The sequence below is a fragment of the Schistocerca piceifrons genome, chromosome 4 (assembly GCF_021461385.2).
Source record: "Schistocerca piceifrons isolate TAMUIC-IGC-003096 chromosome 4, iqSchPice1.1, whole genome shotgun sequence".
NCBI classification, from domain to species: Eukaryota; Metazoa; Arthropoda; class Insecta; order Orthoptera; family Acrididae; genus Schistocerca; species Schistocerca piceifrons.
The window spans coordinates 429,846,662-430,135,019 of record NC_060141.1 but is presented as its reverse complement, the minus strand read 5'-3'; the positions used below and the strand labels follow the sequence as shown (position 1 = coordinate 430,135,019).

The 288,358-nt window shown below is 41.5% G+C and overlaps 1 protein-coding gene and 2 pseudogenes across 1 annotated transcript; 1 reads left to right on the top strand and 2 right to left on the bottom strand.

Annotated features, from left to right (window-relative positions):
* Positions 1–72,573: 72,573 nt before the first annotated feature.
* Positions 72,574–259,959, bottom strand: LOC124795897 (granzyme B-like). The gene is made up of 6 exons (XM_047259977.1): positions 259,918–259,959; positions 189,534–189,729; positions 177,640–177,829; positions 129,694–129,871; positions 93,438–93,607; positions 72,574–72,649 (listed from the first exon to the last, which is right to left on the bottom strand). Exons 1-6 carry the CDS (start codon positions 259,957–259,959, stop codon positions 72,574–72,576), a joined length of 852 nt encoding a protein of 283 aa, XP_047115933.1.
* On the top strand, positions 79,160–79,276 carry LOC124796861 (annotated as a pseudogene).
* On the bottom strand, positions 223,314–223,431 carry LOC124796887 (annotated as a pseudogene).
* Positions 259,960–288,358: the final 28,399 nt, after the last annotated feature.

Sequence of the window (288,358 nt, the reverse complement as noted above, 5' to 3'; positions counted from 1 at the left end):
TATAAACAGACTCCTACAAATTCCTTACAATAAACATTGAGGGAATGGGACGGCTGCGGACAAATGGGTGTTTCGGGCGCAGACAAACTGAAGTAAGGACCGCAAAATCATGATAAAAGTAAAATATGTAACGCGAAACAACGATAGAACATTAGTTTAAAAACGCGAAAAACACTAAATTAGAGAAAACCAGCTGTAACAGGTATCGAAAATACCAGTTGACCAATATAGCTCATCTTAAAATACTGATACAGATACAAAAATCCAAAAACCGATAGCGGTATAAACAGTCAAAAGATGGTACCGATACACATAGCGGGAAATGACGAAAACTAAATAAAGGCGGAACTGAAAACATCAGTTGACCTAAATAGATTGATATAAGATAGCGATACAATAATTTAAAAATAAAAAGCAGTAGAAAAAAGCTAAAAGCTTATACTATTACACATGGCGAAAACAGCCTTAACAAAATGAGGAATCAAACCTACAAGGTACAAAATTTGCAATGAAAGAGAGATCAGACTCTGTGAACAGGAATAAAACCAAAGGATAAATAAAAACGGTTAAACATAATAAAATAACAGAATTTAACAACTAGTGTAAAATCTGAAATAATAATAACAAAGAAAAGAAGTCAATGCCACAGATGAAACAACTCCAAGCCAAAGGTCCTCGTCCCCATTAAAAAAAAAGGGCCACCCACTGCCATACAACCCCAATTACAAGCTGGAGCGTACACATTTTCCCTATTATTTTAATGAACCCTTGAACAATGCAGAAATCGTAAGCCCAGTCTCATAGTCTTTAAATTCCAAGTTGTGGTTCACAAAACGCTGATTGCTGCCCAATCCATTATAGAAAGTGAACGCATCTGGCACAAAAGTAGATCCTTCTGCTACATATTCCAATATGAGTGAAGTTAAAACATGTTTACTACGATTGTTAACTACCCGAAATACAATCAGTGGCGTTTTCTCAGGATGTGCAAGTTGTGCGTCACTGTTCAAATAAAATCGAAAGAAAAACAGTAAATTATTTTATTTAATTTGTTTATATATGAGTTTTAATTCTAGTGTGTTTTCCTTAAATGACAATTAATTGTTCCAGTCCCTATGTTATAGTTCCTATCTGCACTCTGCGGAGTCGTCTGTTAGTACCAAGCCAGCCACCAAAGCGTTGTACCTCTTTGCAGTACCTCGGCAGCTTCACTCCTTGGAAGAGCGCATGCGCGCCATGTGCTCTCAGTTTCTTGCTTTTTGACTGCTAAACCTGACCAAGACGTTGGTTTGGTTTCCAGCACTTTGTGTTGATTATTGTTTGCACGCGAGTTATTGCTTAAGCAATGAAGTCGGAAGCTTCAATATTTAATATGGGTGGTGAAAGCATAATAAGACATTTATTAAACACCAATTTTTCTTCACTTTCTTATAATGAAAAGGAGTAAGTGATTTTATTCGTTCAAACTGTCAATTGGGAGATAAGAGATCTGTTGATTTAAAACATGTGTGGATAAAAATCCTACGACAAGATCGCAAATTTTCGTTATTGATTACCGGCTTGGGGTCATTGACAAGCCTTCCACAGATCAGTCTATAATATTGTTCAGTGTGTGACAATCATTACACATCGTCATATTATTAGAGGTAAGTAGCACTATAATTAACAATCGCTGTTGATTATTTATATTGACGATTCTAATCACTAATAAAATATTGTTACAATACCTACATTGCCACACATCTATCATTGCTGCCAACCGTTTGTAACCATGTATGGAAATATGGGATTTGGAACAACACTTCATTAGTGATTAACGATGTCAGTTTACTAAACCAACTACGATTTTTCATTTTAGGGTGACTTAGCTCTAAGAATACGAAGATATGTAACGATTGCCATCCACTAAACAACATTAAAGACTGATCTGAGAATGGCTCGACAATGAGTGGAAACTGGTAATCAATAAAGAAAATTTGCCATCTCGAGCGAGAATTTTTATCAAATGTTCAAATGTGTGTGAATTCCTAATGTACCAAACTTCTGAGGTCATCGGCCCCTAGACTTTCGAACTACTTAAACTAACTTAAAGCTAAGGACAACACACACATTGATGCCCGAGGGAGGACTCGAACCTCTGGCGGGAGGGGAGGCGCAATCCGTGACAGGCGCCTCAAACAAGGCTGCCACTCCGCGCGGCCATTTTTATCCATACATGCTTAAAACAAGTGATTGATAGTTGTCAACCATGCCTAATTCTCTAGGTATCAACATGTGTGCAGGTTGCGAGAGGAGGGTTCGAAAGACATTTCTGTAGATAATTGTGTCATCTAACAGACTGATGTGATGATCAAGTTTCGTTGTTGGACATGCTTGCCATTTTAAAACCAAAAAAAGTGTGGAATCATCAAGGATATGAGGATCTGCACCATGTGATACTGCAGAGAAAAAACACAGTGAGTCTGAAATTCAAATTCCTAGTTTTCTCAAATTTTACAAACTGAATTCGTTTGTTACTAGAATCGTCATTTTATTGGAGTGGCAACGAAGAGCTGAAATAGAGCTACACACTGAAAAAGTGAGAAAGCACGTGGATATATTAAAGAAGCTTATTAATGCCGTATGCGACTTAGGGAAACAGGAACTGCCATTCCGAAGTCACAATGAATACGAAGATTCCTTCATCAGGGCCAATGGTATGGAATTTCTTACGGCAAGAGCTGAGATTGAGTCTACACCGAAAAAACATTTAGCAGTTTCTACAGACTTCCGCGGAACCTCAGAAATTATTCAGAACAATTTAGTTCAGAAGACAGAATTTGTGGCCATCATGCTTGATGAGACATCGGATCTGAGCACCAGGTTTCTGCTCTCGACCGTGTTACGATACTTTTCTTTGTCATAAAAATATCCGTGCAAAGATTCGTTGGATGTGTTGACTTGAGAACCAATAGGACTGCAGATGGAGATGATGAAGCCTGCGCAGGATACAGTAACATCGAGAGCTGCATCAAACCAGTCTCTGGACTGAAAACAACAACAGCAGGACTGCAGAAGCTGTGTTGTGTCATGTAGGCACAATAATGGACAGATATAAATGTGACTATAAATTAATTGCCCGTAGATACGATGGAGCATTAATAATGAAAGAACGCATTAATGATCTCCAAACGAAAGTATTAGCAAAGTACCCTTAAGCCCTTTCCACATATAACTATGCTCATATTATTAACTTGTTTTTTCAACAGTCTCTAGAGTCCAACAAAGAGCTTAAAGTCTTCTTCAGTGATCTTAAATCTCTTCCAGCTTTCATTTTGCATTATCCTAAAAGGCTGCACGAACTTTTGTTTTTCACGTCCAGAAAACTTCTATCAGTAGTTGAAATCCGATGGAATTTTACTTCGACACTTATCTATTCATTAGGTAACAACAGAGAAGTATTGATAATGTTTTTGAACATGTCTGTGAAACCAGAGGCTTCACTGAAATAAGAGACCGAGAATTTTTTTGGCTTATTGGAGGATTTCAAAAAAGGACCATGTAGTGATAGTGGGTGGGGCGGGAAACAGTTTGGACAGGGATGGAGGATATGACATAGGTGGTGACCTGTACAAGATATCTTCCCTGACTCATGGCACCAACTTACACTTTGTTGAACTGTTCCGGCGTCATGATCGACCACACCTTGATGGAACTGTGAGGTGACTCAATGTGGGGTTAGGGATGGCTCTGAGGACAGCCAACTTTGCTCATGTTTCTCTGATGCCCTTCGAGACTATCAACAGGTGGGGTTTCACTAGGCGTGGCCTACACCTAAGCAGGACTGGGAAGGGAAGATTGGTACAGCTGATTCATGAAAGTATAGGGGATGGATCTCAGGCCACACATGGTAAAATACCCGTTGTCATAGGGAGGAAAAGTAGGCCTTTTTTATGATAAATCCAGACAACAGTTTCTCCTGCCTGAAGAGTATCTCCAGTAGCTTAAAAAATACTCAAACTATCACTGACAATACAGGTTTTAACACTTCAAATGTCACGTATACCAGATGTCACAAAGAAAAACAAACCATTGGAAAGAGTAACATGGAGCATTTCACTGACTTAACAATCTTCCATCAAAACATGCAATTAATAAAAAATTAAATACAAATATTAGAAGTTGAGCTCCAATCTTTGAATTGCACAGTAGTTTGTATTACTGAGCAGTGGTGTAGAGACACAGAAATCCAGCATGTAGTATTATCATTGCATGAAAAGGCAAACTCTTACTGCAGAACTACTTCAAGGGATGGGGGATCATGCATTTATATCAGAAAAGGAACACAGTTCAAATCAAGACATGACTTCAGTCCAGTAAGTGAAGACAAACACCTTGAAATATCAGATATTGAATTAACAGGGCTTGATATCACCAAGAAATTAATCATTTTGTCTGTGTATAGATCTCCCAGTGGTAGTGTGGACACTTTTTTCAATAAATTAACAGAAGTTCTAGACAAAGTCCCAAGTACAAAGGTCAACATAATTCTGTGTGAGGACATTAACATCAACACTAATATCATAAATAAATCCAGCAGCACCTTCATAAACATCCTTCAAAGTTTTGGCATGTCCCTATTAGTCAACAGTGCAACGAGGGTTACTACAATGACTGCATCAGTAATTGACCATGTGGCCGCAAATATGGACAGGGAAAAATGTGATGTAGCTGTAAAAGATCTCGGATTATCAGACCATCTTTGTCAAATAACAACAGTAAAATTAGGCATCGAATCAAGTCTAGCCTACAAACGATATCAACCAGAAACCAAAATCAAAGATTTTTCATAAGATCTAGAAAAACAAAGCTGGAATAAGTGTATAAGGAATCCAATGTGAAAATGAAATTCTCTAAACTCTTCACGTTATTTAAACTGAATTTTGAAAAGGCATTTCCAAAAATATGAATGTCTGTATCAACATCTCACAAAAACAGATGGATACTGCAGGTATTAAGAAGTCCTCCCAAACACCTAAACACCTCAGTACCATGAAAAGGTTCACAATGATCCAGAATTTTTAAATTTCTATCATCGTTACAAAAAGATCTATAAGTAGGTGATGATTGCTGCAAAAAAGTCATTTAATGACAAAATAATATATAATGCAGAGAATAAAAGCAAAGCGGTCTGTGATGTTATAAAAAAGGAAATGGGGAGAGGCAAACAAATGCAGAATAACATACATCTAAGGTGGGGCATAAGGTAATAAATGATCCACAACACTTAGCAAACTACGTAAACGAGCATTTTTCAAGTATTGCAGAGACAATACAGCAAAAAATCACCAAAACAAGTATAACACCTGTAAATAATGTTGCACTAAATACAATGATGTTACTTCCAACCACAGAAAATGAAGTCAATAAAACTGTTCAAAAACTAAAAATAAAAAGTCAGTAGGCTTAGATGAAGTACCAATGTGTGTACTGAAACAATGCATTGGGATTATACAAGACCCCTTAACAAATATAATAAATGAATCCTTCACATCAAGGACATTTCCAGAGCAGTTATCATGGGTTGTACCTTTGCTTAAGAAAGGTAATGTAGAAGACATAGCGATTAATGAATTACCTGAATAAATACAATCTTTTATGCGAATCACAGTTTGGTTTCCGAAGTGGCAAAAATATGGAGTCAGCCATAGCAGAATTCACAAAAGTTGTACTTGATGCTCTTGATAGTGTGTCACAGGCATATTTTTGGATCTTTCTAAGGCATTTGATACAGTCGACCACAATATTCTATTAACTAAATTAGAGGCATTAGGAATAAGAGGGGTAGCTAATGACTGGTTTCGATCGCACCTAACGGATAGGGTACAAAGAGTAGAGATAACACATACTTCAAATAGATCTAAACATTTAGTACAACACTTATCAGAAGCAAATATATTAATACAGGGGTTCCGATAGGTGTCATATTAGGACCAATACTGTTCCTCATATACATCAATGACTTTCCCAGTAGTGTTACTCATGGTGAAAAAATTCTTTTCGCTGATGACAGCAATATTATAGTCACTGAGCAAACAAGAGAGCTCCTTGCTGAGAAAGCAAATGAAACTCTCAAGGACTATGATTGGTCAATAAGCAATAAAGTGACATTGAACATAAAGAAAACTAATGCCATTAATTTCAGTTTGAAGAGGTGAAATGTCCATGTTAAATTAAATGTAGACGGCGCCTGTACAGACTGTGTAACAAATGCAAAATTTCTAGGAATGAATATTGATTATAAGTTGAAGTGGTGTGAACACGCAAAGGTACTTGCAAACAGAATGTCATCAGCATGTTATGCCCTTAGAATCCTATCATCAGTGTGACATGTAGCGTCTTTTAGTTACATATTATTCATATGTACACTCAATTGTTAGCTATGGCATTCTTTTTTGGGGAACAAATGCACAAAATATGAACACAATTTTCGAACTCCAGAAAAGAGCCATAAGAATAATAACCAAAAATACTAGTCGAGCTCATTGTAAAGATCTGGTCGAAACACTGGGGATTTTAACTGCTCCACGTGAATACATTTACAAGTCAGTTGTACCCATCAAAAATAACATTACTGCACAAACAGCTCTGTCAATGACCATGCAACAAGAGATAGACTCAACTTATATTTACCAAGAAAAAATAAACTTAAAACTCAAAACAGCATTTTCTACCAAGGAATAAAACTTTACAATAAATTACCAAAAAAGATTAAAGAAATTGCTAAAATACACTTATTTAAAAAGGTAGTTAAAAAGTATCTGTTATGCAATACATTTTATACACTGAAGTATTACATAGATAAAACAGAGTAGGGGTTTGATAAAAAATGTTATACAAATAAATAATAATAATAATGTTTATAAAACATTCAACATTCCACATAAGACCTTCACTTATTCTTTTTCCTTCTTCTTTCCTTTCTAGAAATACTTATTCCCAAGCTATGCACAGCACAATACTAACACCTCTTCCTCTTTCTGAGCTCAACATCTCACTCATTATGGAGGGATGCTGACTCAGTTTTTCAGGATAGCAGATGGGGAGTTGCGGTACAGAAAATGGCACAGAGATCACCAGTATGTGTGTGTGTGTGTGTGTGTGTGTGTGTGCAGTGAGTGAAGTGTTATGAAACAATGTGTGTATAGTGTGTGCAGTGACTGATACCGAGATATGAGTGAACAGTGTGGCATTACATTATTTAATAAGTTATTTGTAAGAAAAGTATTGAGTCTCAGTAACAGCTGCAAAAGGAAAGAGAGAACTTGGAATCGTTATGGTCGTCTATTCTGGATAAAAACTGGGGATGAAGAACTACACCAACAAAAACGAGGAAGGCTGAATGACGGATCACGTGAAAAATAGTTTTAAAGAACAAGAGCAATGAAATAGAAGTCAGATTCTCATATTTTGAAAAGTAGTAGTACTTCAGTTTAATAAATCCGTCAGAAATGAGCCACTTTGAGAAAAGAGAAAATTTTCATCTTATTTACTGGAAAATCTGCGGAGATCTTTTTTTTTATTTTTTTATTTTTTTTATTTGGCCTTTGAGTGTGTACTCAATTTAGCCATCGGCAACACAGTGGCAATGTACACATAACTGAATAAACAAATACAGAAATGCATATTTACAAGAATAAAAAGCGTAACTGTTACAGTTTTGTACTTAATGTTTTAAAAATTGAATTGAATTGAAAAATAATTAAAAGTGTCTTGGCTTACAATTCACACCAATTCTGAAATATCTTCATCAGCAAGACATATTTATAATTGACGTACACCATTAAAACCTACAGATTGTGACCAGTACTCTTGATGAAGTTAACGATCACTTTATATAGACGAACGTCTTTAGTACACAAAAGAGAAGAAGCTGATTGAGGAAGATGGTAGCCCATACTCAGCAATATCTTCAAAAAGACCAACCGTTCACGGTCAAATTTGGGGCACATAAATAAGATGTGGTTGACATCAGCTTTCGATTCAGGATCACACTCACATGCTGGTGAACTGTAAACATTGATCCGATGTAGATGCTGTGGGAAAGAGGCATGATTGAAGCGGAGTCTTATGATGGTAGAAATCGTGGATCGGTCCAGATCTGTCCTCATGAACCACGGCTGTGAAGGAATCCGAGGTTGTAGCACTGCGTAATAACCGCCTTTTGTCTGTTGAGAAACGTTCCACATTTCCTGCCATTGTTGTCTTGCGTGATCCTTGACTGCACGTAAGTAGTCTGTATAAGGAAGCTGCAGATCCAGGACGGTGCCTGACGTTGCCGCTTGTTTGGCTAATGCATCGACTTCATCATTATAGACGATACCAGAGTGGGAAGGTACCCCACAACAAATGGATCGTCCGGCCCGTGCGTGTGCTGCGAATATATTCAGATATCACATCCAAGATATAACTATTGGTCGTTTTGTTCCATCGACTGTACTGAATGTTTTTAAGAACGTTTTGCGAGTCAGATACTATCAATATCTTGGGGAAGGAAGTGCTAGAGACAAACTTAAGTGCTTCCAAAACTGCCACTGTCTCCGCCGTAAAAATAGAAGTGCTCGTAGGCAGTTTGAAGGTTTTGCGGATCTGGATCTGAGGGCAGATAAAAGCGCGTCCTGTACACTCTTCTTGCGGAATTTTGGAGCCATCAGTATATACACAGAGAAAACCCGGCCATTGTGCTTGAACGAGACGATTGAAGCCAACGTTGACATTAGTACTGTCCAGCCAGGTCGTACTTAAATAATGGACTGGGATCTGAGAGCAGAGCGTTTGAAGATCATATTCAAAAACAGGTAGATGCGCTGAACGCCGTACAGAATGTATGACAGGTGACCAAGTGTCAAAGCTGGCACGGTATGCTTCTGGCGAAGGGTCGGACGAAACACCAATTCAGGTTGTTAATTATTTACTGTAAGTTAATCTGCAGAGCGACAGAAATTTACAAATTGTCTGGGCTCATTGCAACAATTTTACCTACAACATCGCCTTTCGTGAGGTCATTTTTGTCCTTGAATCTGGTTAGCAACATCTGGCGTGCTACACAAACCTAACATCGCACGGATAGTGTAAACTTCGTCTCCATTGAGAAACCGTTGTTTTCAAAGCTGCGAGGTGACGATAAATCCAAATTCTACAAACACGTGGTCAAGAAAGAGCAAAGAATAGAGTCAGAATTCAAATAACAGTAAGAAATATGTAAGATTCGTTGTTGTTAATTTATGCCTTTTTTTATTTTATATTTTGCTAAAGCTTTAAAGTCGCACTAGCACTTGAGGGGAAGGTAGCACCTGTGATCTTAATTAAGGTACAACCTCAGTATTTGTCTGCTGTCAAAACGGCAAACCACGATAAAATATTGTCAGAGCTGTGCTACCGGCGGTCGTTACGATGACATATCAGAATTGGAATTCATAAACAGTTATCTATGAGACGATGGACTGGGAGGCACCACTGAAGCGCGGTGCAGTTCGTCGCAAAAAAATCCGACTGCGCCTTATAGGCGCCAACGTTTATTGCCGAAGACAACAATTGAAACGCGAGGCGTGTCGCGACCTGTATAGCTGAATACGGCATTGTCGGAGCTTCTACATTTCAAAGCAATAGGTCATACGAGAGTGAGTCATTTCTTGTCCACTCGCAGAAGCTAAAGAGGCAGATCTAGGTTAGTAGGTGGATTTTGAAATCATTAAAAACTGAAAAAAGCACAAAACAGAGTCGTTGCCATAGACATTGTTTTTATGGAGGTGATCTCTGAGCGAAGTTGCATTATACTTCCGTGTGACATTTTTACCGTTGCAGTACCTCTACAACTCCTTCCCCGCACCCGCCATAGTCTACGTGCTTCTTTCCTCTCACTGCGAATGACACTGACAGGAGCCGAGTAGAACTTTTACTGATTGTTCCTCTGTTCATTGGAATAATACCCTCCACCCCCCCCCCCCCACCAACTCCCGCTCTTTTAACGATTGTTCCTCTGTTCATTGCAATAATACCCTCCACCCCCCCCCCCCACCACCAACTCCCGCTCTTTTAACAACAGCACGGCGGGCCCACCAGATTTGCTCACGAGACGCCATTAAATACAACACACTGTTGTCAAGATGTCAACAAATACTGCCCGACATAACAGACCCAAAAATAAAAAGACGCACATCGCGCCCCCTTTCACCTTTCTTCTTACCAAAACAAGAATTTTCAGCTTCCACCAGCATCTGATGCCCTATATTTAATAAATACACCAGCTAACTCCCTATAAAAAGAAAACCATTCTATTGCTATTCGTTCACAAACACGTTTCACACGTGTCACAACGAAGCACTCGTAATAAAAATAGCATGTCAAACCAAGAGACTCAGTTTCCGTTCGTCACTAGGACAAACGAGGATAATGTTTAATCTTCAAACGATTATGCATGGAGGCGTAATAAACGAATACCGTATGGGATTACGATCTTCAGCCATGCTCCAGGACGTACCGGGGACTACGAGAAATATGGGCCTTGTGACGAACTTGTAACGTCACAGTACTCGGCTTGCCCGCCACACTTGACGAACGCTGGGCTCCGTGCAGGGCCCACGGGAAATCAATGTTTAATTGAAAAGGTACACACAGAAGATCTTAGCTTTGCCGTGTACTGTCGGGATCTAGCATGCATTTCAATGCGGAGTCAGGTTTATTAAAATCGTCTGAAATAGTCACTCGCTCTTTGTCGGAGACGGCTACTGGCACTCGTAAGACACGCGTCACCGCCCATCTTTCTCGTGGGCCTCGGGACGTGAACGAATGACGTCACCTGCAACGTCTCGGGTTCAAAGTCGATATCGAAAGCTCAAGCCCAGCGAATTCTGAAGATAATCAATCGTTTGTCCTTGCTTAACATCTCGGTGAGTAATTGTTGGGTTACATTCTAACAGCTGTGTCTCTCAAACCGATAAAAATTGGACACATGTTACAAGGCATGTTTTATTCGAATTAGTCCATACTACCATCTCCTAAAATGTTTAGTATCCCCCCCCCCCCAAGCATCCTATATATAATGCGGAACTGGTCGTAGGAAGTGTACGTACTATTTGAGAAAACAATTTGTATCTCACGTTACACTTATAGTATGCTCTACTGTAAACAGAGCTGAATCAATCCTAGATCAACAATTGGGTGAATATCAAGCCGGTTTCAGGACATCAAGGTCCTGTGCAGAGCAGATCCATAACCTGAAATCTATTATATCATACGCCAAATCAAGATCAAAGACGTTTATTGTGACCTTTGTCGACTTTCAAAAAGCGTATGTCTCAACTGATCGAGAAACAATAAAGAACACCCTTGCCTAATATAGTCTAGATAGGAAAACAATCAATCTGATAAGCGCCACTTTAAATAACACAGTGTCAAAGGTCAAGTTCAGAGGCGAACGATCAGAACCATTTGAAATCTGTACAGGGGTGAGACAATATGACCTGCTCTCTCCATTGCTTTTCAACTGTGTCCAAGAAAAGATAGTCAGAGAGTGGAAAACAACCGTACCGCCAGGTTATGGGATTCAAATTGGACACAAAAGAAATGGCCTGAGTGAAAACTTTGGCTTTTGCTGATGATCTGGCACTCATTGCAAATAATATTGACGAAGCTAAGGTTCAAGTGTCCAGCCTACAATCAATTGCTGTTAACACTGGCCTAAAAATACCATTTAACAAAACTGAATTCATCGCAAACGCTCCTCCTCATATTGAAATACAACAAGAGAAAATCACGCAGTCGAAGAAATTTAAATATCTTGGAGAAATAATTACACCTGACGGTTCAGAAAATGCAGCCGTAAAAAGTAGGTGTTCTAAACTAGAATGTGATTTTCATCTGTACATAGACTTATACAAAAGCAAAAGCCTGTCTTTAAACCTAAAACTTTGTCATTATGACACCGTAATTAGACCGTCAGCTTTGTATGCATCAGAATGTTTAAACATGACGAAGGAAAGGCCACAACGAAAACTTGAAATAAAAGACCGGAAAATTTTGAGGAAAATCCTGGCCCTATCAAAGAAAACGGTGAATTCCGCCGAAGACACAACTGTGAATTATACGAACATACAGAAGACATTGTTACCAGCATGAGGAAGCGGAGAATGATGCTTTTTGGTCATCTGGAAAGAATGAACCCGCAACGACTTACTCATCACACACATTCATCAATTTCAAAAAAAAAATCGTATTCGAAATGGGCAAGCCAAGTTAAAAAGGATCTACAGGAAGCTCAAATTTCATTTGATGACATTCAGGATTGGGAAGTTATCAGAGAAAAAGTCAAAATTACTAAAAACTTTATTTCGCTAAGTACGCCAGTTCCACGTCCTACCTGCAAATGGTCAAAACTGAGATTGGTTCGCTTGACATAACGTTCATGATAATAAAAACAAATTAACACTTATAATGTAAGAGGTACGCTAGGTATTCAATGTAAGGCTGAACATAACTCCTTGTCATCTAACACGCGAATGGAAAGTTGAAAAATAAACAAGTTACACGCACAACATAACAACAAAATCGAATTTGCTACTATGCAAAAGTTGTGTAATCAGGAAGAAACAGTAGGGAATAACTTTCCTGTTCGTTCCGTTCGGAGAAACTTATTCTAGATTATCATATTTCACCATAACCACAGCCTGAGGACACGTTACACAATCTAAAGGAGCAGAGAGAGAGACGGTAGCTACCTATTTTTCATGTCAATGAAATAAAAGATCTTTTACATCAAAGTTGCTACAAATACCTTGAACACAAAACAGTTAGAACTGACGACTTTGCTTTCGCAAAATTAGACATCAATTCTTCCATCCTAAATCCTACAAATCAAAAAATCTTTCTTTCAAGAACTATGGGAACCGTACTTTCTACATAGTCTCCCAAAACAACAGTTAGTTTGAATTAAGATCACGCTGAGAATATTTGGGTCACTATGTTTCACAGTAGTTGAAAAAGGAAAATCTGGCCTTCTTACCAAAGCATTTTCTTTTGTAGAGTCTTCCGGTTTTAAAATGCAACAAAGGAGCAGAAAGCAGGCGAGGAACAAATGTTTGTAGAATATCGTCATAGCTGTAAATAACTGTGGACTATAAATAAATCATGTAAAGTAAACAAATCATAAAAACTGCACTAGTAACAAAAGACTGGCAAAACCTTAAGTTTAGTACTGGAATTCTTATTTTACGACCGCCGCTATGAATCAAATAGCGACATGGTAATAGCAAATCTCGATACGCGTTGTGAACAGATGTACTCAACACTAACAAAAAATTGTATTTTTCTATTCCGATGATCACGTTTTTGTTCTCATTTGTGACGCTCACTTCTGTACAACGTTCCGGTAACTTCTGTACTCCGGTACGTTTCGTGTTTTCTGTATTTCTCCTTGCAATGCAGTACTTGATTTGCTCGGTCTATTGAATTCTTCAGATCCCAACTAAGAATATGGCCGATACTTGATGGAGGTAGAGGAAGAAACTGTTTTGTGGTATTTAGACACTTCAACATGCAAACTGACTTCCCATAAAACCGCCCAAGTCACTCGCTACACTAAGACTCTACACTAGCCTATACCTCTTTTCTTTTTTTTGTTTTCGAATTACTTTATCAGGCAAGTATTAAGCCGTTTGTGTAACAATTATTCTGTTCCCTAAAAGTAGTTCGACCACCTTCCCTTTTAAATTTAACAGCGCTGGCATCAGAGATTGCCCGTAATAACCGAAACTTCAACAGTAAGACTGTGTTTGAACATAACTCGAATTGTTCGAACAGTTTACGTCACAGTTCGATTAATCTCCGGTTCTGTTCGACCTTTCTTTTTGATACTATCACAACGACCTATCACAACGACCTGTCTTAGCGTATTTAATGCACTACGGATTTCAACAATAAAATAACTGTGAAACACGGACTGAAATATCTTCTAGGCTGCAGGTCACGCATAACAACGATGACTAATAAATAAATAAAAGATTGCAACAATAATCTGTAAAATTCTCGAGTTTTCGCTCCTCGCACGATCTGGTGAGTTCTAAGACGGATCATTTCTCTGTAATTTATTCCCGCATTAAAAATTGCAGTCACTTTATTACAATACAGTTCGCTTGTTTCGCATTTAATTAATGATTAGCCGTCCTGATTGTTTCATCTGAATGTTGCAGTCTTATTTTCTAACAGGTTAAATCTGATTTGGCCCATGTGGTTTTCTAGTTCGATGTGTATGTTGTTGAATTCCATCACTACACACATCTTGTAAAAAAGTTACAGTGGGACACTTCATAATATTGTTAATGCGTGTTGAGCATCGCATAAGGTTATACATTACAAGCATATAACACATGTGCAATGCTCAACATGCATTATACAAATCAAGCGCATAACACATGTGCGATGTTCAAAGCGTATTTCAACAATATTATGAAGCGTGCAACAGTAACTTTTTTACAATATGTGGAATTCAAGAACATACACATCGAGCTAGAAAATCACAAGGACCACAACAAAACGAAGACGACTTGCTGTTAATCAAAACGTCTATGTAACGAGAAATGCCCTCTTAAGATGGGTATGGTAGCCCGAAACCGCTTATGGCAGTAAAAACAATCAAAAAGTATTTATGGATGCTTGCGTCATTCACCAACTGTCGTTAACCGCCGAGGAGTTCACAAGATCCAACATGAATAAACTAACAATATTAGGTTCTGCAATGGTAGGATTTAATGCTATTTCCTCCACTGTTTCACGAAATCGTCGGATTTATGCACAGCCACAGCTTATTATTGTGGCTAGTTCATAGTTCCATGCATATCTCTTGCACTCGTGCCGCACGAGTCAGATTTCACGTGATCGTTCGAATAAGCTCTATATTGTATCGAACGCTGCAGCATATCGGGAAACCTCGAGCCCGTTCGAACGCGAGTATTGCTTTTCCAACCTTTTTCAAGAGTATGTTTTGTACTTCGGTAGCGAAAGGAACAATGGAGCAACATGCGAACTTAAAGTTTTGTTTTAAATTGGGTAATAGTCCCGCTCACATACTGTTTATGGTAGTGAAGCAATGAGTGGTAAAGAATTTTTAAGTGGTATGCAAGTATTCGTGAGGGTAGAGAGAGCACAGAAGATGATCCGCGTCCAGGTGCATCATCGACAGTTCAAGTCGAACAAAATATTCAAAAAGCGACAGAAATTTTTTGAAATGATTGCTGTGCAGCTAACAGGTTAATTGAGAAGCTCACTGGAATTCCTAAGACAACTGTGTATCGCATTGTACCTGAATGCTTCGGCAAAAAAATGTCTATTGTCGCTTTCTGCAGCATTCACTCACTGGCAATAAAAAGGTTGCGGAGTGGAACAATGCAGGGAAATGAAAACATCGGCCGCTAGGGACTCAAAACTTCATGTCTCGTATCCTAACAAGTGATAAAATGCGATATTTTCAGTACGAGCCACTTTCAAAAGAGCGAACTTCGGAATGGAAAGGTCAAGAATATCCGAGACCTAAAAGAGAGTGCGCGCAAGAAAGCTGCGTCAAGACGCTGCTCGCTATTTTCTTTGATTCAAAAGGAATGATCCATGAAGAATTTGCTCCATAAGGTCAAATGGTGAATGCCGGTTACCACTTGCATGATTTAAATCGTTTATGGGTGAAGGTTGTTCGGGTTTCACCTGAATACCGAAATCAGGAAACGTGAAGTTTGTTGCACAACAAAGCACTGCTGCACAAAACCAATATCGTTCGCTATTTCTTGTCGCCGAAACGTTCCACCGGAAAAAAATGCTCCTGTCACAGCACAATAAGGTGATTGTGTCCATCTTTAAAAGGCTCTGACAAAAAAAGTAGGCAAGCAGCTGCTTCAAACCGCCCTCCTCACCTTGGCATGTGAACACTTTCGCGCTCTTTCAACACAGAATGTTCTAAATACTTTTATCTAACCTCTCTTTCTAATTAAGCCACCATACTCAGTATCTCTCTGTCACTGCGACTGTCTATTTGTGTCTCTCTCCTACTGTCTCCTTTTTCTTCCACTGGTACAGCCTCTTATCTGTCTCTGCCACTGTCACTGTCTTCATCCCTTTCTCTCGCTCTTCCTTTTGATTGTCTCCTTTTCTGTCCCTTTCACTGTCTCTCTGTCCCACTGTCATTGCCCTTGTCCTATTCTTTTTCTCTTCCATTACCATTACCGCCTTCTTTCTGCGAGGATCATTCAATAATTAACGAGACAAATTGGTGTGGAGAAAAAGCGTTTATTTTTACAGAACAATACTTTTTCTGCTGTTCAACATAACTCCTTGAATATTTATGCACTTCTTTCAACGGGCTACAAGCTCTTTTTATTCCGGTTGCAAAGAACTCTTTATCTAGATGTTTGAACCACTTTCCCACAAACTTTTCCACGTCCTCATGGCCTGGAACCTCTTCCCACATAGTGCCTCCTTCAGTGCACCAAACAAATGGAATTCACTAGGTGCTAAAACAGGACTGTACGGGGGTGAGGCAGTACGTCCCAGCTCATTTCGTCGATGGTTTCACGGATTAGTTGAGCAGTATGAGAACGTGCGTTGTCTTTCTGGAGAATCATACCTCTCCTCTGAGATCCACGACGTCACTCTCTCATGGCTGGTTTCACCTTGTTCAAAAGCAAATCCGAGTAGTTTTGGCTGCTCATTGTACTCTTCGAGATAATCACAAAAAAATGGACCTTCAGCATCCCAAACACCGTCGACATGACTTTTCCTGCTGATGTTTGACTTTTTTTTTCCTCACAAGTTTAAATTTTGTCGAGAAAGTGCACACCTTCTCTTTCATAGCGTTTCTTTAGCTGTTTACTGTGTTGTAATAAAAAATAAGGGATTATTAAATTACATATGCATATGAAACACATTTAAAAGGATAATATACAATTGCATTATTAGAAATGCTCTGTGCTTGTAAGAATTTTTAGGCTATCGGACTTTTTCTCTTACATTTCAGTTGTAGATGAAGGCAGCGGACTCCAAGTACACCGGTGCTTGTCATAATTAAGAAAATCCTCCTTACTTAGTTTCACTTCACTCGAATAAAAAATACTTAATACTGGTATCAAAATTTTTCTTATTTTGAAACGTGTGTGGTACGAAACACTCGTAGCCCGTCATCCTTCGAATGGCACTTCTTAACAGAACTTCTACATACGAGAGAGTGTGAAACAAAATCATGCATAAAGAAAAATGAATGATAATTTTTTTCATTTGTCCGCGCCCTACCGCGCATTCATAGTTAACGTCTTTTCCAACGCTTATGGTCGATCGGGGTTTCATTTATTGTTTTCAACAAATTTTTACTTTACGATATCTTGGGATCTTTCATCATGTTCCTACACATTGCGCACTCTCAACCTTGCTTCCTTGTGTAGCCACTTCAACTCCTTTGGGAGCCATCTTGCACATGTTTTGCGGTACTTCAGCTTGTTACAGATAATGTTATGAACAGTACCAGCACTTAAGTTGAACCTTATCAACTCTCGTTTCTACAGTCACACAGCGGTCGGCACGAAAAATGTCATCAATTAGACTTTCAAGTGAGGGAGTTGAAACTGCAACTGGTCGGCCAGAACGGTGTTCGTCAGTCACTGAGTCGCGACCATTTTTCATTTGTAAAAGTTTGCACGATTCGTACAACCTTCACCATAAACTTTAGACATTGTACAGTATATATTCACTGGTTTCTCGCCTTCAGCAAGTAAAAAAACGAGTAACAGAACGTTGTTCAACCAATGTGGACGTTTCAAGCGGACTCGCCATCTTGAAAAGTAATTTTGAGGTTATAAACCAAACAATGTTGATACATCATCTGATCAGGGCTTATCCCAGTGATGCCAACTTAAAGCAATAAAAGTTCCTAACTTGCCCTACTAATAGTTTTTCCCAGACCAATTTGTCACTTTAATTACTGAATGATCCTCGTAGCTTAAAGTCTGCTGTGTTTTTCTTCATCCACCACTGTCTTCTCTCCACACATGTCTTTGGAGAGATTTTGCTAAGGGTTATGACCTCTTGGCCGGAAAACTTTTGGGTACAGGAGATGGGAGAAACAGAGCAAATTTTTTAACTTTTGGGTATAGGGTGATCGGGGGAAAACTGACAAAAGTCGATCCCCTCCTCCCGCAAACCCGCGACTGGCGGACATGTAGGCTCCTCCCCTTTTCTACCACTGTCTGCACTTGTTTCTTTCTCTCACTAGCGCTGTTTCCTCTCCCACATTAGCTCCATCTGCTTTTCTCGCTCATGACCACTGTCTCCTGTCTCTCACTTATACTGACTCCTGTATTTACAACATATCTCACTGACTCTGTCTCTTCTCTCACTTACACTGTCTCTTTTTGTCTTTCTTTCCAATTGCCTCTGTATCCTCCATACCTCAGTAGCTCAAAAATTCTGGTGGGGCCAACTTATTTTTTCACCTATACTCATGTGTTTAAAATTTCGATCCAAAATGCACTCTCACCTTTACCTACATGTCAAAGTTTGCAAGTCTGTGGGGGTGTAGACCCCCCCCCCCCTCCCAAATCTTTTGTGTGGTCTCCACTCATCTGTATTTTTTTGTCCACTATCTCCTGTGCCTTTTGCTCCCACTGCTATTATCTCCACTCTTTTTCTTTTACTACCACTGTCTCTCCCTGACCGTTACCATATCCTCTTTCTTTAGCTCTCGCATCAATTGTTCATCCACAGCCACTTTCCCTTTCTTACCATCACTGCCCCTCTCTCTTTCGCTCACACTGGCGCTGTCGCCTCCTCTTCCACCGTCACTGTCTCTGTGCTGCTCTATTTCAGTACAAAAAGCACGAGTATGTTGACATGTAAAAATTTGTACTTATGAAGGGGCAATGAAGACTGAGGCAGCTGGTACCCCACTTTTGTCAGAGTCTTTTAAAAAACAAGATATTCGCCTTTTTTTAACTCCAACAGGATCATTTGCTGCTAGTTTCCTCGATTTCCTCATTTTAGCAAAGTGTGCTGCTTTTGTAAGAAAATACTGTGGGTCAGTAAAATTTTGACACTTTATATACCTCAACACATTTATATACACTACTGGCAATTAAAATTGCTACACCACGAAGATGACGTGCTACAGACGCGAAATTTAACCGACAGGAAGAAGATGCTGTGATATGCAAATAATTAGCTTTTCAGAGCATTCACACAACGTTGGTGCCGGTGGCGACACCTACAACGTGCTGACATGAGGAAAGTTTCCAACCGATTTCTCATATACAAACAGCAGTTGTCCGGCGTTGTCTGGTAAAACGTTGTTGTGGTGCCTCGTGTAAGGAGGAGAAATGCGTACCATCACGTTTCCGACTTTGATAAAGGTCGGATTGTAGCCTATCGCGAATGCGGTTTATAGTATCGCGACATTGCTGCTCGCGTTGGTCGAGATCCAATGACTGTTAGCACAATATGGAACCGGTGGGTTCAGGAGGGTAATACGGAACGCCGTGCTGGATCCCAACGGCCTCGTATCACTAGCAGTCGAGATGACATGCATCTTATCCGCATGGCTGTAACGGATCGTGCAGCCACGTCTCGATCCCTGAGTCAACAGATGGGGACGTTTGCAAGATAACAACCATGGGCAGCAGCATGGACTATCAGCTCGGAGACCATGGCTGCGGTTACCATTGATGCTGCATCACAGACTGGAGCGCCTGGACGGTGTACTCAACGACGAACCTGGGTGCACGAATGGCAAAACGTCATTTTCTCGAATGAATCCAGGATCTGTTTACATCATGATAGTCACATCCGTGTTTGGCGACATCGCGGTGAACGCACATTGGAAGCGTGTATTCCTCATTGCCATACTGGCGTATCACCCGGCGTGATGGTATGGGGTGCCATTGGTTACACGTCTCGGTCACCTCTTGTTCGCATTGACGGCACTTTGAACAGTGGACGTTACATTTCAGATGTCTTACGACCCGTGGCTCTACCCTTCATTCGATCCCTGCGAAACCCTACATTTCAGCAGGATAATGCACGACCGCAATTTGCAGGTCCTGTACCGACCTTTCTGGATACAGAAAATGTTTGACTGCTGCCCTGGCCAGCGCATTCTTCAGATCGCTCACCAACTGAAAACGTCTGGTCAATGGTGGCCGAGCAACTGGCTCGTCACAATACGCCAGTCACTACTCTTGATGAACTGTGGTATCGTGTTGAAGCTGCATGGGCAGTTGTACCTGTACACGCCATCCAAGCTCTGTTTGACTCAATGCCCAGGCGTATCAAGGCCGTTATTACGGCCAGAGGTGGTTGAACTGGGTACTGATTTCTCAGGATCTATGCACCCAAATGTTACCACATGTCAGTTCTAGTATAATATATTTGCCCAATGAATACCCGTTTATCAACTGCATTTCTTCTTGGTGTAGCAATTTGAATGGCCAATAGTGTACTTCGACACCCGTAAACAACAGATATGTATGCATAATATAACGTTAACACAGAATCATTTGCTTCACGTATTCACTGGATCTTGGTTCGTCGATCACACTTCATCGAAAATGCATAGCTTGTGATTTGTTTTTTTATAAAAGCAAACACGTTATTAGAAATATTTTACTAATTTGTAGTCTTTCCAGATTTATATAAAAATGCATAAGATTTTTAGGCGACACCCTATTCTATGCAAAAAATGCGGTGTTTGATTTGCAAGCATGAAGGATTTCGTATGACAAACTAGTTCTCTGTAAGCATACGCCGCCAAGTGGACCATCGTATAATTTGCTGGTCAAGATAGCCTGTATACGCGTGAAGTGCCCATTATACAGAGATAGTGCGTCATACAGTTTTACTGATGAAAAAGTTGTGACTAATAACATAGTTTGGTGACGTCAGTACCCTTGCTACGACCCCGACCATGTGTTCACTGTCAGTTAAAAGTAAATTTGCGCTTCAGACCGGATTTTACGTGCGTAATTACGGTAACATCGGTGACGGATAATGATATCGAAAAAAAGTTTCAAGGTTCCCCGAGAAAATCATGTTAAGAACATATGGTAAACAAAATCGACCATTTAATATCAATAAAAATTATAGTAGTGCCCATCCCCGCAATTGGTACTTCTACTGCTCAAAATTCACGATTTTTCGGGTGTATCTTGATAACATATAAAGGTTTGCGAGAAAGGGGAAATGGCGTTTTTAGATAAATGTCTAAAGAATATACTGTTGAAATTTGAGGACTTTACTATGGTTAGTTGTTTACACTGAAAGTTGCGGGCTCTATCTTCTTATCTCGTGTTTTCTACTGAAAATCTCGTGCTTGTACTCTTGTTAACTTTACTATTACAGAGATCGCCTAAACTTTATTTTTTTATTGGTCCTGTGCGCAACAAATATCTTACTTGGTCTTTCTGCTGCCACTGCTTGATCTGCTGCATTCCATTATTTAACAAAAACATAAAAAACTATTATTCATGCTGAGTGCAATGCATGTTCTGTATGGCGGCTCCTGCTTACTACAACTACATATAATTCAAGAGAAAGGGTTTGGTCACATCTAAACTCGATATGTGATAACCCAAACACGTAATTCTCTCTTTTTTAAAAGAAACTATATTCTGAAAGCGATCCTTTCTCATTCAATTAACAAAACGCTAGAAGCTCTTTGAACAATCGCTTCGAATGTAAATCTGCCTCCAGTGGCATTAAAGCAATATTACAAATTAATCAAACTCTTGAGACAGACTGAAACACTTCTTAGTTAAATGCATAGTGAAACAATTCCCTGACAATTACAAAAGAAATCAATGACAAAAATCAATACTTAATCTATTCGCTTAACAATGGCTTCCCTTAAGAATTCAACTCCTATCATTATCAAAATTACCGTCTGCTGCTACGCACATACACAAACCCTTTTCTTTAAATTAATAAGCGCGCTGCAAATTATAAAAAATATCAACTCACTACCAAATCATGTGTCGGTGCTAGCGGACACAGCAGTACGGCAGCTCGGCGACGACCCCTCGCCCAACACACGTGCGCACCACAGCAGGCGGGCTTCTACACCGACTTCAAAACTGCCACTAGTTAATCCGTGCGCTGCGAAGCGCGACAACAATACCTTAGATTCCAGAGCTTGTGTGTGCGCGCTGTAGCCAACCTTTAAATCCTAAGAGAGTATTGGCAACTGTCAACATGATTGCGGCCACGGTGCAAAAAAGAGCTAAAAACAGCATTTTGTGGTTTTCTCAGGAATGTCCAATGAACAAATGGTGCTATTATGTCTCCTATAGCCCACCCTATACCACCCCTGGCGCAAAAGAACCAACCGATTTGCTCATTTTGCCTGGGCTGGCGCAAGTATGTACTGCTTAAATTTTGTCCCTGTACTGTAGGACAGCCACAGGGTGCATGTTTTTCCGAGAGGTATGCAGTTTGTCTCTAGGCCGACGGTTATTCAAACCATTTATTTCTGTGCTCAGGTGATATGACCCCCTGAAAAGTCTCATTTTCGCGTGCGGCGTTTTGGAACATATCGGTACTGTGGAGCACTATCCTTACTCGCGTTATTCGTCTCCGTACGACTTCCGGTTATTTCCAAAACTGAAAACTGCAATGAAAGGAAAGTGCCTGGATAATATTTGAGGTATAGAGAAGGCTACGACCGTGGTACTACACGGAATTTCATTGGCCGAGTATTAGAATTGTTTTGAACAATTTTTCCAATGCTTCCAGTTGTGTACTGACTCACAAGGAGCCTATTTTGAATAAAAATAGATGTAAACTAAAGGTAAACAACGTCTTGTATTTTATTTTACATCACTCTTCTTTTCTGTGAGACGGAGTGTGTACTTCGAAGCGTAAAGAAGCATAAAGTATTTGTTGAAGTACAACTTACCGAGCACTCTCCGTTATAGACCCCTTCAGTTTACTGTGGTCTACGTTACCTTTACTCTGCCACTCGACGGTTGACACTCAAAGAAACTAGCTGTTTTTCCAAAGAAAATTCAGTGCTATAGTTCGATTAAAATTATCAGATAGTTGACACTTAACGTTCTGGAGTTGGCTTCCTCCAATCAGAACGCTCAGTGCCACTCCCGAACCGTTCGCCGTTGCCTAAGTGTCACAGCAACTGGTTATTTCACTTCCAGTTCCGTCTCCAGCATTCTTTCTTGATGTGTTTGGATCCCGGTTCATTTCGTTTATCATTGCACATGATAACCACACTAAAACAACACACGCACTCACTCACACACGAACACACACACACACACACACACACACACACACACACACACACACACATACACACAACTATCCTAATCAAATATACACGTTTCATACACAAGATTAACGAAACACTGCTGGATACTTCCGCACATGACGCGATTCAGCGTCACATGTACAGTTATCATAATCACGCGGATCGGTTACGTTAGGTAAACTTCTCATGACATTGCATGAAACCGAATTTTTGAAGGGTGCAATTGAAACTTCGTGAGTGTAGCACCACAGTCGTAAACATAACTGTTTATTCTAGCGTTGTGACATAGAGTAGTTAGCGTATTAACCTTATGTTCAGATGCTCATCAGTTCGAATCTCATTAAAGGTAGCGAAACGTTTTTATTCCTAAATCTAATCAAAAGTAACTGATTATTATTTTTATTCAGTTAACTGGTTTAAATGAATTTTATATTTGTAATTCTTTGCCCTGTCATTTTCATCTTCACATTGACTTTATTTGCTCTTATTTTTCTTCCTGTTATTCTTTTTTCGTTTGGAATCTGCTTTTGCCGCATATAATCTGCAACCAAGTGCCAACGAGGACTGCACATCGGTTGGTAACGTGGCAGCTCGTGTAGCTAGTGTGAGGATAGTTCCAGGTAACAAATGATAGCGAGAAATTACAGTTTGATTTCAGCGCTGAAACTGAATTTTTTCTATTTTGAGTTTGCTCGTAGAGGTCGGCTTTCCCACCGTGAATCAAGCGACCTTGATATCAGTCCTGGCGCAGGTTGTTGACTACTGTATTCTCGAATAGAAATTGCACATAACGAGGGTGTGGTTAGCTTACGACATGAGTTTTAATTCAGGGCTACAAAACGCGTCGTATGTCGCAGCTCAGTCAGTCGTCACGTGAAATCAATTGTCCACAGAACATATCGCATATCTGACGCACTTCGCTGCGGCACTTCCAACATTGCTCCGTGTTATACAAAAAAATGTTCAAATTTGTATGAAATCTTATGGGACTTAACTGCTAAGGTCATCAGTCCCTACGCTTACACACTACTTAACCTAAATTATCCTATGGACAAACACATACACACCCATGCCCGAGGGAGGACTCGAACCTCTGACGCGGGGAGCCGCACGGACCGTGACATGGCGCCTCAGACCGAAAGGCTACCCGGCGCGGCGGTGATGACACACGTCTACTATCAAGTAATTTTTTTAGGACTGTAGTGTACGTTGACCGATATTGGCGCAGTACCAACAGATAAATGTGAAACTGATATCACTCTTTTTTAAATTTTTTTTATTTATTAAGGATTTAACTTTTTATTAAAGGTTTTACTTTGGTAGCAACCTAGATCACGTGTTTTACGCGTTGTTTATTTTTTTAATTATCACCGGTTGTTATCAGAAGCATAATCAGGTCTGTCTTCCACCATGTGATACAAAATAATGTATCCTCCATAATCTCATACAAAATACGTATATGCCTAAGTGCACTTCTCCAGTATCATGTATACATTTCGTATTTCAAAGACAGGGCAAGAAACACATCTGATGAGCCCATTTCCACTTCGAGGTAACAGTGGTTAAATTAATATTAGAGGAATAATTTTTGAATCGAACAGTGACAAAGTTGATCATTATGACAGCTTTCAAGTAGGCGCCATATACACTGGATGAATCAGGGCCCTAATGATACTAATTTCTGATGCATGCTGCTTCACTGAAAACCTATTGAAAAGATGTATGATGTGCGTATTGCTGATTCTGGAATGTCAGTGAAATATATTGCCAAAAGCACACGCCAGAAGGATTAGACTAGAGGAAACGAGCTACGTGAAAGACTAAACAGACAAAATGTATCTGTGGGGCTGGTCCCGGCGGAGTTACGAGTCCTCCCTCGGGCATGGGTGTGTGTGTAAGTCCCATAAGATTTCACACACATTTGAACATATTTTTGAACAAAATGTATGTTTATGGCCGACATTAAAGTACTTGTTGCTGGCACAAATGCTTACAAAATCCCTTTTCTGCATTTCCCGCAACTTTCATTTTTCAATGCATAAGGAAGATTTTTTGCTGGACCATTCCGGATAAAAAGGTGAAGTTTGTTACAGAATTTGTCCATACTACAACACAACTCCCTGTGGTACAAAATTATTCAAAGTGCATTACTGTGAAATTTATTTAAATTTTTGTAAAATAAGGATTGCTGTGTGTCATAGACATAAACCCAAAACACTGTTGCTTAGGCTCTGTGACTGATATTAAAAAACTGGTACACTTTATCCAATTTGCTAATAATACTTTATCGCGTTTTGAAAGTGATAAGTAAAGTATCGTTTACGAAAATGTCGTCATGCGTTTGTATGTATTCTAAAAGTATCCAGCAACATCCTGATCAAATTATTTGACACAAAAATTTAAAAAAATCCTGATTATAGCCAATAACGTATAACAACACGTGCAGACTTTGGCTCAATCATCTTTCAAAGAGAAAAAGTTACATAATGTTATATGTACTTCTGTATTTTATCATACACCCCCTTTAAACATGAACCCACTCGATGGGATAATAGATCCACTTAATATGTGTGTTAAGGACAAACAAAACGAACTCGCAAGCCTACCGGTCAAAATAAGCGCATTGGTCGACTTGTTGCACTTCAGACGGTGTAGAACAGGACGAGGCGATCATGTAACCGTCCACCGCAGACGTACATCATGGTAGTGAAGTGGTGTGTTTTTGCCACTGCACTGTATGTAATCAGCGCAGTAAGACGGGTCCATGTGAAGACGTGACTGAGTGGCGGAAAAGAGCTGTCGTGTTTGGACGTGGCCCCGACCACACTATTACTTCAGTTGCCCGTTTTGCTGCTGTATCAGTGCGGACTGTGCAGCATATCTACGAGGTGTAGTGAACCACTCGTAGTAATGTAAAACAGCGCAACGATGATCACAAAAAATTTTTTAACCGATAGGCATTGGACACGAATCTCACGTCACGTTAAGGACAGTCGTTTCCAAACCCGACAAAGAATGCCATTTTCATTGCATATAAGTCCATCTCAGTGCGTTTCCGTGGGAACATTGTGAACAGCATGCAGCTGACATTTGAACTCGGGTACGTCACAAACGACCGTTGCTCACAGCGGCACGCGAAACTGCACGTCTTCAACCAGGCTGACAACTCAGTAGCTGGATTATTGCTCTTCTCAACTCATGCAAAGTGTAGAGTGCAACGACATCACTATGAGGCATCCAACTGACTGTGTGTGGAGGATTTATCTCAGGCTGCAGGTGGTTCTGCGATATTTAGGGGTTGTTTTGCATGCCATGACTTGAACTTAATCTTTCACGTTTCCTGTATGTGAATTAAGATGTTTATTACAACATTGTCGGTGACCAGGCTAGCTGTTTTTTCCATATCTTCGTGATGAATACGCTGTGGATACTCTTGTCTTTAAAGATGACAACAGCAGCGTTTATGCGAACATTCAGGCTCCTAATCACATTTAGACTAGCCACTAAACCGCCCGATCTTAATCCCAATGAAAATGTCTGTGACTCTTTGGAATAGTAGCAATCAACATCCTCCCCGTCTGGTCTCTCTCTCTCTCTCTCTCTCTCTCTCTCTCTCTCTTTCTCTCTGTCTATCTGTCTGAATAGGCCTCGGAAGGCCCAACGATACCCGACCGACCGCCATGTCATACTTAAAAATAGGCATCACCGGATGCAGATTTGGAGGTACATGTGGTCGGCATATTGCTCTCCCCGCCGTTGTCAGCTTCCGTGACCAGAGGTGCTACTTCTCAGTCATGTAGTTCCTCAATTAGACAAACAACCACTGAGGGCACCTACGTTTACCAACAGCACTCGGAAGCCCCAGATGGCCATCCATCCAAGTGCTAGTCAGACCCTACAGCACTTAACTTCCGTGACCAGACAGGAAACAATGTTACCTCTGCAATATGTCCGTGGGCCGTTGGTACCTCTGCAAGATCTAGTCATCAATGAGTGGCCTCTGTTGGATGTGGAATACTTGATGAAACTTCTGGAGTCTGGACTCTATTTCTCGCGGAAATGAGGCTGTTATCAAGGTGAGAGGCGGCGTCAAACCGTATTACCGTGGTGTCTCCTGGGGAGCGACTATTATTTTATCCAGTGTGCTCATCACGGGTGGTAACTGAACAAACACATGCGCATGGTCGCAAAGTACTTTTCTAGACAGTTTTTCAGTGTGATATGATGGAAAAAGGCTCAAGAGCTCCATTTCAATCCATGTAAACAGCATACACAGAGAATACCTTTACCAGTCACCTAAATGGTGTGACTAAAACTACTAAAACTTTTCAATTAGAGATCGCAACACAACATGCCCAGAAGACGTGCACGTGCAACTTATCGCCGTCTTCTGGACTTTCACAAAGCTGGATCACTGATATGAGGAACGTGGGAGCATCATAATGACAGACTGCACAGATAGTTGGCTGCAATGCAATGTCTTCAGAACAGGTGGTGACGAAATGGACTCAGCACAAGAACGTGGCTACAAGAGTAGGGACAGGTCCTTCGAGAAGGACACCACCACCTGAATACAGTAGGACTGTGTGACTGTTTTGACGTATAGAGAGTGACAGCAGGTGAAATACAGGCACGTTCATGGGCAGAGTGTCACCATGAACAGTCTGGAACGTAAATGGTGTAGAGTCAGACTGAATTTGGGCACTGGGCGGTATTGTTCGACAGTGAGTCTCACTTATATTTGTAGCGGTCAGATCGATGACAACGTGTCTGTAAAAGACTTGGTGAAAGGTCGCAACAAACACCGATTATCAAGACCCATACATATCACACCAACTCTTAGTGTCGCACGACGCTAGCAGATATGGCAACTGGACTGAATGGGTAACTGTTGAAGGGAGGCTGAATGTTCAGTAAAATGTGGCAAGAGTCTTTAGCCCTGTTGTCATACACATCACGATCAGGGTACCAAATGCTCTACTGCCGAAGGATAACACGAGACTGCACACTGCATTTCACAACACATAGGCCTTCAGATATGTAGGAACTCTTGACTGCTCTGCCTAGTCTCTTGATTTGTCATCCACATGTCTGGGATGCAAGGTTTAGTCGAATATTTTTAAAAGTGCAGAAAATGTAATACGTATTTGACTTGTGCTTCGTGTTGTAGCACTACTCATTAGTAGTTGAGCTGAGAGGGTGTGAGTGCAGCCTGCGCTACTGCCAGATTTCCAACCCTCCCAGGTTGTCTATCCCTCCCCCTCCCCTCACTCCTCTAAGCTGGTTGCCTTAAGTATAAATGGCGCAAAATTCAATATCGGAGATGGAGTGTTGTCCTATTGGCTGACACACATGAGCGAATCCCACATGGTTGCCGAATTTCCTATGTAACTAAAAATTATGACCCAGTAAGGCTGCCCGATATTTTTCCAAGACATCTTTACCTCAGTTAATATAATTTATGAGTACAGCCACCACAGTCAAACCAGTGATGCTCAGGACTTTAGAAACAAAATACAGGTATCACCAGTACTGTGCAAATTATGAAATGGCAGTAGTAGAGTTGTGCCAGTACATGAGCAAAGAGTTCCTTGTTCACCTTATCTCAAGATAACACACCCTCCCCTCCTCTCCCCACCCTTCCTCACGACATGTGGCAGGATAACTGAACCATAGTACCATTTCCGGAACAAAAGGTTCATTATACTAGTATGCCAAGATCACTGTACCCACTCCACTGGGCAAGTAGCAATCCCCCGAGCCAACAGGAAGAGAGTTTCCTCTCCTCTCCTCCCCATTTTAATATAAAACCAATTGTCATTTGTGTTCTGAATGCTGTAGTGAAAGGAGGATGTTTGTTTTGGATGATCATATAGGTAATTCTTATAAATAATAAAACCAATTCAATTTCAGGTTTACTATTAACAGTATTTTTCTCAACCCCTCCCCTCTTTCTCCTCATTCGCACTCTATACAATGTACTGAGATGAAATATCAGCAGCAAGGCAGTCTACTTTGGAAACTGCGGTGAATATTATTGAGTTAATTCGCTTTGGAATTCCGAAATACTGTAATAAAATGATGCAATAAAGTTTTCTCACCTCCCACTACTATATACTATAATTTCCTCAAATATCCACGCCACCATTCTAAAATCATGTAAAAAAATTGTTAACCAGTACTGCAGTGCATTATTCTAACAAAAATCCATCAGTAAACAGTTAGCATAGCGTGATATCTTAGCAAAACAATTTCCGCAATACATTATTTAAAATACTCACACGTAAGTAGGCCGAGCATCTCTCCAAGGTTTTAACTCACAACAGTGGATCCCAATACAGGCACCATTTGTCAAGAAGCAAACGTCAATACGATAGTCAAACTCTTGCCATACACATCTCAAGTTTGACTCCCTATTATGTTGTTTGTCAGACAACAAGAAGAAGCTATTAATCTGTAGTGATTTCAATGTAAACTTTCTAAGCAGTTCTGACAGGAAAAGTGAACTGTAAGTATTATTAATGGCATGTAACTTAGAATCAGTGATCAACTTTCCTACACGTGTAGCTCAAGACAGTAGCTCTCTAATAGATAATATAGTTGTACAGAAAGAGGGTGTAAAACTAACACATGCTTTCCCTGTGATAAATGGATTATCTGACCATGACGCACAATTGATTAACTTACGAAACCTAGCAGGGTATACAGTTCAGAAACCATTAAGTAAAAGTATAAGCCTGGTATCTATAGAGCACTTCAGAGAAACTTTGGGAAATGTTAATTGGGGAGATGCATATAATGAGCCAAATGCTAATGATAAATGCAACATATTTCTTGATAAATTTATATCCCTTTTTGAACATTGTTGCCCCAAAAAAATTACCAAATGTAACACCGAACAGTTTTTTAAAAAACCTTGGATTACTGCAGGTATTAAAGTGTCTTGAGAAAGAAAAAGAAAATTGTATGAAACAGCAAGAATTAGTAAAGACCTAGAAGTGATCCTACACTATAAAAATCATTGTAACATACTGAGAAAAGCTGTCAGAAAATCAAAAATATGCATGAAATTAACAACTTCGGCAATAAAATTAAATCAGCATGGAATGTTGTTAGAAGAGAGACGGAAAAAGTAACCACTTGGGTAGGTAGTATTACTATTAAGGAAAATGAGACCATCTTAACCAGCAGTACACAAGTAGCTAATGTATTTAACAATCACTTCTTAAGTGTAGGTGAAAAAATTGGTGAGAATAGTTCAAAACAAAATGCCAAGCAGTACATGGTAGAGTCAGTTCTGAGAAATTCTTGTCAGATTAAGCTTCATGTAACAACTTCTTGTGAAATGAGGAAAATCATTAAATCTTCGAAAAATAAATGTTCTGTTGGAGTAGATGATTTTTCTAACAAGATATTAAAAATCTGGAGCAGTTACAGCTGATGTTCTGAGTCACAACTGTAGTGCATCACTGACTCAAAATATTTTCACATTTTCCTAGAGAGGTTAAAATATGGCATTGTCAAGCCTCTCTACAAAAAAGGGGATACCACAGACGTCAATAATTACCAACCAGTATCATTGGTTACAGCAGTTTCAAAAATCGTCGAGAAAGTAATGTACACAAGAGTGGTTACCCATCGCAGCAGTAATGGGATACTTAGTAAATCACAGTTTGGATTTCAAAAGGGCTGTTCTACTGAAACAGCAATATATAATTTCACTGCCCACATAGTAGAGTATTGAAATAGTGAAATGTCACCAAAAGGAATTTTCTGTGACTTATCCAAAGCATTTGATTGGGTGAACCATGACATTATGTTACAGAAATTACAGATCTACAGTATGAATGGAACAGCATATGAGTGGTTTAAGTCGTATCTACAGAACATAAAGCAAAAAGTTTCTTTATATGGATTAAGTGGTTTAAGGAAGTTTCCCACTTCATCTAACTGTGTTGAAATTACATTAGGTGTTTCACAGGGTTCAATCATGGATCCTCTTCTGTTCTTGATATATGTGAATGACCTCCCTTCTTATCTGAAACAAGAAACTAAACTAACAGCGTTTGCTGATGATACAAGCATCATTATTATTCCAGTAGAAGAAATTCCAATATAAAATGAAACAAATAACGTCTTTGGAAAAGTTTTGACTGATTTACTGCGAATGGGCTTGCTCCAAACTTTGAAAAAACACAGGACATCCAATTTTCTATACAAGGAGTGCAGTTGCTTCAGTAAATATAACGTATCAATGGAAGTCAGTAGCCAGCGTAGAGCACACTAAGTTTTTGGGTGTACATATAATGAGAATATTAATTGGAAAACTCAGTTTTGGATCTCCTACAAGGACTAAGTTCAGTACCGTTTGCAATCAGAATAATTGCTTATTTTGAGGATATAGAAATTAGCAAGCTAACATATTTTGCATACTTTCACTCTCTGATGTCATACAGAATAATATTTTGGGGTAACTCAACGCTTGTGGCCGCTGTGGACGTGCGGTTCTAGGCGCTTCAGTCTGGAACCGCACTGCTGCTAGGGTCGCAGGTTCGAATCCTGCCTCGGGCATAGATGTGTGTGATGTCCTTAGGTTAGTTAGGTTTAAGTAGTTCTAAGTCTAGGGGACTGATCAGATATTAAGTCCCATAGAGCTTACAGCCATTTGAACCATTTTGACACTGTAAACGACAGTGTGCAATTACATGACTTCTTCTCGTAGGCGGAAGACAGGAGCATGAAAGGTAGGAGAACTCACGTACCTTTTCCGAGAAAGTTCTTAAACCATCCGTTTATTCTGGTCACGTTTTGTGCAATTCCTTGCCGGTGCCTATCCAGCCACCCCTAGGTACGGCCTTGGCTTTGTTGTTTTCTATCATATTTCGAGTTTGGTGACGACTGCCACAATAAACATCCAGGACTGTAATACTATTGTTCTCTTTCAGAGTATGTCGTTTTCTGAGTTGTATCCCAGATTTATTTACGGAGGCCGTCATGGGCGAAAGCTGGTGATGGTTCACTGTTCACGGTGCTAACATTGTCGATATCTCATAATGTGGTAGTCGCTCATGCATGGATATTGCTGAAGAGTCAATCTCGATTGTTTCGCGCTATTGCACACAGAATCTTCTGTCATTTTTCGACCACATACAATTGGGGAAAATCATTACTTCATCTTCCAGTGTTTCGGCTAAGAACCGTCCATCCATTATCAAGCCAACGACTGGAACGTTCTCGGTCTAGATGTCAAAAGAGGACGTAAAGGTGTCCCGCAATGCACGGCTGAAAAAGAACGGACTGGTTAGTTTGCAGCCACCAATCATAATGCGAGAACCGAGGTCATAAATGGATGGAACGCTCGAATGAGATTACTCAACCTAGAGCGCACCAGCTTACTGCCCGGGGGCAGCATACAACTTCAGTTCATGGCCCTAACTAAAATGGAGATGATGATGATGTAGCGTAACCGCAGCAATACGAGCCGTGACAACAAGTGCTAACGCCAAAGGCCAATAGACATGCACTGGTCGTCAGCAACCTGGGGAAGCCGGTGCTGCATCTAACAATACCACCACTTGCAAAGTAGGTTAGAAATCAGATTAATAATGTTGCTCACGCAGCATATGTTCGCTTTATCGGGCAACAACAAAGTTATTGACTGTGGATGGTATCGTCAGAATGGAAATAATGAGGTCACTGTAGAAAAGTCATTAATTTGGCACTTATCTTGAATGGATTCCCACGTAGATTTCGTCGATGTTGTTATGGCTCATCTTGTTGATTCTAGGGTGATTCTACTTTGACTGCTAGAAGGTCCAGATCTGTATTTTAGCAATATTTGAAGACCTAACAAATGCGTTTTTCAGGAAATTCTTAATGATCAAACAATCCCATATCAGAACAATGGTATGGTAGAAATAATTTTTGACTTTGTGTTCACGATCCACATTTTTATTAAACTTCTTGTAAATTCACATATACTTTTTCTTAATTGTCACATCACCAAAAAATAGTTTTGTATCAATCTTCATATATTTAATTTCCACTTTAACCAAACACAAGACTTCACTGTTCTTTTACAAAGCGAAATAACAACTTAAATTCTGCAAAGTGAAACAAAGACTGCTCTGCGCGCATTCGCGCCAAAACGGTTACAAGTAAGTCAAAGATTATGGCAGTCTCACATAAATGAATACATACAAGAACCATATCACAGTAATATATCGATACATCGGAGTACCTATACATTAATAATACCAAATGTGAACGTTGTCACAAAAACGATATTACTGGTATCGAGAACTGGTGTTGGAGTGCCGTAATGGTCACGTAAGTAAAGAACCATTACATGCAGGACATCCAGATTCGGTTCCGTCTGCAAGGGATGCCGCATGCATACGACCAGTGGTGTAGGTTAACCCACCTAGATACAGACGCCAGGTCCAGGTGACTACGGAGGGAGATAACTAGAGTGTACCAGAATCTCATCTGAGGGGGTGGCGGGGGGGGGGGGGGGGGGGGACACGACGACGACAAAACCTCTTAGGAGCACATGTGAGAAAACGAAGCAACATTTCTTACTAAAGAAAACTCAGATCTGTTGAAAATGTTTGTTTATTAATCACCAAACGTAACAATATGTTGTTGTTTTGATCTTTGTGGTGACGGTACTCACTACTCCAAAGAGTACCACTCCACAATCGATAAGCCCCACTCGAAGCACTCTTAGTGCAGCAGTTGTATGAGTTGACAGTACGATGTATACCGAGGTTCACCATGAGCCGCAGCATCAGATGTGTGGATAGCGACTGCTCGATGCCTCGTTATAAATACCGGACCACTGAGCTACGGCGGACAGTTCTCTTCAGTGCGACGAGCCGTGTACAGTCTCCAGTTACCACTGAGTCTACAAACTGCAGTTTTCGTCCGTCGTCTCCGAGACTTAGGCTCCGTAGGCATTGTAGGCCAGCTCTGGACTCTACGTAGGCATCACTCATAGGCACAGTTGCAGAACTTTAATATTTTATAGGACTTGTAATATTTTCAAAGGTCTATTGTGCAAGAAGAAGGATCCTTTAAGTCGAATATGTTCATATTTACTAAATATCGTCTGAATACCCAAAAAAAAAAAAAAAAAATGATCGTACGGCATTTTTGGCCGGGAGGCCCCATTCGGGGGACTTTCGCCGTCGTATTTCGAGTCTTTCTTAGTTGACGCCACTTCGGCGACTTGCGAGTCAATAATGATGAAAGACACACAACACCCAGCCCCCTGCCGCCGGGAACGCTACCACTACGCTGTGGAGGTGGACTTTGATTGCTAATCGTTGAGAATCTTTATGATTTAAGATAAGCTACCCCCACCCCCACCCCCACCCCCTCATCCGCTTCACACACACTTTCCAAACTGACGATCCCTTGATGCCTCAGGATGTCTCTTATCAACCGATGGCTTCTTTTAGTTTTGTTGTGCAACAAATTTCATTTTCTCCTTAGTACTACTCAGTATCTCCTTGTTAGTTACTCGAACTAATCTTCATCATTCTTCTGTAGCGCCACATTTAAAAGGTTTCTATTCTCTTCTCGTCTCACCCTGCTTATTTTCCACATTCACCTCTATAAGGCTACACGTGCTCCAAGCTTGTAGATTTAGTACGAAGTGCTTCGTGAATTACAGAACAATGATTCCCCTTTGTCGATCGTTTTATTTTTCCTCTTTCATTCTCAACTAAATATTTAAATTGTTTCTACATGGTATTGTAATGTACCCACAGACTCAGAATTAAAATAATAAAAGTTTTTGCCGGCCGGAGTGGCCGAGCGCTTCTAGACGCTACAGTCTGGAAGCGCGCGGCAGCTACGGTCGCAGGTTCCCAAGCTTGTAGATTTAGTACGAAGTGCTTCGTGAATTACAGAACAATCATTCCCCTTTGTCGGTCGTTTTATTTTTCCTCTTTCATTCTCAACTAAATATTCAAATTGTTTCTACATGGTATTGTAATGTACCCACAGACTCAGAGTTGAAATAATAGAAGTTTTTGCCGGCCGGAGTGGCCGAGCGGTTCTAGACGCTACAGTTTGGAACCGCGCGACAGCTACGGTCGCAGGTTCGAATCCTGCCTCGGGCATGGATATTTTTGCTGTCTTTAGGTTAGTTAGGTTTAAGTAGTTCTAAGTTCTAGGGGACTGATGACCTCAGCAGTTAAGTCCCATAGTGCTCAGAGCCATTTGAACCAAATAAAAGTTTTGGCTGGTTTCGTTGTCTAGGGGCTGGTATACATAGTTGCCGCATTATAAGCCAAATACTGCTGAGTCTACAGTACACAATATGAATATACACATGAATCGAATGGTCGAAGATTCCTATCACTCGGCAATTACGAATTTTCTATGTAACACAGAAATTTATAAATGAAAGATTGCAATTAAATAAAATCTGCAGGTACTATCTTAACAATTTTAAATGATGAGTACGATACTAGAAGTACTTCTGAGGATGCGGTATATTTCTGCAAAACACTTATTGGTGTCGATGGTCCAGCAATTCAGAAAATATAAGTTGAATAACAGGGAAATAATAGATTCCTACACCACGTAATTAGTTATGAACAACAACATAGCTCGCGAGATATTCACTTCTAAATGCGCACTACGTCTTCACTGCAGAAGCCACGGAAATCTCACAAGTGCACAAGTCGGCACTACGAAGTATTTCTATCTGCCGCGACCACGTGCAAACCGCTCCACGCTCTCCAAGTCTCTGCATCCGTGAGGCGTCTCCGCGTCCAGCACCCACTCCCGTGTCCTCTCCCATACTCCCCAGAACTGCCCCCGTGCTGCCTCGTGTCCTCTCCAGAAACGATGCTCCTCCCCGACTTCCATACGTCTCTCTTAGTAACGAGCGCTGTGATTAGCTAGAGCGCTCCCGCCATGTCTCCAAGCTAACGTGCACTCACAAATATGTTGAAACACATACGAAATACTGGATTTACATTTAAATAACTTCAAATTAAATAAATATTGCTACAGCTGCACCATAAACACACTCTAACACATATTATTAAATACATAAACAAATTAAATAAACATATATCAAAGGAATAGCAACAAAAGGTAGGCCAGTAGCCTAATGTCTCTGTGCTTTCTAAAACACAGTAAATAATTGACCAATTTCTTCATGAATAGTATATATCGGATATAAACAAAGACATTGATGAATAAATACATTTATAAGCATGCTGCTACCGTTTTTTCGTGTAACTGTGGAGTACTCGATCGATAGTAATCAGCCACTTTGACCTCCAATAATTCATGTATTGTTCAAGTTAGATGCCTGTAATTAATTCCAATTTAGGTTTACACTAATAGCTTTCTAAAGACACGTCGGTCGACAAAATCAGACGAACCGTTTAGATTTTGGAAATTCGTTGCTGGGTGTTACTTGTATAGTTTACAGTCAGTTACTAAACTTTAAAGTAATGAAGATATTGCAAATCTGATTACACCATCAGAATCGTCGTGCAAATAATGGTAATGGTCATGTTTCTTTTTAAGGTATCAAGATTCATCTGGCGACTATTAATTTCTATACGAACTGTGAAATGTCTGCCATTAAGGTTTCACAAAGTTCGCCATCTTTGGCACTCCCGGCGTACAAGTCTCTTTCATCGACACAGCGTCACCAAGGAATTCCCAGCCACGTGGTCGGTTAGCAACCACGTGGTCCAACTATTGTTCAGCATCATGTGTTTGGTAACGATCCGCGGCTTTGACGAGCGTTCTGTGCGGCCGCCCCAATTCCAAACACAGAATATTTCCAGGGCGCCACAACTCAGCCGTTACCTCACAAGTACAGGTCTCTTATGCGAAAGGAGAGGTCTAATCTCTCTCTTCTGTAATTGTCATTCACTTTAAAGGCTTGTGATGACAGATCGCCAGAATTCCTCTTTAGTGCAAACAGCCGCTGGACACGTGAACGTCCTTCATACCATGAGTAAACAGTGAAGGGTAAACTGCTCTGACACCACCACACTGCCGAACTCAAGAGTGGTGCCGACCGAAATATGCCTCACCACACTGCTCAATGCAATGATGCACTGTTCCGGTACTACCGAGAAGGAACGAGCAAAACTGAGTGACAGGTTGGGCCCACAGGTTGCAAGAGTGAGATTTGGCACGCCGCTGACCGGCTGTGTTATATGGGATGAATGACTACCGTAAGTGTTTTGTGACACTGTCATTAGGAAGAGGTTCATTATGACTCATTAACAGTCGCTATTTTGTGGATACAGCATTTTTAGCTGCCTAATGAGTGTAAGAAACAGCGGAAAGACACTGCCTCTGAATGGCGCTAGTTACAGGTAAATGTTTTCTACGTGTTTTTTTTAAGTGACTTTATTGTTTTGGAATTTTGAAGTTAACTTGCATTAGGGTACAGAAGCATTGGCTTTGATGCTGCTCATTGACTTGTTAGGAAGCGTTTGCTTATTAAAGTTACCATTTTTAAATATTACTTCTCAAAATAATAAGCGATTTTATTTCGTCCTACAATGACCCGATATTAAGCAGATGTTTGGGCAGACTTTGGTTGTAAAAGATATCTGGGGGATTATTTAGTGAAATATTTCAGTTTGTTCGTAGCATATGAAATTACATTTTTATGATTTTCTGGTAGGGCTTTGAATTTAATCTCCAAGTTCCTGTGACTTGCAAGATGTGCTGGTTGGCAGCCACAGAGTGTGCGAGCTGTTCGTGATATTCTCTTCCATTTAGATTTTGTGTCACTATCCTTTCTGTCTTCTCTTATCTTTCCCACTGTTGTTGTTGTGGTCTTCAGTCCTGAGACTGGTTTGGTGCAGCTCTCCATGCTACTCTATCCTGTGCAAGCTTCTTCATTTCCCAGTACCTACTGCAACCTACATCCTTCTGAATATGTTTAGTATATTCATCTCTTGGCCTCCCTCTGCGATTTTTACCCTCCACGCTGCCGTCCTATACTAAATTGGTGATGGCTTGATGCCTCACAATATGCCCTACCAAACGAACCTTTTTCTAGTCAAGTTGTGCCACAAATTTCTCTTCTCTCCAATTCTATTCAATACCTCCTCATTAGTTATGTGATCTACCCGTCTAATCTTCAGCATTCTTCTGTAGCACCACATTTCGAAAGCTTCTATTCTCCTCTTGCTTAAACTATTTATCGTCCATGTTTCACTTCCATACATGGCTACATTCCATACAAATACTTTCAGAAACAACTTCCTGACACTTAAATCTATACTCGATGTTTATAAATTTCTCTTCTTCAGAAATGCTTTCCTTGCCATTGCCAGTCTACATTTTATATCCTCTCTACTTCGACCATCATCAGTTATTTTGCTCCCCAAATAGCGATACTCCTTTACTACTTTTAAGCGTCTCATTTCCTAATCTAATTCCCGCAGCATCACCCGATTTTATTCGACTACATGCCATTATTCTCGTTTTGCTTTTGTTGATGTTCATCTTATATCCTCCTTTCAAGACACTCTCCATTCCGTTCAGCTGCCCTTCCAGGTCCTTAGCTGTCTCTGACAGAATTACAATGTCATCGGCGAACCTCAAAGTTTTTATTTCTTCTCCGTGAATTTTAATTCCTACTCCAAATTTACTTTTTCCTTCGTTTACTGCTGGCTCAGTATACAGATTGAATAACATCGGGGAGAGGGTACAACCCTGTCTCACTCCCTTTCCAAAACTGCTTCCCTTTCATGTCCCTCGACTCTTATAACTGCCATCTGGTTTCTGTACAAATTGTAAATAGCCTTTCGCTCCCTGTATTTTACCCCTGCCACCTTCAGAATTTTAAAGAGAGCATTCCAGTCAACATTGTCAAAAGCTTTCTCTAAGTCTACAAATGCTAGAAACGTAGGTTTGCCTTTCTTTAATCTTTCTTCTAAGATAAGTCGTAGGGTGAATATTGCCTCGTGTTCCAATATTTCTACGGAATCCAAACTGATATTCCCCGATGTCGGCTTCTACCAGTCTTTCCATTCGTCTGTAAAGAATTCGTGTTAGTATTTTGCACCAGTGGCTTATTAAACTGATAGTTCGGTAATTTTCACATCTGTCAACACCTGCTTTCTTTGGTATTGGAATTATTATATTCTTCTTGAAGTCTGAGGGTATTTCGTCTGTCTTATACATCTTGCTCACCAGATGGTAGAGTTTTGTCAGGACTGGCTCTCCCAAGGCTGTCAGTAGTTCTAATGAAATGTTGTCTACTCCCGGGGCCTTGTTTCGACTTAGGTCTTTCAGTGCTCTGTCAAACTCTTCACGCAGTATGATATCTCCCATTTCATCTTCATCTACATTCTCTTCCATTTCTAAAATATTGTCCTTCAGAACATCGCCCTTGTATAGACCCTCCATGTACTACTTCCACCTTTCTGCTTTCCCTTTTTTTTTTTTTTTTTTTGCCAGTTCATCTGCAACATACGGAGGTAAATGCGTTTTATTCTGAGCAAAGACGTGCAGTAATTCGTCCTTCCCGCAGTCGTCTGTTATGGGAACGGTTTTTTAGAGTAGCCAGTCTATAATGTCTGTTATCTGGAAGTTACTGTAGGTGCCTTATCAAGGATAAACGAATGATACGAGGTGTTGTTCATAATTATTACTGAAGGTTTTCTCAAGTTTTTGACGTCTCTTTGATATCAAGAGCTACAGAAAGATCCACAGATCTCAGTTCTGCATGCCCTTAGCTGAGGCAAGTCCCCATTGCATTGTAATGCATCGATGGACAGCTAAAACCAAGGAAAAACGATGTATACAAATTCTCAGCTATTTGCTTATATAGATGTGGAAATAAAATAAAGAAATAGTTTATTTCAGTGATAAAAGTATGATACTAAAATGAGACTACTAATTACCACATTACGAAGGAAACATACTTTCCTTAGAGAAAAATAACAGAAATCTTCTCATATTTATTGCAGTTTGTAGTGAGATATGGCTCTCCTTCCACCCTTAAAAACAGTTTCAGAATGATTGCTGCATTTTGTGTACCTACCATAAGTTCTAAAGTCCCCTGAACGTGAAGGCCCACATTTCCTACTGAAAGCTCAACTACTGTAGGTTCCTTAATTTAAAAATATCGTAATAACTGTGATCACTAAAGGCAGGCTACGATGTGAGACCATGAGCAGTGAAGAAATCGAATATTTAACAAAATAGTTTATTTATCATTGTGTGATGAATATTGTGAATCTGAAATTTTTCTTTTCAATATTTTTATGGAGAAACTAAAACGTTTAGGAAAGAGTAGCTTCAAACCAAAAATCGCTACGTACTTGGCGCTGCTTCTCCTCTCCACCCACGCTTCCGGCCTACTCCCCTGATCCCCACACAAACCCTGCAGGCCGCCTTACCCGGCAAGGCTCTGCTTCTCTTGCTCGCAGAGCAGGCAACATAGCGAGGATGTGGAGCCAGAGAAAGAGCTGCGATTGGCTGATGCCTGGCCCCTAACGCTCGACCCACTGAAATGTCAATCATAGAGTTATTTTAATCTCTAAGTATAGTACTCGTTGCCACCGCCCATCGATGGGAATAAATTTCTGCCTCTTGGGCACCTTGCACCACAGACGTGAGAGCCTCAAAGGCTTCACAACACTCTGTGGCTCAAGGCCTCTGAAACCATTATTCGCACCGAATCTTCGAATACTGATTAGAATGAGTTTTTGTTTTAGGACCAGGCACATACACATTCTTGCTTCGTCTGAGTGGTGACTAACGGATATAATACAGTTGATGCTCTGAGATTTTCAGTAACATTTGACTATGTTGTCATTTCTCCGATGATGTACCCAAGTTGAAGTTACAGTGTAACTTCGATCTAGACCTAAGATTTAATTGTGTGTCTCTTACTGTGAATTCCTAAGTATTTCAGTATGCCATGTTTGGAAGGACTGCTGCCCCATGAAGTAATTGAAGGAGTTTCAAAGTGAGTAGCTATAGTTTTTCCGTCTATATGTGTAGCAACTGAAGTAAAATCTCACAGTAAGATTTAGTGAAAGACTTTTGGGTTGTTTTCTATACAAGACGTGCCTCACCCAATCTGTGTCTCAGAGTTTCCAGTTATAAATTTGTGGTTTTTGTTGTGTAACCATGTTGTCCCCTAATTTTATGAGCAGTTCCACCATTTTTTGAGTATATCATCTTGTAACCCAATCTTCACTGTGGTGAAATAAATCCCTGGTCTTGCTGGACAAGTCTCAATAAATTCCCAAAAAATGGTTCAAATGGCTCTGAGCACTATGCGACTTAACTTCTGAGGTCATCAGTCGCCTAGAACTTAGAACTAATTAAACCTAACTAACCTAAGGACATCACACACATCCATGCCCGAGGCAGGATTCGAACCTGGGACCGTAGCGGTCGCTCGGCTCCAGACTGTAGCGCCTAGAACCGCACGGCCACTCCGGCCGGCAATAAATTCCCAGTCTCTCCACTAATTGTATGATTATGTGTTTACTTCTGCTCTATCATGGCAAAATGGAGAATATTTCAGACAGTTTTTCAATACCATGGTTTCTTACGGTGCCGAGGCAGTGAGATCGTCATTGTTCGTTCTGCTGATTTCAGTAAGCGGTGGGCTCAGCCACTATCCACCTCTATCTATTCCTTATTGTCTAAGGTTTCCAGTTCACCAGCATGTTTGGATCCCAGCGTCTGATATCTACATCTACATCAGCCACATCCACATCTACACAGATACTCCGCAAGCTACCTTACGGTGCGTGGCGGGCCGGTCGTAGTGGCCGAGCGGTTCTAGGCGCTTCAGTCGGGAACTGCACGACCGCTACGGTCGCAGGTTCGAATCCTGCCTCGGGCATGGATGTGTGTGTTGTCCTTAGGTTAGTTAGGTTTAAGTAGTTCTAAGTTCTAGGGGACTGATGACGTCAGATGTTGAGTCCCATAGTGCTCAGAGCCATTTGAACCTTTTCTTTTTTTTTTTTTTTTTTTGTGCGTGGCGGAGAATACCCTGTACCACTGCTAGTTACTGCCTTTCCTATTCCGCTCGCAAACAGAGCGAGGGAAAAAGAGCGGTCTATATGCCTCCGTTTGACCCCTGATTTCTCGTATCTTATCTTCGTGGTCCTGACGCAGAATGTATGTTGGCGGCAGTAGAGTCGTTCGGCAGTCTTCAAATGATCGTTCTTTAAATTTTCTGAGCAGTATTTCTCGAAAATAAAGTCGCCTTTCCTTCCAGCGATTCCCATTTCACTTCCCGAAGCATCTCCGTGACACTTATGTGTTGTTCGAACCTACCGGTAACAAATCAGGCAGCCTGCCTCTGAAATGCTTCGATGTCTTCCTTCAGTCCGACTTGGTACGGATCCCAACCACTCGATCAGTTCTCAAGAATAGGTCGAACCATCACCCCGTGTCCGGTATTCTTTACAGGTGAAACACTCTTTCCTAAAAGTCTCCCAATTAACCGAAGTCGCCTTCCCTACAAAAGTTCTAACACGCTCGTTCCATTCCTTATCGCTTTGCAACGTTGCGCCCATATATCTAAACGACTTGACTGTGTCAATCAGGACACTAGTAGTAATACTGCATCCGAACATTACGGATCTGTTTTTCCTACTCATCCGCAGTAACCTGTTTTTCCACATTTAGAGCTAGCTGCCATTCATCACACCACCTGGAAATTTTGGCTAAGTTGTCCTGTATCTTCTTGCAGTCACTTATCTTCGACGCTTTCCTGGACACCACAGCACCATCAGCGAACAACCGCAGATTTCTGCCCACCCTGCCCGCCAAATCATTTATGTATACAGAGCACAACAGCGGTCCCATCACACTTCCGTGGGAGACTCCTGACGATACCCTTTTCTCTGATGAACAATCGCCGTCGAGGACTACATACGGGTTCTATTATTTCAGGAGTCTTCGAAACACTCACATATCTGTGAACTTATCCCATATGCTCGTACCTTTGTTAACAGCCCCCAAAGGGGCACCGTGTCAAATGCTTTTCGGGAATCTAGAAATATGGAATCTGCCTGTTGCTCTTCGTCCATAGTTCGCAGTATATCACGTGAGAAAAGGGAAAGATGTGTTTCACACGAGTGATGCTTTCTAAAACCATGCTGATTCGTGGATATAAGCTTCTCCGTCTCAATAAAGTTTGTTTCATTCGAACTGAGAATATGTTCAAGGATTCCGCAGCAAACAGAAGTTAGGGATAGTGGTCTCTAATTTGGCGGGGTCCATTCTTTTATCCTTTTTTTATAAAGGAGTCACCTACGCCTTTTTCCAGTCCCGAGCGACTTTATGCTGGGCGAGAGACTGACGACAAATGCAAGCTACTAGGTAAGGGCCCAATACCGGGGGTTCTAACCGGACCTGGTGATTTATTTGTTTTCAGATCTTTCAATTGTTTCTCTACGCCATGCATGCATATTACTATGTCGCCCATATGGGAGTCTGTCCGATGATCAAATGACGGTATTCTTTTACGATTCTCCTGTGTGAACCATTTCTAGAACGTAAAATTTAAAACTTCGACTTTCGTTTTGCTATCTTCAACTGCCACACCATACTGAGTGGAACAGCCTCTGCTTCCTCAGCATCCTCCGAATTTCGTTATTAAACCATGGTGAGTCTTTTCCATATTTTATCCTCTTACTACGCACATAAGTCTCCAGACCACGAATCACAATCTGCTTAAACTTTACCCATAATTCCTCTGCATCCATCTTACTGGTACTAAGTGATGCCAATTCATTGTCTAAGTGAGATACTAATAACTGCTTATCTGCTCTATCCAGCAGAAATAGTTTCCTAGCCTTCTTAACTGACTTATTAACTTTCATAATCATAGTTGCTATAATGACATCATGATGGCGTATCCTCGTTTCTATACTGACACTGTCGATAGCGTCCGGGCTGTTTGTAGCTACAAGGTCTAAAATATTTCCATTGAGTGTAGGCTGCCAAAAAGTATTTAGCACGACTGTCTGTCTGTACCCTCCCGTGATGAATCCATAGACATCTCAGTCTATACTCGGTAGCTTAAAGTCGGCCAATTAGTATTGCATGATCTGGGTATTTACGTGCTACTGATACTAGACTTTCCTTGAATGACTGTAGAACTGTCACAGCAGGCTTGTGTGGCCGGTGAAAACATCCATCCATTAACTTGATTTCACATATATCTTTTATACGCGACCAGAGAACTTCACAGTCACACTCAACTTCGACCCCACTAGATAAAATGTTTTTGTCAACTGCAATGAACAGTTCCCTTCCTATAGTCTCTAATCTATCTTTCCGATATACGTTCCACGACTGCTTAATATCTCAGAGCTTCCCACGTCGGGTTTCAGCCAGCTCTAGATCCCAAGAATATTGGCAGCAAATCTCTCTTATCTTTATGTTTGGCAACTTGTAAGAAATTTTAGCATCAGAACTTCAAGTGTGTAAATCTGAGGTATATGTCTTGTGTTAATGTAACGAATCATCATAATATAATCTTAAGTAAACTATGAAGTTCCTTACTTCGCAGAATGAATACTGTATTATAAAACTGTGTCCTTTTATAAAAGGTTTCGTATGTTTTTAGTGAGAACCACGATATCTAACAGACAGGTATTTTATTAATACAACTTTTTAATATTGAGAATACTTACTGTGTTAATGGTTGAGAACAATTATGCTCATATTAAAATGGAATTGCATCTCCTCTGAACCTATTCAGATCAGGCGTGGTCGTTTTATATTTCTTTCAAGGGGTGCAAGAACAAACGAATAGAAATTTCGATTATGCTTTAGTAATTTGTGGTATTGTAATATAAGACACACTGAGGTGACAAAAGTCGTGGAATAGAGAGATGTACTTAATACAGATGGCGGTAGTATGGTACACACAAGGTAAAAAGGGGAATTTGTACTCACTGATTCATGTGGAGAGATTTCCGACGTAATTATGGCCTCACAACGGGAATTGACAGACTTTAAAGGCGGAATGGTAGTTGGAGCTAGACGCACGGGACATTCCATTTCGTAAATATTTGGGGAATATAGTATTCCGAGACTCACAATGTCAGGAGTGTGCCGAGAATACCAAGTTTCAGGCATTTCTTCCTACCATGGACAACGCAGTGCTCGACGGCATTTACTTAACGGCAGGCGACGTTTTGGAACGCCGACTTCGTGCCAGGCCTCACAGACCGACATCGATACCTCTCCTCAGTGCAGCACTCCGTGAAGAATGTGCTGCCATTCCCCAAGAAACCTTCCAGCACCTTACTGAACGTATGCCTGCGAGAGTGGAAGCTGTCATCAAGGCTAAGGGTGGGCCAACACCATATTGAATTCCAGCATAACGGATGGAGGCCGCTACGAACTTGTAAGTCATTTTCTGCCAGGTGTCCGGATACTTTTGATCACATACTGTACATAGGTGCGATGCAAAGCGCTACGCCTCAGTATCCCATGAGTTTTGTCATCTCAGCACACTGTCAAAAAAACAGGATAAATACCCTTAAATTACTGTATGACTATTAACTGGAAATTCAGTGGTTCTGTAATATAAAAATTATCGTTACTTTCCTGCTGAAAAATCTGGCTGACAAAAGACTTTTTCCTTTCTCTGAGAGCTGGGGGAGGAGGAAGGGGAAGGTGGTTTCTTGGCCCCGGTGATAAGCACCCTTGGGCTTTTGTCTTTCTGTGGACCACATGTTTGATACATTTTCGAAAAATTCCATTTCTGGACAGAAACAAGCCACCAATACGTGAGATCGATGAAAGTGTTTGGAACTTTCTTTTTATGTAAGGATCGTTACCTAACATCCGTTAAGCATTTGAATGAGAAACTTTAGTACTCAGGTAACAAAAAGACGACGGAAGTTGTCATTTTAGCACTTTAAGAAACTCTTAAGGGTTGTACAGTCATGTAATGTAAGTAAAATGGATCTATTTACTGGTGTGTAAGGTTAGGCACGATCACCTGGTGATGTATTTTTCTTTAGCTATGTGTATATTAGGTTGGAATAATATTCTTTCTTCTCTCCTGTTTAGAACAGCCTACAGAAATCTTCTTCTGTCAAATTAGGTTGAGCATAAGGCAGATGCTAATTTTCAGTGTCCAAAATCAGAAATGTCTTCTAGCTTGGACTGGGAAAAATTAAGCTTTCGGCAATGATCCTCTAGAGTTCTGTCTGATCGTTATTGTGTCATACTGTCCCGGAACTTAACTAAATATACTAGTAATGTGGTTATGTGTATTGTGGGATTTACTGTTGAAAATGTCATAAACAAGTTAAATTGTAGTATTTGCAGACATAGTTTATTTAGTGTGGAACCTGTTCAGCACTCCGATTTTTAAAAGAAAAAAAGATAATGATGGCTTGATCATGCAATCTATAGGCGTTATTACTGAGGCAGAGAAACTAAGACCATCGCGAGTTTTATCGTTTAGTAATATACTCCCAAAGGCAATGTGCTCAATGAAATTATGGCTTAATTTGTGCGAGTACTGATGCAGCGAGACGCATTCCTTGAACTGAAAGATCGTCTAACTGAAAATTTGTTCCCTGAAAATTGTGTTTATATTACTGTAAAAACTGCAGTGAAACAGCATGTTAAAATTCTGTGTCGTCACACTGCAAGTAAGTGCAATGCCAGTATGCACAGAAAAGTATAGAGGAAAACACTGACGAAAGCTATTTCATAATCAATGCAATGTATAGTATATAAGTTTTGTTAATTTATTAAAAATAAAGCTGTTTAAACTTGGAAAATATTAGTGTCCTTAAAATATTCCGGCTCCTTCATTTCACTCGCTGTGGATAAATAATATTAAGCAACAAAACCGTAAATAGTGTTGTTCTCGGGTATTTCCTTATCGACATTCACAAAATCAGAGCAACTATATCACCTTAATTATGCAGGTTAATGGCTATAGTGTGGTAATGTCTCATGTTCCTGCCCTAAAACCTTGGTTGTGATAGACTGATCTGTAGCATGGTCCGATGTCTAAGTGTGGGTGATATTTAATGCACTTTTCACTATAAAAACTAAAAAATGCAAGTGTATTAGATTACCGATAAAACTCAGACGAGTATTTTGGATCATGTCATGAATATATATCACACACAAGCTACAAAATGTAAGAGGATGAGAGCCATTACATAACTCTTACCCATATAGATACATGGAGCAAGTGGAGCTCAGTTATCAACTAGGCACATAATGTTCATTTAGTTGAAAGTTGAAGAATCATAGTATTTAGATGCATAAGATATATTGCAGTCTCTCATGTTTTCTTGCGTGACTGGTTAATGGAGTGTGTCTGAGTACACAGCGGAGTAGTTGTTTACATTTGATGCAGAACATCCCGACGACTGACTCAATGATCTTCTTCAGGTGCTGTGAATTGTGCTATTGTGTATACTCGCTGCCTAGACTCCAGCCAGACAGAGAAGTATTCTTGGTCCAGCACCAGCATTACAGCTGAATTCAACTCTCGATATCCACTACACCCCGTGGTATTCTTTTTTTTCAGAGACCGCTCCGATATTCTGTGAAAAGCATTCTCTCTGCGTTTCCCAATTCTGTTTGATGTAATGCCAGGTGAGAACTTAATATATCGAGTCTGTAGTGGACGAAGGAGAGTTTGTGGACAGACAATAGCTGCTGGGCTATGTCAGTATGATGAGTGTATAGTCATTCACACTCACCTTCAAGCTCACCTTTCCCATTCCTCCCTTTCTTCTCCTCTCCTCCCCCACACCTTTCTTCCCCACTCTACCTATCCATCACCCCACGCAATGTTATTGGGAAAATCCGATTGCTGATCTAGCCCAATTGTGCTACTTTAAAAAATTTCAAGACGCCGGAAATAGGTCAGTAAAATGAGAGAACCCACATTCTATTACTTGTTTATAAGCAGTTAAGTTGGAGCGGCAAGCATCTTTCAAAGAAGAACAAGGATTGGGAGCCCCTGATCGATTGGAGGCCCACGCCACTTGTGACAGCCCCGATGGCTTAGGGGTGCTGTGAGAGTAGAGGAAGTTCAGCCAGGATCAAAGACAGTTTTTTGGACGATATATAACTGTGCCACATAATATGGGACATGAAAAGAAAAAGAACTGCGCACCTGCATTTTTTCCAATGAAGCTACCTGAGCTGCACACCCACATATTTTTCCCTTAAAGCGCCCTGAGGTGAGAAGGAGTGGTTTTGTATGATAATAATGAGTCAATTGTAACTCTGACATGTCAAGATAGATCACATGATAGGTTGCACATACTGCAACAATAGTAATAATATCCACACACTGGTAAAAAGGTTTCAGTTGCGTATGTACTGCCAGACTGCAAACAGTAGCAGCATTTCTGTCTGCCATAACACAGCAGCAAAGCAAAACCACTTCGGAAATAATACATGTATTAATTGATGATAATAACAATAGACTCTCAACATGTGTGTATATGGGGGGGGGGGGGGGGAGCGTATTTAACACATCACTGTCATTGTTGCAGGTGACACATTCAGCATCCTTTAACAAAACCACAATCTGAATCTTTAGTTGGTTTTTAATACAATGTACAGTTTGTATGCCAGTGAAAGTAAACAAGTATTTGTTGGAACAGCATCAGAACACCTGTTCAGTCAAGTGGGTAATTCTGAAAGCTGTCAATATCGGGGGTAGTAAAGTTACATTATCCAGGAATCAATGGCTCCATCTATGTAATAATTTGACTAATTGTAGCCACACTCAGCAGAAATATTCAAACTCCCTCAGGATATTAGCTGAGATATACATAATGCTGCAAAATGCGCACATATACAGTGAAGTGCATAAGTTGGTATACAGTAGATATTGTTATTATTATTGTCATTATTATTTATTATAGAAAATAGATTGCTAATGAAATGAGAATGAAAAGTTTACTATAGAATACCACAGAAAAATGTTTATGAAGTCAGAAGAAGTGCAATGGGATAAGTGCTCAATGTCTTAGGTACTAAAGTTGCTTACCTTCAGCTTTTACACGTTCCTGTAGTCACACTTTGGCACAGTGTTCTTTATGAATTGACACATGATACCAATAATGTGTGACCTTCTTGCAAAAACTTTATCTTTGATAACACCGAAAAAGAAAAAGTCCATTGGAGATATGGTGATTGTGCAGAGCGTTCAGTTGGCCTTCACTCGTCTAGCCATCTATTGGGTAACTTGTATTCAAGGAACTCAAACACTGTTATAGCATCGTGTCGAGGTGCTTCTTCTTGCTGGAAGTATAATTCATTATTACCCTGCAATAGATGTAACTGTGGAATACCAATACGCCACACAATGTTATGATAGGCGTTGTGAATAAGTGTTGTATGGAAAAAACAGTCTCAATGATTCCTTGACATAAAAGGCATGCCCACACTGTGACCCTGGGTTGATTCAATTGCTTTTCATCTGCAGCATGGGCGTTTTCTGTGGCGTAGTACGCACAGTTATGCCTGTTAACAGTGCCTGACAGTTCAAAATTCGTTTTGTCAAACGAACTAATTTTTCGAATTATGACATCAACTTGCATTTCTTCATAAAAGAATCTCGCAGAATTCTGAACAGCAATGTAGAGCATCCTCTAGTAGTGCGTGAAGAAATCTTGCTCGACACAGCTGCAAACCTAAGGGAAATGTTCAACTCAACATAGATTTTCCTTCCGAATTTCTTTGGTCTTCGGATGGATTTGGGTAAATATCTGAACAATTAACATTTCATTTCCTTGAGTAGGAACACTCACCAGTCGCCCACTCCTTGGCGCATTGCAGATAGACCCAGTGCGATCAAATTTGTTGCACAGTCTTTAAATTGACAGCCTACTTGGTGTATGTGTATTTAATTGGTCTGTTCATTTCTGTTGTTCCTGTTCAGCATTCTCTGTCTTTCAATATTGTTTAATTATCCACTTCCATTAATCATTGCCTACATTACCAGCCACGATTATCAGAATATGTAAAAAGAAACAGAAAAACCGTCCTAAAACAGATAAAAATATTGTAAATCAATTGTAAACCTACTTATGCAACCACCCCCTACCCACCTCATATAAGAACATGCATTAGGTAATGTACTTTATGTGAGCTATTAGCATGTTGTCGATGAATACATCTGGTGTCAGCCATATGTAACAGCTTCTATAAGAAGTTATAGAATAATTCGATGGAGCTCACACAGTAACAAGAAGACCTTAACCAGCATGTTGGCATGCATTACATGTCTGTACATAGTAATATGTATGGCTCACCATGCAATATATAGGCACAGAATGGTGATCACATTAAAGCATGCTGATATATCCACCTATTTGCGAAAGTTTATAGTGTCTCTATGGACAGTAAATAAAAAAGTGTAAATCATATTTTTTTTATCTTTTCCTGTAAACTTGTTGGTCTTCTAATGTAGTCACATAGTCAGTATTGTGACTGGATGGATGAAACACCTTCTTCACAGGACTTTGTCGAAAGTGACTGGCTCTGCAACACTCCAGACAAAAATAATGGTCCACTTTGGTCCAACAATACATGATCAATAATTGTAGGCTCATCAGTTGTGGCAAAACAAAAAGTTATCATGCCATTCCTGACACATTGTGGTGGCGTTTATTATGAACATGTACATATATCTTCAAAAAATTATTTCATTCCAAATTCCAGCTATTAAGAGTGATATTGCAGATATTGATGATCTTACAAAACATTCCATTAAAGTGATGCTGTTTCATCACTGGAACGGGTAAACCTCAATATTGTGTTCATATTTGATAATGCTGGTATAGAGAACCGGGCACAGATACGAAAATATTTCTGGTTTAGTTTTTATATGGGGGTAGATTTTTTTATTTGAGTGGAACATAATTTAGGATTCCAAAGCACTCATTATTGCTTTCAGACAGGATAAAATGAATTTCAAACTAATTTAACAAGCACATTTCGGGACTGACGTGGCATTTGATGAAATTACAACTATATATAGAGATTTCTTGAATCAACACAGTACAGATTATTGGTTAGCGATGAAAAATGACAACTTAATTGCAGCTGATAGAGACAAGACTTCCAGGAGCTTTTTAGAAAAGATAATGTTGTGTGATGCAAGTGTGTGAGTATTTTGCACACAGTGGATAGATATGGAGAAATGATACTTCCTCACCGATCTGAATTAGGAAGTATTCATACAGACCTATAAAAAAAATTAAGTAAATTGATAGAGACCACGAAATCAGCACCAGGAAGCTATGGGAGTGCTTAATGTGTTAACAGACTGGGTTGTGGACCTTGAAACTAAACTAGTAGATGGGGTAGGAATACACACAAGTGTGAAAGACTTAAGGACGAAAGTAACTTCCAGTAATGTGTCACTGGCTAGGAATATACAAAAGTGTGAAAAGGTTAAGGACAAAAGTAACATTCACATAATGTGTGACATCCAATGCAGATGATGCTGCATGTACTCTTACAGTTGATACTTACCTGGCACACCTTACATGGCTGTACAAATGATGCTGTATACATGGCGCATCAGGTTAATTTTCAGTCTAAGGGACATGTAGTTCATGCTGTAGTAGGGTAAAGTACATTCTGGCGCAGTTTATGGGTTTTTAATTGGTTTAATTAGCTGTTACTTTCAACATCGCCCCTCCCATTCACCATCCCCCTTTTCAGGCAATTGGGTGGCTGGGAAAAGCTGCCACAGTCGATGATGTCACAAGATGGCTGCAGAAAAATGGCAGACTGTGATGTCACTAAGACGGGTAAACGGTGGCACTGCAGTCACCTACACCCACCACACTCACCTGGTCTTATCTACCATCTGTCATTTATATCTGCGCAACAAAGGTTCAACATCAGCAGAAATCAGGTAATTGATTAATGATTTATAGCCCAAAAATGTCTATTTCCCTTTAAAAATGGTTGTAAATTTAAAACTGGAGTTCATACAGGTCCTATTGCTTGAGGGAGTGACCACAGTCTCCATGATTGGCAGATTTAATATAGGGGACATGTATGTATAAAAATAAGTAAATTCTATCACTGTAAAAATTACACACTTTGTGAAGGCATAGAGTTCATTTAGTACACTCTTGTCCATTTAAACTTGCCTGCTCTGAGGTTAAAACGCAACATGCCTTCACCCATCAGTGTAGCCACTGAACACAAACACCACAGATCACAAGCAAATTATTATTGACAGAAAGGATTTCTGTAAATACTATCATGACATATATAATATTTGTGTAGAAAACTAATTAGTGGTAATTGCAGAAGTTCATAATAATAATAATAATAATAATAATAATAATAATCAGGAGATGTATGCTAATGTGTGCTAATGCCTTCCACGACTTCATCAGGATAACATTACAACGCAAGAAAATTTTGTGTCTTGGAGCAATCTCACCTGTAAGGAAAATTTTACATCTCTTTGTTCAAATATATTGAAGCAAATTATCAAACCAAAACTTCTGAGTGCAAAGAGATTCGCTGGTCTATCCTGTTCAGGCCTTCTTCATCACTGAAAAAATGTTCCAAGCTACATCCATTTGGACCTGCTTACTGTATTCGACTCTTGATTTCTCTCAACAATTTTTCTCCACATTTCTCTCCAATGCAAAATTTATGATTCCTTGATGTCTTACAATGTGTCACATCAACCAATTCCTAGATACGTATCTTGATCATCAGTAGCGCCAATATGAAAGGCATCTGTATTTTTTTACTACAACTAAACAATTAAATTACGACAGCAGCTCAAAAGACGACAGATGTAATCGTAATTACCCTGCGGCATGCACCTTAAAGTGGCTTGTGGAATATGTATGTAGATGCAGAGCAGAGTCGACCATGCTGTGCCACAATCCCACACCAACATATTGCTGCAACTTTCAGATATGAGGTTTCAAATCACAATGAACGCTCATGCTCTTGCTGCTCCAGGCCTCTGCTGATGGCACTGTGGGGGTTCTGAATTCAATCACAGTCATGAGCAGTTGTCTTAAATTCATTCTTTTGTGCGGCTAGTCCCGGCGGAGGTTCGAGTCCTCCCTCGGGCATGGGTGTATGTGTTCGTCCTTAGGATAATTTAGATTAAGTAGTGTGTAAGCTTAGGGACTGATGATCCTAGCAGTTAAGTCTTATAAGATTTCACACACATTTGAACATTTTTTCATTCTTTTCTTTTAATATACCTAATGTGTGGAACATATTAAACAACTAGATATTACAGAGCATGTATCTCAGCCAAGAGCAGTTCTCCCACAAGATAAGGTGTTTACACTAGAACAGTAAAGAGGGAAAAATGTTAAACTGTTACTACACCCTAGTAAATTTTACTACTCCATATTTTATTCAAAAGTCGTCATAATTTGTATTTTCACGCACATTGACTACAGTTATAAGGTCTTCAGTGGTATGTCACATACCAAATTAGTCCAAAATATCATGTTTTACACCCTGTACTGACGATATCAGATCGGTGTTAATTGCAAACTGGTACCAACTGCAATTGTAAATTTTACTAGGGTTTACTAGTCTTGGTTTAACATCCCCCACCACTAATCCGATTTAGTTGTAATTTCAAACTATTATTGAGTTTTTAGTGACCAAAACATATGATTAGATTTACTTTCATTCCAATTGACCCATATTGAGGAGGTCCTCCGGGATGTAGAACATGTCAGAAAAACAATAATACATAACAAATATTTACAACTAAAACAAATAAGCTAATGTACCTTCCACAGGTCCCAAGTGGAATGTTCGTCATTTTTTTTTTGTTGAACACTATATGAAAGGATTATTTTCCAACACTCATTTACTAAGATCACATTAATGCAGTGAATTTTAAAAAATGTTTATTTATTTATAAGGTAATAAACATATAATATAACTGCTACAATACATATTTACAATGAACACATTACTGCAATGAAATGGTGCAGAAGTTAGATTGTACACAAACACACACACAAAATCAGTTGGTTGTACTGAGAAATTCCTCAATGGAGTAGAAGGAGTTGGCCGCCAATAAATCCCTTAGGCTTCTCTTAAACTGAATTTCATTGGTTTGTTATGGCTGCTGGGAAGTTATTGAAAATCTGTGTTCCTGAATAATACACATGTTTTTGTTGAAGAGTAAGTGACTTTAAATCCTTGTGAAGATTATTCTTATTTCTAGTGTGATTCCATGAACTGAGATGTTGGTTTGAAAAAGTGATATAATTTTAATGACAAATTTCATTAAGGAATAAATATATTGGGAAGCAATAGTTAGTATCCCTAGTTCCCTAAACAGACCTCTGCAGGTTGTTCTTGAGTTCGCACCACATATAACTCTTATTGCACGTTTTTGTGGCCGGAAAACTGTAGCTTGGCTTGATGAATTAGCCAAAAAAATAATCCTCTGTGACATTATGGAGTAAAAGTAAGCATAGTATGAGAGCTTTTTCATTTTTGTATCCCCTATATCTGACACGATTCGGAATGCACATAGAGATTTGTTTAGACGCTTCAGCAGTTCTGTGGTGTGCTCCTCCCAGTTGAATTTATCATCAGGCTGTAATACCAAGAATTTATCTCTGTCCACTTCTTCTATCTTCTTGTCATCACATGTTATGCATGTACTCGTGGGACACTCTTTAGAAATTCTGAACTGCTTGTAGTGTGTATTTTCAATGTTTAGTGTCAAAGAATTGGCTAGAAACCACAAATATTTTATTACTCGATCTTTCTAATACTACACTTGATTTGCTATTTATTGAAATGTTTGTGTCATTGGCTAACATGACATTGGAAGCCCCAGCGTTCATAAATATCGTTTAGGTTACAGCAGTGTATGAACTTTAAGATGGTAATGCTTGTGGGAGCTATTTCTACCCCTCTGACTAATCGGAATGTATTCTATTAGCCAGAGTGGGCGTAACGCAGCAAGAACTCTCTGACATAGACTGATCGGAAAGACTGTTTATCCATCCAACCTTTTAAGCAGTTGGTTGGTTTTATGCTAAAAGCTGTATGACTGACATATAACATCACGAGACAGCGCATCCAAGATGGTAGATCCACCATGAATCATGGTATAAGTTCGTCAAAGTATTTTAGTTAATGGCGTCATAAGATGGCGGAAATATGACGTCATTGTCAAAAAAGGTGGTGGAAAGTGGTGGCAGAATTGTGGCATAAGTTCATCCACGGATTTTAGTTGGTGGCACTGCACTTGCTTACCCCCACCACTTACTTAGACACTCTAACCACCAAACAGACTCTTCACTTGAGTGTGTTCTGTTTGCTGTAGTGGAAGGTTCAGCATCATGAAGTATCAACAAAGATGAGCCACCACCCACTCGCCCTGTTAGAATAAAAAAATGAATAAACTGTCACATTCGAATGTAATTGTTATTAACCACTTTCATTATTTTGTTCATCTGGTGTGTATCAGTATAACTTCTCATATACTTACTATTTTTCTTCTTCTCAGTACTGCAACAGCCCACTGACGCAGCACTAGCTGAAATGTTGAAGCAACACACACAACTGCTCAAGTCTGCAATATTTGACATTTCTGAGTAGTTCACACAATCTTTCATCAAGCCACATCTCCATGGTCCCAGTATACTACTGCTTACCACAACATACAAATTGATTGCCAGCAGGTTGAAGTGTGTTAATATAGCTTTACAAGCAGATAGTGACCGCCATGTAGTAGCAATGGAGATTCAGAATGTCAAACATGGTGTTAAAGTGCTGTTTAGTAAGATGGATAGGAACGAGCTATGTCATGCAATGTTGTTCATTGATGTTCAGCCAGATGACTATAGAGTATTTCTCATTGTTTTCTCTTTCAGACATCTGCTGCCTTGGTATGAAGCTGTCCATCACAGAGATATGTTGGAATGCAGCACTCAAGGTAGCATACAGAGAACCATTAATTTATTAATGTCATTTAAGTGTTTCGAATTGGTGTGATTTAGGGAGAGCATTTTGGATTCTGTTAGACAGACTCAGTCAGTGGCAGCTATAGTTAACACTGTATCCAAGGCTACTGCATGTTACCTGTGTTAGCACAGTGTACATATGAACGACTTAGAACAGCGTATGAGTTCATGTGTCTGTGCAGTGCCAAAGTCAATTACTATCAATACTGCTATGAGATGATACTGAGATGCTGATGCACAATGATGCAGAAGTGATTAGGCACATTCTCCACAAAAGAGACAGCTTATTCAGTAGGAATTCGAGATACCTTTGTCTGTTAAGGCGTTGTCAGAAAACAAATGATCACAATAAGTTAACAACAATAATCTCTGCACAAATGTTGATGCTAAACCGTTTCTGGTGCTATGATTCAATCGTTCCCTGAGGAAAGTTCTGAAACCCACAGATGTCGGTTGTGTTGTTCGTGATACCACCTCCATCAAAGATTGCTTCATCAGTGAAGAGCACAGATGACAGAAATTCCGCAATGGTGCCGTTCTGTTGCAACACCCTCTCGAGGAAGAAAATCTAGGAAGATAATCCCTGGAGGTGTCGTTCGTGACAGGGATGGTATGTGTTTTCAAACAGGATGCACAGCGCTGTAGTCTTACTGACTTTATGTTTGCGAATCAGTTGCCTACAGCTTTTATTGGGGTCAGTCTCAGTATCACGGAGAGTCTGGTTTTCCAGACCTGGCGCATCGACATCCCACAGCCAGTCAGGGTGCCTACCTATCTTCAGGATGCATACTACAGAAACGCCGAAAAACAGCTACAAATATATTCTGAATTGGGTGGTAGTGTCCTTACATTACATTTAGCAAATACGTAATATTCTCTTTATGGCAACAATGTTTGTCATAATGAATGTAGATACATAAAGCTTAAAAAATATAAATTCATACTAAAATGTCCCCCCCCCCCCCATGAACCATGGACCTTGCCATTGGTTGGGAGGCTTGTGTGCCTCAACAATACAGATAGCCGTACCGTAGGTGCAACCTCAACGGAGTGGTATCTGTTGACACGCCAGACAAACGTGTGGTTCCTGAAGAGGGGCAGCAGCCTTTTCAGTAGTTGCAGGGGCAACAGTCTGGATGATTGACTGATCTGGCCTTGTAACACTAACCAAACCGGCCTTGCTGTTGTGGTACTGCGAACAGCCGTAATTTTTCCCGAGGGCATGCAGCTTTACTGCATGATGAAAAGATGATGGCGTCCTCTTGGGTAAAATATTCCGGAGGTAAAATAGTCCTCCATTTGGATCTCCGGGCGGGGACTACTCAAGAGGACGTCGTTATCAGAAGAAAGAAAACTGGTGTTCTACGGATCGGAGCGTGGAATGTCAGATCCCTTAATCGGGCAGGTAGGTTAGAAAATTTAAAAAGGGAATTGGATAGTTTAAAGTTAGATATAGTGGGAATTAGTGAAGTTCGGTGGCAGGAGGAATAGGACTTTTAGTAAAGTGAATACAGGGTTATAAATACAGAATCAAATAGGGGTAATTCAGGAGTAGGTTTAATAATGAATAAAAAGATAGGACTGCGGGTAAGCTACTACAAACAGCATAGTAAACGTATTATTGTGACAAAGATAGAAACAAAGCCCACGCCTATTACAGTAGTACAAGTTTATATGCCAACTAGCTCTGCAGATGATGAAGAAATTGATGAAATGTATGATGAGATGAAAGAAATTATTCAGGTAGTGAAGGGAGACGTAAATTTAATAGTCATGCGTGACTGGAATTCGACAGTAGGAAAAGGGAGAGAAGGAAACGTAGTAGGTGAATATGGATTGGGGCTAAGAAATGAAAGAGGAAGCCACCTGGTAGAATTTTGCACAGAGCATAACTTAATCATAGCTAACACTTGGTTCAAGAATCATGAAAGTAGGTTGTATACATGGAAGAACGCTGGAGATACTAGAAGGTTTCAGACAGATTATATAATGGCAAGACATAGATTTAGGAACCGGGTTTTAAATTGTAAGACATTAAGACATTTCCAGGGGCAGATGTGGACTCTGAACACAATCTATTGGTTATGAACTGCAGATTAGAACTGAAGAAACTGCAAAAAGGTGGGAATCTAAGGAGATGGGACCTGGATAAACTGAAAGAACCAGAGGTTGTAGAGAGTTTCAGGGAGAGCATAAGGGAACAATTGACAGGAATGGGGGAAATAAATACAGTAGGAGAAGAATGGGTAGCTCTGAGGGATGAAGTAGTGAAGGCAGCAGAGGATCATGTAGGTAAAAAGACGAGGGATAGTAGAAGTCCTTAGGTAACAGAAGAGATACTGAATTTAATTAATGAAAGGAGGAAATACAAAAAAGCAGTAAGTGAAGCAGGCAAAAAGGAATACAAACGTCTCAAAAATGAGATCGACAGGAAGTGCGAAATGGCTAAGCAGGCATAGCTAGAGGACAAATGTAAGAATGTAGAGCCTTATCTCACGAGGGGTAAGATAGATACTGCCTACAGGAAAATTAAAGAGGCTTTTGGAGAAAAGAGAACCACTTGCATGAATATCAAGAGCTCAGATGGAAACCCAGTTCTAAGCAAAGAAGGGAAAGCAGAAAGGTGGAAGGAGTATATAGAGGGTCTATACAAGGGCGATTTACTTGAGGACAATATTATGGAAATGGAAGATGATGTACATGAAGATGAAATGGGAGATATGATACTGCGTGAAGAGTTTGACAGACAACTGAAAGACTAAAGTCGAAACAAGGCCCCGGGAGTAGACAACATTTCATTAGAACTACTGACAGCCTTGGGAGAGCCAGTCCTGACAAAACTCTTCCATCTGGTGAGCAAGATGTATGAGACAGGCGAAATTCCCTCAGACTTCAATAAGAATATAATAATTCCAATACCAAAGGAAGCAGGTGTTGAGAGATGTGAAAATTACCGAACTATCAGTTTAATAAGTCACAGCTGCAAAATACTAACGCGAATTATTTACAGACGAATGGAAAAACTGGTAGAAGCTGACCTCGAGGAAGATTAGTTTGGATTCCGTGGCAATGTTGGAACACGTGAGGCAATACTCACCCTACGACTTATCTTAGAAGAAAGATTGAGGAAGGGCAAACCTACGTTTCTAGCAATTGTAGACTTAGAGAAAGCTTTTGACAATGTTGACTGGAATACTCTCTTTCAAATTCTGAAGGTGGCAGGGGTAAAATACAGGGAGCGAAAGGCTATTTACAATTTGTACAGAAACCAGATGGCAGTTATAAGAGTCGATGGGCATGAAAGGGAAGCAGTGGTCGGGAAGGGAGTGAGTCAGGGTTGTAGCCTCTCCCCGATGTTATTCAATCTGTATATTGAGCAAGCAGTAAAGGAAACAAAAGAAAAAATCGGAGTAGGTATTAAACTCCATGGAGAAGAAATAAAAAATTTGAGGTTCGCCAATGACATTATACTTCTGTCAGACACAGCAAAGGACTTGAAAGAGCAGCGGAACGGAATGGAGAGTGTCTTGAAAGAAGGGTATAAGATGAACATCAACAAAAGCAAAACGAGGATAATGGAATGTAGTCAAATTAAGTCGGGTGATGCTGAGGGAATTAGATTAGGAAATGAGACACTTAAAAGTAGTAAAGGAGTTTTGCTATTTTGGAAGAAAAATAACTGATGATGGTCGAAGTAGAGAAGATATAAAATGTAGACTGGCAATGGCAAGGAAAGCGTTTCTGAAGAAGAGAAATTTGTTAACATCGAGTATTGATCTAAGTGTCAGGAAGTCGTTTCTTAAAGTATTTTTATGGAGTGTAGCCATGTATGGAAGTGAAACGTTGACGATAAATAGTTTAGACAAGAAGAGAATAGAAGCTTTCGAAATGGGGTGCTACAGAAGAATGCTGAAGATTAGATGGGTAGATCACATAACTAATGAGGAGGTATTGAATAGAAATGGAGAGAAGAGAAATTTGCGTCACAACTTGACTAGAAAAAGGTATCGGTCGGTAGGGCATATTGTGAGGCATCAAGCCATCACCAATTTAGTATAGGACGGCAGCGTGGAGGGTAAAAATCGCAGAGGGAGGCCAAGAGATGAATACAGTAAACAGATTCAGAAGGATGTAGGTTGCAGTAGGTACTGGGAAATAAAGAAGCTTGCACAGGATAGAGTAGCATGGAGAGCTGCATCAAACCAGTCTCAGGACTGAAGGCCGCAACAACAACAACACTAAAATGTATTTCTTTGGAAAATGAGAAGGTACTATTTCAAACATTCTTCACTAACATCATTAATTTGTAATGGCTAAATTATAAAATATTAAGTCACTCAGATATATATTGAAGCTTTCTGATTTCAGAAGGAAATACACCGTTGGTTGTTCCCTCTTTCAGACAGACTGTTCTAGAAACAGAAATTACTGGAGTTCCGTCTGAAAAAGTGAAGTTGATATAAATATCTGTATAGTTAACGTAGCTGTGACATTCTACAAATGCACTCTAACACAAGGAAATTATGCACAACGAAGGAATTATCCAAATGGAACGGAAATCGGTATATGTGATGTATATGTGCGGCAAACATATGATTAGAATATCAGAAAAATTGGATGATTTATTCAAGAGAAAGAGGTTCACAAACTGACATCGGTCGACTCATGGCCCTTACATAAGCAGTTTTTCGGCTTGGCATTGATTCACAGAGTTTTTGGATGTCCTCATGAGAAATATCGTATATGTATATAACTTGGTCGTTGGACAGTCTACACTCTGTTTTGCTGCCCTTCTTGGCAAGCCATCCTGGGCTCAGATTTCAGCAAGGTAATTCCTGCCTGCGCACGGCGAGAGTTTCTGCGGCTTGTCTTTGTGCTTGCCAAACGCTTCCTTTTCCAACAAAGTCGCCGAATCTCTTCTTAATTGATAATGTTTGGAGTATTACGGGCAGGTCCCTCAGGCTTTTGATGATTTAATGCGCCAATTGAACAAAATTTGGCACAATATATCTCAAGAGGACTTCCAACAAGTCTCTCAATCAAAGCCAATACACATAACTGCTTTCATAAGAGCCAGAGGTAGACCAACGCGTTACTGACTTGCTCCGTTTGTGAAGCTCTTCCTTTGAAACTCTAATCATTTGTCTCTTGGTATCTGGACAACATATCTGTCGATTTCCACCACATTTGAATAATTCCTAAGTGGTGGTTCTTTTTTTGTGTAGAGTGTTTTTGTGTTTGATACTTCAAATAGGTGACTTATCTTGTGCATGATTATAATCCTTGATGCCAGTAACTTTCAACAGCATAATTACACGCATAAACAAATCAGTATAAGATAGAAATGTATCTGCTATCAATAGCTTTCCAATACACCACGAAGTCTTCCCGCATTTTTCTTACGTTCCCTCTTTCTTTTTTTTTTTTTTTTTTTTTTAATTCGCTTCATTCTATAGACTGAAGGGTAGAGTGGGCTGCTGGGCCGGAGACACAGTGTAAAGTCCAGTTGCTTTGGTCAAACACGAGACGAGCTGCTAGTGGCATAGATAGAGCGGGAACTCGAGCTTTCATTGCCTGTTGTGTGTTTCTTTTATGTGTGCCTCCAAGCACAGCTATGAAAATAGACGTTAAATCTTCCCTAATTCTGAAGTACCATCTCAGATGCGCTATACTACATGTTCCGCACACATATTGGTTCAAATAAATATCGCAACAGATCGTCTGCAAATTCCCTTCTCGATGTTTGGTAATAGTGTGCCTTTTGAGAAGACGGGAATAGGAAAAAAAAAAAAAAAAAAAAACGGAAGAAGCAGACTGTACATATAATCAAAAATGACTTTTATTATCAAACATTTTTGGCAATATACACAATTAAAGACTTTTTACATAGACGTTTAAGGACGTACACTGGCGAATTTGTTGAGTCAATCCCATAGTTGAGAAGGCGTTGATGTTACGTGATTTTCACTGTTACCAGAGCCAACGATGTGATCACTGCACACAACATCTCCACTGGCACCTGCGGGCAGTTCTCTCATTAATTACTGAAACAAAGCTACATTTGTGAATGAATATAAGATCTTTAGTCTACCAGAAATTGCTTTCTGGATCAAATATGTTTATAATATTTGTTTCTGATTGAACGGAAAACGCAATGTAAGTGAATCACGAAGTTGGAAAACCCGCTCTAAAGTGAGCTTGTTGAATATTCTCATACTCTGAGTAGGTGATGTCATCCTATAGGGAACTTACTTCAACGCCTTAATTCTGTACTAAATGTAACTTTCTGCTTGCATATAGTCACTATTGACGTTTTGAGAGACAAATCAGCACACAGAAGTAAAGAAAGATCGGAACAACTCTTTATTAACTCTCGAATATATTGTATTGCAGCAATTGTAGGGTTAGACTTTCTCTCCGAATTCTGTGCTTACCTTTAGGCCTCGTTCACTAATGGATAATAAATGCGACAGCCTGAGGAAATCATTGGGAAATTAAACATCTTATGTCATATGCAGCGAACAGTAAATATGTAAATTTTGTGTGACATTAGTGGAGTGTTTTCGAGTGTACAGCCAAATTGTTGATTCCACTTCTCTTCATAGTATTTCTGTGATCGATACAGTCGTTTTCTTCTGGTTCTACGAACCGCGTTACAACGCATACTAGTTGCCTGGACTATAACCACACTGTGAACTGCTGTTAGTGTCGCACTGCTGTATGTACACTAGTTCGACTCCTGGCGCCCGATAGGCCCTTTGGTTATTCAAGGATTGCCTTGTTATCCTGTGTAACGTACATACTCTCTGAGCTTTCCAGCTCTGATTGGTAAGATGGCCGGCATTTATGAAGACTGAGTGCCAGACACCAAGCCCTGCTTAAATTCAAACCTAAGTTCCAGTCTGCCAGTCTGTTAGGTTTTCCAATATCTTTATTTCTATGTACTCCTTAATTACGCTTGTAGCCCTCCCTCCTCTTCGTAATTGGTTAATTGAGTATAGCGAGATATGGATTGTTGCTGCCTTGACGCATCACTGAGTCGGACATGACAGCCCGAGTGGTTCGTCGCAAATCGTATGTGTGGAGGACTACGCCGACCAGCTCGCAAAGAGAAGTTCCAGCACACCTGCGAGTTAGTACAACTGAAGCGGATCTCTCTAAATTAATTATAATAAAATGTGGTTCACCATAGAGCAGACATGTCACGTGCTATCCCGGAGTTGGCCGTTGTAGCCGAGCGGTTCTAGGCGCTTCAGTCCGGAACCGCGTGACTGCTACGGTCGCAGGTTCGAATCCTGCCTCGGGCATGGATGTGTGTGATGTCCTTAGGTTAGTTAGGTTTAAGTAGTTCTAAGTTCTAGGGACTGATGACCGCAGAAGTTAAGTCTCATAGTTCTCAGAGCCATTTGCAACATTTTTTGTCCCGGAAACTTGGCGTTTGCACCACTAATGTCTTTTCATCATCTTTCATATCACTATTATATTCGCGGTAGTTATCGGTCAGCAGCTCGCTGCCCCATTCGCTAGGAGTGCGGCACACTCTTGAGCTTCGGAAACCTAGAGCGTCTTTTTGTCTTTCTTTATGGCGGACAATACACTAGTGCCAACTGCAACGGAGATTTGGCCAGTATAAGGAATCAATAACTGAGCTGGATTCCCGAAAGCACACCATTAATGAATCACGCCGAGAAAATCTGACAAATCAAACGGTATGACATTTTTATATATACAATTTTTTTTATTTTTCTTTCTTAGCGGGGTTCACGTTAGAACTATTGTTGACTATCTTCGTGCGAATTCGTTCATTTTCAAATCACTATCTACATTAAAAGTACACATCACCTCGGTTCCGAGAGTTCCGGAACCTGTACAGAAAATTGGAATAGAGATCAACACAAACATCATTTCCGCTCTTTTTATTGCTCATGAAAAGCACACATTGCATGTTGTACCACCATACAGCAAGACATTCAGAGGTGGTGGTCCAGATTGCTGCACAACAGGTACCTCTAATACCCAGTAACATGTCCTCTTGCATTGATGCATGCCTGTATTCGTCGTGGCATACTATCCACAAGTTGATCAAGACACAGTTAGTCCAGACTGTCCCACTCCTCAACGGCGATTCGGCGTAGATCCCTTAGAGTGGTTGGTGGTTCACGTCGTCCATAAACAGCACTTTTCAATCTATCTCAGGAATGTTCGATAGGGTTCGTGTCTGTAGAACATGCTGGCCACTCTAGGCGAGCGATGTCGTGATCATGAAGGAAGTCATTCACAAGATATGCACGATGGAGGCACGAATTGTCGTCCATGAAGACGAATGCCTACCCAGTATGCTTCCGATATGGTTGCACTATCGGTCGGAGGATGGCATTCACGTATCGTACAGCCGTTATGGCGCCTTCCGTGACCACAGGCGGCGAACGCCGGACCCACATAATGCCGCCCCAAAAAAGCAGGGAAACTCCACCTTGCTGCACTCGCTGGACAGTGTGTCTAAGGCATCCAGCCTGACCCGGTTGCCTCCAAACACGTCTTCGACGGTTGTCTGGTTGAAGGCATATGCGACACTCATCGGTGAAGAGAAACTGATGCCAATCCTGAGCGGTCCATTCGGCATGTTGCCGGGCCGATCTGTACCGGGCTGCATGGTGTCGTGGTTGCAAAGATGGACCTTGCCGTGGGCGTCGGGAGTGAAGTTGCGCATCATGCAGCCTATTGCGCACAGTTTGATTCGTAACACGACTTCCTGCGGCTGCACGAAAAGCATTATTCAACATGTTGGCGCTGCTGTCAGGGTTCCTCAGAGTCATAATCCGTAGGTAGCGGCCATCCACTGCAGTAGCAGCGAGGCTTGTCATCGACAGTTCCTGTCTCTCTCTATCTCCTCCATGTCCGAACAACATCGCTTTGGTTCACTTCGAGACGCCTGGACACTTCACTCACTTGTTGAGAGCCCTTCCTGGCACAAAGAAACAATGCGGACTCGATCGAACCGCGATATTGACCGTCTAGGCGTGGTTGAATTACAGACAGCACGAGCCGTGTGTCTCCTTCCTGATGGAATGACTGGAAATGATCGACTGTCGGACCCCCTCCATCTAATAGGCGCTGTTCACGCATGGTTGTTTACATATTTGGGCGGGTATAGTGACATCTCTGAGCAGTCAAAGGTACTGTGTCTGCGATTCAATGTCCACAGTCAACGTCTATCTTCAAGAATTCTGGGAACCGGGTTAATGCAAAACATTTATGTGTGCATGTAATTCGTCAAAATGTAAAACACTTCTATTGAAGTATGTAAACATTTTTCTAGCACATTGTCTATTCAAATCACAATGGTTCATTACAATAGTTATAACTTACCTGAGTCCTTATCATGTTATTAATGAAGTAATTTCACAGTGTAACATTTATAAACGCTAAGATGTTCTCAGCTGTTTATACTTGAAAATCTCTTTCTTAAGGCCACTACCTTCTTTACACTGTGTCGTCTGTTCGCGAAATGACATTATTGGTTGAGATTCTCTAGAGGCTTAGTACTTAGTACTCTTATTCCAGTTTACCTTCGCGAAGCGTAGCTCTTCCGCCTTTTAGTGTAAGCAAGTGACTATCCTCCATGTAGCGTTGTCAAAGACGATGGGAGATAACAAAATCTTCTTGGTTTTCAAGCCGTGTCAATTAGAATAAAATTCTCGAGCTTTCGATGGCTATCTCTGCCATCGTCATCAGGAGTAAAACCACCGGCACGGTCTCCTGCTTATATAGCCTCGATTGCGGCCTCTGACACCGATCAGAAAAGGCCGAAATGACACTTGCATAGAAAGTGAGTTGGGCAGCTTACAACACTTCCGGCCTGCCGCGGCACCAAGTGAAGGCAGGTGGCTCGAGGGGCTGGCGCCGTATTTGAAACTTCTGCTCCGAAGCCCACCCCCGTGCCCTGTTAAGCTGCCATCCTGTGGGGGAACAAGCAACACATTAGGACGTGTGCTGCAGAAACATGAACTGAGACCAGTGTTCCGGCCCACCTCCAGGATACAAGATATGCTGCACGTATCTCTTCGCGTGCACTGTGTGTATGGTGTCCCTTGCGAATGTGGCAGCGTCTATATAGTTCAGGGAATTTTCAGAGTTACAGAGCATTGTACCTAGCACAAGCAACATGTTAAACAGGGGGAGCTTGCCAAGTCGGCCTTAGCTGAGCATTGCCTGGAAATAGGATGCACGATATATTTTGAAACCACGAGATTTTTGACTCGTGCGTCAACATACTGGGATTCTCTTATAAAAGAGGTGGCTGACATTAGAATGGAGGGTAACGATTTTGCAGAGACAATGGGTACACACTTAGTAGTCCATGGGAGCGGGCTTTGGATGTAGAAAGGAAGCAATGACGAATGCTTGACGCTTGCAGGGAGGTGAGAGCAGCAGTTTGAAACGTGGCGCTGGCCATTCGCGCCGCCTTACATCACGCGGCCCCGCAGCAGGCCGGAACCGTTACGAGCTGCACAATTCGCCTCTTGCACACACAGCGTTTTGACCCTCTCTAGTTGGTGCCAGAGGCCGCAATCATGGCTATATAAGCGGAAAACCGTGCCAGCTCCAGCAGTCAGTGATTTACTCGTGACGACAATAGCGGATTAGCCATCAAAAGCTCGAGAATTTTATTCGAACTAACGCGGCTTTAAAACCGAGATGATTATATTCAGACATGCCAACATGAAAGGTTTCAAGGACACATGATGGGAGAGGCAAGTGAGAGGAAAAAATCCAGTACAGGTACTTCGGCTGATGATCTCGAATATGAACAAAGTGTCTGTCAATGTAGACGTTGGTAGCGTGACACTGCCTGTTCTGGGTAGAAAAATGCCGATATCGGCATCAGCACTTTCTCATCAGTGATGCCAATGACACTGCGACAGTTACGCATGTCATATTTCGCTGACATCAGCATCATCACTTCCTTATCTCCAAGGTCAATCCAGGAATGCTGACATCTTGCCACATGCTAAGGTAAAAGAGTGGAGGGCCTTCCCACCCACACTGCACTTCTGCAAATTTTGCACGAAGCAGCCCCCCCCCCCCACCAACTCCCCCTAATCCCACATTCCCAGTCTACTGCCAACGACGTGTAAGCGAAGCTTCCCACTCCTTGAGCAGTTTTTTTATAAGAGAAATGATTGAATTCACATCATCATTTGCTGTTTAGCAAGACGTATAGCCAGCAGTAGCGGTCAGCTGGGATGAAGAAGAAGAATATCGGTGTGTATTAGGCATTAAGTCAACTCCAATTGTAATTATTATTATTATCATCTTTATTACTGAATGTGTATGCTTCACTATACTCAGATTTTTTTGCTCTATTCATTACAGATGCACAACAGAAGCTGTTAGACTATGCTGTAACACGAGCGGAGCATTTTCGTTGAATGCCTAATCCAGTACTGAACGAGGACACTTAGTTGCATCCCATAAGATGTCTTCCTGACCTTTCGAATCTGGTGATCTTCAACTATGCCATAGCACAGCCACTACAGCTAAGTGCCGCAAGAGTATTGTTATTCGCAAAAACATACAATGGAACTGTCAGTGGCTCTACACGTGTAAATGTAGGCTTGGCACCTGACGACGACTTTGAAGTAGTTATACAGATATAAAATACACAACATGCCAGTGCTGTAGGCAGTGCTCATGGTACTAGTGGGACTATCTATGCAGTATGAGGAATATATAGATAGGAAGTTGACAGACTAGTTTAACACATCTCATACCCTTATTAACATAACAAGTTTGGTCGTAAAGAGAATATGGTAGAAATGTGTGGGGAGACTATGCCAGAATTATCCTCATGGGAGACGATAATATACCTAAAACTTCCAAGTGTTGTTAAACTGAAAAACCATTTTGTGCTTTATCAGTTGCCACTGATAGACTGTGTCGTTGTCATCATCAATATGTGAGAGGAGCATACTTGAATTTGTCAAGTATTTGCACGATAAAAATGTAAATACTGATCAAGTGGAGCAATGCATCAATTCCTGTATTTCTCCTGTACCAAAGTGAGTAAATGTTGATTCTGTAACTATAAAATAAGTGGAGGCTCAATTTATGCCCATATATGTATTTACACCTATAGGTTCGAATATGACTCATGCTGAATCTGAAGTAAATAAAGAAAAAAAAACAATTTTTGGGATCTTTCTGTGAAGTCGAATGACTGTGTGTAAAATAAAAAAAGGGCTTCAAAGTTATTATTTGCTTCCACCCTACAATAACTTTAATTGTCAAAGGACTAAATAATAAAAATAACACAGATATGACAAATTAACTCATATTTTATTATCAGAAACAACACATTTTTTTAAAAGATGAGATTGTACAAATTCACAATGGTTCTACTTTTTACATAACAGCTACTGATCCGCTATACAAAATTTTACAGCAGTAGAGATATATTACACCACTAATTAATTTATTTACACAATAGCAACTGACCGTCTAGCAGAGAAACATTATACTAAGATGATTTTTTGTATTATTTTCAATATTTACAGTATAGGAACTAGAAGCAGTAGGTGAAGAACCACACACAAACACAAAATATATGCAATGCCTTTACAAGCACACAAACTGTGCAGTCATGTACGTGGCAACATAACAAAATATTCTGTTCACATGTATACAGACACATATACATCCACAAAACTATAACAAACGCTTTATCTAACTATTACACACACACACACACACACACACAAAATCATGCACAGCTGAAACATTCGTGATTATGATACAGCAGACTGACCTACAGTTGCAGTGCAGTAAGTACCACATGGCCTTGCAGCCGAAAGGCTACTTGCTACACCATATAAGAAGATTCATCTTCAGCAAAAAGACTCTCCTTATAGCGTTCGAACTTGAACGGACATGAGGCCGCACGATGCACAGCGTTAGCTTGTCTATGGGTGGCACCTGCGACTTCGATCTCAGCCCTACAAACTCCACAATCTGCTAGGCATTCGCCTTGTCCTTGATCACACCGATAATCTTCTTGTTCTTAGGTGTTATGCCATAAGGATTATCGACCATAAATCCAGACGTGTCGAATTCCTCGGAATTGCACCTAATTACCAAGTCCGGGTCGCAACGTTTCACACAGTAGATGAAACCATCTGTATCCATATAAAGTGACTTGACATCATCGATGTTCGGTTTCACAAACATGCAATGCTATCGGTACATGTAAAATTTGGAGAGGTGAAGAGCACAAATTCGATATAGTCAGGTTTCGTGAACTCCACTGAAACCGTAGCCATCTCCACAGTGACTAGTCCTTCATTGAAGATTGTGGCCCACTTTTTCAAAAGTTCGGTATTTAAATCAGTATACTCCTTCAACCAGGGACGCTGCTTGAAGGAGTCACCGAAGGTGATTCCAAGAAGCCGCATGCCCAACTTGAGCCATTGCCGGAGGTTTCTATAGTGTAGACTGTAGAATGTATCTTTGCTTTTCCCCAGCGCTGTCATCAGCCTGGGGACGAAACCATGTATCAGGACTAGACGTTCAGGACACAATTTCAGGTCACTGTGTGTGTCACGCAAATCGGTGCGATATTCCAGGTATGCCTCCAGGACATATCCTCTGCCGTCATTAGCAGCCTCACTGAGACTCTTATCCTTCTGTCTGACGACTTCATCTTTGAACAGCCATTGAATTCTCCAGATATGAGATATTGTTGCATGGCCTGCCTGTAGAGATTTTTCACATCCAAATAAAGTATGTAAGTCAAATCGTCAGATTTCCTGTACTCCCCTTGACTCATAGCGAGTTATTCGCTTTGGTGTACCTGTGGATGCACTGGCAGAACCCTCTGCATATCCTGCGTTCGAAAAAAACAACATATCAACAACGGTTGCTACTTTGATGTTGATACCTGTCTTTTTTAACACTTAGTGTCCCATGAAAGTCCTGGCGCAATGTAATAGAAGGCAGATCCAGAGTATATGTGCCCAAGCACACATTTCCGAATTTTTCAAAAACATCTGCGACAAAGTGCACAGCTGTCTACATGTACAATTTAGCATAACCCTCTAAATCAGATATGTTGAACTCCTGAAAAACATTCACCAAATGCCCATACTCCACATATGTTATGCCAGTGTCTATTAATTTGCTGGTGAATGCAGTTGTATCGAGTAATATGGTTTTTCGGAGTGCAGTCTCTCCGTCAAAACCAGGTACTCACATGCAAAGACTCCCATCTTCGCTACAAGCCGTAACTTAACATAATCAGGAAATGCAGATCGAGTGATATGCTTACCCCCTCGACGCATCGTCTCAGCAAAGTTCTTTAAGAAATGTCTGCATAAATCATAGTGAACCTGCGAAGATGAGTGATATTCTTGGCGTCATTCGCTTGAAGAACGAAATATGTTTTTCTACATTGTCAGGTATGTACTGACCTTATCATTCTCCAAACCGAAAGCGCCGACGTGCTCAACGAAAATATGAGCATTATACCCACTCAAATTATGGAAGAAGGCCGGTCTGTGTTGTGGCAATTTGTACCTGAGGTTGCATGTGTTATGAGTTGCACCACAGAGCTTCCCCATTGGAAGACAATGATCTCTACGTGGAGTTTCCGCTTTTCTGTCCAAAGGCAGGTCACAAATACGACATTTAACTGCCTGCTTCTATAATGCATCATTCTCCTGCAAGTTGGTCGTTGGAATCTTTTTGCTATAAAGGCCATCAACACACCATGCAAGTCTTTCGATCTCAGAGAGCAACTATCTTGCAGGATTATCGCTGATATATGAGTCAACATTGTTGTAATTGGAATCATATGATAGTTGCCACATACGTTACGTGTCGTTCTGTGAAAGTGGTGTGAAAGGCATTCGGATCACCTTCACAACGCGCCGCAGGAACTAGTAAGCACTCAAAATCAGCGTACGCAACAATGGGACATTGTTCCTAGTGGTCGACATTCTTAAACTTTAAAAACTTTTTATCCTCAATCGGCCTGTCCACACATACCAATTCCTGGTTCTATCAATCAATCAGACGTCTTTCTAAATACTCTCAGTTAGTAAAATAGTTGAGACATCTGTGGAAAATGTGCTCTTTATGCTCATTTTTACTCATTTTGGCGAAAAGTAGGAGGGGCATGTTTTTGATTCAGACATAGTGTTACTTCTCGTCTTTGGAGAATAGCAATAACTCAACGTGTTTAGGGCGCTGACCGGGTACTCCGGAAAAGTAGAGAGATCCAACTGCCTTATGCTTCACATCTCCTGGCTTTTTTCACTTCTTATCTACACGCCGCAGGCCAAAAACGTGAACTGAGTAATTAGAGCTCCGCCTCTAGAATTTTGTCTGGTCTGGAATTGTGACAGGGAATGAGATGCCTTGAAAGTTATAATGCCCTCAGACATTACATGTCTTGTATGTATCCATAAGATGTGCATGATCTGAATAATATCAATCCCAGACCAGAGGCAGCCTTGCAGAATAGTATTCATCCTTCTTATCTAGATTCTGGACATTAATACATCCCTTTTTAGCGGCAACATCATCTGGAAGAAGGATGAAATTGGACTCTCTTTTATCTGGATCAAAAACATGTGAGTACACATCAACGTGGAGTATGTGGCTGGGCACGTTATCAGAACCTCTTCCCTTCATATTGGAAAAGCCTTCGTGTGACGCTCTCTGTTCCATATCACTCTGCAATTGAGAAGTCCTGCGATGTCATGCCATCCTTCTCCACACTTTGACGATACTTATCCCTGCTGCATCACTGCTGTATTCTTTAGGGCGGTGCCTTAGCTCACAGTAGAGAACCCACTTGCACTTGGTGGCGGGATACCGCTAGTTACTGATGATTTCGTGGAGCTCCCTTTCGGACACTGCTTAACATCCACAAAGGTAGATAGCCGAATCTCGAAATCTAGCACTGACTTTATGAATATGGGACTGTGAGAGCCTATCCCTGAAACCACCAGCAACCACAGAGTAGTGTACTGGGTCTGTGCGATTTATTTGCAGTTGGTGACCGAGACAGGTTGTGGGGCTGCTACTACTGGACCCTGGACAGGGTGACGGCAATGATGTTGACGGCACCGCCCCGCTACCATTGGCTGGGGTGGTAGCCTGACGGACCCAGATGAGATGCAGATGAAGTTGCCCTGCTACTCTTAGGATGGGGCGGTAGCCTGACTGTCTCAGGTTAGAGGTGACGCAGACGTCGATGGCGCCACCTCACTACTGCTAGGCCAAGGTGATGCACAAGTCCACGCCCGCATCAATCAAGGATCCAGCAGCAGTGTTGTGAGCCCGCCTCTTTCTGCAAAGGAAGAAGTGAAACTCATTAGTACCACACACAGGTACAAGCAGTAGACGCACCACGAATAATAATTAAATTTTAGCACTTATATCTAGGTTCACCGATGATAAGTACTTTTAGCCACAAATCATCCTCATTATTAATCATAACATTAGATCTGCTATAGTCCAATATTTTTTTGTTTAGTTCTGTTTCTACTTTCCTTGCAGTATCAGCATCAAGTGAATCTAGAAAAAAAGATACTGTATGCAACAATAAAAGCACTTATTGTTATTGATAGAAGTCATGATACTACTACTCACGTATCTTCCTCTCAACGACCGGTGTCATTCCCCATGAGCTCTGAGAGGAAAATAGCGTCATTGGTGCACGGTGTGACAGATCAGTACAGACCTGTTCAGCTGTAACATAAAAAAGAAGGATAACGCAAATATCACAAACAAACGTGGAGAAAAACTATTTATATGCTTACATAGTCAAAAAAATCTTACTTTCGCTTTCATATAAATCAGTGATGAAAAATGCTGTTGTCTAATAATCGAAAAGCGGTGACTTTCTGCTTGGAACCAAGCTGTCAGCGTCTGACAAAGAAGCGCGCTTACCATCGTGTTCGTCAAGAGCTTGTGCAGAACTCTTCGTGGCTGACGAGACGGAAATGAGAAGAAGCCGTTCAGCGCTGATTTATGTGCAGGTGGCGTCTGCTCTTGGGTACAGGCGCCCCCACGACTGCCACCGCATTACCACTCCCTGATGACTAAATGCAGCACCGTAGACTGCAGCGAGAAGATGAAACGCCCGTTACACAGGTCGCGGAGTCCACTCAGACAGCGCTGCCCTCGACGACAGATGACGATGTTCATGACGTTAGAATCACGATAGCCTCGCTGATTGTGCCAACTGCGGCCTTTGTGACGGAGCGTCGTGAGTCACTGCCTTCCTCTGAGGACACTTCCGCAGGCACTGATCATCAAAGTGCCATAAGCGAACTCGCAAGGCAACTTCAGAAGAGGTTTATGACCAGCTACCAGAGGACAAGGACTACACTCACCAGGACGATGCTCCCACAGAAGAAGCCGCCACAGGCTGCTGTGTGAGAACATAGAGTGGGACTCAGGAAGTTTCATACATACCCCAGTTGCGTGATCAGACGTTGACATGTGAGACTGGTACTGGCGTCGACATGCCAGAGTGAGGCCACCTATGTCGTGCCCTGATGAGACGATGGAAGATGGTCTTCAACGGCGTGGGTGGACGAGGGTGACACCGCACAAGTTACAGTGACAGAGCCTGCACTGGTGCCGCCTGCACGTTAGGAATGGTTCCAGCTGAAGTATTTTAGGTGGCTGGAGGCAATAATAGATATAGTGGGAGACGTCGTTCACAGTCCGCCCACACAGTGGCAATAATCTGACTGCATTCTGGGTACTGGAGGTATGCCGCATTCATCATCCAGATCCCACGGCTGTGCCATACACGTTGTTGCTGGAGGGTGACTGTGCATATGAAGACACTATGGTCTGAGAAGGCAAGTGGCCATCTTCAGCGTCCAACACTCTCGGTGCAAGATTTTGTGAGGCATACAGGCATAAAAAAAAAGTTTTCCATCACCCCGGTTCCCAGAACTCCTGAAGATAGACGTTGACTGTGGATATTCTATCACAGACACAGCCCCTTTGACTGTTCAGAGATGTCACTAAACCCGCCCAAATATGTAAACAACCATGCGTGAGCAGCGCCTATTAGATGGAGGGGGTCCGACAGTCGATCAGTTCCAGCCATTCCACCAGGAAGGAGACACACGGCTCGTGTTGTCTGTAGTTCAACCATGCCTAGACGGTCAATACCGCGGTTAGAACGCGTCCGCATTGTCATTTTGAGCCAGGAAGGGCACTCAATAAGGGAAGTGTCCAGGCGTCTCGCAGTGAACCAAAGCGATGTTGTTCGGACGTGGAGGAGATACAGAGAGACAGGAACTGTCGATGACAAGCCGCGCTGCTACTGCAATGGATGGCCGCTACCTACGGATTATGACTCGGATGAACCCTGACAGCAGCGCCACCATGTTGAATAATGCCTTACGTGCAGCCACAGGACGTCGTATTACGACTCAAACTGTGCGCAATAGGCTGCATGATGCGCAACTTCGCTGTTGACGTCCATGGCGAGTTCCGTCTTTGCAACCACGACACAATGCCGCGCGGTACAGATGGGCCCTACAACACGCCGAATGGACTGCTCAGGGTTGGCATCACGTTCACTTCACCGAAGAGTGTCGCATATGCCTTCAACCAGACAACCGTAGGAGACGTGTTTGGAGGCAACCCAGTCAGGCTGAACGCCTTAGACACACTGTCCAGCGAGTGCAGCAAGGCGGAGGTTCCATGTTGTTTTGGGGTGGCACTATGTGGGGCCGACGTACGCCGCTGGTGGTCATGGAAGGCGCCGTAACGGCTGTACGATACGTGAATGCCATCGTCCGACCGATAGTGCAACCATACCGGCAGCATATTGGCGAGGCATTCGTATTCATGCACGAAAGTTTGCGCCGCCATCGTGCACATCTTGTGAATGACTTCCTTCAGGGTAATATCGCTTGACTAGAGTGGCCAGCATGTTCTCCAGACATGAACCCTATCGAAGATGCCTGGGATAGGTTGAAAAGGGTTGTTTATGGACGTTACCCACCAACCACTCTCAGGGATCTACGCCGAATCGTTGTTGAGGAGTGGGACAATCTGGAGCAACAGTGCCTTTTGAACTAGTGGATAGTATGCCACGGCGAATATAGGCATGCATCAATGCAAGAGGACGTGCTACTGGGTATTAGAGGTACCGGTATGAACAGCAATCTGGTCCACCACCTCCGAAGGTCTCACTGTATGGTTGTAGAACATGCAATATGTGGTTTTCATGAGCAAATAAAGGGCGGAAATTATGTTTAGGTTGATCTCTATTCCAATTTTCTGTACACGTTCTGGAACTCTGGGAACCGGGGCGATGTAACACTTTTTTTTTATGCCTGTATGCCTCACAAAATCTTGCACCGAGAGTGTTGGACGCTGAAGATGGCCACTTGCCTTCTCAGACCATAGTGTCTTCATATGCACAGTCACCCTCCAGCAACAACGTGTATGGCACAGCCGTGGGATCTGGATGATGAATGCGGCATACCTCCAGTACCCAGAATGCAGTCAGATTATTGCCACTGTGTGGGCGGACTGTGAACGACGTCTCCCACTATATCTATTGATGGTGGAATGGTGGATGAATGTACAAAACCGGCATTCTAAAACTAAACTCCGCTTGAACAGATGATTTACGGCCAACGGTACCGACCGGCCGCCGAGTCATCCTCAGTCAAAGGCGTCACTGGATGCGGATATGGAGGGGCATGTGGTCAGCACACAACTCTCGATGCTATATGTCAGTTTAGGCGTTCTGGTACACATGTAATATGGAAAGGACATCGCCGCATGGCATCGTCATACTTTCGTCTTTTATTACTTGATGCTCCACGAACTCGCGTCCCAACCACCGTCGCCAAACCGATACATGACAAGTAGCCGAATTAAAGCCCTTACATGGTGAAAGTTGGAAGTAGTCGTCGTGCATCAAGACCGTTTGAGAGTCGAATTCCCATCCATATATCACTCGTGCTCAATAGCCATCAAAGCGCTACAGCTTATCAAGGACCTCACTTTGCCGGATCATTATCGACCAGTATTGTACCAGGAGGAGAATATAGAGGAGGGGAACAAAAATAACATTTTGGAGCACGAGTGACTTACCCTCGACGACACAACAGCATTGTCGCTTTTAGCGGAGATGACATAGGACGACGTTGAGGTTGTATTATACAAGGGTGCACTAAACAAGTCGCCTGGGCCAGTAGAAAAGCTGCTCGAATCATATGAGATTTTACGCACCCTAATGAAACCACTTTGGATCGATACGTACAGAGAGCTATAACCCCGGCTTTTGTGTGCCATCTTCCTTCGCTGATGGACTACTCATCCCCATAGTCAAGCCTTCAAGAGGTGGGCGATCGAGGACTACCGCCCGATTTCAGCGTTAGATTCAGAGCTTTGCTAGCTATCGGAATGAACTTCCTTTTTCAAGCTTGCAAGAAAAACATGCACACAAACACACACATACTCACTCATATACACATGCCTGTCTCGCTAAGGTGTGTGTGTGTGTGTGTGTGTGTGTGTGTGTGTGTTTGTGTGCATATTTTTCCTACAAGATTAAAAAAAGTTTTCACTGCGATAGCCAGCAAAAGTCTATCTTTTATTTGTGTACCTATCGACGACGTAGCGCTGCTTCCTTTCGCAGAGTCGTCTCCTTTATTCCTAAAAATTTCGTATTTTTTACCAATGAAAACTCTCCACCGATGGGAAGTGCATCTGGGATGACTTGAAGGATTTGATTACTTCATTATTTTGATTTTCTTCGACAGTGTGGTCGTTGTCTAAGCTATATAATTGTAGATATTTCCATTCTCTTATTTGTTCTTGGATGTTTCGAGTTCACCCATCTCATGGAAGATGGATGCACGAAATAAATATGATTACATTTTATTTCATGTTGCTGTGATTTATGCTATTTAAATCGTTTACAATGTCTTCTCTATAACAAAAACAATATGGATTAAAATTATATTCCGAATTTTGGAGTTGAAGAAAAAAATAAGTAAATAAAAATAAAATTATAACGAGTCTGAGAGGGTGGTTCAGGGACGGGAAGAGGGAGGTATCGTGATGAAGCGTCGTGTTTCGACCCTGGCCCACCTTGTCTCCACCAGCCTGAAGCTGACCGCTCTACTTGCTTAAAGTACGTAGAGACTGCGAAAGGCAAAGGTTCCTAGTTCGGGTCTCGGTCTGACACACACTTTTAATCTGCCAGGGAGATTCACGTATCTACATTATTATGTATTCAGATAACATTTATGTTTTATGTATTATTTTGAAAAAATCTAATTACGAAGAAACTCTATGCCTCATGAAAAAAAAAATCTGTATCAGTGTATACATAGTGAAAAACATTTTATTTCATGTGTGACGAAAGGGTATAATAAAACCACTAAACAAACTGACGATTTCATATACTGAAAAAGGGCAAAAAGGGCTTACAGGCATTGATATATTTTCCTTCTATTACGGTTTACAACCACAAGACTGAACAATAACATGCACTGACAGAAAAACTTTAATACTTCAACATGCAGGTTTCGAAATGCAAAAACATAATAGTTCTCATTATGGGTAACGTGTGTATAAACTTTCGCAGATTTTTTGTATGTTCAACCTACCAGTTCACTATCTCTTCCACAGTAATGCAAAATGGTGTCAATTTAGGAACTAAAATTTGTACATGAACAGAAATGATCGTAACTGTGTAATTTCAAAATGGTTCAAATGGCTCTGAGCACTATGGGACTTAACATCTGTGGTCATCAGTCCCCTAGAACTTAGAACTACTTAAACCTAACTAACCTAAGGACATCACACACATCCATGCCCGAGGCAGGATTCGAACCTGCGACCGTAGCAGTCACGCGATTCCTGACTGAGCGCCTAGAACCGCTAGACCACCGCGGCCGGCTGTGTAATTTCAACCTATTTTGGGGGCAATTTGGTATCTCAGTTTTGTTTTTATATCTTCATTGTAACCCTTTTCAGGATTTTACGATGCAGTTAATTTAATCAATACTGGATGCAGTTGAACGCCGTTACTGTCCCTTTACAGGGTGCAGAATAATAACCGCTAGGAGTCACAATCGAATGTGACTTTATTTAACACACGACCAGTTTCGGGCTTGTGACCATCTTCATGTGCTTTAGATTCTTTTATACGTAAATGAGTGTAAGCTAGCTGAAGATGGGCACAAGCCTGATACCAGTCATGTGCTGAATAAAATTACTTTCTATTATGACTGGTAGCAGTTATTATTATACACCCTTTTTTCACGATAAAATTTTAAAGATATCGTTTCGCTATGCTGAGTAGTGAGGCAAAGTTTAATTTTGTCTCTGTGGATGGTCAACTATCCTCCTCTTTACGGAGGCGAGGATGACACCAGAGAGGAAAGTTTGTATTCAACAGCTCGTTGAATTAAACGTTTTTGTGAAGAGCGCCAACATATGTAATTAGCCGCCATTACATGAGGCATAAGCATTTGAATATTACTGCGGAAAAATAACTAAAGTCAAACTAATCTAGAACTGAATTAAGACTGCATACTTGAAGTTGTGTTAACTTCTATACTCTAAACAATGTAAAACCAGGGGTAAACCTATGAACAAGATATAGAATCAGCAGTGCAGAGGCAGGGCAAAACCAGGCCACACCAGAGTCGGACGCTGTCCATCGGACTGCGTCGTCAGTGTCTCCGCAACTGGCTGTGTATTGACACACATTACCTATACTGACGCCGAGCGCGCCTTTAGGCAGGTATTGCAGCATGATTACAACTAGTTAGTTATTGAGCAGTTAGGCTATTCTATATCCGGCAACGGCCTTGCCGCAGTGGATGCACCGGTTCCCGTGAGATCACCGAAGTTAAGCGCTGTTGGGCGTGGCCGGCAGTTGGATGGGTGACCATCCAGCCGCCATGCGCTGTGGCCATTTTTCGGGGTGCACTCAGCCTCGTGATGCCAACTGAGGAGCTAATCGACCGAATAGTAGCGGCTTCGGTCAAGAATACCATCATAACGACCGGGAGAGCGGTGTGCTGACCCCACGCCCCTTCTATCCGCATCCTCCTCTGAGGATGACACGGCGGTCGGATGGTCCCGGTAGGCCACTCGTGGCCTGAAGACCGTGTACTATTCTATATCCACTGCCGGAAAAAAAAAATTCGTACACAATTTTAGAGGCCGGCCGGGGTGGCCGAGCGGTTCTAGGCGCTACAGTCTGGAATCGTGCGACCGCTACGGTCGCAGGTTCGAATCCTGCCTCGGGCATGGATGTGTGTGATGTCTTTAGGTTAGGTTTAAGTAGTTCTATGTTCTAGGGGACTGATGACCTCAGAAGTTAAGTCCCATAGTTCTCAGAGCCATTTGAAACAATTTTAGAGGTTTCTAGTTCAGTCAAGATTGACTGTTGCAGCAGTGCGTATGGAGTACATGAAATGCTTACAGTTACAGATCAATAGCAGAAGCGGTTCTGAGGTACGAGGTGTCGACTCATGCTGAAACACCCATATTAGAACGTGGTGTAGCCTCCATGGGCGGCAATTCAGGCGTTCACTTTGGCATCTAGTCGATCGTATAGATGTCGAATACTGTCCTGGGATACGTTATGTAATGGCTGATCGACCTGGTCGCGAATTCCTGTAAGAGTTAGATGACGAGTCGCACGAGTCACTGAAAGGTCTCTGTTGGATTCCTTTCATGTTAATTTCTTAAATCTGTTGTCATTTACGGCATAAATTCCTCTTCTAAATTTACTTTGGCGTTTCTGACTATTTGGGAGGAGACTGAGTAGTGGAACGTGTTACTTTTACACATAAACAAGAACGATCTGTCACACTACTACACTTAAAAACACAGTTTATATGTAATTCATGTCACACAGTCTCATACGGAACCTACATCCGCTTTCTTTTATATACTGTGTATGATAAGATACTGTCATCCTCCTTCCCTTCTGTGTGAGAGGATGAATGAGCAAATGTATTTCTAGTTGCATGCTTGAGGGTAGCAAACAAGCCTGTCTGCTAGAGAACAGCAGGACCAACATCGGAACAGGTAGCTACGCTTTCTAAAAGCAGAGAGGTTTCTATTCTTAGTATGGTCCTGTCCGTCCCTTGTCATGTTGGTACAGGAAGCTGCCCCTCTCGCCACTTTCGTTTGTATTTGTGAGCCACCCTCAGGAAGGGACCACGGCAGTCTGTCTGCGGTGGAGCGTCTGAAGTGGTAAGATCTCCGGCTAAGCGCGTGTCTGCTAAGTCCGTAGGACAATGGATTTCTTAAGTTCAGCCTAACTGAAAATTTAATCACCTTTATTTCAGGTTTAGTTCTAAAATATCTAATGTTATCTTAAATTGCAACGCAGTGTAATTCGAGTGTGAAGTTCAGAATATATTCCGGTAGTTGCTTTGTCACTACTTTGTGAGTAAAGTGGAACCACGTGTTGATCAGTAACTCTAACTAAGTTCATCAATCTTAAATGCGAATGTGCGTGAGATTATAACGTCTCGTCTTGACAATATTTTTCAATATAGCAACTTTTCTTTGTGTTCAACCCACGTGTGGTGTACTTTGTGAGACCAGTACCACGTGCTTATACAATTGTTTGACCCATCAGGTTAATAGTAAGACGATAGTAACCAGTTCGAGGTTTTTCTTTTGTAAATTGCTTTTCGATCTAACTTATTTTAATTATCAAAATTATTGTGGAGTTACACTCTTTGTGTAAACCAAGTTCACCACGTGAAGCATGTGGTGTAATCATCAAAGTAGCTCTCAGCTATTCTTTTTGGGAAGATTTCACAGAGAGTTAGTATGAATTTAGTATACCAGTGTGTGGTAATTACATGACGGACAGGATTGTGCTACGAACGTAACTTCTTTGGGTGAAAATTGAATCGCTTGGTTGTGGTTAATTTCCTCTTGCATATGTTTCAACGTTCTTCGTGTGTTATTTTATGAATGCAGTCTTGTATGCAGTCTCCCAATCTTGGCTCCATATTTGATGTGTTTCGTAAGATTACAATCTCACATTTTCACAATCCTAAATAAGGCACCAGTTTAGTTATGAATGTAGTTTAAGATGCTGAAATTTCAATGATCAATGTTAAAATAAATTTCCAAATATAAACTGATTTATTTCTTTTTATTTAAATTCTCTTATATATATATATATATATATATATATATATATATATATAATCACCGGTTGTCGTATGACTATTAAAAGATTATAATTAATGTTACTCTAGTTGGGAATTTGGTAAGCTAGACTGGATACACAGGTGAAACAGTTGCGCAGTAATGCAAGGTTAATTTCCCCAGCCAGCTCCCAGCTTTTAACCCACTTTTATGGTCTTGAGTAGCAGCACCGCTTTCATAGCAAATTAAACCAACAACATTACATCACTTCTTGTCCAATCATGTCCCACATGTGCTCGACTGGAGACAAGTCCGGAGATTGTGCCGGCAAGAGAAATTGCTGCATGTCATGAAGAGCACGTTGCTTTCATAGGCAGTATATGGACTTGCACTATCCTGTTGTAACAACGCACTAGTTAATGTTGCCTCCAGAACCCCCAAAGGCGAATGAGGGGTATAGCTTATCGCACCCCAGACTATAAGGCCTGAGGTGGGGGCAGTGTGTCTTGGACGAATACTCTCTACGTGGCAGCACTCACCAGGTGCAAACGACCATCACTTACGTGTAGGCAAGATCACGGCGTGCCAATCCATCTTCCAAGCGATCCTCTGACGGCACCAGTCAAACTGTGCATGTCGATGCTGTGGCGTGAGTGTAAGATGGGCTGTAGGTGTGCGCGCCCATAATCCCACTGGTGACAGCCATTTCACAACAGTTCGTGTTACCACGTCTGGGCTCACAAGCCCTCTTATCTGTGCTGTGGTAGCTGTGGGACCTGCCCCTACTACCCTCACAATGCGACGATCCTCGCTGGCGTCTGTGCTGCGTGGACGTCCAGAGCCTCGTCTATGGGTGTGAGAATGTTCACGTGACCACAGATGCCAGCATCTTTGCACAACTGACTGATACAGTTCCGCACTGCCGCCTGTTAAACAAAGTAAGAGCCTACGGAATATCAGACCAGCTGTGTGGCTGGATTGAAGAGTTTTTAGCAAACAGAACACAGCATGTTGTTATCAATGGGGAGACGTCTACAGACGTTAAAGTAACCTCTGGCGTGCCACAGGAGAGTGTTATGGGACCATTGCTTTTCACAATATATATAAATGACCTAGTAGATAGTGTTGGAAGTTCCATGCGGCTTTTCGCGGATGATACTGTAGTATACAGAGAAGTTGCAGCATTACAAAATTGCAGCGAAATGCAGGAAGATCTGCAGCGGATAGGCACTTGGTGCAGGGAGTGGCAACTGATCCTTAACATAGACAAATGTAATGTATTGCGAATACATAGAAAGAAGAATCCATTATTGTATGATTATATGATAGCGGAACAAACACTGGTAGCAGTTACTTCTGTAAAATATCTGCGAGTATGCGTGCGGAACGATTTGAAGTGGAATGATCATATAAAATTAATTGTTGGAAAGGCGGGTGGCAGGTTGAGATTCATTGGGAGAGTCCTTAGAAAATGTAGTCCATCAACAAAGGAGGTGGCTTACAAAACACTCGTTCGACCTATACTTGAGTATTGCTCATCAGTGTGGGATCCGTACCAGGTCGGGATGACAGAGGAGATGAAGAAGATCCAAAGAAGAGCGACGTGTTTCGTCACAGGGTTATTTGGTAAGCGTTGATAGCGTTACAGAGATGTTTAGCAAACTCAAGTGGCAGACTCTGCAAGAGAGGTGCTCTGCATTGCGGTGTAGCTTGCTGCCCAGCTTTCGAGAGGGTGCTTTTCTGGATGAGATATCGAATATATTGCTTCCTCCTACTTATACCTCCCGAGGAGATCACAAAGGTAAAATTAGAGAGATTCGAGCGCGCACGGAGGCTTTCCGGCAGTCGTTCTTCCCGCGAACCATTCGCGACTGGAACAGGAAAGGGAGGTAATAGCAGTGGCACGTAAAGTGCCCTCCGCCACACACCGTTGGGTGGCTTGCGGAGTATAGATGTAGAACTTGGGTGGCAATTCCTGTCACTCGGAAGGACACAATCTGAACCATTTAAGACTCGCTCAGTTGGCTGTAGAAGGCTTGAATGGGTCTCCGTGTCATGGCTACGCTTGTTTCATATCTTTTCACGACACTGAGCCTTCCGGCTGTGAGCATTCCCTATGATAGGGTAGACTCGGATGGCGCGTTTGAAGCTATGCCACCACGCTATCTGTTGGCGGACGACGTTGAAACCGTTATCAGTACATTTACTATCGCCCAGGTGGCATATTCCGTCATCAGATCAGGTGTACTTTTTTCGGCAGTGTATTACGAGAATCGTGTTTCGAGTGCCTAGTGTCATATTACCGTTTGATTATGAAAATTTGTAACCTGGAACAGCATTTGAAATGGATAATCGTCGAACAACGCACAGTATTGCCAACGGCCAGTCCGGAGTCGAGCAGACACTGAGAGCTGCGGCCGCACCGCCCACCATCCTCGACGTTGCCGCGCTCGTGAAAGCTGAGGTAAGTGCTACGCTCCAGTCTCGAGACACGGTCTGGCACACAGTACACACCACCACTACAGCAGTGACGACCAAGACACAGGAAACTCAGGCGGTAAATGCGAGCGAAATCCACGCTATGAACAAATCTTTAAAGTTCCTGACTAGGAGAGATCCCTAGCGGTGCGATAGACTTTTTGAAACTATCTATAAGATCTTGTAGGTTAGGATCCCGGGTATCAGACACTGCAGCCGTTCATGCTGGTAAGATCTCGTTTGACAAAAAAAAAAAAAAAAGAAAAAAAAACGGAATTTTGTGTGACAGTCATCAGCTTTGAAAAAGATCAGTTATGTAGTCTGGTTGCATGGTCTAGTGTATGGTCTGACAGCGTAGTATACAGGTGGTAGTAGGTTTGAGTATTGAATGTCGCCCATCTCAAGGACCCGAAATGCAGGCAGGTCGTAGAAACGACGTGGAACAACTGTGTGAGACGCCTTCCAGCGTATCCTTCAACACTCCGGTGGTGGCTCGACTGCACCACGCCTTCTTTACGTCGTTCGATGATGAATTACGGTCACGACAGAATGCTGTGGCAACGACATACCATGGAATACTATTTCACAATTCTCCGGGGACTCTCAAACCATGCCCCCTCTGTTCAACGACAGGTTGAAATTCAACGTATTGAGGCGAAGATAATTTCTCTTATGCGTCACCGCCTTGAAGGCACAATAGTACGCGCAAGATGTCACGATTGTGTACTAGGAGAGCCCCCGTCCACGTATCATTTATTCGAGAGAAGCAGCGGTGTCGGAGAAAGCTGGTCAACGCCCTCGACATGCCAGATGGTCGTCCATTGACATCCCAGAATGACATCCTAAAGGCCTTTGTGGATCACTACAACCAGTTCTATGCAGCAGAGGACCAGAACATAGCGGTAACGACTTATGTCCTCCTTTCCTTGATGGGTACCCTAGATGAGTCTGCTGCGGATATTCTCACAGCGACAATTACGTCTGACTACGTCGCCGATGCTCTTCATTAGGGCGCGGCGAATAAAGCCCCAGGTCTAGATGGGTTCCCGCTGGAGTTTCACCCCACATTCCACGACATCATGGGCTCACGCTGGACTGCGATGTATGAAGAACTGATGAACCCTGGCCTTCCCCTCCCACCCGAATTCGTAGAAGGCTTGCTTATCCCGGTCCCCAATCCATCGGGAGGTGGGGGAGTTGGGCATTATCGGCCGCTGAGCATGTTAAATTGTGACTTCAAGATTTTTAACCGGATTCTTGCCGCTCGCCTTCTGCACGTCATTCCTCAAGTCATCTCTCTGGATCAAACGTGCTTTGGTGGTGACAGTAACATTCAGACGGTAATCAGCGATTACTGTGACGTCATAGCACTGGCCACGACATGCTGCCGTCCCGGTACCTTAGTGACAGTGGACTTCGACCACACCTTTGACAGAGTGAGTCATGCCTTTCTGGAAATCGTACTCAGACGGATGGCCTTTCCCGGCAGGTTTATACACATCGTCTTGCGCCTCCTCCGAGGTGCCACATTGCGAGTGCTGCTCAATGGCCGTGTGGTGGACCCTATCAATGTCATGCGGTCGGTCCGTCAAGGATGTCCACTGTCGATGCTGCTTTTCGTCATCGCCCTTGAGCCACTGTTGCACGGTTTGAGGAGCCGGCTCGCAAGGATAACAATGAGGGGGAATGCTTTCATCTGCCGCGCCTATGCAGATGAGGTGGTGTTCTTGGTTCTATCGGAGGAGGAAGTGCGAGAGGCATTGGCATGGATCAGCCAGTACGGGACTGCTGCTGGCAGCCGTGTAAACCTGACGAAATCTACTGCAATGTCCGTAGGTGGAGGTCTTCCAGCAGAGATTGTGACTTCATTGCCATTAGTGGACAAGCTCAAATGTTTGGGGATCACCTTCACGAGTGATATACAGCGCACGATCTGATTTAACTGTAAACGCCTGCTTCAAGCTATCCACGCGAACGTTCGTGCCAACCTCCTGAGAGCATTGGACATGTTACAAAGAGTGGATTTTGTTAATTCTCATCTAGTCTCGCGACTACCCCATTTAGCACAGATTTTACCGATGTCAAAGGCAATGGCACACAGACTTCAGGCGGCGTTCGGTTACTTGCGCGGGTCTTATCCTCAAAGTCCGCTACGACACGTTGACACTTCCTCCTCGAGATGGCGGCCTCGGCCAAGCGAGAGCAGCTGCCCTTTATGCAAGTACGATGGTTAAGTCGTGGACCCGCAGCCGAACGGAATTATCGGGAAGCCTGATTGACGAACTGGCCCCTCCCCCTCGAGTGGCACCTGTTGCAGTAGCCCATATTTCTTTCTCGCTCTCACATGTCAGGACGTTTTTCATCGAATACAGTTATGTCCATGCCAACTTGCCAAAGTACCAGAAACCCCACCGCACGTGATGTTTACCGCCTAATGATGAGGAATCATACTAGGAATTTTGTGGAATGCCGACATCCTACGATCACATGGCCCGTGGTTTGGCGTTCTGTGTACCATGTCCTCCTGGAGACAAGCGCTTGTGCGACGTGGTATTTGGTCGTTACTAAAAAATACATGACACAACTTTGTCTAAATGCCATAAAAGTGACAGATTCGCCGCTGTGTCCTCGTTGTCACACGCTTGATACGGACGAACATCGACTGATGTGTGGATCTTCTGCAGAGGTGTGGCACCTGATTCAGAAGATGCTTGCCTTTCTTCTACGTACGGCTCTCCATGCCATTACACAGCAATCTCTTCTGTTCCCAGATGAGACATACATCCCACGTACGAAGACCAACGCTGTGAACTGGATAAAAGGCCTCTGGATCTCTTATTTGTTCCACGAATGTGATAAAGAGTGTTCTTGATTTTTGGACGTTCCTGCAAGATCGCTTTACTTTTCTCGTGGACCATCCGCGATATCGTCAGTACTATGCCAACTTTTTTGGTAGTGCTTTCTTCGACCCCCCCTGCAACTGGGGTGCCTCAGGTATGAGAAGGTGATTTCAGTGAGTTTGTGTAATACCAGGACTCGATCCAATGTATTGGCAAATGCAATATTCTTCGTGAAGACGTGCCTGGAACATGCCTGACTGCCTTGGGATTCAGTGTGCGTCTACCCACAAGTTGGCGGGACGCGGATGCCATTTTGTCTGTTCTGCCAGGAGGGCGTTTTCTTTAAATTCTATAATTCCCTTTTTATTTTGTTTGTTATTGATGGTAATTATACATAATTGTTTTTCGCCTAGAGAGCGTCCTATGTGATCTCAACAAATATATAAAAATAAATAAATAAATAATTTAGAAAAAAATCTCGATAGGTACAGTTTTTTAAATCCTTATCTAAATGATTTTGATTATCATTTTAACTCAATTAATTGATTTAAATGTCATTTTTAATTCCATTCCTTTGTCACATAATTTTAATCATAATATCAACTTCTTCATTTGCTCTCATTTTTCTTCCTATCATTCCTTCTCCACTTGAAATCTTTGTTCCTGTACTTCTAATTAATTTTGTATATTAATTTCGATTTAATTTCCTTCGTTTTGTCGCCCTGTTTTTTCATCCACATTATTGCGTTCATTATATCATATTATATCATTATTTTGTCATATATAGATATGGTTGGAGACCGTGCCTGTTATATAAAATAAAATCCTTCAGAAGTGAAATCGTCGTGTAAGACCTTACTTTCGGATTTCTTCTTCACTCTGAAAATTTCAGATCCTTTCCTGTATGACACGAACTTCACAATTATGGATCTTGGTTTTGGGCGTCTTACGCCCTACTCTATGACTTCCGCCTATGTCGTTCAGAGTCACCTGCAGGCGTAGTTTCTCTTGGACAAGACTGATCACTAAGTCATCAGTATTTTATATAATGTAAATTGTTGCTGGTGTACAGCAACCAGCAATAATTTAGCTTCAGGTTACTTTATTCAAAAGGTATCGAATTTTTTACAATTCATCATCAGACGGTTTTTTCATGCTTTCATAAATACAAATTATACTTGGATTTTCTGTGAGTTCCCCTAGGATAAACAATACGTTACAAATTACAAACTTGTAGCCAAAATGGCGGCGCTACATATTTGTGTTAGGTGCTACCCAGGTTAGGCTGTCATTACTAAAAAAAAAAAAAGGAGACTTAGAATTAAAGCAAAATATCCATTTTACGAGGTCTAAGTGATTGAAACCATTCCCGTAATTACATTATAGCATTGCACGATGCTGGAATATCTTCAAAAATATTACATGATTTTTCTACACCGTAAATTGCTGTCACTCGTCACACACTGCATGACGCATCGTAGGTAAAATTTCAAACTGAGAAGATGTGTAAACTGCACTGACATTAAAGCACAAGAACTCTATTCTGCATGGAGGTAATACCTCTTAGCAGTTCTGTTTCTTTGACATTTCGATAATCGTCTATCTTGTTGACAAACACAAGATATGATAGCATGTCTTGCTTCTTTCCTCATTTCACACGTTTATGGGCTAGCAAAGAGCATACAGGTAAGTTTTTGCAAGCCTGAACATTAAAAATGTTGTGTACACGAGCTGAGAGCCGAAAATATAACGATCAAGAAACAGCACCAGTGAGCAAATAATCTCTGGTTTCGCAGTTCCAGCTTAATTTGCTAATGACACAAATACAATAAAAGTAGAATGAAATGGATTTCGAAAGCATGCTTTTCACGTCACATTCTTCACTTCTTGGTTATTCAAAATACATCAACTAAAAACAAGTTACATTTAACGAGGACAAATGTGTCGTATTACTTAATCAAATACGTATTCAAGAATAGATAAACATTCGAAATTGCCTTCCTAACGCTATGTTATTCCTGTGAGCACTGTATTTAAAACAGCTGATGCGCCCTCACGACAGAAATAATGAACAAGATGCATTCGTAAAACAGTAGTCTGTTAATATTTTGGGGTATGTAAGATGCCGGCTGGCCCCGTCCATATTGGCTTCAAAATAACGCAAAGCTTTAAGTTTATAGCATCATACCCTTCTTTTTTACCTCCTTGTGAAAAACGTATGAGCAAACACTGTTTGAAAAACATAAGCTTCACTAGAAAGAGTAGTCTGTCTGTCTTGTCATACTAACATTCAAAAGAGATAGTAAAGCAGAGATATAATCAGTTTGCCGCACAAATGAGAAGAAAACTCATTGTTTTATTAAGGTTAAATACCACCTTGAGCGGTGTAAAGAGATAAACAACATACACAAAGAAAAGTTCTCGCTCAGTACAATAATCAAAAGACGATAGGTCGGTTATATCTCCGACTCCGTTATTGAGAGAGCCTCTTCCATTTCGGCAATAACTTCAAAACACAAAGTAGTGAACCACATAATATGGGTAAATGGCAAATGAGACATTAAAGGTATAAAAAGTTTCTTGTTTTAAGCATTAGTAGTAGTTTTTGCTAAAGCTAATTCACAGCATATCTGTGTTTTCTTTCTTACTGTTCATTGAGTCAGAGGTATAGTCGTTTAATATTTATAGTAGTTAGAAAATTTGTGTCACTAGAAATTCATAAGCAATTTGCACAATGTCAGAACTTTAACTCAGTCATTATATACATAATATCCACAAAGGACATAGATCACTTTGAAACTGGAACAACAATAGATTGCAGTAAGTCTACCATCCATGGTACTGAGCTTACGAGAAGCAGCGGTGGCAATCAGTTATTTTAGCGTCTCACTGCATTGATACGAAATAATATAAAAGATCAATGCAGTCCGGTACTAAATTATCATAGTCCGAAATACACTATTGTTTGAATAGTAGAATCGTGGATTGTGTTATGACTTACAAAGAATGCCCTGGTTGACCACATTTACGTAGAAGTGATACCGAAACACATTGCTCGAAAGATACCAAGTTACATCGTTATTTTCTTTCTTAGCTAATTTCCTTTGCCACCTAAAGTACTAAGTGAATAAGTATTAAATGTTGTTGGAGTAGCTGTGTAGTTGACGATACAGCATTTCTAGGTGATACAACCCTGTACTTGTCCCTTGGTCTAACAGTAAGGTTATTATGTACGTTGGAGCAACCCTATACTTGCTACTTGGTCGAAGGATAAAGTATAGAATAACTTTTGGAGTGTTGGAGCAAGCCAGTATTTGTTATCTGGCCTCACGATAAAATTATTTTACATATAGGACAACTCTTGCTGGACTAATAAGGTAAGATAACACAGCGTGGAAATTTCTGAAAAAAAAAACATGTAAGACAAATAGCGGAATGTTTAAGATGACTGATACGAGGGGTAGAACTAATCAGCAGTGGAAATGAAGTATATTTATTGGAACGAAGGACAGGTTTCCCAAGTGCACGGCTAACCTTATACCTTGCTCAACAGGAATTCTAGCCCGCACTAACCCATCAAAGCCATCCTGTTACAGAGATCTGTGTTCCCAGACTAACAAGCCATAGAAGAAAGGAAGTAGTGTTGCATTTTCTCTCTCGCCGCATGCTAAAAGGCGACACTGCAATTAATTGTTTGAAAAATACTAGTGGTGTAACTCGTGGCATTAAATTACCCAAGCCAGATAACATTTTTATCGTCTTATAGACTTTTAGTGTTGGCACGAGGAGGGAATATAATTAACTTCCAAAGAAAGAACGGAGCAGTGTCCAGCATGTGATGCCGTCATCGTTACCCTCCGACTGAAGACTAGGTAGGGTACTCTACAAGAAATGGTGACACGATAACGGCTCAGACTTAATGGAAGAAAATCTGTGTGCTACTTTTGTTGATCAAAAACGCTTAATTTGAGTTATATTAATCTCATTAAACGTTGAAACAATGCTAATATGGACGCTGCAAGAAAGATACAGGAGCCAAAGCATTTGTGGTGACTGATTTGTTTAACGACGCGTTTGGATATAATCATCATCAGACAACCTGAAAAATTACCAAAACCTCAAGTAGCACAGTGGAGATGGATCGATAACCGAAAAATTTATTACATTAATATTTCAGAACGTGGTTCAAAAATTATACAAAAGTACATACCAATATAAAAACAGGATATACTTGTGCGTAGCGCGGAGTCATGTAGAGTCCGTGCAGGACGCAGTGACCAATGCGCTGTGACCAGTTTTCGTCCAAAGCGCCGGGCGAGTTCATTCGTTTGTTTGGAAAGGAAGGGCGTCAGTGTTGCCACCTTTCGGCTAGTCGGTGATGAAAGAATCGGAATGCACGCTCCGCAATCTTTCTCAAACGATTTTACAGAAACTATTGGGTAGAAAAATTTATTTTTGTGTTACTTATAGCTTTATATGTCTGGTTCCTGATGATGTCCTCATTATTTCGTTAATGGTCACAGATATTCTGATATTTTTACGTGTAAGGAAGACACTGCATGAAATTAGAGAAAGTTTACAATGAAAAAATTGGTCGCTTTGGTTTTTGCGTTCGGTACATATTACATAATATGTTGCTGAATATGAAATTTAGCTAACATACTGCATTTTTCTTTAGACTTGGGTAGAAGTCTCTATCTGTCAAGGTCTCTATCTGTCACCAATCTCGAGTAAATTGATCTGATGTGGCGTATTCATTTGCGATCGCACTGCGCCAACGATAAAACTAGAGTGAAAATCCACAACATTCTTCATATTTCATAAACGGTTTGAGATATCGGAATGAGATTTTGGCAAATGATAGCACACAAAGAGGAAGGTATTTTGCCACATGGTTATTATACAGAACTTCATTATCTACTATGCTATTCTACTAACTACAGACTTTTCCGATGAAAAATGTAATTTTCAGGAGCTATTGATAGCTGGTGAAACGAGAAATGCTATGGGTTTTGGAACAACATAAGTGCAGTCATTACATATTTAATTTGTACCGAGGATGTACTTATTCATAGGCTACTGACCTTACTTTTTCTCAGTTCCTCACTTACTAAACTTAATAAACCAGTGTTCCAGAATTTCTTACAACTGCGTCTGCACAACATGTTAGTGAGGTGATACTGTGTAAACTCCGCTATGTTACGGCAAAAGAATCAAATTTTAACATGGCAACAAGAGAAACATATAGATTTTACTCCAAATTTGCCACTCATGACGTTTGTCTGAAAGTTACAAGCGAAAATAAATCACTGCATTTGCATCCCGAACTCTTTCTAGATACTAACCAAAGCAGAGGTGCGAATAGATCTTTTTGAATGGTCAGCATCCAAGTGTGGGCTTGATGGGGCTCCACTAAATATATAGAAAAAAATGTAAGTGTAGGTTTCAGTTTAAAACGGCACTTCCCCTCCAGCGCTCAGTATTTCCCCATCATCACCTGTCTGTAATCCCAACCATTACTGGTCTTCCCACGTGTGCCCTGGCAACTGTACATCAGCTGTGTATGGAAGTGCAGTACGGGCGATAAACAGTTTAGACAAGAAGAGAACACAAACTTTTAAAATGTGGTGCTACAGAAGAATGTTGAAGACTGGATGGGTAGATAACGTAACTAAAGAGAAAGTACTGAACATAATTGGTGAGAAAACAAATTTGTGAAATCTGTGGCACAACTTGACTAGACGAAGGGATCAGTTGACAGTACACTTTCTGAGACTTCAAGGGATCACCAGTATAGTGCTGGAGGGCATTGGGGCAGGTTAGGGGGATAGAAATTGTAGAGGGAGACCAAGAGATGTATACAGTAAGAAAGATCAGAAGCATGGAGGTTGCAGTAGTTATTCGGAGAGGAAGAGACTTCCTCAGGATAGAGTAGTGTAGAGAGCAGTATCAAATCAGTCTTCGGACTGATCACAACAATAATAACGAATAATTCCCAGATACTATCGACATTGTTCTTCGATTTCTAACTAAGGAACGAGTGAATATTTAATGTTTCCACAAATGAAAAATATACCAGTATTTAGGAGTTCGCGTAGATGAGGCGTGCCCTAATTTCTCATGGTTGACCTCTGAAAAAAAGGAAGTTTCCGCTCAAAATACATTCTAAACGAAATGTAGTGAGCAGCGGATAAGGTCCTCGCGCTACATCTCTCGTACCAAGCGCCAAAGTTTGAGTGAGAAGTTTTTAATCACTTTCTAGTGGTTTACTATTACTCAGCCTGGAATGGCAAACTGGAATAGTTTTCAGCAGAGAAAGTAGGACGCTTACCTTAAGCCTCCGAGCGCCGCTACCCTTCGCAGTCGGTTTCCGAGTTGGTTTATTTGGACTTTGATTTATACTTCCCATCGGTTTCCGAGATGTGGCGATTGGTCCGTAATTTACACCTTCCGTCGCTTTGTCATAAGTTGGGTTTTCGTCATCAGTAATAGGTTCGAGTGGTGGGTAAAAGATCTCTTCCGTCGGGAGGTCTGGAATTGCTTTTAAAAACGCACTATACATGGGAAAGAGAAAAGCAATAAATTAGGAATCGTTTCGAGGCGTAATGTGGGACAAGGGAATTGGAGGGCACTTACTGATAGTAGCCGGTGGATAAGTAGCGGTTCTCTCGCTGGGGCAGGACGCAGTCCAGGTCCATCACCCGAGACCGCATGGCTATGCGCCCGTCTACGATACCGAACAGGCCATGCCCGTTGGGCGCCATGCTGCACATCAAAGGGCCGCCCATGTCGCCCTCACACGTGGTCTGTCAGATAAAAAACAAAGTTAGGGAGTTACTGTTTGTTACTCAAGTGCCGCTGAGAACGCAAGATACTCTCTCGTGCACGCACTGTTTGTGAAACCACACTGTCTAGGCGTGAAGGAATGTAATAAATGAAAAAAAATATTAAGATGGGGTGGCAGAATGTAATAAACGAAAAAAATTATTAAGGTAATTAAAGTATATGGAGTCTTTCCTCTAAGAACTAACAGATAAGTTTGAATTTATTAATAGGTACTAATTTCTTATAATAAATTTTATGTGTTGGGACGCCACATGAGATGTACACTGGTGGAAAAAAAATCGCAAAACCGAGATGGAGTTGGGTAACATAACGAAATTTAGTAGACGTGTTTCTACATCTTAAAGATGATATTTAGTCATATTTCGCACTAGTCGGATAAGAGGGGAGCTAGTAACACTAATATCAGGATGCGAATCGGGTTTGTTTTTAATAAACGCTGTAAGGGTCGTGAAAGTTAGTTACCTTTGAGATTGGACGTGGTGAGTTGATGTCGGTCAAGAATTATTAACACCTCATTGAGTGTGAACTAGATTGTGCACTAGGGCTACAAGAAGCTGGATGCTCCTTCGGCTTTTGATCCACACTTAGTTTTCCTTCCCACCCTTGGAGAATAGAAACAAGTCCATGTGTTTGGGGTATTGACCAGCTAATTTGGAAAAGTACAATAGTCAAACAATTTTATGTTTGACTTCTTTGTCCCGCTCAGTATGCTCAGCGTTATCATTTTCTGACTTGTCAACATCCAGAGTGTCTACATGAGTTGTATAATCAGGTTTATGCCTTTCAACTTTTGGTAGATCCTGGAGTTTTGCGGGCAATGAGACGCCTTACGAACTGAAATTCACTAGAACATCAGATGTTTTACAAGGTGTAGAAGTATGAAACAGGAACTTGGTTGCAATAATTACACGTCCGTTGTTTGAAACTGATAAATAATATTTTATTCAAAATAATCTCCATTGTTATTTATACATTTCCCCCACCTCTCCAGCAGGCTATGAATGCCACGCCAAAAAACAGTTCTTCTTTTGAAGCGAACCAGTCAGCGAGCTATTTTCGTACATTTTCATACGAACCGAAGCATTGTTCAGAGAGGGCGTACCAGTGATGCAAACGGATGATAATCGGAAGGAGCCAAGTCTGGAGAATAAACCGCATGCCCTAGTATTTCCCAACTGAACGCCTCGATCGTTTCCCTGATCCGTTTTGCTGTGTTTGATGGGGGTTATCATGGAGCAACATGACTTTGTGTTGCCTTTTTCCATATTCCGGTCGTTTTTCACGTAATGCTCGATTTAAATCAATCATTTTCTGTTGCTAATGATCAGTGTTAACGTTTTCACCAGGTTTTAGCAGCTCATAATAGATGACACCCTTCTGATTCCACCAAGCACAGAGCATTGTCTTCTTTCCAAAGCGATCTGGACCTGCAGTGGGTGTCGATGGTTTGCTTGGACTCACCTATGATTTACGACGCTTAGGATTCTCAAAATATATCCATTTGTCACCAGCTGTCGCTATGCGATGGAGAAACGACTTTCTTTTGTATCTGGCGAGCAGCATTTCACAAGTGGTCTTTCGGTTTGCTCACTGTCCTTCATTTAATTCATGCGGAAACCATTTTTCCACTTTCTGCGCCTTTCCTATAGCTTTCAACCGAAGAGAAACGGCTTTCTACGTCACATTCAATTGTTCCGCGAGTTCCTGTTGAGTTTGAGTATCATCTTCATCCAATAAAGCTTGCAATTCGTTTTCTTCGAACGTTTTCGGTGCTTTCCCGCCCTCGTCGATTCTCACGTCAAAATCACCACTTTTGAATTTTATGAACTGTGTTTTCCCAATAGCATGTTCGCCGAAAGCTTCGACAAGCATTCGATGCGGTTCTGCCGCAGTTTTCTTCAAATGATAACAGAAAACCAATACTGTCCGCAAATTGTAGTTCATAGGCACAAATCTCGATACGTTTACGGGTTTGAAACAGATATCGATGTATGGAACTTGGGCTGTTGTGTATTGACATTCGTCGTCAGCCGTTACAGGAAGCAGATGGCGCTGCGGACGCGGTCTCTCGGGTCCTACACTGACGGCTAGCACCTTCTATAGGAAAATTCCGGTTTCACGCTTCTACACCTAGTATATTTACTTGTGCGCTCGGGACGAACGCTTTATTTTGAGTTGTTAGCCAGAAGTGACCATGTGAAGCAATATACGCCTCTTTCATTTGGATTTTGGACATTTATAAATACCTGTTTAGTGGCAATATCATGCGGAAGAGGGATGCAACTGAATCTCCCATTAAGTGGATCGTAGATATGCAATTACACATCAAGATTTCTTATATGGCTGAGTGCCTCACACGGCCCTTTTTCATGCATGTTGGAAAAATGGCTCCTGAGAAAAGTTCCGAACCACTCTGCGACTGAATAGACCCGTGATTTCCTGTCTGTTCTCTTCCAAATTTTGATGATGCTATTTTCCTTGGCAGCGTCAGGTCCCTCTCTTTTGGGTTTTCGTGACCTCACAGTATAGAGCTGTGTTACACTTAATAGCGGAATAGTGCATGTCGTTGACCATTTTATGGAGTATCCTTTCCACAAGAGCTTGACATGCATGAAGAAAACTGGCAGGGTCATGGTAGGCCACATTAGAGTTATAAATGCGGGCTTGTGAGATCCTGTTCCGAAAAGAGCCAGGAACCATACCGCGATCCAATGCGGCTGCTGGGCTTAATCGATGAGCCGTAACAGACCGGGCACGCGTACTGCTGCTGCTAGGTGCAGAATAAAGTTGAAGTGAGGTCCGATACAGTGTAGAATCGTGATAATTGAGACACAGATAATTGCACGGTTGCATCGGCAAACGAGTGGTTCCATCAGCCTGTATCACATTCACGATGATGATAATGATGATGATGACTGACCCAGCAGCAGGTGGTGTTTGCGAGCACGGTGAATAAATCATCGGCGACCCAGACTGGGGTGACGAATGCATCGTATCAGGTCACATGGTGGAGTAGTAGCCGAAGCTGCAAGTCACTTCCGCATATAGCCGATATCTCATCCACAAACGAAGATAGAAATTGATTAGCACCACACATAATTAAAAATGAGATATATACAATCATCTATTGAAATTTATTCACCCTCTAAGTCAGTAGAGTCTGAATAAGCCCACGAGCCACTCGTAATATTGTTATTTCTAGCAATGTCTTGTAATATCATATCCTCCAAATCCACCGCAATATTATAATCAAGTGAGTCTAGAAATAATGGCGTCTGTTGGTTGCAAGATGGTCCAGGGCACAGCTGTGTTGGCAAATGAGCAGGTGTCATCAGTCCAAACCATGGCGATGATGACCAATCAAGTTGTGTTGGCGTTTGTAAACATAGTGAATACATCACAGATTAATTGGGCTGGAACAACAAATGCATCATCACCTTGTCAGGTCCTGAAGCAATTTGCTGTTGCAGGCACACCTCCGAGTTCACACCCATCTGTCAAATCTGTTAGAGAAGCAGCAGAAGAAGAAGAGGAATAAGAAGAAGAAGAAGAAGAAGAAGAAATTAATCATCAGCAAGCAGCTATAGCGAGTTGATACGAGATGTAATTGGAAAGTTTTAAGAGTGGGCTTGTAATTGTACAGTGGTGGTACTTACGTGCTACTGTGATGCATCTCCTTCAAAATAGTCCCCTTCTGACTGAACACACCGACTCCAAGAGTGTTTCCACTTTTGGAAACATTCCTGGAAATTTTTTTCCGAAGTGTGCTAAGGATGCTCCCCGAATTTGCTTGGATGTCTTCAATCGAGTAAAATCGCTTCCCTTTCAGTACAAATTTCAGTTTAGGAAACAGGTAGAAGTCCGCAGGGGCTAAATTAGGGGAATATGACGTTTGTGGAAGCACAGGAATTTTGAATTTGGTCAAAAAGTCAACGATGGAGAAGGCATGATGAGCTGGAGTATTGTCACGGTGTAGCACCCAACTCCTGTCTTTCCACAATGCAGGACTTTTCTTCCGCATATTTTCGTGCAAACGCTCAAGGACACATTTGTAGTATTCCTGGTTAATCGTCTGTCCTCCAGGAGTAAATTCATGATGCATAATACCGATAGAATAAAAAAAAAAACACCAACATTGTCTTTACCGACTTTGCCATGCTTTTTTCGGCCATGATGCACCTGGAGTCTTCCACTGCGAAGACTTCCCCTTGGTTTGAGGATCATATCCATATATCCACGATTCGTAACCCGTCATTACCCTATTTAACAAATCTGTGTCATTTTTAATCCGATTAATCAGTTCTTAGCACACTTCAAGCCTGTATTGTCTCTGGTCACTTGACAACACTTTTGGAATGAATTATGAAGACACTCGACGCATGTTCAGATCTTCAGTTAAAATTGACTGAACTTTATAGAAACTTAAGTTAATCAACCATCTCCCTAACTGAAAGTCTACGATCAGAGCGCACTAAGTCGCGAACTTCCACAACATTTTAATTCGTGTTTGAGGTGGAAGGACGGCCGGACCGTTGTCTACGTTCAAATGATTTGCGGCCATTTTTAAATCTGTTGAACGAGACAAAAACATTTGACTGGCTCATACACTTATCTCCAAAAGCTGTTTTTAATAGTTCGTAAGTCTAAGAAGCTGATTTCCCGGTTTTAAAACGAAATTTCACACGAACTCGTTGCTCCCTTTATACGTCTATTTTCACGCAGACAGAATTCGGCAACAAGTCCTGACAGACCTGCACTCAAACAGCTGCCACAACGAACTGAATAAAGGAAACGCAGTTTCCTGTCAGAGGGCGTTCAAGGACAAGGCAATCACTCGCTCCCCACGATCTGCGTACCTGCCCGCCAAACCAGTAAGCAGTAGCGGATCCATTCTTAAAACTTTCCAATCACACCTCGTACTAACATGGAAGAAAACAAAAGCAAACGTTTTTAACAGGGGCGCTTATTAGGGCCTGTTGAACCATTGTTTACATAATAGTGTTTCATCTCGGTGATTCTCTCAGCACTGCTGATGTTACTGCTAGCAAATCTCAGACTGGAATGACTTCTCCCACCGAAACGACTTATATTCATAGCCGAAAACCATGTTCCTTTCCTTCTTTCAACCAATGGAAAACGAGTATTCGTATCTGCTTTTTAAGCTTGATGGCGCCCGCTCATGGATGTGCATCAGCACCGATATTTCACACTGATTTCGCTGGTGTTTTCAATTATAGGATTATCTTTTAGTGGAGATGCAGGGACTGGTCTATCACACAGACTTCGCCTCTTCCATTATCAGAGTAAGAAGAATTCACCAACGCTTTGAGACTCGTGGCACACCATGACCAGTGTCTGTGGAACACTACCAATGCAACGAATGCCGTTGTCAAAGAATGCCATACCTATTTTAGTAATGCGCACTTTGCAGACATTTGCTAGCACATCATCAATGCAATCATCATGCATCGTTCAGAGCCCGCAACACACTGCTTCCGCAATAAAATTAGTTGTAACGGAAGGCAGCGAGAATAATTTTTTTGCTCCACCAGTGATGGTTCACGAGAGCGTTTAATACCATCTAGTTGCATTAGGAGGCCTATGCTTACGGCCTGGCGGAAATCATCTGGAGACAGAACAGTATTACTAGTCTCTGGCGTGTGTTTAAAAAAAATGCTAAAAACCTGAATGTTTTTATCAATAGCACTCCATGAGGCGTGCTTATAAACCGTTCTGTGATATTTTATACGATCACGAGTTGATCTAATCGATTTGCACACTAAATAATTAAAATTATACAGACACATGGATAATATTCTGCATTAGACCCTCCACAAGCTAAACGAAGTTTATGTGATTATCCACATCAGTGGCGAAACATATGAGTAAAGGCTCCAGCTGAAAGCACTTTCGGTTATATCGTCTAAGTGTAATAATTACACTGTGTGTGTGTGTGTGTGCGTGTGTTTGTGTGTGTGTGCTGCTACATGGTTACCCATCAGGCCAGGGTAAGGTGGATGTGGTTTTTTTTGGAATGTATCGTGTTATTCAAAACTCATACTAATGGAAGAAAATCATTTTTAGCGCCATCCAGATCCACTTTATGTTGACAGATTGACAGGAACTCACTGGCTGACGGTTAACGATACAGGGCGGGAGAGCTATCGAGAGGTACACCTAATCTACTGCATCATGATACGAAAAGTATCTGCGCTACAGCATCTTCGTACGTTTCTCTCTTACCAAAGTGTGGTCACTCTCCTCCAAAGCATTGAATTATATGTGCTTCCAAAGCAGTAAATTTCCCACAACTGATGCTGTCAGAGAAAACAATCGAAAAAATTTGTAAAGCAAGGTAAATCGTTAAAAAATTAGACAAAAAATTGCGCAAAAGTATTACGTTCTAATCTAAGTCATGTATGCTACCTATAGAAAATTCTCAAATTCTATGGTGATATGGTGGTAAGACGAAATTGTTATACTGCTACTAGTTTTGTGTGTGTGAGGAAACGGTAAGGTAATTTTGCTCTGAGTGTTGTAGTATTCTCTCTCAATAGATATGAGTCGCCAGACATATGCATTTGGAATCGAAAAATGTTTGGGTGCAATGTAAACCAATATGATTCCAGACACTCTAGTCATGGATACGTTACTACAACAGATGGAATCACGACAAGTTGCATTGGTACCATGCACGACCTATGATTATGATGAGGTCCCATACTCCGAGGAGAATAGGGGACGATGCGGGAAACCGCACCGCCAAGTAGGCAAGGTCCTAGTTGAGGTGGTTTGCCATTGCCTCCCTCTGCATGACCTATGTTAGAACCTAATACTGTTGCTCGGCATTTTGTCTAGTTCTTTTAACAATTTAGCTTGCTTTAACCATTTTTCGGTTCTTCTGTCTGACAGTTTCAGTTGCGGGAAATTTACTGCTTTCGACACACAAACAGTTCAGTATCTCGGAGGAGAGTGAATGCTCATTGGCGAAATACAGACGGATGAAGCCAATGATAGGTCAGTGCGCACACCTGCACTGAAATATAATCCTTTATTTAAAACACTGGCACAAATTGAATAAGATATCGCTACCTATGCACATACATGAGCAGGTGTCACATCCCTAAGAAAACCACATGACTAGGGACACGAATACTCGTTTCTCATTGGTTGAAATAAACAAAGGAATGTGGTTTTTGGGTGTAATCGAGAGTCGTTTTGGTGTGACAAGTCATTCCAGTCTGATACTTGCTAGCAGCAACATCAGCAGCGCCAAATGAATCAGCAGAATAGAAATGCTGTAACGCAAATGAGCTTTCATCAAGAGGTAATAATTGACCCCGACTTCATCCTATTGATCCTACAGGTACTTTCTTTTCTTTTCTTTTTTTCTATGTTTTGTGTGCTTGTTGCAGCTGCGTTCTATGTTTAATTTCTTCTTCTTCTAATTCTTCTGGTGCAAATATGAGGGACGTGTGTAGACTTGGAGATGCACCTGCAACAACAACTACGCCACGACCTGACAAGTTAATGAAGCATTTGTCGTCCCAGCCCGATTCATGTACGATGTATTCACCACGCCTACAAACACCATCACAGTCTGGTTTGGCATCATCATTGAGGAACGGAGTGGTCACACCATCTCATTTGAAATCACAGTCGTACCATGGCATCATCATTGAGGAACGGAGTGGTCACACCATCTCATTTGAAATCACAGTCGTACCATGGATAATCTCGGAGTCAACAGTGACTTTCAATCCTACACTCGCTGGATGATATTATTGTGATACATCGGCAAGATATGATATTACAAGACATTGCAGCAAATAATAATATGAAACGGGACTCTTGGGCTTATTTGGATGCTACTAATGTAGCGTATATCATGTTTTTAATTACTCCTGTGGAGGTCGTACGAGGTGCATTCAAGTTCTAAGGCCTCCGATTTTTTTTCTCCGGACTGGAAAGAGATAGAAACATGCGCTTTGTTTTAAAATGAGGCCGCGTTCATTGTCAATACGTCCCAGAGATGGCAGCACTGTACGGCAGATGGAATTTTACCGCCAGCGGCGAGAATGAGAGCTGTCTTAAATACACTCCTGGAAATTGAAATAAGAACACCGTGAATTCATTGTCCCAGGAAGGGGAAACTTTATTGACACATTCCTGGGGTCAGATACATCACATGATCACACTGACAGAACCACAGGCAAATAGACACAGGCAACAGAGCATGCACAATGTCGGCACTAGTACAGTGTATATCCACCTTTCGCAGCAATGCAGGCTGCTATTCTCCCATGGAGACGATCGTAGAGATGCTGGATGTAGTCCTGTAGAACGGCTTGCCATGCCATTTCCACCTGGCGCCTCAGTTGGACCAGCGTTCGTGCTGGACGTGCAGACCGCGTGAGACGACGCTTCATCCAGTCCCAAACATGCTCAATGGGGGACAGATCCGGAGATCTTGCTGGCCAGGGTAGTTGACTTACACCTTCTAGAGCACGTTGGGTGGCACGGGATACATGCGGACGTGCATTGTCCTGTTGGAACAGCAAGTTCCAATGCCGGTCTAGGAATGGTAGAACGATGGGTTCGATGACGGTTTGGATGTACCGTGCACTATTCAGTGTCCCCTCGACGATCACCAGTGGTGTACGACCAGTGTAGGAGATCGCTCCCCACACCATGATGCCCAGTGTTGGCTCTGTGTGCCTCGGTCGTATGCAGTCCTGATTGTGGCGCTCACCTGCACGGCGCCAAACACGCATACGACCATCATTGGCACCAAGGCAGAAGCGACTCTCATCGCTGAAGACGACACGTCTCCATTCGTCCCTCCATTCACCCCTGTCGCGACACCACTGGAGGCGGGCTGCACGATGTTGGGGCGTGAGCGGAAGACGGCCTAACGGTGTGCGGGACCGTAGCCCAGCTTCATGGAGACGGTTGCGAATGGTCCTCGCCGATACCCCAGGAGCAACAGTGTCCCTAATTTGCTGGGAAGTGGCGGTGCGGTCCCCTACGGCACTGTGTAGGATCCTACGGTCTTGGCGTGCATCCGTGCGTCGCTGCGGTCCGGTCCCAGGTCGACGGGCACGTGCACCTTCCGCCGACCACTGGCGACAACATCGATGTACTGTGGAGACCTCACGCCCCACGTGTTGAGCAATTCGGCGGTACGTCCACCCGGCCTCCCGCATGCCCACTATACGCCCTCGCTCAAAGTCCGTCAACTGCACATACGGTTCACGTCCACGCTGTCGCGGCATGCTACCAGTGTTAAAGACTGCGATGGAGCTCCGTATGCCACGGCAAACTGGCTGACACTGACGGCGGCGGTGCACAAATGCTGCGCAGCTAGCGCCATTCGACGGCCAACACCGCGGTTCCTGGTGTGTCCGCTGTGCCGTGCGTGTGATCATTGCTTGTACAGCCCTCTCGCAGTGTCCGGAGCAAGTATGGTGGGTCTGACACACCGGTGTCAATGTGTTCTTTTTTCCATTTCCAGGAGTGTAGTTAAAATGGCGACGTTTTCCTTACTTGAACAGTGTGCAATCATTCGTTTTCTCAATTTGCGTGGTGTGAAACCAATTTAAATTCATCGACAGTTGAAGGAGACATGTGGTGATGGAGTTATGGATGTGTCGAAAGTGTGTTCGTGGGTGCGACAGTTTAATGAAGGCAGAACATTGTGTGACAACAAACCGAAATAACCTCGGGCTCGCACAAGCCGGTCTGACGACATGATCGAGAAAGTGGAGAGAATTGTTTTGGGGGATCGCCGAATGACTGTTGAACAGATCGCCTCCAGAGTTGGCATTTCTGTGGGTTCTGTGCACACAATCCTGCATGACGACCTGAAAATGCGAAAAGTGTCATCCAGGTGGGTGCCACGAATGCTGACGGACGACCACATGGCTGCCCATGTGGCATGTTGCCAAGCAATGTTGACGTGCAACGACAGCATGAATGGGACTTTCTTTTCTTTGGGTGTCACAATGGATGAGGCGTGGATGCCATTTTTCAATCCAGAAACAAAGCGCCAGTCAGCTCAATGGAAGCACACAGATTCACCGCCACCAAAAAAATTTCGGGTAACCGCCAGTGCTGAAAAAATGATGGTGTCCATGTTCTGGGACAGCGAGGGCGTAATCCTTACCCATTGCGTTGCAAAAGGCACTACGGTAACAGGTGCATCCTACGAAAATGTTTTGAAGAACAAATTCCTTCCTGCACTGCAACAAAAACGTCTGGGAAGGGCTGCGCATGTGCTGTTTCACCAAGACAACGCACCCGCACATCGAGCTAACGTTACGCAACAGTTTCTTTGTGATAACAACTTTGAAGTGATTCCTCATGCTCCCTACTCACCTGACCTGGCTCCTAGTGACTTTTGGCTTTTTCCAACAATGAAAGACACTCTCCGTGGCCGCACATTCACCAGCCGTGCTGCTACTGCCTCAGCGATTTTCCAGTGGTCGCCACTGCCATGGAATCATGGCGTCAGCGTTGTGAAAAATGTGTACGTCTGCAGGGCGATTACGTCTAGAAGTAACGTCAGTTTCATCGATTTCGGGTGAGTAGTTAATTAGAAAAAAAATCGGAGGCCTTAGAACTTGAATGCACCTCGTACATGCATATAGCTTGTACCTGCAGCTACTGATCCGACAACTGACCAGACAATGATGTGTTCATCACCCCACGCTGGTCCGTAGACGATGTGTTCGCCATGTCCTCAAACACCAATGCTGCAGGCTCTCTCATCATAATCATGAACATGTTATGGGCTGATGAAACCAGTTCGTTTGATGACGCAGTTGCATACTGGACCGTCTTGCAAGCGTTATGGATGTACATAACATCGGACGTCGCTTCAGCACCACTCTGAACCTAGGAGCAGTACCTCTGTCTGCTCTTTTACGGATCACCAAGTAAGTCCTGCAGCCGCACTGGTCTACTCTGTGGCTGCTGGCTCTTTTGTAGGCAGGATCAGGACAGGAAAGGAGAGGACAGTGGTGATATCATGGGACTATTCAACCACAGGGTGCTTCGAACTTCTGTCAAGAGTGTCATATTCAGCCATTTTTCGAACGTGTAGGAAAGGTGGTCAGGAAAGGCACTCAGCCTTGCACTCGATATTGATAAACACTTGCATGTCTACAGTCCTCTTCACGGTACAGTTGCATCTCGCTTCCGAAAGATATTGCCGCTAAACAGGCATCTATTAGTGTTCAGAATCTAGATGAGAGGGATATATATTGCTTCACGTGGTCATCTCTGGCTAGCGATAGTAAGAAGTATTCATTCAGAACGCACAAGTAAATAAAAAATATCTGATGTTTGTGGGCATTACAATTTGCGAGTCTTGTCATTGTCCGTAAAACTCGAGGACTTTCCAAAGTTCGAGACACAGAGCCCCTGATTATTCAAATCACATGTACACCTTAGATGTTGACAATCCAGAAGATAATGGCCATAAGCACACTGTGCAGAACAAAGAAGTGAAGCATAAAGTAGCTGGACCCCTCTACTTTTCCATGTTAGCTGGTCAGCGCCCCAAGCACAAAGACTTACTGCTATTCTGTGAGGGTCAGAAGCAACACGACATGAGGATCAAAAGCATGTTCCGCCTACTTTCTGCCCAACTGAGTACAAGGAAATGTGCAAGGTATTTTAGCCATAGACGTCTCCCTCTTTTACCCAGAGAGTATCTTGAAAGATACCTCACTGACTGTTTGAGCCAGGGACGAATAAGTTTGAATATACCTATTGAGCATAAGAAGCTCTTATAATTTAAGAACCTCCACCAGTTTTCCTGGTGGGCTGCAAAAAAACCCTTTAGTGTTAGTGTTAGGTTTAACTGTCTTACATTCCTGACATTGGCCTACTAATTTATTAATATTCAAGCTCATGCTTTTCCAGATCAGGTGTTCCTGAAATTGCATATTGGTTTTATAAATTTCCAGATTCCCCTCACGCAATGAATGGTGCAAATAGTTTAAGACAACAGGGATTGAGTATTCAGGAAGACAGACCTCGAGTTTCCTATATTATTGAATATGGTAACACAGCACCCCCTTCTCAAGAAAAAGGTGTTCATTGGGACACCAGCCTCCAGCCTTCGCCAAATCTCACCCAACTCGCTACCTTGTTGTTGTCTCTCCTTAAGATGAACAAACACTGAAGGAATCTCAGAGAGAAATGCTGCAGCTACCGTGAAATCCAGTACCTTTGCTTCTTCAGCAAATTCCGAAACATTCTTCTGAGACATGTGACTAAGCATATGCACGATTCAGTTTTGAATCGCCTCCCCACCCCCTCCCGTCCAGATATATATATAACTTCAGACCAGAAGGCCAATATTTCTAGTGCTCATGTTGCAATTTCTATAAGCGAATTGAGCCTATCGGGAGTAAAAATCAGCACCATGTTATCAATTTTCGTCCAAATTTATTATCCTCCAGGTAAAACTTAAACTTTCTTAGGTCGAAGAGGACGGCCAACGTTCCCAGCTTCTAAACAGAATAATTTTTTTCAGCAGCTGACGTGGACAAGTTAAGCGAAATAGGAGGAATTGGGATAACTTCAGAGTATATAATAATGACAGGAATCGACTACACGAATGTAAGTACAACACAGGACTATGGAAGATGACGATGATGAAGATGAGGATAAGGATCAGTGCTTCAGTAATGTACGATGGATCAGATATGACAACATGCGGAAGGAGTTATTGGAAGAGAAGGAGAGTATAGAAACGAGGAATTTACATACCGTGATTGAGGAGGTATTAATGTAGATGTGATATGGGATAGTGGGAGTCACGTGTCAGCGATTTTATAGAAAGCACAAGAAATATGTCTGGAAAAGCATAATTGGCCAATATGTAATGTGCAGAAAACAAACTTTACGGGAAAAATCGCCGGGAAAAACACAGAAGTGATCTGAGAAGTATAATTGGAATTCTAATGTCAATGGTATAGGTTGGAATGACATCTCTTAGTTATACCAAAATTATTTGTAAGCGTTATCTTTGACATGAATTTTATTTAGAAGAGTGAGCATTTTTGGATTTACGTCAGAGGAGGGAGATTGTTTTAAGGAAAGGAACACCAGTCAGTATTCGATTTGGTGATGGCAAGTTGACAGGCTATCATTTGAGTATACAAGGTGGACAAAAGGTACTAGAACGAGCTCCCCCCCCCCCCCCCTCCCGACTATCAAATAAATAAATTCTTCTCACTACATGTAAAGCCATTGTAGGTTTGGAAAAATTATAACACCAGAACATGTTGGAACTAGAGTTTATTAAGATCTACAAATCGTATGTCAGACACCATGGGAATTAATATTAAGCAGTATCTTGGGTAAGGTAAAGAGACTGAGGACACACCTTGTTGAACGTGGAGATTTGTAAATTTTGGGGGAAGTATTAATGTGGTAAACCAGCAGGATTTTTAATTAGTATGGGAGAGAAAGATAGGTTTTGGTTGAGTAGGTTGTGGCGTAAAAATTTGTGTGTAACAGTGGTTCCATTAAGTGGAAGGTAAAAAGTTGTAGCCATAGATAAAATTTGGTACTTATGTTAGGTAATGGGTAACGTTGTTAGTTAGTAGTTGAGTTGGGAAAAATAATATGCGAGGTGGTAAGAGTCATACCACACTCTGAAAACATGCTGCAGAAGATAGGCTGAAACATAATGTGGATACGATGGTTAAAGGAAAGGGCATTGAAGTAGTAAGGTTTTTCAAGAAAAAACAATTGTGTGAGTGTTAGAGAGGCTACGCAAGGACGCAACCTCATAATAATGTGGTGAAAAAGCAGGGAGATAATATGAAATATTAGTACTATTTTGTCCTAAGGAGTTCAACTGAGCTGTGACACGCCTGGTCAAATTGAATGCGAGGTAGAGAGAGGGAAATTGTTGACAGAGATGACAGGCACTTATTGACTTTAGGAAGAGAAGAAGGGAGTTTTCTGTCTACATCAGGGAAAGCGTTGACCATTTTGTAGTTGGTTGAGGGAGTACTGAAATGAGCTGCACTCTCCAGAGAGCGTTGGAATCGCCAATCTTAGGCAGTATGCGACGAGTAGTATTATGGGCCCGCAGCAGGAGAACAGATTTTGCAGGCAGTTTTCTAATGCTGCTGAACAAATAGGCAGTCGAGGCGCCCATCGAAATGATCAAATCGGGACATTAGGCAGCAGATCGAGCAAACAGAAGCTAAGCTGACGAAGCATTTTGGTAAAGTACTAGTGCCTTCTATGTAAAACTTTTTGTATTGTGCACTTTAAGACTGTTTTAGCTACATCATCTAAAAGAGGAAGTGAATGTAATATGATATAATATGACTTCGCGCCATGCGCCTAAATTTGTTTTATGTTTCAGGATTGGTGAGATGATGATGGAGGGAATGATGAATGTAATGGAAAGAAGGAAATAACCATTAAATGAAAGAAACCAAGAAGAAAACGTGATAAATTCTGAGTACCAGGCGACGTGGTTAGTAACATGTAAACATAAAGGAAAGAGAAGAATACAGGTGGAATGGAGACAGAGTGTGTAACCATATTGAGATCTTATGTATAGCGTATTACATTAACGTTAGTGTATGGTGATGGGTGATGCACATTCAAACAAAGTAGCTAACAGAAACTAGAAACAGGTTGTATGAATAATTTTTAACACAGTGGAATCTGCACGAGGCGTGAAATGGTGAGTATAAATGTAGATTGACAAGTAGTAATAGAGTTTAACAGTTAACCACCACACATGTGAATACGTGAATGGGAGAGTGAGAATCTATCTGCAAGTCGTTGGTCCTATGTAAAATAAATAATGATGATTTTAAGTCAAGCTAACGCAAGAAGAAAATATTTCCATTCTTAAAATTTTTAATTTTTCAGTTGTGTCAGCTCTTCAGTCACTTCTATGTATAGAAGTTTCTTTTCCTAAGACAATTGACTTTTTTTGGTCAGACAGCTGGGTAAACTCAGCAAAGGTCATAAGATTTTGTAAGAGTGTAGTAAGATATAACGGTAGCATAGGACGTGGAAGTTGTTGGACGAGTGAATATGTGTATACATGTGGGAATGCCTAAGTAGCACAGATGGTAAGCGTGTTTGTAGAAGCGTGTGCAGATGAATGGAGCAGATGGAGGCGGGAGCACTGACGCACAGAGTGACACGACAGAACAATGCGCAGCACAGACCATAGACAGTGTCGTGGCATTTGCCGGCGGCATATCTGGGATGAGCGAGCAACAGTGAAATGGACAGGAGTTCTCTCATCCTAGCTACAGGCGGCAGCAGGGATGGAGACAGTGATCTGTTTCGGGATGTTTCACCGCAGCAGCGCTTAGATGGTGTACCTGACGACTTGTGACTGCGCGACTTACAACCTTAACGAAGGGGGAAGAAGGGAAAATGAGACTCATGGTAGAGACACTAATTTGCAACCATGCAGCACTCGCAGCAACAGCGTTATCTGAATATGACCATGCACAGCAAGTGTGTCAACAAGCTTTTTGCGTACCCTCCACAATTATGACAAATTTTCTCCTTGTGGAAATGATATGTGCTACTTGCCATGAAGAACGGCAATGCATGGTCCACAACAAGCCCTTTCTCGTGAGAGAACTTTCTTTTCTAGAGTACGTCTTGATACCGCTCAGTGGACAATCCGTTTTTTGGTGTCGTGAGATTGCTGTCTAATGTGTGGGCTGTGATGCCTAACCACACTTGCAAGGAAACCCATGATGTTAACCATTGTAATAGACCTCTTTACTGACATGATGCAGCAAAGAGATTTATCTATATAATCCGACCCCATGACACACCTACCATGCCGTGCAAATCGACGAAGAGGGCCGCCATGCAGGTCGAGATGCCACCAGCAAAACCATCGGCAGCAGTGAACTATGCCTGAGTATAGCTCCAAGATTGTGCACTTTCGATTGATGATTCTTGTGTGCAGCTTGCAATCAGTGTGGTGATGTGTTGTCTGTTTATAGACCTCACAGTGAGGAAATGGATGTTGATAGAGTGTGTTTTATACTACAGTGAACATTACAGCTTCGAGTCATTTACTGCTGTGAACATTGGTCCAGCGGTGGTAATATTGTGATGCAATGCAGAAGACTGATATAATGATGTGGAGTAGTTTGATTAGGACATCTACTCGTTAAAGAGGACTAAATTCATGGTGTTTCAAGTATTCACACATCGTTCAAGGTTCGGAGACATGACATGATCTTTTACTCCACTTTCTTTTCTTTTTGATAGCTGTTTCAACTGATTACTTGTAGGATAGTAGGACATCTTCTGCGGCCAGCGTAATTTGAGTAAAATCATTTTGGATGTTAAGCAGCGTCATTATGAACACAAACAACTATATCACTGACGTTTCTACCGGCTTTACAGAGGTCGTCTTCATCGCGATTAACTGCTAAATGCTAGAATCTAGAGTCTAGTTGGTATATAGTGGGAACTGCTGATAAGGTAATGACATTCTGTGTCAGGTTACACACTTGGGCGACTTATACTCAAGGTCATTACCACTCCTTCTCCTCCAGGGAACCACTGGTAATTAGTCAAGGTCATCCCAGGGAAATACCAGCACCTTCCCCTCCCCTCCACTCCTCTCACCTCCCCTACCCTCTGCACCCCTCCCCCTGGACCAACGAGGATCAAGCACCCCCTCCACACTTTCATCTTTTATAACTCAGCGGGTGGGGTTACTATAGAGCGGAGGACCATAGAGAGAGGATCACATTGCGTCTTTATTGATAATCAGTTACGTTAAGCCACCTAACTTGAGTTCTAGGCTATCGCTGTTTGTTGATGCCATCTTAATATCATGTCATTTGAGGCACTAGCAACGGTCATGCCCAGGCAATTATGTAAGTACTCTCATTTTTACGAATTTTTCCGTATTTTCGTATTTTCCCCAATTTAACGTATTTCTCACCCATTTTGGTATTTTCTTCTGGACTTTTCACTGTTTTATGTATTCTGTCGACATATGCAAGATCCATCCCACTGCTCCCGACGTCGCGTCGACGTCATGATGCTCTCAGGCTATCACAGTGCAATAAATGCCCTAATTAGATATCACTGATAGAGGAGCATCCCTTCCAACTTCATCTTTTATAACTAGGACACCTGAGTGGGCACTATATGGATAGGTTGCAGGTTGTATCTATTTGTTAATAACAAATTAATATTTCGTCATTAGATGCTCCAGCGGACAACACACCCAGACAGATATGTAATTGCTCTCATAATTCTATATTTTCCAAAATTGTGCGCATGTTACCCAATTACGTGAGTTACGTGACAATATCACTAATACGACACGTTGCGTAACGACGTCGCGTCAATGTCGAATAGCTTCACGTCGACGTCATGATGCTCTCAGCCTATCAGAATGCACCATTATCTCGAGTTATGTATCACTGCTAAGCTACCACTCCGTTACTAGTGTGTGTGTGACATCATAGTGTTGAGAAGAGTACACTGGTAGAAATAGGGACGTCATGTCTGTTATGTCATAGAAAATTCTTTTGGTACTATCAGTTTATAACCAAACGTAATGTATTGGCATTACCACACTGCAAGAGATAAACCCCCACTAAATTATTGGAGCATGTAACATCATAGTAAAATTCCGATGATTCTTACAAAAGATACCATATTTATAACATAGCCCTACAAAATACGCCTCTAGAGAGTTAAGCCACATCTGCAACACCACGAGCGAAAAGCATTTCGCCCGCAGGATAGCCCTCCCCTCAGACTCCGACGTGCTGGTGTGTAGTCGTGAACACAGTTGCTTGGAGGATGGTTGTGGACACACTATCCAGCAATGACCGGAATAGTTGCGTAATAATCCTCTCTGCGCTGCTCGATAACATGGCCACTATATTAGTTCTGACTGAGCGATCTTCCGCCCGTGGTAATAATGGCAAACAGAACCTGTCAGTGGAAGTATGAAAGAATGCTCAAAAACACACATAGATTACGACGAACTCCTCCCCTGTAATCACTGCATAATGCTGGTAGGTATGGAACGTCTTGAGCAGTTGGGACCACCAGGCTGTGAACGGAGAAGCTCCACACGTCTTCCTGACATACCCCTTACCATCTCCCCAGCAACAGCAGATTATTTTGCATTGTTAAAAAATATATATATGGGTAATCATCTCCAATGCGAGAGACCCAGTAACTAGCACTAATAATGCTCATTCATTCAAGGAGGTGACGTCTCACCACAACATAACTTGTCATGACGTGCCGATGTTTTTTCAGGTGAACGTTGCTAACATTTTTAGCGCCAAATAATCCCCACCGCTGCCGTCCCTCTTTCTCTCTAGACCAATCAGAAACAAGCTCACCCTCCTCCCCCCAACCATCATGCTTTTAAAAGTTGCTTGGCTAACACCATTTTTAGGCAGTAGCGCTCCCAGATCGATTGAAGGGATCTAATTGCGATGTCTAAACAAAGTAAACCCTGCAATATTAATTGTATACACGAGAATAATTCTCGCCGTATTACAGTGCAACATCACTATAAGAGGCTTAAATAGATGTGGAAGTAAAACGAAGTGTGTAAATTCTTGCCGCACACAAATGATACTCAGCAATGGCCACAGTGCAGTAAAAATAAATACCTCCTATATACATAGTCATAGGCTCACACAGGTTACGATATCATTCTCTCTACATGATATAAAAACGCGACATTAGAGATCGATAAACATCTGTCGATAAGCATTTTCTCCAAAGATCAGTTAACCTACTACCAAACTGATTCAAAATGCGAACAACACAGTAACAGTGACTGCTGGAAAAGATATTAATGACTAGAACCTGGGTGGGTTTGTCGGCGCTATAGACCCAGGAACCATAGGGCCGACGTCTACACTGCAACCATGACATGAAATACTGACCAAACCTCGGCCGTGCAACACCTCTCTCGCTAGTTCCAGAGAGAGAACCATCTCATTGGTCCAAAGTAAGGGCTGTTAAAACAGCCTACGTAAACTGATAAATGGGGGGAGGGGGCGGGGGATCACCGATCTGTGAGTTTATCCAGTTAAAGGACAGCGAATTTCTCCTCTTCCAACCGCAGTCAGAGCGCCTGGAAGACTTTGCCCGCAGTGAAGCAATTACATAACGATATACGAGAAGCAAGCCGACACAGTAGTGGAGTCTGTAATCATAGAGGCCCGCTTGATAAGGATACCAGGAATCCTCGTAATTAAATTGGTAAAATATTGATTGAATTTTCTCTTTATGAGAACACTGAAGGGCGACCTGTTTTATTTGTTAAAACCCATTCAAAAGTCAAGAAAGCACAAAATGTTTTTAATTCAAGACAACCGGTTTCAACAGGCTTAGCTGTCATCTTCAGCTCTTAAGCATTTTTGTTGTAAAGCATGTAAACGTAAACTGAACATGTTTTACTACAAAAAAATGTTTAAGACCTGAAGATGACAGCTAAGAGTTTCTAAACCCGTTGTCTTAAATAAAAAATATTTTTTCCATCCAACCCTTGTCATGTACGTGAATAACAACACCTGGGAGCATTCCAGAAGGTTTGGGCAGTTCTCTTACTCTGCACATCAAATGTCAGAGGAGTTTCGTCCATATTCGTTATTTGGCTTAGTTCCACACTGTTTTGCTTTCGACGCTGAATAATGTAGCGATGGTAAGATTATATTTTCCATTCATGCTCTTGTGGAATTTTCTGAGAGCTTTTGGTTTTGATTCGCATGTTAGGCCCATGACGCTTCATAAACCTATAGCACCAGTCAACCCCACCTTTAATGTCTGGCCGCGCAGATTGGCCACGTGATTTGAGGCATCATGTCACGGACTGCGTGGCTCCTCCCGCCGGAGGTTCGAGTCCTCCATCGGGCATCGGTGTGAGCGTTGTTCTTAGCATAAGTTAGTTTAAGTAGAGTGTAAGTCTAGAGACCGATGACCTCAGCAGTTTGGTCCCTTAGGAATTCACACACATTTGAAAATTTTTAAAAGTCTGTTAAGGTCCACTGTAGCGTTGACTTACGAGCGTTATTTGAACGATTTTTGTATTAATTCCGATACCATTTTGACGGTGTCCTTGAATCCATTTCAATATGTCATTTTCTAGTTTCGGCCATTTTGCATTCAGTCCTCTATTTGCACATTTAGTCTTCCTCATTTGTTTTAGTTCTTCTTTACTAGCCCGACAATTGCGAATGGTTTTTTTCTGTTGGTGGAGGGCTGAAATGCAGCTCACCTGCTCTGTTTACATTTTCTTCTGAACATGCTATTACTTACAATTTATATCCCACAACATATGAAAACCTTTTATTTTTTCCATTACGAAACTAACTACTGTCAAAAATACCTCACTGTTACCGATAACACAAATCATATTCAATTCAAGTTCAGTTCACTGGCACCGTAGTCTGCAATGCTGTGGGTTCGTGATAGCGGGGCGGTAGGGAGACAGTGTTAGCAAGCTTGTGAATCCCCGCAACTCATTTTCATAGCATTGGTGCACTGCTCTTGTCAAGTGAATCCAGTATTGCCAGATAGAGATAGGTTTCCCGCACCGCCGAATATATGGCCATTTTTAACACTGGTGGGAATTTTAAATCGAACACAGGACATTTCTGTATTAATTTCGAGTATAAGATGCACCTGAAGTTTGGAGGCAATTTTTCGAAGAAAAAAGTGCGCCTTACAGTCTGTAAAATACGGTACACTACAGAGCACATTTGTGGCAGTTCCATTCAGAAGCTACTACAGTTCCATCTCTTCTATAGTGATGGTAGTTCCAATTTAGCAGTCGATATTTACGGAGCAACAGAAACCGTTAACTACAATTTTCTGCAACTAAATTTCAGTAGAAGTGCCAACTCACAGATTGCCAGAGACAACTAAGTTAGCTACGTTCAGCTGTATTAGATACAGGACTTCAAATGTCGTACCTCAAGCTATCACAAAGTTAAGTACATTTATCGTGAACATTCAAAAAATAATTAATAAATTATATATATATTTTTTAATTCTGTTGTTACATATCTGTCGTAGCGCCATCCTATTACAGTAGTACATATTTAGATACCGATAGCATGAATATACTACAAGTTTGTAGAAAGCTATTGTACGAAATACATTTTCTGGCACATTGCTTATTCAGTTATAACATCCCAACACAGGTCTTCACTTTTCCCAATTCACAGGTCAGCGCGAAATATAATTAGGCGAATTTGTCGCTTATCCCTGAAGGAGCTAAGCAACATTACTGCTGAATTGCTGAATCAGAACCACGTCCCACCTAATTTCTTCTCAACTGAATGCACATGATCAAGGAAATAATTGGTGAAGCATTTCAGAGATTGCTCTGCCTAGGACCCAGTACGTGTAGAGATGCCTACTGAGGCACAAAAACTCTTAAAATTTACGAATTTTTTACACGAAGAGCGAGCACCTTTTGCAGTATGTGCTGACCCTGAATGCAATTTCATTCCTGTATGACACTGTGGAGGTGACTCCACTGTCTGACATACAACTCTCACTGAACAATGTACTATTTTCCGCGTGTATCATGTTGTATATTCATATGTCTCAAATCGTACTTATTTTAAATCATATGAGGGGGAAGAGCCATCAAAATGGTTGCTCTCTGAGCTGCATGTACTTACAGAGTAAGTTTATGATATCTATTGCATCAACAACCCTTTATTCTGCAGGAAGTTAAATCTGAGTAGAGTAAAGCAATTGACTGCTATATTTATGAGCTGCCATTCGCAAAAACCTGTTATGGATCACTGCCATCTAACCTGCAAATTTCGAGTGCAGTAAATAATTCACGCAGTCAAGATTATAGTCTCCCATACCACGTACTCACTTCCTTCCACAGCTTGAGTGGGTATGATACTCATTTCGTTACTTAGCACTAGGTCGGTTTTGGGCTGTACAATGACCATGTTCACGTCGTACGTGAAAGCACAGAAAAACACATCTCGTTTTTGAAGAGAACAACTAAGAATTTGATGCTGTGCTTCCTGGATTCGCCATTATTCATGCGGGCAATGCATTAGAAACGCACTGAAACCATGTATAAGGAGGATATGCATCTCCCTCGAGCTGCACGGCCTGATGATGGAAAGTTTCTCTTTGAAACGAAGAAAGGGGTCTTCCTGTTTGAATATCTGGATTATAGAGTGCACTCACCGAAACCGCACTGGCTGGTATCTCTGAATTCTCTGCTAAGCTTACTGGTAATGCAATAACAGACGCCAAACATAAGCACATGTTGCGTTTTTGGCAGGAGTGTAATACCTCTAATTTCGCATGGACACATACGTACACTTCCTTGCAGACATTTTCGAGTAATTAAGGGGTGCTTGCATCGAAACATACAAGTCGGATACTGCCTGCTGCTGCACTATAGCTGGGTTGACATCGGGTGTTATTCTCAGTTGTTGAGCTCGAACTTTCAACCTTCGTCGTCGTGCTGTTGTTTTTTTAGTGCTGAATTCATGGGGGACTTTGTTAAAGTGCTCATAGACCACTGAACCAAATAACTCATGAATGGATGTATTGCATGACAAAACATCCATTGATTCAAGTTACATCCTGCACTTGGAAGTTAGTATTTATATGGGATCGTCATGCAACAACTTTCACTATTGGAGGGTATCGGTAGTTGACACATGCTGAATCCTACAGTTTGGGTTTCTCAGATGTTACAGATGACTGTGGTGTAGGATATGTTTTGGAAGCAGACTTGGCATTTTCTAATAGTTTACATGATGCGCGCTTCAATCTGCCACTATGCGCAGCGTATTAAGTTCTCCGAAACGGTTCCCATCACAATCTCATGAGAATGCTACGTGCCAAATAGAGGTGTATCATACACTATAGGAACCTCTAGCAATATCTCAGTTTGGGCTTCGAACTGAGAAGAGTCAACTGCATTATTAAATTCAACCAGTGCCCTTGGATGTAGGAGTATATGTACTTAAATACCCATAAAATATCATTCTTGACCTGTGCTTTAGACAAAGATTTTTACAAATGAATGAATAACTTGCTTTTTGAGAAGACAATGGGAAATATCAGGAAACGCTGCAATACTAAATTAGTCAGTCATTGGAAAGGGGGTCGTGGAGTGAGACACTCGATCGCCAAGCAAAGTTTTAAATGAGCAACCATCTTCCACTAAGATTTTGTGGCTCACTCTATATATTGCGAATGTTGCAATACAGTCACGAAACGTGTTTATGTCAGTATGTGTGTCCTGGACGTATCAAAACTCCACATCTACCGTTTTCATTAAGAGTTTGCTAAAACTCATTTTGAAGACCCAAAATTTATTTATCTGGAAACAGACTGCTTCATAGTCTTTTCGCGAGACATACGTACCACGAAGCAATATATTTGTAGACTCTTTTACGAACATACTCCCTCAGAACTGTAACAGTATATCATACTCTGATTCAGAATGCCTCTCTTGCAGCGACTTGGCTGATCATCTCTGTGATGCTTTCGGGCTTAGTAAATGTACCAGCAGCGAAATGTAGTACTTTTCTTTGGGTCTTCTCTATTTCCTCTGTCAATCTTATTTGGTATGGCTCCCATATTGGCAAGCAGTACACATGTATCGGTCGAACAAAGGTTTTGTATGCTACCTTCTTTGTTGACACACTACATTTCCCGTAAATTCTTCCAAAGAACCTCTGTTTGCTATTTGTCTCTCCTGTGATTACTGTTATGTGGTCGCTTCACTTTAAATTGCTCTGTATGCATACTACAAAATACGTTATGGAAGTAACTGCTTCCTGTGATTGTTCTGCAAACGTGTAATCACACAATAGTAGGTTTCTCCGTCCATGTACACACAATACGCTACATCTGCTTTATGTTGAGGCCACTCCATGGATCATGGGTCGGTCCTCCATAGGTCCTTCTGCGTTTCTCCATGGTCCTTCTGCGTTTCGCCACAGTTACTTTGGAGTCGGTATCTACTGCTTTCTGGGTGTCGTGGATGAACACAGCGAGCTGGGTTTCACACGATCTTTGTCTTCGGAACTCTTCTTGATTCTTACAGATGAGATTTTTGGTCTCGAGAAAAGATATAATATGCGAGCAAAAAACGTATTCCAAAATTTGATAACAGACCGACATGAGAGATATAGGCCTATAGTTTTGTGCGTCTTGAAAACAGGAATGACCTGCGCTTTTTTCCAACCATTAGGAGCTCTTTGCTGTTTCAGAGACCTACGATACTTTGCTGCTAGAAGAGGGGCAAGTTCTTTCGCATAGTCTATACAGAATCGCACTGATATCCCGTTACGTCCAGTGAAGTTGCTCTGTCGAAGGAGTTCCGTATCTTTTCCTCCCATGGTAACGTATTTCGATATCAACCATTTTGCTGTTACTGTGACGATTCAAAGGAGGTACTACATTGCAATCTTCGTCTGTGAAACAGTTTTGGAAAAAGACGTTTAGTACTCGCACTTCGAACTTTTCTCTGTCACTCTCAGGTTCAGTGCCGTTATGATAGCAGAGTGTCAGGACAGTTGACTTTTATCCGTTTTCTGATTTAACATAATACCACTGAGGCTTTGTCTACGTTTAAATTTGCATTGAAGCTCTCTTTTTCTTTCATAGCAGCTTTCTAACATGGCTGACGTACCACGGTCCACCTCTTCCATTGCCCACAAGTTTGCTCAGCACATACTGTACTTAGGAGTAGGTTTATTTTAAGTAACTGTGTATCTGTAATTTATGAAGTGTGGTTTGTTTGAACTCCTTGAGGTATGACAAGAAAATTAGTGTTTTGTAATGTATATCTGAAAAAAGCAAAAGAATATGTTGAAATTTTAAATTATTGTAATGTGAATATGTTTACGAAAGACGTATGTTTGTTCAAAGCTTTACGTGCTTAGGGCACTTGTATTTGTAACATGTAAACACTGTAGGAAAGTCCCTCCGCAACGAAAGTGGAATGGCGCGATGTAATAGGTGGGTGTGGCGGTCGAACTCAGAGGCTCCTATGTGTGAACAGCACGGAGAGTGTGCCTAGACTTAGCACGTTACACCTCGACGGTGCTAAGAGAGGAAATTGGAAGCTGCATTAGAAGGGATTTGCCTCGGATGTGTATCTGGCTATTACTTGGTATTCACGGAATAATATAATGGTTCTAATATGTTAAAAATCCGAAGCTAAGAAGAGTTTTTATACAGCACTCGCACATCAAGAGCCGTGAGTACAGTTAGCCCGCATTTCGCCTGCCACTAATCTTCACCACTGCTTCACAGACTTCATACTTTCAGTAACGTAATATGGACCTAATCTGTGTGTTTTTTCAATAATAATTACATAAAACGTCAATTCGTGTTCGAACCATAACTTCAATCCTGATCACGAACCTACTCAGGGTCCTCACACCTCAGTGCTACTAAAAACGAATGTTGTTGTTGTGGTCTTCAGTCATGAGACTGGTTTGATGCAGCTCTCCATGCTACCCTATCCTGTGCAAGCTGCTTCATCTCCCAGTACGTACTGCAGCCTACATCCTTCTGAATTTGCGTAGTGTATTCATCTCTTGGCCTCCCACTACGATTTTTACGCTCCACGCTGCCCTCCAATACTAAATTGGTGATCCCATGTTGCCTCAGAACATGTCCAACCATCCGATCACTTCTTCTAGTCAAGTTGTGCCACATACTCCTCTTTTCCCCAATTCTGTTCAATACCTCCTCATTAGTTATGTGATCTATCCATTTAATCTTCAGGATTCTTCTGTAGCACCACATTTCAAAAGATTCTATTCTCTTCTTGTCCAGACTATTTATCGTCCATGTTTCACTTCCATACATGGCTACACTCCATACAAATACTCGATGTTAACAAATTTCTCTTCTTCAGAAACGCTTTCCTTGCCATTGCCAGTCTACATTTTATATCCTCTCTACTTCGACCATCATCAGTTATTTTGCTCCTCAAATAGCAAAACTAACCTAATTCCTTCAGCATCAACCGAGTTAACTCGACTACATTCCATTATCCTCGTTTTGCTTTTGTTGATGTTCATCTTATATCCTCCTTTCAAGACACAGTCCATTCCGTTCAATTGCTCTTCCGAGTCCTTTGCTGTCTCTGACAGAATTACAATATCATCGGCAAATCTTACAGTTTTTATTTCTTCTCCATGGATTTTAATACCTACTCCGAATTTTTCTTTTGTTTCCTTTACTGCTTGCTCAATATACAGATTGAATAACATCGGGGAGAGGCTACAACCCTGTATCACTCCCTTCCCAACCACTGCTTCTCTTTCATGTCCCTCGACTCTTATAACTGCCATCTGGTTTCTGTACAATTTGTAAATAGCATTTCGCTCCCTGTATTTTACCCCTGCCACCTGCAGAATTTGAAAGAGAATATTCCAGTCAACATTGTCAAAGCTTTCTCTAAGTCTACAAATGCTAGAAACGTAGGTTTGCCTTTCCTTAATCTAGCTTCTAAGATAAGCCGTATGGTCAGTGTTGCCTCGCGTGTTGCAACATTTCTACGTAATCCAAACTGATCTTCCCCGAGGTCGGCTTCTACCAGTTTTTCCATTCGTCTGTAAAGAATTCGCCTTACTATTTTGCAGGAGTGACTTATTAAACTGATAGTTCGGTAATTTTCACATCTGTCAACACCTGCTTTCTTTGGGATTGGGATTATTATATTCTTCTTGAAGTCTGAGAGTATTTCTCCTGTCTCATATATTTTCCTCACCAGATGGTAGAGTTTTGTCAGGACTGGCTTCTCGAAGGCTGCCAGTAGTTCTAATGGAATGTAGTCTACTCCCGGGGCCTTGTTTCGACTTAGACCTTTCAGTGCTCTGTATAACTTTTCACGCAGTATCATATCTCCCATTTCATCTTCATCTACATCCTCTTCCATTTCCATAATATTGCCCTCAAGAACATTGCCCTTGTATAGACCCTCTATATACTCCTTCCACCTTTCTGCCCTCCCTTCTTTGCTTAAAACTGGGTTTCCTTCTGAGCTCTTGATATTCATACAAGTGGTTCTCTTTCCTCCATAGGTCTCTTTAATTTTTCTGTAGGAAGTATCTATCTTGCCCCTCGTGAGATAAGCCTCTACATCCTTACATTTGTCCTCTAGCCATCCCTGCTTAGCCATTTTGCACTTCCAGTCGATCTCATTTTTGAGACGTTTGTATTCGTTTTTGCCTGCTTCATTTACTGCATTTTTATATTTTCTCCTTTCATCAATTAAATTCAATATTTCTTCTGTTACCCAAGGATTTCTACTAGTCCCCGTCTTTTTACCTACTTGATCCTCTGCTGCGAACACTACTTCATCCCTCAAAGCTATCCATTCTTCTTCTACTTTATTTATTTCGCCCATTCTTGTCAAATGTTCCCTTATGCTCTCCATGAAACTCTGTACAACCTCTGGTTTAGTCAGTTTATCCAGGTCCCATCTCCTTAAATTGCCACCTTTTGGCAGTTTCTTTAGTTTTAATCTACAGTTCATAACCAATAGATTGTGTTCAGAGTCCACATCTGCCCCTGGAAATGTCTTACAATTTAAAACCTGGTTCCTAAATCTCTGTCTTACCATTATATAATCTAGCTCAAACCTGTCAGTATCTCCAGGTTTCTTCCATGTATTCAACCTTCTTTTATGATTCTTGAACGAAGTGTTAGCTTTGATTAAGTTATGCTCTGTGCAAAATTCTACCAGGCGACTTCCTCTTTCATTTCTTACCCGCAATCCATATTCACCTACTACTTTTCCTTCTCTTCCTTTTCCTACTACCGAATTCCAGTCACCCATGACTATTAAATTTTCGTCTCCCTTCACTACCTGAATAATTTCTTTTATCTCATCATACATTTCATCAGTTTCTTCATCATCTGCGGAACTAGTTGGCTTATAAACTTGTACTACTGTATTAGGCGTGAGCTTCGTGTCTATCTTGGCCACAATAATGTGTTCACTATGCTGTTTGTAGTAGCTTACCCGCACTCCTATTTTTTATTCATTATTAAACCTACTCCTGCATTACCCCTATTTGATTTTGTATTTATAACCCTGTATACACCTGACCAGAAGTCTTGTTCCTCCCGCACCGAACTTCGCTAATTCCAACTATACCTAACTTTAACCTATCCATTTCCCTTTTTAAACTTTCTAACCTACCTGGCCGATTAAGGGATCTGACATTCCACACTCCGATCCGTAGAAGGCCAGTTTTCTTTCTTCTGATAACGACGTCCTCCTGAGTAGTCCCCGTCCGGAGTTCCGAATGGGGGACTATTTTACCTCCAGAATATTTTACCCAAGAGGACGCCATCATCATTTAACCATACAGTAAATCTGCGTGCCCTCGGGAAAAATTACGGCCGTAGTTTCCCCTTGCTTTCAGCCGTTCGCAGTACCAGCACAGCAAGGCCGTTTTGGTTATTGTTACAAGGCCAGATCAGTCGATCATCCAGACTGTTGCCCCTGCAACTACTGAAAAGGCTGCTGCCCCTCTTCAGGAACCACGCGTTTGTCTGGCCTCTCAACAGATACCCCTCCGTTGTGGTTGCACCTATGGTATGGCTATCTGTATCGCTGAGGCACGCAAGCCTCACCACCAACGGCAAGGTCTATGTTTCATGGGGGGGAAAAACGAATATCCTTATTGAAATGAACAATTCATGCGTTTAAAAGTGATATTTTGTCTAAAGTAAAAGGAGTGCCAAAGTTAAAGTAAGAGTAAAATTTGGATACTTTGTTTATGGACTACTACAAGTGAAATTGTTAAGGTAGGAAGTTTAAGTATAAAAATTCAAAGGTCAATCAATAGGAAAGTGAGAACCTTAATTATTTAAAAGTTAAAACCATAAAAATGAAGTTGGTTAGGCTTTTGAAAAAATATCCTTAGTTTATTATAAAATATAGTTATGTACGATTACAGTGGAAGATTGTGTAAATATTATTGCCACGAATACTTGCTTCACAGGTGATTAAAGTACAAGTACATATAAATCTTTAATGAACCGATTTGCGGTAGTACTATTAGAAGTAAAGTTACGCAGATTATCAAAGATAGTGTAGTTCTGGTACCCATCATGAATGGTTCCTTTTGAAGTTAATTAAGTCCAGTGTTGCACTTTAATACCCTGCAAAATAATTTAAGTGAATGATTAGCTTTTAGAGATAGTTTTTTGCTTTTGCAATAACAAAAGAATCTTGGGTAGTGAAAGTATACGAGTTTATGCGTACCTATCATATTCTCCTCCTATTAAGAAAAAAATTAACTATTACTGTTACTAAGGAAAATTGCTATATGCAGAGGAGTTTAAACAGTTTATTTAAGATATTATTTATCTTTATTTGTGTTATTCATGTCAGTCACATGTCCTAAAGTAGTTCTACACTTCATGCAATGATGTTTCAGTAGTTTAAGTAATGCTATTGATTGTGGCCGTCATTAGTATGAGCTCGGTGCAATTTTGCTCCCCATAATTTACTTGTGTGTATGTTAATGGTAACTGCTGCTACACTCAGTGTCAGTTCGTATCCTGTTTGCTATTCAATGGCAAATCTCAACAAAAGTAAATTCAATAACTAATATCCAGTTTTCTCAAATTCATATTTCCAAATTAATGTGCTTAATTAGGTTGGCGACCGTTCGTTTTTTTTTTTTTCATTCACTTATAATTTTACCACTTCTGTTAACTCCCATGGTTAAGGCCTGTTTGGTTTTACTGTTAACTTCACAAAATTCGAAATTATAGTCCAATGCCCTTTTCCAATAGACTCACGCACGGTCGTACTTTGAAATCCTCTCAGAGGGTAACATTAGCGTGTTTCATGGTACGTTAGTATTATAATACTTGATTCAAGCATATTGTGCAACGCTCTTGAACTTTGCCCACTGATACTAAAAACTGCTAGTGCCGGAGCTGAAATTTTTATGCTGACTGTTCAAGTACTTTGAAATGTGTTTCTTGTCGTTCTTATTAAGCAGACCATCAGACATTTGAATTATTAGTAGTGATTGCCAACACATAACTACTTATATTTTGGGTTCCTATGTTAAATTGCATTCATAGATAAATGAGGGACCACTGGAAGCAGGATGAACACTGCTGACGATGAGGGACTCGACTCAGGCAATAGTAAAACTCCAGCAAGTCCGAGTCCAGTCCAGCAGCACTGTTCGCAGAATCGCCCCTTGCCTCCCAGCGTGACAGGAAATGTGAGGCAGGTAAAAGTCGGCCAGGGCTATGTTTAGTCGAGTGGGTGTAAGAAAAGAAAGTCGCACTGGCATCGATCATGGAGCCAGAAATATGTAGTACATCTACGGGATGTGCTGGACAACAGAGGTTTATAGCAAGCCTTTTCCACGGGGTGCGTGCCGCTTAGTGGCCAGAGCCCCGGAAGAACTGCTATTGTAGAGAGAACCAGCGGGGAAGTCAAACTTCGGCGAAAAATAATGATTGTTAAGATAACATCTTATAAGTGGAACGGGAACAGGAAGTTGGGACTTCTTTACAGTGCGCGACAAGCTGACATCCACCCGGGTGACGCCAGAGTGAATGACTAAAGAAATGTAAAGACTGCTCTTAGTGGTTCACATAAATAATCTAAGAGGAGAAGCAGAGAGCGTAACAGTGCTTACAGGGATCCATTCGCATTGGCCAGTGAGCGAAGGTGGGCAGAGTGAGGGAGTAAACGGTACACATTTTGGATCCCCAGAACTCACAAGTTTTTTAATTGGTTAACCACATGAAATTCGAGTTAAGAAGGGAGGCAAGCATCTTCAAGACAAAATCCTACTGATCGGCAGTCACAATAATTGGTATTCAACCAATCAAAATTACGCAACGCCGAAAAACAAACAACTCAAATTTTTTCTTGTCGGTAGCGCTCTGCAGATAGTCACATCTCTTTGAGATTTCAACTTCTGCGCTTCTAGGCTTCACTTCCAGTCCTCATTCTCGAAACTTCTGCTCATCAGGGACGAGAGGCCCACATAAAGTGGAGTTGAACTTAGACCGAGGCAGAGACGAGTTGTTGTTGCCAATCCCGTGACTGATTTCAGCCGCCACATGCTGACTGTAAGTATGGTGAGATCCAGCCACAACTGCGAAGCAAACTGTGGAGAAAGACGAAGTTTTTGCAACGATGTTCAGTGATTCCAATCTTCATTTCAAAGACTTATTTGCAGATAGAAGTACATGCTTTCAACCGTGGCAATATATGCACACGCTTATCCTTCTGTAGTATTTTCTGTCTCTCTGTATTAACCTGCAGCAGTCACCATTCGACCTCTGTTAAAATAAACGTTTTGTTCAGATATTGATTAACTTTCAATTATCATTTCAGATCCTTTATCCAAGCTTGCCAAGACGTTAGTTTCTTCAGAATGAATCTTTCACATTGCAGTTCCATGTGTGTTGATATGAAACTTCCTGGCAGTTAAAAAATATTGGACGGAGACTCGACCTCGGTACATTAGCCTTTCGTGGGAAAGTGCTCCAGAGCAGGGCTTCCCAACCTTTTCAACTGGTGGACCCCTTCTTCAGTCGAAAATCCATGGGGACTGAAAGCTTCTTAATACAAGTTCCATGTTCCCAATGACACCCCCCCCCCCTCCCCCCTCGGAAGTATCAATAGACTTTGGTTTAGAGATGAATGAAAACAACTTGAAGGTCAAAAATCGACTTATGAAATAGGTAGTGCACTGACAAAGCAAGCTTAACGTTTAATGATGCCTGGGGCCGCATACGTGGCAGCGAGTTCTGTGATTGGTCGACAAACCTCGCTCCGCGCATGCGTAAAAGGTTTCAGCGCATCTATCGCCGTGAGCCGGCGCACAAACGACCACCGTATTGTTACGAAACAGGCGATCAGAGAAGCCGCATTCTCCGGCACTAAACTGTGTATGCGTTCTCACTTAGGAACCGCAAAAGCTGCTTGGGAATACGACCTGAAGTAAAAGTACACGTTTCTTCCACAAGAAAAAAAAAGTGATGAATTTGATTTTCACATTTTTATTCAATAATTTTACTCATTATTTTACACGATTTGGTGAAGGGTGGCCGCGGACCCCTAGAAAGAGCCGGCGGACTCCTAAGGGGTCCGCAGACCACACGTTGGGAAGGCCTGCTCTCAAGCAAACGGTTTTAATCTGCCAGGAAGTTTCATATCAGCGCCAACTCCACTGCACAGTCAAAGATTCATTTTGGAAACATCCATCATTCTGTGATTAAGCCGTGTCATGGCAGAACCCTTTCTTCCAGGATTGCTAGCCTTGCAAGGTACGCAGAAGAACGTCTATGAAGTTTGGAAGGTAGGAGATATGTACTGGCGGAAGCGAATCTGTGGGGATAGCGTAACTCAACCAGTAGAGCACTTACCAATGGAAAGTGGACGTCCCGAGTTTGAGTCCAGAGTTTTAATTGCGAGGAAGTTTCGTTGGTTTACTGATTTCAGTTATAGTTAAATCCATTCTCTGTGAAATTTGATTACTTACGGGCAATACATTTTATTCACTGAAATCAATTTTTTGATTTAGTAGTAAAATGCATTGTTTAATCATTGATTTGATGAATGATGATTTACTTGTATCAAGTATCATAGGTTCAAAGTAATTTAATTAACTCAAGTATCCAATTAAAGATACCCACCACTAACAAGGGCTATAAACAGGTCAACTTATAATATTCATATAATCCTGTATGCACACCAAGTTTCTATATTTATTCATGTGAGAGATACATTATTGAGCTAAAACATTATGACCACTGCCCACCGTGAGATCGAATACTGCCTGATAGGGTTATGGGCATATGCTGAGCTAAGGAAAGAACTTAAGTAAAGTAGAGATGACTGGGGAATCATTACGTCGACGATACGGGCCACAAGTGGGAGAATTCACTAATATATACGACTTTCACAAAGAGCGTATTATTATGGCCGGTGCCTAAGAAAGAGCATCTTGGATCGACGAAGTTGGTCGGCTGCGACGAAGTTGGTCGGCTGTCTGCGTGCTACTGTCGTGAGCATCTATGGGAAGTAGCTGAAGGACGGTGAAACCACGAATAGACTACAAGGTGTTGGCGACCACGCCTCCTTACAGAAGGTGGAGGCTGGAGACTAAACTACAGCGGGACACGGCAGATCTGGTGACAAAGTGCAATACTGGTGCAGTCACGAAAAAAGCATTTAGGAACTTACTGGTCAGCGGCCATTGCTAAACATATGGTTTCACAGCAGTTGATCCTCACATGTTCCCTTGTCGACCCAACAAGAGCATCGATTACGACAGCAGCGGACGTGGGATCATTGAAACTGGACCATAAATTAATGAAAAAATGTCGCTTGTACATATGAATCAGGCTTCTTGTTCTATGAGTTACGTAAACCCGTCTGGATACACTGTCATCCAGGCTAACAGTAGCTCTAAATACATTACTGGCCATTAAAATTGCTGCACCACGAAGATGACGTGCTACAGACGCGAAATTTAACCGACAGGAAGAAGATGCTGTGATATGCAAATGATTAGCTTTTCAGAGCATTCACACAAGGTTGGCGCCGGTGGCGACACCTACAACGTGCTGACATGAGGAAAGTTTCCAACCGATTTCTCATTCACAAACAGCAGGTGACCGACGTTGCCTTGTGAAACGTTGTTGTGATGCCTCATGTAAGGAGGAGAAATGCCCACCATCACGTTTCCGACTTTGATAAATGTCGGATTGTAGCCTATCGCGATTGCGGTTTATCGTATCGCGACATTGCTGTTCGCGTTGGTCGAGATCCAATGACTGTTAGCAGAATATGGAATCGGTGGTTTCAGGAGGGTAATACGGAACGCCGTACTGGATCCCAACGGCCTCGTATCACTAGCAGTCGAGATGACAGACATCTTATCCGCACGGCTGCAACGGATAGTGCAGCCACGTCTCGATCCATGAGTCAACAGATGGGGACGTTTACAAGAAAAAATCCATCTGCACGAACAGTTCGACGACGTTTGCAGCAGCATGGACTATCAGCTCGGAGACCATGGCTGCGGTTACCCTTGACGCTGCATCACAGACAGGAGCGCCTACGATGGTGTACTCAACGACGAACCTGGCTGCACGAATGGCAAAACGTCATTTTTTCGGACGAACGCAGGTTCTGTTTACAGCAGCATGATGGTCGCATCCGTGTTTGGCGACATCGTGGTGAACTCACATTGGAAGCGTGTATTCGTCATCGCCATACTGGCGTATCACCTGGCGTGATGGTATGGGGTGCCATTGGTTACACGTCTCGGTCACCTCTCGTTCGCAGTGACGGCACTTTGAACATTGGACGTTACATTTCAGATGTATTACGACCCATGGCTCTACCCTTCATTCGATCCCTGCGAAACCCTACATTTCAGCAGGATAATGCACGACCGTATGTTGCAGGTCCTGTACGGGCATTTCTGGATACAAAAAATGTTCGACTGCTGCCCTGGCCACCACATTCTCCAGATATCTCACCAACTGAAAACGTCTGGTCAATGGTGGCCGAACAACTGGCTCGTCACAATACGCCAGTCACTACTCTTGAGGAACTGTGGTATCGTGTTGAAGCTACATGGGCAGCTGTACCTGTACACACTATCCAAGTTCTGTTTGACTCAATGCCCAGGCGTATCAAGGCCGTTATTACGGCCAGAGGTGGTTGTTGTGGGTACTGATTTCTCAGGATCTATGCACCCAAATTGCGTGAAAATGTAATCACATGTCAGTTCTAGTATAATATATTTGTCCTATGAAAACGCGTTTATCACCTGCATTACTTCTTCGTGTAGCAATTGTAATGACCAGTAGTGTATAAACACAGAACAGTGGGGGCTGTACTATGCAATGGGGATCATTCACCTGGGCGTGAACAAGGTCTGTGGTAGTAATCGAAGGCCCCGTGACGATTGTGGAGTAAGTGAACATAATTCGGACCACCCGTTTCCATCCACGGTTGCTGTCTTCCCCGACGGTGATGGCGTCTTCCAGTAAGACTACAGTTTGTATCAGAAGGCCAGAATCGTGATACAGTAGTTTGTGGAGAATGAAACTGAACTCACATCGATGCCTTGGCAGCTAAACTCAGCTGATCTGAAGCCGATGCTACACATCTGTGATGCTGTCGGGCGCCAGCACTGCGCCTGCAAAATAACGGACCATAATTTACGGGAATAGCGTTAACTGAGCGTAGGCGTCTGCTTCCACATACTGGATGGCTATAATTGAAGTGCAGTTACTCACAGAGGTTCAGTGTGGGATGTAGCTATTGTGTGGTTGCCTGATTGGGGAGTGAGGGGTGGATGTGGGGAGGCAAACAGCGAGGTCATCGGTTCCTATTGTATGGCAGCTTAACTCGGTACATATTCGAATGTGTTAATCCAGAACCGATTTACTCTGGAAAAAAATTAGTCTCAATTTTGGCAACCAGGAGCATCTCTGTCGCTATGAATTCACGAAAGACGTATAGAAATGTTTACATATGTAGTGGATTAGTAATGCAGTGTGGGCAGCAAAGATCAAACAAGTGAGAAAGTCATAATGATGATTTTACTATTAACCAGAGTTTACACAGTTTGTTCAATATGAGTACTGAAGATGTGTGGACGAGATGTTGTAGAGCGCCAGAACTGCACCTGGTGGCCAAAATTGGAACTAATTCTTTTCCCTGTGAATCGGTTCCGCATTAACGCATCAGTATATCTTCCAAGTTTTACTACCATACGATAATTACAGCCCGTGAGTAGCTGTACTTTGACTATAACCATCCGGTACCTCCAGAAACGTACCAAAGACTTGTAGAGTCCATGGCACATAGAATCACAGATGCATTGCACTCAAGAGGTGGGCCAACTCGCTATTAAGCAGGTGGTCATAATGCTTTGGCTCATCAGTGTATAACGTCCCGTAGTTCCAAGCAAATGAACAGAAACCTCGTTTCCGCTTTACTGGCCTTGTTGAAGACGTCCTTGACGGCGCACAAGTAGGATTCATAAGGAGGGTCATCCACGCAGCCGATCCGCGTCCAGACGCGCTGCACCATGTAGCGCGCGACGTGGCTGTCGTTCTGCACGGGAGAGGAGACGCCGTAGCCCAGTATGAAGCATGTGTCGCGCCACTCCGGACCCAGCCTACGGCACGACACACGCCCCACCCTCTGAGACTCGCTAACACTCGCCACAGGCTCCCAGCGCCTTGCAGCGCAGCTGTACTGCGCCGTAAGTACGTTTACCAATTTCACGAACACCACAAAAGGCCTAGACTGAACTTACAAGGGGCGTTCAATAAGTAACTCAACACTTCCTTTCGGCCAATTCGGTTGACAAAAGCGGAATTTGTTGTAAGACATACTGCAATATCCCCGCTTCTTCCTCTATATATTCATGAAGCTCCGATAAGCGGTGGCGCTAAGCGTAGCCTTCATATGGCGTCTGTGATGGAGGTGCCTTCCAAGCATAGAGCTAGAGGCGTAGCGCCGTATACCGATCCTGCCTTCGAGGCGGTAGTGGGAGATGTGTCTCAGAGCTGGATAGTGACAGATGGTGACCTGAGACTGGACGCGCACATAGTTTATGTATCAGCCGATAGAGGACAATACTGGATAGGGGACTGATTTAGTTTCGATTGTGCCCACTAGAGTGCACTAAAGTAATTGAATGTTTTTCATAAACTGTTCTAGTATTTTCATAAAGTGTTATTGTGTCTTTTTGTGTATGTAAAATGTTATAAATGTGTTTTAGCAGTGTCAATGATGAGTGAGTGTGCTTTAAGTTTAATATGAAGATAATTGTTTAACGAGTTATGTAGTGGGGTTTAGTGTGGGAACATTTCGAAGAAGTATGGATGTGGACAAAGGGGATTTTTGTAGAATATATTTGTAAAGTAACTTTATGGTAAAGGGAAAGTTAATTCAGGTATAAATAACCATAGTAAATAACTTTATGCATAAACAAAACTTCAGCATACGTCGTTAAAAATTGCAGTCGTTAGGTTTACTATTTTGCGATTGGTTATTGATTAAAAGCGCGGACTGACGCGGGAGAAGGTTGTTTTGCTGTTGGCTGTTGAGTAAAGTGACCAATGGTAAAGCAATATTCTTCGAGCACCTTTCTCTGCTGGTAGAGAAGACTTAGAATATTCTAGAGAAGAGTCGGAGCCTAGCCATGAAAGAGTTCGGACGTGTGTAATAGTAGCTCCGATGGAAATAATAAGTTGCCGGATCTAGCAGTGTTTCATACATCAAAAGTGTGGTAAAGTGACGGCATAATTATTCCGATGGGTGTGTAGAAATTTCGGAGTTTATAAGTGAATTTTGTGACGAGAAAAGACATATATTCCGCGTGGCGTATTGAGCAGGTCGGTGGCTAAAAACTGTGACTGCATTAGGTACCGACAGACTTAATATTTGGCGAACATTCTCAACCAAAAACAATACGCATTTTTGTAGCTATTACGTTTTCGGGAAATGCAATACCGTAAACTTGCTAACGTGAGTGAAAGGGATGGTGAGTGACTGCGTTAAGACTAGCACGGGCTTGGCAGTGATACTTGTTCACTTTAGTTTCAGTATATATTAATTAAGGACAAAATTTCCAGCCTTTCATTTCGTGTGAAAACTTTCTCCCGAAACGTAGATTTAGTGACTTTAATTGCAGCCTGGTTCACGTCGAAGTACAGGAGGTTTCGCTCGGCTTCCCTACTGATGATCTGCTGAGACAACGTTCGCAGGTAGGTGCAGGTTCGTCGTAAAGGGACGGATGGAACCGCGCCGCCGAAAGCTGCAATTAAGTTTCTTTTGGTGGGAAACCAGATATTTATAGGTGTTTACAGAATGTCTACGGAGCCCTGGCAGTGAATTAAAACACGGCGGGTCTGTCATTATGGCAACAAAGTCGCGCAAACCTGCCCCATCTCCCGCCTGCTGGCCGGCTGTGCACAGTTGCGACTCCGGCAATTTTGGAATGTGCGGATACTCTCATTGGAGGTGGTCGACAGATCACAGTCAAACACCTCGATGCACAACTGAATGTCTCTTGAGGCAGTGCTGATACACTCGTCCACCAGTTGCGGTATTCAAAGGTGGCCTAGCTGAAGTCCAAAAAGAGCAAACAAAGACTGAAGCACCATGTGTGCGGAACTGCTTGCATCTTACAAGGCTGATCATGACAATTTTTTATCGAACATCAATACAGGCGATGAAACATGGGTTCATCACTTTGAAGCGAAAAAAAGACAAACGGCAATCCACGGAGTGGCGTCGCATTCGAAAAAAAAGTTCAAAGCTGCACACTCAGCCGCTAAAATGATGGGGATGGTCTTCTGGGACTCCGAGAAAGTTATTCTGTTTGATGTCCTCCCTCATGGCGCAACGATCAGTTGGGAAGTGTGTTGCACTACCCTCAGGAAATTGAAGAACCTTTTGTATGTCCATCCTTTTAGCAGGAGGTCTCTGGGACGACGGCCGTTTACTGTCGTGACAAAAAATAAAAACACCTACAGTCGTCCTTATGATTTTAATTTATTTTGTCGCTAACAGTTTCAACGCTTCTTTGCGAAATCTTCAGGCCCGTATGTATAAAACATTAAAGGTAACATTGTCATGCTTCATGATACACTGCATCCTTGCGGGCTACTTAGTATCCCTGTGTGTGATTGTTTAATGGTAGTACACGGTATATGATGCATTCGCATATGAATGTTTGCATCATGAACAGTTTCCTTGTGGGCGTCTTTCATACGTTCTATTCGAGCTGTTTGTGATGCTAATTAATAGTTATAAAGTTAAAAAAATGGTTCAAATGGCTCTGAACACTATGGAACTTAACATCGGAGCTCATCAGTCCCCTAGAACTTAGAACTACTTAAACCTAACTAACCTAAGGACATCACACACATCCATGCTCGAGACAGGATTCGAACCTGCGACCGTAGCGGTCGCGCGGTTCCAGACTGAAGCGCCTAGAACCTCTCGGGCACATCGGCTGGCAGTTATAAAGTTACTGTAGGCTGCTTAAATTAGCATAAGTAATTGAAAACTACGGTAGTGTTCCTAGTTCCTTTTGTCAGCTAATGTTGTACCTGCGTTACCTGTACGTTGGATGTGCTGCATATCTATCAGGCGTTACCTCGTATCTGTCGCTTCCTTCACAAACGCGATTAGTGTCTTTTTGCAAGTGTTGTCCAGAAAGTAATCCACCGCATTTTTTTCTTCAACGACTCTTTACTGAACATAATGAGAATTATACACACGAAAGAATGCTGCTTTATCTACACAGCCTATTATTCCTCGTAATCTCCATTCCATTCTATGGGCTTCCTCCAGTGCGAAACAAGGACGTGTAATATGTGGGTCCTGCATCCAGTTTATACCACATGTCTTGGGCGTTCATTATATAGGTATGACATAGTGTATGCCCCTGATATGTGTGTATCTAAGCATTTTATACTTTGATACATAGGTCATGTTCCTTCTTTTTACTTCTTTGTGAGGTATTGTTTCCTTCCATTCATCACCTTTTACAGTTATTTTGTCTTACAGTAAGTTATTCCAGGATTGTGCGGATAATGCATGTCCGACTGTGAAATAAAAAAAAATATGAATAGTATTGAAAGAAGTTTTAATAGATAGTATAATTGTACAATGTATTGAGTGGAAATTCGCGATGGTACATTTTAGGTATGTGACAATGGATGTCTCTGTTCTTTCTGTCAGATGTTGGATGTAAATTCATTGTAGAGTCTTACCGTTGTTCTCATTCTGTTTTAATCTGGTTCTATGTAACTTGATGGATAAACTGATAATGCTATCTTTAATGTTTTATGCATACAGGCCTGAAGATGATGCAATGAAGCGTTGAAACTGATAGCGACAAAATAAATTAAAATCATAAGAACGGCTGTGGGTGTTTTTATTTTTTGTCACGAATTGAAGAAGCGGCTTCAGCGTGTTTGTCCCCGCAAAAATGCAAACGAACTTCTCCTTCTCAAGGACAACGGAAAGCCTCACACCAGTCTGCGTAACCAAGAGCAGCTCAGAAAACTTCGTTGGACTGTTCTTCCTCATCCACCCTAAAATCCGGAACTCGCACCTTCCGACTTCCATCTGCCTGGCCCAATTAAGGACACATTCCGCGGGAAGAAGTACGTGGATGATGGGGAGGTCATTGATGCAGGAAGATATTGGCTCCGACATCGACCAGTAGAATGGTAGCATGTGGGTATACAGGTCCTCCCAGTGAGGTGGCGTAAGGCGTAGCAGGACCCGTCGCATTGACCGGAGATTATATAGAAAAATATAGTCTGTAGCCAGAAGAATGGGGAATAAAATAGTGTATTCGAATTCTGAATAAAACCAACCTGCTTTCAGAAAGAAATGTGTTGCATTACATACTGAACGCCCCTAGCACATTTACAAAGAAAGAAAAAACATGAAACTCAAAACAGCTTTTTCTTCCAAGGAATTAAACTGAGGTGACCAAAGTCATGGATGGAGTTGACGGAGCTGTCCTCCATGTGACAAGGTTTCCGATATGATTATGGCAGCACGATGGGAATTAACAGACTTTAAGATCGGAATGACAGTTGGACCTAGAGGCATGGGACATTTCATTTCGGGAGCCCTTAGGGAATTCAATGTTCCAAGATCCAGTACCAAGAGTGTGCTGAGAATACCACATTTCAGGTATTACCTCTCACCAGGGACAACGCAATGCCCCACGGTCTTCACTTAAAGACCGAGAGCAGAAGTGTTTGCGTAGAATTGTCAGTGCTAGCAGACAAGCAACACTGCCTGAAATAACATTAGAAATCAACGTATGCGTTATGACAGTGAGGCGGAATTCGACAAAATGGGCTTTAGCAGGAGACCGCCGACGCGAGTGCCTTTGCTAACAGGACGTCGGCTGCAGCGCCTCTTCGGGCTCGTGACCATATCGACTGGACCCTAAACGACTGCAAAACCATACCTCGTCAAATGAGTCCCGATTTCAGTTGGTAAAGCCTATGGCAGGGCTCGAGTGTGGTGCAGACCCCACAAACCTATGGACCCAGATTGTCAACAAGGCACTGTGCAAGCTGCTGGCGGCTCCGTTAATGATATGGGCTGTGTACGTTTAATGGACTGGGTTCTTGGTCCATTAGAGCCGATAGAGCCGATCATTGGCTTTAAATGGTTATTTTCGACTATTTGTAGACAATTTTAAGCCATTCATGGACTTCAAGTTCCCAAACGACGACAGAATTGGCACCGGGGCATAACTGTTGGCGACTGGTTTGAAGAACGTTCTAGACAATTGGAGCAAATGATTTGGCCACCCAGATTGCCCAACATGAACCCAAAGTACAGTTATGGGCTATAATCGAGAGGTCAGTTCGTGCAGAAAACCCTGCACCAGCAGCCGGCCGCGGTGGCCGAGCGGTTCTAGGCGCTTCAGTCCGGAACCGCGCGACTGCTACGGTCGCAGGTTCGAATCCTGCCTCGGGCATGGATGTGTGTGATGTCCTTAGGTTAGTTAGGTTTAAGCAGTTCTAAGTTCTAGGGGACTGACGACCTCCGATGTTAAGTCCCATAGTGCTCAGACTCATTTGAACCACTTGAACCTGCACCAGCAGCACTTTCACAGTTATGGATGGCTATGGAGGCACTGGGGCTCAATATTTCTGCAGGGGACATCATTCATTTCGCGTCGAGCTGCTGTTCTAGGCTGGGCAAAAGAAGGTCCGATACGATATTAGGTTGTATCCCATGACTTTTGTCACCTCAGTGTAAATTGTACGATAAAATGTGCAAGGGGATTAAAGACATTACTGAAACAAACTCAATTAAAAAGACAGTTAAAAAGTACCTGTTAAGCAATACAGTATGTACAATCAATGATTACTCAGGTAATAAAAAGCAGCGATTTGATAACGTATGTAAATAATAATAAAAAATTTCTGTCACTTAACACCACACTTTTCTCACTGTATTATTTTTTTATTTATTTTCTTTTTACTCCAATAATACTAACATCTTATCCTCTTCCTGAGCTCAGCATCTCGCTCAGTGTTGACAGGTGCTGATTCAGCTTTTCGTGCAAGCAAATGGGAAGTTGCGGAACGATAAAGGGAAACCAACGATGTTTTCGAATATTTTTGGGCTACCCGCCAGATTGGTTCCATTTCGCCTAAAAATGAGCTGTGTGAAATTTGGTCTTAGTAGGATAGGGAGATGGGTACCCCGAGGCCATCAAAACCCAAAAACTAAAAAAAAGAAAAAAAAGACTTTAAGTATTACGTATTCATTACCTAATGTAGGTACATTGTTATCTTCAGTCTGTTCAACTGAGTGCGTTGTCATTTCGCAGACCGTATTGGTCAGGCGACGTAACGGATCAGTGGCCCCAAGACCAGTAGACAGGGGTCGGAGCCCACCGAGATTCTCCTTGTCACGGCGCAGCCTGAGCCACCCCATTTTTCTCACTTTGGAGGGAAGGCGACAGACGTAGAGAGCACCATGTCTTCGTCTTCAGTGCGTTTACGGGAGATAAGTTATTTCCTCGAGTACTAATCACGTAGAATAACTGCAAGCAAATTCCATCCTTCAAACAAGTTTTTACGCTTTTGTTATACAATCTGCGGCCAAATGTCACCTTAGCTGGGAGAGAAGTGATACATTCTTTGGAAAAAGCTCGAATTTTGACGGGGGAACAGAGGAACTGCATACTAGTATTAGAAACTTTGTAGCAAAAACGGATGCAACTACCAAAATATGTTGAATTTTTAAAATGAACTGCGTAGTATCATCTTTTTTATGTGTGGTATTTTTCTGTCGTCTAAAAGCTATTCATCGTATAGGCTGGTTGGAGGATGCTAATTATTCCACGGTATTGTCTGTATTTTGTGGTCAGTTTGAATTATCACCACAAGAAGACAGTGCAATTTTCTGATATTTTTATTCCTTATAGTACAGTTAAGTAAATCTGAACTCAAACCCCAGAGTATGTAAAAGTTGGTTGGAAAAATGCATCACACAGAAAAGACAGTTGAGAAGCTCATTTACAAAAGGTACCAAATCCATAAAATCTACTTTAATAGGAAAGAAAAAAATGTTTGCACAATCACAATAGCATCAGAATATATTTTGTAGTTTTGTTATATTCAGACAGATGTTGACATACATTACGCCAAGTATCTCTGTTAAATGTTTATTTGTTTAATTGTCACAGCATAAAAAAAATGGTTGTGGTACATTTTGACTGAGTATTGAGTTAGGTTCGGTAAGTGTTGTTCTGGAGTCTCTGTTGGTGATTCACAGTATTCATCTGATGTATCAGACGCCATAATACAATGTGTGACGTCATTACCGAGAAGAGCACCGATTGGGTGCTAGGATTTGGTGCATTTTGCAAAGGAAATAAGACTGGATTTGGTACTCTTCCTCACGAAGAGCAAATCTTGAGGGGGAATATAGAATAGACATAGTACTTTGTGGCATATATAACAGTTCCTATTACATAGGTAATTGTTCTAAGTAGTGCTGCCGCCTGTTATCTCATTTTTCAGTTTTTCGAATTTGGTACCTTTTGGAAATGAGCTTCTCAATCATGAGCTAAGAGTATTGAATACATCGTTAGAGCAGATGAACAGACACATTGTAGTAAGTTCAAATCATCACACGGTGGCAAGAAACAGTGACGGAAGATCGGTGGAGACGACAGATGCGGACGAACTGGTGACTGTAGCAAAGCGTGATCGACTTGTGAAGAACAAGTGAGTTCATTAAGTGAGTTCATTAACAGTGCGAAGACAAGATAAGGAGTGCGTAAGAGAGAACTGACGAGGGAACATAAATTAACGTGAACAAGTTTATTTTGACCGGATGTAACATCGTGAATGTGCTGCAAGATAACAGTGTCTAATAACAGTTGGTGCCACAACCGCAGTGAAATACAACTAATGGAAAAGGAGTGATTATTGATATTTCTCATGTCAATTAAATCCTACGACAGCAAATTTACATCAATAAATAATCGATGCGACAAATCACAGTTCCAGTTCATTTTTAAGTTCAAAGAACAGAGTGCTTACTTAACAGGAGTCGCAGTAGGACTCTCCAGTCAAAGAAGACAACTATTCCAGATATTTGCTAGTGTCAGTGTTGTCTGCAAGTCGCAAAAACGACAAATAACTTTCGTTTGCAGTCAGAATCAATTCAGAAACGCAATCAGATTCCTATCAAAAACACAGTCAGATTCAGTAGCATAAATGTTTATATATTCTGTTGTGCACAACCTTCAACATTTTTCAGACAAGGAAAAGTAAGCATACTATATTTAAAATGCAAGAACAAGGAGTAAGCATACTGTATTTGTCTTAGAATATCAGAAACAACGTGGTATAACAAAAGGGCTCGTTATACTTGGATCACTCAGTCTTCCAGGTTAATAGCGATTGCTGTGTTCGGATGAGGGCTGAGTTGACATCCTTTCGCTCACAGCTGCAGGCGGCGCTGACTTCGATCACGCAGCTTGAGGCTGTTGCCAATGGGCACCACTGTGGGGAGCCGGACTTGGGTATCACGGGGATGTCAACCTCGTCCCGTCTGTCCCCAGATCGGTCTGCCACTGTGGTTGCCCCGGTTGCTGCCCGCAGTGGGGCTGAGCCCTCGCCTGTGGTTGATAGGGAGGTCGTTCCAAGGCGTGGCAGGCAGCGAAAGACGTCCCCGGAGGCTGATCAGAAAGCCTCCCCGGTGCGTCTGACAAACAGGTTTCAGGTAATGTCTCTGGCTGAGCTAGATGCAGCTGCCTGCCCTGTTTCAGAAGATGATTCTCAGCCTTCAAGCTCCGGGCAATCGCATATGGTGGGCTTATTGGTAGTTGGGAGCTCCAATCTTAGGTGCGTAACGGGGACCCTTAGGGATATGGTGGCTAAGGAGGGGAAGAAATCCGGTGTGCACTCCGTGTGCCTTTCAGGTGGAGTCATTCCTGATGTGGAAAGGGTCCTTCCGGATGCCATGAAGAGCACAGGGTGCAGCCTGCTGCAGGTGGTGGCACATGTCGGCACTAATGCCGTGTGTCGCTTTGGATCTGAGGAAATTCTCTCTGGATTCCAGCGGCTATCTCATTTGGTGAATGCTGCCGCTCTTGCTTACGAGATGAAGGCAGAGCTTACCATCTGCAGCATCGTTGACAGAACCGACTGCGGACCTTTGGTGCAGAGCTGGGTGGAGGGTCTGAATCAGAGGCTCAGACGCTTTTGCGACCGTGTTGGCTGCATATTCCTTGACTTGCGCCATAGGGTGGTGGGGTTTCGGGTTCCGCTGAATAGGTCAGTAGTTCACTACACTCAGTTGGCGGCTACACGGGTAGCGGAGGCTGTGTGGCGTGGACTGGGTGGTTTTTAGGTTAGAAGGCCTCAGGAAAGTACGGGGTGGGCTGCAATCTCAAAGGGTGCATGGCAAGTACAGGACGTGCTTGGATCAAGGAACAGTCTGAACTGTAGTTGTAAATTGTTGTAGTTGTGCTGGGAAAGTCCCTGAGCTTCAAGCGCTAATAGAAAGCACAGAAGCTGAAATCGTTATAGGTACAGAAAGCTGGCTAAAGCCTGAAATAAGTTCTGCAGAAATTTTTACGAAGTCTCATACGGTGTTCAGGAAAGATAGATTAGGCAGAATTAGTGGTGGAGTGTTTGTGTCTGTCAGTAATGGTTTATCTTGTAGTGAAGTCGTAGTAGATACTCCGTGCGAATTGGTATTGGTGGAGGCTATACTTAACAGCCGAACTAAGTTAATAATTGGCTTCTTCTACCGACCCCCAGACTCCGATGATATAGTTGCTGAACAGTTCAGAGAAAATTTGAGTCTCGTAACAAATAAATACCCCACCCATACGGTTATAGTTGGTGGGGACTTCAACCTTCCCTCGATATGTTGGCAAAAATACTTGTTCAAAACCGGTGGTAGGCAGAAAACATCTTCCGAGATTGCCCTAAATGCTTTCTCCGAAAATTATTTCGAGCAGTTAGTCCACGAACTCACGCGAATTGTAAATGGTTGCGAAAACACACTTGACCTCTTAGCCACAAACAATCCAGAGCTAATAGAGAGCATCATGACTGATACAGGGATTAGTGATCACAAGGTCGTTGTAGCTAGGCTCAATGCCGTTTCTTCCAAATTCACCAGAAACAAAGCAAAATAATTTTATTTAAAAAAGCGTATAAAGTGTCACTAGAAGCCTTCCTAAGAGACAATCTCCATTCCTTCCGAACTGACTATGCAAATGTAGACGAGATGTGGCTCAAATTCGAAGATATAGTAGCAACAGCAATTGACAGATTCATACCTCATAAACTGGTAAGAGATGTAACTGATCCCCCATGGTACACAAAACAGGTCCGAACGCTGTTGCAGAGGCCACGGAAAAAGCATGCGAAGTTCAGAAGAACGTGAAATCATGAAGATTGGCTAAAATTTACAAACGCGCGAAATTTGGCACGGACTTCAATACGAGATGTCTTTAATAGGTTCCACAACGAAACATTGTCTCGAAATTTGGTAGAAAATCCGAAGAAATTCTCTTCGTATGTAAAGTACACAAGCGGCAAGACGCAGTCAATACCTTCGCTGCGCAGTGCCGATGGTACTGTTGCCGACGACTGTGCCGCTAAGGCGGTGTTATTGAAAGCAGTTTTCCGAAATTCCTTCACCAGGGAAGACGAATGGATTATTCCAGAATTTGAAACACGAATAGCTGCTAGCATGAGTTTCTTAGAAGTAGATACCTTAGGGGTTGCGAAGCAACTCAAATCGCTTGATACAGGCAAGTCTTCAGGTCCAGATTGTATACCGATTAGGTTCCTTTCAGATTACGCTGATACAATAGCTCCCTACTTAGCAATGATATATAACCGCTCGCTCACCGATAGATCTGTACCTACAGATTGGAAAATTGCGCAGGTCGCACCAGTGTTTAAGAAGGGTAGTAGGAGTAATCCATCGAACTACAGACCTATATCATTGACGTCGGTTTGCGGTAAGGTTCTGGAGCAAATACTGTATTGAAACATTACGAATCACCTCGAAGGGAACCATCTATTGATACGTAATCAGCATGGTTTCAGAAAACATCGTTCTTGTGCAACGCAGCAAGCTCTTTATTCGCACGAAGAAATGGCCGCTATCGACAGGGGATCTCAAGTTGATTCTGTATTTCTAGATTTCCGGAAAGCTTTTGACACCGTTCCTCACAAGCAACTTCTAATCAAGCTGCGGGCCTATGGGGTATCGTCTCAGTTGTGCGACTGGATTCGTGATTTCCTGTCAGGAAGGTAGCAGTTCGTAGTAATAAACGGCAAATCATCGAGAAAAACTGAAGTGATACCAGGTGTTCCCTTAGGGAAGCCTCCTGGGACCTCTGCTGTTCCTGATCTATATAAATGACCTGGGTGGAAATCTGAGCAGTTCTCTTAGGTTGTTCGCAGATGGTGCTGTAATTTACCGTCTAGTAAGGTCATCCGAAGACCAGTATCGGTTGCAAAGCGATTTAGAAATGATTTCTGTATGGTGTGGCAGGTGGCAGTTGACGCTAAATAACGAAAAGTGTGAGGTGATCCACATGAGTTCCAAAAGAAATCCGTTGGAATTCAATTACTCGATAAATAGTACAATTCTCAAGGCTGTCAATTCAACTAAGTACCTGCGTGTTAAATTTACGAACAACTGCAGTTGGAAAGACCACATAGATAATATTGTGGGGAAGGCGAGCCAAAGGTTGCGTTTCATTGGCAGGACACTTAGAAGATGCAACAAGTCCACTAAAGAGACAGCTTACACTTCACTCGTTCGTCCTCTGTTAGAATATTGCTGCGCGGCGTGGGATCCTTACCAGGTGGGATTGACGGAGGACATCGAAAGGGTGCAAAAAAGGGCAGCTCGTTTTGTACCATCACGTAATAGGGGAGAGAGTGTGGCAGATATGATACGCGAGTTGGGATGGAAGTTATTAAAGCAAAGACGTTTTTCGTCGCGGCGAGATCTATTTAGGAAATTTCAGTCACCAACTTTCTCTTCCGAATGCGAAAATATTTTGTTGAGCCCAACCTACATAGGTAGGAATGATCATCAAAATAAAATAAGAGAAATCAGAGCTGGAACAGAAAGGTTTAGGTGTTCGTTTTTCCCGCGCGCTGTTCGGGAGTGGAATGGTAGAGAGATAGTATGATTGTGGTTCGATGAACCCTCTGCCAAGCACTTAAATGTGAATTGCAGAGTAATCATGTAGATGTAGATGTAGATAAAAGTATTGTGTTGGGGTTTCACGTCTCTTTCGAAGATTGTTTGACATGGTTCTTTCGACTGTGAAACTTCTAGCGTACCTACAAAAATCTCAAAAATCATTTATGAAATCTTACTCCTAAACATTTTGAAGTGTTTTTCATGCTGCGGTTTAATTTTAAGTGATCGATATATTGCGAGATGCCAAGTCTTTACTTGTTCCCTGTACTAACAGCTACCTTCTTTTCCGAATTTCCGAGTCGTCGTCTTGTTTTCTCTTGATGTTGTGGTCCTGCTATGCAGTGCCATGTATTGGACCGCTATTTCTTTTCCGACTGCAGAGGGGTGAAGGCTATAACAGAGCTTCTACATTTAAACAACTCACTACGAAATCACAAAACACGGTTTCCATAAGTCTTATATATTCAAATAAGTTCTCAACGCACAACAACTGATAATTAACAAAGCTTTCAGACAACATGTTCATATATGATGCTTCAGTGCTTGACCAAAACCAAAAATTCGTACTTAACTCAAGATAGCATAGGACAGAGTCTACATAACAACATTCATTTTCTTTAGTGCTTGTCTATTGTCGTCAGGTATCTTTCTTCTTTGCAATCCACCGCACCCCCAAATCACCACTGCAAAGTTCAAGTAATGCCTTCCTGGCCAGTCCAAATTAAACGTCCGTCGTCGCTTTTTGTGCTGCGCCTGCAATTTTCTTTCTCACATCTGCACATAAATTACAACAAATCTGAGCACAGTAGATACTGTTTACGCTGCTACATAAAGTCACGTTTGTCACACGCCAATCTTTCATCAGTCTAGTAAAAGGAAAGTGAGAAATGTTGCTATGCTTTATAGCAACATGTACCACTAAGATCCCCTCACTGTGATGAAAAATGTCGTTTGTAATACCTTACACACCTAGAGACAGTGTGGTTTATCTTATAAGCAACCCATAAATTAATTTCACTTGCATGTTGAGGTCTCATGTGACCTCAATTCAAGGCATGTCTTTGAACATAAAATTGATGCATACAGTCGTCTTCAATTTTCTTACATTAGTCACCATGATTTAAAATCCACTTGCTTCCTGACCATGTTCAGATTTCTGTCTTTGTATTTTCGAAAGGTTGCTAGTATCGCAAAATTAAACTTAACGAAACAAGAGGCAGTTTCCCCTTATATCTACATGTAATCAACAAAGAAAAGTCTTAAGGAATCAGTCGGATCCCGGAAAGTCGTTATGCTTGAATTATTTTGGAGGTAACTTTCCTGTTTCCATTTAGTTCACTTTCGTAGTTGTGTGTTTTTATATTCGCTGCATTCTCATGTAAGTCTCTGGGCAGATACATTGAACATGCTGTGCTGCCATTGCAAGGTAAGTGTTCCTTCATTGTCTTCACTGTTTTTTTTTTAAAGCAGTTCATGTCCTTCTTGTCTTGTACCCACTTGACCTTAGGTATAGGTTCCCTCTTTCATAGGTAATCCTACCCTCTCATTCCTACAAAATTGATTCAAATCCTTCCTCTTTGGATTCACCTCACCTCAGTTATAGGTTCCCTTTTCCTAGGTAAATCTACCATCTCATCCTCCTATCTCTCTACAAATCCGGATACACTCCACTTTCATGCTTACAACCATATGCCTAGTCTCTGAACATACAGCTTTTACTATTTCTGATACTGAAGATTTCTCCTCAGCATAGTGATCTTACCCAAAATGTATATAAAGTGTTAGTTTCTTCCTTCCTCCTTTTCTCTTATCACTTGTATTTCTCAATCTGTTACAATTTATGTGTTATATAAGTGCCTCTGAATAACCTAGCTTCTATTAGTGTGTCACTTTGTATTTCTTAACTTATACCTCTTTGTATCTTATCTCCCCGTTCAGGCGACGCCACTAGTGTGAGCTACAACCATTCAGCTTACTAGAGAAAACTGAATATCTTAACGAGAAAAAAACATTAGTCCGTGTCACTGTGTCATTTTTGTCATGATCTCTCGGCTTTTCCTGTGAAAACAGGATGTCATTACCGCTATATGGTCCGGATAAGAGGAAGCTTATAGCGATAGTAACATATTCATATGGAAAGAGGAAGGACAGAATTGGCACTCCTAATGAAATGAAATGAAATGAGCGTATGGCATTGTTGGCCGGGAGCCCCATGCGGGGGAGTTCGGCCACCGTATTGCAAGTCATTTTTAGCTGACACCATTTCGGCGACTTGTGGGTCAATGATGATGAAAATGATGATGAAGGGTACACAACACCCAGTCCCTTCCTGGGAATCGAAGCCGGGCCCCCTGCGTGACAGGCGGAAACGCTATAGCTACGCTACGGAGAGTGAAGAAGAAAGGAAAGGGAGTATAAGAATAAGTGCATTAGGATCGAGAAGAAAAAGACGATAGATCCCAAAGACAGATTCCCTTCCCATGACCCACACAAGGTTGTCATTCTCCTAAGGTTCTTGACTGCGACGCCAGAGGGAGGAAATCGTCGGCATTCCCTACACGGTGGACTGTTACAGCTTCACCGTCGCAGACCCTCAAAATTGATTCTAACCCACCCCTATGGATAGCCAGTAGAGATCTGGTAGTCAAACGTTGTTCGTAAATTTAGATGTTGTCATTTGTGCTAACGTCTTTGTCAATCACTTTTGTCGATCTTAACAACTGTGTGGGTACCCACATTTGACAGGTACTAATTAACTTAGAAAAATATATTACTCACTACAGTAGTTACGTTTTCTACAACCTATTGTTAATATGGAACGAAAAAACATAAAATGCCATACACTAAATGTATAAAATTATTTGGATTATTTTTTATAAAGACTGTACAAACAAATGCTTCATTTTATTGTACTCTAATATTTTCTTCAATTATTATAGTAAATCATTACCTTCCTCTAACGACTTATGAAGATTATTAACAGATACCCTTCATGTTGACAAAATCTCTCTAAGATAGTGGAGAAAGTTGAAAGAAAATAGAATAGTTAAAGAGGAAGAAACTGCCTCATAAGAAACTAAAGCAGAAAAAGTGAAGCAATTATCCTGAGGACTTAAACGTTTTTATTGTACAATGTTATAAAGTACTTTTTCGCAACCCATTTTGGGATCGATCAGAAATATTGCTTTGAAATGTGGTATCCCTGTTGTCTTGAAAGGTCCAGCTTATTTTGGGACAAAGCTATTCATTTATTTCTTTATATATGAACTCTGGCAAGACTCTTTTATTAGTACTGAATCATTTATATTAAATGATAGTATTGTGTCCTCTCGTTGTATTTGTGTACTCTTAGTTCTTCCTGCCTACTCAAATTGTCATTTATTATCTTAGTAACTTCCTGAGAATGTATATTTCTTAATGATGGCCATTTAAATATCTTTAGCAGAGGTTCTCCAATAAAATTCTTGTTTAAAACTTCTACAGGGGACAATTCTGTTGACATTTGAAATATTAATTGGAACTCCGGAATTATTGGAACCAAGTTATATGTTTTTCAGAGCAACATGTACTACATGAATGACTAGTTTCCTTCATAATCCTCTCACATAGGTTCTAGTTTGGTTAATATTTCGATATACACACGTGTTCAACTCCCTCCCAAGCTAAAAGTTCTTTAAAATTGTTACTTGTAAACTGTGATCCATTATCAGTCAATTTCCTTATAGCTATAAAATATTATTTCAAGCAGTTTATTACAGTGTGTATGGTCGCCATCTTTACAGGATATAATTTTACATATTTTAACCAACATTCCACTAAGACAAAAAATTATGTCACTCCTCCTCTTCCTATTGATAGTTCTCCAAAAAAAATTTCTGCTGATGTAAGATCATATAGAGCTTTTAGTATTACAGGATAAATCTTATAAGATAAATGGTTGCTGTCGTCTTTAACTTTCTGGCATATCTCAATTGTTCTAATTATTTTTCTTATTTTTCGAGTTAATTTCTTAAAATAATAAAAATTTACTCATATGCTTAATAATCTGTGCATTCCAAAATTTCCATGCCCTTTATTATGAATTTTATTAATTCATTCTCTAGGAGTTGTATAATACATAGCTTCCACTGTTCATTATTACTACATAACTTCCAGAATAATGCTTCTTCGCTTATCGTCCAATTACATTTATCTTTTAACAACAAGGGTATTTCTTCACATTTTTGTAAATTTTCCTTAAAATATATATTTGTTCTTATATCTTGTTTTATTCTTAACACTAACCTCTTTACCTCATAGTTTGAATAACTTATTGTCAAGTAATTAATGCCGAGTAGTATTCCTGGTCCTTTAGTTCTTGTTACGTCATTCAAATTTAAAAGTAATGCAACTACTACTATATCTTCCGAAACCTTTACGTATTTAATTTCTATTTGGTATCCCTGTAGGAATAATCCCCATCTCAATAAATTACATTCCATAAGGAAAGATGATCGGAATATATTATGTTCCTTAGCCCCCAAATAGCGTATCAAACTTTTTTATGCTTCACACAATTGCTAATAATTCCTTTTTTTGTCACTGTATAATTTATTTCACGTCTATCAAGACTTCTGCTAGCGAACGCTATTGTTCTATGATCTCCTAACTCAGGATTCTATTCACTGGAACAATTCACACCGATACCATGTTCAGAAGCATCGGTTGCTAACTGAAAGGCTTCAATCATTACCGGATATCGCAAATTTGGTGCATGTACAAATGCCTACTAAATATTACAGAATACTTTGGATGCTTCTTCATCCCATATCCATTCTGTTCTTTGATTCAGTAATGACAATAATCTTGGATCATTAGTGGATTGGCCTTGGCCTTGAATATAGCGACGATAGAATCCGAATCCCACAAAAGTCTGGACAGTCTTTGATGGTCTCTGTTCTTTCGGGATCTGGTCTTATTCGTGTCGTCTATACTAAATATCTTAGAAATTTCAGTTTTTCCCTTCCACAATGCGATTTTGCTAACTTAATTGTGATACGCTTTTCCTGAAAGTTTTCTAGCATTTTAGTTAATAATACACAGTGTTCTCCGGACGTGCTGACACGGCGGTCAAATCAACTGAACTAAAATACCTTTCTTGTTCGACTTTCGTTAACAAATTATCAATAGATATAGGACTGTCTCTTTCTGTCTCTATATGTTTGTTTAAAATTTGTGCATCTAAGACTAATCGCACTCTTCCCGCTGGTTTCTTTACAACAAGCAAGAAGTTGTTATGTCCAATTACACTTCTTTCTGGTATCTTATTTTCTACAATTTCTACATTTCATTATATACTGCTGGTCTTAAGTTAGGTTTGCAAAAAAGTGGTTCCTTATTTTTGACCTTAAATTGACAAACAATCGTCAGTCAATCCTGGTTTTTCACAGCATACGCCCTCGTATCTAATTAAGATCGTATACAAATCGTGTTGTTGCTCTTCAGTTAACAGGTTAGATATCTGAGATTTAACTTTATTTGTTCCTGACACCAATTCAGATTTTCTGTTTCTTTTTCACCGTTCACTAACCGAGCAGTGGCAACAAGTAATAAATCTCCAATAATTAACAGCTTACTTTTTTAAATAGAGTAATATAATTAGAGCCTTGCTTGGTCCAGCATAACAATTTAATAACAAAGTCAAGCTTTACTTTATATTTTAATAACCATTCTAGGCCTAAGAATATCTGTAGGTTCACGTTGGGTACTACTAAAAGAGTCTGAATAAATTCAATATCACTTATTAACAGTGGAGGCCGAATTTTCTCTTTAATTTGCTTTCCTTTACTAACCGCTATTCCTATGATATATACTCCTCTCACCGGTAATATGGGAATTTATTCGTATATCTGAGAGTGCGAAGGTATTCTTGTGAAATTAGTGAAATTTTGCTTCCTGAATCTATATAAATGTCTACATTTATCTGTAATATCTTTCTCCTGATTACTGGTTTTAATTGCTCCTCCTCTTCTATATTATTTTCTTGTAATAATCATTCTCTTGTAGGTATCATATGTGTGAATGCAATTAATTTTGTTGTATATGGGCCTACGACAGTTTTGTTACATCCTGGATCTTGGCCACGTCCTAGGATGTGGCCGGTTTTCCGATACTACAGTATTATTGGATAATTATTTGTATATCTACTTTGTTTGAAATAGGATGCATTCAGTTCTATGGCAGTGTCAATGGCGCTTGGCTCACTGGTTAAATAAATCTGTGAATTGCTCCTTTCGCTTTCTAACGCGATCAATATTTGATCTCCTATCCCTCCAATAACAATTATTTTTTTACTGTAAAATTTAGATGCGTAACGTTCACCCTCATTTCCTGTATTCCAATTTTCTAAGTGATTAAAATCGCCTCTTTCGTTATTCAGGGCATCCAAACTTTCTACAAATGTCAGTAACTGTTCTGCAGTAGTCAACCCGCAAGACAATATTTCTGTATGTGTGAAATAACACAATCTCCTTACTAACGCCTAAACCAAAATATTTTTCGTCTAGTGGGTTATCTAAATACTTAGATCTAGTCAGACGCCACTCAATATGCTTCTTATATGTACCTAATGAACTATGATAGTACTTAGGACCAATATTTTCTCTTACATTTTTCCTGAAAATCTTCCCACATTGAAGTTCCTCTGAATGAGCTGTTCCCCATTCTGCTGCATCAGCTAGTAAGAGTCCTAGTACAAATATAATTATTTTAGTATCATCCCATTCCTGAAGCATTCATGGAGAAGACACTCTCAAGAAATACTTTTATGTAGGGCCTACTTCTCCTTTCCGCTTAAACTTTGGAAATTGTTTAGCACAACTAACTCCATTTTCTGCTTGTAATTCTTCTAATAAATCTGACGATAATCTAATATTGCATGTAGCTATTTTGCTTCTGAGTCCCTGTTTAAAGTCTTCTAATTCATTCGATAATTTTGTGATTCATTCTTATTATTAACAGTATCGTCCAAAGCATTACAGATTGGTATCAACTTTTTCGTGTATTTTCCGCACTACTGTTTCTTCTAGACGCTTCTCCAAATCACTTTAAAGTATTTGGAACGCTATAAATTTCAATAAGTCTTTTATTTACTTCTAATATTTCTATCCTATTTGGGGTCTCTGAGATCTGACTGCATATAGTTTCGTACTTGACCGAAGATGATTTCTCTAACTGTGTTATCTTATCATTTATATTGTTAAATTGTATTGGAGACTCTAAGACAGCTTATTGTCAAAATCTGGTCATTGGGAGGAGGTCCCGGTTGTATGGAAGAGAGCAATTGTATGCCCAATTTTTAAAAACGGAGATGCCTCAAAAGTAGACAATTATCGAGGAATCTCGCTACTTGAGATACGTTATAAAGTCTTAACCTCCCTGTTACATAGTCACCTTAAACCTGCTCTACAATAGATCATAGGACCCTATCAATGTGGATTCATGGCAGGACGCTCAACCATAGATCACATCTTTACGCTACGACAGCTAATGGAAAACTATGAATTTGATAATTACACCTCATATTTATAGATTCCCACAGGCCTACGACAGCATTAATCGGACGGTATTATGGAGGATAATGCAGAAGTTGGGCATCACAAGAAAATACATCAAAGTGATTGAAGCATGTTATACAGATACAAGCTACCAAGTACGGTTTCGAAACAAAATGTCAGACCCTTTCACTGTTCAGCACAGTTTGAGACAAGGAGATCCTTTGTCCCCTGTGCTATTCAACATTCCATTGGAAAAGGTAAGACGTGAAATTGGTAATGACAGGGTGATGGATATGACTGGAACTGACATAATCTTGGCCTTTGCCAATGATATGGTGATTATGGGAGACTCACTTAATTAGGTAGTGTCTGACACCGCTAGGTTCATGAAAGAGGCAAGCAAAGTGGTGGCTACTTCACAAACAGTGGAAGAGCGCATTTGCAAGGAGAGTGTTCAAAAAGATCTGTGGGCCTACATTCAACAGGGAAAATGGAAATGGGAAACGTGGCAAAAAGAGGACTTGTACCAACGTTTTGGAAAAGCTGACGTTGATAGGACCATCAGAGGACAACGATGCCAGTGGCTGGGACATGTCTTAAGAGTTGGAGAATCCATCCCCAACCGAGTGTTCGATTCCTAGCTGATTGGAAGACGTGCAAGAGGTCGTCCAAGGACTAGGTGGAAAGATAGGGTGATGAGGACGTTGCAGAAGGTAGAACCAACAGCATTCCTGGAAGATGCAATGGACAGAAGGAAGTGGAACAACATCTGCCGGAAATACCTGCAACTGTGTCACTGATTGTGCTAGTGATCTTTGTATGGTGTGTTATTCTAGTTTGTAATATTTCTTTTGCTTTCTGTGATGGGCCTTTATGGCCTGTTATGTACAATAAATGATGATGAAATTGCATTTTCACTTCTTGTCTAACTATATCGCAATGCTCTACTATTTTAGGTTGGAACTCCTTAGGTAAATAACCAGAGGTTTTCTCAATATTGTGGCTAAGTCGTCTAATTTTTTATTATTTTGAGATATTTCATCTAATTTCTCCATTTTATTGGACATCTCGTCTAGTTTATTTGCCTGTTCATCAAGTTCTTCTGATGCTTTAAGTTAATCCATAATTTCCGCGAAGACCGAACTATGCATACTTCTGTTTGTGATAGACAGCCGACGGGAGTGGCCGAGCGGTTCTAGGCGCTACAGTCTGGAACCGCGCGACCGCTACGGTCGCAGGTTCGAATCCTGCCTCGGGCATGGATGTTTGTGATGTCCTTAGGTTAGTTAGGTTTAAGTAGTTTTAAGTCCTAGGGGACTGATGACCTCAGAAGTTAAGTCCCATAGTGCTCAGAGCCATGTGAACAATTTGTGATAGGCATGTAATCTAAATTACCATACAACTTAAAGCTTACATCACACTAAAAACCTTCGTTGGTTATCAATGTATTTACACAATCACTCAATGTTATTCAACGTCGTTCACAGTCTGTTATTTCAGATTAAATAACTACACACAAATTCTGCAAGCGGTATGCTGTACAGCTCTCCTCATTTGCCGCACCGGATGCTGTAGCGTCGTGTGTGTAGCGCAGTCTCGGACAGTCCCTGTGTGGCCGCCGCCATAGTCAGCTGCACTACCGCCGACTGCGAAGCCATTGCGTGTTGCGTCGGAACCCGTTATAGCACTCATCCTCGTCGAAATTTCTCATCGCAAATCTCCCCTGTAGTCGGTATATCTTCTTGTGGTTTACTGCCCATGAATGTACTCCACACGTGAATAAGATTCATTGTTGATCTGTCTGTATGGCCAACTGATATTCCTTTTGTTAAAGATCGCCGCAATCTAAATTGTTTGGACTGAATTAAAGTTGCAATACCATTAGTTTGAATAATGTTGCTGTCTGTTACATCGTCACAACGTATATGCTTACGATACAGTTTTTGATGGCTGGTTTGCTTACGTCTCCCTATGCAACCCGAGGTTTGCAAAAAGTTTAGTTTTAATTTCTTGTTACTGCTCTCTTATTTTATTCCCTCTGGTCCATATGAGTCACTTAGGATGCAACATGATATGGTTTTCCTTGCTGTGTGTTGGTTTTAAGTGATCGATATATTGCGAGATGCCAAGTCTTTACTTGTTCCCGGTACTGAGAGGTACCTTCTTTTCCGAATTTGCCAGTCGCCGTCTTGTTTTCTCTTGATGTTGTGGTCCTGCTATGCAGTGCCATGTGTAGGACCGCTGCTTCTTTTCCGACCGCAGAGTGGCGAGGACTGTAAGATAGCGTCTACATTTAAACAACTCATTACGAAATCACAAAATACGGTTTCTGTAATTCTTCTGTATTCAAATAAGTTCTCAACTCACAACAACTGATAATTAACAAAGCTTTTCAGACAACGTGTTCATGCATGATGCTTCAATGCTCAACCAAAACCATAAATCCGTACTTAACTCGAGATATCATAAGATAGAGTCTACATAACAACGACCCGCCAGGTTAGTCGAGAGCGCTAATGCGCTGCTTCCTGGACTCGGGTAGGCGTGCCGGCCCCGCATCGAATCCGCCTGCCAAATTGACGAAGAGGGCCAGTGTGCCGGAGGGCCGGTGTGCCGGCCAGCCTGGATGAGGTTTTCAGGCGGTTTTCCACATCCCTCTAGGTGAATTCCGCGCTGGTCCCCACGTCCCACCTCAGTTACACGACTCTCAGACATTTGCAAAACATCCGCACTTTTCCATGATTTACACTAGACGCAGACAGATGGGGTACTCTCATTCTGTCCCGGGGGGTACGGGGTGGTGGCAGGAAGGGCATCCGACCATCCCTTCAACTTAACATGCCAAATCCGATTTAACCACGCCAACCCCGCGCAAAATGCGGGACAAAGGCGCAAGCGATAGAATAGATAGAGTCATTTTTCGTTATTGCACCACCATTATCATCAGGTCCCTTTCTTCTCTGAAGTTAACTGCATCCCCAAAGCATGATTGCAAAGTGGTGCATGTACTGACCAGTCCAAATTGCACATCCGCCATCGCTTACTGCTCTGTGAAGAGTGTCAACCCACTCTGCACTGTTGGCAATTTATTCAAGATGGTAGATCCAAGATTGCCATGTCGTGTTGACGTCATAGCGGGAAATTCAATATTTGGCCCATTCCTCCCCTCCCCCCACCCCACCCCTCAACTCTCCCATCTGGAAACTGGCAGGAAAAGGACTCAGTCTGTGATGAGATGATGCATAGGAGCGACATAAGTCTATATTTTGTACGCATTTCGGTGTATGGTCTGTTTAAACAATTTGAGTTGTCGTTGATTGGGCACTAGTCAATAGTTCCATCGACTTTGTTCACCTTGAGGTCTGCAGCCCAAGTGACGTAATTCACAACACCACCACTTGTGAGGTAATGGGCGAGTTGTGGCACCCTGGAAATAATCTAAGTTCGGTGTTGGCGTGGCCACACGGTCCACTCATCAAGCTGGGGCCGCGCAGCTGCCACGTGGTGCCGAACGTTAGCTGAGCAACAGGGATAGCCCCAGCGCGCGATCCAGTGAGCACATGGTTGGGAATTCCATGGTGATGCTGTGTCGATGAGAGAGACTTGTACGCCGGGAGAGCCAAAGATGGCGGACTTTGTGAAACCTTAATGGCAGACATTTCACAGTTTGAATAAAAATTAATAGTAGCCAGATGAATCGTTATACCTCAAAAAGAAACATCTGCATTACTATTATTTGCACGACGATTCTGATGGTGTAATCAGATTTTCAATATCTTTATTAGTTTCAAGTTTAGTATCTGACTGTAAATTATACAAGTAACACCGAGCAACGAATTTCCAAAATCCAAACGGTTCATCCTATTTCGTCAGTCTACGTGTCTTTAGAAAGCTATTAGTGTAAACCTAAATTGGTATAAATTACAGGCATGTAACTTGAATAGTACATGGGTTATTGGAGGTCAAAGTGAAAGATTATTATCGATCGCGTCAGGCCATAAGCACTCCACAAAAAATTGGTTCAAATGGCTCTGAGCACTATGGGACTTAACATCTCTGGTCATAAGTCCCCTAGAACTTAGAACTACTTAAACCTAACTAACCTAAGGACATCACACAACACCCAGTCATCACGAGGCAGAGAAAACCTCTGACCCCGCCGGGAATCGAACCCGGGAACCCTGGCGCGGGAAGCGAGAACGCTACCGCACGACCACGAGCTGCGGACTAATTACTCCACAGTTACACGGTAGCAGCATGGTTATAAATATATTTATTCATCTATGTCTTTGTTTATATTCGAAATATGTTATTCATGAAGAAATAGGTCAATTAATTACTGTGTTTTAGAAAGCACAGAGACATTAGGCTACTGGCTTACTTTTGCGTGCTATTCCATTGATATACGTTTATTTAATTTGCTTATGTATCTAATAATGTGTGTTAGAGCGTGTTTATGGTCCACCCATAGGAATTTTTATTTAATTTCAAGTTATTTAAATGTGAATCCCGTATTTCGAAGGCGTTTTATGTTTGTGACTGTGCAATGGCTTGAAGACATGGCGGGAGCACTCTAGCCAATCACACCCCTCATGAATGGGGAGACTCGATGGAAGTGGGAGAACGGTACGGCACAGGACACGGAGAGTCCGGGACAGTCGGCGGAAAGACTTGGACAGTGGAGCAGTTTGCGCGTGGTCATAGAGGATAGAAATATTTCGGAGTGCCGACCTGTGCTCTTATGTGATTTCTGTGGCCTCTGCATTGAAGACGTAGTATGCGTTCAGAAGTGAATATCTCGCGAGTTATGTGGTTGTTCATAACTAATTACGTGATGCAGGAACCTACTGTTTAGGCAACAGCCTTGCCGCAGTGGATACACCGATTCCCGTGAGATCACCGAAGTTAAGCGCTGTCGGGCTGGGAAATAGAGCCCAAAACCGATATCAGTTACAATACCCGATTTTACGCGCTAAAACGACGATATTTGTAAGTTGAAATACATATCTCTCTAACTCTATACAGGATGCTCACCTTTTTAAGAGTGTTTGCTGCTTGTTTGAAGGCGCTGCCAAAAAGAGAAAAATTTCTGAGTCTTAGAGAGGCTATAGTGCTCATCATTTTTCTGTAACGCTGAGTGGGCTTAGTTTATATTTGTCGCTGAAGTAGGGGATGTTAAGGCTCTTACTTTTTTTTATTTTACTCACTTCTGGAAGCACACTAGTGTCTAAGTGCAGACAGTAAAATCGGAACAATAACTTATCTAAAAGTTCATGACATATTTCGAATCCCACAACAGATCGTGAATAAAAAAAAGACACAAATAGAATTCGAAGCTCTAAAGCCACAACGGCGGGTGGGGAACAGCATCCTGCCTGTCCAAACCAGAGGAGGATGGTCTGCTTGGACATGTGTCTGAACACTCAAAAAAAGGAGACATCACGTGACTCTCAGACGTCACAGAACTTTCCGTAGATACCTTGTCCGTGTCCTCCTCGAACCAGTCTGTGGAGGCTCCTATGCACCACACGAATGATGCCCTGTGACTCTCTGACGTCATGGAACTTTCTGTGAATGGAGCACTCTGATTGTTTCTCACTCAATTTACCCGCCAACCTGCTGCTGCCGGTGTGGGAGCACTGTCCACCACTTTCTGTCGCATCTTAGGGCATAAAATCGAGTCTTCAGTATCATATCTATGGTGATTCCAAGTTAGTGGCTAGTGTTTGTGGGGTAATGCAATCCCTGAGATAGAGGCAACATGGGATATAATTTCACATGTGAAACACCGCTGGTGTGCGTTTATCTGTTTCCTTGTAAGAGGCATTCTCCGTTGCTAATGATCATTTTACAGGACTCGTGCAAGCATAGTACAATTACTGAACCATCATCGGATGTGAACAGTGGGCGCTGTACACTTCTGGAAAGCTATACCGTGCATGTATCACAAAGATTCTATGTTTTTTTTTAATCTTTGGTGTAGAAGGAAGTACTTACATCATCTTAAGGTTTGATACCATAGCGAGTGGAAAAGAAAACTTGCAGTGTGGATTTGAGTCACATGTTGAACATTTATGTCCTGCAATAGAGTGCATGTGTTTATATTCTACGATCATTTCTCTCTTACCAATGCCTATTTGGTACTGACCCCAGACACAAGAACAATACGCGAACACGGCTCGCTCCCTCGGGCATGGATGTGTGTGATGGCCTTAGGTTAGTTAGGTTTAACTAGTTCTAAGTTCTAGGGGACTAATGACCTCAGCAGTTGAGTCCCATAGTGCTCAGAGCCATTTGAACCATTTGAACGGCTCGCTCTGTTCCTTCACAAGATGCAGAATGTAGCGGTCTACATCTGATCAGCTACAAATTAAGTCGGTGACAGTACTGCAGGGAGGGTTGATCGAAGACAGTGCGAGGGAATCTATCAATCTCTAACTTTTTCCAAAGAGCGCAAGAATGTTCTGTGACTCCTAAGATGGGCAATCGTAATCGTAAATTACACACTATGATCGAATAACTAGAAACACGTAGATCAATATATGACGCTATCTGGTACAATTCTGTATGTATGGACATATTGCACAGTCGTCTATCTACGCTGGCAATCTAGTATATGGTATCGCAAAGTAGAGGATGGGTGATTTAGCGACAATAAACAGATTGTAAAGCATGCTGCTGTGTTATGAGTCGGCGTTGAAATTACGGAAAAACTGGTAGAATTGCTAAAATTGATCACACTGTCAACTGTCGTACTTATTACAATAAATGGACGGTGACTTTCCCATCCCTCTAACAGCACACTGTTTATTACCACACCATGATTGACTGACATCACTTCTTTGAGATGGAGAGAGAGTCATAGTGGGAGCAACACCTATCGGGGACGGTTAGCACCGAAACAGTAATTGCATACGTGACTCCAGTATGAGGAATGAATCGACGGAACAATGAGACATCTGCTGCCCCCTCACTGTGAAGATACGTTCAAGTGCAGAGGCCATGAATCACGATTGGAAAGCTGTTTGGAAATGCTCAATAATGCCGCAAAACTCTTCCAGTTTCCACAGGTTGCGGGTCTTCCGCATTTTTGTCAATAAGAAGCACTGCCTCTGTTTTTTATTTCAACTACCCTGTGTGTGTGTTGTGTGAACAGCATCATAATTTACACTGTGCGGTGTCCAGTTTCTGTGAGAGCCAATGGCTAGAATCGTGTTAATGACAGTTTAGAACCTGACACAGACCTCGAAGTCATGGCGGAAAAAACAAGGTGATGGCGGTGTAGAAAGCTATAATCTTACACCGGTTGGATCGGTTACTGCGGAAAAAACAATGAATCAAGCAACAACACAGGGATCCTCTCTTGCAACAGATAGTCTGTGGGATATGGTCCTCCCACAGTATAGGCGATGAAACCTTACACTTATCTGTGCAAGCTACTTCGATCACTGGCCACCTGCTCCAATGGATCAATACCTGTATATTTAATAGGATCGCCACAAATGCTGATACCTGCACACAGACAGTTTTTGTTTCCTGATATATCGGAAGACAGAGATGTGGTAAAACATTGAGTTCTCTATCGGATGACGTTAGCAGAATCCTTATAGTTCATAGTTTTCTCTGTTGTGTGGTATAAAATAACAAACAATGATAGAGAGAACGTTTGGGTGATAGACGTTAATGCACCCTGAGGGACGCAGATCTCCTTCGGACGTAGCACATGTATGTAGTTTTGGATATGCACTGCAACGCAGTAGCAAAATAATTGGCTTTCTTCCAGTTCCTGTAACTGCTCGCACTGTCTTTTCTACTACCTCATGTTGCAGGAGGAAGCTTCGCTTCGCGCTGGCCTTACACGTTGTACGCAGTTGGCGTAGCTAGAATGCATTAGAAATACTGTTTGTTAGCGTGAGAAATATCCAGCAGTGGCATGAGGGAGTGCAAATATCGGCTTAATACCACGTTCCTTAGCCAAATCTCTTTCTAAATTAGGTGGGAATGGTGATTTTATTACGAGCTCACACTGTTGGCGACGTGTACCAGCGCTTTCAGTCTGTTAATACACACCCCAGCGATCACCATCTTTATTGAGTGTCGTCGTACCTGGGTGGAAGATCACTTCATTCTGAAGCAATACCGTATCTCGATTTATAAAGCATGTGTAGTTTTCAACATGGATATCTATAGCAGTACTTGTGTGCGCCAGTAGAATCAAGACCACTTTTTATACAGGGTGACAGTAAGATAGCCATTGCAATCGTGTTTTTAAAAGTTCATCAGCTATAAGGCGATCACATCTCTCTTCCTGTGACACACTAGTACTACTCGCAAGAAAAGCAAATGAAACATGTCCATCCATCGCAGATTTTCATTCAGTATTGTTTGGTATCAGCAGCATTCAGTTATTGGCGAAGATTATACTTCGTAGGGGATGTTTGATAGATTCGCTGTGATAAGCAGGCTTATAGAGTATGTGTTGCGGTGTAAAGTTACTGTGGTCATTGTTCCAACATGATAATAGAAAATAGCTTTGTCCTGTCATAAGGAAGGTATGCATTTGACGTGGAAAATTGTGATTTCAGCGCATCGGTGGCCCTAAGGGAATGAAAGATTTTTTTTTTACGTGGAAAATTATATCCAGTCATAAGAATGGTACAGATTTTGATATTTCCAGAGCCACAGTCGTCAGGAGGAGGCATTTCCGACATTTCGTTCATTGTCGAATCTCAACAGATTGAGGCTGCAATCGTAATAATTAATTGTAAGTACAGTGATAAATATGTGGCTTGTTTCCTAGGACGATTCTGCCTGACGTGTAGGAGCGCATGGCGGAGGTATCCTGTGGCTCCGGCGATTGTCATTTAAAGGATTACGGCGTGCGCCGCCTGCTCAGGAGTGGTTGAGACACAAGAATGTAGCTGACCTAACTGTCTCGCTCTCTAGGTGAGTGAATTGCGAACTAATACTCAGTATGTGTTGAGCAGCCTTCGTGATGGCGTATGGAGTGGGTATTCTCCGTGAAAATTTGAGAAGATTCAACACGGGTGAGTGTTTGCTCTGGAAAATTATTCCTTCCCATGTAAAATTGACCGGTTGACTGCTTATCCTGCCCTTCTACACATTTTCTGTCTTTATTTGTTGAGAGAACTTTTGTTGTGATGCATGTTGTGTGTATCTAGATGGTGAAAAACAGTTGGAAGATACATTTGCAGGCTCTCTTGACATGAGAAAGACACACGATTATAAGTATTGACACCTTAGTTGACTTTTCAAAGTGGAAGGATGATTTGGTTGGTTGGTTGGTTTTGGGGGAAGAGACCAAACAGCGAGGTCATCGGTCTCATCGGAGTAGGGAAGGACAGGGAAGGAAGTCGGCCGTGCCCTTTCAGAAGAACCATCCCGGCATTTGCCTGGAGCGATTTAGGGAAATCACGGAAAACCTAAATCAGGATGGCCGGACGCGGGATTGAACCGTCGTCCTCCCGAATGCGAGTCCAGTGTGCTAACCACTGCGCCACCTCGCTCGGTGAAGGATGATTTGGAATTTGTTATATAATTGCCATTGATATTTTTTAAAAATAGGAGTGAAACTACCAGTTTCCCCTATTTTCAAGTTTTCACATAAAGATCTTCGCAGATAAGTTTCTAGTTACTCAGTGGTTTTGAGTTTGTCTCACCTCGCTACATCTCGCTAAAGTTTCAGGTTTCTTAGAGATATAATTTCCACGCTTTATCTTCAGAATTACAGTGTGCAAGCAATAGGTAGCAAACTGCTATTTGCTTGATATCGAGAACTATCGCGTGAATGGTATGAAATTCTGGCAAACCGTGTGAAAATACTTATGTTCTTGTAATCCCAGAGTCTGGAGATGATCGCAACTCGTTGCATGAACCATTATAGCAAGCAGACCAGATCAGAAACAGTACCATCAGCGGATGTCCTTGTGCTGGGGGAACCAGCTCAACCGTTGTACACCAGTTCGGAGAGTGGCCGCAGTCCACGGAAGGCGCTCTGTTCACACATGAGGCCAATGTGTGTGGTGGGCAGTTGCCCGCAGTGGATGACCGACCGACCTCATGGGAAATATCTAATGCTGTGACTACATACGGTGCCTGTGCTTGTGTTTTTTGATACACGATACAGAACTGATGATTTCGTACTGTGCAGGATATGAATTGTGTTTATTGGATCGATATTGTATGAGGGTACAACCGTTTTCGGTGAAATATCCTGGTTGGTGATCTGTTTCACGCTGAAAAATTCAAGCTTTCCTCTGCAGTAACAGAGCAGTGTAACTGAGAAAGTGTCTTTGGATGTAGTTTCCGTATTTCATAATCTGTAGACCACTTTCGCAGGGTTTATTTGTCAATGCAATATGACTGTTGTATGTTATCGTCGACCTGTACAAAATAGTTCGAAGCTGAAAGTCTCGTAAAATGTCCATCTGCAGAAAGTGGTGGACAGTACTCCCACACCGGCAGCAGCAGTTTGGTGGCTAAATTCAGTGAGAACCAATCAGAACGCTTCATTCATGGCATTTCCACGACGTGACAGAGTCACAAGACATCTTTTATGCGGGGCATAGGAGCCTCTACAGACTGGCTCGAATAAGACAGGAGGAGGGTGTCTAAGAAATGTTCTGTGATGAGAGTCATGTGATGTCTTCTTTGTTCGAGTGTTCAGAGACAAGCAGACCATCCTGCCCTGGTTTGGACAGGCGGGATGCTGTCGCGCACCCACCATTGTGGCTTTAGAGCGTCAACAAAATGGTTCAAATGGCTCTGAGCACTATGGGACTCAACTGCTGAGGTCATTAGTCCCCTAGAACTTAGAACTAGTTAAACCTAACTAACCTAAGGACATCGCAAACAACCATGCCCGAGGTAGGATTCGAACCTGCGACCGTAGCGGTCTTGCGGTTCCAGACTGCAGCGCCTTTAACCGCACGGCCACTTCGGCCGGCGAGCGTCAACAGACCAGCAGTTGTACGGCACTGAAGATTCACAGAAAATTGCAATCATTTTTCTCGTCCGTAGGACAGCGCTTCGAATTCTGTTTGTGTTTCTCTCAGGATCTGATTTTCCAATCTGTGCTTAGACACCGGCGTGCTTCGGGAAGTGAGAAAAATAAAAAATAAGAGCCTTGACATGCCTTACCCCAGTAGCAAATAAAACTAAGCCCATTTAGCGTTTCAGAAAAGTGATGAACTCCATAGAAGCTGTAGGGTTCAGAAATTTTTCTCTCTCCGGCAGCGCCTTCAAACAAGGAGCTAAAACTCTAAAAGTGGTGGGCATCCTGTTTATAGAGTTCAGAGATATTTATTTCGACTTCCAAATGTCCGCGTTTTGGAGTGTAAAATCAGTTTCGGGGTCTATTTCCCACAAAAGCGCGGGAAGTGCCTCAGGGAGGATGGCTGGAAGAAAGCTGAGAGATTTCACAAGTGTGCTGTCGTGTGTTTGAGTGTGGCGGTATACATCCCAAAATTGAAGCCAACTACTGTGCAGCGATCTCTTTGGAATTGTATTTAGAGACATATTCAATTGAATTTAATAATCCCCGAAGCAGCTCTCGCTCAAAGACGAGGGAAGGATGTGGTGTTTCCCACGAAAGCACACGAAGTGTATCATGGATGGTATCACAAGTGTGACGTGATCTTTTTAGACTCAGTGTTCAAGTGTGGTGGTAGTATTTCTCGGAATAAAACGTGTAATTACATCAGAACTTGTTTAAATTTTCTTGCATCATCAGCAAAGGTCTCTCTCTATCTCTCTCTCTCTCTCTCTCTCTCTCTCTCTCTCTCTCTTTGTGCAGTGGTACATTTAGTTCCTATGATATAGTCAAGATCTGTATGTGACAATATTCTGCACATTGCACATTGCTTGAACACCGGATGTGTCTAATGACAAGGGGTATCCATGTACCAGGGGGGAGGTAGGAGGCTGCAGATATTTCCAACGCAACACGTAGTGCTTAGCATGCAGCTGCCCTGCAGGTACCACATGCCTATGCTGCGAGCCCAGAGCTAGGTTTCTTCCAGCAGCCGGCATGGACAATGGCAGTTCCAAAACCCTCCAGCCCACTGCGACTCCTGGCAGCCTACACAGGTGGTGAGACTCGAGAAAGCTTTCCAGATACATCTAAGCAATCTGTGAAATTGTAACTACGTAGTTCCCTACGTGATCAGAATTAAATAGCATCATCTAAATTGTTCAAAACTTCAACGTCAATTTCGAGGCGTATTGCGATATCTCAAATAAATAAACGATATTCTTAAACAAATAGTTTAAACAATGCCTTCTGCACGCCATATTAGCCTCCCAGGCCAGCAACTACACATAGACTAAGCGAATGCCCCGCCATTTTCCCTAGGCCCCCGTCTTGGATTATGTAACAGGAGTGGAGAGTGGAGGGCCAACAGTGCGCTCTGGTGGTTGTGTTGAGTCTAGGTCAGTTGGACTCCACATCTCAATGTGAACACACTGTATGGAGCTACTGACTAATACTCGATCAATGACAACTCAAATAGTTTAAATAAACAATATACTGCAGTGCATACAAAATAATTACATCTGTCCTATCCAGCAGCCCGGCATAGACTGCTTTTCCCACCATTTCCAGAAGGGGGAGGGGAGGGGTGGAATGGGAGATGAGGGGAGTGGAGTTAGATTAGTGGAGGTAGCTCAAATGCCTTCTTTTCAAGCCAAAATTTGAATTTTCCACCATGACGTCAATGTGATATTGCCACATCTATGGACACCATCTTGAATAAATTTGGCAACAATGCACAGTGGGGTGACGCTGTCTTTGTCCCACAACTCTCCTGCACGTTAGATGCTTTTTACATTATTAATAAATAAAGTCGCATTTTTCATACGCATATCTTTCATCGGTCTAGTAAAAGGAAAGCTAGACATTTTGCTATGCTTTATAGTAATGTGTAACACTACGTTTTGCATTATTTGATTTTAATTTGCCTTCTGAATAAAAAATAAATGTGATAACTGCAGTTAATAGTGCGACTGAATTATCAGATGAAGATATTAAAAGGGATCAAATAGGTATCCATAAAAAGCCAACAGTAGTCGGCAATAGAACTGACCTGTTTTTAAATAAAATAAGACTACTTTTTGCAGGTTACACTTGTGCGAGGAGATATTTACGATAAGTCCTTTGGAAAGGGATTAAGAAGAAGAGTTCTTCAATGGTGTAACTATAGTTATTAAACCGAGAATCGCAAATATTATCGATAAAGTACATTAATTAAAGGATAAGGAAAAACAGGTGGTGTGGTGGTGGTGTGTTGGGGCTTATGGGCGCTCAACATCGAGGTCACCAGCGCCCTGACACACATTAAAAGGAACGAATGTGGACAGACCTAAGAAAACTAAAGCACACACTCAAAGAAAACAGGAAAAGAAGGAAAATGCTACATAAGAAAGTAAAACCTAAGGAAAGGAGAAACATAGCAACAAGAATGTCACAGGAAATTGTTATTGGCTGGCCACTTACATAAAATATGGGCGAGCTTGTCACACAGTGAGCAAATTAAAATCCTCTCCCTAAAATCTTTGTAAAAACATTTGACAGGGCACAGAACTTTAAAACTTTAACCACATTCGTCCGAGTGTTGCCTAAAAGAGACGGCAGGTCCGCTGGCAAGTCAGCCGCGACCCGCTGGTCAGAAAATAAAATGCAATCCAATAAAACGTGGCGCACAGTGACCTGGACGCCGCAAGCACCACAGATTGGAGGGTCCTCTCGCCAGAGCAGGAAGCCATGCGTCATAGGGCTGTGGCCTATTCGAAGCCGAGTGAGGAGAACCTCGTCCCGTCGATGGTGCTGAAAGGAAGTACACCACACACGCGTTGAGAAGCAATACGTGCTTCAGGGCCTTACAGAATATCGTCAAAAGCTTTCATGCCTAAACGGAGACTTGGCCAAAGGAATAACAATTTTAACTGAAAATGTGATTTCGTCAACGGTTATTGCATGAGTGTAAGAATTTGTATTCTGAAAGAAAATTTTAAGCGATTTTTGTTTGTGTGTATGTGTGTGTGTGTGTGTGTGTGTGTGCGTGGTCGCAAGGGGTCACACTAGGGGTAATACAAAGAAGAAAGGAACTTCTTTGCGAAACAGTATCTTACACTACGGATAACCCAGATGTGGCTGCAATGTTTTAAACTGACTGGCCTTGTCTTCAGAAGGATGGAGCTCTAATTTCCACCCGGGCATTATAATGATATGTTTATGTAATGTGTATACATAAACATACAGTTATAAATGTCCCCGTTCGTAGTCGCTTATTATAACAATATGTTTACTTTTGTGCTGTAGCATATAGCTATAATCAGCGGTGGAAATATATTTGCGAACGCCGACCGTGTGCGGCTGTTTCTTGTTGGATCGTCTGATCAGTCGGAAGTTGCATTGCAGAGGAGAGTAAATGCCTATTCAAAATATAATTATTTTTGGATAGCTCAACATGAATTTCCTAAGGGACCGTAGTTTATCATGCATTTACCAGTAGAATATGGCGCGGAGAAAATATTTCGCCACATACAACTTCCGTCCGATTTCGACGAAAGAATTCGTGACTGTGAACTCTCTATTTGGCAGAAACATAAAGAAAATTAAATAACTTCATGAAGGAGTGAGACATAGATTCTATAATAAATAAATAGTCCATACACCAGTTCCATTTAACTCTTAATTTATGGCAATTAATAGATGAACTTACACTGCAATGAAGGATTTAACATTGATGCCGTTTTGATTGGCACTTCTCTTCTCGTAATGAAAATAATTCCTTTGACGTTTTCACATACACGTCGCACAATAAATCTACTGCTATGCAGTGTTGCACTTTTAGTATTGCACTTTTACTTTACACTAAAATAATATTATTTTTAACAATAATAATACGGGGGCAAGACGTGCGCGTCCGACACAAGTTACAAGAGACAAGAGAAGAATGAGTAATGTTAATCGAGAATATCTCGTACATCAAAAGAATGTGTAAAAGTGTTCTTCTTCTCTCCGTTTTTCGCGCCTCGGTTTTCAAAGTCAATAACTCACTGCGTCTCTGACGGCGCTTCGACAATAAACAAGTTACGTCACAGGTCGTTCACCTTTTACATTCTCGCAACATTATTTGCTAACTGTAGCTGTTGCCGAGCGACTGCTCGATTAGTGAATGATTTAAAATGATAAGGCAATCACATAATGTTACAGCATCCTGGTAACAGTTTTCCCTGGTTATCCTGAATTACTTCAGGAAAATGTCAGGAAGATTCCTACTATAAGGCCGACTACCTATCTCATGCCTGTCAACGTAGACCCGTGAATATGTCTACATGCATTATGTTTTTGTAAGCATATAAAACCATGACATGTCCAGTATACTTGTAAAAATGGTCTACGGATGAATAAAAATACGGCTACCATTCCATCTACACCCACACTCTGCAAACCACAGTGAGGGGCATGGCATAGGGTACTTGACATCATAAGACGTGTTGGGGTATTTTCGCACTACATTTGCAAATGCAGCTTGGGAAACGTGTCTGCTCGCATGCCTCCGTGCGCGTTGCTGTCAGGAGACTCCTCGCGTAACACTGCTTATTGTAACTTGTTGATGAAGCTTTTGCGTGTTGTTCGACGTCTGCAAACGGGTGGCAGTTTACGTTTTTCAGTATTTTGATGAGGTTGTCCGAGAATCAGACAAACCTGCGGCCATTCATGCTGTCATACTGAGTATAACTTCAACATCACTTTGTCATGTTTGGCACAGGTCCCAAAGACTTAAGCTATATTCTAGCACTAGCGTTTTGTAAGCAATCTTCTTTGCTAAACAGATTGCATTATCTCAGTACCCAACCAATTAACAGAAGTCTGCCTCCTAATTTACCTACGACTTTGCCTCCGTAATAAACCCGTCTCACATCGCCACAAATTGTTGCATCCAGGGTCAGTTTATGGCCAAAGCGACACAGGCGGCCGCTAGGAGCGTCAAGGGCAAAATTTATATGGTGGGTGTGTCATAATTAACATCGAAATCATGGGTGAAAGCCATTCTTTCCTCAATCATTTGAATGGTTTGATTGCGCCAGAAATGAACTTCTCCCTCGTCTCAGAGTAACATTTGCACAATGTCCTCAACTATTTGTTGAATTTACTCCAATCTGCGTCGTACTCAACAGTTTTTAGACTATACAGCTCCTCTTGTACCATGGAAGTTATTCCTTGATTCCTTGATGTCTTAACACATGTCCTGTCACCTTGCCTCTTCTTGTTATCAATGTTTTCCGTACATTCCTCCCTCGCCGAGTCTTCGAAGAGCCTCCTCATTTCCAATTGTTTCGATTTTCTTCTGTTTTCCCAAAGTCCACGACTGCCTTACATACAATGCTTTGCTCCTAACATACATTCTCATACATTTCTCCCTTAAATTAAGTCAGATGTTCGAAACCAGTAGATTTCTTTTAGCCACTTTGCTTTCATCACTTCCTTGCTTCCTCTGCTGTGTGTTTTTTGTTCCACGGTAGTACAATTCTCTCACTTCGTCTCGTTCGTGATCCCCACTTTTCATGTTAAGTTCATCGATAATCTCATTTCTGCTACTCCTTATCAGTTTCATGTTTATTCGGTACATCCTCAATCCATAGTGTGTGCTCGTTACATTGGTCACTTCATTCAACAGATCCTGGAGTTCATCACTTTTACTGGAGATATAGATGTCATCAGTGAATTTCATAACTGGTATTGTTCCTTTTATTTTCGTCATTGCGTTATTGATGTGTAGACCGAGGAGTACGGTCGATAGACTACAGGCCAGTCATGTAATGTTGCGCAGCAGAATATTTTTATTGCACACGTTTGAATTTTTGAAAGTTTTCCAGGCTAGATCAAAAATAGGTGGCCCAGCGTGCCATTTGGAATGTCAAGAAGACGAAAGGCAAATGCAACGTGTCAAATCGTAGAACCATCATTAGCATCCTTGGGGTGTCATTTATTGCACCACAAGAGCCTGTGAATTTGTCATTGTGTAGAAGAAATGTTAGCGAAATTTATTTAACAGCAGTTCAGTGTAATTTTTTGTCATTTGTTACAGCATGAATCGTCGTGCACCAAGGGTGTGCCATTCATGTGTAGTACTTGTAGACGATTGTGGCATTTGACACAGGATTGTTCCGAGTGCCATTGGGCAATGTTACGCCGAAAGGATTAGCGTATAATTATTGTTTATGTGTTGGCAGTATATTTTTACTTGTCGTTCTTGTAAATTGCGGTAGTAAATTACGCAAAAAGCCAGACAAACACTCTGCTGTTATGGGTGAGACAATTGTCTCAAAAAAAAAAAAAAAAGATTCAAATGGCTCTGAGCACTATGGGACTTAACTTCTGAGGTCATCAGTCCCAGTCCCCTAGAACTTAGAACTGCTGAAACCTAATTAACCCAAGGACAGCACACACATCCATACCCGAGGCAGGATTCGAACCTGCGCTATAGCGGTCGCGCGGTTGCAGACTGAAGCGCCTAGAGACAGTTGTCGCTTTGACGGAGCAGGTACAGGCATTGTCAGGATTAAATTCCTAGCAATAGCAACAAACAGACCAACTACGTAGGCAGGAAAATATATTAAAAGCTGTGTTTCAGCAATTGCAATCAGGGGCTGAGAAAGAAAAGGCAGTTGTGTGGGTACCCTCCCCGCCTCCTCTCGATCCATGAGCAGCTACATTAATAACGCATTTTTCTGGCAAAGCAACAGAGGACGCTACTGCATTCATTGACAATGTTAAGGCTACCGCCGCAATGAGTGGTTGGTCGAACAAGATTACTCTCTGTTTGTACTGTTGTGCGGAATACAGCCGGGTGCAGTCGTTTTCGTAACACGGTGTTTCGACAGCGCACCTTGCCATCATCTTCAGCCAAATCCACGAAGTTCTCAGTAAAGCAGAAACAGTCCAGCAGCTAGCTGACGATTGACGACAGCATTACCAGAAGCAAAATAGCACAAAATTTTTACAGGAAAAAATGAGTAACGCTGAATAATAAGGATAAGTGGAAACCTCTTTAGGTAGGATCCAGAAGATCAATTCACGGACATACCTGCTGAAACAAAAAGCAGAAGTGGAAGGAGTCTTTCTGCGGAAGCCGACATTAGGGCTCTGGGTGTTTTCCTACGCGGTATCTCTGCAGAGATCTCAAGTAGGGTAAGAATGTAAAATCCTGGGGATTTGGCTGGGGCTCTTAGGGTCGCAACGCATTTAAAAGAGATCGACTTCGGTATAAGAATACGTACATACGAGCGTGTTTTTTTATACAGAAGTAATCTGTTACAGACGTGGTCGTAAAGGTCACATATGAACAGTATCAGGGACTTGAATGCAATATGTGTGCCCAAGTTAGACACTGAGGACTCGGAATGCTTCTTGCCTGGGTTTGCGAGAGGCAAGGAAATAAATGTACAGGAGGAGGCTGGAAGGCTCACGTTACAAATTGCGTGGAGTAGATGACAACAATTTATTGCCGTTGGGTACAACGTTGCTCAGTTTTAGGATCGGAATTACAGATTTTCATGAGCATATAGAAATGTTACCGTACATGGGTGAAGGGTACTCAGCAATTCTTGGTCTTCATTTTCTCAGAAATAAAAAAATACCAAAATACACGTTTTACAGTATACAGTGGAACTCAGTGGGACTTTGTTTCCACTGGGAAAAGCAGCTGCAAGTGAGGTAATATTGCAAGGCACACCCCTCATGAAGGCGTTGCCAACTAAACTGTGAAAACGTACACTAAAGATTGGTTCCCATGATAAGATACCAGCAGGTATGGAGAAGTTCGAATGAGTTTCCATTGTACCGATTCACTACATGAAGCGCTGTATGTGGTAGAGCCATTCAGGAAAAATGCAGAATTAGAGAAACTGCATTGTTTCGTGCACAGGAGAGTAGTGTACGGTAAATAATATTAATGGTGAATGTATGGTTCTTTTAAGCTTGGATAACTTCGGCATTGATGTTGTTAGTCTGTCCAAGGACTTAATGACCATTACATTAGAGGTATTAGATGACGAGCATACTACAGTTCATAGATTTCGGCAGTTTGTGATTATACATTGAGGAGAATGCACGTTCAACAACCACCCCCTTTTGCAGTCTCTTAGGATGACGATTTTCCCCAGTACATGTGCTGCATTATGACCCGTTCATTGCTGGTCGTTTCTTTTCACGACATTTTCGAAGTGAAATTAGAACTGTGACACCTTTTTGCCATCAGTTGTGCTAGTGTGTATTGGTTTTGATTAGCTGGGCTGTAGGGTGGTTCCTGAGTAGGTGTCTGTAGCGAACTCTGATGTCAAACAATGATAGATAGATACTGTGTGCTTACAGGTAATATACTTTTAAAACTCCTCTCTGTCCAGGACCAGCTTCTTGTCAGCTGAACGTATTCCCCACCAAAAAGAATAAAAATAGTACCTTACATCTCTGTTTTTTTTCCCACCAACTTGTACGTGTAGGGTAACGTTTGAGTGTGTCTGTCACTAGTTACGAGTGGTATTGCGAATTTTTTTCGCAGCAGGATAACAGCAGTTGTATGGTATCGTCAGTTTTTGAGCTGTATTGCGATTTTAGGCTGTCCTTGCGTAGCAGTATATATATGGTTGTGTAATTAGGCCTGAGATTTATAATTACGTGACTAGGACTAATCTTCATGTCAATTTATCAACCAAACTAAATAAAGTACATTAAGCTGACCTTTCTCTCCTGCATCTGGACAGTTTCCATGTGTTGGGGGAATGCGCGTGGGCTTTCCGTCCAGTAGAATCAGGACACAAGTCCCGGAAAGGGTACGGCCAGTTTTAATTTCCCATCAAGTGCAAGTGCCTCGGGTGGTATAATTATATTAGGGAAGTGCACTTGGGCTGTCCTGGAGGACAATTTTAATTTCCTGCCAATTTCTGGGTGAGGGGTGCGTTGGGACATTGGCACAGCTCTGGGACAAAGAAATTCCTAACAAAATTCGAAATTTCCGGCCAAAATTCGAATTTTCCACCGATAGGATAGGTTGGGGGAGGGGAAGAGGTTGGGTGAAGGGGCTGGGGCCCACGTGGAAGCTGAGAGAAACACGTGACTTCATGGGGGTGGGTTTGGTCAGGGGTGGGGCTGCTATGGGTTGGGGTGATTAACTGATCAATATGATTAATTTGCATATCAATTTGATACCAAAATTGCACCCATAACCCCACTACCTTACTACTTACAGGGTGGTCAGAAACAGGCTGAAAAGCTTGTAGGAGTGTTGCAGGGTTCGTTGCACTGAGAAACAACTGTTAAGAAGAAAATCAGATCATTGGGCCATTGCTGATTTAATTAGCATTGAAGTTAGCTAATCAGGCAGTTGTGCACACAATTTCAAGTGGCCAACCAGAGACGGTACGCCGGTTATGTTCCACGTTTTGTTTCCTAGACTCGAATAAGGGAGCGATACGAAAATTGGGCGTGGGATGCAGAAAGGCAGAAAGAATCGAACCCAAGCCAAAGGCTGAGCAGTCTCATACTCTATCATCTACACAATGAGAACAACTGAAACTAATTGTATCTGGTTGGCCGCTTAAATTTGCCCATGCAACAGCCTGATTAGCTAGCATCAATGCTAATTAACTCGGAAACGGTGCAACGTAACGAACTTTTTATCAACAGTTTTTTTTCACTACAAACTACCCTGCAACAACCTTACAAACTTTTTAGGCTGTTTCTGACCACTCTGTATAGTGATTCTTAGCTGTCATTCGCATGCAGAAATCAGAGGAACCCCCCAGTTTCATAGTTGTGGAAGGAGTTTACCACTATTGAAATAACAAAGGATGAACATTCTGTTGAACAAATGCCAAATAGTAATGTAACAAACACAGAAAGAAGACAGACAACGAGGAAATTGCACTTCAAATCAGGAAGATGAAAGTTGTGGTGCATATAGTATGCATCTCAAAGATCGCAGTTTTTATGGAACATTTATTAATGGTAAGGATATACGGAAAGCAGTACGATGGAGCAAAACTCTAAACGGGGAGTGACAGGCATAGTGTAGACGGTCGCTTTTACTGTAGGTCTGCTGCCGATAAAATTACAAAATGCTTGAAATCCCTACAATAAATAGCATTTATAATGGAGAGATCAGAAGCCTGTCCGGGAATTCGAAACGTGGATGTCCGAACAACTCGAAACGTGGATGTCCGAACAACTCTCAGGTCGACCTGTGTTTACCAGACAAATGGCTACAAATGTTTCTGAAATAAGTGCTTTTTTCCAGCAACAATCATGATTTTCTTTTTAAATATGGTACGTGTTTTGACTGTCAGACACAGCCCATATTAGTATTCACTAACAGCTGTCCAGACACTTTTGATCAGATAGTGTTATGGATACATCGGTTTCGTCCACATATTGGAGATACGTCTACTAGGAAGTTGAATAACCATTTACATATCTGACCTAAAGCTCGGCACGAAAACGAATTACTGCAATCAAGCAAACTGTCCACCGAATGGCGTGCAGACTCATCCCGAGTCTCACATCATGTCCCTGGCAATCTCGCATCCATTTCGCTGTAGTACAAAAATAAGCCGTCAATTTCCTAACTTTTTTCGATGTCATCCATCAATCCCATACCGCACAGTAACAGTCGAGGAGAGGGTAAACAAGCCTGATGTAGGCAATCTCTTCTAGTATAGACATGCTGCATCGTCGAAGTGTTGTGGCAATAAAACACAGCTCTGCCTCGCCGTTCCACCTGATGTGATCACTGCTCTGGAGGATAATCACGTTATACAGAGATGCTATTTAGAACATGAAGCACACTAAGCAGTGTTAAAATTGAACGGTGCTGTTACACTATGATCAAATCAAGCGAGTTTCCGAGAATATTGCGCTTCAAAACCTCGAAACGAAACACTTGAAGTGCATCGAAAATCCCGTGTAAGTGTCAGCCATGCCTAGTCACGATTTTCTTTCTAAATACGGCATGCATTTCCACCGGCAGACACACCCCATATTAATATTATTGAGTAGGTGTTCGGATACTTTTGATCAAATAATGCATGCGTAATTTAGATCTCAGATCGCTAAGATTGAAGCAAATTGGCTCTGAGCACTATGGGACTCAACTTCTGAGGTCATTAGTCCCCTAGAACTTAGAACTACTTAAACCTAACTAACCTAAGGACATCACAAACATCCATGCCCGAGGCAGGATTCGAACCTGCGACCGTAGCGGCCTTGCGGTTCCAGACTGCAGCGCCTTTAACCGCACGGCCACTACGGCCGGCTTGAAGCAAATTCGCTCATGTGCACTACCAGAGTAAGTTTTATAATTAGACATTGGTTTATTAAGTGTTACATATTATTCTCGGTGTAACAGGGAGCATTTTAGTTGGTATCTCAGGCTGGGGGCATGGGTGCCTGGTAGGCGTTTATCTGCTTTTGGAGCGGGAGAGCAAAGTAATTTTTCTTGTTTTATTTTCCCGTGTTGAATCTGCAGCCGTTCATCTACCAAAGTAAGGTCTAGTTCTGACAACTGTGTAGTTTGCAGCAGAGGGCTTCCCGTCGTTTTAAATTTTGAGTAACTGCTCTTTTTACAAATCCGCTGCTCTTTGGGCGATGTTTTTGACATTAAAGAAAGCATACAGATAATGCTGACTGGTGCAAACACATCGCAAAATGTTAGAATATCTTGTATTTTATAGAGGGTCCAGTAAAAAGATCTCCCGTATTTCAGAAGGTAGTTACAAGCAAAGAAAAAAGATAGAAAATAATTTAATTTGCGAACAACAAATTCTAATCATTTTACATTAGCTTGCTTTAAAAATTACGTCAGAAAATGGCGTCTTCAATTGTTGACACACTGAAGGAGCCTTTCCCGGAAGTTTCCCATAGTTCTTCGTGCCATTTCCTATAGAATGGCAGCCATTTCCTGGATGATTGCCTCCTTAAGTGTTTGCAGGGTTGTGGGGCAATGTTTGTACATTTAAACCATTATTTGTTCCCAAAAAGAAAAGAAATCACAAGGTGATAAATCAGGTGACCTTGCGAGCCAGGCTATGTCTCCTCGCGAAGAGAGAGAACGTCCAGGAAACAACTCTCTCAAAAATCTAGAGAACATCGAGAAGTGTGAGCTGTGACATCTCCCGCTAAAAGGCTCCCCAAAAAAAAAAAAACGGTTTACAATTGACGTGACAGTAGAGGTTTGACTTAACCTTTACGGTTACGCCATCATCTCCGTAAGAACACGGACCCGGCACACCAGATTCGGCAACGACGCCCCAAGCTGTCACACAACGGCTGCGAAGTGGTCATAAATCAAGTTCTTGAGGTTTTTCTGCAACCCAGTAGCGGAAATTTACTGTATTTGCAGTACCAGACAAGTGGATATGGGCCTCATCAAATTTACTCATGCAGAGCTCTGCGAATTTCAAACTCGCTCTCAATTAATTTTTTTGTAACCATCATATGAGTGCATCTGAAGATCTCTGTGCAGGATTCTTCGAACACTCCTATCAGATAATCCCAGGACGGCCGGCCGCGGTGGCCGAGCGGTTCTAGGCGCTTCAGTCCGGACCCGCGTGACTGCTACGGTCGCAGGTTCGAATCCTGCCTCGGGCATGGATGTGTGTGATGTCCTTAGGTTAGTTAGGTTTAAGTAGTTCTAAGTTCTAGGGGACTGATGACCTCAGATGTTAAGTCCCATGGTGCTCAGAGCCATTTGAACCAATCCGAGGACGGCTACATGTTTAAGTGTTGTTGGCTTTGAAGATTGCTGGACGACCGCTCTCACACGCACCACATTTTCTAGCCTTGTTTACAGTTAGAGGACGGCCAGTACGTTTTTTTCAGTGCAGAACCCAATGGTCTAAAGTTTGATTCCCTCACTCGAATAGTTTTTCTATCAGGAACAGAATCATGTCGGCCAAGTTCGAACCGAATGCGAAATGCTCACTGATTAGTAATCACAGAACCACAATTACGAATACATTTCTCCACGCTCATCTAGTCAAACCATTGCGCCTACTGAAAATAGCAATTACATCTCTATCAATCAATACCCCTCTCCACGTCCGTGTCCCCAGCGCAATTCATCCAGTTGCTTCTGCAAATGTGGGACTTTGTACCGAACTCGGTACTTAGTAAAGAGCTGTGACATGTTTTTATCGTAGGCACCTGTCCGTATAAATGTTCCTATAAATCTCCTGGAGTGGGGCAGAAAACCTTGGCGGTCATTGTTGGATCATAAATTGCAGTAATTAAAATAAAGCAAAATATAGAGGCAGCTGTGTTATGATAGTGAGTCGTAAATTACAGTAATTAAGATAAGGCTGATGATAAATTATAGCAATTGAGATAGTGGTGGTATGAATATTCAGGCCATTTACATTAGGAGAACAATGGGCCCGTTTTCCAGAGCACAGTCAGTTCTCCAGCTTATTACATAAAGAAATATTTTATCGTTGATGCCTCATTCCTATGAGATCTTGCAGTTGTTGCTGACTCAGGCGCATCAGGCAAAGTTTATCCCAGGAGAATAGTTATCACGAAGGGAACTGAGGGCCGTCACCGGACTGATTAAGTTGACTTGAATGCATCCTGTAACGACATGTCAGGTTACAATCATTTATTAACACTAACTGATGTGTGCTCCAAAATTCGCAAGGGTTGCTGCTCTAAAGACAAAAACTGGTACTGCAGTTGAAAATGTACCTACAAAAATATACAGGAAAAGTAATAAGATTCAGAATCATTTACAAACCGAATTAGGTAAATAATTTTACAATATTCATTTCAAAAGGCTCGTGCTGAAAAACAAAATTAATCACTACACATGCTCTCTACATTGAAAGCATCTGTTGTGGAGCGATTCAATAGAGCCTAACGCTTAAAGCTATGATGTTTGAATATCTCCCTTCACAAGGTTCATTCAGGTGGATTGATATGGTGCGAAGTCTGATAAGTCAGTAGCATCACACAAAACGTTTAACAATTAAAATGAGCTCTGTTTATATGAAAGATAATAGCATGTTGTCTACTGTGTAAAAGATCTAGAAAACAGAGCCACGTAAAGCTAAACTCAAAGTCGATGATTTTGCTACAATTAGCAATTATAAGACAATGTTCGAAAAATGTTTCACCCAAAACAGATCTGCCGAGATATTCAAAATTCGAGCAGCTCAGGAACTAAAAACAAAAATGTATCTTCTCGATGGTTACTTGCCGAGACCTATAGCAGGAGGTTTCTCCAGCACAGAAATGCAGGAAACCAAATGTTCTTCCACATATATAACTGAAAAAATCTTAAGAGGAAAACGAAGTAAAGTTTTCTAGAACTAGCTTGGCATCGAAAAAGCACACAACTCTTGGATTATTTTGTGAGTGATTACATGTGTAAGAAGTTGTCTGCATCCAGGTAATAACGTACAGACATTAGACAATGTGTGCGTGTGTGTGGGTGAGGGAGAGAAAGAGAGAGAGACAGAGAGACAGACAAACAGACAGTCTAAATTTACTGCCGAAGCAGAATTTTAGGTAGAGCGTTTGACATAAATATTTGTAGTGGTATAGAAACAAATCATTTATTAATAAAAGTGTGTGTGTGCGGTGTGAACGCGTGCGTGCTCGCGCGTGCGTGCTTGAAGGCAATGAGAGGAAAGCTTATAATCGTGCTTGTTTCACGCTATATGGCTCAGTAAAGTTTTCTTTGTCTAATATACCGCCTAGTAAGAGCAACAATAAAAGGAGTGTTCGGCAAAAGCTGGCAACAGAGTTTGTATGTCGCAATACTGCAGTGAAGGTGCGCAGGTGCTAGAAATCAACAAGTTAAAATCACTTGCAAAAATGGGTGTATGCGAAGATGAATCTCGTTTACCAGAGGATGCGATTGTACTAGTCCCGACAACAGAACCGTAGAGAAAAATCTATATCGCATTGCCCATTTACGACACGAAAGGATGCCCCGTAGAAAGCGAAGTAACAGCCTAAGTGCGGAAACTTATAAGTGATGAAACTTCCGTTATTCGGCCTAATGATGAAGAGGCTGATCGTACGATTAGGATTACGATCAGCGGTCATTTGTGAATTAACCGTTTGGGACGTGGGGTTGTTACACAATAAATACAGAAAACACACACTTCCACTGCTTTGCAATACTGCCACACGAATAAACATATTCCATCAACTAGTTAATAAATAGCACTGATTCGAATTTGATTTAGTCAGTGGACATCAGACAGAAAAGCACTATTTCTTTAGCCATTTCAATGAAAGATACGCACTATTCTGAAAGTCCTATTAACAATAGACTCCGAAAAATGTTGATGGTTATCATCAGATGTTATACATAAGTTAAATGATTTTCTTGTTTGATATTAATTTTTCTCGTGGAGTTTTACATAGTAGGGTAATAAATTTTACTGGGACTGAAGAGCTCGTATGTAGCCTACACAAGATGTTTGTTTTAACATGAGAGAAGTAAATATCTCGAAAACGACGCACGGTACAAAGAAAAATGTTCTGGGTACATCTCCTGTGCTGCAACTGGGCACCTTCTAACCACTCCTCCCGCGTGGGCGAGATCGACCTGGTGTTTTTAAATGGGAAACCCTCCAATTTATTGTACATCCGGTTCTATGCCAAAAAATACGTACGGTTTACTCAAACCATTGTTTGCCATTAGTGGTAGATGGCGTTGTAACCGACAAATATCAATTAAGCCTCTTTTTACAATTCATAACCGACGCATTCGATTCTACATTTCATTTACGGTGTAAATATAAACTTTTATTTTCTAATGGTTGGTACTAATGTTCAAACGTTGCTTGAGTGTTGCAAATTTGTACATTGACTTAATATGGCTATATATTAACATTTTGTGGCAAACGCAGCTACTTGTGTGGTAACACAGTGTTCTGTTCCCTATGGGGTTGTTTATGGTGAGTCGCCAACAGATGGAATATGGATACTCACCGAAATCAAACATCCCAATGTTAGTGGCAAGGGTACTCACCGATATCAAGCATCTCGATGGGAACAGAAAGCTATTATATCCACTTCGTTGTTCCTGGATCACGCTGGACGTAGTTTCTAATCAGATGTTGAAACGTCTAATAATATTGTATTTTACAATTAAATTTGGAACGCTTCATACTGATATCAACCGTTAGAAGAGAATGGTTTGCACTTAGATCGTAAATGAAATATAGAATCATATGCGTCACTCCTTAATTGCAAAAACAGCCTCACTCGATATTCTCGGTAACAGCGCCATCTACCACGAATGGAAAAAAATGGTTTGAGTAAACAGTACGTATTTTTGTCGCAGAACCCGAATATGCAATAAAAATGGGGATGGGTGTGTGTATGGGGGGGGGGGGAGTTCCTATTTGAAAATACAAAGTTGACTCCTCCCATGCAGGAGTAGACAGAAGGTGACCAGATATAGAACAGACGGATGTTCCCTTCACTAATATTAAATTTTCACCTAGAACATCTTTTTTTTGTGCAATGCGTCTATTTTGAGGTATTTAGTTGTATCTAGAGGAAAACGCGATCTACATGATGACACTTCCACTGTCTGTATTCTTTAACGTCAGAATTTTGGAAACTAACAGTATGTGTAGTGACCTGCTCCATTACCAAGAAGTTTTGACTTGGTTGGTCTCATGTAACCTGCGCCGGCCGAAGTGGCCGTGCGGTCAAAGGCGCTGCAGTCTGGAACCGCAAGACCGCTACGGTCGCAGGTTCGAATCCTGCCTCGGGCATGGATGTTTGTGATGTCCTTAGGTTAGTTAGGTTTACCTAGTTCTAAGTTCTAGGGGACTAATGACCTCAGAAGTTGAGTCCCATAGTGCTCAGAGCCATTTTCATGTAACCTGAGTATAGAAATAAATGTAAAATCCAGTGAAAGGTTAGGATACTATAATGAAGGGCAGAATATCAGTACAGTCTGATGGACTATGGACTCTTGTTGGAAAAGTGATACTTGTATTCTTGAAATGTGATCTAGGAGACCGTATTAGGTTGCTGGAGGTGAGAGTGGAAGTGATATGTTGATAATATACAGGCAACTAAAATCGTCACCAGTATATGAATACTTACACATCCAGATGCATTGAAACAAGTGACACGTATTCCGTCACTTCAAATTTTTCACTGGTCATGGCGTAAGCCATGGTAGTATTCCCAAAGACATCTTGAGCACGTTCGAGGTAGCCGAGTTTGCGAACTTGCGTAGGATCTTCGAAGTCCTCAGGGTAAATGTAGCGGCAGTTTCCCGCATAGAATAAAACTGTGAGGAAGAATAAAAGAAGAGAGATAGAATCATGACAAACTATGCAGCTGTGATGACAGATGGTTACATTGTGGCCAAGCAGTGGTACGAGAATTGGGGAAGTAAATGAGCCTGTTCCATGGTATTGCGAAGTATGTTCAAGTGATACGAAAATAGCTGAACAGAAAGAGAAGATTAGAGTCCTTAACGCTGACTGTATTGCGAGGAACTGATGACGTTAAGGAGGGAGAAGGGTGAAGACAGGTGGGAACCGATAGCAAGGAACAAGGACCACAGAGAATAAACAGTATCTGACAGTTTCGTCATTGGCATAAACAGTAGATTTGCCTTGCTACCTCAGTTATTAACTAAAGAAGAGGCTCAAGTAGATAAAAGTGTAGCTAGCACTCAACAGACTTTCAATAGGAAACCAACTCTTTCAAAAAAAGTAGCAAGTAGGAGGAAAGTTCTGTTGTTAAGTAGTAGCTATGGAAGAGGTGTAGGTCAGCTCTTGCACGAGAAATTAGGTGGCAGATACCAGGTCACAAGTTTTTCTCAAGCCCAGAGCATGTCTTAGCCAAGTGACAGAGGATGTAGGATCATTGTGAAAGACTTTTAAAGGCAAGATTACGTTGTGATAGTGGGTGAAGCAGGAGACAGTACTGATACTCATAATGGCTACAATATTGAGTGTGAATTGGTAAAAATACCATCTGTAACGAACATACAAATGTAGGTTTGGTTCCTGCTTTCATGTGGTATGATGAGACCCAACAGCTCTGTCTAGAGGGTCAGTAAGTAGTTAGATCAGCTGCTTTGGGTGGATGCTTTGGTATGGCTCCTGTTCATAGTATATCTAGATGGGTCTTCACAAGGAATGCCCTGCATATTAGTGCGAAATGGAAGGGTAAATTGGCCAAGATGACAGCAAAATCTCGAAGGGGGAGGGGGACTGAAACTCATGGCAGTACCTCTTTTTTAGGCCAAGTGTCTAATGATTCAACATCAAATAAAATTAAGCTTAATTAGAAGCTCAGACAGGCAGGTACTTGAGATGTTACAATTTCACAGGACTCTCATAAAAGTACAGGGAAAAATAATGTTAGTATATCACAAGAATCTCACAAAACTGCAGTGAAAAATAATGTTAATATATTACATCAGAATATCAGAGGATTAAAAAACGAAGTAGATGAGCTTCTTGATTGGTTAGAAGATTCAGAAATTGAGTGTGGAATAGATGGACTATCCCTTCTGACATATACTTTCATATAGTCAAAGGTATGGAAAAGGTAAAAGTAGGTGGATATAAGTTTTCAGCACATGTAAGTAGAGACACTGTGGAGAGAGGAGGAATTGCCATGTATATTAAAATTTATCATAGTGTGAAAAATATAGAAACTAAAAAACTTGTTGTAGAGCAACATACAGAAGTATGTGCCTATGAGCATAAACTAAGTAATGGTACTTTTATAATTTATAGCTGTGTTAAGGTCCCCCCTGGGAAATTTTCAACTGTTTCTGGAAAACGTGAATTCTTTGTGGTGCTATCTGTCAGACAGAGGGAAACAAATTATTGTTTGTGGGAGTTTCAATGTAGAATTTCTGAAAGAATCCGATAGAAAGCTTGACCTTGAAGTGCTACTTGGTTCTTTCAATTTGAGATCAGTAATTGACTTTCTTCTCACGTAGTACAGGAAAGCAGCACACTGATAGATAATATTTTATAGACCAAGATAAATTTAATCAATTAAAAACTCTTCCTGTCAAGAATGGCTTTTCTGATCATGATGCGCAGCTAGTTATAGTATGCCACATAGCTACATGTAGTAATCCAAAATAGTCCTCCAACATAGTGCATTCAGTTAATGAGTTAACAATTACAAATTTTGGACAAATCTTACAACAGTTGGATTGGCATGAGGTGTACAGGAAGCATGATACCTCTGTGAATATATTTGAAAATAGTTTCCCTAAGAGAACAGTAAAATAGAACTGTAAGAGCCATCTAAAAAGCTATGTCTTATTAAAGGGATAAAAATATCTCTTAAATAAAAAAGGAAAATGTATCTTATGTCTAGAAGGAGGAAAATATCGAGAAACAGCCTGACATTATAAGAACCACTGTACTGTACTAAGAAAAGTTACTAAAAAATTCCAGAAATATGTGCATTATGTACTGACATTAGCATCTCTGATAATAAAAGTAAAATAATCTAGAATAATGTTAAAAGGGAAACAGGACACTCAAGAGCATATTAAGAGTGTATTTCCATAAAACTAATGGAAAGTTTGTTAACGAAAGTCAGAAGTAGAAGATATTTTAATAACCATTTTTAAGTGTTTTAGATAAAATAAGATCCAGCTGTTTATTAGAAAATGCAAAGCTGTACAAGCGTGAGAAAACCATTGCTCCGAATGAAAGAATATAGTCTACGCAAAACAATTTTCACTGAATAAGAACTCTTGGTTGGTTGGTTGGTTTGGGGAAGGAGACCAGACAGCGTGGTCATCGGTCTCATCGGATTAGGGAAGGAAGTCGGCCGTGCCCTTTCAGAGGAACCATCCCGGCATTTGCCTGGAGTGATTTAGGGAAATCACGGAAAACCTAAATCGGGATGGCCGGACGCGGGATTGAACCATCGTCCTTCCGAATGCGATAAGAACTCTTGCTTAAGGCAGTTAATCATGATAGGATCCCCATTACCGTGTTACTTATATGTCGATGACCACATAGCATGTTGAAAGGAACCATATGTAAATGCTCTCAATTAAATAGCAGGAAGAAGCACGAATAAATGCAGGTAGATCGTGCAATAATTATTGATTAATTCAGCGGATAAACATAACTCATATTACATGGAAGAACATAGTTAAAGTTTCATGGACTACATGACATGTACTGCAGTATGCAACAAAGACTTTGCTCGCAAAGTACTTATGAAACCGGCGAAAATACCGAGAATCGTTATATGAACGGAGACCGATTTCAAATGCATAGCATAGAAGAAACGAAGTGTTACCCACAATAATCGAACTGGATCCCCTACAGTACAAGTCATATAAAATAGCATCACTCACAATAGACCAGCTCAGACCAGAACACATTGCATCAATATAGCACGCCAAGCTGTAGATTGCAATATGCTATCTTATTATTCATCACTTGATATCATTGTGAGGTTGCACATACAAACCCAACTTGCAACCATCAACCAATCTTTCTCCCTCGATCTCTCTCTCTCTCTGTCTCTCTCTCTTTCTCTCTCTCTCTCTCTGTTTACTGCTCAGACCAGCCACACACTCTACTTTACACCAAAACACCCCAGAACTGAGTAGAACAGAACTTTTAACGCCATTTAAATGCTGACCATTCTGCTCTGCGCTCGGCGCGTTGCTTTCCTATTGGCCAATTCACACTGCTCACCAAAGATAATCATAAAATTAGCCTCACAACTGAGCAAGTACTGACTACACCACAGATATCGACTAGTGGGCACAGACAATCACAGAAAAGTTGCTAACGAGTTAGCAGGCATGGAAAATAGGAGAAAGTGAAAGTATGCAAATACTACAGACAACTTTCATGCTTTGTAGGTGTTGACAGTTGAAGATGTTCACAGATGATACTGTCGAATATAGAGAGGTTGCTGGAAAACTATAATGAAATGACAGGGGACCTGCAAAGGATTGACAATTGGTGTAGAGACTTGCAGTTGACTCTCAGCAATAACACATGTAACATATTGCGGATAAATATGCAGGAAGACCCATCACTGTCCGAGTACACGATTGCAGAGCGCTCACTGGGCGTGGTCACATTCGTATGTTATATCTAGGAATATCCATAAATAGCTACAGAGTGGTGGGCAACTGTTATCAAAGGAAGGCTGGACAGGTGCTGAAATAATTAATGTCAAGTCAACACAGTAAACAGAAGATTTACATAACTTGTATTTCTCTGTGTGTACAGCCATTACAAATAATACAGCAGGAAGTAAGTCCACTCTGAACAAAAACAACAACAATGGTTTCAGCACTGCTACTAGGTGGCATCTGTGTAGCATCACGTAGGAAGAGGCTCCAAGTGTGAGTGTATTGTGTGGCTGCTGCCGGCCATACTATTGTGGGGGCAAAGGGTGCTCAGAGTCCAGGCCCAATGGAGGTGTGCCCCAGTGGGTATGCTCCTTTGGGTTCAATGAATCTTCCATGACTACTCTTGGCGTCTGACAAAACTTGCAATTCCATTGCACAACTCTCACACCCATGGGCCAGTATCAATACTGATACCACATTTTGCACAGAGTTCCATGTACAAATATTGCCATATTTATTTTAACTAGCTTCTTGAAAAGGATTTGCTAATTACAAATCAAAAGCTTGGCCAAGTAAATCAAAGTTAATATTGTGTACAAACTTATAAAGGGCATTACAAGCTTTATGAAGAATCACGCAACAAAAAACATCAAAGTGAGATATGAAACTATGTAATAATGAGGAGTGGTATGGTTGGCAAACACAATTTAACAGGGAAATGAGTTTGATGCAGATCTACTTCCTGGCGTCCTAATACCTCACAGCAAAGCCACAAAATGAAACGATGAATTGCGGGAAACAGAAAGTGAGATAATGTGCAACTGTGTTCATCTACCTAGTTATGAAACGCCAGCGTGAACTATTTGAAACGGTAGCAAACTCTTAACTCTCTTCTGCTCTAACCAGTCGTTGCTGCTAGATCTTCTCACCATTATGTGTGTATAGATGAGTAGATTTAGTGTTGCAGACAGATGCCTCGTCCCAAGTCTGCTTTGCAACTGAAATGAAATGCTGGACTGCAAATGGCTTGGAGCTTTTAGTAGGATTGATGAAGGACATAGAGAAGATCCTAAGAAGAGCAGTGGATTCGTTGCGGGTTCATTCTGTATTTCAATGCTGCAGTGGCAGACTCTGTGAGGCAGCAGATCTTGCATCTTGCTACACATGTCTTGCAACAAGACTGAGGCTCGTCAGTAGTTACTCTTCCGACACACGATTTGCGATTGGAGTAGTGTAGGAGAAACTGACTATGGTACACGAAGTACACTCCATCATATTCCGCAAGGTAGCTTATGAAGTATACATGCTGATTCAGCAGATGCAGAGAGATATTTCTGCTGGCAATGGATTGTATCACGGAGTCCAGTGTGTGCTTAGCATTTCTTTCTGCCAGATATGTGTACACATAGTTAACGTAGCTTCATGTGTCTTCAGTATTCAGTGGAAACAATTTTTTTAAACTATCGTTTTATGTATGTTAAAACAGTAATTTGCACTTCTGCACAACTAATAAAACTGTTTACACCATAACAACGCCATCTTTTATCAACAATTATTCTTTCTAATAATACACCACTGATCAGCTTCTCATTGACATTTTGTGTTTGTAAAGAGCAGCATTACATTTCGTTAATACTTGTTCCATAGATCATGAATACGAAATTTCATAATGATGTGGAATCTGACAATCTAACATACATTTTCTTTACACAATACAATTGTTGTTTATAACAATTTCTACTTCATGCCGAAAAACTCATTTATTGAGTAGAAGGAGTTATCATTCAGATATTATTTTAATTTGTTTTTAAACGCCAGTTGGCTATCTGCTAGACTTGTAATGCAGTTTGGTAAATGACCAAGACGTTTGTGGCAGCCTAATTCAACCCTTTCTGTGCCAAAGTCAGATTTAATCCAGAATAGTGAAGAACATCCTTTCTTCTAGTGTAGTAGCTACTGGTGTGAATTGGAATGAGTTATTAAAAACAAGTTTCATAAGTGAATATATGCCTTGGGGAGGTACTGAGAATATCCCTATTTCCTTAAACAAATTTCTGTAAGGTGATCTTGGGTGGGCTGATTACAAGCTTTTGTGCAATGAACAGTTTTCCTCTTAATGATGAGTTACTCCCAAATATGATGCCATAAGAAAGCAGTGAATGAATATAGGCATATTAGCCTAATTTACTGACATGTCTATGATCAAAATTTACAATAACTCTAACATCATAAGTAGCTGGACTCAAATGTTTCAGCAGATGATCATTGTGTTTCTTCCACATCAGTTTCTCTTCAATGCACTTACCCAGAAATTTTGGATATTCTGCCTTAGCAAAACTCTACTTCAAACTCTATATATATCAATGGTGTTATACCATTTACTGTTCAGAAATGTATACAGTGTGTTTTCTTAAATTTTAGGGAGAGTCCATTTGCAGATAACCACATAATAATTTTCTGGAAGATATTATTTACAATTTTCTCAGATATTTCGTGTTTCTTGGGTGTGATTACCATTCTTGTATCATCAGCAGAAAGAACTAGCTTTGTGTCTTTAAGAACACAGAGTGGCAAGTCATTAATATAATCAAGAACTCTCTCTCACATTCAGGATCTTGTTCAAAGGCTTAATGCTGGCATTTTTATTATTTGAACATTGTCTGAAGTAAGTGATCGTTCAATGTGAAAATTCGTCTACTTTGCTTATTTTCATTCACTTATGTCATATGGTATTATATTTTGGGGTAACTCTTCCCATTGTAAAAGGATATTTGTGGCTCAGAAACATGCAGTCCAGGCAATAAGTAGTGTAAGTTCCTGAACCTCTGGTCGTCCCCTGTTCAGTCTGGGTTTTTTGACATTGCCCTCTCAATATATGTACTCTTTACTGTCACTTCTTGTTAACAGTAACAGCTTATTCCCAAGAATTAGCAGCTTTCACTCAGTTAATACTCGGCAGAAATTCAATCTGCATTTGAATCACACTTCCTTAACTCTTTTTCAAAAAGGTGTACAGTATATTGCTGCATCTATTTTCAATAAGGTACCAAAAGAATTCAAAAATCTTAGCAGTAATCCATGCACTTTCAAATTGAAACGGAAGAGTTTCCTCATGGGTCAATCTATTCTGTTGAAGAGTTCCTTGAAAAATTAAGCTGATTATTATGTATTGTTGATTGCGTTTACTTAAACTTATGGCTTGAGCTTTTTAGGACCATAAACATTCCATGTTTTCTGTTATCACTTTTATATTGTAGTTTCATGTACTGACACATTCCATGAATTTGGAAATTTGCTCCTCAACTTGGTCCTAAGGAACTAGATGTGTAAATAAATAAATAAATAACAATAAGGGACCAAAGACTAAACCTTGTGGAACACTGTTCTTGATACCTCTCCAGTTAGAGGGCTCTTCTGATATTTGATGACTGTCTGTACTGTTCATTTCAACCTTCTGGATTCTTTCAGTTAAACATGAATTAAAACATTTGTGCACTCTCCCATTTATACTACAATAATTAGGATTATCTAGAATAGTTTCATGATTTGCACAGTCAAACATCTTTGAGAGATCACGACAAATCCCAATGTGTGATGTTCAGTTATTAAAAGCATTTAATATTTGATCAGTGAAAGCATGTATAGTATTTTCTGTTGCAAAGCCTTTCCGAAAATCAAACTGACATTCTGTTAGCACTCCATTTTTGCAAATATGTAAAGCTTCTCTTGAATACATTACTTTTTCAGGAATTTTGTATGAAATTGTCAGAAGTAGTTACCATCAGATCTATCCCCCTTTTTATGAAATTGTTTAACAATAATATATTTCAGTCTATCCAGAAAAATGCCCTGGTTCAGTGAGTACTATATTTGTGGCTGAGAATCCTACTTATCTATTGGGAATAAGTATTTAGTACTCTGTTGCAAACGCCATCAATTCCATGTGAGTTGTTACTTTTGAGTGAATTTATTATTTTCCTAATTTCATTAGGAGCAGTGGACTAAATGTCAGTTTTCTCAGGGTTATACAGCTTTGCATTTTCTAATAAACAGCTGGATCTTATTTTATCTAAAACACTTAAAAATGGTTATTAAAATATCTTCTACTTCTGACTTTTGTTAACAAACTTTCCATTGAGTTTTATATAAATAGTCTTAATATGCTCTTGAGTGTCCTTTTAACAATATTCCAGATTGTTTTACTTTTATTATCAGAGATGCTAATGTCAGACATAATGCACATATTTCTGGAATTTTTAGTAACTTTTCTTAGTACAGTACAGTGGTTCTTTTAATGTCTGACTGTTTCTCGATTTATCTTCCTTCTAGCTATAAGATACATTTTCTTTTCTATTTAAAGGATTTTTTATCCCTTTGATAAGACATAGTTTTTAGACGGTTTCTTATAGTTGTATTTTACTGTTGTCTTAGGGAAACTATTTTCAAATATATTCACACCTCATGCCAGTCCAACTGTTGTAAGATTTGTCTAAAATTTGTAATTGTTAACTCATTAACTGAATGCACTATGTTGGAGGACTATTTTGGATTACTACATGTAGCTATGTGGCATACTATAACTAGCTGTGCATCATGATCAGAAAAACCATTCTTGACAGGAAGAGTTTTTAATTGATTAAATTTATCTTGGTCTATAAAAACATTATCTATCAGTGTGCTGCTTTCCTGTACTACGTGAGAAGAAAATCAATTAACGATCTCAAATTGAAAGAACCAAGTAGCACTTCAAGGTCAAGCTTTCTATCGGATTCTTTCAGAAATTCTACATTGAAACCCCCACAAACAATAATTTGTTTCCCTCTGTCTGACAGATAGCACCACAAAGACTTCACGTTTTTCAGAAACAGTTGAAAATTTCCCAGGGGGGACCTTAACACAGCTATAAATTATAAAAGTACCATTACTTAGTTTATGCTCATAGGCACATACTTCTGTATGTTGCTCTACAACAAGTTTTTAGTTTCTATATTTTTCACACTATGATAAATTTTAATATACATGGCAATTCCTCCTCTCTCCACAGTGTCTCTACTTACATGTGCTGAAAACTTATATCCACCTACTTTTACCTTTTCCATACCTTTGACTATATGAAAGTATATGTCAGAAGGGATAGTCCATCTATTCCACACTCAATTTCTGAATCTTCTAACCAATCAAGAAGCTCATCTACTTCGTTTTTTAATCCTCTGATATTCTGATGTAATATATTAACATTATTTTTCACTGTAGTTTTGTGAAATTCTTGTGATATACTAACATTATTTTTCCCTGTACTTCTATGAGAGTCCTGTGAAATCGTAACATCTCAAGTGCCTGCCTGTCTGAGCTTCTAATTAAGCTTAATTTTATTTGATGTTGAATCATTAGACACTTGGCCTAAAAAAGAGGTACTGCCATGAGTTTCAGTCCCCCTCCCCCTTCGAGATTTTGCTGTCATCTTGGCCAATTTACCCTTCCATTTCGCACTAATATGCAGGGCATTCCTTGTGAAGACCCATCTAGATATACTATGAACAGGAGCCATACCAAAGCATCCACCCAAAGCAGCTGATCTAACTACTTACTGACCCTCTAGACAGAGCTGTTGGGTCTCATCATACCACATGAAAGCAGGAACCAAACCTACATTTGTATGTTCGTTACAGATGGTATTTTTACCAATTCACACTCAATATTGTAGCCATTATGAGTATCAGTACTGTCTCCTGCTTCACCCACTATCACAACGTAATCTTGCCTTTAAAAGTCTTTCACAATGATCCTACATCCTCTGTCACTTGGCTAAGACATGCACTGGGCTTGAGAAAAACTTGTGACCTGGTATCTGTCACCTAATTTCTCGTGCAAGAGCTGACCTACACCTCTTCCATAGCTACTACTTAACAACAGAAGTTTCCTCCTACTTGCTACTTTTTTTGAAAGAGTTGGTTTCCTATTGAAAGTCTGTTGAGTGCTAGCTACACTTACATCTACTTGAGCCTCTTCTTTAGTTAATAACTGAGGTAGCAAGGCAAATCTACTGTTTATGCCAATGACGAAACTGTCAGATACTGTTTATTCTCTGTGGTCCTTGTTCCTTGCTACCGGTTCCCACCTGTCTTCACCCTTCTCCCTCCGTACCGTCATCAGTTCCTCGCAATACAGTTCAGCCTTAAGGGCTCTAATCTTCTCTTCCTCTTAAGCTATTTTCCTATCCCTTGAACATACTTTGCAATATCATTGAATGGGCCCATTTACTTTCCCAATTCCCATGCCACTGCTTGCCCACAATGTAACCATCTGTCACAACAGCCACAACTGACATCTGACATATTTATGCAGTGTGGTCAATCCACATGTGGATGGCATTTACAGAGATAAAAAGTACTGCTTATGTACATAACCTAGATTAACATCAGTTCAATCTGAGGTCACGCTTAGTTGCTCTCTAAAATCTATTTAAAGTCATCCCTTTCCCCTCTAATTTAAGGGATGTGAGGTCCCAAAACGAAGTATAAACATGTATTTAATAATATAATTAAGCTTCTTGAAGGCTAGAACTGTTTTAATTCACAATACTCTCAACTCAAAAGAGATTTTCTTGTTTGAATTTATATTCATGTGGCAGCAACCATAATTGAGTCCACTATTTTATCCTCAAATGTGGCTGCACCTTTTACTGTAACGCATCTTCAGTGAATTTTAAAATGACACAGATTTGTTTTGATATGCTATATGGGTAGATTATGAGAGAGTTCACATCATATTTGTAACGTAAATATTCCAGTTTTTGACTGGCGTCTGCTTTGTCTTTCAGCATGTGACCAGATAAGAGGGAACGCAGAAAGCTGTAAGTAATCACTTATTTACGTAAAAATAAAATGTGAATCGTTTTATAGTCTATAAATGTGGCATATCAAAACAAAACTGTATCATTTTAGATTCCACTGAAGAAGTTTTAATGTAAAAGGCGAAACGCGTCTGGAACAAATCAAATACATTGCAGCAAGAAAAAGGCGTTTTTTATTACAAAGCGAATAAATAAACGGAATTTTTAGGAAATTTAAAAAGACTGAATATTGATATGTAAATTATCTCATCTTAAATAAATTTTCGTTCTGATTACGAAACTGGTCTTAGATACTGCGAGTCTTTAATATGGCCAAAGTTATGAAGAATCTAATATTATTATTTATATTTGAGTAATGTGAATTCAGCTGACGCGTGTTATGCGTAAAATATGATACTTTTTTTTTACTTCAGCATCTGTGGAAAAAATGTTTCTTCTCAAAACAGTCGCTTAACTGAACTTTAATATTATACTGCAGTTTGCTTTGTTAATACGTTACATAATTTTGGAGTTAGCCAAGCGAATAGGCCCCCATGGTCTTTAGTTGTTACAGATCCTCAATTCATCGTAGCAAAATATGTGATAATGAATGAAAGTGGCTTCAACATTAGAAATATAGATTTCTTACAGGAATCCTATGATACAATTTCAGGAGGATTGTATGATAGCCTGTGTACTGAATCAAAAAGCAATGTGCAAGGTTGTACTGCTGTCGTAAATATATCTTACGTTTACGAAAAACTGGAATTTAATTCCTATGGATTTTGGATAGAGGCAAACAATTCGTTGCTAGTTGTCACCCTCGTCTTTGCTTCGTCAATCGATAACGAAACTGTATCATAACTGATGCTACATGGTATAACACTTTCCAGTTACGTCAGCGTAGATTTAACTTTTCATTAGCGAACATGATAGCCGCTCTGGCGTCTTCTGATCTTTGGCGCCCATGACAACGCTACAGAACACACACTGTAGCAGCTACTCTTATTTTCTGCGTCAGTCATATCGTTGGCGTTTTCTGATGAGGTAACCACATAGCACAATAGTACTTACTGTTTGCGACGGAATCTATTATGCAGACGGATGACGTAACAACAGCTCTTTGAGTTACGAGGCTGCCGGTGCAGATACGCTCCTTATTATTTTCGAATATCTGGATCATCACCATGAATGGGTACTGCCCCCTCTTCACAATAATTCTATTCTCGCTGGGTCCGAAGATTCTACCGTGGCGCATGAAGCGGCCGCCCTGCAAGCAAAGGACATGGAACGTGCTGTCAAAGCATTTAATCCCAAGGACCACCTAAAAGAATACAGTGTTTTCCGGTTGAGTTGTTATACACTATTTTTCAAATTCTGACATACAGTGCTGCATGTGTAGTGAAAAGATAGAATAATTTATCCAGACTTTATCATTTTGACCGTTATTGGAAAAACGTTTTGTCGAACCTGTGATCAGGACGAGAGAATTTAGGCTTTGTCAGGATTCGCTAACAGTGGCAGTCGTCTATTCAACAGTAAACCCAAAAACAAATGATGACTTAGCGTTTTACTTCTGCTCTCGAACTTCTCGTTACTCCAGAACAACCTAACAGAAGAATTCAGAGAAGTTATGGAACACTAAAAACAGGCCAAGTAACTGATATCTGAGTTACAATAGTATTTCTCGACACTAGTGCGTATTTTTGAACGTATTCCCATCTTTACATTGTGCAGTTGGGATAATGTGACGTAAGTAACGAGTGTATGAACAGCATCACAGGATGGTTGTTGTTCATCGACTGTATAAGGATTTTAACTTACTGCGCACATCTGTTCTTTGTATACATTCTTCTGCTGAAAAACGGAGGCACTCGATATAAATTCTGTCTTGTCACACCACAAACGTGAGCACTGCGTTAATTTAGTCATTCAGGGCATTTATTAGTTTTTTTAAGGCTGGCTGACACTGACAGACAAATGTGACATTGACCATTGAGACTGATACCCAGGACACCTCCAGCTGAACAGTCTTAAAAAAGAGAAGATGATGAAGTGGAAACAAAATAATGCAGAAAACAAAAGTTCTACTTTGGCCATCGGGCGTCTTCAACTACCAAGAAATTTTCAAACAATTCCAATGATGTAGCGAATCGTCCCACAGATAATCTGATGTGGAGACTCTTAGAATCAGACTAAGACTTCTGTAGTTTCAGATGTAAATGTTAAATCCGTGTGAGCAAAAGAATCGAGAAATTTACTGCACAAATTCTTACATTTGTGCTCCTGTGGCGAAAACAGTACAAACTCCAGTCAGAAAGTAATGCCTACTATGCTTTTTTCTCCTTCATTAATTTGGTAATGAAGTAATTATGAATTAGGCGCGCTTTCGGGAACCTTCCATAACACAACCACTCCAGTAACAGCGTCCATGTGTCAACAGATGGCAGCACTTGTGGCGTCGCAACTAGTGCGCGATCGCCCATTTGTCTATTAAAAGCTTTACTTCAGAACGTATGTGGGCTGCAATGTAAGCCGGTAGAGTATTATACGGTCAGTAACGGACGAGTTGTGTCCTGCAGACTGACGTCACGACCATATGTTGCAGCTGCCCGTGTGAAAGCAGTGGAGTAGCACTGGCAGGCCACTTACATTATACGAAACTAAAAATATTAATAACTAATAAAGGAATAACCTGAGGAACGTCATATTTGATGTACATCCTTCTGTTGTGAAAACAAACACTATGTCAAAGTCTGAGATCAAAAACAGTTGTATTTTGGAAGTTAGTAAAATTCCATTAAAAACGTAATTTTCCGACAGTCAAGAATTTAAATAAATACAGTGATGTAATAGTTCACCTTCAGTGACTATGTACGATGATCTGATAACACTTTCAGTGTTCATATATAAATTTGGAAAGTTTTTAGTTTCAGAAAACCTCTGTGACTTTTCTATAATAATAATTTCAAGACTTCTAAGTAAATATGTGTATTGTGTGTTACGGTGCGTGTGAATGAGAATTCGTGCGTGAGAGTATGTGGGACGTTCGGCATTATTAAAAATCATTCATGTAATTCTCTACAGGAACTGGTAAGTGTTCCAACTCTGTAACGTGGGAACGAATCCACTAGTGGTTCCCCTACTAGTGAATGTCGGATGTCCAAGTATGTATGCTTATGTATAAGACAGTCAGAACATTCGCGACTACTTAATAAAGCTTATAGTTCATTTTGTTTTGTTTATTTAATTAGAGAGTTTTGTGTTACTTAATGTGATGACGTCAATGAGCCTAGAGAAGTGGCTCGTGCTTGCTAGATTTTGGCGCGAGCCGCGCCCTAGAAGTGAGTTCTCATTGGTCGTAAGTGCTGACAGCCAAGGAGAGGCGAGACGGTTGGCCGCCTAGCGAGGAGATAGAGTTTGGAGTGTGGGAGAGTGAGCGGGGAGTCGCGAGCTAGCTTTGATTGGAGGCGGTTATGCTGGATGTGACTTTTCGCATTATGTGTAAGATGAAGTCATGGGTTGACTTCCGCGTTATGGTCCAGTGTTAATGGTATCTGGTAGTGACCAGAAACTGTTTATGAAAACAGTGATAATTCGTTCCGACGAAAATCGCGAATGAACTTTGAATTATATAGCGTGGCAGTACTGAGTATATTCTTACTGAGTATTATATGGCGAGCATAAACTTTAACTAAAGACAACCACTGAATATCGTGTGCAGAAGTAATTGGCCGATCATTGACTGTGTTACAAGTAATTGGTTTCGGAATTTGGGAAGGTAAAAGTTCTGGCTGTTTTAGGTATGCTGATAACGGCGAGCAGAAACTTTATTAATTTTCGTAAATGTGGGCTGATGATCTTGCTTAACGGCAATAAAGATCTATTGAAGTTTTAAATTTGAGCTTCATGTTTAAAGTACGAGTGACATCCCCTTTCCGAATCATTTCTTTAAAGTACATAGACAATTTTCAGCAAATTTTACTTATAGCGGCCTCCGGCGTGTAGCTATGAGGTTACAGTTTCCTCAACACTGCTTTTCAGTGATCTCATAAGTAGCTGCAGTCAGGAGTTTACGTGCGACGATCTACCGCTGTAAAGATGTAGGTGAACAAAAATTATAAAAGAAATTGCATTGCAGCAGCAACGTATAATCCGTCGCAATTGGAGCATCGCACGCACGCATGTAAAAAATCCGCCGCACACTGCATATGTTTAGAAAATGGAAGACATTGACGCACGTATAACACAGTGTTGTCTTATTGAGTTCCTTACTGCAGGAGGCGAAACACACAGTCGCATTCATGAAAGGCCGAAGAAGGTGTATGGTGATACTGTGGTAGACGTCAACACTATTAGACCATGGGTTCGTCGCCGTAGAGAAGTTGAAGGGCAAACCGAAGCTGGCTGATGCGTCGCAGACTGCAAGTGACTTGGCACATCGCCCAGCGTGTCGACCAGATCACCCGTAACGAACCGCCGCGTAATCACAGATGAACTGTGTCGCCAGTCACCCATCGGCAGAGGCAATATGGCGGCCACTATTAAAAAACTGGGCTATTCAAAAATTTGTGCACGCTGGGTACCAGAAACGTTGACCGACCGGAATAAAGAGGCAACGGAAAGCAATACGGCGCAGTCTGTTGCAGCGCTTCAGTGTGGAAGGGGGACACGTTTTTCGCGAAAACTGTGATTGGAGACAAGACTTGGGTCCATATTTTTAAGCACAGATGTGGTTTTTATGGCCCAGATATATACTCTTGTTTCAAGGTGGAAAAAAGAAACTATGGGCAAAGATATTGAGAAGCGACCAGTTAATCGTGAATGTTGTAGACGTTATCCTATGCACTTGGCATTTTCATTTCTTGTGAAATAAAAATAAAAAATTAAAACTTCTGATGTTAATCTGAGAGAAATTTGAATATAGTACGAAAAAATTAAATCAGAGAAAGGAGTTAGACTCATTAAAAATGTCATCGCTTCTGTTCCACGGACCAAATGAATAAAAACAAATTCGTAAAAAAAGCAGCAGGACTAACAAACCGTTAATGTACTAAAAAATATAGCAAGTTGCCATTGCAGACTATCAGCAACACCTAATATTAAATAAATGTACCGTGTGTTGGAAACATAAATCGTCAAAACGAGAACTACCAGAATATAATCACATCATATACAGGGTGTTCCGGCAGGAGTAGTAAGTACTGTAGGAGGAACGCTACAGATTATTTCAAATAACACATTCCATATAACATGCGTCCAATTTTTATTGGTTACAGAGTTACCAAATATCTACTCAGAAGTTGTTAAGCAACGGCACATTCAAAGGCGATTTTCATAAATTCCTTCTTTGACTTCAATGTCCTTTTGATTTCTTTTGACAACACATCGTTTACCTCATCTGAGATCGTCTTGACGCATTTTTATGAGGCAGCACTTCAGCACTTTTCATAATCTGAACTATCAATTCATGTCTTTTGTTTACCTTCCCACGGATGATAGCCACATTTCTTGACACCAAGATCTCTGGACCTAACGATCTATACTTTTACCAGTGGGGATGGCTGAAAGGCGGAATCGAAAAAGAGGAAATAAACACACGAGACGACTATATCGCCCAGAGTATGAGTAGTGCTCCAAAAACAACGTCAGATAAATGGTGACTCCATCAGGAGCTGCGTGCGCCACGAGCAGCACACCAGTATAAATAACATATGGTAAACCGATAATACCGGTGGTTGATGGAAGAGGGGGACCCTTAAGTAAAATAGCTAAAAAGTGGTTAAATGTCATAAGTAACGGTAAAAAATAGTTGAGGAGAAAAAAGACGTACCTGTAATATTTACAATGACATTTTTGTCGTTAGATTTTGTTAAATTACATACGAATAATCCTATTGAGCAAGCTGTTGACGTTATAACCGCTAATTTGAGAAATCAGAATAATATTTCTGACAACTAAACTACTGAATTTATAGAGCTTTTGCCGTTTTGTCTGAAACAGAATTACTTTACTTTTACTGAACGAATATACATTATGTGATCAAAAGTATCCGTACACCTGGCTGAAAATGACTTACAAGTTCGTAGCGTCCTCGATCGGTAATGCTGGATGGAATTCAGTATGGTGTTGGCCCACCCTTAGCCTTGATGACAGCTTCCACTTTCGCACGCAAACATTCAATCAGGTGCTGGAGGGTTTCTTGGGAAATGGCAGTCCATTCTTCACGGAGTGCTGCGCTGAGGAGAGGTATCGATGTCGGTCGGTGAGGCATGGCACGAAGTCGGCGTTCCATAACATCCCAAAGGTGTTCTGCGGGATGATTGACGTCAGGATTCTGTGCAGGCCACTCCATTACAGGGGTGTTATTGTCGTGTAACCACTCCGCCTCAGGTCGTGCATTATGAACATGTACTCGATCGTGTTGAGAGATGCTCTTGAACAGTGGGAACGAAGAAGGTGCTTAAAGCATCAATGTAGGCTTGTGCTGTGATAGTGCCACGCAAAACAACAACAGGTGCACTGCCCCCTCAGTATAAAACACGACCACAACATAACACAACCAAGTCCGAATTTTACTGTTGGCGCAACACACGCTGGCTGATGACGTTCACCGGGCATTCGCCATACCCACACCCTGCCATTGAATCGCCACATTTTGTAGCGTTATTTGTAACTGCACAATGATTTTACACAGTTCAATCGCTTGTTACACTAAGCGAGGCGTCGTGTGGCATTTACTGGCGTGATGTGTGGCTTATGAGGAGCCGCTCGACCATGAAATCCAAGTTTTCTCACCTCCAGCCTAGCTGTCACAGTACTTGCACTGGATCCTGATGCAGTTTGGAATTCCTGTGTTATGGTCTGGATAGATGTCTGCCTACCCTCCTCATATGTCGGCAGTCTCTGTCAGTCAACAGAGGGTGAGGTCGGCCTGAACACTTTTGTGCTGTACGTGTCCCTTCACGTTTCCACTTCACTATCAGATCGGAAACAGTGGACCTAGGGATGTTTAGGAGTGTGGAAATCTCGCATACATACGTGTGAGACAAGCGACACTCAATCATCTGATCAAGTTCGAAGTCCGTGAGTTCCGCGGAGGGCCCCATTCTCACTATGTCTAATGTATACTGAGGTCACTGATATGGAGTACCTGGCAGCAGGTGGCAGCACAATGCACCTAATATGAAAAACGTATCTTTTGGGGTGTGTCCGGATACTTTTGATCACATAGTGTATATACCACAAGAGGGATTGAGTACTGGAAGCGCCATCTCGGGATTTTCAGCGCATATTTCTTATCAACTTTTTGGAGAGATTGTTCGTGATCTTGCAACCTTAAGTGAAAAAATATTTTATTATTACAGCTATGTGGACGACACTCTTTTATTGATAAGTTCTGATAAAACAGAGATACATGAGACTGTAAGCAAATTCTACACACTGCATGGAAATGTGTTTACAGTAGGGAAAGCGGGAGGGGTTCATTAATTTCTTGCATTTAACAATCACTAACGAGAATGGTAAACATGTGTTTGATGTGCACAGGAAAGCCATCTTCACAGATGTAATCCTTGATTACAGTTCCCAGCATCCCAACCAACACAAGAAAGCTTTCTTCCAGTTTGCATTTTACAGATTATTTAGGTTACCACTTTCCAAACGAAATCACAATAAAAAATTAAAAGTTATACAATGTCTAGTTAGAAATAATAATTACTCAATGCAGAATGTGATTGGTATTTCTAACAAGGTTGCCAAAAAATATGAGCAACACCGTAACAACAAAATGCATAAAAGAGTAAAGGGACAAAAATTTTTGTAACTTTACCCTATTACGGTGTTTTCAACGCAAGAATATCTACAATTTTTAGAAAACAGAATATTAATGTGGCACTTCCCTCTGAAAATAGGTCGGGTTGTCCGGTAATTAATAACATTAATGAATATGAGCAGCTGTAGGAATTAGGTGTACAGCAAACAAATCTAATTTTGGGGCAAATTTAAACGCTACAGTGTAACCAAACTATTTTGATTTAGCTGGAATTATTTGAATGTTATGTTAATGTAATGGTTGTATTGCTGTGTCCTAGTATGGGTCCTGCTAAACCTCGTACGTTGGGACATGGTTCCTGAAACGCACGTCAGAGGGCGTGAGCACAGTCATTTTTATGATTTTACTAGTAATACTATAGATCTTTACGTTTATGATTCTTGTTGTATCTACAGATCAGATAGTACATTTCGTTATGTATTCTGTTTTTATTAATAAAAGGTTTTTTAATAATGGTAATTATAGAGTGCGCTGTTCCATCCATATGTTTGGAAATGAGCGTAGCTGCGTAGGTGGTTGTAAGCAGCTAGCTCAGTTGCATTTGTACCTTCGGTAAGACAAGTACTCATCATTGATATGTGGAGATATCGCAGTTTTACTGCTTGTATTATGAGTCCACAGGGCTTTAATACGATGTATGGCGATACAACCAATCTCTTCTGTATGTTCTTTCTTGTATAGTTTGGCAGATGTAATACGTTATAGCGCACTATGATTATTTTTTGTTTGTTTGTTTGTTTTATCTGTAGCACTTATAGTCAAGCAGTGATTGAAATCGATATGCAGCAGAAATAAAGATTACTACTTCAACGACCAATGTTGACTTTCCTTTTGTTATTTACGCGGAAAGAGTTACATGTGGCGTTGTCAAGAGAATTCGAAATGTACACTGAAGTTTGTTCTAGAATTTATGAAAATAAACTTTGAAACTAATCGTTTGCTCTTGCTTCATAGCTTCTGTGGGTATTTGCTTGGGTTACCTCCTAAGAGCTGTTTCTCTGCAATCAATGTAAATTGTACACATATTTTATGGTATGCTCTATTCGAATAATTAGTATACACAAACATCTCCTAAAACGTTTATAACTCCTCCTGAAGCACCATGCGTGTAATGCGAAAATAGTCGTAAGAAGTGCATGTGTTATTTTGAATATATCGTTTGTCTGCTGTTCTGCTGCTACAAACTGCAAGAAATAAATTGTAATTCCTGTCCACCAGAGCTGTTTTTTAATATATTTTTTATTGAATGTTGTTGGTTTCAAGCATGGCTTAATTTCAAGTGGTGCGCAATAAGATCGTAAAAGCTATTTTCCAAGACGAAAAGTGGAATTTAAGATATTACTGCCTACCGCTTGAAAATATGCCTTGCTCCAAACTGGTAGCAGTAAATAAAAGATACAAAAAATTCAGCTATGATTGACTATCATTACATTTTATGTATTATTTGATAATACAACTTTTATCTCAAAAAGTGGTTCAGATGGTTCTGAGCACTATGGGACTTAACATCTTAGGTCATCAGTCCCCTAGAACTTAGAAATACTTAAACCTAACTAACCTAAGAACATCACACATATCCACGCCCGAGGCAGGTTTCGAACCTGCGACCGTAGCAGTCCCGCGGTTCCGGACTGCAGCACCTAGAACCGCAAGGCCACCACGGCCGGCTTTTATCTCAGTTTACACTGATAGTACGGTCTATTCTAAACGTTAACAAGTGCGATGACTATTGCATCGCTGAAGCTAACTGAAATTTCAAGCAGTGAAACTAATGAGAGAAGAAGTTTCGTTTGTACATACATGTCAAGTACATGGTAATAAAAACCGAATTAGTACGTGGAAAGCTACAGATGGCACTGATACCAAACACTATTTTGTGGAAGTTACGTATTGGACCTCTCTCATTTCTGATAATAATTTACACGCGGTATATATATATTACGCATCGAAATAATCAGCAAAGTTTTTTTCCATAGTGTAAAACAACATTTCTTCATTTACCTTTCACTAGAATTAGTTTATAATATATCCAGAGCGAATGCTGGCAACGAGAGGTAGTTCCGAAACATAGAAATCGTTCAACCAATGAGAAAGCTCAGTTCCCGTACGTCATAACATCACACGGAGCGGGAAAGCAAAAATGAAAAAAAAAAAAAGATATTCAATTCAGATTTCTCAGCTTGTATACTGCGAGTCTTCTTCTCACATTGGCAGTAGATTATTGCGTTTATCACGACAGAAAGAAGCTGTGGGAAATGGCACTATACAATGAGTCTCGTTGGCTCTGAGCACTATTGGACTTAACTGCTGAGGTCATCTGTCTCCTAGAACTTAGAACTAATTAAACCTAACTAACCTAAGGACATCACACACATCCATGCCCGAGGCAGGATTTGAACCTGCGACCATGGCGGTTACGCGGTTCCAGACTGCAGCGCCTAGAACCTACAAGAAACATAGTTATGGCAGCAGTGTAAGTGTGGGTAAATCGGCACGAGGAGTAATGTAGTAGTCGAAATGGCACTCTGACTACACACAACAAACTAACAATAAACCATAATTTTCGAGATACAGTTAAGTGCGGTATAAGAATCGCCTTCTATCATGTGACTAATTGTGGAAATTGTGGTGTCACCGCCAGACACCACACTTGCTAGGTGGTAGCCTTTAAATCGGTCGCGGTCCATTAGTATACGTCGGACCCACGTGTCGCCACTGTCAGTGATTGCAGACCGAGCGCCGCCACACGGCAGGTCTAGAGAGAGTTACTAGCACTCGCCCAGTTGTACAGCCGACGTTAATAGCAATGGTTCACTGACAAATACGCTCTCATTTGCCGAGACGATGGTTAGCATAGCCTTCAGCTACGTCATTTGCTACGACCTAGCAAGGCGCCATTACCAGTTAATATTGAAATTATAAAACATGTACCATCAAGAGCGATGTTCTCCAATTATGGATTAAAGTTAAGTATTCCATGATCTTCGTACTTTATTTGCTACTATTAATTCCCTTAACTTTTCCAGACCTCACGCCAGTCTGCGTGCATTTCGGCCTCCTCTAGCAACACGGTGTTGGCTCTTCTGCCAACACTACAGAAATAATCTCGTTTCATTTGAAATGTTCTGAGGAAAACATGTATTGATATGTTTTTTAGAGATAAGGAAATGTTTGGCTGGAAGTACATAATAGCAAAAGCACGAATTGCCAAAGTAAAAATGATAGAGTTGATGGGTATTCTGCTTAGTGAAAAATATATTCTCTGTACTTTCCATGTTGTGGCATATTTAAGCGAAGCAATAGTGATAGAATCAGCAAAACAACGGACCCCAAGAGATAGTTTCACAATATGATACCGAAGTTCGTATAGGTGCAACGGATACAGAATCTCACCGTAAATCACAAATAATTCTCAAGGAAAAAAATGCTGGAGCAAATACCAATAAAATACAAAAAATTAGGACTGCTATTAGAAGTTACGGTCTGTGAGACAAATGCGAGTGAAAAATTGTCGACATTAATTTTTTTAAATAAGTATGGAGCAAACTATAGGCTGTCAAATACGTATTTATATATTTCATTGACGGTACACCCGCAAATGTGATCATTTACGAGTTGTCATCGTACAGAAAGCTGCACAGTTCATGAAATACATGAATAGTAACTTTTTCGTCTTTGCTTTCTCCATATATATTCAAATAAGTAAGAGTCAGACAACTCTGTGTACTGTCTTGTTCCTTGTAACGATGTTCTAACTGCCGACCACGTTCCTTCAATGGTGTTCGTGTGTGCTCTAGTTTCTGGATCCTTGAAATAAAAGCTATTGTCTACGGACAGGTGCTTGAATCCTTTATCTTTTAGGCAGTTGTAGGAACTGAAACAGACACTACTGTTGTCCCAGGTAAAATATTTTGTTTAATTATCTATAAAAGTGCTTACTTTGATTTTTCTTGAAAAACGCGAAAATAGCATTTATTAGTGCCTCTTTCAATAGTGCCGAAAACCCATCGCCCTAGTCAGTTATTGTCCCTCCCTGATGTTTTCTTGCCAAGTAGGGATTTATCAGTTTACACAATTACACCTTTCCCACCAAGTTTTTCATTTATTCTAAACATACACCAATACAAACTTCATTACAGTATTCTTGCCAACCGACAACAGATTAATTTCCAAGTTGTAGCTCGTAACATATGTGTTTCCTGCTACATTCATATGCCCAAAAGTACGTCAATCGCGAAATGGTACTTACCGGTAGTTTGCTGCCTGCAAACCAGGAACCTTTTCTTACTGAACACTGTTTCTTGTGCCCATTATTCCACTTTATCTGACACTTTCATATGAAGCCGTCATTCAGGTTCGATTAGATTAGATTAGATTAATACAAGTTCCATGGATCATGAATACGATATTTCGTAATGATGTGGGACGAGTCGAATTTTCCAATACACGACATAATTAGGTTAATTTAACAACATACTTAAGTTAATATAACGACTTTATTTTTTTGTGTTTTTTGTTTTTCTTTATTTTTTTATTGTTATTTTTTTATTTTTTTAAATATTTTTTTCCCGTAATTCATATCTAAAAATTCCTCTATGGAGTAGAAGGAGTTGTCATTCAGAAATTCTTTTAATTTCTTCTTAAATACTTTTTGGTTATCTGTCAGATTTTTGATACTATTTGGTAAGTGACCAAAGACTTTAGTGTCAGTATAATTCACCCCTTTCTGTGCCAAAGTTAGATTTAATCTTGAATAGTGAAGATCATCCTTTCTCCTAGTATTGTAGTTATGCACACTGCTATTGCTTTTGAATTGGGTTTGGTTGTTAATAACAAATTTCATAAGAGAGTATATATACTGAGAAGCTACTGTGAATATCCCTAGATCCTTAAATAAATGTCTGCAGGATGATCTTGGGTGGACTCTAGCTATTATTCTGATTACACGCTTTTGTGCAATAAATACTTTATTCCTCAGTGATGAATTACCCCAAAATATGATGCCATATGAAAGCAATGAGTGAAAATAGGCGTAGTAAGCTAATTTACTAAGATTTTTATCACCAAAATTTGCAATGACCCTTATTGCATAAGTAGCTGAACTCAAACGTTTCAGCAGATCATCAATGTGTTTCTTCCAATTTAATCTCTCATCAATGGACACACCTAAAAATTTGGAATATTCTACCTTAGCTATATGCTTCTGATTAAGGTCTATATTTATTAATGGCATCATACCATTCACTGTACAGAACTGTATGTACTGTGTCTTATCAAAATTCAGTGAGAGTCCATTTACAAGGAACCACTTAGTAATTTTCTGAAAGACAGTATTGACAATTTCATCAGTTAATTCTTGTTTGTCAGGTGTGATTACTATACTTGTATCATCAGCAAAGAGAACTAACTTTGCCTCTTCATGAATATAGAATGGCAAGTCATTAATATATAATAAGAACAACAAAGGACCCAAGACTGACCCTTGTGGAACCCCATTCTTGATAGTTCCCCAGTTTGAGGAATGTGCTGATCTTTGCATGTTATGAGACCTACTTATTTCAACTTTCTGCACTCTTCCAGTTAGGTATGAATTAAACCATTTGTGAACTGTCCCACTCATGCCACAATACTTGAGCTTGTCTAGCAGAATTTCATGATTTACACAATCAAAAGCCTTTGAGAGATCACAAAAAATCCCAATGGGTGGTGTTCGGTTATTCATACCATTCAAAATTTGACTGGTGAAAGCATATATGGCATTTTCTGTTGAAAAACCTTTCTGGAAACCAAACTGACATTTTGTTAGTACTTCATTTTTACAGATATGTGAAGCTACTCTTGAATACAACACTGTCTCAAAAATTTTGGATAAAGCTGTTAGAAGGGAGATTGGACAGTAATTGTTGACATCAGATCTATCCCCCTTTTTATGCAAAGGTATAACAATAGCATATTTCAGTCTATCAGGGAAAATACCCTGTTCCAGAGAGCTATTACACAGGTGGCTGAGAATCTTACAAGCTTTTAGTATTTTGCTGGAAATGCCATCAATTCCATGTGAGTTTTTGCTTTTAAGCAAGTTTATTATTTTCCTAATTTCAGAGGGAGAAGTGGGTGAGATTTCAATTGTATCAAATTGCATAGGTATGGCCTCTTCCATTAACAGCCTAGCATCTTCTAATGAACACCTGGATCCTACTATATTCACAACATTTAGAAAATGATTATTAAAAGTATTTCCAACTTCTGACTTTTTGTTCGTAAAGTTTTCATTCAATTTGATGGTAATACTGTCTTCCTCTGCTCTTGGTTGACCTGTTTCTCGTTTAATAATATTCCAAATTGTTTTAATTTTATTATCAGAGTTGCTGATTTCAGACATGATACACATACTCCTGGATTTTTTAATAACTTTTCTTAATATAACACAGTAGTTTTTATAATGTTTGATAGTTTCTGGGTCACTACTCTTTCTTGCTGTCAGATACATTTCCCATTTCCGGTTACAAGATATTTTTATACCCTTAGTAAGCCATGGTTTGTTACAAGGTTTCTTATGAGTATATTTAACTATTTTCTTGGGGAAGCAGTTTTCAAATGCATTTACAAAAATGTCATGAAATAAATTATATTTTAAATTGGCATCAGGTTCACGGTACACCTCATCCCAGTCTAACTGCTGTAGGCTTTCCCTGAAATTTGCAATTGTTAAATCGTTGACTGAACGTACTACTTTGGAGGACTGTTTAGTATTGCTGAATGGAGCTATGTCATATATTGTAACTAGCTGTGCACCATGATCAGAAAGACCATTCTCAACAGGCTGAGCATTTATCTGGTTAAACTTATCTTGGTCTATAAAGAAGTTATCTATCAGTGAGCTGCTATCCTTTACCACCCGAGTAGGAAAATCAATAACGGGCGTCAGATTGAAAGAACCAAGTAATAGTTCAAGGTCATTTTTCCTATTACCCTCTTTAAGAGAATCTACATTGAAGTCCCCACAAATAATAATTTGCTTCCCTCTGTCTGACAGATAGCACAACAAGGAGTCCAAATTTTTCAGAAATAGATGAAAATTTCCTGATAGGGACGTATATACAGTTACAATTATAAATGTGCCTTTATTTAATTTAAGCTCACAGGCACATGCTTCTATATGTTTCTCTACACAAAACTTTTTTGTTTCTATACTTTTTGCACACTGATAACTTTTGACATATACCAGCTTCGTTGCTGATCGGCACACTTCACACCTTTCTTTCACGATGAATCCACTTGCTGTACACCAATCCAGAACTTGCTTATCGACTTTGAGACTATAGGGAAATTCCAGTTCGACTCGCTGGCTCATTTTTATGGAACTACAAACAATCACTAGATGTTCGAAGCTAACAGTATTTGAATAGGTGCCGAACTTTTCATTTCTCGAAAGAAGCCAAAGACAATGCAACTGACGTCACAGAAAAAAACGAAGAGAAAAAGTAGTGACAACTAAAACTAATAAACACACTGTATTAAGAGAACGTTATACACTGAAACGCCAAAGAAACTGGCATAGGCACGCGTATTCAAATATAAAGATATGCAAAAAGGCAGAAAACGGCACTGCTGTCAGCAACGCCTATGTAACACGACAAGTGTCTGGCGCAGACTTTAGATTGGTTACTGCTCCTACAATGCAGGGTATCAAGATTTAAGTGAGTTTCAACGTGGTGTTATATTCGGCACATAAGCGATGGGATGCAGCATCTCCGAGGTAGCGATGAAGTGGGTATTTTCTTGTACGACCATTTCATGAGTGTAGCGTAAATTTCAAGAATCCGGTAAAACATTAGATCGCAGACATCGCTGCAGCCGAAAAGATCCTGCAGGAACGGGAACAACGACGAGTGAAGAGAATCGTTCAAATTGACGGAAGTGCAACCCTTCCGCAAACTGCTGCAGATTTCAATGCTGCTCCATCAACACGTGTCAACGTGCGAACCATTCAACTAAACCTCATCGATGAGGGCTTTCGGAGCCGAAGGCCACTCGCGCACCCTTGATGAATGCACGACACAAAGCCTTACGCCTCGCTTGGGACCGTCAACATCGACATTGGACTGTTCATGACAGCAAACATGTAGCTTGGTGGGACGAGTCTCGTTTCAAATTGTATCGAGCGAATGGACGTGTACGGGTATGGAGACTATCTCATGAATCCATGGACCCTGAATGTCAGCAGAGGACTGCTCAAGCTGATGGAGGCTTTGCAGTGGTGTGGGGCGTGTGTAGTTGGAGTGGTATGGGACCCCTGATACGTCTAGATACGACTCTAACGGGGACACGTACGGAAGCATCTTGCCTGATCACTTGTGTCCATCCATGTCCATTCCGCATTTGAGTAATTCAAGCAGGACATTGCGACATCCCACACGACCAGAATTGCTACAGAATCGCTCCAGGAACACCTTTCTGAGTTTAAACACATCTGCTGGCTACCAAACGCCCCAGACATGAACATTATTGAGCATATCTGGGATGCCTTGCAACGTGCTGTCCAAAAGAGATCTCCACCCCTCGTACTGTTACGGAATTATGGACAGTCCTGCAGGAATCATGGTGTCAATTCGCTCCAGCACTACTTCAGACATTAGTCGAGTCCATGGTACGTCGATGGCACGTCGTGTTGCTGCACTTCTGCGAGCTCGGAAGGACCCTACACGGTATTAGGCGGATGTACTAGTTTCTTTGGCTCTCCAGTATATATCGATAACACAACATTGCAAGACACAGCGTACTTTTACAGACTGAAATTATAAAACAAAAGGAACGAAAGTCCAATATGTGATGAAAAATATGTCGCTGTTGTATCTGATATTGCAGCTCCCATTCATGGGAGAAAGGAAATTTTGCACTTGATACAGGCCTAAACTTGTTATATTCGGTATAAAATTCAAAATGTAAGGACGAACACTTGAAACACTTCTCGAATGTCGTAGTTATTATCTAACATCCAACAGCTGGAATTTCACCTTCCAACCTAGCCGCTGGAATTTCACCTTCCAATCTAGCCTCCTAGACAAACTAAGTTACAGAGCAGTCTGTCAACACATTTACTATTTTGCCTATCACATTCGTTGGTTCTCCAACTCACAACCAAAACGTTGCATTCCAACCTACTTTTTTCGAAAGTATATTTAATACTTTCGAACACGAATGGCAACTTCTAACAAACACAAAAAAGTTCTAGTTCTGACCCTATTAAAAATCTGCGTATTACCGACTTTTAAATCATTTTCTTGGAAGAAAACCTCTTGACTACCCTACAATGTTTCCTTCCCCTCCCCTCCCTACCGCTTGCTCCTGGGGTAATTTCCATGAATGACTGCCCATAGAACAGGTGGGCTCCTAACGGTATATACCGAACGTGCGACTGTTATTAATTATTGGTATTTTTTAAGAGTAATATTCAGCAACGTCTCGTATTTTCTATCATATGAAGGATAACCATAACTAACACTTGGTTTAAGAATCATGAAAGAAGGTTGTATACATGGAAGAACCCTGGAGATACTAAAAGGTATCAGATAGATTATATAATGGTAAGACAGAGATTTAGGAACCAGGTTTTAAATTGTAAGACATTTCCAGGGGCAGATATGGACTCTGACCACAATCTATTGGTTATGATCTGTAGATTAAAACTGAAGAAACTGCAAAAAGGTGAGAATTTAAGGAGATGGGACCTGGATAAACTGAAAGAACCAGAGATTCAGGGAGAGCATAAGGGAGCAACTGACAGGAATGGGGGAAATAAATACAGTAGAAGAAGAATGGGTAGCTTTGAGGGATGAAGTAGTGAAGGCAGCAGAGGATCAAGTAGGTAAAAAGACGAGGGCTAGTAGAAATCCTTGGGTAACAGAAGAAATATTGAATTTAATTGATGAAAGGAGAAAATATAAAAATGCAGTAAGTGAAACAGGCAAAAAGGAATACAAACGTCTCAAAAATGAGATCGACAGGAAGTGCAAAATGGCTAAGCAGGGATGGCTAGAGGACAAATGTAAGGATGTAGAGGCCTATCTCACTAGGGGTAAGATAGATACCGCCTACAGGAAAATTAAAGAGGCCTTTGGAGATAAGAGAACGACTTGTATGAATATCAAGAGCTCAGATGGAAACCCAGTTCTAAGCAAAGAAGGGAAAGCAGAAAGGTGGAAGGAGTATATAGAGGGTCTATACAAGGGCGATGTACTTGAGGACAATATTATGGAAATGGAAGAGGATGTAGATGAAGATGAAATGGGAGATATGATACTGCGTGAAGAGTTTGACAGAGCACTGAAAGACCTGAGTCGAAACAAGGCCCCCGGAGTAGACAATATTCCATTGGAACTACTGACGGCCGTGGGAGAGCCAGTCCTGACAAAACTCTACCATCTGGTGAGCAAGATGTATGAAACAGGCGAAATACCCTCAGACTTCAAGAAGAATATAATAATTCCAATCCCAAAGAAAGCAGGTGTTGACAGATGTGAAAATTACCGAACTATCAGCTTAATAAGTCACAGCTGCAAAATACTAACACGAATTCTCTACAGACGAATGGAAAAACTAGTAGAAGCCAACCTCGGGGAAGATCAGTTTGGATTCCGTAGAAACACTGGAACACGTGAGGCAATACTGACCTTACGACTTATCTTAGAAGAAAGATTAAGGAAAGGCAAACCTACGTTTCTAGCATTTGTAGACTTAGAGAAAGCTTTTGACAATGTTGACTGGAATACTCTCTTTCAAATTCTAAAGGTGGCAGGGGTAAAATACAGGGAGCGAAAGGCTATTTACAATTTGTACAGAAACCAGATGGCAGTTATAAGAGTCGAGGGGCATGAAAGGGAAGCAGTGGTTGGGAAGGGAGTGAGACAGGGTTGTAGCCTCTCCCCAATGTTATTCAATCTGTATATTGAGCAAGCAGTAAAGGAAACAAAAGAAAAATTCGGAGTAGGTATTAAAATTCAGGGAGAAGAAATAAAAACTTTGAGGTTCGCCGATGACATTGTAATTCTGTCAGAGACAGCAAAGGACTTGGAAGAGCAGTTGAATGGAATGGACAGTGTCTTGAAAGGAGGATATAAGATGAACATCAACAAAAGCAAAACAAGGATAATGGAATGTAGTCTAATTAAGTCGGGTGATGCTGAGGGAATTAGATTAGGAAATGAGGCACTTAAAGTAGTAAAGGAGTTTTGCTATTTGGGGAGCAAAATAACTGATGATGGTCGAAGTAGAGAGGATATAAAATGTAGGCTGGCAATGGCAAGGAAAGCGTTTCTGAAGAAGAGAAATTTGTTAACATCCAGTATTGATTTAAGTGTCAGGAAGTCATTTCTGAAAGTATTCGTATGGAGTGTAGCCATGTATGGAAGTGAAACATGGACGATAAATAGTTTGGACAAGAAGAGAATAGAAGCTTTCGAAATGTGGTGCTACAGAAGAATGCTGAAGATTAGATGGGTAGATCACATAACTGATGAGGAAGTATTGAATAGGATTGGGGAGAAGAGAAGTTTGTGGCACAACTTGACCAGAAGAAGGGATCGGTTGGTAGGACATGTTCTGAGGCATCAAGGGATCACCAATTTAGTATTGGAGGGCAGTGTGGAGGGTAAAAATCGTAGAGGGAGACCAAGAGATGAATACACTAAGCAGATTCAGAAGGATGTAGGTTGCAGTAGGTACTGGGAGATGAAAAAGCTTGCACAGTATAGAGTAGCATGGAGAGCTGCATCAAACCAGTCTCAGGACTGAAGACCACAACAACAACAACAACATGAAGGATAACCCACGAAAACCATATAACACTTCAGACATAGTTATCATTTTCCATTAAAAAATATTTTTTATTGCTAATTATCACCATGAAATACGTATAGCACAGGTTGTCACAGAATAATGTATACACTCTTTCAAACAGAATATCTCTTTAATTAAAGGAGACAGAAATACAATTTTTATGGGTAATAATTTAGAAGACGGTGCAAAACATAACTATGCTTTCTTTTGTTTCAGTATTGTCACCAAACATGGCGTTATCGTTTGGACAACGGAAATAGGCGCTAAAGCGTTACTGGAAAACAGAGAATATTTGTGCGGTACGTCTACGTTGGAGAGTTGAATTTGGAACACCTCCACCGACAGGAGTAACTATTACAAGAATCAGGGATAAGTTTTAAGTCGGTGCACGATATGAAGAAGGGGCATAGTGGACGAAAGAGAAGTTCAACAGACAATGAGAGTGTTGATGCAGTAATCTAGGCATGCACACGATCCCCAAAGAAATCTGTGAGGCAATGCTCTCGTGAGATTGGAATCTGCAGAAGCAGTTTTCATAGAATTTTGCGGTCTGAGAACTTTAAGCCTTACATTCCAAGATTTCTCCACGCTCTTAACGAGGGTGATCCTGATAGGCGAAGCGAATTTTGTGAGTGGTTCATTAACAGATATGAAGAGGAGCGACGTTTCCAAGATCGAATTCTTTGGTCAGATGAAGCGACGTTTAAACTTGATGGAACAATTAACAGCCATAATTGCGTGTACTGGGCCAGGGTGAATCCATACGTAACCTAGCAAAGGCATGTTAATCTACCAGTAGTAACAGTCTAGTGTGGTCTGTCTTCTAGAGGGTTAATCGGGCCATACTTCTTTGAGAACACTGTCATGGGCGACTCGTACTTGGAAATGTTTCAAATGATAACTCCTGGTCTTAGCGTTGTGTTTGGAAGTGAAGATTATTACTTTCAACAGGTTGTGGCACCATCTCACTTTCACCTGGATGTGAAGGTTTTTGTCAATCGTACATTCCCTGCCAGATGAATAGGATGAAGAGGAAGATTGGAGTACCGGCCGGTGTGGCCGTGCGGTTCTAAGCGCTTCAGTTTGGAACCGCGTGATCGCTACGGTCGCAGGTTCGAATCCTGCCTCGGGCATGGATGTGTGTGATGTCCTTAGGTTAGTTAGGTTTAAGTAGTTCTAAGTTCTAGCGGACTGATGGCCTCAGTAGTTAAGTCCCATAGTACTCAGAGCCATTTGAACCATTTTTTTGAAGATTGGAGTATCCCACTCGATCTCGAGATTTAACTCCTCTAGACTTCTTTCTGTGGGGAACTCTCAAGAACACAGTTTACGCTGCGAGACCACACACACTGGATGATCTTAGAGAGCAAATTGAGCAAGCCAGTGATGCTACACCGTTGGAAACAATAAAGTTGGCATGTCGCTCATTCGTTAAGTCGATGTCAGCGGTGTATTGCAATGGACGGACACCAGTTTGAATATTTACTACCTCAAGTCGGACCATGAAGCACCTAACACCACTAAAATTATATTTCTAACCCCTTTCATCAAATAGATGTTCAATTTCAAAGAGTGTATAATTATTTTGGGACACCCTGTATTTTAAAGATCTTATTAGAATTATATCGAAAGTGTTTTCTAGTTTTATTAATCCTGAATAATACAATATCTATTCCATATGGAGTTTAATTAATCCATACATCAACTGAGGATCTCTTTAGGGCTGTTTCAAAATATTGCGCTGAACGGAAATAGCAGATCTTTTGTTTTGTATGCTTCGTCCCTCTTCAGTTCATGCTTATTCCGGTAGAGGCGCCACAAACGTTTATTTCTTTTAACGTGTGTTGCTTCCTCTACCAGAGGCATCACAAACGTCATATTGTTTCCGATTTTCTACTCTCTCTCTCTCTCTCTCAATCAGTAAGGTTATTAAGTATGCTAGAGACACATGTTCTCAATCTTGCTGCCAGCCTACGAGCCGTATTTTAGAGAATATCATCAATAACTGTTTAATTGTAATTAATAAATGTGTAAACACGATACGTTTGACTCTAGAAAACGTCACGTTATATACCAGAGTCTAACATAACAGTCGCGACACTCCGTCTAGTTTCTGTTACCCACGCCGATAGCAGCGCCCCAAGCGGCCAGCAAGCAACACTTTTGAATATGATATCGAACGAGTGCGAATACTAACGTTTATATTGATTTGTAACATACTTTTTACAGTAAGGAGTGTATGCAGTACCATAAAAATCGACAATCACTAAAAAATTACATCATATTTGTCATTATATAGTTTCCTCAGGACTCTAGGAGATACGAATCGGTACATTACAGGACAGATTATTTATGATTAGACTGTAACATACAGACATTTACTGGGTAATATCGTTTCCCTACAACAACATAAAATTACTGGTAAACAGCAGAATACCTGACCTTTTGCAGAAAGACATCGTATATCTACCCAACAACGCAGAGTTTTGTTCGCTATACTCTCAGTCAAATTAGTGCATGTCAAACGTAGGGAACCTTTATGGAATATAATACCTACATTATTTAATGTATCAAAGAAGCTACCAAAAATATAGCTTAAGAGAAAAGGACGTGATGGTAAATCATCAAAAAGAGTAAAACTGTTTCCAAAAACAGAAAAACCAATTTCACAATTGTTGCTAAATCTTAGCCACAAACGGCAAGGTTCTTCAACACACTCATCTTTGAAGTAAAAGTAATCACACTTCAAAAATATTTGTGTATCATAAAGTCGAGCGAAGTGTAAGAATGGGAGAATCATTAGATCAATAACGATTTTTTGAAGTGTCAGGGAAAATTCCTATGATATTAAGAACAGATAATTGAAATATATACTTCTCACGAATGAAACGTGTGTTCATATTCTTTTGCTTTCAGCGGATTAAGCTGCAAATATACACATATATGAAAGCATTTATTCATGAATAACTTGTAGCTTATGTCAGTGAACACAGTGCTGTAGCTGTCTTTATATGTACCTCACGATACTTCATCTCACTTGGCAATTTACTAACGCATGGAACAGAAAAATATAACAACTATTTCGTTGATGAAGTAGGAAATAATTGAAAATAAACATTATCTTCACGACATTTGTGACTGTCATCTTTCTCTCCGCTTGGAGCGCTAGTGTCATTCAGCTGTCAAATGGTGATAACTTTTGTGCCAGTGTGTATCGTGGTTGTATGTATTACACTGTGGTATATACTACAATCAATTTCGTGTTAACTGCTTAACAAAATTTTATATTCACCAGGGAGGAGGGGAGGGTCCAATACGTAACTTTAGCCCATTCTTTACATCGATCAAAGTTTAGCACATTCCTTGAACACAAAATGTTTAAAACTAACGGTTTTCTTAAAATTACTCATCATTCCTTTCATCATTTATCCTACAAGATAAAAACTCTCTCCTTCAACAAAGATGGGTACTATACTTTCGAAACAGTATTTGGACCACTGTATCTGACAATAATTCAAAAAAGAAGAAAGGTCTTCTTACCAAAGCATTTTCTTTTGTAGAATCTTGCGGATTTAAAATCCAACAAAGGAACAGAAAGTAGACGAATAATATATATTCAAAAGATACCGTCATAGCAGTAACTTTCTGTGGACTATAAAATGAGGTAATGTAAACAAATCATGTAAACTGCACTCATAACAAAAGACTGGCAAAACGTTAAGATTACTACTAGAATTCGCAGTTTGCGACCGTCGCTAAGGAACCAAATAGCGACGGGATAATAGCAAGTCTTTATTCGCCTGAAAATGTGAAGAACTGTTCTCAAAATTAGAAAAAAATAATATTTCTCTTTTGCATTGATCGCGCTTTTTCCCTCGTTTGTGGAGTTCACTTCTGTATGAAGTCCTAGTAACTTCTATATGCGTTCCATGTTTTCCATATTTCTCTTTGTACAAGCAATTTTCGATTTACACGGTTAATTGAATCCTTTAAGAAGATTGTCGTTTCCCACATAAGAATACGGTAGTTAATTGCTGGAGGCAGAGGAAGAAATTGTTTTGCGGCGTTTCGGCACTTCTTCATACAAAATGACTTCCCACAAAGGCGCCAAAGCCACTCGTTACACTGACACTCCACTCTATGTTTCGTTTTTTTCCTAGGCAAATTACTCTGTCAGGCACATGTTAAGATGTCGTATAACACCATTCTGTACGTAGGCAGTGTTGCTAGACTGTCTCAAAGACCTGATGCAAAAGCCATAGGCATACACACAATCAACGGCAGTAAATTTAGGAGATACGCGTATTACGTTCTAAGTATTAAATGTTAAATCTTAACTGCTGGGCATACAAATCTCGCAGGGTTTTTTTTTTTTTTTACTTATACTTTGTGTTCGTGGAAGTACAACTTACCTAGCAGTCACATCTGTAGGATTCTTCAGTTTCTAGTGGTCTAGTTTCCTTTATTCCCATTTGATGAACGGCACATGAAAAAACTACCTAACATTTTTACAAAGAAAACTTCATACTCGTATATGTCGATTCGATGGGTGCAGTAGACCTACCAACAGAGAAATCTGAAACTGGAATTGTACGTTTAATAATTAAAGGCTAAATTTAAGTCACGAATCATTATTGCACTTTCATTAATTTGGTAACAACCTAGACCGCTTGTTTTAAAAGTTGTTTATTTCTTTAATTATTACCGGCTACCTTAATGACATAATCAGAGATCTGTCTTCCACTGTGTAATGCAATATAATGTATTAATCGCGCAAACAAAGCTGACATCCGGCGAGCTGACTTTTGGAAGGTGGTTGATTCGATACAAATCGAATCCATCGACCGTCAGTGACAGCTTTCCCTCGTTGTCAACCTAACCTGAGTGGGCTAGCAGAAAGCGTTACAGCGTGAGAGCGTCGTCTGTTCACGGTAGCAGCCGTGAGAGAGTTAGCGATAGCATCAGTGTTATTCCTTCAGTGATTATGGTTGAAGAAGTCTTAACTTGTTGAACATCGTGCTTATTAACATATCCACTGCTACAATTTGCGTAATGCAGTACCTACGAAATATCTGCATGAAGGTATTTTGCAGGTGTGATAAACGGAGTAGAAGTTCACTAGTGATTTTTACTTGTATTCTTACAGGGTGTTTCAAAAATGACCGGTATATTTGAAATGGCAATAAAAACTAAACGAGCAGCGATAGAAATACACCGTTTGTTGCATATGCTTGGGACAACAGTACATTTTCAGGCGGACAAACTTTCGAAATTACAGTAGTTACAATTTTCAACAACAGATGGCGCTGCAAGTGATGTGAAAGATATAGAAGACAACGCAGTCTGTGGGTGCGCCATTCTGTACGTCGTCTTTCTGCTGTAAGCGTGTGCTGTTCACAACGTGCAAGTGTGCTGTGGACAACATGGTTTATTCCTTAGAACAGAGGATTTTTCTGGTGTTGGAGTTCCACCGCCTAGAACACAGTGTTGTTGCAACAAGACGAAGTTTTCAACGGAGGTTTAATGTAACCAAAGGACCGAAAAGCGATACAATAAAGGATCTGTTTGAAAAATTTCAACAGACTGGGAACGTGACGGATGAACGTGCTGGAAAGGTAGGGCGACCGCGTACGGCAACCACAGAGGGCAATGCGCAGCTAGTGTAGCAGGTGATCCAACAGCGGCCTCGGGTTTCTGTTCGCCGTGTTGCAGCTGCGGTCCAAATGACGCCAACGTCCACGTATCGTCTCATGCGCCAGAGTTTACACCTCTATCCATACAAAATTCAAACGCGGCAATCCCTCAGCGGCGCTACCATTGCTGCACGAGAGACATTCGCTAACGATATAGTGCACAGGATTGATGACGGCGATATGCATGTGGGCAGCATTTGGTTTACTGACGAAGCTTATTTTTACCTGGACGGCTTCGTCAATAAACAGAACTGGCGCATATGGGGAACCGAAAAGCCCCATGTTGCAGTCCCATCGTCCCTGCATCCTCAAAAAGTACTGGTCTGGGCCGCCATTTCTTCCAAAGGAATCATTGGCCCATTTTTCAGATCCGAAACGATTACTGCATCACGCTATCTGGACATTCTTCGTGAATTTGTGGCGGTACAAACTGCCTTAGACGACACTGCGAACACCTCGTGGTTTATGCAAGATGGTGCCCGGCCACATCGCACGGCCGACGTCTTTAATTTCCTGAATGAATATTTCGATGATCGTGTGATTGCTTTGGGCTATCCGAAACATACAGGAGGCGGCGTGGATTGGCCTCCCTATTCGCCAGACATGAATCCCTGTGACGTCTTTCTGTGGGGACACTTGAAAGACCAGGTGTACCGCCAGAATCCAGAAACAATTGAACAGCTGAAGCAGTACATCTCATCTGCATGTGAAGCCATTCCGCCAGACACGTTGTCAAAGGTTTCGGGTAATTTCATTCAGAGACTACGCCATATTATTGCTACGCATGGTGGATATGTGGAAAATATCGTACTATAGAGTTTCCCAGACCGCAGCGCCATCTGTTGTTGACAATTGTAACTACTGTAATTTCGAAAGTTTGTCTGCCTGAAAATGTACTGTTGTCCCAAGCATATTGCAACAAACGGTGTATTTCTATCGCTGCTCGTTTAGTTTTTATTACCGTTTCAAATATACCGGTCATTTTTGAAACACCCTGTATATACACAATATACAGTATGAAAATGAAACAATGAAGAAGAAACAATATGAACTCTGTGCAAAGTCGTTCAAGGTTAGATACCCCACTAACATCTTCAGCTCTATCTGAACTGGATTCTGACGATTCACTGGAGTTACCTGTGCCAACAATAAAATTGATGTTATCAACGGCAACTTCCATAATACCATCGTTTGTCCAATATTCCCTCCACCTTTCGACAGTAGCCTGCCCAGTCACCCACAGTGACTGACTTAAGGGAATCCTCCTCAAGTTTAAGGAGATTTTCCGCTGACATCTCTCCAGTGACATTTTGTTCTCTAAACACTCCCTTTACTTTCGTCTACGCAAGTTCGATCGCATTTAGGACACAGTTTTAGGGTGGCAAGCGTATTACTCTGAGACCTTTGCTTGCGGCCGACGTGTCGACAGCATAGCATTTATCCGCAGGCTTATGTAGCCGGATTAACGATCAGAGAGCCTCCTTTTTCATGCTCGCGTCGCACTCGATGTTTTTTTTTCCGCAACCATTCGAGCATTCCCGCTTTGGAATTGTAGTATGTGGGAGGTTTGTCCAGCTGCCTACTATGATAGGGCGCATAGTCTAACACAGTAACTGAGTTAGGAGGAAGACAGGGTAAAACCATTTCTTCAAACCACTGTTCAAAGTTATTAGAGTTCACCTGCCCATGGTAATCTCCTTGGCTGGTTCTGGCAAAGAACTTGAGCTCAGCTGCCCTCGCAAAACCGTTCTTAGAACCAACAGGTGCTACTATTAATCTCTTAGAAGCTCTTCCCAAGCTGTCACACCAACCACGTCTTCGCTTTGCCAACATTTGCCGCAAGCAAGATTGTTATGGAGCCGAGATTCGTCTAGGTAGAAAATCTCGCTTCCTGCCTCCCTAACGGCTTTCGTCTGTACAAGAAAACCAGATCTCCACTCCACAATGTCCTCACGTTCGAGTAACAATGTCCTCTTGTTTTGAGACGTTTCCACATGAAGCCCACTTCAAAATTGTTCTAAGCGAAGTACCACACCCGTCCTATCTTGGATCTCAGAACTGACGTTTCGTTATGCTGGGAACAACTTTCTGCATAGTATAAAAGTCTCTTATCCTGTCACCAATGACACGCGTGTCAAATTCATCCAGTTCCTCTTGAATGTTACTACGTCTCCTATTAAGGAAAGGAAGGAACACCTCTTCAAAACTTTGATCACATTGTACAGTGACAATATCGAAATACAATACAGTACTTATACACAAAGTAAATGAAGTGTAATCAACGACACATGAAAAGAAAAATTAATATCCAATAGAGGGTTCTACCGAGGGACAGTGGAACGGTAGACTACTAAATTAAACTAACCTTTTCTTTTTTGGCGTTCTTGGAGAATCGCCAAGATTAGTTTTCGTAAATTTTACCATTCTCTTCATACTCGACACACTTCGTCCTGTGTACTTAACAGCTCTCTTCCCCGCCTGTGAAAGCGGGTAGAACAATTTCTTCTGCTTTTTTCTTCTTTGCAGAACTTTATGACATTAAGCACTATTTTACGTGCTTGGCTACGCAACATTTTACTCCCTTTGCATTTAGCAGTGGAAGGAGTTAACAATTCCTCAGAAGGACCAGCATCATTTATTACGAAACAATTTTAAAAACAGTATTTACCCACAACGTAAAACACAACACACCGAAGGCAACACAGATTGACAACAACAATACCAGTATTGCCCAGCCCCTATATTAGACAAAGGTTGGCAGACATCCGGAACAAGTGAATATCAGATCAAAGTCGTACACTGTTCTTCGACTTTGGTCCATTCTGCTCTCCCCACCACCTACAGCGCTCAACTTTGGTTGCGCGATTAATATATACCACAGCGTCGTACAACATTTATATGTGCATAATTGCACTTGACTAGTATCGATGTGTACATTTATTTCAAGGAGAATGCAACCAGACATAGCCTACTGGTATCATAAAGTGCATGAAGTACTGTAGATCTTGTGATGAATAAGGCCGAAGCTGGCAATAAAACTGTAAATGATGTGATCTAGATCGTTGCTCAATTAATTAAAATTCAGTAATGACTGCTGTCTCTCATTTCGACTTCAAGGCAACATCTGCAAAATTCTGATTAAAGGAATAGCTCTTGATACAAACAGTGACGAGAAGTTATCCCAGTATGACGGTGTCAGGTAAGAGCTACGTAACTTTATGAAATCGTGTAAATTATAAGAAATAGCTTCTTCTCCCGTATCTATCACTTGAGTTCATAAAATCAGAATACTAATTTATTGTACGGAAAATGTGTTGTATCAAAATGTTATTAATTTTTTAAACTCTTTTATTACAGTCGTTTCACTTGTTTTCATCCATTCACCACATACAAAATGGAAAAGTCGTTCGATATCTCTTTTTCTAAGATAGACCCATAAAAACTCATAGTATTCCATTTCCAGTATTTTATATCTCACTTGGAAGCTATATTTTCCCTCTACGCTTGGTGCTTAACATATCGCAGGCTATTTGCTCGTTTTTTTTCATTCTTCTCAAATCGAATTTTTTTATATTTACGCCATTAAACACAGGATCCACTTGATGCAGTGGGAGGTCCACTTAATGTGCATGTTAAGGGCGGACAAAAAGAACTAGTAAGCTTGCCGGACTAAATAGTTGTCACCCCCTATGCACACTGGTCGATTTGTTCCACTTCAGATTGTTTAGAATTGGTACGAGGCTGTTGTGTAACCGTCCACCGCTGACGTACATCGTGGTAGCGAAGTGGCGTGTTGGTATCACTGGACTTTATGTAATCATCGCAATAACAAGGGACGACGTCGAGACGTGCTAGATTGGCAGAGGAGAGCTGTCGTGTTTGGACGTGTCCTCGACCCCGCTGTTACTTCAGTTGCCCGATTTGTTGCTGTATCAGCGCTGACTGTTCAGCATATCTACGAGAAATTTTGTACCACTCATAGTGATGTAAAACGGCGTACGAACAGTAATCATACAAATATCATAATCGACAGGCACCGGATACGAGTCTCATTCTACGTCAGTGGCAATCGGTTTCAAACCCGACAGGAATTGCTGCAGACAGTGAATGTAAGTCCACCTCAACAAGTTTCCAAGCGAACACCTCGTGAACAGCATGACTCGGGTACCTCAGTGAGCCTGACAACACAAAAACTGGACGGTAGTTCTTCTCAATTGGTGCTCGGTTTGCCGTTACGGATGGCGCGGAAGGAAAGGAGTAGTTGGGAGACGTGGCTGGATGTCAGACGTGGTTGGGCGATAGATGGCACCGTGACGTTAGAAGTTCGAAAAATCCGTTAAACGGGGTGTTACAAAAAGGTACTGCCAAACTTTCAGGAAACATTCCTCACACACAAATAAAGAAAAGATGTTATGTGGACATGTGCCCGGAAACGCTTAATTTCCATGTTAGAGCTCATTTTAGTTTCGTCAGTATGTACTGTACTTCCTCGATTCACCGCCATGATGTCATACGGGATACTCTACCTGTGCTGCTAGAACATGTGCCTTTACAAGTACGACACAACATGTGGTTCATGAACGATGGAGCTCCTGCACATTTCAGTTGAAGTGTTCGTACGCTTCTCAACAACAGATTCGGTGACCGATGGATTGCTAGAGGCGGACCAATTCCATGGCCTCACCCCTCTTGACTTTCATTTATGGGAGCATTTGAAAGCTCTTGTCTACGCAACCCCGGTACCAAATGTAGAGACTCTTCGTGCTCATATTGTGGGCGGCTGTGATACAGTACACGATTCTCTAGGGCTGCATCAGCTCATCAGGGATTCTATGCGACGGAGGGTGGATGCATGTATCCTCGCTAACAGAGGACATTTTGAACATTTCCTGTAACAAATTGTTTGAAGTCACGCTGGTACATTCCGTTGCTGTGTGTTTCCATTCCATGATTAATGTGATTTGAAGAGAAGTAATAAAATGAGCTCTAACATGGAAAGTAAGCGTTTCCGGACACATGTCTACATAACATATTTTCTTTCTTTGTGTGTGAGGAATGTTTCCTGAAAGTTTGGCCGTACCTTTTTGTAACACTCTGAATGTTGCAGTGTTCGCGGACGGGATAGAGAACTCATCACATTAGAAGCGAGTTGTTAGCAAGAAGAGCAAGTAGAAGCAGAAAAGTAATAGAAAGCCGAAGTGACAGTGAATGCCCGTACTTGTGCGTAGAAACGTTAGAACTTGGTGCCGTGCCTTGTGCTAGAAACAATAAAACTCTCAGTTCTAAGAAGTCAGTGTCTCCTTTCAAATCCTTTTCATATCTATTAGAACCAACTAAGTGTGGAGATTTTTAAAGGCAGGTGTATTGATTTTGATAGGGCATGTACCGGTAGGCACCCGGTCCCATTTTTAGTTTTCAGGTGCATGTTACATGGGAAAAAGGTGCTCACTCAAGTTGTGTAGCGTAAACATGGTCTGATCGCCGAGATTGTATCAACACAGGTGGTTTTAGAGAGAAACTTGGCCGTGGTAGATACGAAGTGCTCACAGTGGCGCCTGCTGAAGAGCGGGGCAGGGGGTGGGGGGGTGGGGGGGGGGCTTGGGGACAGTGGGGACAGTTGCCCCTAGTGAGGACTTATTTAGTTCACGGATATGAAAAACTATTTGTAACCGCTGAGTCTGGATTTTTATGACTTAAAATGCTGCGAAAATCTCTAAACTGGCCTGAAAATATCCACAAAACGACGTAAAAATGGTATGAAAAATATGTAAAGTGACTTATAAAATAAAATAGACTAATGAGGAGCTTTGTAAGAAGTGGGAACAAAAGTTACAAAAAAGATAATTTAAAATTAGTATGTTTTTTTTTTTTTTTTTTTTTTTTTAAAGAAGTCTCATTCTTTGAAGCTATATGAAAATTGTTCTACAACCATCTTACAACTATTGTAGTGTGTTTGCGAAAGTAAGGTACATCTGTAGACGGACAACACGTGCTTGTAATGAGAAAATCTTCCAACATTTACTCAAATAAATGGAGAATGCAGTTTCATATTTTCCTTTAGTTTCAAAAACGAATCTAAAGAATCGACATGCATATACCGATATTTCACAAATAGACATTACCTTCGATATAATATCTGTACGAAACATCGATATTTTTGTTTCAATAGCCATACCTTCTAAGAGTTAACAACCGTAAGTGATACAACAATGAAAATAAGTAGATGAACTATCGATTTATTTTCATACTGTACGAGCACATTCTTCAGTAACAATGTTACATTTCTCCTAGAGGCACATGCATTATTTCTTCTTGCCAACATTAAAAGAACGAATTGTTGTGTCATAAATGAACGTTAAACACAAACACTTAAAACTGAAGTAAAATGTTAAAAATGGCATGAACATTGAAAACTTAATGCCGTGGCTACATTTGGGGAACTATCCACGCGCTCGCAAGTGCACTTCTTTGTTCTGCAGAAGCAAGCATGACAGACGTAGAGGTTGTGTCGGCCATAACCTTTGGCTTAACCTATCTTCATTATAAAAGTAAAAAAAAAAAAAAAAAAAAAAAAAAATTAGGAAAGAAAACTAAAAATACGGCAAAGAAGATGGTTGATGTTAAAAATTCATATAAACCGTACCAGGTAATTGTTAATTGTATCTATGGTCATTATATAGTATGTTATGTGTATTAGGCCTATGAACAAATTATTGATTTACAATTTGTGACTGCAGAGAATTTATGGAAGAAAAATGTAATGAGCTTCTTCATGAACCATCTGGACAGTATGATAACTTCTGCAGTATGAGCTACGCTAATTTTGAATATTTGCTGAATGAAATTTCACCTATGATTTAAAAGAAAAATACAGACTTCAGAGAAGCTATACCAGCTAAATATCGTCCGGCAATAACACTAAGATACTTAGCATCTGGAGACAGTTACAAAAGTCTACGCAATTTTTTTAAAGTATCCACCCAGATAATATCAAAAATTATACCTGAAGTCTGTCAAGCTATGAATAGCGTTCTGAAAGATGAAATAAAGGCAATGTGAAACATGTTTGATATTTTGTTTTTAATATTTTTTATTACTTTGAAGAGCTAGGTGTACAAAAATATTAATCAGTGTTCTGTACAATAGTTATTACTTATGCACTAGTATCATGCTGCTGAAGCGTTGGATTCGGTTCAGTAAATAGTTATGTTGTCATCTCTATTTCGAGGATGTGGTGATAGTAATGGAGTGGAGGATCTTTCAGAATTGGAGATGGGATTGGTAGAGGTCATGATTTGGGGTATAAGGTTCAGAAAATAACGTTTGAACACGTGCTGAGCGGTTTGGTACTACAATATATCCACTTGACACTGATGATGGTCTAGAATATCGAAATGAATTATGAGAGGATGGTGTTTCACACGAAAATGACCCCTAATTCTTTTGATAAATAAACCATCTATTTCATACATCATTAATTTCCTGTCGTCTTGAGGAAGCTCCCGCATATTTTTGGCTAATAGCTTATCATACAGATCACATTCATCATCTTCAGCTTTTGCACATGATGGACGTTGACTAAGCACATTCGTTAATTGACCAAATGCTGTGGCCATTTGCTGTTCCGCTATATTCGAAGCAGTATGACGACGAGATTTCTCCTTAGATTTACTTGTAGATGGTGAAGAAACCGTTGATGCGGGAGTCGAGGAACCCGCCACCCTGTTATAATTTCCTGTCTCCTCGGCCTCATCCACCGTTTCTTCGTCAGCTATTTCTGATTATCTTGATTGATGAAAAAATTAGATTTTATTAATAATACGGTACGAAAGAATTATTTCATATTTTAATTATTACTTTAACATTATCTTTTCAGATGCCCTCTACAGCGGAAGATTGGATTAATATAGAAAGGGGATATAGCAGTAAATCTGGGATCGTTGGATGGCAAACATATAGTTATCGAGTGTCCGCCTTACAGTGGACCTGAATATTTCAACTACAAGAAAACTTTCAGTATAGTGATTTTGGAATTTGTCGATAGCAATTATAACTTTATATTTGTTGACATAGGATGTCAAGGGAGGATTAGCGATGGTGGTGTTTTTAACAATTCATTATTATGGCAAAGAATCTGCAGAAACAAAATGAACTTCCCCACACCATGCCCACTTCATGGATCTAATAACAACGTAAACGTGCCATACGTATTTTTAGCAAACGGTGCCTTTGCTCTCAGTACGCATGTTATGAAGCCTTACCCCTGGACATCATGAGATTGGATCGCCAAAAAGAATATTTAACGAACAGTTGTCTAGAACCCGCGTTGGAGTGAAGAAAACTTTTGGCACTTTAACTTCAGTGTTCAGAATTTTGGGAAGACCTATTAATTTAGACTTAGAAACTGTGAAAGAAATTACTATGGCCAGTGTGCTACTACATAACTTTCTCACAAAAAGTAGATCTTCTTCAGAAAGATATATTCCCCCCGGAACTTTGGATGTATGGGATAGTAATGGGAATCTGATAACACCTGGTGCATGGCGGAACATAAAAGAATATACTGTGATACAAAATTTGCCACTTTACTAAGTCTAATGACAGATGTGGAATGAATGACTGATAAACAAGTTATACTTATATGCATATGGTGTCTGTTTGCAGACACCATATCCATATAAGTATAAAGTTCTGGCAACACCGGCCATGACCTTCTTCTTCTATGCGGATGCACACATATTCCCCGAACTCTTACGGGACTTGGTAAGAATGTCTTCCACGAGTAATAAGTGTGTTGGGGTGGGACACTACGAATGTAGTACGTGGACATACAAGATGAGAATGTGGGTCTCGAGGGAGGCGTGCGCGAGATAGTCCCTGCAGGCGCGCTATCCTCTGTGCCCTCGGTGGCTCAGATGGATAGAGCGTCTGCCATGTAAGTAGGAGATCGCGGGTTCGAGTCCCGGACGGGGCACACATTTTCACCTGTCCCCGTTGATATATATCAACGCCCGTTAGCAGCTGAAGGTATTAATACACTTCTAATTTCGATAAACAAGTTCGTCGGTTCAGAAGTGAAGTGCTACCATTGACAGTTGTATTCTAGACTCCTCCAACTCATCACAGTCATCTTCTCCATGCTCACGGATGGCTCTGTGTGATACGCCTCAGGAACTTGTAACCTCAGTTCCGGATACCACATCCCACAGACCATGTACTTCCCACGATTCCGAGCACCCCTCAGTCAACTGATGAAATCTGACGCTAAAACTAAAACTAAACTTCGCCCGAACAGGTGATGAAGACCTAACGCTGCTGACCGGCTGCCGTGTCATCCCCAGCGCATAGGCGTCACTAGATGCGGATATGGAGGGGCACGTGGTCAGCACACCGCTCTCCCGGCCGTACGTCAGTTTGCGAGAGCGGAGCCGCTACTTCTCAATCAAGTAACTCCTCAGTTGGCCTCACAAGGGCTGAGTGCTGCCCGCTTGCCAACAGCACTCGGCAGACTGGATGGTCACCCATCCAAGTACTAGCCCAGCCCGACAACGTTTAACTTCGGTGATCAGATGGGAACGGGTGTTATCACTGCGAAAAGGCCGTTGGCTAAACTTTGACGCTGACAACCCAAATATTTAGTTCTAAGAACTCACATCGTTGTTAATCATTTCTTTATCTTAAATAAAAGAAAAAAGACAGAAGAGTTATATCCTATGTAATCGGTTTCAATCTATAAAGAATATAGATTCGTTTCACAATAAATTTGTTGTATACTTTATAATGATTAATAATATGCATTCTACCCCAAAGAAAGTATTAGTCTTTCTCCAACTGAGACACTTTTCTTCCAGTTCGTCTCCCTTTTTTTTAATGATTCGACGAAGATTTCAGCCAGCTCCTCAAACCGCTTGCCCAAGTGGACGATCTGCCTAGGGTCGCAGTGATCCGTTCCGCAAGCGATATCGCTGCAATCGGTCTCTCGCCTCTGACACACGGGAGCGATTTCCTACATTATTCCTTTCAATTTTACTTCGTCTTTTAAAACTCTCGCGCTAATACGAAAGCTGAACGTGTCTGATTATCGCGAATGAATGGGTGAATCGAAACTTTCCACTTCCTTTTCAAACTTCCTGACGTACGAACACGCAAGGTGAACATTACGAATAGGAAATTTGGAAATTTATGGTAAGTTCCTCTGGGACCAAACTGCTGAGGTCATCAGTCCTTAGGCTTACACACTACTTTATCTTACTTAAACTAACTTACGCTAAGGGCAACAAACACACCCGTACCCGAGGGAGGATTCGAACCTCCGACGCGGGGAGCCGCGCGAATCGTGTCAAGGCGCCTAAGACGGCTCGGCTACCCCGCACGGCATTACGAGTAGCAGAACTTGGCATTGTGGAATAGACTGACAAAAATTAGCACTCTTGAGACGAATGCACGTCCCAAAAGAGTTGCATCACAGTTGCATTAGTGTACGAAGAACGTGCAACGCAACTCTCCCGTTGCTGTTGCGTTGCCCAAGTGGACGATCTGCTTAGGGTCGCAGTGATCCGTTCCGCAAGCGATATCGCTGCAATCGGTCTCTCGCCTCGACTCTGACACACAGGAACGATTTCCCAAGTTGTTTCAACGTCACTGTGTCGACAAGTTATGCTATGGAAAATTAGTTACTGTGTTTACCAGCAGTCACAAATGATCCCCGTATCCCCACCGATAGACGCAAAAAATAAATTTAAAAAAAACGGGGATTTTTACTTATTAAACTTGTTTTGAAACGCTTTTATTATGAATTGCAGGTTAGTTTACACACTATATAACATTTTTCACTGCCCCCCCCCCCCTCGTGGGTTCTTTATATCTTTCTAGTGTGCTTATACAATCCGTTTTGGTTTTTTATCTCTCTCTCTCTCTCTCTGACTCCAATCCGTTTTTCGTTTATTAGTCCTCAACTCCTTTTTTATTAATTGATTTTCTAATTTAACTTCAAGTAATTACAGCACACAATTTGTTGTACAATTTCGATGTTTCAAATGTTGTCAATAGCACCATGGCTGATTATCATCACTCTTGCTATAAATTGTAGAAGGGTGAGTTTGATTATACGAAACGACAAGACACTTGAGTATAACTGTACAATAATTTTGTTCTGCACGTTTAGATTAAAATCTCCACTTAATATTGTGGTACATGTATATCATTCTGTTTAGAAGTGAAAAATTTTAATAATACGTCATTGTTTCGTAAATAATACAAAATCATCAGATGGAGCCCAGTGCATCGTCACTATTACTAAAATCTCTCCATCATTTCTACAGCACAAGCTTCAAAATACTAATCACTGAAAAACTGATGGGTGTATTTTGTATAATTTCTAAATATACGTGGCAACTCCAACCTCCACTTCTCAGAATAGTTTCTGGTCGCTCAGTGACTGTGAATTGTAACGTGAAGATCTTTCTCGACGACGGCAAAGCGTAACGAAACAGAACTGCATAACTACACTAAGTAACTAGAGAAACGAATTGCAGTCCTATTGCCACACATCTACACCTACATCAACATTTATACTCCGTAAGCCACCCAACGGTGGCCACTGTCATTACCTCCCTTTCCTGTTCCAGTCGCGTATGGTTCGCGGGAAGAACGACTGCCAAAAGCCTCCGTGCGCGCTCGAATCTCTCTAATTTCGTGATCTCTTCGGGAGATATAAGTAGGGGGAAGCAATATATTCGATACCTCATCCAGAAACGCACCCTCTCGAAACCTGGACAGCAAGCTACACCGCCATGTAGAGCGCCTCTCTTGCAGAGTCTGCCACTTGAGTTTTATAAACTTCTCTGTAACGCTATCATGCCTACCAAATAACCCTGTGACGAAGCGCGCCGCTCTTCTTTGGATCTTCTCTATCTCCTCTGTCAACCCGACCTGGTACGGATCCCACACTGATGAGCAATACTGAAGTATAGGTCGAACGAGTGTTTTGTAAGCCACCTCCTTTGTTGATGGACTACATTTTCTAAGGACTCTCCCAATGAATCTCAACCTCGCACCCGCCTTACCAACAATTAATTTTATATGATCATTCCACTTCAAATCGTTCCATAAGCGTACTCCCAGATATTTTACAGAAGTAACTGTTACCAGTGTTTGTTCTGCTATCATATATTCATACAATAAAGGTTCCTTCTTTCTATGTATTCCCAATACATTACATTTGTCTATGTTAAGGGTCAGTTGCCACTCCCTGCACCAAGTGCCTATCCCCTGCAGGTCTGCCTGCATTTCGCTGTAATTTTCTAATGCTGCGACTTCTCTGTATACTACAACATCATCCGCGAAAAGCCGCATGGAGCTTCCGACGCTATCTACTAGGTCATTTATATATATTTTGAAAAGCAATGGTCCCATAACACTCCCCTGTGGCACGCCAGAGGTTACTTTACACGACAGAGGTTACTTAACGTCTGTAGACGTCTCTCCATTGAGGACAACATGCTGTGTTCTGTTTGCTGAAAACTCTTCAATCCAGCCACACAGCTGGTGTGATATTCCGTAGGCTCTTACTTTGTTTATCAGGCGACAGTGTGGAACTGTATCGAACGCCTTCCGGAAGTCAAGGAAAATGGCATCTACCTGGGAGTCTGTATCTAATATTTTCTGGGTCTCATGAACAAATAAAGCGAGTTGGGTCTCACACGATCGCTGTTTCCGGAATCCATGTTGATTCCTCCAGAGTAGATTCTGGGTTTCCAGAAATGGCATGATCCGCGAGGAAAAGCCATGCTCTAAAATTCTACAACAGATAGATGTCAGAGATATAGGCCTATAGTTTTGCGCATCTGCTCGACGACCCTTCTTGAAAACTGGGACTACCACACAGCGCTGCCAACCAGCCAGGCAGCCACTTTGCGTGCACGAATCGCATGCCACTCATCTGACTGTCTGGGGCGTAAGATCTATGAAGCAATCGGTCACCCACGCGAGAGATCGCTGCGATCCAACGCTCGTGCGTGGAGCCCTTAAGGAACCACTATAACCTGATAATTAAATAAGAGTCTTTTTCTGCTTAGCTCTGAGCGCTCATTATTCTCGTTAACAAGTGTGTTACTGAATAAACCAAATCCATATTTCTTTCCGAGATAAAGTGGACACGCTGTACTCTCACTGGCTGCCGGTCGTGCGCAGCGCGGCGTGTGCGCGAGCTGCGGTCGTGAGCAACTGCTCGGTCCGTCCGCTGCCCGCAAAAAACGAGCCACGCAGCGGCCGATTCCTCGAAAGTAGCGGCTCGCCGCGCGCCCCTCTCCCCGGTGATTTTCCCTGCGCCTTCGCAGAATGTCCGCCCTGTACGGGCGTGTTTTGTTTCCCCTGTCAAGAGTAGGTCACCACTCACCAGGAGCACTTCCTCAGACCAATGAACGTGGCAGAGAGCTTCGGTACTCAGCTACGAAGGAAGCCTTTCCATCTGGAGTCATTCAAACACACACTGAGGTGACAAAAGTCATGGGATAGCGACGTGCAAATATATCTAGGGCGGTAGTACCGCATACACAGGTACAAAATGGCAGTGGATTGGCGGGGTGTCACTTGTGCTCAGGTGATTCATGTCAGACCCTTTCCAACGTCATTATGGCCGCACGACGGGAATTAACAGACTGTTGCCATTCGTCGAATACATGTCCCCAAAAAACGTTGGAATTTTTATGGATGACAATGCGCCTTGCCATCGGGCCACGGATCTGCAACTTTCATAGAGTGGTAAGACGCCGACTGTCTTCGCCTACATGGACATCATTTTGAACAAAAAAAAAAAATGGCTCTGAGCACTATGGGACTTAACTTCTGAGGTCATCAGTCCCCTAGAACTTAGAACTACTTAAACCTAACCAACCTAAGGACATCACACACACCCATGCCCGAGGCAGGATTCGAACCTGCGACCGTAGCGGTCGCACGGTTCCAGACTGTAGCACCTAGAACCGCTCGGCCACCACGAGCCGGCATTTTGAACATGTTTTGGTACAAATGTACAGTATGCAGCCGTGCTGAATTCGGGTCCCTACGTGTCGTTGCTCCCGGAGAAGAATTACTGTTGTTTTAGTGACTAAAATTCTTATGTGTATTATGCCGGAATGGACAGTGTCTTGAAGGGAGGATATAAGATGAACATAAACAAAAGTAAAACGATAATAACGGAATGTAGTCGAATTAAGTCGGGCGATGCTGAGGAAATTAGATTAGGAAATGAGACACTTAAAGTAGTATATGAGTTTTGCTATTTGGGGAGCAAAATAACTGATGACGGTCGAAGTAGAGAGGATATAAAATGTAGACTGGCAATGGCAAGGAAAGCGTTTCTGAAGAAGAGAAATTTGTTAACATCGAGTATAGATTTAAGTGTCAGGAAGTCGTTTCTGAAAGTATTTGTATGGAGTGTAGCTATGTATGGAAGTGAAACATGGACGATAAATAGTTTGGACAAGAAGAGAATAGAAGCCTTTGAAATGTGGTGCTACAGGAGAATGCTGAAGATTAGATGGGTAGATCACGTAACTAATGATGAAGTTTTGAATAGGATTGGGTAGAAGAGGAGTTTGTGGCACAACTTGACAAGAAGAAGGGATCGGTTGGTAGGACATGTTCTGAGGCATCAAGGCATCACCAATTTAGTATTCGAGGGCAGCGTGGAGGGTAAAAATCGTAGAGGGAGACCAAGAGATGAATACACTAAACAGATTCAGAAGGATGTAGGCTGCAGTACGTATTGGGAGATAAAGAAGCTTGCACAGGATAGACTAGCATGGAGAGCTGCATCAAACCAGTCTCAGGACTGAAGACCACAACAACAACAACAATTATGCCGCGTAAAGGACTCGAGAATTGATCCTGACATAGCCAAGAGACTAATCACTAAGGTGCCAGTTCCTCCTAGAATCTACGGAGTACCCTCCATAAGGAGCGTTATCCGCTGAGGCCCATAGTGAACGGTATAGATTCACCTACGTATTATGTTGCAAAATATCTGGCACCTAAGTTACACTGTCTTGTGGGACAAACAGACTCGTACGTGAAAGACTCTTTCCACTTCATACAACTGATTAGGGAACAGCGAATAAAGTCATCAGACATTATGGTCAGTTTTGACATCAAGTCTCTCTTCACTAACGTACCTATTGAGGAGACGATGCGCATTCTACAGGATCGGATCCCACCAGATATCTGCGATCTGGTGCGCTTATGCCTGTCATCTACGTACTTCACCTGGCGGGGAAAATATTACGAACAGTTAGATGGAATGGCAATGTGTTGCCCGCTCTCCCCTGTAGATGCGGACATCTTTATGGAAGCCTTTGAGCAAACGGCCCTAGCTTCTGCTCCGTTACGTCCCAGTTGTTGGCTACGATATGTGGACGACACACTCGTTATCTGGTCTCACGGTGAAGCGGAATTGGGAAACTTCCTCCAGCACTTAAATAGCCTGCACCAAAATATAAAGTTCACACATGAGACTGAAAACAGTGGTACCTTGCCATTTCTGGATGTGGAAGTATACAGAGCTGCCGAGGGTAAACTGGGACACAAAGTGTACCGGAAGCCAACGCACACAAATAGACTCTTTCCTTCCAGCTTCCCTTACGCCATGACTAACCAATCATATTAGAGGGCCAATTAAAAATTTTACAACAGTGACATCAGACGTCGATATTCTGTAATAAATAGAAGCACCTATCCCCATGCAAAACCAGTCGTGCTCTGAAGAAGGTCGTTGCAATTCGTCCGAAACGTCGGTTTTAGTTTATTGTTGTTAGTTTTTAGCAATAATACCCAGAAGAATTTTAATCACTATGACACCGTCCGCGGAAGCCTACGTTCTTTTACTGTTGTGTTGTTTGTGCTGCACTTGTGATCCTTGCTCTACTGCATAATTCTGAAATAAATCAGTTTCAGACAAAACTTTATTTAATATTTTACTCTTATTTGATGCATACATTACATCTACTAAGTGTGTACAGTTACTTTTGAACCACCCTGTATGAGTAATATACTGCCCACAGATGTGAACAAATATATTAGTCGGGAAGGGGTCAAAGAGCATTTCCAAAGACTATACAGACACAAACATCTGATGCCCCAAAAACAGCACAGCTGCTACAAAACTGTACGTCACATCTAACAAAAGAAAGTATCTCTATGTTGTCAGAACTAATATCTAAGAAATAAACTGAAGAAGTTATAAAAAATTTGCCGAAGTGCAGGAGGGTAGGAGGAGGCGGTATCCCATATGGCCAGTTATTAAAAAATATTTTTTGGAAATAACGAGAAAGAAACAGCGAGGCGAACATGTATACTTCGAAAAAGATCCCAGAATTATCGTATTTATTCCCAAGCGACAGATCACACGAAGAATGACGGATTACAGTCCAATAACGTAACTGTCCACAGATTCGAAAATAATTTCTCGTGTCATAATGGCAAGACTGAAGCAAACCCTTCCAGACATCATCCGACCGTAACAGACGAGTAGCGCACCTAACAAAGCTACTATAGATGGAATTTGTTCCTTGTGAGATACGACCGTCTACTCATGGAAGCATGAGGAAGAAACACTAGGGTTAATGAATATAAATTTTGAGAAAGTCTTCGATAAAGTCCGTCTTAGAGAAAGCCTTCGATAAAGTCAGCCATCAGTACCTACGGAATGTCCTACATCATGTCAGATTTCCACAAGCGACAGGAGGTTTGCTGTTTCCAAACCAGTACCAAATGTTTCCCAAAGCGCAAATCAACGGACATTTCACTGAAGTAATCCCAATCAAACGTTTTGTCAACAGTTTTGTCCCGTATCGATTATAATGTTTGTCATCTCTTTAGAACCACTAATCCGTACAGTCAGCACCTCGAAACCAGGATTACATGCTGGTGCACAACGATTCCCTGTAAACGCCTACTCTAATGACGTTACCATTATAATTACAAAATCCCAAGACACCGTTAAATACCGTAAACAAAGGGCGCTTATAAAGAAGCAGCAGGGACAACGCTAAAACACAGCTCTTGATGCTAAATGAAAGCACTCATCCCATGCAACAACCCTTCACCGAATGTGCTGAAATGTTAGTGCCAGAAGTAAAATTAAGGAAAAACATAAACGTGTTACTTGACGTCAATTCCAAAGGAGTGGTAGTAAAAGTAAGAGGTGTCCCGCTAACGAATAATACAAGATAATTAAACATAATTCAGTGGACTGAACGTGTAAACATACTGGCTCCATCGAAAATTAGGTATGTGGCACAAATTATACCCATCGATAGAAAATGACTCGCACAATTAAAAAGTACATAGCTTGGTTTATTTGGAAAGTTATGTTGTTTCGGGTAACCAGGGATCAGCTGACGAAAACACTTTAAAAGGCAGGCTAGCCTTAACAGATTGTGAGCCAAAATGTACGGTCTTCATAGAAAAATCTCATAAATATCCTCTTTTACCAGTTACTCGGTAGGACTTACTGACGGCTGGGTGAGGTATCGTGGCAGAAAACAGAAGTGAAAGGAGGGTATCACCAAATATAATTCGTACCTTGCGAACTGCAAGATATGTTTTACAGAAGACTCCCAATCTACGATTCCACAAGACAATCAAAATAATCGACAACATAGAGAAGAAAACTCCAGGTAACAATATGAAAAACAAAGACTTAAACTGTAAGACAGTCTGGTCCACTTTTGCAGACGAATCCTTAATTTCAAGGTTTCGCTCAGCAGCTTAAGTGTTTATAAATGATTTAATTCCGACAACTGTGCGTCGCTACATAATAAAACTGACCAGTCATCTGTACTGCCAATACAACACTTCACCCAAACGGAACCAATAGTCCTGTCACAGAAAAAGCCACGTATAACACTATTATACGGGAAATTGTGCTTGTAGAATACACGTATCTACTTTCAACAACTGTCATAAATGTTTGCCCTTTTCAGGATTTGACAGCGATGTATGACTAATGTATACGGAAATCAGACTGTTAGTTCCTTTTCCTAAGATTTTTCTAGCTGTTAGAAAGAAACGCAGCAAAAATTCAATAATACTGAATCTAGGACCTTTCTGAATCAAGTTCATTAAGTGGTTTGTCTAAAGCACTCAACATGACATGTATCACACTTCCCATATAGTCTTCGCATATCACAGTTATATTACAACAGATATGAACATACATTAACAAAACACTCTAACATCACATATATCACGCTTTCCATATAGTCTTTCCATATACTGTTATATTACGACAAACTTTAAAGGCAAAAATTTTTATAAATTGGATGACATTGAATAATAGTGTTACACTTGGTCTTTGGAATGGCTGACACTGCTATACACCGAACAGTAGGTTGCTCCAAAATTACAGCTCAATGGAAAACGATAAAATTTAAATCAGAAAGTCTGCTATGAACAACTATTAACGAATTAAGCAGTAAGACAGTAATGAATATGGACGTCAAAGCGCTTCCAGCACCCAAGTCAAGGACACTCACATGGTTCACCTCGTATATTCTGTTATAAACTACCTCTTCAAGGAAAGGGGGAGAGTCTGTTTATGACTTCAGACAATGCTTGAAGAACGAAATAAATCCTCAACAATAAAAGGGAAAGAGAAAAGTTCTAACCATTTACACAACTTATTTAAATGTCGTATTTGAAGTAAATGTAAAAAGTTTTGTAGTGCCCATTGCTGAATAGATTCTTTAAAAAAAACTCCGTAGTATCGGTCTGTGGTAATTGAGAAATCAACGGATCTTTGGTTCAGATCTTACTATGATCATTTTTCTGTTTTAATTTTTCATTCAGTTCTAATACCTACATACTTTAAATAAAAAATTCATCAAATGTTTGCTAATTAACATACATCTCACCATTATCTTTTATGAAAAATGCAAGTCTTATTTTTTCTAATTACGTGTTGCTCCCATCACAAATATAAATTCATAACCGTCGATATTTCACAAAAGATTATTAATAAAAGTTACTTAAATTAAAAAAGCATTTCAAATTTATTAACCGTCTTTTATAAAAAAAAATCGACACGAATTTATATTTGCAATGAAAAGTGGGATTTTGCGTGTGATATGTAATTAGAAGCAAGAGAACGTGCATTTTTCATAACAAATGATGAGTAGGAAGGGGTTAAATAACATACGAGTATATTTCATGGATGTTACATTTAAACGATGTAGGCATTCGAACAGAATGCACTGATTACCCAATTACCATTCTCCAACGCTATCGATTGGGCTATGCGTCCATCGTGAAAAGTGCCTTAATGTTTCTCGAGCATTTTTTTAAAGTTCTGGGGAATTGCTTTTGGGGATTGAGTTCTGAACTTCACATACAATAAACAAAAAAACAAAAAAAATTAAAATTCTATAGCCTTATGGTCTTTTTGTGAGTCAGTTAAAGTAATAAACTAAAGCGTATCTGATCAACTGATATGTTGCAACGAGTGATGGGTAGCCCAAAGGTCAAACTGCATATTAGCCATCACCTACAGGTCATAATTTCCAAGCACTGATAAATTTTTCTTGCACTACCGTTCTAGCTTTTGGGGGTGTTTCAACTAGTTACGATTGTTATGGTTTTATCCCGTACAAAGGGAAATGAATACACAAATATTGCAAAGGAGAATGCAACTAGCACGTCCAGATTCGCTGATGTTCGATATTATGCAGAAGTGCCGTTTTTCACGAACTTAACTAAATTCCATTCCCAAGGATTTTCCGAATGTGTTGTGCATTCGCCACAACGAGTAATTCAAAGGACATTCATTGCGACTAATGACTGGATTGTTTTGTCAGAATGAAATCTTACACAAATTTCCAACGGACTCTGAAGAGGCATCTTACGTAACACAGTAAACTATTCTTGTAATTTCATGAAAGGAACTTCAGTGAGGATTTTAACATGGGTCGCCGGTTGAACACACTTATACACTTATAAGAATAGAGGAATCTGGTCACTTCGGATATATTGTATTCTTTCTTGTTCCGCTCGCAAATAAAGCGTTAAAACGATCAGATGTACAACCAAGTGAAACCCTCTGTCATACACCTTATTACACAAAACCTAAGTCCAAACCCGTCTCAAGTTGTGTAAGAAACGTGTAACAGACCTTGTAGCGTAGAACTGATAGTATTTCATATCCATTTCCTTCGGAGTCGTCGAATGTTCTCGAAGACAAACGATTACAGCGTGAAAACTAAAAAAAATTCTGGAAAATATGAAGACTCCCACTCTAGACTCGAGGATAGCAGCCACTCAGCGCTCAAAATGAGTTTACATTTGCAAACGCAACGCTCGCGAAGGTGTAACTATTTATTGTTTTATTACATGTTAACAGCCACACCAGTTGTGCTGTCGAGTATATGTTGCAAGGTAATTGAATTTGAATACCTGTATCATGAATAATGTATCAGACGTCTGTTAACTCCATTTTCATATTCATGAAGCCGAAATGTTGGATAATTGGTAATATATTCACATAAAGTGTCCTGTCAAAAGAAGGGGCATGGTACGGGCAGGGGGGGATGCAGCCCAGGAGGTTTACTCCCATTACGAATAATTGCTCACTGGCTGTATTGGTAAACTGAAAAGCATACATTTAAGAGACATAAAGATCAATAAGGCGCTTCGTAAAGACAAAAGAATGTGAAAATCTGTTCTATTTTTGGACTCGGGTGTCGTTTATGTCAATAAATTTCCGACGCAGCATACGTGCATAAAAGGAATGAAGGGAGAAGCTAGGCTGAGAGCGTAGGACGTCCAGTCCTATAGAGATCTACAAATGGACTGTTTGGATAATTAACTCTCATGTTTTCGACTGTGAAACATTTGTAAAAATAAAAATAGTTTAGATTTGACTGAATAATGATTTTTTAATACGTTAACGGATAAAATACGTAGCACAAGTCAGAGAATATTGCGCAGGACACGTTTGATCTTCAGGAAGGGAAGGTTGCGTGAGTAATCCTTCTTTTTCCGACTTTTCTGCTACAGCTCCTGTCAGATGAATGCTCGGTATGATTCCAGATTGATGTCAACAAGAAAGTATGTCCAGGCAAATGCTGACTGTATTGAAACTGAGAAGGAAAGGATCGTTTGCGAGCGACAGCTGTGAGGACTGAAAACAAAATTCATTTCGAAGAACATAAAACTATCGGTAAAAAGTGGTATATCATAATAAGTTTTAAGCATTTCTCATCGATTCTTCCCTCGTCCAGGGAGTCATGCCATCTTTGGGAGTGTTTTTCTTGGGGTGGGGCGGGGTGTATCAATATAAGAAAACAGCACACTAAAGTATGTTTTATCGTTCAAGATAATAAAGGGCTGTGTATATGTTGCGTTTGTTTTTCGTGAACAGTCCGCCAGACCGATTTAGGAACAATGCAACGATCTGTCAAATCATCCTAAAGTGTCAATTCTTCTCTTTTGTGTATGGCTTACTCAGTATTTATGTGACACTGCCCGCACGATTGGCCGCGTGGTTTGAGGCGCCTTGCAAGGACTGCGCGGGCCCTCCCTCCGGAGGTTCCGGTACTCCCTCGGGCATGGGTGTGTGTTGTTCTTAGCATAAGTTAGTTTAAGAAGTGTGTAAGTCTGAGGACCGAAGACCTCAGCAGTTTGGTCCCTTAGGAATTCACACACATTTGAACATTTGTGACACTGATTACGTTTAGTAGCAAAGATGCCAAACGACCAGCACAAGTGACTTTCAGTTTGCGAGCGACTTAGCGCGGAACCTAGACGTAAGTTTGTTTGGGCAATAGCCGGACAATTTACAAATGGCTCTGAGCAGTATCGGACTTATCTGAGTTCATCAGTCCCCTAGAACTTAGAACTACACTACTGGCCATTAAAATTGCTACACCAAGAAGAAATGCAGATGATAAGATGATAAACGGGTATTCATTGGACAAATATACTGAACTGACATGTGATTACATTTTCACGCAATTTGGGTGCGTAGATCCTGAGAAATCAGTACCCAGAACAATCACCCCCGGCCGTAATAACGGCCTTGATACGCCTGGGCATTGAGTCAGAGCTTAGATGGCGTGTACAGGTTCAGCTGCCCATGCAGCTTCAACACGATACCGCAGTTCATCAAGAGTACTGACTGGCGTATTGTGACGAGCCAGTTGCTCGGCCACCATTGACCAGACGTTTTCAATTGGTGAGAGATCTGGAGAATGTGCTGGTCAGGACAGCAGTCGAACATTTTCTGTATCCAGAAAGGCCCGGACAGGACCTGCAACATGCGGTCGTGCATTATCCTGCTGAAATGTAGGGATTCGCAGGGATCGAATGAAGGGTTTAGCCACGGGTCGTAATACATCTGAAATGTAACGTTCACTGTTCAAAGTGCCGTCAATGCGAACAAGAGGTGACTGTAGACGTGTAACCAATGACACCCCATACCATCACGCCGGGTGATACGCCAGTATGGCAATGACGAATACACGCTTCCAATGTGCGTTCATCGCGATGTCGCCAAACACCGATGCGACCATCATGATGCTGTAAACAGAACCTGGATCCATCCGAAAAAATGACGTTTTGCCATTCGTGCACCCAGGTTCGTCGTTGAGTACACCATCGCAGGCGCTCCTATCTGTGATGCAGCGTCAAGGGTAACCGCAGCCATGGTCTCCGAGCTGATAGTCCATGCTGCTGCAAACGTCATAGAACTGTTCGTGCAGATGGTTGTTGTCTTGCAAACGTTCCCATCGATTGACTCAGGGATCCGTTACAGCCATACGGATAAGATGTTCGTCATCTCGCCTGCTAGTGATGCGAGGCCGTTGGGATCCAGCACGGCGTTCCGTATTACCCTCCTGAACCCGCCGATTTCATATTCTGCTAACAGTCATTGGATGTCGACCAACGTGAGCAGTTATGTCGCGATACGATAAACGGCAATCGCGATAGACTACTATCCGACCTTTATCAAAGTTGGAAACGTGATGGTACGCATTTCTCCTCCTTACACGAGGCATCACAACAACGTTTCACCAAGCAACGGCGGTCAACTGCTGTTTGTGTATGAAAAATCGGCTAGAAACTTTCCTCATGTCAGCACGTTGTAGGTGTCGCCACCGGCGCCAACCTTATGTGAATGCTCTGAAAAGCTAATCATTTGCACATCACAGAATCTTCTTCCTGTCGGTTAAATTTCGCGTCTGTAGCACGTCATCTTCGTGGTGCAGCATTTTTAATGGCCAGTAGTGTACTTAAACCTAACTAACCTAAGGACATCACTCACGTCCATGCCCGAGGCAGAATTGGAATCTGCGGCCGTAGCGGTCGCGCCGTTCCAGACTGAAGCTCCTAGAACCGCTCGGCCGCTTCGGCCGGCGACAATTTACAGATGGTTCGTTAGCTTTAGCTTTACATTGACACTAAAAATGGTAGTCGCTGTGGAATAACTTTACATCTGTACCCATCATTGAATAAACATGGATTTAATCCGTTTTTCAACCATCACCCGCTTACAGAGTGTTGAAAGAAGTTGAGTTCAATAATTTATATCTGATACGTGTTTAACTTCTGCTTTTACCTTGTTCTGAATCAGTGTAAAATGATATGCTCATCTGACGGAAAAACTCTACAACACTGACGGGAAAAAAATCGGAACACCAAGAAGGGTGTTGCACGACGTGAAAAAAAGTTTGTAGGCGTGTTTTTACGTCTGAAAGACGATGTCTATTCCAATTTCGCGCCAGTCGCATAAGAGTGGCATTATTAGCGCCACTATGAGGATGCAAATAACGTTTGCTTTAACTACACGCTATAAAGATAGTTAGCGTTAGTTGCCTTTGAGATTTGACGTGGTGAGTTGATATTAGTCGAGAATGCCTTGAAGGCGATAAAGACGCCTTTATCAGCATGTCACTGAGTTTTAACTAGGTCGTGTAATAGGGGTACGAGAAGCTGGATGTTCGTTTTGCAGTGTTGCGGAAAGACTTGGCAGGAATGTAGCCGTAGTACATGATTGCTGGCAGCGGTCGCGAGGATGTAGGGTCGCAAGAACACCAGGCTGCGGAAGGCAGCGTGGCACTACTGAAAGGGAGGACCATAGTGTATGAATTATCGCCCTGACTCATCGGACTGCATCTGTAGCACCAATCTGAGCAGCAGTTGACACCACAGTGACAAAACGAACTGTTACAAATCCGTTACTTCACGAATAACTCCAAGACAAACGCCCTGCAGCGTGCCTTCCACCGACCCCAAACCACCACCATTTGGGACGTCAGTGGTGTCAAGGGAGAGTTCATTAGAGGCAGGGTAAAAGTCTGTTGCGTTTTCTGATGAAAGCTGGTTCTAGCTCGGTGCCAGTGATGATCGTGTGTTAATTAGAATGTTACAAGTTGAGGGCCTGCAAACAACCTGTCTGCGTGCTAGACACACAGGACCTACACCAGGAGTTATTGTCTGGGACGCGATTTCATTATGACCGCAGGAGCACTCTCGGGGTTATTCCACGCACCCTGACAGCAAAATTGTACGTCAGTCTGGTTATTCGACCTGTTTTGCTGCTATTCATGAACAGCATTCCAGGGGGTGTTTTCCAATAGGATAACGCTCGCCCACATACCGCTGTTGCAACCCAACATGCTCTAGAGAGTGTCGATGTGTTACCTTGGCGCCGGCCGTTGTGGCCGTGCGGTTCTAGGCGCTTCAGTCTGGAACCGCGTGACCGCTACAGTTCGAATCCTGCCTCGGGCATGGAAATGTGATGTCCTTAGGTTAGTTAGGTTTAAGTAGTTCTAAGTTCTACGGGGCTGATGACCTCAGATGTTAAGTCCCATAGTGCTCAGAGCTATTTGAACCATTTTGTTACCTTGGCCTGCTCGCTCACCAGATCTGTATACACGGGGCATCGTCGGATGACAACTCCAGTGTCGCCCACGAACAGTATTAACCGTCCCAGTACTCAGCGGCAAAATGCAACAAGCATGGAACTCAATCTTATAAACTGACATCCGGCACATGTAAAACACAATGCATGCCTGCATTCAACATCCTGGCAGCTACACTGGTTATTAATGTACCACCATTTCAAATTTGCTATGGCTCATCTCACGCTTACGTTAATCTTTGATTTTGCAACGTTAATCACTTAAATGTGGTTGTTAGGCAAATGTATTCCTGAAATTTCATCACTCTACATTAATCATTTTTTGTTGTTCCGATTTTTTTGCGCCAGTATACTCGCACATTTTCAAGGCAACTGGAGACTGCTATTCACACTCCGCTATCAGGGTATCAACAAGAAAAAGTAAAAAGTTTTGATTACTAAGGCTCTCTAACTTGACGCAAGCGGAGTACAAAATAACATCTGGAGAGCGTCTATTAAGGCCGCAGAGAACGGTAGAATGCGAGCTAGATTCTTGTGAACGTGATGCTGAAGATGGATAGCTCACAAAAGGCGAATCTGAGGTCATTTCTGAAGGCGATGTTTAAGAGAACCAAATATTGCTAACAAATAACTCTATTCGATGGACTCGAAAACTGAGCTGCCTAATCAAAATGAAAGAGGAAGTACAGCGCAATTTTTACCGGATAGGAAGAAACACAGAGTCCTATTGCTGCTCAGAGAGGCTCTGGTTTGAGAGAGCTGGTGGAAGACGTCTACTGGAGGCTTAGGTCATTAGTGCAAGTGATGATCACCAGTGGAGATAACTGTTTGTCGTGACTTATCCTGTACAAGTATGGCGCAGGTGCCTACCGCAGGTGCTGCCTTTGCAGGTGCTCTGTAAGGAAGCTACACTGTCAACACACCTTTAGCCATGCAGCACCCAACATTGCTGACACATCTGAAGCCATACAGAACCCTGTCTACACCTAAATCCATGCAACAGCCAACAGCGTCTACATAATTAACACCAGACAGTGCCCAGAACTGAAAATATATGAGAGGACACACATTACACAACATTACCAACACACCTGAAGCTTTGAAGAGCCAAACATCGTGAAAACTACTAAAGCCATACAGCACCAAACATTCCCAAAAGCCGTTAAGCGTGGTAACATTGACATTATACCGCAAGCCATACAGTACGCAACATTTCCAACACACCGACATCCACACAATGCCCATTATTGCGAAAATACCAAGGGCAGACAATACCCAATATTCCCTAGACATCTAATGCCATACAAGTGACCTATATTGTCAATACATTTAAAGCTATGTAGTACCCAAACCGACCGAGAATCCCTTTCTCGAAAACTGTCTTACTGCTTAAGATGGTGTCTTTAACGTTGTTGAATACCATTTGTTAATAATTACAAACTACAATAGACCTGCGTTACTTGTATTTACGTGCATTTCTCTGACTTCACCTGGCTGAGGCAGCAGGGATTCTAGATAAATTGAATTTAAATGGTTACTCGACTTCACCCGTTCTATTTTTAAAACACGACAACGGTCATACAATAGATGTCTGGGGATCAGGAGATCATGGACCATCGTGAAGAATTCTTAAATGCAGATTCATCGCAAACCAGTTCAAGAGTATTATTTTCTGTTTTATCATCCTGACTTAATTTAGTATGACTTATAGAAGGTTCACCCTTTACTGAGCAACAGGAAACGACCGACTGTTTCAATTCGAATGCGTAAATGAAGCGTTTCTATCTCCTAGCCAAGTCTTAATAGTATCGTCAGCCTTAAGGTAATCAAACTGACGCTGAATACTGACGGAAAATTATATATAGTAGAAAGTGTATTTGCTTTATAGCACTTCTCATTTTATGCTGACATGGTATCACTTTATATCTCATAACAATCGACTGAGTACTTTTCCTTGCAGCTCAGTGCGCACCTGACCACATATGTCACCGACAATGCATATGTGAAAATGTTACTCTGAAATGTACAATACCTCATGATTTAAGGTCTTACAGTAAGGACATAGGACATTACATGGAACTAATAATTTTCTTATGTTTTGCTGTGATCCCACAGGCGCTGTGTAGACTGTTTTGATTTTGATACAATTTATGGAAGTACCAAGATCATGTACTCCAGAATACGTACTTCCTTACACTAAGACAAAATATCTTCAGCAGTCTGAAAATTACTGATATTTTTACTAGTTGATACTATTAGAGATGCATACGCAATTTTCTTTCAATGAATGAGTGGGAATCGTTTACCTACAACATTTTCTCGTCTATTTACACTTACATGTGGTTGTAGTGTCTGTCGTACATTTTACAAGGCTTCATTAGTTTCGAATTGATTTTTTTTACCTGTTTCCCCTTACACATATCTTGTGATTCTTTTTATTCCATTATGAATGGGCAATTGGCTGCTTGGAGAATCACACCAAAAGAAGTGTGTATTCTGCACAACCCTAACAAAACTGGCGATGTGATGGATCGTAGATGATTACATTGGACATTTACTTAGATCTCTGAGAGTAGAGTCCCTGCCATATGATTGTGGAGAAAACATGAAGGAATGGAAAAAAGGGGGAAAATAAGAACAATACGGTACAGTTGTCAGTTAATCAAAAACTTACTCACCCACCGTTTATTTTTATACGGATATTAAATATGCCAGTTTAATAGAAAGACAGCACATAACACTGACTTCAGCTGTAGAAGGAATGTTAAGGAAGGTTGCAAGGTATGCAACAAGTACAACTAGAAACGGGTTGCGGATTATCAGTAATCAACATCAAACTGTCATCTCTGGCTGTGAAAATGTGGTGTATCAATCGGCAATATACTAGAGTATTAGGCAATACACTTTGCATATGTATGAGCAGAGCGAGGTTGTGAGGGACGTAAAATACCTGCCTGGTCCAATAGCTGTGTTAGAGAATTACTGCACAAGCAAAGAAAGAGCCACCATAGATATAAACGAACCCAAAGTCTTATAGACAAACAATAGTTGCGAGAAGTAAAATGAGCGTCAAGAGAAAATGCCATGGGGTGTTCATTGAACTGGAAAGTAAAACAACTGAATGAATCAAAATGAGCGTGAAGAGAGGAAGGGGGTGTTCAGTGAAAACTAAAGAAAAATTCTGTCTACCGATCAATCAGAGTTATCTATCGAGTGGCTCAGTGATAATGGGGCTGTAACAGGGCGGAAAAACGGAATTCCGTCTTCCGAAATTGTTTCTCTGAAGAAAATCGTTCTACGGTTCCTCCTCTCAATCCTCGCTCAATGTCAAAATGACAGATGTTGGTGTAAGTGGTCATGGAACGAAATCAACTAAAATTTCTCAACAGAAAAGGGTGATTGAACCTGATTGGATAACTGGACTATTCTATCAAGACTCCTTCTACAAGAGAGGTCCTCAAATATGCGCACGTGAGTTAAGACTTTATAGCTGGCGACAGTCTGTTCAGAATTAGGTAACACTTTTCTCGAAAGCATGTTAAGAAATTTTTTGATATCAAAAAATCTCCTCTGTAGGAGTCACCATAGATTCCACAAACGTCGATCTTGTGAAACTCGTATACACCACACAAAAGGCACTAGATAGTGGAACTCAGGTACGTGCTGTGTTACTTGAAGTCCGAAAGGTGTTCAGTACAATTCCACAATGTCACCTCGTGAACAAGATGTAGGCTTACATCCTATCGGACCACCTCTGGAAGGAGATTGAGGGTTGCAATGAAATGTTATACATCATTTACTTTAAAGCTGTGTTTGAATGATCTGCTGGATAACGTATGTCAATCCGTGATATTATTCGCTTGCAGATGTTGTTGCTGCACATAGCGAAGGCAGCATCAATAATATCACAAACTGTTTTAACGAGAGGAAGATTCGTTATGAATAGGAAGATAGGACAAAGCATGTGTTACTGTGAACCGGTCACTTACACGTTCATTCTCTCACACTCAGAATCTAGAGCAAAACAATGTCAACAACAATGGTACAGGTATACATTCCGATCTCACAAGCCGAAAATGAGCAAGATCTATGATGCTACTCCAGGCGGGTGTAAAATGACTGTGCCCAACGGAAAATACTGAACGCGAAAATGAAGATTTGACCTTGTCTGACTACTCCCTGAAGCAGATCTTAGGATATCTTAATTGTGAAATTATTTTCTCCTTCTTGCTCTTAACATATAAACTACAACCTAGACATAAATGAATCATTAAGGGAACTAGTAACTACTAAATGATAAATGTTGTTTCTGCTTATACATTTATTGTAGATTAAAAACCCCTTTATATTACAAATATTTACATTTCCTAACTAATATTACTGATCAATTGCCCAAATCTGCCTCTTTTTATGGCTACGTGATCTAATATAAATAACGTGAGGTGACTGAAATCATCTACGTACCAAACACTAGAAGACACTACTTTCAAAGATGATCTACGGTGGTGCGCAACCTCAGTGGAAATAAAACTTAGGTGATCACAGCTGTTTAGCCTTATAGCCCTAATAAGCCGAAGCAATTAGCTATATCACCGAATGTACTGCGTCCGGTGCATCGCAGTGATGGTTCTCGTAAACATCTGCGACGATGGAAGAACTCCAGCCACAAAATAAACTCTTTCGAACGCTAGGACGGCAGAAGGTGGTCCTCTGACTAGTATAATCTAATAATGTCTTCTCCTCTCTGTATTCTACAGGCAAGAAACGCGAACTCCCCGCCACAAGGACAGAATTGAGATAACGTGTCTACATGAAACAGACAGAAGAAGTGCTATCAATCAGTGAACGCTGCGTACTCAACAACGACTCCCTACCGGAGGCGAAATCCAGAATCGTATAAGTTCACAACAGGACAGTGCCTAACCGTTCTAACCATAAAATCTCCCGCGAGCAAAGACAGCAAGTCTGTCTGTACCAACAGAAGCTGATAGTGAGCGACCGTCAAACAAGGGCGCTCAAAACGGAAGACTTCATTCTCTCCACCGCTAGCTTCCCAGCAAAGCTCGGCTCCCCTCCCTCGTAACTGCAGAAGGCGAATCATATTCTTGAAATCACGGAATATTCTCCCTCCCTACAGATTATTCCGAACGGCGACCAACCACGGTTTAGTCTTTTGTCGTCCAGCGTGGGAAGTTTGCGAGGAAATACCTATTCCCGAAAATTTGGAATTCATACAATGGTACGCTTCTCAGAGTAAAAATCCTCGGAAATAACCCAGTCTGCGTGATTTCCGAAGCAACGCTTCCTTGTTCCACTCTGCTACGTCCAAGATTTTGAGAGTTTCCGGTTATCCTTCCGGCCTAGTTACAACACCGGCCAGCCGCCAATCTATTGTGTTTCAGCGCTCAGGTGCCCCAACCGTCCGTCTAGGGCCACTTCCTGTGTGAAGGAGGACCAACACACTTGTGCAGGCTTTTCCACCCAGGGCCTGAGTTACGCCTGCCGTTTCATTTCCACTGGCGTTCCAATCTCTACTAGTATAGGAAATCATTCATTACGCCGTTTTGATAATAAAGACACTCCATCACCTTTCATGCAATAAACGTTAACAACCATTTACAAGATGTACACGACAGCGTCAGTCTTCTTTAAATATTCATATATACGATGTACAAACTATCAAATGATACCCTATTCCGGTTTTAAATCACGGCAAAGTACGTACGTGAGTGCTTGTAAGGTGCGAAATTACAGCCACCTTACAAAGAGAAATTGAATGGTTAACTCACCATTCAAAGGGGCACAATTATACGAATATGCTACAATGCGGTGGCCTATAGCCGCCGGCCGCGGTGGTCTCGCGGTTCTAGGCGCGCAGTCCGGAACCACGCGACTGCTACGGTCGCAGGTTCGAATCCTGCCTCGGGCATGGATGTGTGTGATGTCCTTAGGTTAGTTAGGTTTAAGTAGTTCTACGTTCTAGGGGACTGATGACCACAGCTGTTAAGTCCCATAATGCTCAGAGCCATTTGAACCAAGCCTATAGCCTTTTGACTTCAGAAGACTGTAAATGTAACTAAACTGAATATATTAATTTTAAATGTATAAATTTTGTAATTATAGTTTAACACTGTAAGGAGTAAAATAAAATGTTGGTACCAGCAGAAATCTAACCAAGTTCCACAAATTGCCACTCCATGCATTAATCCACTCAGCCGGCCGCGGTGGTCTAGCGGTTCTGGCGCTGCAGTCTGGAACCGCGGGACTGCTACGGTCGCAGGTTCGAATCCTGCCTCGGGCATGGGTGTGTGTGATGTCCTTAGGTTAGTTAGGTTTAAGTAGTTCTAAGTTCTAGGGGACTTATGACCTAAGATGTTGAGTCCCATAGTGCTCAGAGCCATTTGAACCATTTGAATCCACTGAGCCACTCTGAAATTACAACAATGCCTTCTCAAAAATCTTTCAAACTCTATGCTTGCACAATACGCTATACGTAATTTCAAAGAAAAATACTGACGTGATGTTATGAGCAACGTAGCACTTGTTGTGTCTGGTGTCACACCAGAGTATGCACAGTTGAGAATAGACAGCTGCGCCCCTTCTCTGAGCTGATAGTAGCACGGCTATCATCATTTCAGCACTTGGCACTAGTTTCTAATTATCGCGGAGAGAGTGCTACAAAATATGTTTTCGACCGTTTTATTCACCCAACAGCATGCATTCCAAGAGATATGGTGTAATTTTAGTGTAATTTTAGGTTCACACTCGGGGAGAAATCGCACAATTTTAGTGCGATTTCCAGCTCACATTAGAAGTAAAATGGCATAATTTTCCTGCGATATATACAGTATTTTGTAGTACATTAACGCATGATAATCAGCCGCCACTGGTAGCAGGAATGAGATAGGAGAAATATTCTTTGAGTTCTGCACTGAATTGCAAATACACTGTTCAAGAATCACGAAAGGAGGTGGTGTACTTGGAAGAGACCTGCAGACACGAAAAGTTACCAACTCGATAACTTCACAGCTGAGACACAGATTCTGAAACCATATATTTAATTGTAAGGCGTACCTAAAAGCAGACATAGGTTCGTATCAAATTTGGCGATGATGAAGAGTAGGTCCAAGTTTAAGAGGACCGGCATAACAATCAACGTAATAGTACGTATTGGTGGACGATCATATGTGTTTGAAGTTCTCTGAGGAATGGATGTATCTAAAAAGTATAATCACCGAAGTCAGGCAGATACATGTAGGTATATGAAAGGTAACGGTGAAGAAATTGTGGGTAACAGAAGTACTTCAGTTAGTCGGGGCTAACGTGATAGAAGACGAAATGGGCTTCCGTTATTTAAGTCAGAGTTTGACAAAGTTTTGAAGGAGTTGCGATGAAACAAGACAACAGCGATGTATAATGTTCCTTCTGAATTTCTAAAATCGTTGGGGTGAATGGCAACCAAAAGATTACTAAAGCTAGTGTGCATATTCTACGAGGCCAGGAATATATCATCGAACTTTCAGAAGGGTATCAACAACAAAATGCTGAAGATAACAAAGGTAGGTAAACGTGAAAAACATCGTGCCATCAGCTTCACAGCTCATAGAGCCAAGATGCTGACACGAATAACACCCAGAGTAAAGGAAAAGAGAATTGGATATTTTTTAGATGAACTTCAGCTTGGCACTGGGGAACGTAATGATACGGGTGAAGCAGTTCGTACGTTTAGCTTGATAAAGGAGGCAAGGCTTACGAAAAATCAAGTTACGTTCACTGGATTTGTCAACTGAGAAAAGGCGTTTGACAATGTAAAATGGTACATGATATTAGAAATTCTCTAGAAAATAGGTGTAATCCATACTGAGAGGCAGGTTATATTCAGTATGTATACGAACAAAACGGGAGGCATAAGAATGGAAGACCAAGAACGAAGTGCTCGTATTAAAAGTGTTGTAAGATATGGATGCAGTTTTTCGCCCCTCATGTCAAAGTAGGTAAGACGGAAAGAGAGGAAGGTCAGAAATGGGATTAACTTCGGGGTGACAGGATGGAAAGGTAATATTCGCTATGACATTGCCATCCTCTGTTTACAAAATCGATGCTCGACATATTCTTAAGTATTGTTTGTCAGTTTGGAACACTTAACAAACAGGAATAATAGAGCAGAGCCAAAGAAGAGCAGTGCATGAGTTTGTTTAGTAACCGCAAAAGTGTCACTACACGGCATCCAGCTCCAGTAGCAAACGCTACAAGAGCAGCACTCTGAGCCACGAAAAGGTTTATTGTTAAAATAAAATCAATGAAACTGTAGCTCATTGGGAGGCTTACTGACAGTCGTTCTTCCTGTGCTCCAGTCACGGCTGGAACAAGAAAAGAGAGAATTGGTAGTGACACACTAGCCACCGTAAGGAGGCTTGTGGGGTACTCCATCTGATGAAAAGTATCTGGACACTTATCAGTGGACGTTAATATGGTGCGTGTCCACCGTCCGCCTATATCAAAGCTTGACCTACACTACTGGCCATTAAAATTGCTACACCACGAAGATGACGTGCTACAGACGCCAAATTTAACAGACAGGAAGAAGATGCTGTGATATGCAAATGATTAGCTTTTCAGAGCATTCACACAAGGTTGGCGCCGGTGGCGACTCCTACAACGTGCTGACATGAGGAAAGTTTCCAACCGATTTCTCATACACAAACAGCAGTTCACCGCCGTTGCCTGGTGAAACGTTGTTGTGATGCCTCGTGTAAGGAGGAGAAATGCGTACCATCACGTTTCCGACTTTGATAAAGGTCGGATTGTAGCCTATCGCGACTGCGGTTTATCGTATCGCGACATTGCTACTCGCTTTAGTCGAGATCCAATGACTGTTAGTAGAATATGGAATCAGTGGGTTCAGGAGAGTAATACGGAACGCCGTGCTGGATCCCAACGGCCTCGTATCACTAGCAGTCGAGATGACAGGCATCTTATCTGCATGGCTGTAACGGATCGTGCAGCCACGTCTCGATCCCTGAGTCAACAGATGGGGACGTTTGCAAGACAACAACCATCTGCACGAACAGTTCGACGACGTTTGCAGCAGCATGGAATATCAACTCGGAGACCATGGCTGCGTTTCCCATTGACGCTACATCACAGACAGGAGCGCCTGCGATGGTGTACTCAGCGACGAACCTGGGTGCACGAATGGCAAAACGTCATTTTTTCGGATGAATCCAGGTTCTGTTTACAGTATCATGATGGTCGCATCGGTGTTTGGCGACATCGAGCTGAACGCACATTGGAAGCGTGTATTCGTCATTGCCATTCTGGGGTATCACCCGGCGTGATGGTATGGGGTGCCATTGGATACACGTCTCGGTCACCTCTTGTTCGCATTGACGGCACTTTGAACAGTGGACGCTACATTTCAGATTTGTTACGACCCGTGGCTCTACCCTTCATTCGATCCCTGCGAAACCCTGCATTTCAGCAGGATAATGCACGACAGCATGTTGCAGGTCGTGGACGGGCCTTTCTGGATACAGAAAATGTTCGACTGCTGCACATTCTCCAGATCTCTCACCAATTCAAAACGTCTGGTCAATGGTGGCCGAGCAACTGGCTCGTCACAATACGCCAGTCACTACTCTTGATGAACTGTGGTATCGTGTTGAAGGTGCATGGACAGTTGTACCTGTACACGCCATCCAAGCTCTGTTTGACTCAATGTCCAGGCGTATCAAGGCCGTTATTACGGCCAGAGGTGGTTGTTCTGGGTACTGATTTCTCAGGATCTACGCACCCAAATTGCGTGAAAATGTAATCACATTTCAGTTCTAGTATAATACGAGGGTTATTCCAAAAGTAAGGTCCGATTGATTGCCAAATTGAAACCACAGTGAACATCAGAAATGTTTTACTTGTAACAATTAGCTACACCTTTCAGCTACTTCTCTACGTAGTCGCCGTTCTGACTTAGACTTTTGTCATAGCGTTGTACCAACTTTTCAATAGCCTCATCATAGAAGGCAGCCGCCAGTGCTTTCCGCCAATTCTCCACGCTGGCCTACACCTCGCTGTCTGTGTCAAAATGTTGTCTTCAAAGACAGCGGTTCATGTGACCAGAGATGAAACTCAGGGGGAGACAATTGCGGACTGTATTGTGGGTAATCTAACATTTCCATTTGAAAACGATGCAGGAGCATCTTCATTGCCCCTGCAGAATGCGGCTGAGAATTGTCGTGAAGACGAAACAGCACGACAGTTATGTAATGTTGGCTGCATAGCTTCAGGCGAAATTTCTCACCAGGCCCTCGTACTTGGCGGCAGACACTATTTTCTAGACATCTTTACGCACTCACTGCGAGCTCAGAAATGAGAAGAGCGACGTGATGCTAACTGGGGTTATACTAGAGACACTACCCAACACATCTGTGCAAAGCTTTATCGGATTTTCATAGTCGTTTCCATTTCGCGACCGATCGGACCTTACTTTTGGAATAACCCTCGTATATTTGCCCAATGAATACCCGTTTATCATCTGCATTTCTTCTTGGTGTAGCAGTTTTAATGGCCAGTAGTTTATATTGGAGACACTTTCAGTGAAGTGTGTGGATGTGTGTGTACGAATGGCAGTCCATTATTCCCCAAGAGTAGAAATCAGAGAAAGTTGTGATGTTAGACTCTGGTATCTGGAGCGAAGTGAACGTTCTAACTCATCCAAAAAGCGTTCCATTGGGTTGTCAGGAATCTGGGCAAGCCAGTCAATTTCAGAAATGTTACTGTTCGCAAATCCCTACCTCACAGGGGCTGCTTGACGATAAGGTGCACCGTAATGCTGATACAGTTATCGTCTCCTAACTGTTTCTCTACCATAAGCAGTACACAACACTATGAGTCCATATGCTCCCATATTTAATGTTCTCTTAATCACAATAAAAGAATCACATCTTAATCACGAAATACACGCCCATACCGTAACATCACCTCCTCTGTATTTCGTTGCTGGCACTAAACATGATGTCAGGTAATGTTCTACAGGATTCAACAAACTGAAACCTTTCCGTCGGATTGTCTCAGGGTATAGCGTCATTCATCGTTCCAAATCACTCGTTTCCAGTTATCCACTGACCAGTGGCATCGCTCTTTACACCATTTCAAGCACAGCGCAGCACCAACTGCACAAATGTGTGGCTTATGAGGAGCTACTCAATCACTGCACCCCATTCTTCTCAGTTGCCTGCGCGTAGCCACTGTGCTAGCTGGATCGCTGGTAGCACTTTGGCACTCATAAGTGATTCCTTCCTCTGGTTTCATGAGATGTTTTACAATCACCCTTCTCAATGCTCGACAGCCTCTATACGTCAGTGCATGAGATCTGCCTGGTCTTCTTGGTTTAGCTGTGGTTGTTCTTTAGCGTTTTCACTTCACTATCACATTATCAATAGAACTTGAAACGTCCCCTTAGAAAAATTATGAATAACTGTGCTGGTAAACCTCTACGTTATTTGATTTTCAAACAGCTGAGTAAAACTCAACGTACTCAAAAGTTTTCTGTTTACTTATTCTGATCATCACTAAACTGACACACAATATTTTTTAGCGCAACGCAATCTGACTTTCAATAATCCCTACAAAAAAAAAAAAGGCCCTGACTAACAATAACCTATACCTTTCATGAATCACTTACCTCACAAAAATCTTCGTTACTCGAACTACTGCAATACAGCGAGCGCCAATACTGCCAGCTAAATAAAAGATTCTAACTACTGAAGGCACTAACTACTGATAGGCATAGTTAGCAAATGAAAAATTTTGATAGAGAACAAACAATGTATTTACCTTAATAATGTCCAAAAGTCATCGCATATACATATATATCTCTATCAATACATGACATCCATCTTTACAAATTCCCTTTTTCTGGCGGACACATGTCCAGATCGTCCGCTTATAGCAACCTCTCAAAACTCTGGCATCTCTCTCTCCACATCCACCACTGCTGGCGGCTCACCTCGAACTGCCCAACGCTACGTGCTGTTCACATCCAACTGCCCAACACTACACAAGTGAATATTCCAACATTGAGTCCAACCAGCCACAGACTGCACACAGTACAGTCAGTGATTTTCATACAGAGGGCTACGTGGCGTTACCAACATAAAAACCTAAACAGCCTACTGACAAACTGAAACGTCCTTGGTGGAGTCTGCTCCTGGCCGACCGATACTGCTTCTCTACTGACAACACAATATTCCCCGCCACTGTTATTCCAGAGGGTCCACCTCTCGTGACAGCTAGTGGTCAATTCCACATTACGTGGGAGTGACCGTATATTTTTAATCAGATATAATGTACATTCACAGACAATGAATAATAAACAGCTGATAGGGAAACCAGAATATGAGGCCGAAGTGGAGAGCATTATTATTTAGTATTTAGGAGTGTAGGCTGACGACTTATCTTCGAAGGAAGATTAAGGAAAGGCAAATCTACGTTTCTAGCATTTGTAGACTTAGAGAAAGCTTTTGACAATGTTGACTGGAATACTCTCTTTCAAATTCTGAAGGTGGCAGGGCTAAAATACAGGGAGCGAAAGGCTATTTACAATTTGTACAGAAACCAGATGGCAGTTATAAGGGTCGAGGGGCATGAAAGGGAAACAGTGGTTGGGAAGGGAGTGAGACAGGGTTGTAGCCTCTCCCCGATGTTATTCAATCTGTATATTGAGCAAGCAGTAAAGGAAACAAAAGAAAAATTCGGAGTATGTATTAAAATCCATGGAGAAGAAATAAAAACTTTGAGGTTCGCCGATGACATTGTAATTCTGTCAGAGACAGCAAAGGACTTGGAAGAGCATTTGAACGGAATGGACAGTGTCTTGAAAGGAGGATATAAGATGAACATGAACAAAAGCAAAACGAGGATAATGGAATGTAGTCGAATTAAGTCGGATGATGCTGAGGGAATTAGATTAGGAAATGAGACACTGAAAGTAGTAAAGGAGTTTTGCTATTTGGGGAGCAAAATAACTGATGATGGTCGAAGTAGAGAGGATATAAAATGTAGACTGTCAATGGCAAGGAGTGCGTTTCTGAAGAAGAGAAATTTGTTAACATCGAGTATAGATTTAAGTGTCAGGAAGTTGTTTCTGAAAGTATTTGTATGGAGTGTAGCCATGTATGGAAGTGAAACGTGGACGATAAATAGTTTGGACAAGAAGAGAATAGAAGCTTTTGAAATGTGGTGCTACAGAAGAATGCCGAAGACTGGATGGGTAGATCACATAACTAATGATGAGGTACTGAACAGAACTGGGGAGAAGAGAAGTTTGTGGCACAACCTGACTAGAAGAAGGGATCGGTTGGTAGGACATGTTCTGTGGCATCAAGGGATCACACATTTAGCTTTGGAGGGCAGCATGGAGGGTAAAAATCGTAGAGGGAGACCACGAGATGAATACACTAAGCAGATTCAGAAGGATGTAGGTTGCAGTAAGTACTGGGAGATGAAGGAGCTTACACAGTATAGAATAGCATGGAGAGCTGCATCAAACCAGTCTCAGGACTGAAGACCACAACAACAACAACAAGCTGACTGTAAAAAAAATACACTGAAGCACCAAACAAACTGGTATAGGCACGTGTACTCAAATACAGAGATACAGAGGATAGGCAAAATAATGTGAACACTTGTACGTACTTGAAAATTGTTCTTTAATAAGGGGCTGAAGCCACATTTGCTCGTAATACAGTTGCAATTGTTCTTGGAATACTGGTACATAATGAGTGTATTGTCTCCAGTGGAATGTTATGCCAGTCTTCGATCAGAACCTCTTTTAACTTCTGTAGTGACGAGGGAGGCGGAAATCTGCTCCGGAATCTGCGCTCCAATGCCGCCCAAAGGGGTCGGTAATGTTCAAGTCCGGGGACTGTGCTGGTCACGGAAGACGCTGCAGTACAGTTGCATGCTCCTCACACCACGATTGTAGCGTCCTGATTGTGTGAATGGGTGGATTATCGTCCTGAAATATGGCATCATTGTTGGGGAACATCTGAATAATGAGGTGCACCTGATCACTTAAAATGTTCACACAATCGTTGGCTGTAACTAGGCCTTTGAGAGTACTGAAGAGACCAGCAGAATACCATGATATGGCTCCCCACACCACCACGCTTCCAACTCCATATTACCATTGGAATCAAGCAATCAGGATTGTAGGCATCTTTTGGCGTTCTCCAGACGTAAACGCGGCCCAGTGTTGGAAGTAACGAAAACGTTGGCTCGTCGGAACATAAGACGTGTTTCCACTGATCAGCTGTCCAGGTTTTAAGCTCCTGACACCACGTTTGACGCTTCTTTGCGTTGGTTGCCGTCACTAATGGTTTCGGTATAGCAGCTCGTCTATGAATATTCGCTTTATGGAGTTCTCAGCGGACAGTGTCGATAGACACGGGATCTCGAAAACAGCTATTGAGCTCTATAGTCACTTTGGCCGTCGTAGGTTTTGTGTTGTTTTGACACAATTCGTGTTAGCGTACGACGATCTCTGTCATTTAGTTTTGATTTGCACCCACTATTAGTTTTACGCCATGATGTCTTCCTATGTTTTGCGTTCCCGTCATGACTGATAAAACAGTTCCTCTTGAAACATTCAATAAGTTGGCTGTCTTGCTCCAGTTAACCGCCCCCCCACAATCTGCCCTCTTTGCAACTCTGTTAGATATTTCATGGCACGTCCTCGGCCTCTGAATGCAAATAAAAAGTGTGCACTACTAGTAAACAACCTGCACTGACGCCTAGTCCGTACTGAACACCCACAGTCCAGAGCGACAAGTGGCTTACTTCCGTTGTTGACCGCCAAACACAACCATCCCATTACTAACACTGTTCACATTAATTTACCTATCCCCTGTATGTAAACTGGCAGTATACAGCGTTGCGGTCGGCAACGCCTACGTAAGAAAACAATTGTCTGGCTCAGTTATTAGGACGGTTACTGCTGCTACAATGGTAGGTTATCAAGATTTAAGTAAGTTTGAACGTTGTGTTATAGTCGGCGCACGAGCGATGGGACACACTATCTCCGAGACAACGATGAACTGGAGATTTTCCCTTGTGGCCACTTCACGAGTGTACCGTGAATATCAGGAATCCGGTAAAACATCTCCGACATCGCTGTAGCCGGAAAAAGATCCAGCAAGAACGGGACCAATGACGACTGAAGAGAATCGTTTAACGAGACAGAAGCGCAACCCTTCCACAAACTGCTGCAGATTTCAGTGCTGGGCCATCAAAAAGTGTCAGCGTGTGAACCATTCAACGAAACATCATCGATATGGGCTTTTAGAGCCGAAGGCCCACTCGTGTACCCTTGATGACTGCACGACACAAAGCTTTACTCCTTGCCTGGGACCGTCACAACCGACACTGGACTGTTGATGACTGGAAAAATGTTACCTGGTCAGACGAGCCTCGTTTCAAATTGTATCGAGTGGATGGGCGTGTACGGGTGTGGAGACAACCTCATGAATCCATGGACCCTGCATGTCAGCATGGGACTGTTCAGGCTGGTGGAGGGGTATGGGGTATATGCAGTTGGAGCGATATGAGACCCCTGATACGTATAGATACTACTCTGACAGGTGACATGTAAGCAACCATCCTGTCCCATCACCTGCATCCATTCATGTCCATTGTGCATTCCGACCAACTTGGGCAATTCCACAGGACAATGCGACTCCATAGGACCATAATTGCTACAGAGTGGCTCCAGGAACACTCTTCTGAGTTTGAGCACTTCTGTTGGCCACCAAATACCCCAGACATGAACATTATTGAGCATATCTGTGATGTCTTGCAACGTGCTATTCAGAAAAGATTTTCACCTCGTCGTAGTCTTACGGATTTATTGACAGGCCTGCAGGATTCATGGTGTCAGTTCCCTTTAGCACTACTTCAGTCATTATTAGAGTCCATGCCACGTCGCGTTGCGGCACTTCTGCTTGCTCGCGGGGGCCCTACACGATATTAGGCAGGTGTTCCAATTTCTTTGGCTCTTCAGGATATTAGTCATCCACTTGAAAGGGGACACTGTCGCTTTGCAGTGCTGTAGAGCTGCTATCAAACGGCCATGTGACACTCCACCGCTGAAGTGGTGTATGTGTACCAGTCGGTTGTATCTTATTAGCGCAGTTAGGTAGATCGATGTGGAGACACGAATGGCAAAAGGAATTAATTGTGTTTAGACTACACCATCCGCAGCCCCGAAAGGTGGCGTAAGAGCAGTGTTCGTAAAAATAAGTTAACGCACATGGAGCGGAGACGAGTGTAACGCCTTTTGAAAAACAATCGATTTGAATCTTTGCAGAAACTGCTAGTGCCACTGAGTTCAGATTCATCTCAAGCACTTTCAGAGCGAACATTGCTTAGGGAACCGCAAGAAATGCACACTTTCGAGTCAGGCACTCGCAGAAGGCCTTTTCTCGACGCGACCTTGAACGCTGACGTCTTTAACGCGCTGAACAACACAGCAACTGTACATTAGCCAGCTGGAGGCACCAAATGTGATATGAAGAGTCGCGATATTTCTTCTTTTTAAATTATGCAAGCAGTCGAGTGCACCGACCGTCCAATGAGGCGTTTAACCCGCAATGTGTTGGAGATGCAGTTGAGGCCAGAGGTGGTTCTGTGATAGTTTTCGTACCATGAGTTGAGTGCAGTCATTTAGTTACCATGGACATGAACCAGGATGTTTATTTTAAAGTTATCGGTGAGCAGATGTTGCCCTTTTGTTCTACACCCTCAAGATGAGTATGTTGTGGACAATCCCGTCTTCTGAGATGAAAATAGCTGTGTCTGCAGGGTTGTACGAATTCTTTCCTGGTTTGACGAACGCTCAGGCACCCTACTGTACCCTAAATCATTCATTCTTCGTGCGATAGAAAAGTCTGGGATTGAAACTTCGTGGAAGATTAAAACTGTGTGCCAGAACGGAACTCGAACCAGGACCTTTGCCTTTCGAGGCCAAGTGCTCTACCGACTTTCTTTTCTGCTCTCATTTTGTTCGGTATTGTTCGTTGCAGTTGTTCGAGGCGGACGTCCCATGACACCCGTTGAAGCTCATCGTTGTCCCGTTCACTCAGTTTTTTTTTTTTTTATTACAGAGGGTAGCTAACCCTCTGACTTAACACGCTGAGTACCGTGCCGGCAATGACTGAGCTATCCGGGCACCTCTCAGAAACCGTCTTCCGCCAGTACCTCATCACCTAGCTTCCAAACTTCACAGCAGTTCTCCAGCGAAATTTGCAGACTGAAAAATTTATTCTGGAAACATCCCTCAGGCTGAGGCTTAGGCATGTCTCCGTAATATGCTTTCTGCCAGGAGTGCTAGTCCTGTAAGTGTCGCAGGCAAACTTCCGTGAAGTTCAGAAAGTAGGATATGAGATGATGGTGGAAGTAAAGCTGTGATGACGAGTCGTGAGTCATTCTTGGATAGCTCACTTGATACCTGGACGGGTACTCAGTTTGTTCGGTCAGAGGGCTGGCTGCCCTCGGTAATAAAAAAAAGTGAGGGAGGTATTTAACGATGTACTTGAAGGCGGTGTCATGTGACGTTTGTCCAGACCAAATGATGAGAACAGTGACGAACAAAATAAAAAAAGAGTTGGTTGAGCACTTGCCTGAGAATGCGACGATACTGGCTTCAAATTCTGGCCCAGCACAGTTTTAATCTGGCAGAAAGTTTTATATACGTGCATGCTCCGTTGCAGAGTAAGGCTGTGACTACGCCATGTCTCCATTGTACCCTTTCTTCCAGCAGCGCTAGTCCTGCAAGTTTCGCAGGAGAACTTCTCTGAAATTTGGAAAGCAGAAGATGAGGTACTGGCGGTTGTAAAACCGTGAGGCTTGACCGTGAGTCGTGCATGGCTAGCTCAGTTGGTAGAGTACTCGCCCACGAAAGGCAAAGGCCTGGGTTCGAGTCCCGGTCCCACACACAGTTTTAATCTGCCAGGAAGTTAAACATCAGCGCACAATTACGGAATGTCTGGGATAATTTTTAACAGCGGGTGAAACGTAGCGCTATGGGTACCTATCATCTATAAGTGGATACAGCTGGACGTGGTATACCTAAAGGAAGTTGTCGGCTCTAATTTCCACCGAATTGAAGACGTGGTCAGTGCAGTGTTTGACAGTATTAAAATTATGTCTAGTGGTTGCGATTAAGTTTTGTCCGGTGAGTTTAAGATGTGGCAGGTACAAGCGGCGTTCAAAAACTAATGCAACACATTTTTTCTCGCGGCTAATTTCGGTTGGCAAAAATGTGGAATTTGTTGCGGGCATCGTGGAATGTCCACACTTCAGGCCATATAGTTTCATGAACTTCCAATAGGAGGCGGCGCTCTACGTAGTCTTAAAAATGGCGGAGATGCGTTCCAAGAATAGAACTATCATTGAGTTTCCTCTGGTGAAAAATCAGAGCATTGCAAATATTCAAAGGCGCTTGCAGAATGTCTACGGAGACATTCCAGTGAACAAAAGGACGTTGAGTCGTTAGGCGAGGTGTCTGACGTCGCAATAAAGGCAGCGCAAACCTGTCTGTTCTCCCGCATGCCGGCCGGCCGCACGCAGTTGCGACTCCCTACAATGGTGGAACGTGCGGACACTGTCATTCGAGGTGACAGACGGATCACAATCAAACACCTCGCTGCAACACCGGACGTCTCTGTTGGTAGTGGTGACACGCTCGTCCACCAGTTGGGATACTGGAAGGTGTGTGCTCACCAGGTTTCTAGCCGCATAACAGAAGACCATAAAGAGCAACGAAGGACCATCTGTGCTTCTTTGCGCGCTACGAAACAGTTCGTGACTATTTTGTGTCGAACATCGTCACAGGGGATTAAACAAGGATTCAGTACCTCGAACCGGAAACAAAACGCAAACCATGGAGTGTGCCCCACCACCTCTGCTCTGAAGAAGAAGTTCAAATCCGCAGCCGCGCGGGATTAGCCGAGCGGTCTAAGCGCTGCAGTCATGGACTGTGCGGCTGGTCCCGGCGGAGGTTCGAGTCCTCCCTCGAGCATGGGTGTGTGTGTTTGTCCTTAGGATAATTAGGTTATGTAGCGTGTAAGCTTAGGGACTGATGACCTTAGCAGTTAAGTCCCATCAGATGTCACACACTTTTTTTTTCCAAATCCGTACACTCAGCTGATAAAATCATGGCGACAGTGTTCAGGGACTCTGAAGGGGTCATTCCGTCCGACCTCCTCCCTCATGGCGCAACGATCACCTCTGCAATGGGCTGCCCCCCACGAAACTGAAGAAACAACTTCAGAGCGATCATCGCCACAAAAATGCAAACGAACTTCTCCTTATCCATGACAACGTCAGTCTCACACAAGTCTGCGCATCCGAGAGGAGCTCGCAAAACTTCATTGGACTGTTCTTTCTCATCCATCCTACGGTCCGGATCTTGCACCTTCCGACTTCCATCTGTTTGACCTAATGAAGGATGTACCCCGCGGGAAGCAGTACGTGGGTGATGGGGAGGTTACTGATGCAGCAAGACGTTGATTCCGACGTCGATCAATAGAGTGGTAGCTTGCAAGTATAAGCCCCCCCCCAGTAAGGTGGCGTAAGGCCATCGCATTGAACGGAGATTATGTTGCAAAATAGGATTTTTTAGCCAAAAGAACGGGGAATAATGTGGTATGTTGGAATCCTGCTTTCAGGGAGAAAAATGTTTCCTTACTTATTGAACGCCCCTCGTACACGTCACACCTAGAACTAAGTAAACTGGAAAATCGTAGTCATGTCGATTATAATTATCCGGGCTGTTACGCCGTGGTCGGTTGATGAATTCTGTGTCAATTCCCAACGTTTCGTCTCCGTCTGCGGGAGACATCTTCAAGGGCGTCTGTAGATCGATGGAAGGTGCATCACACCCACTGGCTCGCTACTCACTGCCGCTAAATTCCGTGTCCGCGCGTCCCGCGCCGCGGCGTGACGTCACTTGTTTTGAAAACGTCAGTGCAATTGGCCGCTGTCCGTTGCCGTCGATCGCCGTTGCCATCACCCAGTAGTGGACGGGTGGTACACATCTTCTTTAACACCGGCATCCATATACCGTTTAATTTCACGCCCTAATCCTTTCGATTGAAAGAATAGGGAGGATCTTGACGAAGCGGAATATTATCGTAATTTACAAGCCCACCATGAAGACACAGGAATACCTTAAGCCTGCCAAGGATGCTCGCAAACCATTGAAAAATGCTGTAGTGTATAGGATTCCATGTAACTGTGGACATGTTTATGTGGGTACCACTAAAAGAACGGTTTCAAAACGTTTGGAAGAGCACAAGGGCAACTGTAGAAGAGGAGAAACGGAACGATCAGCTGTTGCGGAGCATGCTTTCCAGCCAGGAAACCAGCATATTCGTTTCGAGGAGACGCAAGTACTAGCGGCCACAAGGAGATATTACCAAAGGCTCTACAGGGAGGCAATCGAAATCGCTAAACACCCTAATAATTTCAATCGAAAGGAGGAGGGCGTGAAATTAAACGGTATATGGATGCCGGTGTTAAAGAAGATGTGTATTACCTGTCCCACTTACTGGGTGATGGCAACGGCGATCGACGACAACGGACAGCGGCCAATTGCACTGACGTTTTCAAAACACGTAACGTCACGCCGTGACGCGGGAGCGCGCGGACACAGAATTTAGTGGCAGTCGGTAGCGAGCCAGTGGGTGTGTTGGACCTTCCATCGAGCTACAGACCCCCTTGAAGATATCTCCCGCAGACGGGGACGAAACGTTTGGAATTGACACAGAATTCATCAACCGACCGCGGCATAACAGCCCGGATAATTATAATGGACATGATATTTCCGGCCATGAAAGTCTACATTTTAGTAAAATCGTAGTTGCCGTGGAAGACACAGTAGTTACTTTTTCGTTTGACGCTGGCACTCGCCCTAGATGATAGGCTTCGTTTTGTCTCGACAGGTTATCGGTACGTGGTGACAGAAGAGACGCCACACGTTCTCGTCGTCACGAGTGGCACACGCCCAGGTATCAATTAGCCGGCGCCGTGTTTCAGGCGGTGCGCTGCCGGGCATCAGGTTCCCCCAAAAAGCCGCGGCCGGAGCAGCTCCTGTCAGCGGCGGGGCTTGCGGGTGGGCTGACTTACGGCCCGGTAATCACGAGTGCGATGTTTATTCAGCGGCGCCATTAGGGTAGGCGGGCGGATTTAGGGGCACCCGTAAAGCAGTGCGACACTCAGCCAGGGGCCGCGTCGTTTGCATAGAAAGCAGGGGCGGGCGTCGCCGTGCGTCGGCGGCCACCGGCCACACACCTTCCGGGTCGTTGCGTCAACCGCTCCCTACGCTCAGGGCGTGGGCGGCGAGTATTCCAGTGAACACATCGTCCATAAATTACGAAAAATGAAACGGGGATGGGATACTATGTAACTTACACCTGCGTACATAGTAAGTTTAAAGCACTTCCCGCTACGAAAAATAAAACTTCAGGGCAAATTTATAAAATCGCATGTTGGATAACAGACAAGTCTCCTGTGAATATTTTGGTGTACAGGGTGAGTCACCTAACGTTACCGCTGGATATATTTCGTAAACCACATCAAATACTGACGAATCGATTCCACAGACCGAACGTGAGGAGAGGGGCTAGTGTAATTGGTTAATACAAACCATAAAAAAAATGCACAGAAGTATGTTTTTTAACACAAACCTACGTTTTTTTAAATGGAACCCCGTTAGTTTTGTTAGCAAATCTGAACATATAAACAAATATGTAATCAGTGCCGTTTGTTGCACTGCAAAATATTAATTACATCCGGAGATAACCTAAAGTTGACGCTTGAGTACCACTCCTCCGCTGTTCGATCGTGTGTATCGGAGAGCACCGAATTACGTAGGGATCCAAATGGAACGGTGATGGACCTTAGGTACAGAAGAGACTGGAACAGCACATTACGTCCACATGCTAACACCTTTTTATTGGTCTTTTTCACTGATGCACATGTACATTACCATGAGGGGTGAGGTAAACGTACACACGTGGTTTCCGTTTTCAATTACGAAGTGGAATAGAGTGTGTCCCACTGGAAACGCGTCGACGTATGTGGTATCAGCATGATGGTGCACCTGCACATTCCGCAATTAACACTAGGCTGACCCTTGACAGGATGTTCGACGGGCGTTTCACAGGACGTGGAGGACGCACAAATTGGCCAGCCCGCTCTCCTGATCTTACACCTCTGGACTTCTTTCTGTGGGGTACGTTAAAGGAGAATGTGTACCGTGATGTGCCTACAACCCCAGAGGATATGAAACAACGTATTGTGGCAGCCTGCGGCGACATTACACCAGATGTACTGCGGCGTGTACGACGTTCATTACGCCAGAGATTGCAATTGTGTGCAGCAAATGATGGCCACCACATTGAACATCTATTGGCCTGACATGTCGGGACACACTCTATTCCACTCCGTAATTGAAAACTAGAACCACGTGTGTACGTGTACCTCACCCCTCATGGCAATGTACATGTGCGTCAGTGAAAAAGACCAATAAAAAGGTGTTAGCATGCATGTGGACGTAATGTGCTGTTCCGGTCTCTTCTGTACCTAAGGTCCATCACCGTTCCCTTTGGATCCCTACGTAATTCGGTGCTCTCCGATACACCCGATCGAACAGCGGAGGAGTGGTACTCAAGCGTCAACTTTAGGTTACAATATCTCCGGATGTAATTAACATTTTACAGTGCAACAAACGACACTGATTACGTATTTGCTTATATGTTCAGATGTGCTAACAAAACTAACGGGGTTTCATTTAAAAAAAACGTAGGTTTGTGTTAAAAAACATACTTCCGTGCATTTTTTTATGGTTTGTATTAACCAATTACACTAGCCCCTCTCCTCACGTTCGCTCTGTAGAATAGATTCGTCAGTATTTGATGTGGCTTACGAAATATATCAAGCGGTAATGTTAGGTGACTCACCCTGCATATACAGTCTAAGACAAGAAAAAGGACGCACCACGAACGAATTATTCGAAAGCGACGGAAATCGGCAGATGTGATGTTGTAATGTAATAAAATATATTTTTTTTATTTGTTTTGTGACTATTAGTGTAATGTAGTAAAATAAAATATGGTCCGTGACTTACACAAAAAAGAAACACACATTAATGCAATGGCTCAGCATAAAAGAGAAATAACTAATGTAGGAATATTATTAACATTGTAATACGTTGTTTAATTTAGCCCGACGTGTATAAGCACTAAGTAAACTACCTTAGTTCTCAGTGCAGTTACGTAATCGTAGATACGTCGTGGTTTCGTCTCGATTCCCCAATATAACAAGAGTAGCATCTACAAATGAAATCCTATAATGGAACTGGAATCCTGTGACCAGACTTTTTCTGCCTGGGATGTTCTCTCGTTATATAAAGAAAATCTGTAAATAAAATTGTTAAATTATTAGTAGCTGCCTCCGGTCTCGTGGGATCTGAAATAAAGTTAATTGTCCTAACTGACGGCACGTCTCGTAGATGAGCTAAAAGAAAAATGTTAAAGATTTTCTAAGATGGCGCCTAACAACGAAAATTCTTTGTTAAGGCCCATATCTACTTAAGACAATAAAGGTATCAGATTTACAATAGATTGACCACATACACAAATTCTTCTGACAAAATGACCATTACATTTTTCGGGTTTTAAGTACAACTTACATTATCAGCTGGTACAGCAAGATGAGCTTAACATAAGAACGTCCTCTTAGGTCCGAATCCAAGCTGATAAGATAAGCGAATGACAAAGGAAAAATGGTTCAAATGGCTCTGAGCACTATGGGACTCAACTGCTGAGGTCATTAGTCCCCTAGAACTTAGAACTAGTTAAACCTACCTAACCTAAGGACATCACAAACATCCATGCCCGAGGCAGGATTCGAACCTGCGACCGTAGCGGTCTTGCGGTTCCAGACTGCAGCGCCTTTAACCGCACGGCTACTCCGGCCGGCAATGACAAAGGAAAGATATTTCATGCATAGAAGCGCAAGAGTCCATGGAATAACATGTCCATTGTAGTTCTATCTCTTCTTCTTTGGCGTACTTGTCGGTTATTTATAAAATTTGTCGTAATATTTAGTTTGGATTTTTTTTAAACCCGAGTCCACCCAGGAGAAACAGTATGATGTACATGTACTGACAGACAAAAGACTACAGTTTCAGAAAAATTGGATGACGTACTCAAGAGAAAGCACTTCACAAATTGTGCAATCAATAACGCTTTGGTTCACCTCTGGCCTTACGCAAGCAGTTGATGACAAAGTTGTGGGACGTTCCCCTGACAGATATCTTATCAATGTCTGTCCAATTGGCGCGTTAGATCGTCAAAATCTCGAGATGATTGGCGGGCCTTTCCCATACTGCTCCAAACGTTCGTAATTGGGGAGAGATCCGGCGACCTTGTTCGCCAAGACGGGGCTTGGCAAGCAAGAAGACAAGAAGTAGAAACTCTATCCACGTGTGGATGGCCGTTACCTTGCTGAAATGTAAGCCCATGATTGCTTGCCATGCAACATGGCGTAGAATATCATCGACTTACCGCTGTGCTGTGAGCGTGTCGTATATGACAACAAAAGGGGTCCTGCTATGAAAAGAAATGGCGCCAAAGACCATCACTCCTGGTTGTCAGCCGGTCGAGTGGTTCTAGGCGCTACAGTCTGGAACCGCGCGACCGCTACGGTCGCACGTTCGAATCTTGCCTCGAGCGTGGATGTGTGTGATGTCCTTAGGTTAGTTAGGTTTAAGTAGTTCTAAGTTCTAGGGGACTGATGACCTTAGAAGTTAAGTCCCATAGTGCTCAGAGCCATTTGAACCTAATTGTCAGGCGCTATGGCGGCTATCCCATCATTGTCCGGGGCGCCCTCAGACACGTCTTCGCTGCTCATCAGGCTTCAGTTAGAAGCGAGACTCATCACTGAAGACAGTTCTAGTCCAGTCAATGAGATTCCACGCCAAAGACGTGTCTGGCGACGGCGCGGATAGCAGTGGGATACCAACGTCACTGCCCCCCGCCACACATCCCGACGTCCGGGAGTAATGGTCTGTGGTGACATTTCATTTCATAGTAGGACCCACTTGATTGTCATCCGAGGCTCCATTACATGACGATTAGTTTGCCTTGAGGGAATGTAAAGACAAGTTACGTCGTTCGCTTGATAATGGAAGCAAGACTTTAAGTAGATACATTTTCATAGGATTTGTCGACCTAGAAAAAGCCTTCGAGTCTATAGTGTAAGACGTTCGAAATCCTCGTACAAGGTATATGAGTAGCCAGTTGTATCACACTTCATTACAAACACCAAACAAGTGACATATGGTATGGGGCGCCCTCCTCCCATCACCCTCATAAAGTTGCATTTCCTGGTCTCTAGGTAAGATCGTTAAAAATAAATCTATATCTAGCGGTAGTAGAAACGCGTTGCTTTTTTTTTAAAAAAAAATAATAACTATTACACAGACATTACTCCGTAATAGAAATAAATTTCTAAATCATTTTCCATCCTACATATTAAAAAGAAGAAAAAAATTCATTCCCATTTAAAGTAATTTCTGAGATATTTAAAAGCTTTTAGTGAAACCAGAAAGAACTAGACCCATCGTACTGTTCTAGCTGTGAAACTCTTGGCCCGTATGGATACAATAAAAATTAAAACTTCTGTCACTTTTTAATTAAGTAATGAAAGCTTTAACTCGACAGTTTACAAATTACTTCACTTTCCATGAGAAAAAAGTGGCAGAAATACAAAAAATTTCATATAATTTTATATTAACGTTTGAAGCAAAGAATGCTGTTTAACTGCGTAAGCCAGCTTTCCTCAACCTTTCAATTTTCAATTATGATTTTCTGTGCTTCCCCCTCCCCCCTTCCTCGTACGATATATATTGACGCTAAAATAGAAAGATACAGATCTTAAAAATTACTAGTAATAAGTAAATTTATTGCTATTTCGCAACATCGATCCTTACATTGACAAAACCAGGGTCGATGGTGCTCTGTTGCTTTCAGTCTTACACATAACATGCGAAAAGTTGGTGCATTATCTCCTTCGAAAGGCTTTTCTCTGTAAGCCAGGCCCAGAGGAGTCACTAAATAATTACTATTTTTTTAAATTTATTACTAAAATGTTAATTATTAACTGTATCCTATCTGTAAGGCATTATATCAGAGGAAATGCAATTTTTAAATTTTTATTGCGTCTGAAGACATGAGTGCAAAGTTTGTTCCACACATCTTGACTTCCAAACAAAAACAATGACGCTTGGATGACTTGAATGAAAAGCAATGTGAGGACAATTCTTTTACGAAAAAAAGCATAACGGGTGACGTGACTTTCTGTTATCAACGTGAACCTTCCAAAAAACGAAAAAGTTCGGAAATTAATATGAAGGGTCAACACTTCGATGATACACTTTGTGATCAAAAATATCCGGACACCTAGCTGAAAATAACTTTCAACTTCGTGACGCCCTCTATCGGTAATGCTGCAATTCAGTAAGGTATTGACCCACCCTTAGCCTTGATGACCGCTTACACTTTCACAGGCCGTCCGGTGTGGCCGTGCGGTTCTAGGCGCTTCAGTCTGGAACCGCGTGTCCGCTACGGTCGCAGGTTCGAATCCTGCTTCGGGCATGGATGTGTGTAATGTCCTAAGGTTAGTTAGGTTTAATTAGTTCTAAGTTCTAGGCGACTGATGACCTCAGAATTTAAGTCGCATAGTGCTCAGAACCATTTGAACCATTTGAACCACTTTCGCAGGCATACATTCAATAAGCTGCTGGAAGCTTTCTTGGGGAATGGCAGTCCATTCTTCACTCAGTGCTGCATTGAGGAGAGGTGTCGATGTTGGTCGGTGAGGCCTGGCGCGAAGTCGGCGTTCCAAAACATTCTAAAGGTGTTCTATAGGATTCATGTCAGGACTCTGTGCAGGCCAGTTCATTACAGGGATGTTATTGCAGTGTAACCATTCCGCCACAGGCCGTGCATTATGAACAGGTGCTCGATCGTGTTGAAAGATGCAATCGCCATCCTCGAATTGCTCGTCAACAGTGGGAAGCAAGAAGGTGCTTAAAACATCAATGTAGGCCTGTGCTGTGATAGTGCCACGCGAAACAACAACGTGATGTGTGGCTTATGAGCAATCGCTCAGCCATGAAATTCAAGTTTTCTCACGTCCCGCCTAACTGTCGTAATACTTGCAGTGCAGTGGTTAGCACACTGGACTCGCATTCGGGAGGACGACGGTTCAATCCCGCGTCCGGCCATCCTGATTTAGGTTTTCCGTGATTTCCCTAAATCTCTTCAGGCAAATGCTGGGATGGTTCCTTTGAAAGGGCACGGCCGACTTCCTTCCCCGTCCTTCCCTAATCCGATGAGACCGATGACCTCGCTGTCTGGTCTCCTCCCTCAAAACAACCCAACCCAACTTGCAGTGGATCCTGATGCAGTTTGGAATTCCTGTGTGATGGTCTTGTAGATGTCTGTCTATTACACATTAAGAACCTCTTCAACTGTCGGCGGTCTCTGTTAGTCAACAGACGAGATCGGTCTGTACGCTTTTGTATTGCACGTGTCCCTTCCCGTTTCCACTTCACTATCACATCGGAAACAGTGAGCCTAGGAATGTTTAGGAGCGTGGAAATCTCGCGTACAGACGTATGACACAAGTGACATCCCGTCACCTGACCGCGTTCGAAGTCCGTGAGTTCTGCGGAGCGACCCATTCTGCTCTCTCACGATGTCCAATGACTACTGGGGTCGCTGTTGTAGAGTACCTGGCAGTAAGTGGCAGCACAAAGCGCCTAATACCGGAGTGCCCGGATACTTTTGATCACGTAGTGTATAACCGACACTCGAGCCAATTTGACGCATGAATTGAACAACATCCCAAGGACTTTAATGACAGTTTCAGGTGATGGTACATTCTGAGTGTTGCACTCAAGAGAGGAGAGACTATGTAAACGTCTGAGACATTAAAACAAATGTCTTAACTTTTTCTATTTTTTATTTATCCAGCCAAGAAACTTTTTGGACTGACGTAAAAAGTAAATGAAATTGGTTTTTGTAGCTTATTGAGGTTTTGCAGGTCTTCCAGCAGGTAGAATGGGCGCTATGATGAAATCATCATCGTTTAGTTCTTTCCCACTGATGTCACATTCATCACCATAACTTGACACAATGTCAAGAACCATGCATGCAACTTTCAGTTTTCCATTATCTCACATCTGAAAATCATGAATATCGTACACAAAATTGAAGCTCAAATCTGTCTTTTAGGGAGCAAAAATGGGTCAAATGGCTCTGAGCACTATGGGACTTATCTGCTGAGGTCATCAGTCCCCTAGGACTTAGAACTACTTAAACCTAACTAACCTAAGGACATCACACACATCCATGCCCGAGGCAGGATTCGAACCTGCGACCGTAGCGGTCGCGCGGTTCCAGACTGCAGCGTCTAGAACCGCTCGGCCACTCCGGCCGACTTTATGGAGCAAATAAGGGCTTTTTTAATGTGGAAAAAAGTCTCTAAAATGGGCGTTCTGATCACTTTCTCCATTAGGCTCATTGTTAGACTTCCAGGTAAATATGTTCTCCAACCTGCTGGGACGAATTTTCTGTTCTTTTCATTATCTGAATAATACTCAATGACCTTTGCATTAGTTACAACACTATTGACGCCCTCGTCTGATCCCCCCCCCCCCAAAAGAAAATAAAAGAAAAAAGAAAAAGACGTTCAACTACACCCATAGCAGTCTGCAGGTTTAGGGTAATTCCTGGTTGATCCTAATTGTAAATTCACACAGACCATTATACGACAAAGAAATCTCAACAAAGAAATCTAAATTCTTGTAGCTCTCTTATAATATCAGTGCTACCGTGGCTTCCAAAAGTATCTAGTTTAGAATCTTTGCTAGCTACATTAACTGTGTCATACACTTGTTCAACATCGTATCTAACAGGCCCCAGTACGTCTTTCGGCTTTGCCAACGAGTACGGCTGATGAGTTTTACAATCAGATTAGTACATGCTGCTTTAAAATATCTCCTTGATAGGTATAAAGGGTAAGACGTGCACGCCAGAATACAGTCATGATTACTTAGGCAACCGCAAACATTTTTCCATGAAGGCACGAACCGTCTTGTCTCACAGTGGGATAAATGTGTTATCAGTTAGGGCGATTACTTTTCAAATAGGAAACAGCATTCTTACTTTTTTCCCATTCGTCTCGTTTTCATTTGACTGCCCACTATAAAAGCAGAAAACAAATTTCATGCTGAAATGATAATTAAATCGACACCCTAGCTGCAAACAGGAGGATATACATCATTGGGGACATGTTGAAAATGTGTGCCCCGACCGGGACTCGAACCCCAGATCTCCTCCTTACCTGGCAGACGCTCTATCCATACGACCCACAGAGTGCACAGAGCAGAGTGCGCCTGCAGGGACTTATCCCTTTCACGCTCCCCGTGAGACCCACATTTCCAACATGTCCACACCACTACATTCGTAATGCACCTAATAGATGTTTGCCCATCACACTCATTACTAGTGGCAGATTAATCTACCAAGTCCCGTACGAGTTGGGGCATAGCGTGTGCGTTCGCACAAGAAGGTCAGTGGCCGGCTAGCCACATTTTAACTATGTATGAACGTAGTATCTGTTCCCGAAAGAACAGATACCATTGATGATCGTGCAGCTTCTCTAGAATGAAATGATAATTAAATCGACACCCTAGCGGCAACCAGGACTCGCATTCTATGCCCCAATTCGTACGGGACTTGGTAGGTTAATCTGCCATGAGTAATGAGTGTGATGGGCAAACATCTATTAGGCACACTTCGAATGTAGTGGTGAGGACATGTTGGCAATATGGGTCTCACAGGGAGCGCGCAAGGGATAAGTCCTTGCAGGCGCGCTCTCCTCTGTCCACTCGGTGGCTCAGATGAATAGAGCATCTGTCATGTAAGCAGAAGATCCCGGGTTCGAGTCCCAGTTGAGGCACACATTTTAAACTTGTCCCCAATTATATACATCAACGCCTGTTTGCGGCTAGGGTGTCGATTTAATTATCATTTCATTCTAGAAAAGCTACACGGTCATCAGTGGTATCTGTTCTTTCGGGAATAGATACTACCTTCATATATACATTTTATGCTTCTTAAACCGCGCTGAAGATGTCGATTGTAGCAATACATGACAGTGGTGCAGCAACACATGGAGCAAACCTTTTTTAAAATCTTATATTTTTGCCTTTCGTATTCGAACCGTGATCATATCCTCGGCCTCACATATTTTGCATGGAAATTGTCGTCTCACCAATGCGTTTAAGAGAATATCGATTAGACATTCACCACTAGTGTCTGTAAATAAAATAAAGCAAAGGAAATCTCATTTGATAATTACTTCTTCGCAAGGCTTTGATTGAACAAAACGAAGAACAATTGGCATCTGTTCAGTGAGGCTCATGTCAGGAGTACGACAGTGTAACATAACTGAGTACTGAGTGGTATGGAGCTTTTATAAGTTCGTTTAAAATGTAATCTTGAATACGACTTGATATCAGATTCTACATAAAAAAACTACGTACATTTTTTCTTAAACATTTGTTTTGATTCTTGGCAGTTGGCGCTGTAATTCAAGAAAATCCATGTTCTCATTTTTTCGAATCTGCGGAAAAAATTAATATTTGGGACAACATTTGTAAATCTCTAATTCCTCTCTCTCAAACCCCACGCTATGGGGAGAGAGGGAGAGTTTTAGTGAATCAAAATTTACGAAGTAAATAAGTATTTTTTATTTATCCGTAAACATTTTCCATGCAAGAATGAGAACATGGATTTTCGAACAGGATTATCGAACGCGGAACAATGCGGAACACACACGTCGACGAAATGTCGGAAGCGAACCATACGGTCGACGACGACATCTTAACACTAGCCAGTACTTTTATGAACTGCAATTAATGTTTTAAAACTTGTTACAGATAAACAAATTAAAGAAAAAATGTTCTTTTTAAGATTAATTTTATAATATTCAATTTTATTAAACGAAACCTGAAATTGTGCACACTGAACAAAAGGAAATCGGCATTTTTCACGATGCAGCAGTAATTTTTACACGGCATTAAAAGGGGATCGAGGCAGTCGCCCGCTTACAGTGCATTCGCAAAGCCGCGTTTCTGTGAAAGCTGCATACCATAACCACGGACTTTGCCGTTGTTGGACATCAGAGCGGTCTTAGTTGAGAGACCAGACAAATGTGTGGTTCCAGAAGAGGGGCAGCAACTCTATCAGTAGTGGCAGCGGCAACAGTCTGGACGATTGACTGAACTGGCCTTGTAACATCTACCAAAACTGCCCTGCTGTGTTGGCACTGCGAACGGCTGAAGGCAAGGGGAAACTAAAGCCGTAATTTTTCCCGAGGGCATGCAGATTTACTGTATGGTTGAATGATAATGGTGTCTTCTTAGGTAAAATATTCCGAAGGTATAATAATCCTCCACTCGGATCTCCGTGCAGGGACTACTCAGGAGGTCGTCATGAGGAGAAACAAAACTGGCATTCTACATAGGATGGACAGCTTCACCACACCGGGAGAAACAAAACTGGCGTTCTCTGCAGCATGGAGAGATGCATCAAACTAGTCTTGGGATTGAAGACCTCAACAACAACAACGCATAGTATGAAGGGCTGGACAGCCGCGAACCCGAGGATGAAACATCTTTGATGACAAACCTTTCTGCTAATGGTAATTATAAAGAATTAAACTAATAAGATTCAGTTTTCCGATAAAATTTGATTTTTTTAGGAACAAGAAACTAAGTTTGGCAGCAAGTAAAAATGAAATACAGTAAGCTCATACCTGCATCAGCAATGGTTCAGCATCTGATGAGAGAGTTATATGGAGGTCATCATTCACAGTACTTCGATTTGAAGAATTAACATATTTATAAGGTTTTTTGTTGTTTGTAGAAGACGACATTAAAAAACGCTTTTCTTTTTCTCTAATAGCCCCTGATAGTGTATTTTCTCCATACATATTTTCGTCATTTGGCTTGTCGTTACGAAGACAGTAAAAATACAGAGAAATTTCACAAAACTACTGAACAACTGGGCACAAAACACTGTACTATCACAGAACGAGAGCACTTCCTCCGAGACCGATTGAACACTGTGGCCTCGAACCAAGTATTGCAACCACATTGTTTGGATGTTATTGTTGGCTGTATAGGGGGAAAGAGAGGAGGGAGGCGTTACAGCTGGCTGAGGTTAATACCCAATAAGAAGAATTTTGCTCGTATTGTAAACATAATAATCCACTCAGTAGCTGAAGGACGCTTTTCACGCTGTGACCTGGGTTCCATTACTGCAGACAGCACCAACTTAAATGACACGCTCATCAATGAAATCAGAAATTCTGAACTCTGCCCGAACAGGCCGTGAAAGCCCAACGATACCGACCGGCCACCGTGTCATCCTCAGCCCACAGGCGCCACTGGATGCGGAAATGGAGGGCCATGAGGTCAGCACACCGCTCTCCCGACCGGATGTCAGTTTACGACACCGAATCGGAAGTAGTGTCAGTTGAAAATATCTGACCAAGCTGTGAGCCATACGAGAGTTATTATTCATTTACCTATTAACATTATAATAAAAATTTTGTTGTTATATATAGCGGTACATGGTAGATCACAACGAGAGTTATTATTCCTTTACCTATTAACATTATAATAAAAATTTTGTTGTTATATATAGCGGTACATGGTAGATCACAATTAATAACGAAAACTGATTTTTGTGAAAGTATACAATAACAGACGCAAAAACGTTCCTCTGGATTTTTCTGTATTGTATCATATCAAAAGTTAAGTGTACGGCAACCCTGTTGATATGCTTGAAGAATGGCAGCGGACTGTATAGTCTTGTCATGATTTACACTGAGATGACAAAAGCCATGGGATAGTGATAAGCATATGGCGGTAGCATCGCGTACAAGAGGTATAAAAGGACACTGCATTGGCGGAGCTGTCATTTGTGTTCAGGCAATTCATGTGAAAAGGTATCCTACGTGATTATGGCCACATGACTCAACAGATTTTGAACGCAGAATGATAGTTGGAGCTAGGAGTATGGGACATTCTGTTTTGGAAATCGTTAGGGAATTCAATATTCCGAGATACACAGCGTCAAGAGTGTGCTGAGAATACCAAATTTCAGGCATTATCTCTCACAACGGACAACGCAGAGGCCGATGGCCTTCACTTAACGACCTAGAGCAGCAACGCTTGCATAGAGCTGTCAGTGCTAACAGACAAGTAACACTGAATGAAATAACAGCAGAAATCAATGTGGGCTGTACAACGAACGTCTCCATTAGGACATTGCGAATAATTTAGCGTTAATAGGCTATGACAGCATACGACTGACGTGAATGAGTTGCTAACACCATGATATCTCTTGCAGCACCTCTCCTGGCCTCAGGAAGATACCAGTTGGATCCTACATTGCTGGAAGACCGTGGCCTGGTCAGATGAGTCCCGATTTCAGTTGGTGAGAGCTGATGGTACAGTTCGCTTACGGCGCTATAATGGGACACAACTATAGAACTAGGAGCAGACATCAGAGACCAAAATTGCACGACGCCGCAACCAAACTGCAGATGCTAGCCATTGAACTGCGCGATCAGCTCCCGTGTCGTCAAACCACGAAGGCCGAAATCAGGTCGCAACCCACAGTCACTGGGTGCAGCCAGCTGTCACTCTTGCTTCTTCAGCACCCCTCAGCACCAGCAAGACTTCCATGACACTGTCCCAGGTGCCAATGTCCTGGGGCCAGTCTTCGAGAAGCAACTCCAGCTCGACTGACTTCCGTGTCGTCGACAATTACGCTAGACTCTACTCATTCCCCGGCTCCAAATGGTTTGCAGTGGGTCACAAACGCAGCGCTTCCACGAATTCAGCGCCGTGAATCAGCATTTAAAAGCTGACCAGCAGAGTACGTCACGCTCAAGCACGGCAGGGCCTCACCTAGTGCCTGCCGTTTGTCAACCGGGTATTCTCGCTGTGAACACTGCCACCACCGGATTGCGAAGAATGGACCTCTGCCTGTCTGCCCAGCCTGGACAGACAAGACCGCGCTGTCCGTCCATCCTTGCACCTCACCGTCAGTCCAGACTTCAACTCTGGGCAACGCCATCGCCTTGGCACTGCAACGACGCGAACTTCCGCATCAGAGAAGACCTGGTGGCCGCCAATGACTGCATCCTGCCGTCTCAGCTCGCCTCGCGTACGAGAGACGCCTGAGTAGCGCGAGCACGCTACCCGCCTTACATTAACATCTGCAGCTCCAATACCGCAGTATTACGAGAGAACTCCGGACCGCGCCACACAATAGAGCATATCAGCAGAATGTCTGAACTGTATTAATTAGTAAAGAGCTAACAAACAGTTGTTGTATCTTCATTACGACCTGCCTCTTCTACTGTCCACATCGCCCATCTTCGAGAGAGAACCCAAACCACACCCAGACAGCCTATCTCTCTTACCTTTACATTGGTGTCAGACGGATTGTTGAAGATAGACATGGAGATGGACAACCTGTAAAACCGTAGTGAGCCCCATGATTCCATAGCAGCAGCTTCATGAAGTGGAAAGGGAGGTCAGTAGACGTAAGGCAGAGATCTGAGAAACGTGAGACGGCAAGATATGTAAATAGTAGTACAAAACTTTTTACTTTCACTCATGGAATTCCCTACATCCTCTGATTAGACCCTCCTCTACTTTTTTTCCATACCGTCGGAGTTAGATACCGCTGTAGTGTTCGGTAGGAGCCGAGGGCCGAAACGTTGTTGTTGTGGTCTTCAGTCCTGAGACTGGTTTGATGCAGCTCTCCATGCTACTCTATCCTGTGCAAGCTTCTTCATCTCCCAGTACCTACTGCAGCCTACATCCTTCTGAATCCGCTTAGTGTATTCATCTCTTGGTCTCCCTCTACGATTTTTACCCTCCACGCTGCCCTCCAGTTCTAAATTGGTGATCCCTTGATGACTCAGAACATGTCCTACCAACCGATCCCTTCTTCGAGTCAAGTTGTGCCACAAGTTCCTCTTCTCCCCAATTCTATTCAATAATTCCTCATTAGTTATGTGATCTACCCATCTAATCTTCAGCATTCTTCTGTAGCACCACATTTAGAAACCTTCTACTCTCTTCTTGTCTAAACTATTTATCGTCCATGTTTCACTTCCATATATGGCTACACTCCATACAAATACTTTCAGAAACGACTTCCTGTCACTTAAATCAATACTCGATGTTAACAAATTTCTCTTCTTCAGAAACGCTTTCCTTGCCATTGCCAGTCTACATTTTACATCCTCTCTACTTCGACCATCATCAGTTATTTTGCTCCCCAAATAGCAAAACTCCTTTACTACTTTAAGTGTCTCATTTCCTAATCTAATACCCTCAACATCACCCGACTTAATACGACTGCATTCCATTATCCTCGTTTTGCTTTTGTTCATGTTCATTTTATACCCTCCTTTCAAGACACTGTTCATTCCATTCAACTGCTCTTCCAAGTCCTTCCTGTCTCTGACAGAACTACAATGTCGCCAGTGAACCTCGAAGTTTTTATTTCTTCTCCATGGATTTTAATACCTACTCCGAATTTTTCTTTTGTTTCTTTACTACTTGCTCAATATACAGATTGAATAGCATCGGGGAGAGGCTACAACCCTGTCTCACAACCTTTCCAACCACACTTCCCTTTCATGTCCCTCGACTCTTATAACTGCCATCCGCTTTCTGTACAAATTGTAAATAGCCTTTCGCTCCCTGTATTTTAGCCCTGCCACCTTCAGAATTTGAAAGAGAGTATTCCAGTCAACATTGTCAAAAGCTTTCTGTAAGTCTACAAATGCTAGTAACGTAGGTTTGCCTTTCCTTAATCTTTCTTCTAAGATAAGTCGTAGGGTCAGTATTGCCTCACGTGTTCCAATATTTCTACGGAATCCAAACTGATCTTCCCCGAGGTCGGCTTCTACTAGTTTTTCCATTCGTCTGTAAGGAATACGCGTTAGTATTTAGGAGCTGTGACGTATTAAACTGATAGTTCGGTTATTTTCACATCTGTCAACATCTGCTTTCTTTGGGATTGTAATTATTATACTCTTCTTGAAGTCTGAGGGAATTTCGCCTGTCTCATACATCTTGCTCACCAGATGGTAGAGTTTTGCCAGGACTGGCTCTCCCAAGGCTATCAGTTGTTCTAATGGAATTTTGTGTACTCCCGGGGCCTTGTTTCGACTTAGGTCTTTCAGTGCTCTGTCAAACTCTTCATGCAGTATCATATCTCCCATTTCATCTTCATCTACATTCTCTTCCATTTCCATAATATTGTCCTCAAGAACATCCCCCTTGTATAGGCCCTCTATATACTCCTTCCACCTTTCTGCTCTCCCTTCTTTACTTGGAACTGGGTTTCCATCTGAGCTCTTGATATTCATGCAAGTGGTTCTCTTTTCTGCAAAGGTCTCTTTAATTTTCCTGTGGGCAGTATCTATCTTACCCATAGTGAGATAAGCCTCTACATCCTTACATTTGTCCTCTAGCCATCCCTGCTTAGCCATTTTGTACTTCTGTCGATCTCATTTTTGAGACGTTTGTATTCCTTTATTCCTTTTTGCCTGCTTCACTTACTGTATTTTGTATTTTCTCCTTTCATCAGTTACATTCAGTATCTCTTCTGTTACCCATGGATTTCTACTAGCCCTCGTCTTTTTACCTACTTGATCCTCTGCTGCCTTCGGTATTTATTCCCTCAAAGCTACCCATTCTTCTTCTAATGTATTTCTTTCCCCCATTCCTGTCAATCGTTCCCTTATGCTCTCCCTGAAAATCTGTACCACCTCTGGTTCTTTCAGTTTATCCAGGTCCCATCTCCTTAGATTCCCATCTTTTTGCAGTTTCTTCAGTTTTAATCTACAGTTCATAACCAATAGATTGTGGTCAGAGTCCACATCTGCCCCTGGAAATGTCTTACAATTTAAAACCTGGTTCCTAAATCTCTGTCTTACCATCATATAATCTATACGAAACTTTCTAGTATCTCCAGGGTTCTTCCCTGTATACAACCTTCTTTCATGATTCTTGAACCAAGTGTTAGCTATGATTAAGTTATGCTCTGTGCAAAATTCTACCAGGCGGCTTCCTCTTTCATTTCTTAGCCCCAATCCATATTCACCTACTACGTTTCCTTCTCTTCCTTTTCCTACTGTCGAATTCCAGTCACCCATAACTATTAAATTTTCGTCTCCCTTCACTACCTGAATAATTTCTTCATCATTTGCAGAACTAGCTGGCATATAAACTTGTACTACTGTAGTAGGCGTGGGCTTCGTGTCTATCTTGGTCACAATAATGCGTTCGCTATGCTGTTTGTAGTAGCTTACCCGCACTGCTATTTTCCTATTCATTATTAAAGCTACTCCTGCATAACCCCTATTTGATTTTGTATTTATAACCCTGTATTCACGTGACCAAAAATCTTGTTCCTCCTGCCACCGAACTTCACTAATTCCCACTATATCTAACTTTAACCTATCCATTTCCCTTTTTAAATTTTCTAACCTACCTGCCCGATTAAGGGATCTGACATTCCACGCTCCGATCCATAGAACGCCAGTTTTCTTTTTCCTGATAATGACGTCCTCCTGAGTAGTCCCCGCCCGGAGATCCGAATGGGGGACTATTTTACCTCCGGAATATTTTACCCAAGAGGACGTCATCATCATTTAACCATACAGTAAAGCTGCATGCCCTCGGGAAAAATTACGGCTGTAATTTCCCCTTGCTTTCAGCCGTTCGCAGTACCACAACAGCAAGGCCTTTTTGGTTAGTTTTACAAGGCCAGATCAGTCAATCATCCAGACTGTTGCCCCTGCGACTACTGAAAAGGCTGCTGCCCCTCTTCAGGAACCACACGTTTGTCTGGCCTCTCAACCAATTACCCCTCCGTTGTGATTGCACCTACGGTACGGCTATCTGTATCGTTGAGGCACGCAAGCCTCCCCACCAACGGCAAGGTCCATGGTTCATGGGGGGATGGCCGAAACGTTAACACCAGTAATATACACCCAGTGCAATTTACCTGGGCACCCTTCCCCATGCACTGAGTCACAATCCGTATTATGTTGGGTTTGCCATAAAAAAGGCCATGACGCCAGCCAGTACGCAGAATGTGCCTGGCTGAGACAGGAAAAAACTTGGGCACCCCGTAAACTTCGGTGGTTTCCTAAGTTTAAGCCACAAGAGACATACGGATTTTTGCTGTAAATAAAAAATTGCTTAGAGTAAATGTTTTAGGATGAGAAAGGACGATAGGAGTAACTTGAATACTAGTCGTACTAGAGATAGGCATAATGTAAGATTCAAGATCATGGCTAAGCCACGAATATTAAGAGACGTGATCTGCGGAATATGACGCCTTAGGAAAAAAGTTAGCAAGCACTACTTAGTTCAGTAAGCTACGTTTGAGCTGTGGTACAGTGCGAATGGATTAGAACTAGTTTAAAGCGCAAAGGTATTGTCTGGTTAGGTTTCACTGTCTTCACATCATGCAGCATTGCCTCAAAACAGCCAAAGCGCTGAGATACCAGATGGATGTGAGACGCGTCATTGACTCTGACGTCATCAGTTAACCCGCTCCTGGTCCCTCGAGAAGCAATGTTCATGATTTCGGTAAAACCAGAAACAATAGCCGACCAGGCGAATGAAGTGACATAGCGGGAAACTGTCAGATTTGTGCGTGTAAGGGAATTAAAGGGATTTTTTGCTGAACGATACAGATGAGGTTGATATAGTGCCTGTGGCTAAGAAGTTGGAGGACTATTGTTCAGCACAAGCAAGACTGACATAGCTCCTGTGACTGGGAAAATAGTTAGTTTGTGTACGCCACAGGTGCACCTGTTGTACCGTCTGTAGCTGGGTCAGTGGTATCGGAGATCTCTTGAAGTGAAGCTACTGGATTACTTGTTTTCTCTCGAAATGAGAGGTATTTGTTTGAGAAGCTATTAAGGTTTATTGTGAATTACTGGAGGTTTATTGTAAAAATGAGAATTTAGAATTCCAAGTATCATGGAGTATTACGTAATGTACGTTTATTGATCTGTTGTGAGGAAGTAAAATCTGATAGATTCCCGAGTCACGATAACTTGAAGTCGCAACCAAAGCAACGTGCCCCTGGATCCCCTACTGTTGTAAATAAACTTTTCCGAATTTCTCAGGTATACGGATGTGGAGTAAAGGGACAGTGCGCAAACCACAGAGTTCACACAGGCCAGTAACGCTAGGCAATATCACAGTGCGCATATCATTCTGTTTGCATAGGTCCCTTCTCTTCCACCTAGGTCAGATTTCATTATTTGCTATATCACAGTGACAAAGTAACAGTATACCTGAACGGACAGACTGGATAGTGAGTCATATTGTTTGTATACCTTGTGTTATAGTTGAATGTGATGTAACGAACAGGCGAATGTGGAAGACAGAAATTTAGCCTACAGAGAATAAGAAGGTTAGAATGCCTTCCTCATTCCCACTATCCCTACATTCCCTATCCCGCTAACAGGACTAAAAGTGAACTAATGTAACCAACGTGGAAATGAGAACACATGGACTCCGTGGTTATGAGAAAGTGTAGGTAGTTGCCAATGAAAGCGGACAAATAATGGATCATGTGATATCGTGAGTGTAGGAGCAAATACAAAGTTTAAAAGTGTAAATTATCAAGAGCTTTTATTTCAGTAAAATTCAAGGGTGAATTTTCTTCTCAGAGGGTACGAAATTGTAGCGGGACAAAACCACAGGAGAATTTGGAGCAGAACTCAGTCCTGCACTGAGGCCGCAGCCAGACGGCTCATGCTGGTCACTGAACTGCACGATAGGCTCCCGAGTCGTCGGACCACGATCACCAAAATCAGACCACAAGCCACGGATCCAGTTATATGGCTCCTTCCGTGTATAGTGAAGTTACGACTATGACGAGTGAGGCCTGAAGATGGCATCAATATAATACCGAAACTGGTAGCAGATAGAAGTTCACAAAATAAAATAAAATCAATTTCTACAATACATACGGCTGTTGGTAAATTATTGCATCAAGAAGCCACAGACATTGGTTTTAGTTGGCTGTTGCTCCTGCTGGACCAGCACCCCTCAGCAGCAGGAGGACGACACCATACTGGGTGTCAGAGCCCTGGAGCTAGCCTTCGAGAAGCCACTACAGTTCGATTGACTTCTGTGTCGTCGATGTCTACTCCAGACCTCGGTTACTGCCCTGTTACAGATGGTTTGCAGTGGCCCACAAACGTAGCCTTTGCGCCAATTCAGCGCCAGGAACCAGCATTTAAACACTGGCCCAGCCGAGTACGTCATGTACAACCATGGCACGCACTGGGTATGGTCCTGCAGTGCCCAAACGTGACATACTCGGCACGGTCCAGACTTCGACTCTGGACAATGTGTAATACCACAACCTTTTTTTGGGATTCTGTATCCTCTTCCAGTCTCATCCCCACTCTCCTGAAGAGGACATATGTGTAATAACATCAAGTTACACCAATATAAACTGCTGCTTTGACTTTGTCTTTCCTGGTTATCTGGATTCGAATGCACCATAGATTTTTTTTGTGCAGCAGATTGGTAATTTGCACTACGGTAATTTAAGCTACTGTTTTGACATTGTTTACGTTGGGACTCACCAGTATGTACAATGAAGGAAACATGTTGGATTAAAAGCTAATATACCATCACAATTTGCACATAATACAAACTTTAGGCTCATGGTAGGAATGATTTTGCTATTATAATTATGGAGTAATTAACAATTAAAATTCCGATACTCCAAATTCATCGAGAGACAGCAATTTTTTATGTTTTCAAGCTAAAAATTGTTTGTTTATCCCTAATAGAAATATGACATGATGAGTTTTCAGTCAGAATTAAGCATACCCATGTTTTAATTGGTGTTAGTTTATGGAACTGTAATTACGAGTATATAGGAATGTAAAGTGTTACTCGTAAAAATGTAATTAATTGAATATAGGCCTTTCATTCAATAAAACTAATCCCTCTGTTCACCCGAAAATGATAGGGTGATTATCCTTTAAGTAAGTAAAATAATACATACAAATCAACGAATTGTATTGTTGCAATGATAAAACACGTAATTTGTAGTCTTAAGGATATGGGGTACTTATAAATGGTGGGAATTTTTTTGACTTTATTAAATTCTATAGTCTTTCCTGATTACATTGATATATACATTACAGGGTTTCAAATGAAAAATGACCCACATATACCAAATTTTAAAGTTACAATCATGTATACCGCCAGGCCCCCTTTATTTCCGTTACAGAAACCAGTATTATTCCAAAAAGAACTGTGAACTTCCTGTTTCCAGCGATTATACGTATGATACATTGCATATGCTGGTAACAGTGCAGGTTTCTAGTGTATGTCAATGATTATCTTTGCTAATATTTACTTTTGTTTCGCTGAAGCAGTTTGCTCACGTGTTACTGAATGTTTGTTGCCCAAGTGCTACGTATATTTGTGGAAGTACATATCCTTTAGTGTGCAATAAATACGAACTATGCCATGCGTCAAGAAATTCAATAAAAGGAAATTCCGTGGTAACCAGTTCACAAGCAAAGCAAGCCACACTCTTGAAATTAACCTATGTATCAGTTCTTCAGGGAAGAAACTCCCACATTGCACGCATCCCCGGTGATTCAAATTTTTGTGTTGACACTGTTTGTAGTGGATCTGTTGTTGTTGATGTGGGCATCTTATCTTCTTTGATAAAGGTAGCATTGGCGAAATGTAAACAACGTGATGGTGTAGGCTGTCTGGAAATAACTGAACAACAAAGTAGCAGGAAGTCTTTAAGGTCAAAATTAGTTGTTGTGTGTAGATCCTGCAATAAATCTACCTCGAAAATTACTTAAAACATTGTGCATAATTCATATGATGTGAATTTGAAGTTAGTGTATGCAATGCATGCAATAGGAAAAGGAAAAAAGGCTGCTCAAACGTTTTGTGGTTTGATGGATCTTTCTCTTCCTCCCAGTAGGTTCAGCGAGAACATAAAAATACTTTTAAGTGCCTTGACGGTTGTGTCTAAAGCATCTATGAAATGTGCAGTAGAAGAAACTGTAAAGATTAGTGGAACCAAGGACATTGCTGTTGCACTGGATGAGACGTGGCAATGTCGAGGACATCAATCCTTGAATGATCATAGAAGGACATATTGAACATCAGTGTTCTAAGAATTATGATGGTTACGGTGGAGGTATGGAGTGTGATGGAGCCGTAAAAATATTTCAGAGGTCGGTGCTCATTTATAATGTTAGATACATGACGTACCTAAGTGGTGGGGACTCTAAAGTTTTCAATAAAATCAATGAGTTACATGTTTATGATGATACCTTGGTAACAAAACTGGAGTGTTGTTGACGTGTGCAAAAGGGGATGGATGCTAGATTGAGGAAGCTACGAAGAGAAATGAAAGGAAAGTTGTTACCTGATGGAAAATCTCTGTCTGGTTGAGGCATACTTACAGAAACTGAAATACACCTTTTCAGAGTTATTATGGACTGGCCATTAGACGAACTGCACCTCTGAATGATGTTATAGCAATGATAAAAACTGTAAGGGCCATCTACTTTCAGAAGTTGTCCACAGAAGACCACCTGTTCACAGATTTTGCCCTGAAGGAGCAGATTCTTGGTGTGGTTACCAAAAAGCAAAAGAAAGTGGTCAAATATACCATAATAAGCATTATCTTCCTAAGCCTGTTATGAATTAAATAAAACCAATTTTTAGAGACCTGAGTGACCCTGTTTTGCTTAGTAAATGTCTTTATGGAGGCACTCAGAATACAAATGAAAGTTTCAACCATTGCAAATGGGAAAGATTAGCCAAGAATATTTTTGTAGGACTAAATACATTAAAAGTTGGTGTACTAGATGCAGTGATACGTTTCAATGATGGAGTGATAGTAAAGTTGGAAGTCCTGAGAAATTTAGGCATAAAATGTGGCTCAGATATGGAAGATCATTTGCTGGCGTGTGACAGACAGTGGGTGCATGAAGCTGAAAGATTCGCTCTTCAAGTTACCAAAGAAGCAAGAAGTGCTAAGAGGAATGCCAAGAGGAAGCTTGAAGATGAAGAAATGCTGCAGGATGAAGACTATGCTTTGGGAATGTTTTGAGGCACAGTTTAATTGGACTCATATCTTCATTCGCAATTTCTGGCAAATTGTATTTTTCAGAATTCAGGTACAAATATTTCCTGAAGTTTATGAAGCACTGCTCTAATTTTTTCCTGTAACTTGCAATAGTCCATACTTATGTAGTAGACCTAAGTTTTATTGCATAATCAACTAAATTATAGAAAAAATAACATTTTTACTATGAAAAAATTATGAAAATTAAAATGTATGATGTGATATTTTTTGTCCTTGTAATATACATAATAGGTGGAATTAAACAGGTCTAGTACCTCAGCCAACATATCACGCATATCTGGTAAAAATTTGGTCTCCTCCAAATGTATCACATTGGGTTAAATCGTACATCAATTTGAGGAAGCATTTTGGAAAAAAAAAATTGCGTCAATTTCTTTCTAATTTTTAATAACCCTAAGCAGATTCAAAAATATTCAAAACACTTCTAATTATTACCTGATATCAACAAAAAACTGTAAAACATATACATTATAAACAGTGTGAAAGAAATAGGTGTTGATTTTTACGTACTATTGAGCCAGAAAAGTACCCTGTACCCTTAATAGAAACAGATTCTTTCCTGGTAGAAAAGCCCAACATTCAAAAGATTCTTTCCTGTCTTTGTATGAAATTATCCACTGTTATTTCATGTAAATTTCCTCGTAATTTGGGAAGATATATGAACAAATTTTAATTGTACAAACCTAAAAATTTAATATGTAGGCCGTGCGGTTCTGGCGCTGCAGTCTGGAACTGCGAGACCGCTACGGTCGCAGGTTCGAATCCTGCCTCGGGCATGGGTGTGTGTGATGTCCTTAGGTTAGTTAGGTTTAACTAGTTCTAAGTTCTAGGGGACTAATGACCTCAGCAGTTGAGTCCCATAGTGCTCAGAGCCATTTGAACATTTTTTTTAATATGTAACAATGACAGTAATTGTTTAAAACGATATAAATAGAGGGAATTTGTACACTGCCATAAGTTAGTCTGAGGTCAGTCTTATGTCAATCATGAGGCAGTCTTAAGTCAATTTTACGCATGTAGCTCACCGCCGAATGTCTAGCATGCAAAATTAAACTCTTTGTGAACAAGAAATACTGGAACTTATTTCTACCATTGCATGATTCCCATGAGGCAATGCAGTAACATCAATATGAACCTATGGCAGCATTAAGAGGCAGCACCCCAGATTACATAAGATATGTATTATTTATTTGGTGGAGGATATCTGCAATGTGAGGTAGTATATAGTTTTTTTTGTTATGTTTTTTTTGTTGTTGTGTTAAGCAACAATACACATCCCAAATGTCACAAACAAAAACATTTTCGACACATTATATTACAGAAGCCATTGCCATGGCACTGGTGTCACATGATCTTCCACATTAGAAAAGCTCTGATGCCTGCCCGTTACCGCAGCATGGCTGCATCCTGTTATCTCAGCCTGCCTCACCTACCAGAGATGCCAATGCAGCACTCTGTCTCCCAAAGTAGCGCCTGCATGCTGCCCACCATATGTAAACGTCTGCAGCTACGAACGCCAAAATATTGTGAGGGAACTCTGAACTGCACCAGAGAATGAAGCATGATCAGAAGAATGTCTGAACTATATGAATTAGTAAAGAACTGAGAAAGAGTTGTATCTTCGACAGGACCTGCCTCTGCTGCTGTCCACATCCCCCATCTTTGACAGAGAACCCAGCACACACCCAGACAGCGTACCTATTTCACTTTCACTGTGCAGATCCCATGAAGTCGTGGATCCAATTTGTCAAGAATGCAATATGCAAGATAGTGATGGCTCTTGTGGTTGGTTACATGAAACGGACTGGGTCCTCTGGCCCAACCAAATCGATGATTGATAGGAAATGATAATGTTTGGCTACATGGAGACAATTTACAGCCATTCCTGGACTTCATGTTCCCAAACAATGACAGAATTTTTCTGGACGACAATGCACCATGTCACCGGGCTACAATTGTTCATGATGTAGAACATTCCAAACAATTTGAGCAAATTATTTGGCCACCCAGTTCTTCAACATGAAACCAATCAAAAAACATTTATGGGTTATAATTGAGAGGTCAGTTTGTGCAAAAATCCTGCACAGGTGGCACATTCGCAATTAAGGACAGCTATAGAGGCAGTATGGCTCAATATTTCAGCAGAGGACTGCACTGTGCCACACAAAAAGAGGTCTGGCACAATATTAGGAGATATCCCATGACTTTTGTAAGCTTGTTGTATGGGGTGGTCCAGAGGCTTTTTAAAGAAATCGTAACTCACTGCTGAGTGCAGTACTGCCTCCAAATACGAAGACCATATGTGGTGCATATCCTTTAAGAGGTACAAGTGTAAAGTAAATTGTTACTGGTAGCATGTTGAAGTAGTTTTATATTGTTGTTAAGGCAGGCCTTTGTTGAAATTTGACCCCAATTAGGAGGAAACTAAGTCAAAAAGTTTACATTTCAGACACATTTATATTAACTAGAACTATATTTCATATTGAAGTAATTGGTGGCAAATAACCACACTTCCACAATTATCTTGAAAATGGGTCATTTGTTGACCCATGTTTACTGGAACATTTTTGTTCCTATTGTCACATACTTTCACCAGTGTCATGTTTCGCTACTAATTACACCACAAATTTTGCACTTGGGTAATTATTGCACCCCTCTCAGTTTGACAAAAGAGTCACTTGGGCTTTTACATTTTTTGTAAAGACAGGTGATGGACGATATGCACAGGAACAAGAGGTACAGTAACAATAAGAATGGAAGAACAAGGAGCCCAAAGTAAAAACTTCGAATAGGCTGATGTGTAAATGGCCATTTCCTGCCCTATCAGTACAATTAAAATCCCATCTTACTTATATAAAATCCATCTCCTTTTGTAATGTGTGCAAATCAGCAAATAACTGCTGCACTGAAAAGTGTGGATTTCTTTTTGTACAATGTGCACAATTTCACATGTTATGTAATTAAGTTAAACACATGCAACCTTTCCCCTCTATTGTTGAATATGTATGTCGAACAAGGATTTAAGGAAATAAGAGAGATATTCAGGAATGGGATTTGATCCCAGGGTTAAAGGATATCAATAAGATTTGCTGATCACATTTGTTATCCTCTGTGAATGTGAGGAAGAAATGTAGGACTTTTTGAAAGGGACTACAGTCTACTGGCTTCATGGGTTGGGCACTATGGGATGTCAAAGTTTAAAAATGATTTGGATATGCGACAGAAGTGGAATCCACATTTTGTCAAGGAACCAAGCGAGAACATCAAGCTGTGGAATAAATTATAGAAGTGCTTCAAAATGATAATGAGTAACTTGATTATAATGAGTAACTTGATTGCAGAGTGTAAATTGGTGCTTTAGAGATGGCACATGACATGCAGCTAGTATTAAAATTGCATTGTGATTTACATAATATCCTCTCCTGATCTTACAGAAGTAGCACACACCATAGTCATCACTTTACTTGGAGGTAATACATAAGGGGACAATGGTGACAACAGAACAGACCCCTCTTCCAGTCCATCGACATGAATATGTCATGGCTAGATAATACAGCACATGTGAGCTAGAGCTCTGTACACTTGCAGCAACATTAGCTCAGGATCTTGTATTGGTATCTCGTTCTGGTGGGTTAGAAGAAAATGTCTTAGAAGAGTCTAAACGATTTGTGAATAGTATTTGAAGCTGTATGTCACAAGAGAAAGTGCAGGGCAGCCAACAATTTTTGTAGTCTGTTGCTAATTCATAAAAGCCATCAACAGCATTTTCTTCTTTGCATAACTTGTTAGAAAAATGTCAGAAACGTAATGGCATCAGGCACAGTCTTTCAATTTTAGTTACACACTAGAAACAGCATCTGAAATAGCAGTAAACCATCCTAGGCAGGCCAGTCGTATATATTTGCCACTTTTTGATAGCAGTAGCACAATACATATTGCTCATTCAGTAGGGTATATGGTACCAGATTTATGTCTGTGTCGATGGTGCTGTTTATCACATGTTCTGACTTGGTTTGGACTATTGCTCTGAAGTTGAATAATAAAATCACATATGGATTTTCTGATGGTGATGTTTGGTTTGTTAAGGCACTCAACTGCGCAGTCATCAGCGCCCGTACAAAGTCCCAATTTTTACACTGTCCAATCAAGCCACTGTCATGAATGATAATGATGATGATGATGATGAATTGATGAGGACAACACAAGCACCCAGTCCGCAAGCAGAGAAAATCCCCAACCTGACTGGGTATTGAACCAGGGATCCCGTGATCCAGAGGCAGCAACTCTAGCCACTAGACCACAAGCTGCAGACAGTATGGATTTTCTGTTAAGCACAACATCCAGTGCCTGTCTTTTATCTGATCCACAATTCAAGTACGTCAGCAAAAATAAAATACATTAAAATTCTTACAATTGAATTACCAGTGATAATAAGAATACACAGGGTAATTACACTACTGGCCATTAAAATTGCTACACCAAGAAGAAATGCAGATGATAAACGGGTATTCATTCGACAAATATATTATACTAGAACTGACATGTGATTACATTTTCACGCAATTTGGTTGCATAAATCATGAGAAATCAGTACCCAGAACAACCACCTCTGGCGGTAATAACAGCCTTGACATGCCTGGGCATTGAGTCAAACAGAGCTTGGATGGTGTGTACAGGTACAGCTGCCCATGCAGCTTCAACACAATACCACAGTTTATCAAGAGTAGTGACTGGTGTATAGTGAGAGCCAGTTGCTCGGCCACCATTGACCAGACATTTTCAATTGATGAGAGATCTGGAGAATGTGCTGGCCAGGGCAGCAGTCAAACATTTTCTGTATCCAGAAAGGCCCGTACGGGACTGCAACATGCAGTCGTGCATTATCCTGCTAAAATGTAGGGTTTCGCAGGGATCAAATGAAGGGTAGAGCCACAGGTCGTAACACATTTGAAATGTAACATCCACTGTTCAAAGTGAACAAGAGGTGACCCAGATATGTAACCAATGGCACCCCATACCATCACGCTGGGTGATACGCCAGTATGGCGATGACGAATGCATGCTTCCAATGTGTGTTCACTGCGATGTCACCTAACACGGATGCAACCATGATGACCTGGAGTCATCCGACAAAATGACGTTTTGCCATTTGTGCACCCAGGTTCGTCATTGAGTACATCATCGCAGGCGCTCCTGTCTGTGGTGCAGCGTCAAGGGTAACCACAGCCATGGTCTCCGAGCTGATAGTCCATGCTGCTGCAAACGTCGTCAAACTGTTCGTGCAGATGGTTGTTGTCTTGCAAACGTCCCTTTCTGTTTACTCAGGGATTGAGATGTGGCTGCACGATCCCTTACAGCCATGCAGATAAGATGCTCATTATCTTGACTGCTAGTGATACGAGGCCGTTGGGATCCAGCACAGCATCCCTTATTACCAACCTGAACCCACCGATTCCATATTCTGCTAACAGTCATTGGATCTTGACCAACGCAAGCAGCAATGTCGCGATATGATAAACCGCAATCATGATAGGCTACAATCCGACCTTTATCAAAGTTGGAAACGTGCTGGTACGCATTTCTCCTCCTTACACGAGGCATCACAACAACGTTTCACCAGGCAACACTGGTCAACTGCTGTTTGTGTATGAGAAATCGGTTGGAAACTTTCCTCATGTCAGCATGTTGTAGGTGTCGCCACCAGTGCCAACCTTGTGTGAATGCTCTGAAAAGCTGATCATTTGCATATCACAGCATCTTCTTTCTGTCAGTTAAATTTCGTGTCTGTAGCATGTCATCTTTGTGGTGTAGCAATTTTAATGGTCAGTAGTGTACGTGCTGACCATCACAGTCAGTGATCTGCACATACAGCACCCCTAGCAGCAGCAAGCACTTCTGCATTTGGACATCCTTCCATGAGGACACTGCCCATCCTTTGGGAAGCTTCCGTACTAGTGAGCAAGTTTGATGGCATGAAGGAACGTGGCAGTGGCGCCCCCTCCACATTGTCAGCCATATTCATACCACCCGCTGCCAGCCAATCATGAGTGGGACAGCAGGGCTTCATTAAGATGCCCATCCTATACCTGTAGGTGCCACAAAGACAATGCCGTACCAATGATACAGATGCTACCACCCTCATCTGTCCTCAAACCTCCAATCATTTGTCCAACTGCCCAGCACTTGGCAACTCTGTACTCCAGTGCCATTGTGAGTCGGTGTTG

What these genes read in the sequence shown, in the direction of transcription:
- LOC124795897 (XM_047259977.1), bottom strand. Translation starts at nt 259,959, where the DNA reads ATGGCGCCGCTGAATAAACATCGCACTCGTGATTACCGGGCC. An exon ending in AATAGATTCCGTCGCAAACA is followed by an intron (nt 177,830 to 189,533) that starts GTAAGTACTATT and finishes TCTTCCTCACAG; the next exon opens with TTTTATTCTATGCGGGAAAC. An exon ending in TTATCCACCGGCTACTATCA is followed by an intron (nt 72,650 to 93,437) that starts GTAAGTGCCCTC and finishes CTTCCTTTGCAG; the next exon opens with AAAGAGGCGGGCTCACAACA.